At 43.9% G+C, this 264,381-nt stretch overlaps 5 protein-coding genes across 14 annotated transcripts; 2 read left to right on the top strand and 3 right to left on the bottom strand.

The window, feature by feature from the left end:
* Nucleotides 1-11,885: 11,885 nt before the first annotated feature.
* Nucleotides 11,886-14,643, top strand: SNX22 (sorting nexin 22). 4 transcript variants are annotated; one of them, XM_004578346.2, is made up of 7 exons: nucleotides 11,886-12,014; nucleotides 12,305-12,388; nucleotides 12,764-12,868; nucleotides 13,248-13,342; nucleotides 13,604-13,636; nucleotides 13,913-13,980; nucleotides 14,198-14,643. In XM_004578346.2, exons 1-7 carry the CDS (start codon nucleotides 11,940-11,942, stop codon nucleotides 14,311-14,313), a joined length of 576 nt encoding a protein of 191 aa, XP_004578403.2. In that variant the 5' UTR covers nucleotides 11,886-11,939; the 3' UTR covers nucleotides 14,314-14,643. The 4 variants fall into 4 exon arrangements, with proteins under 4 accessions (XP_004578403.2, XP_058521674.1, XP_058521676.1 ...); XM_058665691.1 differs by having other exon boundaries at nucleotides 14,195-14,643; XM_058665693.1 differs by lacking the exon at nucleotides 13,604-13,636.
* PPIB (peptidylprolyl isomerase B) lies at nucleotides 14,634-19,186 on the bottom strand. The gene is made up of 5 exons (XM_004577995.2): nucleotides 18,881-19,186; nucleotides 18,206-18,319; nucleotides 17,453-17,546; nucleotides 15,224-15,408; nucleotides 14,634-14,943 (listed from the first exon to the last, which is right to left on the bottom strand). The coding sequence occupies exons 1-5, from the start codon at nucleotides 19,013-19,015 to the stop codon at nucleotides 14,821-14,823; spliced, it is 651 nt and encodes a 216-aa protein (XP_004578052.1). The 5' UTR covers nucleotides 19,016-19,186; the 3' UTR covers nucleotides 14,634-14,820.
* Nucleotides 19,187-26,521: 7,335 nt separating this feature from the next.
* Nucleotides 26,522-157,668, bottom strand: CSNK1G1 (casein kinase 1 gamma 1). Of its 5 annotated transcripts, none has more exons than XM_058665686.1 (13): nucleotides 157,392-157,668; nucleotides 112,218-112,616; nucleotides 90,383-90,423; nucleotides 81,552-81,621; nucleotides 66,809-66,960; nucleotides 64,905-65,139; nucleotides 59,446-59,531; nucleotides 57,636-57,720; nucleotides 57,214-57,362; nucleotides 56,348-56,455; nucleotides 47,072-47,182; nucleotides 36,382-36,488; nucleotides 26,522-27,306 (listed from the first exon to the last, which is right to left on the bottom strand). In XM_058665686.1, the coding sequence occupies exons 2-13, from the start codon at nucleotides 112,396-112,398 to the stop codon at nucleotides 27,252-27,254; spliced, it is 1,380 nt and encodes a 459-aa protein (XP_058521669.1). In that variant the 5' UTR covers nucleotides 112,399-112,616; nucleotides 157,392-157,668; the 3' UTR covers nucleotides 26,522-27,251. The 5 variants fall into 5 exon arrangements, 4 of the variants coding, with proteins under 4 accessions (XP_058521669.1, XP_058521671.1, XP_058521670.1 ...); XM_058665688.1 differs by lacking the exon at nucleotides 157,392-157,668 and adding an exon at nucleotides 137,118-137,162; XM_058665687.1 differs by lacking the exon at nucleotides 157,392-157,668 and adding an exon at nucleotides 119,826-119,873.
* Nucleotides 157,669-158,030: 362 nt separating this feature from the next.
* On the top strand, nucleotides 158,031-263,307 carry TRIP4 (thyroid hormone receptor interactor 4). 3 transcript variants are annotated; one of them, XM_058665684.1, is made up of 13 exons: nucleotides 158,031-158,176; nucleotides 192,876-193,045; nucleotides 196,969-197,102; nucleotides 203,651-203,863; nucleotides 206,443-206,521; nucleotides 209,406-209,535; nucleotides 211,751-211,966; nucleotides 218,376-218,502; nucleotides 225,209-225,396; nucleotides 230,385-230,509; nucleotides 233,298-233,389; nucleotides 251,926-252,028; nucleotides 262,998-263,307. In XM_058665684.1, exons 2-13 carry the CDS (start codon nucleotides 193,021-193,023, stop codon nucleotides 263,063-263,065), a joined length of 1,500 nt encoding a protein of 499 aa, XP_058521667.1. In that variant the 5' UTR covers nucleotides 158,031-158,176; nucleotides 192,876-193,020; the 3' UTR covers nucleotides 263,066-263,307. The 3 variants fall into 3 exon arrangements, with proteins under 3 accessions (XP_058521667.1, XP_058521666.1, XP_058521668.1); XM_058665683.1 differs by lacking the exon at nucleotides 158,031-158,176 and adding an exon at nucleotides 188,310-188,481; XM_058665685.1 differs by lacking the exon at nucleotides 158,031-158,176 and adding an exon at nucleotides 188,505-188,523.
* Nucleotides 160,657-174,232, bottom strand: PCLAF (PCNA clamp associated factor). The gene is made up of 4 exons (XM_004577989.3): nucleotides 173,764-174,232; nucleotides 173,316-173,396; nucleotides 167,394-167,556; nucleotides 160,657-161,595 (listed from the first exon to the last, which is right to left on the bottom strand). Exons 1-4 carry the CDS (start codon nucleotides 173,975-173,977, stop codon nucleotides 161,550-161,552), a joined length of 504 nt encoding a protein of 167 aa, XP_004578046.2. The 5' UTR covers nucleotides 173,978-174,232; the 3' UTR covers nucleotides 160,657-161,549.
* Nucleotides 263,308-264,381: the final 1,074 nt, after the last annotated feature.

Here is a 264,381-nt window from a genome sequence, read left to right as displayed (position 1 = left end):
TGCCACTCCTCACACACGTGCCCTGCCACGGGGTAGGACGGCACACACTATTTTCTGCCCTGCTTTTACCCTTCAACACTGTGTGTGACATTTTTTCCACATGGTTATCTTCGCAAACCTCTTTCAGGGAGAGGCTGTCATGTTCAGGCTGCATCATAGTTCTCATTCAACCCTCACTGGGTTCTTGTTTTCCTTGCTTGTTGGTTTGCAAATTTAGACTTCAGACTGACAGCAAAAAGTTGCTGAAACAGCTCAGAGAACTCTGTCCTTTCCTGAAATGGGCCTGGCGTGGCAGGTTGTATTTCCTGAGTCACCTGAGAGTACACCGTCAATAGTGTACCCCATCATGCCAAAAATGAAGAGCCTTGAGCAGAACCTGCAGGTGTTACCACTGATTTGACAAGGGGCACCTTTGGCACCTGTCCCCTACTGTCACTGGTAGGGGTCTTTTTCCCCCTGGGCAGGACCGTGTGTCACACTTCAGTGTGACCTGGGACCACATGTCTCCTGGCAGCCTCAGCCTCCTGCATCTGCATTTCCAAAACCACGTGCCTGCTCAGGGGTGTGCTCCCTGTGGGTGGGCCACCAGGGGGCTGCAGAGCGACAGGGTTAGTCCCCAGCACGCCTTGAGCCTGGGGCTTGCTCTGGTCCCAGTAGTGTTTCCGGTCCGGTGAGGCTGACATTGGCCAGGTTCCTCCGCCATTCCACATTCGCTGTTCCTCCCTCTGTAGTTAACAAGTCATCATGGGGGGCAGGGTCACTTAGGGGTCAGAGAAGGAGGCACGGATGGATGAGTGGGCTCACTCAAGTCAGCCGTTACTCGGGCTGGGGCCTTGCCCACACTCACCTGTCCACCTGTTCATTAACACAGATGCATGGAAACTCAGACAGCTCCAGACTTCCTGCAGGCCACTGTGTGTTTTTTTTTTACCTTGTCCCCTCTGTTCTCTGAGCCCTTTCTTCCAGGTTTGCCTTGAATCATTCCCTGTCCCAGTCCCACCATCCGCGTCTTCTCCAAGGACTCTTGATTCCTTGTTAGTGGCACATAGTACTTAGAGACCAAGGTCCAGGTGCCAAGGGTGCCCGTTGCTTCTAGGGCCTCAGCAGACAGAGCCAGGAAACAGACATGGGCAGAGAAATCCCAAGAGGTTCACAGATGACAGACTCTAGGAGTGGTGGACTCACATGGACACCTCAAGCCCAGAAACCCCATGGGGTGATTCTAGGTTTTCCAAAGAACTGTCTCACAAGTTTCACAAACTCGCAGGTGTGGACGTCGAAGTCTCTAGCAGGCCACTCAGCAGGGACACGCCAGTAGAGAGCCGGGTGCTTGGAGTGGGTTGGAAAGGGGGAGAGGGTGCCTTCCCTACAGCTGGGGCTCCTATCCTCTGCCTGAGAGCCAGAGGCAGGCACGTGAGGACAGCACAGACAGCAAGCCACTCAGCTCTTGGAGCAGGAGGCCAGTCACCTGCCCCAGCAGGGGGCGCTCCTGCAGGGAACAATGCATGGCCACTGTCAGCTTGAACCTGCAGCCTCCAGAGCAGCCAAGTTCACCCCATGCTCAGGAGAGCCGAGGCAGAAATGAGGGGATCAGCATGGTGGGGCGGCTTGACAGGTAGAGATGAATCAGTGTGGCCCGAGCAAGGGCCCCTGCCCTGCACCAACTGGCCATGTGTTGTGTCTGGCTGGGGTACTGAGTGGAGAGCAATGTCCCTGGCACAGGAAACCAGGAACCAGTTAGGAGCAAATGGGAGGGAAGCAGTGAGGACAGTGAGTCCTGTGGGTGTAAGAGGCTCCACTGGGTGGGGAAATTATAGGGGAGGTGGGGCTGGTGAAGGAGTAACCAGGAGTGCCCTATTGGGGATAAAGTGCAGGCCAGGGTGTGGAAAGGTGGAGCCTCACCCTGCTGGGCCTTTGGGCAAGGGAGGTTAAACTCAGAGTAGAGTGGCTTATTTACCTACGTGAGCCAAGTGGGCTGGCCAGATCAAGGGCTTGGGGGTGTCTCCTCAAGTATCCCTCCAAGAATCTTGAGATCTCGGTATTCACTGTTGGCACCGCGGCTGCCCTCGCGCCAGGACCTACACCGTGTCTTAGATCTCTGCTCAGTGTTTGGGCAGAGCCAGCCCTGAGCTGAGAGCTGGAAACACTGGTGAGGATACACGTACGTCACCTGCCAACATCTTATGGTACCCATTGTGTGACTTTGTTTTAGTGTCTTCCACAAACTATAAATCCTGAGGTCAGCTGGATTTATAACTCCCTGACCCTTGGCCAGGGATCTGAGCTTAAAACAGATTTCAAGGGGCCCATGTTGTGGCACCACCATAATGCCCACATCCTGTATGAGTTCAAGTCCCAGCTGCTCCATTTCCTATCACATCCCCTGCTAATGCACCTGAAAAGGCAGCAAGTGATCGCACAAGTACCTACGTGGGAGACCCAGGTGGATTCCTGATTCTTGTCAGTCCCCTGTTGTGCTGTTGAGGGCATTTGGGGGGTAAACCAGTGGACAGAGACCTCTAACTCTGCTTTAAAATAAATAAATCTTTTTGGGGGCTGACACAGTGGCTCAACAGGTTAATCCTCCACCTATAAGTGTCAGCATCCCCTATGGATGTGAGTTCGTGTCCCGCTGCCCCACTTCTGATTCAGCTCCCTTCTTGTGGTCTGGGAAAGTAATAGAGGATGGCCCAAGTCCTTGGGCCCATGCATCCATGTTAGAGACTTTGGAGGAAGTTCCTGATCCTGACTTTGGATCGGTTCACCTCCGACCCTTATGGCCATTTGGGGATGAACAATGAACCAGCGGATGGAAGATGTTTCTGTTTCTCTGTAAATCTACCTTTCAAATAAAAATAAATTTTAAAAAAATTGTGTTGGGGCAGGCACTGTGGTAAAGCTACCACCTATGGCACCAGCATTCCATATGGGCGCTGGTTGGAGTCCCAGTTGCTCCACTTCTAATCCAGCTCCCTGTCTTTCAAGTAAATAAATATCTAATAAGAAAAAATCCTAACAGATGCCCACTGAGGGATTACACCCCCGCAGGCGACATGGCTGCCCCAAAGAGGAGCCTGGGTCCCTCTGATCTCCCTGGCCTGCACCACAGCAGCACCAGTTCCTTGCCTTGCCCCCGGAGCCCGACACCAAGTACTCTCGCTTTCCCGTCTCTGTCTGCATGGCCTTACAGAGGCTTGGCGAACGCTGGGCTTTGTGCCTACACCACCCACTGCCAACTCCTGCCCCGTCCTCCACCTCAGACTCACACCTGTCCGACACAAGCACGCTGCAGACAGGAGTAGGAACAAGGAAGAAGCACCTGCCGGGACATCAGCACAGTCTAAGGATCCTTCCAGACATGCCCAGAAATCCAGTCCCTTCAGATAACTTTCCAAAGAGGCCCAATGTGCTGTTGTTGGCAGTTGCAAAAACAAACCACTCACAGGGCCAGGAAGGGATTAAATGAATCATGGCAGTCATAACTTGGACGTGAAGATGCCATACAGTCAGGCCCACTGCAGTGTCTTAATTGGCTAAATCGTCCCCTTGCAAGCTTCAGGATCGCATGTGGCTGCCAGTTCATGTACCATCTGCTCCACTTCCCATCCAGCTCTCAGCTTGTGGCCGGAGAAAGCAGTAGAGGATGGCCCAAAGCCTTGGGACCCTGTACCCATGTGGAAGACCCAGAAGAAGGTTTTGACTCCTGGCTTTGGACCGGCTCCGCTTTGGCTGTTGTGACCATTTGGGGAGTGAAGCAGTAGATGGAAGATCTTTGTCTCTCCTCTCCAACTCTGCTTTTCAAATAAAAGTAAATAAATCTGGGCCCAAAGTGGTAGCCTAGTGGCTAAAGTCCTCGCCTTGCATGCACCAGGATCCTAAATGGGCCCCAGTTCGTGTCCTGGCTGATCCACTTCCCATTCAGCTCTCTGCCTGTGGCATGGGAGGGCAGTCAGGGGCGGCCCAAAGCCTTGGGACCCTGCACTCACATGGGAGACCCAGAAGAGGCTCTTGGCGTCAGAACGGCTTAGTTCTGGCCATTGGGACCACTTGGGGAATGAACCAATGGACGGAAGATCTTGCTCTGTGAATCTGATTTTCCAATAAAGATAAATAAATCTTAAAGATATATATATATATTTCAAAAAGTTGCCATACAATGATATTCAGTGGCAAGGGGAACTCGTATTTGGGGCTCATAAAGCAGGTTACAGACACTGATAGTGCGCTCCATGTCTAGCCCAATTTGTTATATGGGAGTGATGTCAATTGAACCATTAGCCATGTTGTTGTTACAGCTGGAATTCTGCATGAGTTTTAATTTTTTTAACCCATTTCACATTGCTTGAAATTTCTGTCGGAACATTATGATCAGAAAAACCAAATGAAATTATTTCCTCTATGGAGAAAGCGCCTGCATCCCGTGTGGCCTGCTTCATGTGTAAATTGCCTCACGAGTCTTCTCAGGTCCACCACCCATCCCTCCCCACACCATGTTCTAGTCCCGGCTCGCTTGCAGCCATGGGACGGCACCTCCTGGACCCATCTCCTCTCTGTGTTGGTCTGTCAGTTCTCAACTTCATCTGCCGCCTTGGCTCCACCATGCCCACCAAGGCCACATCCTGGAGTTTTTCAGGAGTTTCCAAAATGTGGCCTCACCTGGGGCTCTGTGCACCTCACTGGGGTTGGTAGGTTGGGGGTTCAGTGCCCTAAGTGACAGCCACCTGCCTCCACCAGGCCCGCCCCGGGTAAGCCTTCCCCTCCTTTGACCTTCCTGTGTCATGGGAAGGCTTGCCTTCCTGTGTCCTTGGCTGTGATGAGCAGGCCCCCACTTCCCCTCCCTGGTTGAACACAGGAAGCAGGCTGCTTATCCGCTTAGGATGCTCTGTGTCTGGGCCCAGGAAAACCCCATGGAAGGCCCTGTCCAAGTGAAGTGGGGCCCTCTCCCTTCAGGGGCAGGACGGCTCTTTCCAAATGACTGTCCGTCCTGGGCTACAGAGCTCTCCACTTCCCCTTCCACTATGAGTGGCAGCTGTGACACCCAGGGGGCCCAACCAGCAGATCTCCCCACAAGGGAGCAGCACCTGGTGGCCAGCGCCTTCTCACTCAGGACCTAGTTGTTAACTAGAGTTGACTGGCGGGTGCTGTGCTCAGGATTTTAGACCCCTCAGCCCTCCAGCCCCTGCCGAGTGGGCAGCACTACCTCCATGAAGAGACTGAGGCTCACGGGCAGCACGGGGGTACAGTACGTTGAGCTGCCATCTGCAGTGCCTAGTGGCAATCCATTTTGGAGCCATGGTTCAGTTTTTGGCTGCTCCACTTCCAATCCAAGCTCCCTGCCTGTAGCCTGGAAAAGTGGCATGTTGGCCCAAGCGTGTGGGCCCCTGCACCCATGTGTGAGTCCCACATGGTGTTCCAGGCTCCTGGCTTTGGTGCAGGCCAGCCACAGTACTGCAGTCAATTGGGGAGGGACCCAATGATTGGAAGTATCTCTCTCTGTCACTCTGCCTTTTGAATGAATGAAAGAGGCTGAGGTTCAGAGAACTAAAGCAACTTGTCCAAGTTCACACCCAGAGTAAAGACTTGAACCCAGGGCCCGGCGTGATAGCCTGGCAACTAAAGTCCTCGCCTTAAATGCACTGGGATTCCATATCGGCGCCAGTTCTAATCCCGGCAGCTCCACTTCCCATCCAGCTCCCTGCTTGTGGCCTGGGAAAGCAATCAAGGATGGCCCAAAGCCTTGGGACTCTGCACCTATGTGGGAAACGCGAAGAGGCTCTGGGCTCCTGGCTTTGAATTGGCTCAGCCCCAGCTGTTGCGCTCACTTGGGGAGTGAATCATCGGATGGAAGATCTTCCTCTCTGTCTCTCCTCCTCTCTGTATATCTGACTTTACAATAAAAATGAATAAATCTTTAAAGAATAAAAAAGACTTGAACCCAGGCCATCTAACTCAGCTTGTCTGAACCCCATCCAACACCATCCACACAGGTTGCACAACAGCAGCCTAACGGGGCCAGCACTGTGACACTAGCATTCCGCATCAGGACACCACTTCAAGTCCCAGCTGTTTGGCCAGTGCACCTGGGAAGTCAGAGAAAGATGGCCCTAGTGCTGATCGTCTTGGTACACGTGGTAGACCCAGCTGGAATTCCAGGCTTCTGCCTTGAGCCCGGCCCAGGCCTGGTGGCAGTGGGAGTTTCACAAAAACACCAGCAGGTAGAAGATGTCAACTTTTTTAAATAAGTGAAATTGCAAAAATAAATATAAAAGCAACCTAGACACCAACACAACAAGTGTTTCCTTGAACACTGAGAATAAAAAAGTGAGGCAGCAACCAAGAGAATCGGGGACCAATACCCAACAGATAGGGGACTAATAGCCAAGATCTACCAAAAGCTTCAGAGACTCAACTATAGCAAAGCAAACAATACTGTTAAGAAATGCCTAAGACATGAGCAAATATTTTTCTTTTTTTGAAAAGAAAAAAAATTTTTTTTAGTTGCACGTTTACAGAGAGGAGGAGGAGGAGAGAGAGAGACATCTTGCATCCTCTGGTTCAGCTGTTCTGAAGCCAGAAGCTTCTTTTCAGGTCTCCTACATGGGTACATGGGTCCAAGGGCTTAGGCCATCCCCCGCTGCCGCCCATCAATAGAGGAATAAAGAAACTGTGGTACAGCTAGTCCATGGAATACCACTCGGCCATAAAAAAGAATGAAATCCCACCAGTTGCAACAAAATGGTCCCATCTAAACACCATTATGTTCAGTGAAATAAGCTAGTTCCAAAGAGACAAATAGCATATTCTGTCTAAGACAGCCTTTACACAAAACAGATACATTCTCAGATATATACATATATTGTCATAGATGAGCTGTGTATTGTAGACTAGCATACCAGGAAGTGAAGACACACAGCAGAGCACACCTCCATTCCCATATAAAAGGAGGGCTCCCAATGAAACATTTAAATATATACCTTTATAGTACAAGACTAGATTTCTACCTTTACCTGTATTTAATCATGTCATGATACATTTAAATATCAGAAAGTTTAACTGTTATGAGAGACTAAACTACTGTGATATCAGAGAGCAAAATGGTGGGCGAGGAAACGGGAGGGAGGAATGGGAGAGGAAATAAACCCCTATACATAAAACTATCGTGGGAAATAAATAAAATTGCAAACATAAATAACAAGCAACCTTGACATCAACCCAACAAGTCGTTTCCATGAACACCAGCAAATAGACCTGCACAGTAGGCCCCAGGCATCATCACCCACCTGACCTTCCCCAGGAGCTGGGACGTTCACAGATGTGCGCGGCACGGGCAGGGCAGCCAGCAGGGCAGGGCAGGCAACAGCTGGAAGACAGGGCAGTGTGGTGAGCAGCTGGGCTGGCTAGCAGCAGAGCCAGGAAAGGTGACGCCCGAACAGCCCTGGCCAGCACCCTGCCCACAGCCTCTGCCCGTCCCCCTAACCCCAGTTCCTGACCCACAGCTCTCCTCCCAGCAAACCCCTAGGACCTGAGACTCCTCAGGGTGACCAACAGCAGTGTCAGGAGCTGCCACTGGAAAAGGCAGCCTGGCAAAGCAGAAAGCCAGAAGGGCAGGGATGGCTCAGCCTGCTGCCCCACTCCCTGCTCCAGCCCTGGGTACAGGTGTCATTAGAAGCAGACCCAGGCAGGGGACAGGTGGCTCCTCAGAGTGACACTGCTGCCTGTGCCTTGGGAACCATATCTGCTGGTGAGAAGGGTCTTGCTAACCAGGCCATTCCTGCACCTGCTTCTGTTTCTCCTCCCTCCCATGAGGACGGCAGAGGCCCAAGCACTCGGGCCATCGTGTGCTGCTTTCCCAGATGCATAAGGAGGGAGCTGGATCCAAAGTGGAGCAGCCAGGACTTGAACTGGCGCCCATATGGGACACCCAGGTGGTGCACAGCAGTCCATCCCATGTGCCACACTGCCAGCCCCAGAACGAATTTGTGCAAAGGAAATCAGCAAGAACCCTGGAGGCAATGATGGTAAACGAGACAACCGCTGTTAGACCCCTGCTTCCAGTTTTATCCCTGTGCCCCTCTGATGTGCAATATGGAATCAGAAACCGCTGATGGCAGGCAGTGAAATAACCATCTTGAAAGCTCCTTACTGAAAGGAATACTCCACACCCCCCCATCTACTTATTTTTATTGGAAAGGCAGATTTAAGGAAAGAAGGAGAAAGAGCTTCCATTGACTCGCCAAAGGACCTCAACCTCAGCAACTGGAGCCATCCAAAGCTAGGAGCTGGATGGGAAGTAGAGCAGCCCAGCACGGGAACCGGCGTCCCTGTGGGATCCCGGCGCTTGCAAGGTGACTGCAAGGTGACGATTTTGCCATTGAGCCATCACGGCAGGTTTACCTCCCCCTCCTTTTAAAATTGCTAACAATACTTACATGAGGATGAGCCCTGTGATGTTATACTACCCCACTTATTTTTTCCTACCAAAGCAGCAAATCGGTGGTTAATATTTCCTGGGCACCAGTTGGGAAGCTTGATATTTACTGCCCTAGCACGGGGGCCCAGGGAGGGGGCGGCCGCCAGGTCCCGCAGGTGATCGGAGCTGGGGCTCCCGAGCCGCGAGGGCGGCCAGCCGGGCGCGGAGATGAATTGGCCTCTGTGCGCGGCGGCGCCCGCCGGCCCGCGGCCCCCCGGCTGTTTGTTTTCTCAGCGGGGCTGTCCCACCTCCGAGCGGCCGCGGCGGCCCGCAGAAGCCCGGTCGGTGAAAGGGGGCTTTGTGTCCCCGCGGCGGCAGCCGGCCAGCCCACCGCGCCGGAGCGGCCGGGCCCGCGGGAGAAGCCGGGACGCGCGCCACGCTGGCCCCTCGGGAACCTAGGGCTCACCGGGGAGCCGGCCGTAAGTGCCCCGCAGGCCGACACTCCGGGCAGCCGGGACCCTGTGGGTGGCCACGGCGACTGCAACAATTCCACGGGCCCGTGGGTCAGCCCGCCACGGAGGGACACAGCCCAGCATGAAGACACACCAGCCAGGGCTGCCTGGGGTCCGTGGGGACGGCTCTCGGCCTCCACCCGCCGCTCTGGGGACTTACCTGGCGTCCAGTGTTTCGCTTTTCCTTGAAAAATTCTCCGCCTTAGCGCGCCGACTCCGCAGACACTTCCTCCGCACTAAATCAGCGGCTTGGAACCTCACCTGTAATTAGCCATGCCAATCAACTGATGGAGCGGTCTTAGGGACACCTGAAGATGAAGAGAATGAATCAAGTGGAGACAACGTCCAAAGAAGGAGAGAGAAAAGCCTTGCCCTTCAAAGTAAGCCCTAAAACCCAGAGAGACGCCCCCTTCTTCCCCTGAAGACTGGGCCTCATCCTGGGAGTGCTATCTCAGGCCCAGGAGGAGGAATGTAACAGGACAGGCAGGCCTGGCTGGCCCAGCATCACTAGGTCGCAGCCCTGGGTAGTGCGAGCAGCCAGCTCGCCCCAACTCTCTGGGTCTAGATTTCTGAATAGCCCTGAGTCACATTACATTCCAGTTGTCAGGCATGTCTCATCAACCTTTATAAAAAGTTTTCTTTATTTTCATTGGAAAGGCAGAGCTACAGAGAGATTGATCTTCCATCCACTGGTTCACTTCCCAAGTGGTCACAATAGCCAGAGCTGAGCTGATCCGAAGCCAGGAGCCTGGAGCCTCTTCTGGGTCTCCCACGCGGGTGCAGGGTCCCAAGGCTTTGAACCGTACTCTACTGCTTTCCCAGGCCACAAGCAGGGAGCTGGATGGGAAGCTGGGCAGTCAGGACATTAACTGGCACCCATATGGAATGCCCTCTTGTTAATCTTTTGTTCAGTGATGGCTAAGAGGTCTGTGACAGGCGAGGACAGGTCTCATGTGCTTCTCCCCTACACAGGCCTGCTAAGTGCTTGGTGCCAGGGAGACAAGGAAGCAGGTGGACAGTGGCCACAGGCTGTACTGAGGGCAGGCGACACGGGAAGGTGGCCTCCCTCGGGCTGAGAACGGGAGGACTAGGTTGCCTGGTGAAGGGCGAGGAAGAGGGAGCAGAGAGAGGGCAGGCAGCCAGGAGTTTTGATCGGAGCTGGAGGGAGAGGATGCAGTGGAGGCTTTGTGTATTGTGCCATTCCCAGAGAGTAATTTCTGTCCTTTGGGAAGCCACTGCAAGGCTTTAAAAACAAAACCAGGAACAGTTTTGGGGGCCCAGCAACCATGGCCTAGCGGCCAAAGTCCTTGCCTTGAACACTCTGGGATTCCATATGGGCACCGGTTCTAATCCTGGCAGCTCCACTTCCCATCCGGCTCCCTGCTTATGGCCTGGGAAAGCAGTTGAGGGATCCTGCACCCACGTGGGAGACCTGGAGGAAGTTCCTGGCTCCTAGCTCCGGATAGACACAGCACCGGCCGTTGCGCTCACTTGGGGAGTGAATCATTGGATGGAAGATCTTCCTCTCTATCTCTCCTCCTCTCTGTATATCTGACTTTGTAATAAAAAATAAATAAATCTTTTTAAAAAGTTTTTTTGTTGTTGAAGATTTATTTATTTATCTGAAAGGCACAGTTACAGAGACATTGACAGAGATCTTTCATCTGCTAAGCCCAGGACTGGGTCAGCCCAAAGACAGGAACTTCTTCTGGGTCTTCCACATTGGGTGCAGGGGTCCAAGGATTTGGGTTATTTTTTGCTGTTTTCCCAAGCCATAAGCAGGGAGCTGGACTGAAAGCAGAGCAGCTAAGATTTGAACCAAGACTCACATGAGATGCTGGCAGTGGCTTAGTCTGCGGTACCACAGCGGCAGCTCACAAGTAGGAATATTGGTGGTTTGTGCCAAGCGTGGAGACTAGAACTCCTGTGGGAGGGGGAGGCGAGGAGCCATGGGAGGCCTGGAGACAGAGGCGGGCTGAGGATCATGGAATGGATCATGGAGAGGCTGTCACCCAGGAGGGATGAGTCCCCACACCAGTGGGGCCCTGGAGCTCCCCCAAGGAAATGAAAGCGCAGCACTTCCCCTCGCTGTGAGTCACTTCCCTCCCAGAGGACTGCACCAGGAGCTGGGAAGAGCTCAGCTTCCTGAAAATGCTGCACGTGCGCAAGGGGCCGCGGGGGAGGGGGCACAGGGAGGGCAGATGCATGGTGGTGGTGGGGACCCCCCTTGTCCTCCCAGCCCCTCCAGCACTAACGTGGTTTGCCTGGCCCTTCAGAAGGGCACTGCTTTCTCAGTTCCCCTCAAGCTCACAAGCAGCTGCCACTGGGCACAGATTTAGGACTTAATCACGTTCAGTCACCCGAAAGGGCTTTTTTCTAGGGCAAAGAAACTTAAAATCCATGCATATAAGAAGAGGGCCTTCAAAGAGCTCATGCAAAACGCATACTGCAAAAACAGTAATCATGGATTTCTGTGTTTTTTTTTTTTCATCAAAATGAATATCCATTCCATTTCCCACGACCTTCTGAGGTAGGTGTCCATTACCCCTAGTTTTGCAGGTGAGCCAAGACGCACGCAGTTCCAGAACGGATGAGGACGGCATCGGACGAACCTTGTCCCGGCGTGGCTCCGGCGGGAGTCCCAGGCCTGGGTCCCAGGTGGTGCGGCTGCGAAGGCGGGGGAAGGGGCTGGGCAAGCCAGGAGCGTCCCTGGTTGGCCCCAGAACAGGTGGACGAGGTCTGGGTCCCGCCTCCTCTCACAGGTCTTGGCCCGCCACAAAGAATCGGCGACGCGCGCGTCCCTGGCAGTCTGTGGGCACCCGGGGAGGGTCTGGCGAGCGCCGCCTCACCCCGGCGAGCCGCTCCACGCGCGGTCCACCCGGGGCGGTGTCCACGCACCCGCCTAATCTCCGGCGCCCAGCAAGGCACGCCCGGGGGCGGGGCCTGCGCCTCGAGGGGCGGGGCGTCCGCGCCGGGGGTCCGCGCGCTGCCCGCGGCTGCCTAGTCCGGACGCGGAGATGCTGCAGGTTCACATCCCGTCGGTGGGGCCCGAGGCCGAGGGGCCACGGCAGAGCCCCGAAAAAGCCCACATGGTGAGCGGCGCGCCTCCGGGGGTGGGGAGCGGCCCGGGGGACCCGCCGCTGGTCTCCTACCAGAGCAGCCTTGGGAATGGTGCTTGCTCCCCGGTCGTGCCGTCGAAGCGCGCGGCTCCCTGCCGAGGGCTGCGGCGGCGTGCGCGGGACGGGGTTGAGGATGGCTGCTTGGGTTCGCCAGCCCGGCGGACTGTGGTCTAGGGGCGGGGCGGCCAGGTGTGGGCAGGGCGGGAGAGTCCCCTGGGAGTCCCGGCAGGCCTTCATGTGCGCGCTCCCCGACCCCACCGCAGGTGTTCCGAGTGGAGGTACTGTGGCGCGGGCGCAGGCACATCGTGCTTCGGCGCTACAGCGAGTTCCACGCGTTGCACAAGCGGGTGAGGCGGCACCCCTACCCCTACCCCCCTGCCCAGCCCGCGCCGTAGCCCCTGGGAGGCGGAGATGGAGATGGGGGGCGGCTCTGGGTCCAGCCTTGGCCACCTCACAGCGTTGCTGCTTCAACCCTTGGAGAGCGCGTACCCGTGGGCAGTCTCCCTGGCGGCAGGGCACGGGCGGGTGCTGGGTGCAGATCCCAGCTCGCAGTGACCTTGCCCCTGGGCGCCCCGCCAGTCCTCAGTCAGTTGTCTGGAGAGCCTCTCGTCCTGGCTCGCCCAGCTTGGGGGTTTGCAGGAAGGAGTGGGGGAGGGCTTCTGGCCCGGGGAGGGGGCTCCATAGGAAGTGCGGTGGGATGGCACCCCGGTAACCTCTGGCAGATCAAGAAACTGTACAGAGTGCCCGACTTTCCCTCCAAACGGCTGCCCAACTGGAGGACCCGAGGCCTGGAACAGCGCCGGCAGGGCCTGGAAGCCTACATCCAGGTAGGTGGGGTGGTTTGCTCATGATCTGAGCAGAGGTGTGGGGATCTGCGGGATCCCGGGAGCAGAATACCCCTTCGCGGGCGGCACGGACTGGTGGCGTGACCCCTAGGCAGGTGGTCCCTGCTCCCAGGCATCGCGCACCCTCCCTCTCCCCCACTTCCCCAGTAAGGTCTTGTGTTCCCTAGTTATGGGAAGTGGATTGGGGTGCTTTCCAACAGTACAGCAGGCTTACAGGCCCCATGGCTTTTCGGGGGGTACAGCCCTTGTGGCTACCCAGGGCACTCACTGTCTTGGAATCGTCCTTCTGTCGGGACTCCCTTCCCACCTCGAGCTACTCTGGGCGCTGCACGGCAGCAGTTGGTTGCGTTGTCCTCTTTAGGGCGTCTTGTATCTGAACCAGGAGGTGCCCAAGGACTTACTGGAGTTCCTGAGGCTTCGGCACTTCCCCACGGACCCCAAGGCTGGCAGCTGGGGGTACGGAGAGCCAGTGTTGTGTGTGTTGGGGAGCATGGGATGGGTGGGGGCACAGGGGCTTGGGGCAGCCAGCAGGTGAGGGGTGGAGCGGCCTGATCCTGTGTTCTCCACCCTCGGGCACCGACCCTAGAAGCAGCTGTTTTTTAGGCCAACCTTGGCTAGCCCCAGCCACCTCTGGAACCTAGCTGGTTAACAAATAGAAGTAGCATCCCGGGGAAGGTGAGGTTTGAGCCCTGCTTACCGAGTCTTTCTTCTTTTCAGCACTCTGGGGGAGTTCCTGCCTGGAGACAGCAGGCAAGTCCCAGCCCTGGGCTGCGCCTGGCTCCTGCTCCCCCTGGTGGCCAATGCAGGGAGGCGCGTCTACTGCCTCTGGCCCGTGCCGCCCACCTCTCGGGCTGGGTTTTACCCTGTTGGGGATGGGTTTTACCCTGTTGGGGCCTCCTGAGCCCAGGGCCCCCTAACCTTTTCCTTTTTATGCCTGAGGGTCTCTACCCCCTACTCCCCACCCTCCGTGATACTTGGCCCTGCCCTTCCCACTCCCTTGTGGCTCAAAACCCTATTTCCTCCCAGCTCACAGCTGCACCACCGGCCTGTTGTCAGCTTCCAGAGGGACCCCTATGTCTGTGCTCCTTCCCCAGGTGAGCAGCTGGTCCACCCTTAAGGCCCAAGTGCGGGTGTGCTGGCCCTGGCTGTCCCCTCTAAATCCTGCTTGGTTCACCTGATCTCCATTCCACTCTAACTTGGCTCTTCCCAAGCCAGTCATGTGAGCAGATGGGACCTGGGATGCCACATTCGTGTGTGGGCTGCATGCCTGAGACTTCTCAGCCTGCAGCCGCCCTCCCTCCTGTCCAGCAGCACCTCTGGCTGACGTCGTGGTGAGTGGAGTTCTCCAGGGACTCTACGGCTTCAGCATCAGCTCTGCCTCAACCCTGCCTGAAGCTGCTGCTGCTGCTCTGCCGCCCACGCCTTGAGCAGCTGCCTGCTGGCACAGTCGTGTGCCTGGGCCCAAAGTGCTCATCCTCCTCTGGCCTGAGCCTAGGGCTTTGCCCAGGACACTCAGGCCAACTTCCATGCTCAGGGGCAAGGAGCAGGGGCTGTGGACGATTGCGAGATGGGCTCCGACAAGGCAGGCTAGAAATAGGTGGCAAGCAGCACCTAGGCTGAGGCACAGCAGGCAGTAGATTTGAAGCCTTTGCTGGAACAGCTTAATAAAAGGTCGCGGCAGGGGCCAGGCCCCCACTGCAGACCTGGGGAGGCACTGCAGGCCCAAGAACCCAGGCCACACACGGGATACAAAAAAAGCCCCTTTTTAATTGGTCAGTGTTGGTAGGAGTTTGTTACAAAAGTGGGCCTGAGGAATGTGGGGGCAGCAGGTCTGCTCCATCAGATGCCAGCACCAGGGCCGTGCAGCATGGAGCCACCCCCTCAAGGGCAACAGGCCCCACAGAAGTTGCTCAGAGGGAAGCGGTCTCCTGGGCCTACTCCTTGGCGATGGCGAAAGGTTTCTCCACCTCGATCTTGCCACAGTCAGCGATGATCACATCCTTCAGGGGCTTGTCCCGGCTGTCTGTCTTGGTATTCTCCACCTTCCGCACCACATCCTGCCGGGGATGCGGGAAGCCAGGGCGTGTCAGGGTAACCTCCTAGGGAGGCGGGTGCTACTAGCTTCAGTGGGGCCTCCTGGCTGGGTGCCGGGGAAGGCAGGAGGTGGAAGGCTCTAGGGCCGCCTTGGAGGTGTGGAGATAGAAGGCTGGGTCTGATGTCTGTGGCTCAGGCGCTTTTGCAAACGGGATGAATGCGGGGAGCCCCCACCCCAGGGCCCATGTCCTGTCCTGTCCTGGAACAGGCCACCCAGGTTGGCCTCCAGCTCCAGCCACTCACCATGCCCTCTAGAACTTTGCCGAACACGACGTGCTTGCCGTCCAGCCAGGCTGTCTTGACTGTGGTGATGAAGAACTGGGAGCCGTTGGTGTCTTTGCCAGCATTGGCCATGCTCACCCAGCCAGGCCCATAGTGCTTCAGCTTGAAGTTCTCATCCGGGAAGCGCTCTCCATAGATGCTCTTTCCTGGAGTGGGGAGGCGGTCAGGGAGGCTGGGCTGGAGTGAGGCCTTGGGGGAGAGGCCTGTCAATCTGGACTGAGCACAGATCTAAAGCACCCACCCCCACCTCTGGCCTCAGAGCCGGATCAAGTGGGGCCCAAGGTTGCCTGCACAAACAGCGTGCATGTGGCTATGGAAGCTTTCCCAGAGGATGGGCTCTGGACGTAAGGTATGTATCGTCGACTTCCCTCGGCTACAAGCAGAGGGCAGCCAGAACAGAAGCTGTGCAGGAGGCCAGTGAGGGAAGGAACCCGCCAGAAAGAGGACTGCTATAGCTGACCTGCTGGTCTTCCCAAGGGCACAACAGGCACAGCAGGTGGGGCCTGATGGGTCGGCAAGGGATCTGGAGACCCAAGGGCCTCTCATCACAGAGGGAACACAAATGGCAACTGGCTGGGAGTGCGTGTGAGGTGTCTGTGCAGGGCTAGGGCAAAGAGCAAAGGGAGCAGGCAGTGGACTGCTGCTTGGCTGCAGAAACACTGGTTCTGGCTCCCCCCGGGATGCAAAGATTCACACTGCACGCCAGTGTTCAAGAGGGACCGAGAAATGCAGCAATAAAGCCATGTTCACTGTTTCACCAACACCTTGCCACTTTACTTGTACCCCCATGGCACCCAGGTTCCTCTTGCAGGCCCACAGGATGGAACCAGGGAGCTGTTCCTGAGTGAGCGGCAGGTGGAAGGCTAAAAACCCAGACAGACTGCACCCTGGCTGGAGGGGCTGGGGGTCTCTCAGCTGGTGTGCACCTCTCACCCTTTTCCCAGGAGAGATGAAACTGCCAGCATCACACGGTGACTATTGGCTGGCAACGCCCCTATTGGCGGCAGGTGCTGTGGTACAGTAATGTTAACCTGTCACTTGTAACACCCACATCCTATGTCAGAGCACTGGTTTTAGTCCTGGCCGTTCTGCTTCCAATCTGTCTGGCCCAGCTCCCTGCTAGTGGCCTGGGAAAGCAGCAGAAGGTAGCCCCAGTGTTTGGGTCCCTGCCATCCATGTGGAAGGCCTGGGTGCAAGTCCCAGCTTCTGGCTTTGGCCTGGTCCAGCCCCAGCTCTGACAGGTATCTAAGGAGTGAACCAACAAATGGAAGAACCGCCTCTCCCCACTGCCTCTTTGGCTATTCTCTAAATCCATCCCCTGGGGTTCAGGCCCAAGTCACCTTGCTGGGGCTCCACCTCCACTTCTGCCCCTCTGGGATCAGGCCATTCCCTGAGACTCCCTGGACCAAGCCTAGGGTCCTGGCTTCCACTTCCCCCACACCTTGGGCCAAGCTTCTGCCCTAGAGAGAACAAGGCTCACCCCTTCATCCCGGCTCCTCTAAGATCCTGGTCAGGTCTTCCTGAACACTCACCAGGCTGTTTCCTGGCCACCAAGCCTGGACTCCCCTGTGTCGGCTGATGGCTCAGCGCCCACCACTCCCCTCGAGACACCACCAGCCTTCTGTCATGTGTGCCTTGGCCCTCCATCCACTGCGACCTGAACCATGGGTGCAATCTCCTGCGGGGTACCTGGCTTTCGGGCTTGTTCCCTTTGTGCTTGCCAGCTGCATGCTGAAGGACACTGTAACAAAGCCCGAGTTCTACAAACCGGCCTTTGGTCACCTGTGAGCCTGCAGGTGTTGTGTGGGCAAGTGGGCGGTTGGTCGGCATGCCCTCACACCGTGGGCACCATCACCCGCTGCTGCAGGGAGCCCCTCAACAGCCACAGTGTGGTCTAGGTGCCAGTGCAGGCTTTGTGTGCCTGATGAAGACTGGCCAGCTTGGGCGTCTGCACTGCACTCCCGGGGGCCGGGGGAGAGGTCACCAGGCTGGCTGTAGGTGTGCCGCGGCAGGTCTGTCTGCTCCTGCCGCTTTGTACTGGGTTCCCACCGCCAGGAAGATGCCCCTGCTCTCCATGCAGGGGACAGACTTGCCCCCAGAGCAGGGGGACAAGGCCACATCTACCCCACATAACCCTGCCCCGCCACCTTGCAAGCTGCAGGGACAGATGCCCCAAGGACCGGGAGTTACCTCCTGTGCCATCTCCCCTGGTGAAGTCTCCACCCTGGATCATGAAGTCCTTGATCACACGATGGAATTTGCTGTTTTTATAGCCAAATCCTTTCTAGAGAAAAGGGTGAGCGGGTAAGGTGGTGTGTCACGCAGGGCCCAGCCTACAACTCATGCACATGGCCGAGGAGACGCTGCCACAGGGCACCCTACCAGCTTGGAGTGCCACCTGGGAAGCAGTCCCCAAAACGCCTGGGCTTCCACATGCCCCCTCCCCACCTCTACACGATTCCCAGGTTGTCTGCAACACTGGCTCACTTAATACCTGTCCCTTCTCATGTCTTCTGGACAGAGGGAGGGATGTAAGAAAACCACCTCTACCACCCAGGTGGGAGACCCGGATAGGGTTCAGGGCCCCTGGCTTCTACCTGGCCCAGCCCCAACTGTTGTGGGCATTTGGAGAGTGAACCAGCAGGTAGACTATTCCGCTCTCTACTACCCAAAAGTAATTAAAACACAAACAACAAAAAAGAACAAAAAACCCACCTGCTGGTCAGATGGGAAGTTAGCATGCAAACTGTTTAACAGACACTGTTGTTATCTTAAAGCCAGGTCTTATCTTAGTGGATGATGACCCCCTTTTGGAAAGCTCTGGGCCCCTTACACTTAAGCCCTGACAACCCTGGGGTTCCCAGGTAATGCCTGGGGGTGAGGGTGCCTCTGCTGCCGGCCCAACTGCTGACTGCATCCACATCCCCTGCCCTACTCACTCACCTCTCCTGTAGCTAAGGCCACAAAATTATCCACCGTCTTTGGAACGGTCTTTCCAAAAAGGCCAAAGACCACCCGGCCTACATCTTCGTCTCCAATTCGTAGGTCGAAGTATACCTGGTGGGAAAAGAACAGTTATTCTTTGCCAAGGGAGGGGGTCCGGAGGGAGGGGGGAGCCCTATTTTTAGAGCAGCAGGAATCCATCCGAATCTGTTCTGTGGGGAAAGGGAGAGGGCTTTTTTTCCCCCCTGGAAAACTCTCCTTAAAAGACTAAGGCTAACAGCGTTTGCCATTTTAGCAGGCACAGAATTGGGAAATGACCCTTTCAAAAAGCCCATTCAGGACCAGGGCCAAGCCACCATCCACGTCTAAGCTACATTCCCGGGACTGTCTACTTGGAAACGCTGTCCGCACCGCAAGGTATCTGCAAATCGCTTTGGAGGCTGCCGGCCCCGGCTGGGCATCTCGGCCTCGGGCTCACTCCGCGGGTGGGTCAGGGGAGCGGCCGGAACAGACGGACAGGACGCCCCGGGGTCCTGGGGAGGGGCTCCAGCCGGGGGCCAGAGAGGCGCACCCACCGGGACCGTCCACGCCTCGGACATGCCTGGCCGACGGCCAGCCGCGGAAGGCCAAGGCGGCAGAGGGCGGGCCCGGCCGGGGAGCGAGGGGAGCGCAGACCTTGACGGTGACTTTGGGGCCTTTCTTCTTCTCGTCGGCCACCGAGGGCCCTGGCAGCAGCAGGAAGAAGACGGAGCCCGCGACGAGGGCGGCAGCGAAGAGCACCTTCATGTTGCGCTCCGACAGGCGCAGCATCCACCGGCAGGAGCGAGCGCGGCCCGGGCAGCCAGCACCGGAAAGAGGCGGGGCCGCGGCGGCGTGGACGTCGGCGCCGCCACCGCGCGGGGCGGGGCGGGGGGTGCCGGCGCGCCTCCAGGGCTGCTGGCGGGAGGCGGGCGCCGTTTCCCCCCTCCGGCTCGGCGCCGGGTAGTAGGGCCCCCGAGGGGGCGGGGCCCGACGCGCAGGCCGGCCGGGCGGAGACGCGGACTCGTGGGTGGTTGCCACGTTATGGCTGCTTCATTGGGTGTCTGGGCGCCCCTTCCCACCCACAGGAAGGCGGTCAGCGGAAGGCGGAATCCCTGCGGTCAGCGCCGGGGGACCGGGGAACCCAGGAGCAGACTCCGAAGCCCGGCCAGCCTAGTCTCCTGGGCAGCCGCTCTGGGCTGCTTTCGGACGGGCGAGGTGGAAGGCTGCGCGCCGGCTGCACGGGGACAGAGGACGCCGACCGCTATGTCGGGCCAGTCAAAACGTGGTCACCATCGGAGTGGGGTTACTGGTGATGCCTGCTAGAAGGGCACGTCTAAGCTTCCCCATGGTAATCCCACCCAGAGCCTTCTACTTGCAAACTTGCTGCAAACCTCACCTCTCTTTCTCTTCTGGAAGCCTCTTGTATTTTACTGCTGAGAGGTAATAATTTATGATCCATAGCTTCTTTTCCTTAACTCACTTTTCCAAATACAAGGCGTTTTTTGTTTGTTTTGCAAGCACTCTCAGTACTGTTGTGGGTGGAACTAAGTGCTACGGGTTGGTCGGTAAGTGCTACGGTTGGTTAGGAGCTCCCCTAACACTGAGGTGGGAAAACTCCGTGTCTCTCTCTCTCTTTTAGGCTGCAGAGGGTGTTGGCTGCCCCCTGCGGAGACCACTTCAGGTTTTCGTACACGTAACATTGTTACAGTTTGACAGAGAGGTTACATTATTGAGAACGAGGGCGATGCATTTACATCGTAAAATTTGGACTTGTGACATTAACTCTAGCCATCCCAGGTGGCCACAGCCTGCATTCCCATTTCCTCCCTATGCAATTTGGCCTCTAAAGGACGCGCCCTCCTCCCCAGCACTGCTGTCTGCTCCCCACTTCTCCTTCCTTAGATGCATGTCACTACAGTTCACGTTGCAGAGCTTCCACACAGTTGATTCACAGCAAACACAAACGATGGTTGCAACTTCCCTCTCTTGGCTTGCATCTCTAATCCAGGCCACCTCAACCAGGCAGAGAGAGTCTTCTAAGGTAAAGTCATTACATGTACAAACACAATCCTCCAAATCCACCTTCCCAGCCTATTATGCTGTCATGCCTCTTGGATCACTGGTCACAACAGAGAAAACTTGATCAAACTGTTCTCCGTGTAGCCTCCTGCACAGGAGGCACTAATACTAAAATGGCTTCAGGGGCTCAGCTCCATGGCTCAGTGGCTAAATCCTTAACCTTCCACACACTGGGATCCCATATGGGGACTGGTTCGTGTCCTGGGGGCCCCACTTCCTATGTAGATCCCTGCTTGTGGCCCGGGGAAAGCAGTGGAGGACGACCCAAAGCCTTGGGAGCTCTGGACACACGTGGGAAACCTGGAGGAAGCTCCAGGCTCCTGATCAGCCCAGCTCTGGTCTGTTTACGGCTACTTGGGTAGTGAAACAGTGGACAAAGACCTTTCTCTCTCTTTTCTCTGCAAATCTGTCTTTCCAATAAAAAATAAATCTTAAAAAAAAAATGAAATGGCTTCCAAGTAGCCTGCCCCGTTTTTCAAAACGACAGTTGATGGAACTTTTCCATGTGGAATTTTTCTCTCATGATCTTAAACGTTTTTGCTCCTACTTGCCTACCAGTTACCTAAAAGTCAATAAGTAGAAATAAACTGAAGAGGGAGAGAGGCAGGGAAGAGAGAAAACTCATGAGCAGGTGACAGTATTCCCTTACCTGCTGCCTTGGTCTCCAAAGGCTCACAGTCGCCTGGCTCCAGGGACAGCCTGGACTGGAGTGTCCCCAGTAGGTGATGGGGACCCAAACACTGGAGCCACAGGGCCAATGCCCAGGGTCTGTTAGTAGGAAACTGTGGGATAGGAGTTAAGAGTTGGAGCTGGGTGTTGACTAATGACATAGAATGCAGACATCTTAGAATTTTTGTGAGGATTTACTTGAAATGCAGAATTACACAGGGAGGACAAAGAGCATTTATCTTTGGTGCTTCATTTCATAAATGTCTGCAAATAGTAGGGGCTAGAGCCAAGACCTAGGAATGCCACCCAGATCTCCACCATGAGTGGTGAGAACCCACTCATTAAGAAATTGGGTCGGGGCCCGGCCCGGCTTGGTGGCCTAGCGGCTCAAGTGTTCACCTTGAATATGCCGGGATCCCATATGGGTGCCGGTTCTGGTCCCTGCTTGTGGCCTGGGAAAGCAGTCGGGACGGCCCAAAGCCTTGAGACCCTGCACTTGCATGGGAGACCTGGAAGAAGTTCCTGGCTCCTGGCTTCAGATGGGCACACCATTGGCCGTTGCGCTCACTTGGGGAGTGAATCATTGGATGGAAGATCTTCTTCTCTGTCTTTCCTCCTCTCTGTATGTCTGACTTTGTAATAGAAATAAATAAATCGTTAAAAAAAAACGTTGCGTCAGAAATACTGAAGCTGGGATTTGAACATTCAGTCTGATGGAGAGTGCACCACAACACCTGCCTCAGAATAATGATTTGCAAACCACTCACAAGGCGATGCTCAATCCAAATGCATGAATCAAGAATGCCAAAGCATTAGGCATTATTTTTGTTCAAGGGCGCCTTGAATCCTATCAAAGCTAGACAGCCCTATGAGTTTTTTTAAACTTTTCAAATATTCCAACATTTAAGAAGTTGTAGTTTCCTTGGGAGGTACAGAATTGGAGAAACATCTTCTACCCACTGGCTCACTGCCCAAGTGCCTACAGCAGCTGGGGTGACCTGGACAGGCTCTGTCTCTGGCAGGAGCCAAGCACTTGAACTATCTCCCAGGAGGCACATGTGCAGGAAGCTGGATCAGAAGCTGAGCTGTGGGAAATGCTTGCTCCTTGCCAGATTTTGTTACTAATGAGCCATAAGAGATGAATAACAAATAACCAACCACTGAGTAAAAGCCAAGAAAGACATTTTATTTTACTTACAAAAAGGGTGCAAACTGAGTCTTTTCCTCCCCAAATTGGAGAAGAGGTATACTTAAAGATCACATTTTGTGCTTTCCATGGTGCCCTGGGAAATGGGCTACACTGAGATAACATATCAGGACCCACTTTCCACAATCTTCTTACAAGGCTACTTCCTCTTGGCAGAGGAGTTTCTCCTAATGGTTGTCCAAATCTCTCTCCTGGAGGAACCATTTCAAATACACTTGAAATTGACATTCATATTTAAAAATACTACAAGTTTCATTTTCACAGCTGAGCTTTGCGACCAGTGCCAGGATTTATGAAACATTACATACCTAAAAAAATAATAATAAAGGTAAAAAAAGGCATTTAACAAGAATAAGACACATCCATACATCAATTAAAACTGATTTCCACAGCTGATTTGTACATTATCTAGTTTTTAAAAATTGCAATCAACATCCCAACATTTTTAAGAATACAATGGGCAAAGATTAAAGAAACAAATAATAATATAATAAATTAGAGCATGTAATATACCCAATGAGAATTACTGAATCGACATTATTTTCCATGGGTGGCTGGGTGGGGTTTCATATTTTTGGTTTCATCTCTCTTTTCTGCTGTTATTCTTCTCTTCTTGATAAATGGGCTCACTCCCAGAGCCAGCGTGATGAGATATTAAGTCAAGAAGTTCATTTGTCACCTGTTCACCTCAGAATACTCAGGAACATCCGGTTCCCAGCAGCCTGGGCTGTTAAGTCTTAATGGAAGTGGAATGCACACACAGATGAGCACACACACACATACACACACACACACAGTCACACACCTCCATCTGTGAATTTATTCCCACCCAGAAATGGCTCATCATTCCTGAGACACTCCTAACCGATGAACACACCTTTAAAAAACCGTTTGGCGCACAGGCTGACTTGGGATTTAGTCCGGAGCTCATGGAGAGGAACATGGAAGATGTCTCACCCACCCTGAAAGAGAGCTTTGGGGGCTCGTCGGGACAGCTCTCTTCTGGTGTGATTGCAGCGCCTGCACTGCACTGCCCTGCCAGGTGGTGGGTAATGGCACCAGAAAAGTGATTGTGAGGAATAAAAGAAAAGCAATCCAAGAAATTCTGTCCACACACTAAGCTTTCTTTATAATAAACCTTGTTGATAATCAAGCTAGAAATACATGGAGTACATATTCACCTCTTCCTTTATAGGCTGATTTACAAATACTGGAGTGGGTTTTCCTGGTTGCTTTTTAAGAAAGTATGTAAACTACTATTACCTATATGCAGGGAATCTAGTTACTATTTCAACTACAATGAAAAACCTATTCTTTTGCACTTAGTCACCTGTAAAAGGAGTTAGGAAACACCTATCTTTAAAGACTGCTCACTGCACCAAAGACCTCCAAGATTTGTGGCTAAACCATTGTCCAAAGTCTATAATCCCACAGAAGGGTTATGGTTACCTCTCCTCTTACTCAGAAACAAAACTATCAACCCCTTCAAAAAGTTCAAACCAGGCCCAAATCCAAATCCAACCCAGTTTGATTCCTACCAACCCATTCTGAGGAAGACTGGAGCCACTGACCACTGACTGGGACTGCAGAAGCAAGAACCACGGAGGAAGCGCCTGACAGGCACATGGTTAATCCAGATGGGGCGCCTAATTATCTGGCTCCCTGAGGGCTTCTGGAACTCATGTCACTTGGTGCCAAGGGTGGGAATGGTGGCAGTGGCCAGCAAAGGCAATGTTGGATACAAGGGAGCTGAAGGCTCCCGATCTAAGAAACTCTACCCACAACATGGTTCTGAAACTGGGGTCAAAGTTGTCAGGGCCAACTCAACAGGAAGGAAAACTGGTTTAGATACAGAAATGTTAAAAACAGTGGCTGGGCTGTAGAAGGCAAACAGGCTTGGGCAAGATGTTATCACAAGATCAAGATCAAGATGCTGTGAGGAGATGCTTCCTAGCCTGCCAAGGAGCGCTGGATGTCCTAGCCCAGTGGGATGGGGCAACCAACTATACCCTTTGCATAAGACAAGTTAAGGCTATGATCTTCAGCAACCACAGAGAAAACACTACCATTGTTCTCTATTTCTGGAATAGAAAGGGATTGCTGACACTGAAAAGCAACACTTGAACATGCACTACCAGTGTCCATTTACACTGATGTACATCGGAAGTTACTTTAGAGATACAGTCCTGCTGTGCAGTATAGCTCACACAACCTAAAGTGAAATGGAGTTTCGACTGCAGCTCACCTCATTACCCGACTGGTAACTTCCTTTCATGACAGACCCCAGATAACAGTCACGCACACACACTGACTGTTGGGATGCTCTGTCTGCTCTGTGGAACAGTCTGCAGAGATCTTGGGGACAGAACCAATGTGTACACAGCAATGGAACAGCCCCGACGTCACTGCTGGAGTACTCTAGACTTTGGAGATTTACTCTTTGCTTAATTTTAAGGATGACATCAAGAGCACCTCCCTAGTCTGGGTCCCACCATGGAGTGTCACCTGGCAGGACCATCGTTCCTTATATGCTGCGGGGACTTGAGGCTCTTCACCTATGTTACGAACACCAAATTCCTCATAATAGATTTGTGGGGACTGGAGGGTGAGAAAAGTGCAGTAGCAAGGACCCTCCCCCCACATGCTTGGGGTCAAACTCATCAAAGAATGTTAAGTTATAAGACAAAAACTGGTAACTGCCTTTGTGGTTTTGTAAAAGTGGAATAGGAGAGGCACTTAGTGGGGCACTGAATAGCAGGATGTTTCTGGCTGCATCACAGTTTGCCCCTGACCTCCTTTAGAGAAAAACCATCTTCTACACAGGTATGAAGAAGTTCAAGTTTCTATACAAATAGCTGGAGTTACCTACATGTGCCAGATGTCAGTGGTGGCACTCCAACCACTAGGTAAAGGAAAGGAGGCAAACCCCGACATTCAGAACCCTTGCTCTTCTGTCTCATTAACAGAAACATGTCTCCTGAAAAACTGACAGACTACAATCCTTATGTGATGTAGACTAAGCACGTTGGAAGCCAGGGAAATGAAGCAAATGATACTATTTCTGCAAGTTATGTCAAGGACTTGTTAGGAAATGCCAATCATCAGAAAGTACTACCAAAACCTCCCCGCCCTTTTTTTTAAAGACAGCCCTACACCTCAAGCCATAGGTCTAAAGATTTACATACACCATGAGCCACCAGACTAAGTCATTCGTCACTGCACTTTAAAATTAACTCTGTACTCCCAGATGCCTGGTTCCCTGATGGTAATGAGTTTTTCTCTCTGCCACATCTGGCATGTCACTATTTGGCTAAGTTACCAGAAAATGAAAATGAATATGACAAGAGTAACTCTATGCACTACTTTTTCAAACCGTGAGTGACAAAGCATGGTGGTACATCGGGTGAACACATAACAGTGGGACATGGAGGTTGTACTGGGGAAAACATGCATGGTCACCTTATCCCCAAGGACTCGCTAGGTCCAAGTGAAAAGGTAATTTCCGATGTTTCATTTTCGTTTCCTTTTCCCTGGAATTTTCCAGCACCAATCAATCTTACCCATCTGTTCACTGCCGCCCCAGTTACTGAGTCCTCAGCCTGCTACCAGCTGGGAGGTCGTCTTCGGGGGCCTGGGTTCTATAAAGGCAGGCCAGCCCACATGCTACAACTCAGCTACTGGGGCACAGAGGACACACCAGCTTTCTCTTCCTGGCCCTAGTATGCCACACCCTGAGGCTTCTCTGGCAGTTGGAAGGCAGGCTTAATGTCCTTTTTGTCCACTAGTGGCAATATGGTAGTGGCTATATCATCACAAATTTCGCCTCTCAAGTCACCAGAAAGTCACATGGCTATCTAGTTGGAAGTCCCTGGCAGTGGCGGACACAGACATTTGGGATTTTTGTTGTTGTTGTTCGTCATTGTTGAGCTGCTGCTGTTAAGCATTCCATTCTCTGGAAGGAGCTGTTGCCTGGTCACAGCCTGGCTCAGCCCGCTTATCCCATGGCCTGGAGAGCCACATATTCAAACTGCAGGCTCTTTAGGTCAAGAGGCTCTGGTAGGGACATTCTTCAGCAGTTGAAAAGATGAACGAAAATTCAAGTATGTTTCCTTGCCAGCCCGAGTGTCAACTCGGGATGACATAGAGTTTGGCTTCTTCTTGTCTGTGTGCTGCAGAGCAGACTTTCCAGTGAGAATGTCCTCTGAACCCATGTTCTCTGTCAATGGCTTGGCTGGCCCCATCCCCCTCAAAAGAGAAAAAAGTAAAACCCCCAATATAACCAGACACAATATGCATCTGCCCCATTTTTTTGTTTGTTAAAAAAAAACCTCAACTAAAAGTGCAATAAAGTCAGTTTTCTTTCCTTTTGCTTCAGAACAATCTGCATTGTCCTGCTACCACCTGGAGGAAAGCATCTGCTTTGTCAAGAAAGCTAAGAACGCCAACAAGGGACAGTAGACTCAGGATTTCTTACGGCTGGCGTCCTACAGTGTAACTTCACAGGAGGGAGGGAGGCGGAGCCTGAGCCTGCTGGAGGCTGGCAGGCCATTGGGAAGAGGAAGCCGTACTGCCAGACACACTTGGGGGTGGAGAATGTCCTCCCCAGCCCAGGTCTGCTTCTTCCTCTTACTTTCTGGGCCTTCCTTCACCCCAGCCCTTTGCGCTTCCACAGGCAAAGCCTTTAGTTTCATAGCTTTTATGCTGGGAGGGCTAAGGGCAGGGGCAAGACCCAGGAGTAAACTAAGAGGAGGGAAGAGAACAGTAGTCCTTGAGTTTTTGTGAATGACACCTTCACTGTAAACAATGGGAAGGAGGGTCGACCAGGTGGCCCCAAGGGCAAGTCATGGAGGAGCAGCAGCTCTGGGACCTGCTCAGAGCCTTCCGCAGGCCGGACAGCCCCTGACCCACTGGGCCCCACATGGGCTCCTGCTGGGGGCATCTGCTTTCTTCTTTTTGGTTTGGATCTCTACCCTCCCCCACAGAGGAGTCCCTTCCAATGAGAAATGGCAGGAGCTGCAGGTTCAATAGAGTCAGAGTCCCCAGGGCCTGAGGACTCCTGGGAGGCACTGGTCACTTGTGGCGCTGAGCAGTCTTCTTCCTTTTCCTCTTAAAGAAACAGCAGCACCTGGAGCACAAGGAACACAGTGAGTCAACACTAGAGGTGTGCAGCAGCTCCCAGCAGATGTCTTGCCTGCCCTTTGCTCCCTGCTGCTGGCACCCGCCCACAAGTCCACCCATCCACAGTGCACACTCTGAGGCGGTGGGCAGCCTCTGCCAGGGAAGCCAAAGGTAACAGCTGCTTGACTGCCAGGCTGCAGCCACTCAACCTAATCAGTAAAATGCTGCAGGCTGGGCAAAGCTGGAACAGGCATTTCTAGGAGTAGCATAGAGTAAGGTTCTTTTCTAGCCTAATATCCAACCCAGATCCCAGACCTCAGATGGGATCCTCAGGGCTGGGTAAGAATAACCTGCATTGTCTATGCCTTTCTTCTGAGGGTAGAATTATTTCTCATCATTCAGTGGTCAGCAGACAGGATGGTTAAGTTAAAGCAAACAAATCCCATGAAAAACATGATGTCTGCAACTCAGGGAAGATCTCAGTCTCCCACCAATGCAGACTTTCAGGGTCTCTCCTCTCTCTGCCCCCTCCCTAACCTCAGCGACCACTTGGAGGAGGCAGAGACTGCGTATCCACACCTCCAGGCTGAGATGGGCACACCTTCCCCTATCATAAGGAAGGGACCAGGCCACAGTCCAGGACCTGATATGGCTGTAGAGTTCTCCCAGTTCAGTTTCCTGAGAGCACTGCTGCTGTGCCAGAGGAGGGTGGGGATTAGGGCCTACTCCCTTCTGGAACCCTGCATGTGCTGCCCTCTGGGGAACAGCCATAGTTCTGGCACATTCCTCTTGTTTTTGGATTAGGAAGCATCACTCTTGGTCAAGCAGTCAGCAGGTGATGAGGGCTGGTGCAAGGCTGGTGCAAAAGGTATGACCTTTCCAGGGAGGTGATGCATGGGGAAGGAGAATATGAAGGGCAGAAGGAAGTGAATGAGTCCAAAATGCCAGATGACAGAGGGGAGGGAAGTGGGGAAAATCACTCCGATTTGGTGGATCCTCAGAAGAAAAGCTTTTCTGAGAATCATCTCTGGGCCTCTTCCATACTTTTAAGGGTTAATGCCAAGAACATCTGTATGGAAATGAAGAACCACAGCTTACTGCTCCTACCCCTAAGTTTTCTACTACTGCTAAGATTCCTCTCTTTTTCAGTTAGTCCCTTTGGTACTTCTGCATCCAATGGCCTGGTTATTAAAAACTTGGACAAGGCCCAGCAGTTAAGACTCACTAGGATGCCTGCAATCTGCATAACCGTGCTTGGATTTGAGTCCTGGCTCCACTCACATTTCCAGTGTCCTGCTAATATACACCCTGACAGACAATAGAAATACGTGGGTGTGAGGGACTGTAACATAAGTGAAGATTACATCATTCACCATGACCATATGTGAGATATAACATGGTATGGGAAGAAGTGGTTGCAGGAGCAGAGAAAGCTCGCGTCCTGAAAGGAATTCTCTCATTCTGAATAGTCCTCACCTGGTACTGCAGGTCAGGGCAGACCTAAGAAATGTTTAGCAAAGCAATGGTATTATTAGCATTCTCATGTGTTTTTTTTTCACTTTTATTCATTATATACTATAATTTGTACTAAACGTATAATAATAAATTATATGCAAATAAAAAAAAATATACACCCTGACAGGCAGCAGGTGATGGACCAAGCAGCTGGGTCCCTGCGACCCACATGGGAGATCTGGATGAAGTTTCCAATACCTGACTTCAGTTTGGTTCAGTGCCAGCTATTGCAGACACTGGGGGGCAGGGAGGTGGGTGGAGTGAGAACCAACAGATGGTGCCCTGTTATTTTCAAACAAAATAAATTAAAAAAAAATTTTTAAGAGCATCAATCACAACAAAAACTTGGGCAAAGCTTCTTAGACTGCAGAAATCAACATTTACACATACAATGATAGGCTTTATTCATATCTGAATGACTCAAACATGGAAGTTTGCAAACTTCTTAAGAGGGTCCTACACGGCCCAGCGCCGTCACCTAATGGCTAAAATCTTCACCTTGAATGCACCGGGATCCCATATGGGCACCCGTTCTAATTCTGGCAGCTCCACTTCCCATCCAGCTCCCTGCTTGTGGCCTGGGAAAGCAGTTGAGGATGGCCCAAAGCCTTGGGGACCCTGTGCCCATGTGGGAGACCTGGAGGAAGTTCCTGGTTCCTGGCTCCGAATTGGTGCAGCACCGGTCGTTGCGCTCACTTGGGGAGTGAATCATCGGATGGAAGATGTTCCTCTCTGTCTTTCCTCCTCTCTGTATATCTGACTTTGTAATAAAAATAAATAAATCTTAAAAAAAAAAAAAAGGGTCCTACAAAACATTTTCTCAGGCATTGGCCACTGCTGTGGCATAGTGGGCTAAGCCACATCCTGTGGTACCACCATCCTAATGGGTGCCCAGTTAATTTCTTAGTACTGCCCACTTTTTGTTTTAAAAACTTATTTTATTTTTATTGGAAAGTCAGATATACAGACAGGAAGATCTTCTGTCCACTGATTCACTCCCCAAGAGGCTGTAACAGCCAGAGCTGTGCCGATCCAAAGCCAGGAGCCCGGAGCCTCTTCTGGGTCTCCCATGTGGGTGCAGGGTCCCAAAGCTTTGGGTTATCCTTGACTGCTTTCCCAGGTCACAAGCAGGGAGCTGGATGGAAAGCCTGCCGGGATTAGAACCGGCACCCATATGGGATTCCGGCATGTGCAAGGTAAGGACCTTAGCCACTAGGCTACTGCGCCGGGCCTGGTACACCACTTTTGATCCAGCTTTCTACTAATACCCTTGGGAAAGCAGCAACTGGACCCTTACTTCCCAAGAAGGAGATCCTGGCTCCAGTCTGCCTCAGTCAAGGTTGCTGCAGCCATTTGGGAAGTGAATTGGCAGATGGAAGATCTCCATCTCTTCCTCTCTGTAATTCTGCCTTTTGAATAAAATAAATAAACCTAAAAAAATTTCTCTGATACAATCAATGACATCTGTGAAATACTATTAACTAACAAGTGTGAGTATAATCACTAACCAAAAGTGTCATATGAATAAAGTTTTAAAATAAAGAACACTTTTGATTGTCTACTACAGTCTTCTGTGGAAACTCTGGGAAGAACTAAGAATTAAGAAGAAAAAATGCTTCATAAATGGGCATTCTCATGGTGAATGTCCTGAAATTAGTACTACCAGAGGCAAATGAAGTCTCATGAAAGCACCAACATTTTCAGAGACTTACCTGTCCCATGGTAAGCACACATCCAGAGGCTAACTTTTACACTAACTTCTATTCTTAGGCTTATGGGAGGATGTTAAGGTGAGGTTTTAGACTATTTCAGAAAAAGCAATCAAATTTCAAGCACTATTTAGAATCCTTGCAAAGTGGACCGTGACCTCTGTCACCTCCTCCGAGGCACACTGTGGAAGTCAGTCACACTGTAGCCTGCCGTACCACTCTGACCTCACCAGACTGCAGGAGGCTGTGATATGGGATGGGAGGACCTGGACTACTTTCAATCCAGAGCCCTGGACTAACTTCTGGTTAGTTATTTTGATGCTTCAGCAAAGAGAAGCTTTGTAATAACTCAGTAACTTAACCAACGAGCAAACAGGCCCCACCATCTGTTCTTCAGCCCTGGTTTCTGGGAGCTGGACTGGAAATGGCACATCAGGGACTCAAATTAGTGTACATATGGGATGCTGGCACGACAGTGGCTCTACTTGCTATACCACACTGCCAGCCGCTGATCACCCTTTTTCGCCGTTACTCTGGCCCAGCTCTTTCCCTTCAGCTAATTCTGTGTCATGTTCCTCTTCTCTGCCATGTTTGTACCTTCTTCCTTTGCTCAACACCTGGCTCAAGTGCATAGTATCCATGAGGTCTTCCTTGATCATTCCTATCCACAGTGACCTCTTCCCTCCCTCAGCTCTTGTGGACAACAGAAGATTGTTGTCACAACAAGATGTTCTAGTGCAGTGGGTTAAGCCACAACCTGTAAAGCCAACATCCTGTATCAGAATGCTGGTTGTAGTCCTGGCTGCTCTGTTTCTGATCTACCCTCCTGCCAATGCAGTGGATGATGGCCCAGGTGCTTGGAGCCTTGTCATCCACGTGGCAGTCATGTTGACAGACACTTGGCTCCAGTTTGGTTCAACCCTGGCTATTGTGACTGTTTTGAAAATGAATTAATAGGGCCCGGTGGCGTGGCCTAGCGGCTAAAGTCCTCGCCTTGAACGCCCCGGGATCCCATGTGGACGCCGGTTCTAATCCCGGCAGCTCCACTTCCCATCCAGCTCTCTGCCTGTGGCCTGGGAAAGCAGTCGAGGACGGCCCAATGCATTGGGACCCTGCACCCATGTGGGAGGCCCGGAGGAGGTTCCTGGTTCCTGGCTTCGGATCGGCGCAGCACCGGCCGTTGCGGCTCACTTGGGGAGTGAATCACCGGACAGAGGATCTTCCTCTCTGTCTTTCCTCCTCTCTGTATATCTGACTTTGTAATAAAATAAATAAATCTTTAACAAAAAAAAAGAAAAAAAAAGAAAATGAATTAATAGGTAGAAGATTTTGCTCTTTCTCTGACACTCTGCATTCTAAAAACAGAAATGAATAAATTCTAAAAATGAAGAAGTAAAAGTAGCAGTGTCCTGGAGCACTCCTAATTACTTCACCTAACTCCAGCTTGATGACATTAAGCTGTTTGAGGCAGGCGTTGGGACTCTGGAGAGTTTCAGGAAGAGTTAGATGAGCATGTTACAGGCTTTCAAGTATCTGTGGTTGGGATTCTATGACTGACATCTCACAGTAAAGATGGACTAAGACAATGTCAGATTACAACAGACACACATTTGCAAAATGAATAGGCCAAATATAGTCTTTGATACCCTAAGGCTACAAAACCTACCTCCATAAAACTCAGTGTTGTATTTAATACAACCCTTCAGGAACTTGTTGTAAGCAATTTGGCTTAGGCTGTTAGGCCTGAAAAACCAGTGCCCAACCCAGTCACTGAAGACAAACAGAAACAGGTAGTGGTAGAGGATAGCAGGCTTCTGTCACCATGCAGAATCTGGACCCTATGTGTGCAGGCAACATGCGAGAGGCACAACCCCAGGATGCCTCAGTCCCAAGTTCAAGGACAGACACTTAGAAGGTTATAGGTAGTGTCTAGAAAGGCGGCTAGGAAGGGGACCCTGATTTACAGCAAAAATATTCTTTAACACAGATGGATACTTTAGGGCTTCTCCCCTTCACAAATCTCACGTTGCGTCCAAAATGAATTCCACAAGCCTTTTCAAGGAGTGGAAAAGGCAGGCTCCAAACTCTTAACCAGCTGAGGTTAGCCCCTGGCCCACTATCCTCCCTTATAAGCATAAATAAAAAGACACTAAACAACAAACAAACAAAACGACCCCCAAAACAGCAAAATGTACATCTCTCCCCCCAAAGGCTCTTCTTGCTTTTTTCAGAGTCTTGCTCTACAGATGAAAGAATCAGTTGAATCAAAAGGTCAGATTTTCCCACAATAGCCAGTTGCCAGCTCAGAGACCACATTGCAGAATGGGAGCTTATCTGGTAACCATATCACCCTCATGGCTGTGAGAAAACTACTGACACACTAACCCTGACTTTTTCGCCCTGCCTCTAACCCTCTGACAACATTGGGTCATTATGATTTGGGAGAAAATTTTGCATGTTATGGAATATTGTTTTGGCAGGAGGCAGCGATGACATGAATTCAAATGAAATTGAAAGGAGAGAAGGGATAGATTAATTCATAGGTACAGGTCAGCCCCGTCCCCACCTTGTGGATCTAGTTCCTCCATTTGGGTAACTATGGCGTAAGAACTTATATGGAAGCCATTCAATGGGGTTAAGACATTTTTGTTTGGCTTTGCCAATCCCAGCCTAGTCTGGTCGGCTCCCCTGGCATGTGGACTGGAGAGAGGGACTCACCACAGGTTGAGCATTTTCAGGCAGCTACAGAGTGTGTAAAGAGAAAAACACAGGAAGGAAGGAAGAGAAAGAGAGAGAGATTAGTCCACAGAGGTGAGATGGAAGCGCCTCCCTGTGAGCCATGCAAACATGCAGGATGTGTCTGTGTTTAGTTTCTTCTTCTGCCAAGGGAGGTGAACAGGTAGGTGCAGGCCCTCGGGTTCCACAGTGTGGAGGGGAAGCACTGACTGAAGCATCAAGGTGCGAGTTGGAACCAGGGAGTAGAGCAAAACAGAGGCGGGGGAGTCCAGGGGGCACCTCCTGAGGAGTTTTCAGGAAAGCAGTAAAGGAAGGAACAAATGACGCTGCCTCTCAGAAATCAGTGGGCATCATGGCTGAGCCATTCTTTGAGGCCACACAAAGTCTTACCCGGCAGCAGTAACCTGACCTTCCAACCACTCTGAGGGATAAAGAAACCCCTTGCCTTTCTCCAAGTCCAATATGCCTGGTCAAGGAAGCTAGCCAACAGATCTTCCTCTAGAGAAGAGAAAGGTTTAAATCCTTTGCATCTTATTAGATGAATCAGAGGGGAGTGGGTCACTGCTGTGGTTAAGGTTTAACTGCCTACTCATGTTAACTCTCAGGAGAAACAAGGTCCATGTCTGTTAAGTGATAGCTAAACTCTGGATAATAAAAAATTCTGCATTAATTAACAAAAATCAACCAAGAACCTCCTGCTCTCAACACACTTCCAAGCATAGTTAAACAAGGACATGTGTCCTGCAGGTGGAGAAAAAGGAAGTTAGTTCATTCTGCATAGAGAATGAAAACCAAGACCCTGTGATTTCTTTCCACTGCCATTTAAAACAAGCTGTGTGAGGACCCTACAATCAAAGATTGGAACTGAAGTTTTCACATGTTTCTGCAGGACCTGATTTGAGATTCAACATATCCTGCCGTTTCATTTAACCCACAAACAGGGTAGTGCACAATGGGGTGTTGCTTAGGTTATTTCCTGTTTCTCTAGCTGTGGCTTCTTTCCATGGAAATGATCTGGCAAGCTGACACATGATTACCCTGAACCTGCTCCCATACACGTAAAAGTCAAGAAGAAAAACACGTGGCTGGGTCCCGATATTTCCTTGTGCAAGATGTACTGGTAATCCATCAACTGTGAGAGAAAATACCCACAAAATGCCCAAGGCTGTGGGCTCTGGGATGAGATTTGGTCAAATACAGCTTCTCCCACTAGTTTCCATGACTGTCAGAGGGTCCACACCTGGAGCTGATGGTAAAGAGGCACAGTGTTCCTCTGTGATACATGGGAAGAACTTCAAACTCTTTACATTCCAGAGCTTAGATAGTACCAGAACAAAATACACCTAACTAAAATCTTTCCCTGGATACCCCCATCCCCATCTGACACAAAGGACACAAACACCACACTCACATACACAATCAGTGTACACATTTACCAAAACGAAAAGAGGAGGAATGGGTTTAAAAAATAAATAGACCTGTACAGGGCATATTGTGAGACTGATGCCCATGCAATCTTAGTATTAAAAACACAACTATTAAAATCAGAGCTAAACTTTTAGCCTTCAAAGTAACAGCCACAGAGGGTGGGAAAGGATATGGGCCATCTTTTAAGCAAAGAAGATGTTCAGATAAGACCACATCTAGTGCAGCAGTTCTGAGTTGTGGCTGTATATTATAATTACCCAAGTTTCTACAATTTCTGAGGCTCAGGCTACAACCTCCACAAATTAAATCAGAATTTCTAGGACTAGGTGCAGGCAGATAGATTTTCTAACATCCCAGGTGACGCTAATGTGCAGTCAAGGTTGAAAGCTTGAGGGTGAGAACAGCATGCAATCTATTCAGGGGAATGCAGTTTTGTCAGGGAAACAAAAAAGTTGTGAAGTCTCCAAAGCCCCTGAGAATGGAAGAGTACCTTTCTCTCCATCCCTCCACCCTGTACGGTCCCTCCCTGCCTTCAAGAAGCTGAGAGAAGAGAATCTGAATCTGCCCACACTCAGTGGAGGCTAGACACGAGTGATTCCAAGTCACCTCCAGCTGCTTTATACCCACTGGATAGAAATCTTCAAGCTCTAGTTTTTCAAGGAAAGGACAAGATGAGCTCATCAAATACAGATGGACAGGAGAGTGGGGAGTGGGCATTGAGACAACTTTGCAAGATGCACCTAAAAGTAAGAAGAATACAAGTCTTGGCAGGTCTCTCACTGATTCATACTCTGAGGTGACTGCACCTCAGACTACCATTTCATGCATGAGATCACTAGGAATATGTTGCCTGCTTCAGAGGACAAGATACTGTGAATGAACTCAGCAAGAAAGGTCATCTATATCATGGCTGGAAGCAGTTACAGACTCAGGGTGTATCTCTCTCCCCCTACCTGATGTCTTATTGTTACTGAATTTGGGATGGAGGATAAAGAAGTGATAGAAATGCTGCTTTTGCAGAATTGGAAGTTATTTCACCTTCCACCCCAGATTCTAAGAGTTTAAACACAGACCATGCAGAAAGCTCCAGGGGCTGATGGTGTGGGTGGGGCAAGACACACACATGCAAGAGAAGCACACAAGGGCTTGAGGAGCCTCCTCACTCTCTTGGTATCAGTGTGACTTCCTTGCCTTCCCAAGGCTTTAACAGGTGCATACTGGTTTTCTTGGCTGACTTACTAAGTCTGAGTCTACAACCACTTGGAAGAGGGTTAAACGGCTCTGAAACCCTTCTTCCAGGATTGTACCCTTTTAGTTGTTAGCCAATAACCAGCACTCTATTGTTACTCAGCATGCCCTGTGGTTTAAAACCAGATATTCATCATTCTGTAGTGAGTAAGAAGCTCCAGGGCCCCCAAAAGACTCACGTATGTTGCAGCCTTTGTAACATGATTGTTTTGGATCATGTCTTTTGCCCCATGTGGACTCGGAAAACGCAACTCTTCCCAGAAATCATGGCTAAAGAAGAGCAGCAGCAGCCTTAGGGTATCATGCAAGAAACAAAACGGTCAAAGGAAGGAAGCTGTGGACACAAGCGGGAGGAATTCAGTCCGAAATGAGCAGCACACATAGAGGGAGAGACAGAAAAGATATTCATCCCATGACACAAGAGCCCCCTTGAAGGATGAACGTACTTAGCTTCTTCCACCACCTCCACCTCGGCATGAGCTGTGATTGGCGCGTTGGAGTGGGCTCCTGTGGGGTCATCGACATTCAGCTCTCCATTGGTTGAACTAACCACCTGAAAAAGGAGGACAGAATGTGACAGGCACAATGGCAATATGAGTTTCCTGGCAGGACCTGAGAGTCATTTTAGGAGACGTGGGCTTAAGTTTGGGCACCAGCCAGGCCGTAGCTGGAATACTTGTTTTCCTGGGCTAAGGGCCAACTGTCCTGGTTTAGTGAAGGTACTCAGACCCAGATCATGCAAGGACACAAAATTCTCTGTCGTTATATTATGCTAATAACTTCCACACCGAGTGCCTACTCTACCTCCATGTGTAACTTAATCTTCTTCTAGCCATTTATAAATTGATCACATTACTCTGTTTTTATAGATAAAATTACTGAGGAATGACTTAGGGTCTGTGGACTTCCATGAGAAAAATATGTGCTAAACATACACATTATTTCATATTGCAAAACTGCACACAACAGTTTACTAAAATAACTGCAAATCAGACTTTTAGGGTAAAATTGCTTTGATCCCTTCAACAGGATGGGTAAATTGTAATGCTCTCAGTTATATTTAAGAAGGTTAAGAGCTATAGTAAAATAGCTGACGTTTATAAAAAATAATTCTAGGGGGCAAACATTTGGTGTTGTGGCTAAATGACTACTTAGGATGCCTGCATTCCACACTGGAGTGCCTGGTTTGAGTACTGCCCACTCTGGTTCTAATCCAGCTTCCTACTAATGTGTACCCTGGGAGGCAGCAGATGATGGCTCAAGTATGTGGATCCCTGCCACACACCTGGGCAACCCAGACTGAGTTCTGCGTTTCTGGCTTTGGTCTTACCCAGCCCTGGCTGCTGCAAGTTTTAGGAGGTGAACCATTGAATGGAAGATTTCTGCATGCCTTTCAAATAAAATGGAAAACAAAAATTCTACAAAAGAAACCAAAAGTAGGCACCAGAAATTATAAGCAATAACACTTCCCTTCAAAAACTTCTTCATGGCTTTGATCACTGGTTTGAAGTCAATCAAATAAACAAGACTGTCACATCCTCTCTCTTGAGGATGAAGACTGTAAGGAAACACTTCCCCCTGGAAAAGCAGTTTCATTTCAACGACCTTTATTTCAGGTTCACTGTCATCCCACTTCTCACTGACGGTCCCCGAACTGTAAGTGAAGGTTCTCACTCCTGTCATCTGGTTAATGTGGACCCGATCAGGCTTCTCTTGCTGTGCAGTTGCTTCTGCCACTTGGTTGCATTTCCAGCACATGATTCCTGTTTATGTGGGTGCTGGGGAGTGGGAAAAGGGACCCCGCTGGACAAACCACTCTGCTGTTAAAGATCTTGGCTGAAACATGGGAGAGAACCACAAAATAGGATAAATGGTTCAGATATCATATGCCCTTGATTAAGTAACTTCATCTATTTGAGACTGATTCTTACAGGTTGATGTAAGAAATATACAAGAAAACGTGTGACAGTGGCTGTATAGTACCTGGAAAACAATCATGGGCAAGTTCAGCACAGCAAATAAGAAACTTCATCACAGCTTCACCACTTACTTGCCGTGTGTCTATGTGCAAGATCTTGCGTGAACTTGCTAAGAAGGGAAAACAATGTGGCTTATCCACTGCGGTTATTGTGAAGTTAGCCAGACAATGCTTGGCCTCGTGCCATGATACACAGGGATGGCTCACAAATGCTTCCCTATGGTTATTCTTTTTCTGTAAGTATCAACTGTAATCTGCCTCTACCCTTACCAACAGATAATCTGTGAAAATCTGCAGAATAATCACAGAGGAAGAAGAAAGAATATGTTGGGCCTGGCAGCGTGGCCTAGCACCTAAAGTCCTCGCCTTGAATGCCCCGAGATCCCATATGGGCGTCAGTTCTAATTCTGGCAGCTCCACTTCCCATCCAGCTCCCTGCTTGTGGCCTGGGAAAGCAGTTGAGGACGGCCCAATGCATTGGGACCCTGCACCCGCGTGGGAGACCCGGAAGAGGTCCAAGGTTCCTGGCATCGGATCGGCGCGCACCGGCTGTTGTGGCTCACTTGGGGAGTGAATCATCGGATGGAAGATCTTCCTCTCTCTCTCTCCTCCTCTCTGTATATCCGACTTTGTAATAAAATAAATAATCTTTAAAAAAAAATTATGAACTTTTTTTTTAAAAAAAGAAAGAATATGTTGCCTTTGGAGAAGATCAGGTGAAAATTACTATTAATCTATATTGATTATAACTTTCAAATCTAAAATCATTATTAATAATACATGATTTTTAAAAATTATACTATGCACAATTAGTGAAAAAATTTTCCTGGTAATTTGGACTTGCATGAGGAAGACCTAAATCTCTACTAAGTGATAAACTTTACTGTCTCTTGAATACTGGGCAATCTGACTACTTTCCCCTGACTATACAACAAGCTTCCTTTATTCCCATTCCCAGAAATTTCATCTGTATCTAAACTTTTTTTTTTTCAAACATGGGATGACTTATTAAAGATTAAAAGTGATTAAAAGGCACTATTAGACTGAAAAGCTGTAACAACCAACAAAATATATGAACTATGATTAGATCTTGGACCTATAAAATTAGTTTTAGGAACAACCGGAATTTGGATAAATGTGGCATTGAGAAATATTGATTTCCTTTTATATGACAATGGTGTTACTGGTCACATGAGTGTGTCTTTGTTCTCTGGAGACATAAACTTAAGTATTCTGTGATAACCTGCAATGATCTGGGATAAACTGTAATTGTCAAATAAAGACACACATACACACAGCCTCCCCATTCTCTCATATCGGTGCACACAGAGGAAAATTAAAGCAAATGTGGCAAAAATTTTAAATCTTATTTGTTATCCTGGGTTATGGATATACAGAGGTTTGATTTTCTTTTAACTTTTCTTTAGATTTGAAAATTTCAAAGTAAAAAGTTGGGAGAAAACCAGCAACAGCAAAAAATCTGATGTTTCATACGAAAGAGTCACAGCTTCTCATTCTAATAATATTCTGCTTATTTCTTCAGTCATACATTTATTGCTTACAGACATATTCTGGCTGCAGATGAGTACATTTTTAGCTTATTCTTGGAGCACAAGGGTTACAGCAGGAATCATGTTACTTAATGACCTCAAAAACTAACCAATATGGTAAAGAAAATGTCTTGGTGCTGGTGATGTGGTGCATAGGTCAAGCCACTGTCTACACGCCAGTACCCCACACGGGCAGCAGTTTGAGTCCTGAATGCTCCAATTCCTACCCAGCTCCCTACAAATGTCCTTGGGAAATCAGTGGAAAACGGTCTGAGTGCTTGGACCATCCGTGTGGGAGTACCAAATGAACCTCCTGGCCCACCCCAGGCTATTTTGGCCATTTGGGGAGTGAATCAGCAGATGGAAAGTCTCTCCGCTCCCCATCCTTTTTCCTCTAACTTTCAAATAAATAGAAAAAAAACCCTTTTTTTGTAAAGGTTTATTTGTTCTTATTGGAAAGTCAGATATACAGAGAGGAGGAGAGACAGAGAGGAAGATCTTCTGTCCGATGATTCACTCCCCAAGTGACCACAACGGCTGGTGCTGTGCCGATCTGAAGCCAGGAACTTCCTCCAGGTCTCCCACACAGGTGCAGGGTTCCAAGGTTTTGGGCCATCCATGACTCCTTTCCTAGGCCACAAGCAGGGAGCTGGATGGGAAACACGGCTGCCAGGATTAGAACCAGCGCCTATATGGGATCTCTGCACGTGCAGCCAAGGACATTAGCCTCTAGACCACGGTGCCAGGTCCAAAAAAATTTTTTTTATTGACATTTTTCAACTGATAGGAATAAAGTATCAGTAAGCATTCTCACTCTGGACTGCTGCTCTTAACGCCTGCTCTTAGTATTTCACATGTATCATACTATCTCATTTCTCCCCTTTGTGAATTGCTAGTTGCCCAACAAGGATTTGCTATGGACAATTTAAGAAAAATGAGGCACATCCCATTCTATACATTAGAAAGGCATCAATGGGAACCTTACACTAATTGTTCAAACAGGATTGCAGTTGAAACAAGCTGGAGGTGGGGGAGGGTGGGGAACAGCACAATGGTGTAATGGGTAAAACTGCCATTTGCACTTCCAGCATCCCCTATGGGTGTTGGTTTCAATCCTGGCTGTTCCATTTCTGATATAGTTCCCCATTAATTGCTTGGGCCCTGAGACACATGAAAGATCTGTAAGGAGCACCCAGCTCTTGCTCTTAGACTAGCTCAGCTCCAGCCGCTACAGCCATTTGGGAAGTAAAACAGTGGATGGATGATCTCTGACTTACACCTCTCTTTAACTCTGCCTTTCAAATAAGTAGATACGGTCCAGTGTGATAGCGTAGTGGTTAAGGTCCTTGCCTTGAACACGCCAGAATCCCATATGGGCACCGGTTCTAATCCCAGAGGCCCCGCTTCCCCTCCAGCTCCCTGCCTGTGACCTGGGAAAGCAGTCAAGGACGGCCCAAAGCTTTGGGACCCTGCACTCGCATGGGAGACCTGGAAGAGGCTCCTGGCCTGGGAAAGCAGTCGAGGACGGCCCAAAGCTTTGGGACCCTGCACCCACATGGGAGACCCGGAAGAGGCTCTGGGCTCCTGGCTTTGGATTGGCTCAGCTCCAGCCGTAGTGGCCGCTTGGGGAGTGAATCATCGGATGGAAGATGATTCTCTGTCTCTCCTCTCTGTATATCCGCCCTTCCAATAAAAATAATAAATAAATCTTCAAAAAAAAAAACACATAAGTAAATAAAGCTTAAAATAACCAACCATTCAAAACAAGCTTGGGGACAAATGGCTATGAATGCAGACCTTTGCAGCATATGCTCAACTGTTTCAAGTAGCAGGTAAAGTGTGTTAATTTCTGAACTGCTGCCCAGATATACAGTGGGACAAACACTAGACTAAGTGACAGAAGGACTTGAGGTCTAGCTCTACCACCAATACCTTTTTGGAACCCTATTTTCCAATTCCTTAAGATAGGGCCAAAGACTGGTGGTTCTATCTACTTCATCATTACTACAACAGTTAAATAGAATGATACAAAGAAAAGAGATTGGAAAATATAAAAATAACTTAACAAATATAAAGAGATACTGATATTTAAATTTGGCTTAACCTGAAGCACCACAACCTGTCCCTTCTTCCATTATATCATACCGTAACTTTGAGCAAATCAATTCTTAGTATTTACATTATGGATGGTAAAAAAAAAAAAACATTCCACATAGGGCTAGCTTTGTGGCATAAGGAGTTAAGCTGCTGCCTGTTGCCAGTTGGTCTCAGCTATTCCATTTCTGATCCAGCTCCCTGCTAATGTACCTGGGAAAGCAGACACAGTTCTCATCTGCAGCTCGTAATTTGGCCTGGCCGAGCCCCAGTTGTTGCAGCCATTGTTGCAGTGGCTCTCTCTGCAATGCTGCCTTTCAAATACATTAAGTGAAAAATTTTTTAAAGATTTCTTTATTTTTATTGCAAAGTCAGATATATATATATATATATAGAGAGAGAGAGAGAGAGAGAGAGAGAAGGACAGACAGGGAGGAATATCTTCCATCTGATGATTCACTCCCCAAGAGACTGAAACGGCTGGTGGTGTGCCAATCCGAAGCCAGGAGCCTCTTCCGGGTCTCCCACGCGGGTGCAGGGTCCCAAGGCATTGGGCCATCCTCAACTGCTTTCCCAGGCCACAAGCAGGGAGCTGGATGGGAAACGGGCCTGCCAGGACACAAACGAGCACCCATATGGGATTCCGGCGCGTCCAAAGTGAGGACTTCAGCCACTAGGCCATGGCACAGGGCCCAAGTCAAAATTTTTTAAAGGACTGTTTTGTTTTTATTGGAAAGGAAGATTTACAGAGAGGAGAAGGTACAGAAAGATTTTCTGTCTCCTGGTTCACTACCCAAGTGGCCGCAAAAGTGGCCAGAGCTGAGCCATTCCGAAGCTAGGAGCGCAGAGCTTCTTCCGGGTCTCCCATGTGGGTGTTGTGTCCTAAGATTTTGGGCCATTTTTTACTGCTTTCCCAGGCTACCAGTAGGGAGCTGGAAGGGAAGCAGAGCAGCCAGGATATGAACTGGTGTCCAAATGGGATCCCAGCAGTTGCAAGGCAAGAATTTTGTCACTAGGTTATTGTGTTCGGTCCAAATAAAGTAAATCTTAAAAAAAAAAAAAAAAAAAATTCCAGGGCTGGAGTTGTGGTGCAGCAAGTTAAGCCACCACCTGTGCTGCTAGGCGGCTCTGCTTTCAGTTAGGCTCCTTGGTAACACACCTGGGAAGGCAGAGGAGGGATGGTCCAGGAGCTTGGGCCCTTGTCATCCATGTGGGTAACCTGGATGCAGTTTTTGGCTCCAGGCTTTTGCCTAGCCCAGCACTGCCACCACCATTTGCAGAGTGACCGGTGGATATAACACTTCTTTTTCTGTTTCTTCCTCCCTGTAACTCTGCCTTTCAGATAAATTAATGTATTTTTAAAAGATTTTTAAATTTATATTTATGGTAAAGTCAGATATACAGAGAGGAAGATCTTCTGTCCTTTGATTCACTCCCCAAGTTACCACAACGGCTGGAGCTGAGCCAATCCAAAGCCAGCAGCCCAGAGCCTCTTCCGGGTCTCCCACGTGAGTGCAGGGTCCCAAGGCTTTGGGCCATCTTTGACTGCTTTCCCAGGCCACAAGCAGGGAGCTGGATAGGAACCGGCGCCAATATGGGATCCTGGAGTGTGCAAGGCGAGAACTTTAGCTGCTAGGTTGCTGTGCCAGGCCCTGAATATTTGTATTTAAAAAAATATATATTAATTTACTTATTTCAAAGTGGGAATCACAGAAAGAAGAGAACAGAGAGCTAGCTCCCATTCACCATTTCACTTTCCAAATGGCTTCTCTTTGAGCCAGGCCAAAGCCAGGAACCAGGAGCTTCATGAGGTCTCTCATGTGGGCAGAAGGGGTGCAAATTTCAGAAGTGAAACTAACTGGAGCCCAAAATAGCATCCCATATTGGATGCTGATGATGTCAGTAGCAGTTAAACCTGTCCCACTATAATGTCAACACTCAATGTTTTTATTTTTAAATAATTATGTATTTTGGGGCCCAGTGTGGTAGCCTAGTGGCTAAACTCCTCACCTTGAAACCCATATGGGCGCTGGTTCTAATACTGGCTGCTCCACTTCCCATCGAGCTCCCTGCTTGTGGCCTGGGAAAGCAGTCGAGGACGGCCCAAAGCCTTGGGATCCTGCACCCATGTGGGAGACCCAGAAGAAGTTCCTGGCTTCTGGCTTTGGATTGGCTCAGCACTGGCCCTTGTGACCACTTGGGGAATGAGTCGGTAAATGGAAGATCTTTCTCTCTGTAAATCTGCCATTCCAATAAAAAAATGAATCTTTTTGTTTTAAAGATTTTTTAAAAAAGATTTTCTTTTTTTTTTTTTTTTAAAGATTCATTTATTTCTATTACAAATTCAGATATACAGAGAGGAGAAACAGGAAGATCTTCCGTCTGATAATTCACTCCCCAAGTGACCACAACGGCCGGTGCTGTGCCGATCCGAATCCGGGAACCTGGAACCTCTTCCCGGTCTCCCACATGGGTGCAGGGTCCCAAAGCACTGGGCCGTCCTCAACTGCTTTCCCAGGTCACAATTCATTCCCAAATGGCTGTAATGGCTGGAGCAAAGCCAATCTGAAGCCAGAAGCCAGAAGCTTCTTCTGGGTCTTTTCCAAGGCTTTGGGCTATTTTTTTGCTGCTTTCCCTGGCTATAAGCAGGAAGCTGGATGGAAAATGGAGCAGCTGGGGCAGGAACCAGCATCCATACAGAATCCTTGCGCTGACAGGCAGGGATTAGCCTGCTGAGCCATTCTGCTGGATGCAGCCCCGATTGCTTTTTACACTACTACTTTAAAAACACAGTTTACTTATGTACTTTACTTTCTTTCATATTAAAGGCTTTCCTCAGAAGTCTGTGTGCCTCAACTTGGGGGTATAACTTAATAGTATGAGAAATATTTAGAGTAATATTACAAGAACAGCTACATATTACAAACTAAGAGATACAAGATGGTCTTAATTCTAACTAGAGCAAAGAGATTGAAGATAGTCCAGAAATAGCTTGGACTTAAAAGTATGGGACTGCACAGTTAAGTGGGGACTTGTCAGCCATGGACAGCATCATAGGGTGATTTGGCTGGGCCATTTCATTGGTGAAATACTTTTCTCAGTAGCCTTAGATATTTTCTTCCAGACTTCCCAAATCCTTGCCAAGCTCTCCTTCCATCTCTCACCAGGTAGGCAAACGAACTGGCTGTATCAGGACGCTGTAACATTACCTGGGAGAGCAGGCTGACAAGCAGCGTGTACAAGCTCACTTACTCCTCCTTTTCTGAGAACTGCACCTGCCCCTAATGGTACCTTGTACCCTCTATTCCACACACTCCCTATTTTATGTTCTCCTGAGAAGAAACCTTTCATTTCTGCTGGGGAAGTGAAACGATCTAAGGGCCTAGACTTATCTTTTTAAAAAGATTTATATCTATGTCTGTATTTATTTATTTATTTCCATTTGAAAGGCAGATTTTTACAGACAGAAAACGACAGAGCTAGAAGGTCTTCCACCTGCTTGTTCACACCTCACATGACTGCTATGGCCACAGCTGAGCTGCGAAGGCAGGAGCTTCTTAGTAGGATTAGCATGCTGTGCCAGCTGTGTCAGCTCCCATGGCTTCCTAACCAGCCAGCTAGTCCTTGTTTTGGTTCATGTCCTCTCTTCCTCCTCCACTCACAGGTGGCAAATACCTGAGCCTACTGGGAAATCCCCAATATAAATAAAGTATGTTTAGTTCTTGGTACTTCCCTTTCCCGATTCAGTACTCCAGTGCTTTGGAACTCTTAAGTCATATAACTGCTGTTCTGCTTTCCAGTTTCCAACAATGCTGTTGTCGTTGCCTTCTCTCCTATTTCTGTCATCCGCTATATCGAATTATGTCTTTATTTTTTTTTTAAGATTTATTTATTTTTATTACAAAGTCAGATATACAGAGAGGGGGAGAGACAGAAAGATCTTCCGTCCGATGATTCACTCCCCAAGTGAGCCGCAACGGCCGGTGTTGCGCCTATCCGAAGCCGGGAACCTGGAACCTCTTCCGGGTCTCCCACGCGGGTGCAGGGTCCCAATGCATTGGGCCGTCCTCAACTGCTTTCCCATGCCACAAGCAGGGCACTGGATGGGAAGTGGAGCTGCCGGGATTAGAACCGGCGCCCATATGGGATCCCGGCGCGTTCAAGGCGAGGACTTAGGCTGCTAGGCCACACCGCCGGGCCCGAATTATGTCTTTAAAAAATAATTCTTTTAAAATTCTTTTAATGTGTTTTAGGATGGGTTGAAAGTAGGTGAATGTTTAAATTCTTCAGACTTGCAGGACCAAAGCTGTCTCCAAAACTTCTGTTAGTCACAAGCCCTTCCAGGGACTTGCTCCTGATGAGAACACTGCCTGTCAAGAGGCATTTCTCTCAACACATAGGGCCTTTCTATCCCTGGGTCACAGTTTATGTCTGGAAGCTCTGGGTTCACCATGTGCCTCAACTTGGGGTATCACTTAACAGTATGAGAAATTTAGATTATTAGAACAGCTATATATTATAAACTAAGAGCTACAAGATGGTCTTAATTCTAAATAGAGAAAAGAGATTGAAAATATTCCAGAAATAATTTTCTAGGTCACATTTATTCCAGGCTGAAACAGAAGCAATAAGCCAACTTCTTCAGTGTCACTTAGGAACAACTGACTTACACTCAATAGTACCTCACCTCATGATACGAAAAGGCACAGCTAAAGGGTCTTCAGAAAGCTCACAAAAAATGTGTAGATAAAACACACTAGGCATGAGTTTCAAAACACTTTGTACCAAAATGAATACCTTTATATTTTTAAAGATTTGTTTATTTGAGAAGCAGAGAGAGAGGGAGAGAAATAAACACAAAGAATTTCCATCTGCTGGTTTGCTGGTTCATTTCTCAAATGCCTGTAACAGCTGGGGCTGAAATAAGGTGCTGAGAACACAATACAAGTCTCCCATTAGAGTGCCAAGCTCTCCATGACATAAGCCATCACTGCTGCCTTCCTGGGTCTGCACTAGGAAGCTGCAGTCATGAGCCTGAGCTGAGTACTGAACTTAGGTTCTCTGATGTGGGATGCAGGACCAGGTACCTTAGCTGCTGAACTTTAAAACTTAACTTTCAATTCCATTTTGCCATGGATTTTTTAAAGTACCCTAGTACCATCGTGACATGAACCATGCATGTAGTTCTTTATCCAAAAATTATTTGTTTTATTTTTAAGGTTTATCATTAGTGGGTCAAGGAGGCAGGACTAGGTTAACCAGAATTGAGAATCAGCAATTATATAGATATTTCTTAGTCAATGGTAAACAACAAGCAACCAGCTCAACAAATGACCCACTCCCAAGTCCACCTGCACAGAAATCACTACAGACACATGCAGATACTCACTTAACTACAGAAAACAGTTCACCTTTGTTACAAATTTTGATTATATGGAACTCAAATTTCAGAAGCAAGTCTACATTCTATCAGCCATGCTAGGCCAGGAAAAGGCAATAAAGGCAGTTAAGTACCTGCACCGATCCCCCATGGCGGTCTGCAGCCAAGTGAGACGTCAGGTATGAGGTATTGGTCTGCCGGCTTGGCTGGACTTCCCACTCTCCTCGGCGCTCTGACGATGCAGTCTGCTCAGGCATTAGGAAGTATGACAGCAAGATAGGGAAGGAACGGTGAAGCAACAGCAAGCAATAACAAAATCAAGAACATCTGTGTCCTGTGGGCTCTGTTTGGGATTTTAAATTAGCAACCACTGCAAAGCACTGAGAAAAAGCCAAGAGCCAATCATTTCAGTGTAAAGAGCCAATAATTGAGTCTATAGCATATCATCTTCAACCAGACACAGAAAAGCAAGAATCATCAAAAGGGAAAACAAAAACAAAAAGCTACAACCCACTTTTGGCTTCTGTATTTGTAAATCTCCAGCAGCCACTAAACAGATTAAATTCAGAATATTCAGATCTTGGACAAAGGAGCAATCATACTTACAAATCCTTTCACTGATTAACTATCTGAGTAGACAACAGTCAACATCGGAAACTCCTGCACGAATAATCCAGATAGTATATTTTCTCCTAAATCGAGAGCCTATTCTTAACATTAATCTTCAGGAGACTTTCTACACAGATAAAAGACCAACAACTAGAATAAGCTTTCCGATCTAAAATAATGAACAAAGTATCTCTTCCAAGGCAGGTTCAAAATACATAAAAGATATAAAAGGGGGATAAAAAATAAGCTTACCAGTCTTATTTTGCATTTCCTCATAACTGCTTTTAGTTTAGAATTACAGTGAGCTTACTGACATAAATACTATGAATTATTTTCCCCTAGAAAGTGAAAGGCAAATTTTCTCTCAGCAAAAGGCATAATGGTTTTTAATTTAAAACCTCTCTGGGGGTTGGTGGTGTGGTGAAGTAGGTTAAACTACTACCTGCGATGCCAAAATCATTTGACAATAGCTTGAATTCTGGCTGCTCTGCTTCCATCCAGCTATTAACGTGCCCGAGAAAGCAGCAAGACATGCCCCAAGTTCTTGGGCCCCTATCACCCATATCAGAGACCCAGATGGAGTTCTAGGTTCCTGTCTTCAACCCAGTTCAACCCTTAGCGTCTTGGCAATTTTGGGGCGGGGAACCAATAGATGGAAAAGCTCTCCCTGTGTGTGTTTCTCTCTCTCTTGAGAACACTGCCTTTCAAATAAACTAAACAAACAAAAACAAAAGCCTCTTTGATTTCTGTTTTCACCTTTGCTGTCATTCAAGCTCCTGTTTTCGTTTTTTTTTTTTTTTTTTAGATCCTGTATTATTCTGATCTTGCTCATATGTGACTTTTGTTTTGAAGAACCTGTTTAGGTGTCTCTTCTCCTATGCCAGATGGCTAGGAGGTGTTAACATCATCACGCTCAGCTGTAACAGTCCTTAGGCTCCACAAAAATGAAAACTGAGGATTTGGAGAGGCAGCAGAGGGACTTATAAATCAAATTAGAATTGCTGCAGATATAAACAGCAGCAGGGGTTGGATGTGAGGTTGCTGTTCAGCATGACAACCAGCAAGGAACCTATAAATCTCAACTACAAATGCAGCCTTCTATAACAGAGAGGAGGAAGTGATGCTTTCTGAACCCATGTTCATTCTCCCCTCTCAGTATTCTCATTGATGAGTGGCTTGCTTAAACTTTACTCATGTCACCTCAAAAGCACTTCCAACAAAAACCAGCTTGCTATAAAAGCTACAATTTATTCATCCTTATAAACAGTATCAAGTCACACAAATAAACTAAACAAGGTAAGAGGATCTTGGCCATGTTTTCTGGCATTCCTCAGGGACTGATTCTCACAGAAGGCAGATGTATACACTTGCTTGCCTTATAATCTTGCAAATTTAAAAATTTTTTTTACGATTTATTTATTTTTATGGGAAACTCAGATATACAGAGAGGAGGAGAGACAGAGAGGAAGATCTTCTGTCCAATGATTCATTCCCCAAGCGGCCGCAACGGCTGGAGCTTAGCGAATCCGAAGCCAGGAGCTTCTTCCGGGTCTCCCATGCGGATGCAAGGTCCCAAGGCTTTGAGCAGTCCTTGGGGCCGTCCTCAACTGCTTTTCCAGGCCACAAGCAGGGAGCTGGATTGGAAGTGAAGCAGCTGGGACATGAACCAGTGCCCACTACAGATCCCCATGCATGCAAGATAAGGATTTAACCACTAAGCCACTGCACCAGGTCCTTAAATTCTTACTAAATACAAAACTACTGCTAGAGCACAAGGAAGGCAAACATTTTCCTCTTGTAGAAATGAATAATCAAATTATATTCTGCACAGAAAGTTAATTAAGTTTTATTTTTATCATACTTACAAAGAATGTCACTCACTTCTACTTCATTACGGCTCTGATAAATATTCCAAAAGCAGCTATCAAAAAGCAAAACTGTTCTGGCATGTCACTCTACTTGGCTTCATTAACTCTCTTCACATAGTAAAAGTTAGTACAAAGAGAGACTGAACAGTACCAAAAGGTCAATAATGAATACACTAGATTATACTGTCTCATCACAATTCCAAGACAAAAATTCCTCTTCTTTATTAATATGATGACGATAAGATGGAGGGAAAAATGGGACAGGAAGAATGGTATAAGATGTATCTTAAGAAATTATTTTCTTAAAGATGTTCTTGTTTACTTGAAAGTCGGAGCTACAGAAAGAGAAGACAGAGAAAGAATCTTCCATCCTACTCCCTAGATGACCACAACAGCTAGCATTGGGCCAGGTCAAAGCCAGGAATTTGATCTGGGTCTCTTACATGGGTACAAGGGCTCAAACACGCAGGCCATGTTCCACTGCTTTCTCCACGTCATTAACAGGGAGTTGGATTGGAAGTGGAGCAATCAGGACACACACAGGCGCCCATACGGGATGCCAGTGTTGCAGGAAGCAGCTCTACTGGCTACACCATAATACTGGCCTCAAGAAATTATTTTTGAAGTATTAGACTCTGATCGGTAGAGAGTAAAAATTAGGCTGACAAAGCCTTAAAGTATATACTTCAACAAAACTGAAAAATTGCTTTTATTAAGCTCATGAAAAACAGAACCAATTTTTTTCCATGCCAGATGGGGATTATTCTGTAGAATCAATCATTTGTGCAAACTGTGACTTCTTATATTCTTTTTTTTTTTAAGATTTATTTATTTTTTATTGCAAAGTCAGATATACAGAGAGGAGGAGAGACAGAGGAAGACCTTCCGTCCGGTGATTCACTCCCCAAGTGAGCGCAACAGCGGTGCTGTGCTGATCCGAAGCCAGGAGCCAGGAACCTCTGCCGGGTCTCCCATTTGGGTGCAGGGTCCCAAAGCTTTGGGCCGTCCTCAACTGCTTTCCCAGGCCACAAGCAGGGAGCTGGATGGGAAGTGGAGCTGCCGGGATTAGAACCGGTGCCCATATGGGATCCCTGGGTGTTCAAGGGGAGGACTTTGACCGCTAGGCCATGGCGCCAGACCCCGACTTCTTATATTCTACAAGCCTAATCAAATATGAAGAATGTTGAAAAACTGCTTGGGGTTCCCATATTCCCTACGGAGGCGCCCGATTCAAATCGCACTTCATAGTCAACTTTCTGCTAAAGCACCTGGGTGGCAGCAGATGACAGCTCAAGTACTTGGCCTCCTATCACCCATGTGGGAGACCTGGATGAAGCTCTTGGCAATGACCCAGCCCAGTAAGGCTGCTGCAGGTATGTGGGCTATGAGCCAGTAAAAGATCTCTGTCTCTCCCTCTCACTTAGCCTTTCAAGTAAATAAATATATCTTGAAAAAAATAAAGCATAAACCTAGAAAGTAGTAGAGTCAAGATCAGTACTATGTAGGTCCACAGAGACCCAAATATCAATTCAGTGACACCCTTTAAGAAAAAAACAGAAATCAGGCCCGTTGCCGTGGCCTAGCTGCTAAAGTCCTCGCCTTGAACACACCAGGATGCCTTATGGGCACCGGTTCTAATCCTGGTAGCTCTTCCCATCCAGCTGCGTTCTTGTAGCCCGGGAAAGCAGTAAAGGATCCTGCACCTGTGTGGGAGACCTGGAAGAAATTCCTGGATCCTGGCTCTGCATTGGCATAGCACCGGCGATTGTGGTCACTTGAGGAGTGAATCATCAGACGGAAGATCTTTCTCTCTGTCTCTCCTCCTCTCTGTAAGTCTGACTTCCCAATAAAAATAAAATAAATCTTAAAAAAAAAATCATCCTCTCTTCATAACCCTGTCTTATTCTTACTGAGAATGGCGAACGACACTCTCAGAGGGGTTAGGATTACTCCCAGATTCACCAAATCTCTTCCTACAAGGTGACAGCTAAGAACATGGATACGCACTACTGAACTATAAAATGAGGAATGTTCATAGACAGAAGAAAACTTTTATTGTAGAGCAGAACATTTAGAGCACAGGTAGGCGGCACTGACAGTGTGACAGGACAGAAGGTAAGCAAAGTGTTCAGCTGCAAAGTTGGCTCAATTCCATGTTTCTCTGAGTTAAAGCCCCAGGGACAAGGAGAGATGGCCCTACCCTGCACTGAGCTCTAAGTGGGGAAGGCCAGGGTGGGCACCCAATCTCTCTGCCTGTGCTCCTGATACACAGTAGCAGGTGACAGGGAAGTATTCATTCATTAAGTCAAAAGCAGGTTTACTCATCTGTCCCTTCAACTAGCGAGATCCAAGTCTTGGTGAGAATTAACCAATACTCCATAAAAGAAAATAGAGCATTAACCAGTTTTTATTTATGGCTACTGGGCCTTTTATAAAATTTTCTGAAGATTTCATTTTCTGAACATCTTTTACTATCTTAACTACTTAGCAATGTTGCCTAATGTCCTCTATGGAAAGTTTATGTTCATAACAAGCTTCATTCAGTAAGAATCAGCACTAAAGCAAAAAACTTTTTTCTAAAGCTATACAGTTCTTCAACCTAATCTCTTGGAGTCTAGATACAAATAAATCGAAACCACCCCCCTTGTTTTTCTTTTTAGAAGCAAAGTTTCTTTAGAATTAAACGACCTAACCCTTTTTAAATTTTCTTTATTTCTACATGTTTGTAAGTGACTCAGCTAGTTTAAATGCCAAAATTCCTTTGGAAAAATGAGGGATCAACTTTACTGATCTTGGGTCTATATTTTCCTTCCTAGTCAAACTGGAGAGTTTACACAGTAATAATACAGTATATACGGTACTTTGTACTAATATAGTAATAATAAATAAGAAGTAACAAGGAATACATTTTTCCTCTTAAACATGTTGTGCTTACAAAAACATAAGGCAGAGTGAGTAATAATTTGTGTTCAGTATCAGGGGTAGGATACCATCTCTGGTAGGGTTGAAAGGCCTCTGATGGCCTTTATGACTCTCCAACTCCAACAGGACCTGTTCAAGTAAAAAGGGTCAATGGGAGGAAAAGGTGCTGATCCAGGGTAGCCTATGTTTGTGCAGGACTGACTGGCACCAGCTTGGATGTAAAATTCTGAAACAGCAGGAAGAATATTATTGCATGGATATGCTAATCAATACAATATTCCATATTTAGTGCATTTTACAAGCTTACCCAGTAAAACTTTTGTCAGTATAGTATGTCATACCCTAACAGCACATCTATGGATATCAACAGGACTTACTTTCTGATTGAATTTGATCAACGTATGGCAATTTTTACTAGGTGGGACTAGGCAAAACTACTAAACTCTACACCCTTGCTGCTAAGTATTAGTGTGGTACTGCAGACAGGAATCACAGCCAAGACAAGGTCTGCCCTATTTAGGAATTGGAAGGAACAAACAGCAAGAGTAAAATGCTGGGAGAAAAAAAAACGAACCCAACTGGGATCTTCCTGAATGCAGTGATTTTAGGAATACTTACTCTAACCAAATGCACAATTTACTTAGTTCTCTAGTTAGGCTAAATTAATGCTCAAAAAATCATTAACCATCTGGTGTTTACAAATAAGTTTTAGAAGGCATTTCGGTTGTGAGGGACATTTGGCATAGCACTTCAGTTGTTACTTTGGATGTCCACACTCAGTGTCAGAGGGCCTGGGTCAAGTGCCAGGTTTTCAGCTTCTGATCCAGCTTTCTGCTTCTCCATACCCTTGGAGGCAGCAGGTGATGACTGAATACTGTTTCTGAGGAGTGAACTGCCAGATGGAAGATTTCTGCCTTTCAAATAAAAATTAAAAATAAAATAAAAGGCAAATATAATGTAAATTTAAATATACTTCTTTGGGAACCATATTTGGCAACCATTACTGCATCTATAAGTAGAACAGTACTCAACTCAATATGCTTATAGTGTAGATCAGCAAAACAAAATTCTCCCAGAATGTAATGCAATAGATTCCCACTGAGATGGAGCTATTATTATCACAAGGGCTTTTTTCGCAGCAAAAGACTGCTGTGTTTTCTTACATTCCTCCCCTTAAGCAGACAACCCAGACCTACTCTGGCTGCCAGAAGAGGCAGAATGGCTCTTTGTGGAATAGAACACAAGTAGCAAGAAAAGCTTAACACCTTTCATTTCATCTCCATTCTTCATTTGAGAGATGCATTCACTCAAAAACTTTATGAAGTGCCTACTATTCTAGGTATTAATTTAGGTACGATGGAGAAAAAATAGTGAACAAAACAACGTAAGTCTCTGCTCTCACAAGTCTTAAAGTTGAGAAGGTTGTGACTCTAAACAGGTTAAATGTTCTTTGACCAAAGTCTTGGGGCAAGCTAAAATCTGGCATGAGACTAAGCCAAGCCTGAAAGCTAGACTCATCACTACACAGTTGACAAGCAGATCTACCCTGAACAAGGACACTCTTGATGATTTATCACTAAGCCTTCACTCCCTGACAACATCCCGTGTGCCATATCTTCATGTAAATTACATAGCGAGTATTTCGAATTCAAAACACCTTAATTCAAACTGTAAACAAGTCCCACCTGCCTCCTGAAAATCCAGGCTAAAATCTCAGCAATCCATTATGTGGGAGACCCAGAAAAGAGCTCCTGGCTCTTGGCTTCAGATTGGCTCAGATCCAGCCTTTGCGGCCGCTTGGGGAGTGAATCATTGGATGAAGTTCTTCGTCTCTGTATATCTGAGTTTCTCTGTATATCTTTTTTTAAAGATTTATTTATTTTTATTGGAAAAGCGGGTCTCCAACGCAGGCGCAGGGTCCCAAGGCTTTGGGCCGTCCTCGACCGCTCTCCCAGGCCACAAGCAGGGAGCTGGATGGGAAGCGGGGCCACGGGGATTAGAACCAGTGCCCAAATGGGATTCTGGGCGTGCAAGGTGAGGACTTCAACTGCTATGCTATCATGCCGGGCCCAAAATAAATAAATCTTAAAAAAAAAAAAAAATAGGCAGGTGGAAGAGAACAACTCAGAAGTTAGTCAAAGAGGCTGGCATTCTGGTTCAGTGGGTAAAGCTTCTGTCTGTGACACCAGCACCCCCTATGGATGCTGGCTTGCGTCCTTGCTGTTCTACAATCCGGCTATCTGCTAAAGGCATGGGAAAAGCAGAGGAAGATAGTCCAAATTTTTGGGCCCTTGCTACAGAAGTAGAAAACCTAGGTGAAGCTCCAAGCTCCTGCCTGAGACCTGGTCCAGTGCTGGCTATTGCCACCACTTGCAAAGTGAACCAGCAGATGAAAGATTTTTGTCTCTCCCTCTCTGCAACTCTTTAAAAATTAAAAAACAAAGCAAAACAAACAAAAAAAGTCATATTACAAGTTTTAGATAACTAAACTGAAATTTAAAAATCCATTTTTTGTTGTGCCCAGCAGGGTAGGTTAGTGGCTTAAGTCCTCACCTTACATGCACTGGGTTCCCATATCGGCACTGGTTTGTGTCCTGGCTGCTCCATTTCCCATTTTTTTACTTACCCATTTTCTCCTTTCTACCCCTAGCTTTCTTTTGTTACCTACCAAGCCAGATATTCAGCTAAGAGTATACACTTATGATAAGCGGTGTATACATGTACTTCATTCTACACACAAACATGTACTTAGTATGTGTACAACTACATACTAATTGCTTTATTTTTTTTTATTGGAAAGTCAGATTTACAGTGAGACGGAGAGACAGAGAGGAAGATCTTTCGTTTGCTGATTCACTCCCCAAGTAGTCACAATGGCCAGAGCTGAGCTGATCTGAAGTCAGGAGACAGGAGCTTCTTCCAGGTCTCCCACGCAGGTGCAGGGTCTCAAGGCTTTGGGCCGTCCTCGACTGCTTTCCTAGGCTACCAGCAGGAAGCTGGATGAGAACCCGCGCCCATACGGGATCTCGGTGCATGCAAGGTGAGGACTTCAGCTGCTAGGCTACTGCACCACGCCCCCTACATGCTAATTTTAACCTATGCACCGGCACATTTGCTTTCTGTGAGATGATTATGCTCTTTTTCTCTTCTTGTAAAATTTCTGATATTAAAAGGTGAGGTGATGCTGACAGAGAACAAGCTAATTTGATATCTGGTGATTTAAAGATACACACACATGAGCACACACACCATCTGTTTGTTACACTTTGCTTATTTATCTCGAGGGCTCTCTCTGAGCAATACTTGTATATAATACAAAGATAAAAAAACATGTTTATCGTATTTTCTCCTTAGTCCTTTTTAAAGACAAAGTCAAATATATCGATATTTTTTTTCATATTTGGCTCCTTGTTCTTTAAGCTGAGATCACTAAACAAACCACTACTCTCCCAACCAGTGAACAGGGAGGGGCAGATGACACAGCCTTCTCTGGAATTGTCTAAAATAAATCTGAGTCTTTGTAGGGCCATCCTTCTGATGTCACAGACAGCTGGGGCATTTACTAGGTTAAACCAAGAGTGGTATGAAGGTGACAGTTCATGTTCAGGTTAGCTGCAAGCTGAAAACCCACCCTTAATCAGCAAGTGTTACACAAACAACCGCAGAGGAGACCCAAGGTGGGCTACTTAGTATATCCTGCATGGCCAGGAAGTAGGCCCTGTTGCACATTTCTCAGATCCTGAATCACTGCTAATGCCCACTCATCAGCCAATGGCCTGGGCAGATTCTCTACAATGAATGCTTTATGCAAGGCCCCTGGCCACATCTCAGCACTACTGCACATGCCGCCAGGGCTATGACATCAAACAGAATGACATCATACCATATCACTGAGAAATGGTAAGGCTCGTCTAACTCCAGTGTCTACACTGACACAGAAAAATGGAGAATTTAAGATCTAACATTAGCCAAGAAGCAGAATGTTTGGAACAATGAAGGACCAACACATACCTGATTACGAAGAGGCTGCTGTTGCGATGGCCGATCCCTGTGTGTGTGGCTTTCTCGAGTTATTGCAGATGCACCAGAATCTACATGAACTGACCCTACTGGAGTAGGCTGGAAAATGAGGAAACAGTCAAATGGATAAAACAGACCCAAGTCGATGCCTCTGTTACTCTAACAGTAGAATCTCAGCTACCAAAAGTCATTCAGGTTGTCTTATATTTTCAGTTTGCTCCTCTGCAAAAGGGAGTCAGCCTGGTCTCAACAGGCTCTGGAGAATAAAAACTATCCTACAGTGACCTCTGTTAGCTTACACTCCTGCCCTGTGGACCTCTGGACAGAAGCGCAAATCTAACAGTTTCCTGCGGCACTGGCTTCCACTCCCAAAAGAGCAAGGCATCCTATCAGTGACTGCAGTAGCAACTTCTCATTCAACTTAAACTTATAATAAAAAAAGGCTTAAATCCCGGCGTTTTAGGATACACAAGTCTTAATTTAAGAAATGTGTAATTTGTGCTTTCTAACTCTAGTGAGGTTAACTTGGCATCAGCCTGGAAAGCAAAGGTCGGGAACATCCAGCTTATGAGCTGCATAAGCCCTGCAGCATCATCTGGTCGGCCCTGACCAGGCAACTGCAGGTGGGACTCAAAATTCAATATTACCTATAGCAGGGTAATTTTTAAGTTGACAGCTTTGTAAGGTGTGGGAATGAGGCAGCCCTTGGAGGAAAAAGAGTTTCATCCCTGGTATAAAGGTTAGAGAAGTAAAGCTCATGATCAAACGAATGTTTTCTATTTCTGAAGATTTAAGCAGCAAAACTGGTGAGGCAGTGTTTGAGAAAAGAGGTGAAGAGGTACAACAAGGATACTCACAATAGGCCTCCCAACCCAATCATAGGCGTAGTCAAAGGTGTAGCCTTTTCTTTCAAAGAGGTCTGTGAAGAGGGTCCGTAAATACTCATAGTCAGGTTTTTCAAAGAAGTCTAACCGTCTGACGTATCGAAGGTAGGTGGCCATCTCCTCTGTCGGAAAAGAGGTGGAAGACCGTGCTCACTGCCTGCAGGTTTCCCCGTGGGCAGCTCTGGGCCACTCAAGTGCTATCCGTACAGAACACTCAATACTGATGTTTTCTTTATGAACCAAATAAATGGAAAAAATAAACCTACTTTGGTTAGAACAATAAAAGGAAATGTAAATTAGTTGGGCAGCACTCTTTTAAAGACATGCCAAGTCATGACTCCCAACTACTTCAAAACTTCAGTCACAAGGGCTGCCGTGCCCTTTTAGCACCCTACCTGGAAAGTTCTCACACAGAGCTTCAATAGGAGTGTTCCTTTTGGTGTCGCCGATTTTTTGATACCTCTCTTTTAATGTATCAGCCTGTAGAGAGTAAGGAAAGGTATTTGGAAAGAGGTGCAATGTATGCAGGTTTAATATGTTTTCAGACACAATGGCTGTTCACTCAACTTGTCAGGATTTGCTAGTCTTGCTTTTCTCTCCAACACTAGCAAATAAAAGGTGTAGTAGAAAAGATTCATCTAGAGGAGGTGTACAAACATCTGTTTGTGTTCTGGTGGCTCTACTTTCAAATATAGTTAGCAGTCTCAGATAAACATCATCGAGTATGACGAGATGAGTGGCTAAGGTGAGAAAATAAAACCATTTTTGTAGCAATACTTTCAAAATTGCAGAAACTTAGTACTCTCTCAAGACCACTAAAGTTCAAATAGTGATTTAACTTTAAAATAAGATTTTAAGTACCGTTAATCCACATGAGAGAAAAAGGTAAATGGTTCCACTACACATATATTGGAAACGTGTGGAGAAAAACAGAAGAAATGGCTTTCCTAAATGTGCTTCCAGGTGGAGAAAGGTGATATAGAGCAAGGGCATGCTACACAAGCAGGTCTGTGCCAGTGGCTCCAAGCAGTCCAAGCCTCAGGCCTGTAGGCAGAGGGCTTCTGTACCCTGGCCCAACAGTGGGATGAAGGAGTCTCATCTGACTCTATGCATCATGCCACATCTAGAGTACACCAAGAATCTTCCAAAGTAAGTAGGAGAAATTTAGAACTACAACTACCATTATGAAGATTCATGGATAACAGGGAAATTTCAAGCAATTATTACTGAACACTTGCTTGGCTATACAATAAGCAAGTAGGACATGACCCTTTTTCCGAAAGCTGTCAGTATCCTTGAGAAGAAAATGCCAGCAGTTAGATGAATAGAGGAACTGAAGGGAGAAGTAAAATCTCCTCAAAGGGACCAGCTAGATGCCTTACTTTTTAAGAACAAGGACTTAGGAAAAAGCAAAATAAATCATGTGGTCCTCCTGGAGGGAAGGGTATGGGAGCAGCCCATATTACAGATTTAATTTCTTTCCATACTGAGTTAGAACTTAAATATGTCTCACATTTAACCATTTAATGGGACTTAAGGTAGGCTAGAGATTTGCCATTTCTGTGTCTAACAGCCAGGGGTACAAAGCAATTTTAATATTTATGCTGATAAACACTTAGGCTTTGCTTGTAGCCACTGTACCGACACCTAGGTAAGAAAGGCTTTTGTCTGAACAGGCACTGATTCATCAGTATACTTGAGCAGCAATGTTGCAGCTGGACTTCAATTTTTAGCTCAGGCAGGCCCTTAGCCTACAAAGGATGAATATTTTCCGGTTCCCCCTAAGGGAACTCCTTGTTGACCTTTCTAGTAAAATGTGTTGCAGCTGCCGTACTCAACTTGTTCCAGAAACTTCACAACATACTGGGAACACTCCTCCTGTTCTATAATGGTAACAGGGGCAGGAATATGGGCATAACAAAAAGCTTTACTGTGACAACGGGGAGGAAGGAAAAAGAGGGAAGATCTAAGAACAAAAAGGAAGGACTGAGAAAGGGAAGAAGAGAAATGTGAACAAAACAGAGTTTTTATGGCCTGGGTGAGCATTTATATTACAGACGAATGGACCGGACCCTCTATTCTCATCTCTGTAGCCAATCTTCCCTCCTGTCCGCCTGCGGTTCTTAAGAGACATCAAACAAGCAGTTCCTTCATTAACAACTGAGCGCTGAAGCAAAATCCCCCACCAAGCACTTTCAAGGATACCTTGAGTCCTTGCCAGGGCAGGCTGCCTCGAAGGAAATACATGAACATATGGCCTAGAGCTTCCAAATCATCGCGACGGCTTTGCTCTAAAAGGGAAGACAGATCACATGTTGTGTTGGCAGTTATTATAGCAGAAAGGAGTTAAAAATCAGTAATCCCTTCAGAAGCCCTTCTGCTCTGGAAAGGTTCTGCTTACTAATTCTCTGCATGTCTAAGCCAGGGACAGTATGTTAGATTAAAACCAAAACACAATGCGTACTTCCTTGGTCTAGGTATGTTGCGGGTAAGCAAGTATCAAGTGAAAAGAATAAGGCCTAAATTAAAACCAATCCCAAATTATTAAGTAGCTAGTAACCACCCCTCACACTCAATGCTATCACCCTCCTAAAAATGAATGATTTCAGTAAAATGCTACTGCCGATACATGAGCTATAATTGCTACAATTACCCTTTGGTTACCACCATGGAACATGAACGGCAGATTAAAAGCAGCTAATACTGTTAAAACATCCACTTTGGCTGGGCTTGCAAAGATACAAGCTACAGAATGCCTAGTATATATACTTAGTACTTTTGACTCATCATAAAAATTAACACTTAAAAATCCAGTTTCATATAAGCAAACATCAATGTATAATCTCTTGGTTACCATTCCCATAACTACCTTAAGAAACTTAAAATTTATCACTAATGTGCCTTCTTTTTTTTTTTTTTTTTTTTTTTTTTTAATGTGCCTTCTATAGAGAGAAGAGTCCCTGCATTCTGAGAGCTTATCTAAAACAAATTGCTCAGTCTTCTTTTTCTTTTTAATTGAGATGAAAACGGGAAAGAATGATCAAATGCAGAATAAAAATTTCAATTTCACCTCTGACAACACTCCATGAATTCTCCACTTGTCAGACTGACTGTAAGCAGTCCATTCATCTATTTCTAATCTGCCAATAATGGTTCAGCTCTGACATTCTGTGTGTGTGTCCCTTCCCACCAGATTCAAGCTTAGGGATTTATCAAAAGAAATCACACAGTGAAACAATGACTGAAAACAACTGCATATTCCAAAACACCCGGCAGGAAGAATTTACAATATCCTTAAGGTAAAGAAATGATAAATGAGTTGATGAATATGTCAATTACACTGATCTAAGTGAACACACATATCACACTACACCCCATAAATATGTGCACTTCTGTGTCAAAAATACTACAAGGGAAGGAAGGGGAGGGGAGCGAGGAAGGACGGAATTACAGAAGCAAGACTAAGAGGCTGTACCTTCAACCTGTTGGCATTTCCTTTGTACAGAAATTAAGACCCAAGAAAGCCAGGGAAGCAGAGAAAGCCACTCAGTTAAGATACAAAGCCACAAAGTGCCATTTTGAGTTACAAGACATTTGCATGAAAAAGTGTTAATAGTTCTCCACAGAGTGACACAGAGAGAAAAAGCAGCTTTCTAAATGGGTGGCTGGAGGGGGGGGGGTTCTTAGAAAGACGATCACTAATGGGAAGGAGAAGTATCCTGACCAAGAAAACCTGAGGACGTGTGTACCTCAACTGAAATGATCTTAAAAGAAAGGAGATAAAACACAGCAAGAGCATTAGAGGCTTCTGCATATGTGGCTTGTCTGAGTTTGCAAAAAAAAAATATATATATATATATATACACACACACACACATATATGTAATATAATTGAAAACAAAAAGCAAATGGACAAAAACAGTTTGTTCATGGAATATAACGGAGTACCAGTGAAAATTAGCAAGAACAGCAGGGTGATGTGAGGCCTCCCCTAGAAAAGGGCAACCTGGGAAACCTCATGGATATATCACAGCTACTCATCACCTCACCATCTTCCTCCACTTCATGGAACAAGAAGCTCCTGCTCAAAGGGAGCTGACAAATGAGTGCATTTTAGCTAGCTGAGCACTAGGGGGCGAAACTCTCCACATTTTCAGTATTACTCAAAACCTACACAAAAGATTACACAGTAAAGGCAAGTGAGATTATTTTTTTCTTCTAAATCTCATTGGAATAAGTAGAAAAGTAACTCTTAGAATCATGAGAACCATAAATTGGAATTATGGAATACTGGTAAGAGGAAAAACAATGCTAAGGCAACAATCTAGGTCTTGCTCACCTTCAATTTGTTCATATGAAAATACATTAGCTACCTGAATAATTTGAAAAAAAAAACATTTTCAGTCTAATATTCTAGAAAAATCTATGATAATTTTAGCCATACAGGCCCTTTCAACAACAACAAAGAAAAAAAATCAGTGAAAATCAGACCATGCATTATTTCTATACTTTGGATACTTTAGACTTGTTCAATCATTATTTCTACACCTTTACTTCCTCACGGAGGGTATTTCCATTTTCAAAAGGTTTCAATACCAGCAAGACCAGGAGGATGTAAGTTGTTCAACACCATAAAACTTACTTTAAACCAATCAGAAAGATGTGCTTGATTCGCAGGTTTACATTCCTGACTGACTTATCCTTTGCTGAAGGAAAGGGACATAGCAGCCTAGTGTTTTTGCCTGACTTCAATCATTAATACTTGATCAATGGAAGGGTGGCTAACGTGATATCAAAGCTCAGGTTTAGGAGGTTCTTCCTCAGTTTCCTCCTTCATAAAATTAATAGAAAATTGTCTCCAAATTCCCAGTAATTTTTTCCTTCATTACAACACAGAAGAAACATAGATTTATGATCAACAGCATTCGAGTTCCCAAGGAAATCTCTGCGGTCTGAGACTCGGGACAGTTTAAAGAAATGATGATAATCATCTGTAATGTGGAAAAATAAAATGCAGTGACAGGTTGTATCTGAGCCAAAAAACTTCTGGAACTCAGGAAGCTCAAGTCTGCAAATCAAGTTCCAGCAGCAAAAGGGAAGTGTATATAGTAGCTGCGTGACACCTACTCTTCTTTAATAATAAAGGCAACTTCCGGGTGGAGCTATCCCATTATGTGCAGGCTCAGTGCTAAACTCTGAACATGCATCATCCCACCAAACCTCTGTTACAGGCACTATCAATGTATCTAGCTTCTAGGATAAATGAGACTGAGGGAGGAGGGCTGCTGGATCAAGGCCACTCAGTTATTAAGTCAAAGATCCAGGAATTACATTCTGGATTTACATTCTTCCTTTATTTTTTATTGGAAAGTCAGATATACAGAGAGGAGGAGAGACAGAGGAAGCTCTTCTGTCCATTGGTTCACTTCTCAAGTGGTCGCACCAGCTGGAGCTGAGTCAATCTAAAGCCAGGAGCCAGGAACTAGGAGCTTCTTCCAGGTCTCCCACACGGGTGCAGGGTCCCAAGGCTTTGGGCTGTCCTTGACTGCACTCCCAGGCCACAAGCAGGGAGCTGGACGGAAAGCAGGGCCTCAGAGGTTAGAACCTGTGCCCATAGGGGATCCTGGCTCACTCAAGGTGAGGACTTTAGCTGCTATGCTATTGCAGCAGGCCTTCTTTTTTCTTTTAAACTATCTGAAAGGAAAAGAGCTCGCTAGAAAGGAAAGAAGGCAGGAGAGCTGAAAGGAAGAGAATGGGAGAGAGTGAGAGCACTCTGCTCAGCTGACTTAATCCCTCAGTGCTCCCATGAGCCAGAACTCGGAGCCAGGGACTCAATCAGGGTTCCCACATATGTGATAGGAACTTAATTACTTGCACCACCACACACACATCTTAACTCAGGTACTCCAAAATATGGGACAGTGGTATCTTAACCAGTCACTTAATTGCTAGGCCAAAGGTCTACCATTCCCCTTTTCTTAAACTATTAAACTCTCTTGAGCAAACATTAACATATACCCATCCACTCTGTTCCTACTCTTCCTGTCAAGAAAAATAAGACCAGTACACAAACTACTGCGTCTATGAAGCAGGCCGTGGAACAACTTCTAGAGCTTTCAGTTAACCCAAACACTGTACTAAGAAAGGCACAGTCTATTTTCCAGAAAAAGGATGGCACACGACATTCTGAAGCCAGGCATGGTGCTGTAGACGCACATATCTTTAGCTATTCACCCTTCGAAATGTTGTTGCGAAGCATTACCCTCATTTTACAGATAAGTTGCAAAAAGCTTATGTAATTTGTCAAAAGTAGTATTAACAAGGACAGAGGATCTTCTCATCTAATTTTTAGTATATATGCTGCCAAAGCGAGCACACTCTGGTCTAATTTCTAAGGCCCACATTGAGTTAAATAAGGATTTCCAGGTTACTGAAAGCTCCTGACCACATTCATGATTTCAATCTACGCCATGTCACAAAGCTTCATGATGTCAAGTTCAGTCTCTATAATCACCAAAGTCCCTATCTAAATATTCACAGTTCACTTAATGAGGCAACTTGGTAGATACTGCATAAGTCTTTGAAATACCTAGTAGCACACAATTCATTAATACGTAAAAACTTCATATAATTAACTATGTCTATAAAATTGCAGGACATTGATTTTCAAATGCATATTTTTCATCACCTTATAATCATTTTTAAAAAAGATTTATTTCTATTGGAAAGTCAGATATACAGAGAAATGAGACAGAGAGAAAGATCTTCCATGTGCTGGTTTACTCCCCAAGTAGCCACAATGGTCAGTGCTGAGCCAATTCAAAGTCAGTGAGTGCAGGGTCCATGGCTTTGGGTCGTCATTGACTGCTTTCCCAGGCCACAAGCAGGAAGCTGGAAGGGAAGTGGAGCTGCCGGGATATGAACTGACCTGGTGCCCCCATGGGGTCCTGGTGTGTGCAAGGGGAGGACTTTAGCCACTAGGTTGCTGCACCGGGCTTGAGAATCATTTTTGTACAACAGAAAAACAGGGGAGCTTTCTAGAAAAGCTGCCAAGGGGCCTACTGCTGCTGTGGCTTCTCTCACAGATGTTCTTCCTTGGAGTAGTTCTTCTAACCAGTACTATCTTCTGACTTGATTAGATATCTCAGCAATCTTTGTGCAGACTGCTTATCCAGAATCAAATACAAGGTTCACAATAATGTAAGGATATTTTTGTTGAGTAAGACAGCTGTCTTTGGTGAAGAATTTAACACAGGATAATGTACAATGAACAGAAGCCTTGCCCACGTTTCACTGATGCTCTCTGACAACGCAGATGTCAGCCTGATTTTCCTGGTCATGAGTGTCGTGTATAGAGTCACACACACATAGACTCACCAAACTCATTGCTAAACGCACTGAAGTGCCACCATCCTTTTACAATGAATTAAGTAGTCAGACATTGCTGAAATGGCATTTGGCAACTCAGTGTAAAGAATTAAGTAGTCAGGAAGGTACTCTGGAAAGTCATTACCTTACCATCTCAATTGGTCAAATACAAAAATCACTTACCTTATGAAGGAATAAGAACCACAACTTGTAATGAACAACGGGGATAGAAGTGTTACTGAACAAAAAGCTGTTCTATTGACCTGTCCCATTCATGCAGTAGAAAATAAACACACCTTTGCCAAGATGCGTGTTGATAGACATGTATCTTGCAGTTCCAGTTAAGCTTTTGTGCTCCCTGTAAGGTATGTGTTTTTTGGTTTCAGGGTCAATATATTCCTTGGCCAGTCCAAAGTCTATAATGTGTATAACATGCTCTTTCTTATTGCCTTGTCGGCCAATTAAGAAATTCTCTGGCTTGACATCTCGGTAAATGAGATTCTTCGAGTGCACATATTCCATTCGAGAAAGCTAAGAAATGAAACAATGATGAAAATATTCTTAAGAAGTATGTTGCAAAAATACATCAAAATTATTTTCTCAATCAGCACAATTTTAATTACCAAAATAAAAATAAAACTCATCTCTCTTTTACCTCCTTACTAATTCGTGAGTAAAAAAATATTTTCTGGTATAAATACATAATGTAACAAATGCCAAAACTAGGAAAAAAGAGACAGTGCAGTTCCCCTGAAATGACAACTTTTTCTCCTAATGTCACAATTTTCAAATGGTGAATAAATTAGTTAATTTTATGCTACTTCAGAAAGTAAGCACTCGGGAGAAGAACAGTCCCAGGAGGCTGGCAACACTACCTCTGAGACAGGTGTCCACAGCTTGCCAGCTCTTACTGTTGTGGAAACAAGCAAAGTGAGACCCAGAGAAGTTAACACTGGATTGAAACCACGCAGCTAGCAGAGACAGGACAGCAGATGGTTTTTTCCCCAAGTAAGAAAAGCAATGTGTTGACAAGGTAACAGGATTTGAGGAAGGCACACCTCAACAAAAAACTGCAGTTTTTATCGTAAAATAAAGTTGTCTTAACATAAAATTTCAAATTTCATTAAATATTACCTACAAAGCTTTGTTACCTAACTTGGCATAGAGAGAGGCTCAGACATTTGGTTTTGGACTCAAAAGTCAAAGTCAATTTTCTAACATCTACAAACTTTTTTCTGGAGAGTTTCAAATAAATAATGATTCATTTACAACCCTTCCCTGAGGGTTTAGCAAGTTTTTTTTTTAAGATTTATTTATTAAAAAAATTATTTTTATTGGAAAGGCAGATATATACAGAGAGGAGAAGAGACAGAGAGAAAAATATCTTCCATCCGATGATTCACTCCTCTAGTGACCACAACAGCTGGTACTTTGCCGATCCAGAGCCAGGAGCCAGGAACTTCCTCCAGGTCTCCCACACAAGTGCAGGGTCCCAAGGCTTTGGGCCATCCTCAACTGCTTTCCCAGGCCAGAAGCAGGGAGCTGGATGGGAAGTGGTGCTGCCGGGATTAGAGCCAGCGACCATATAGGATCCTGGTGTGTTCAAGGTGAGGACGTTAGCCACTAGGCCACGGTGCCGGGCCCATGACAAATTTTTTAAAGAAGTGTCCTGCTCCTCCATTAGATGGTACTGGTGTGTAATACCAACACACTGCCTCTTCAGCCTTTTTTGAGAATTGGAGGCCAGAGAACTAAAGCAAATTCTTGGTTACACAAATTTCAATTCTGAGCATTAATGCAGTGAGTTATGTCCTCAACTGTTTTTTGGATGTTAACAGTGAGGAGAGGGAAGATAAACAAAACTTTGAGTTATATCCTTAAAACCTATAGAAAAATCCAAAAAACCTGAAGGCTTAGCTGCAACTCTATCTAATCATCCTTTCTCCCTAATCTGAGTTATATGCTTCTGCATAAATTAAGGGCAAAGTATTGTAACAAGGTACAAACCTTAAAATAGAACAAGCTGCAGATAGGGAGTTCTCCAAGTTAGCCCTTTTGCCCTAGCCAACTTCCTAGAATGCCATCAAGCATGTGAGTACTATTTTATTAGGGGTCACTAGGACCAGTGAATCACCCAAAGACTCACACAGATACAGCGAGAACAGCTTCTTCCTTTCCCAGAACAGAAATACCAACTCACCAACTGGATGGCTATCATCAACACCGTCTTCAAAGTAAATGTTCGGTCACAGAGGTCAAATAAGTCCTCCAAGCTAGGGCCAAGCAGCTCCAGCACCATGGCATTGTACTTCCCACATGGTCCAAAGTAATAAACCTGTGGGAGACCCTCACCTGAAAGCAGAGGAGGGGGGAGACACAAAAAAGTAGGAGACACAAAACACAAAATGAGACAACTTCATTAGGACTAGAATATAACGGAAGTACAATTTGTGAGATTTCCAATTTCTTTCACAGTTGCTGTTAAAATACTTAAACTGAGTGCAATAGCTTCAAGGGGAACTAATAATGGGTAGGAAAGGCTAAGAATTATTCCTTCCGAAGGATGCCCAAAAGTGCAATATCATAAAAGATTCCAAGGATGGCTCAATGAGCTCAAAGGCCAGGCTAAACAGATCTTTGCTGATTTCATTAGCACTCCTCATGCTTACTGCCAAAACCAAACGGCGCTCTGCACAACTGCGGCCCCATAGGAGAACTCTGACTGAAGGAATGAGGTCCACAAAGGCGCAGACTTGCTCCAGGTCAGCACCACTGGCTCTCTTCAGTCTGTGTAGTTTTCTATCAGTTATGACAAAGTCAATAGACACTTAGCATTTGGCTGCTGACAAGTAATTATGAATGGAAAAGGTGGGCAGGAATACAAGGCTGGGTTTCCCCAAGATTCAAACTTCACAATTAAGAAGCAAAAATCTAGGCAGTCACCAAAGTGGCATTTTGTGAATGAATTTTCTTTTCATAGTACATCAACAAATACTGGTCATTCAATAAACATGCATTATATTACCAGGAGAACAGAGCTACTAATGAGACTATTAAACATTAAAAAATTATCTGGTCTCACAGAGCTGAACAATTTCTGCCTCACATGTTAATACTATGGTCTACAGCTGTATATGCTGTAGTTTATTGTTTGCTTCTGCCTCCAACATTCTCTCCCTGTTTCCCATTTGTACAGACGACACAGAGGTGACGCATGTCTAGTTCAGCTTTCTCTCCAGGAGAGAATTTGAGAGTCAATGTGATTCAGTGCTATGCTGTTTTCCATTTGTTTTGTGAATTGTACTGTCTACCTTGTTTAACACGTCCTTGAACATATTCTTTCCCTGTGCCTGTTCCTAGCTTTTGTCAGCTAAATATGCTTCTAACTAGCTCCACTATTCACTCAATTGTCTTTGTGGTTGTTTTGAGTCTCCTCCAAAAGTAAACAGGATTTGAAGCATCTTTATTCTGTTAGTTTGAAGAACTAATCTTTCAGTTTATTTCAAATATGCAGAACATAACAGCTTCCCCAATGAGTCCTGCTGAGAAATTCAAAGCAGAACACTCTACCCTAGAGACTTACTGCCTTTGTTAATTCAATATACGGTTAATGGAGTTTAGGGATCTTTTAAACTTATATCCAACAAAAGTTTCTGATGTCATTACAATTTTATTTCCCTAACAAAATATTATGTTCTTTAGAGTAGATTGTGGCAGCTTGTCAGCTGCCAGCCTTATTACTATTCCTTCCTTCTTAATAACAGAGCTTCTAGCTACTGCAAAGAACAACATGATCAATTATAACCTTTGCCTCTCCTAAAGATAGGACTGACTAATAAGATAGAGGCAGAAATTACCGGGTGGGGTGGTTACATAGAAATGTTTTTCCTTTCCTCTCTCTTTGCTGTCACTCTCTCAAAGTGTACTAGCTCTCAATAAAGTTCTGATCAATTTTAAAAATTCACTTGGGAGGCAGCACCACAGCCAGGAGCTAGGAACTCAATCCTAATGTTTCCTAGAGATCACAGAAAACATACTACCGAGTATGGTAACTTCCAGGAAAATGCAGCTGTAATTTATCGGAACTACCTGTACAAAAGATGCTCACTTGAGTTCCATTCTCTGCTTACTTTTGAGAACTGCCCACAAACTGGGCAACGTAGAAGGTACCAAAGTCTGCCCTCAGTCAGATTGCCATATAGTAACATTTAACATCTGGACTGCATTTAAATGAAAAATATAACGGTTTTACTGTCACTTTACAAGAGCCATTACAATTCCTCTGCTTAAGCAATTTTTGATCAAAATTAGGTCGTATAACTCTTGGATAAGACTGGTGGTAATGACAGCTTTAAATGCAACAATACAAATTTAACATGTGGAAAACAAGGAACTTTCTCTAAATAATTATGATAGAACGAAAACGGGGTGGGAGAATTGGTCCAGGCAGATATAAACTGGGTTCTTCAATCTATGCTGCATCAGAAATTGTTTCCTAAGTGTTCTTCTGGTAAACGGCATAAATAAGGTCTCGCTCTAATTTGATTAGCTGCACAGAAACAAAGAGTTGAAAGAAATTAAGTCTGAATTTTCTTGTTCTACTAAATTTCCAACACATTTCACTGTATGTCCCTTAACTACAGGTTAAATATCTTATAAACCAAAAGTAGGATACACCACAAATATTATCTTGCATATTTCTCCTGATTTCTAGAAAACTCTGCAGGCCATATGCAAAAAACAGGATGTGAGGTTACAACTCTATGGATAATTTTCAATTTGTCATTTAATTTAGGTTAAATACAACAAATTAAAGATAACTGCTTCCTTATCACCCAAGTTGTTATCTAAAAGATTCCTTAATGTACTACTTACAGTAAGTAGAGATATTTTTGAACATACATTAAGCTGACAACTGAAACAGAATCACCTTGAAGCTTCTATAATTCGAACATATCATCCCCTAACAATCAGTATTTCATTCTTTTTTTAAAAAACTAAATTACCTTTCAAACAGATTTAATCTTGTAAGCCATTAATATCAGTATTTATTTTTAAAGCTCTATTTTATTTTTATTGGAAAGTCAGATACACAGAGAGGAGGAGAGACAGAGAGGAAGATCTTCCATCTGATGGTGCCCTCCCCAAGTGACTGCAAAGATTGGAGCTGACCCAATCTGAAGCCAGGAGCCAGGAACTTCTTCTGGGTCTCCCAAAGCATTGGGCCGTCCTCTCCTACTTTCCCAGGCCACATGCAGGGAGCTGGATGGGAAGTGGAGCTGCCGGGATTAGAATCGGCGCCCATATGGGATCCCGGGGAGTTCAAGGCGAGGACTTCAGGTGCTAGGCCACGCCGCCGGGCCCAAACAAAGATTTTTTCAAAACACTTTAGGACAATAAAGGTGAATTTGGAAACACACAAACTGATAATCTCTCCCATCACACTTAAAAAAAAAATTTATTTATTTTTATTGAAAGGCATATATACAGAGAGCAGGAGAGACAGGAAGATCTTCCGTCTGATGGTTCTCTCCCCAAGTGACCGCAACGACTGAAGCTGAGCCAATTCAAAGCCAGGAGCCAGAAGCCTCCTCCAGGTCTCCCATGTGGGTGCAGGGTCCAAGCCAGTGCTCTGGGCCGTCCTTAACTGCTTTCCCAGGTCACAAGCAGGGAGCTGGACAGGAAGCGGTGCTGCCGGGATTAGAACCGGAGCCCACATGGGATCCCGGCACGTTCAAGGCGAGGACTTTAGCCACTAGGCAATGGCGTCGGGCCCAAACTTCCTTATATTCTCTTTTAGATCTACCATTGCTCCTCTACTGATATAGAACCATGTTACTGTTAATTTAATAGTTGCCTAGATTCAAACTCTTTTTGTTATGAAACACCTCACATTTGCAATTATAAAAGGCAGATCAGCTCTTTTAATACTTATTTTTAAAAATATTTATTTTTATTGCAAAGTCGCATATACAGAGAGTAGGAGAGATAGAGAGGAAGATTTCCATCTGCTGATTCACACCCCAAGAGGCCACAATGGCCGAAGCTACGCCAATCTGAAGCTAGGAGCCAGAATCCTCCTCTGGGTCTCCCATGTGGGTGCAGGGTCCCAGGGCTTTGGGCCGTCCTTGACTGCTTTCCCAGGCCACAAGCAGGGAGCTGGATGGGAAGTGGGGCCTCATCGATTAGAACCTGCACCCATATGGTATCCTGGTGTGTTTGGGGTGAGGACTTAGACGCTAGGCTACCACACTGGGCCCAATACATTTATTATTGGAAAGAAATGTTTCATTTTATTGGAAAGGCAGAGAGAGACAAGACACAGAGAGAAAGATCTTCAAATCACTGGTTGCAATTCTGGAATGCCTGCAAGAGCCATGGCTGGGTCAAACTGAAGCCAGGAGTCTACAAAACCTTCATAAATGTCTCACTTGCAGGTGGCAGGGACTCAAGAAATTGAATTACCACCTACTCTCTCCCAAGATGCACATTAAGCAGAAAGCTGTATTGGAAGTAGAGTAGCCAGGACTCAAATTCAGCACACCAGTATGTGACACCAGCCTCTGAAGTGGTAAATTAAGCTGCCAAAGGCCTGCTCCAATACTTTTTCTTCATGTAGTAAAGGTTTAAGAGGGTGAAAACACCTTGCATCTGGTAGCTCTAAATTTCTCAGTTGTGTATAGATATGAAATATGCATTCAATACAAATATATTAATTAATTTTGGGGGAAAAGTTTTAAAAACTAGAAAACCTACGGCCATTCTGGAGGTAACAGGTGCTTCCCTCTCAGTGGTGGTAAAATTTTTAAAAAGTATCCAAGACAGGGCCCGGCACGATAGTGTAATGGTTAAGGTCGTCGCCTTGCACACGCTGGGATCCCATATGGGTGCAGGTGTTAATCTCGGCAGCTCCACTTCCCATCCAGCTCCCTGCTTGTGGCCTGGGAAAGCAGTTGAGGACGGCCCAAAGCCTTGGGACCCTGCACTTGTGTGGGAGACCCGAAAGAAGTTCCTGGCTCCTGGCTTTGGATCGGCGCAGCACCGGCTGTTGCAGCCACTTGGGGAGTGAATCAGCAGATGGAAGATCTTCCTCTCTATCTCTCCTTCTCTCTGTACATTGGCCTTTCCAATAAAATAAAATATTTTTTTTTTAAAAGAACTGAGACAGACTCAGACAAAATTCTCATCTTCTAATTCATTCTTCAAATGCCACTGATGGGTCAGGATGGGGTTGATGAAGCTGGGTGACAGGAACTGCTTAGGTTTCCTATGTAACTGACAGGGACCCAACTATTCCAGCCATTACGGAATTGAGAGCTGAAGATGACAACTAAACCTAGGTACTCAGCTATGGGCTGTGAGCATCTTAATCAGTATCTTACCTGCTGAAGCAAACGTCTATCTGTAAGTCATGAAACTTGACAGCACAATGTGAAACAGGAAATCTCACACACCACTGGAAATTAGTTTCTGGGCCCCAGTGGTGCAGGGAGTTAAGGTACCACTTGGGTTAAGCCACACGTTAAACATCCTCTGCCCACAGCAGAGTGCTGGTTCATATCCTGGCACTTGAGCTTCCAACGCAGCTTCTTGCTCAAATGCTTGGAAGGCAGTATATGATGGAAAGTGCTTGGACCCCTGCCACTTGTGAAGTTTTGAACTTTTGGTGTGGGTCTGGCCCAGCTGTAGCTGTTGAGAGCACTTGCAGAGTGAACCAGTAGACGGAAGCCCCCAGCTTCTCTCTTTTTTAATTTAATTTTATTTTTTTTTTTTATTCATTGATTACATTGTATTATGTGATACAGTTTCGTTGGAACTGGGAATCACCCCACCTCTCCCCCCACCCTCCCCCCATGTGGAATGTTCCACCTTGTTGCATATCCACTGATCAAGTACAGTTGAGAGTCCCTCTTTGCAAGCAATAAACTAAACATAGAGTCCAACCAGCTTCTCTCTTTATTGTATCAAGTAGATTATAAATAAATGTAAAAACAAAATAAAGCTCTCATTATCATCTTTCACAATTAAAGCATAATGGGTGCTGGTCCCAAGACACAAGATGGAAGGAAACCTCATATAAAAATAATGCAGAAAAACACACTGCTGGTGGGCCTGGTAAGATAGCATGACAACTAAAGCCCTTGCCTTGAACGTGCTGGGATTCCATATGGGCACTGGTTCTAATCCTGGCAGCCCTACTTCCCATCCAGCTCCCTGCTTGTGGCCTGGAAAAGCAGCTGAGGATGGCCCAAAGCCTTGGGACTCTGCACCCAAATGGGAGACCAGGAAGAAACTCCTGGCTCCTGGCTTTGGATTGGCTCAGTTCCAGCCATTGCAGCTGCTTGGGGAGTGAATCAGCAGACAGAAAATCTTCCTATCTCTCCTTCTCTCTGCATATCTGTCTTTCCAATAAAAATAAATAAATCTTAAAACAACAACAACAAAAAACACACACTGCTGGTTTGGGTTTGCCTACAGCATTAGTAAACTTTTCTGTGTTCAAAAATGATACAATACTAAAAAGTGTCCACTGGGGTATTAAACAAGTTCACTTACGCTCTCTGGCCAAGAGGACTTCTATGTGGCTTTTCTGTTTTTGAAGCTTCAATAAAGATTTTGCTGCCACTTCTCTGAGGGTTAGTATCATATGTTTGTTTACTAAGCTAAAGCAGAATAATCATTAGCAGATTAGAATTGCTGCTGCAGAGCCAGGACATGGAAGCCTGGCTTAGATCACTTACGTGATGCTGATTTCCAGAGCCCTTGACTGCTGCTCCCAGGCAGGTTGCTGGGTACAAGAGGAACAAAAGTGTTCAACAAGAGCATGATGAGTTTCACAATTCCTTTAGGATCGTTCAGGCTCCGGAAGCAAAGAGCACTGTGGTTTGTTTTTAGTACAGTAAAATCTTTCCAAATGCCCACTGAAGTACAGAGAATCTATTACAATCCACACTAGTACTTGGACTAAAGTGTTACAGCTATTGTTCAAAACCATGGTCCCTAAGAAACCGCCTAGCCTGAATAATAGTGATAAAGGTAATTTTACAGTTTTAGGCTAAATCAGAAAACTCTGTCATATCTCATCTACTTGTACTATAATTTTTGTATCTAGAGTACTATTTTCCTGCCACTCCTTTTTTCATTTGTTCCTGCTCTTGCTGATTCATTCCTTCCTCCTTCTCTCCCTCCACTTCCGTTGAATGCCTGGCTCTGGTTTACTCACTTTTTAAATGATATTTATTTTTATCGGAAAATCAGATATATAAAGAAGAGGAGAGACAGAGAGGAAGATCTTCCATCCGATGATTCACTCCAAAAGTGGCCACAACTGCCAGACCTGAGTCGATCTGAAGCCAGGAGCCAGGAGTTTCTTCCAGGTCTCCCATGCAGGTACAGGGTCCCAAGGCTTTGAGCCGTCCTCTACTGCTTTCACAGGTCACAGGCATGGAGCTGGATGGGAAGCGGGCCTACCAGGACATGAACCAGCAACCACATGGGATCCCGGCACATTCAAGGCAAGGACTTTAGCCACTAGGCTACTGCACCAGGCCCGGTTAATTCTTTTTTCAAAATTTGATTACCACACATATACAAGGCTCTTATCATGTGACAAGCCCACATCCAGCTACAAATCTTCATCTCTATAATGTCCTATTATGAGTCTGTTTAGGTCACTAGCTCTTGTGAAACCTTTCCCAAAATCTGTCACCTGCCCAGTTCTGGTTTTTATATTGCAGAATACAAGCAAGAGGGGGAGGTATGCCAGATAAAATATTTGTGGACTGGGCAATTTTTATATTGACAATATATGTACCTTCCTAAGTAAAAGATCCTACAATTTCAAGGAAACCTAAAGACATCCCTATAAAGGGAAATTAATAAGAAACTTGCTGATGGTGAGTACAATACATATGAGTACAATACAATTAACATACTCTGATGATAGAAGGAAATGACAAGAAAATACGAAAGTTGGTTTTCTCTGCTGAATACAAAGCTTGTAATCTTTGTTTACTATGCTTAAACCATGCTCTCTTCTGAATAAGCTGAGCTACTGAACCAAACCAAAACTGAAGGAAGCTACTAGGTGGACAAGTAGACTCCAGGGGACCCAGAGTTAAATCTTTCAAGACCTGACTCCTAATCTCGTGTACTCAGAGCAGTCTATGGAAATGACATCTGAAACGAGCACAACTGCAGTGAATGTCAAAGCCCTCTGTGCCTCGGAAAATCAAAATACAGTGATATAAGGAATGAAACAAAACTACAAAAAAACACTGAGGATTAGCCTGAGAAAATTTAAAACTCTAGACTTCTCATTAAGTAAGGAAAAGAATAAAACAATTCTTTACAGTGATTACAAATAGGATGGGAGTTGTATATGTGTGTGTTTCTAAAAATACACACTACTGCCTTCTTCCACATACAGCTAACTTCTATTTAAAACCAGAGCATAAACTCATCACGTGTTTTACTTAGTTCCATTCTGTCACATTTTTAGGATATTTTCACACTCTTCAAACTGTCATATAAAGCCAAAATGTATCTTGCCATTTTCTTTCAACTGTTACTTAGAAGCATCAAAGTACATCTCTAATTCTACAGCTGTTAAAACATTTAAAAATCATTATCATCATACACATAGACTAGATGAAAGAACATATAAAAAGTTTTAAGTTACAATATCAAATTACTAGAAACTAACAGAAGAAAACATTTTTAAAACAATCTAAATGTTTGGTGACATGAAATGGGTGCTTAAAATTATGTTCTAAGAGCATTCTCCATCCATGAAACATGAAAAATATGCAGCATTAAACAAGTCTTCCAAATAAATAAAATAAATATGAAATGTTTTAAGTCTTAACTTTAAATGTGGTAAGTAAAAATGGAGATGTTGTTCCCTGTAAACGGAGATAAACTATGAAACATGTCTACATAGAGAAAGAAAAAGCATTCAAATGAAATGTAGCTGAGCTAGAATGATAAAAATATAGAAATGCTTATTAATTACTTTGACAATATCCTTTTAGACTTAATAGGTTGGTAACCCAGTGGAAGATGACCTAAATCCTTGGACCTCTGTACCCACGTAGGACATAGTAAGGAAACTCTTGGCTTCAGATCAGCTCAGCTCTGGCCGCTGCTTGGCTTCAGATCAGCTCAGCTCTGGCCGCTGCAGCCTCTAGGGGAGTGAAACAGTCCAGTGAGGTCCTCTCTCTGTCTCTTCTTCCCTCTCTCCATACAAAGGAAAAAACAGCTAACAGGAAGATTAAGATGTTTCTTCTCAGTTTCCAAGCTCCTTGCTATTCTCCCTTATCAATTCTTATAGTAAGATATCAGGTATTGAAATTCTTTTTCATTTACTGATTGATTTTAGAAATTTATCTCATTTACTTATTCAAACACCAGAGATCTTCCATCTGATGTTGCACTCCACAAAAATTCCTGCAACAGGCAGTCAGAGCCAAAACAAACAAACGGGAGTACATGAAACTAAGAAGATCTGTACAGCAAAGGAAATGCTCAACAAGCAAAGAGGCAAACAACAGAATGGGAGAAAAACTTTGTACACTACACAACAGATAAGGAACTAATATCCAGGATTTACAAAGAGCTTCAGAAACTCAACAACAGCAAAACTAACAATCCTGTTAAGAAATGGGCAAAGGAAATAAGCAGGCATTTTTCAAAAGAACAAGTTAAAGTGGCTAACAGACATTAAAAAAAAAGGTGCTCAGGCTCTCTTGCTATTAGGGAAATGAAAATAAAACCGCACTGAGGTTTCACCCAACTCCAGTGAGAACAGCCTACATTCAAAAAACTAACAATAGCTGCTGGCCTGGATGTGAGGGAAAAGGTACCTTACTTCACTGCTGGTGGGAGTGTAGGCTAGTGCAGCCACTATGGATGGAGAATGCTCAAATGAAAATTGTTCTACATTTATAGCAGCACAAAAAATGCCTCCAACAGCCAGGTTGGGCCAGTACAAAGCCAAAAGTACATCACCTGCTGCCTCCTAGAATGCTCATTATCAGTAAATTGGAATCGGATGGGAGCTAGGACGTGAATCCGGGTATTCCAATATGGGCATAGGCAAACCAGGAAACTGCCTGACACATACTATTGATTTAATTTCTTTTTAAAAGTTATTTCTTTGAAAGCCAGAGTTAGAGAAAGACAGAGAGACAGAAAGATATCTGTCTTAATATGCTAGCTCTCTCTACAAATGGTCACACAAACCAAGGCTGAGTCAAGACTGAAAATAAGAGCCAGGGGGTTCTTCTGGGTTTTCAATGTGAGTTCAAGAGTCCAAGCACTTGGGCCATCTTGCATTGCTGCTTTATGCATGTTTGCAGGGAGCTTAATCAGAAGTGCGGCTATCAGGTCTCGAACCACTGCCCATACGGGTTGTCTTTACTACGTACAGATTAACCCATAACATCACAGTACTCATTGGTTCCTCTCCCAAGGATCTCATATGTTAAGCACTGATTAATTCATTCTATGAACCGAAACCACAACAGGCTCTTTAATTTGAAGTCTTTCTTGTCAGAATACTCAAATATTACATAAATAACTAGCCAGTGATTAATAAATAGAAGCAAAGCACCAGTGAGTAAAAACACCGACTACATTGTGCTAGCCCTTCTGTGTATTTTCCTCAAGGTGGTCTGTTCATAATTCTGCAATACCACCTTGGTCTGCAGAGAATGGCATATGTGCCCTGGCTGCCAAAACGTTAACTACTGATGAATCTCATCTAAGGCTGTGAACTTTCTCCGGGGGAACAAAGGAAGAGTGGTGCTTGTAAACAACACGTTCAAACGTTCTTGCTCACACTTACAGTGAGCTGTGGTGAGTTCTTGTCTAATTTCTTGTCAAATTTATGATCTAATTTCGAAATAAATTTTTTCTGGAGTCATCCTCAAGAAATATTTTAAATTAGTAAAAACCAAAAAGGCAAGCTTATTAAATTTTTCGAACTTTTTTCTGCTATCAGTCATTTACTGACTGCTTACTATGTTACAGAACTACGTTGGCCCCTGAGAGAAAACTAAAGATACAAAAGAAAAAAAAAAAAAGGTACAGCCTTACTTCCAAGGAGCTTATTATAATTTTATTGAGATAAAGGACAAACATACAATTACAACATTAAAAAAATAATCAACATATAATTATCAATAGGATAACAAAATAAGAATAGAAAAAAATCGCAAAATCCAATTTTGAAAGGTCAAAATAAGATGACATTGCAGAAGTCTGACTGCTCAAAATTAATTATATAACCACAAAATGCAAAAGGCCTTGATCAATGTCAACTTATATAAAAAAAAAAGATACAGAGGGTAGCAATTTATTGCAAAGGTTAAGACATTACTTGGTATGTGGCAGGTCTGAGCACTTGCATTTGAGTCCTGGCTGTTTCCAATTTTACCTTCCTGTAATACATGCCCCAGGCAGCAACAGGTATTCAAGTACTAGAGGTGCTGTCACCCATATGTGGGAGATATACACTAAGTTTCATACTTTGGGCCGGTACAGTCCCAGCTGCTGCACATATTTGTGGAGTGAACCAATAGATGGAAGATCTTTCTTTCTCTGCCTTTCAATACAAAACAATAATAATTAAAAAAAAAAGATTTGTAGTTTCACTTGAGTATAATTTCATAAAATTATAAAAGGCACGTATGTGAAATGGCTGTTAAAAAGCCCAAGTATGGGGCCAGCATTGTGGCAAAGCCAGTTAAGCTGATGTTTCCAATGCACTTCCTGCTAACGAATCCTAGGGGACAGTAGATGACACCTTAAGTATTTGGGCCCCTTTCATCTTTACAGGAAACCAGGATGGAGTTCCACATTCCTGGCTTTGGTCTGGTTGAGCCCTGTATATATATATGAGGAAGTGAGCCCTTGGATGAAAAAAATCTCTTGCTCTTGCTCTCCCTTTCAAGTGGACAAAAATAAACATTAAAAAAATGCAGTTGTCACTTCACAATGGACCTCAAAAATTCATGTTGTGGGCCTGGTGCTGTGATGCAGCAGGTTAAGCCATTGCATGCAATGTTGGCATCTCATGTGGGTATCTATTCAAGTCCCAGCTGCTCCACTTTTGATTTATCGCCCTATTAACGCACCTGAGAAAGCAGTGGAAGATGATGTACCTATCTGGGAGATGTGAATGAAGCTCTGGGCTCCTGACTGTTGCAGTCATACGAGGCGACAATTAATGGATGGAACATCTGTGTCCCTCTGTGTAACACTGGCTTTCAAATAAATCTTTCTAAAAAATTAATGTTACACATCTTAAATAGATTTTATTTTTTAGCTGTTGATTATAAAAAAATTAAAGGCAAAGGAAAAGTTAAATTGAAAAAACTATTGTGCCCAGATTATGACAGTAACCCACTCTATGTCCAGTGTCACTGCTTTAGGAAGCTCAGTTAAGAGCTACATTATGGCCCGGTGTGATAGTGTAGCAGTTAAAGTCCTCGCCTTGAAAGCACCAGGATCCCATATGGGCGCCAGTTCTAATCTCGGCAGCCCCATTTCCCATCCAGCTCCCTGCCTGTGGCCTGGGAAGGCAGTTAAGGACAGGGATGGTCCAAAGCATTGGAACCCTGACCCGTGTGGGAGACCCAGAGGAGGTTCCTGGCTCCTGGCTTCAGATCAACTCAGCTCCAGCCATTGCAGCTGCTTGGAGAGTGAGTCATCGGACGGAAGATCTTCCTCTCTGTCTCTCTTCCTCTGTGTATATCTGCCTTTCCAATAAAAATATAATAAAAAAAAGTGCAACATTACCAAAATAGCAGTGCGTGGCATTTGTATTGTGCTCCAGAGCAAGACAGAGGGTCTCTGTCCTACCACAATGGAGTTAGATGCCTCTTCTTTTTCTGGAGGTTTCACCAGCCCAGGTTCCATTGCTACACAATGGCACAGGCCTGACTGCCTCCTCTTGTCAAGGCAGTGTGTCCAGCCCCTCTGTCTGGATCCTGCAAGTCTCGCTCTTACAAGGAGGAAACATGGGTGAAGCTGGATACCTGTCAGCATCACTGCAACCTTTCTTTGCTGCTTCTGGTTCACTGAACGCGCACATCCTTTTTTACATGCATTGGTCCCTTTCTGCTGGGCCCTGAGCACTGAGAGCTAGCAGGTGAGGGTGCTAATAACAAAGGGGAGCTAATTCTTGCTAAGTCTGGGTGGTTAGGTCTCTGAGGATTGGCTCAACTTCCTGCTGTCCCATAGCCTCGCCACAGTTCCCATTTATTCATTTGCCTTAATTTCGGAGTCATTTGCAGGGATTTAGAAAAATTTACAGTGACAAATGAATTCCCACAAAGATTACTTTCATATTTTCTGGTGCAAAAGGAAATTCTAATATTTGTACAGTACACAAGTGAATAAAGACCATACCTAAGATTTAAAAAAAAAAATAGCAGTGCATAGGTGTAATCTTTGCAAAGAGCCATCCTACTCCCACTGAGGGCAGGGACAGTCTCAGAATCTCCAGTTTGTCCTTGTTGCCTCAAGTGAAAGGCATTTTTGTATAATCCTTTTTCCTCCAATGCTGCCCCCATTTACTCTCCATTTTCAGTAGACAGAGAATGCTGAAATTTCAGGAAATTGCAATGTTCCATATGTAGGGAGAATATGAATTCAGCAATAAGATTTCAATCCCGTATAACAAGTTAATGGGATTATTTTGGCTCCCAATTGAAAAAATTAGCCTGCCTTGGAGGTCCTGTTTAGAAGGGATGACAGAAATCTTTTCATTTGGCCCAGTCACTTCCCCAGGACCATTCAAAATTCTAAAATGTGCTGGATTACAGGTTTTCACCTGTGTTTCATTTGCGAGTCACATACAAATATGTATTATAAACGTGTTTCAACGGATATCACGCTAAAATTTATGAAAACTGGAACAAGATAAACGGAACAACAAAATGTATAAAGTTCTGGGGCATAAAGGAAGTTAAGCCTCGAGTTATGCGTACATCCTGTGGACTCAGTTGTCAGCTTTAAATCTTTTGTCAAGAATATCCACATTTAAAGATATCATCAATCAACAAATACAAAACAAGAAGCTACCATGAGCAAGAATTCACAATGAATCCAATAAAAGACAAATATCTGTCATAGGCTTTTAAGTTATGATACAGTTTGGTTAGTTGAGAACATGACTTGACCAATGCTCAATGATTCTTACATGATTCTATGTATTTTAGAAAGTAAAAGTCAAATTCTTCTGATAGTACTTTCACTGATGGCATCTGAGATGGAAACTGTGCTTCAATCACTCACTCACATAAAACTGCCACACTTAAGGAAACATAAAACAGAGGGATGCTTACTTCTTCCAACAGAGGTATCCTTCAGATGCAACCTAGTAGCAGTGGTAACATTTGCTAAGTCAAAATACTTTTTTAGAAGCCCAGAAAAGCATTTCAGAAATGAGAGAGTTCTTGGGTTAAAAACAGGAAATTCTTAAGAAAAAATTCATAAACTTACATCATAAAAATCCCCAAAGGTGCTAAGTTATTAGAGTAATATTGATATTGCTTGCAAATTAATAAGAACAGTAGATAAAATGACACAACTGTGGCATTTCACAATGCGTTTCAATGTGGTAAAACATGTATACATGTCTGCAAATTACCAACCTTCCCTCCTTTCTTTTGGTAGGAAAGAAAAGAGAAAACTCACATACCACTTGTATTTGAGGCAGGAAAAAGCATCCAAAAGTTGCTCTGTGGCCACAATCATAGCATCACAGAGCCCCAATAACTCAACTATTCCTCCAGTAACAGCAGCTTTTTGGTTGACTATGTGAATTTACCAACCCAGAAACCAGAAACTTAAAATTCACATATTTTAAGGTTTCCATCTGAGCTACTGCACTTAAGTAAATGGAGGAAGAAAAAAAAAAAAAAAACTTGACTTACCAGTACTGCCAAGCTGTTTGTAAAACCTGTACTCTAAATGAAGCTGTGGAGCACGTGATTTTATTGGTTCCTGAAACCCAAAAGAACACTATGATCAGATTTAGACAAATGAAATTTCTCACTCTTAAATTTTCACAGTAAATGATGGCAAAGATCATTTAATATTTTAGAGGCTAATATCCATAGTCTTTTTATTTTCAAAACTTTATTTTTATTGGAAGTCAGATTTACAGAGAGAAGGAGCAACAGAGAAAGATCTTCCATTCCCCAAGTGGTTGCAACAGCCAGAACTGAGCCAATCCAAAGCCAGGAGTTTTTTCTAGGTCTCCCATGCACGTGCAGGGTCTCAAGGCTTTGGTCCATCCTCTACTGTTTTCTCAGGCCACAAGCAGGGAGCTGGAGGGCAAATGGAGCGGTCGGGATATGAACTGGCACCCATATGGGATCCCAGGCATGCAAAACAAGGACTTTAGCCACTAGGCTACCTGTACCAGGTCCCATATAATAGTCTTTTCTTCTCAAGATTTGTCCTGAAAAATAAAGCTAACATGAAGCTGAATTACATGTAATCTCTTCCATAGATATAGGCTCTCCATGAGCCATCATTCAAGAACAGCTCTCTCCCATGAAATATAGTCCAAAAGGGCCCAGCGTGATAGCTTAGTGGCTCTATCTCGCCATGCATCTGCCATACCCTGACTGCTCCACTTACCATCCAGCTCCCTGCTTGTGGCCTAGGAAAGCAGCAGACGACAGCCAAAAGCCTTGGGACCTTGCACTTGCATGGGAGACCTTGAAGAAAGTCCTGGCTCCTGGCTTCAGATCGTCTCAGCTCTGACCATTGTGGTCACTTGGGGAGTGAACCAGTGAGGGGAAGATCTTTCTGTTATCTCCTTCTCTCTGTATATCTGCCTTTCCAATAAAAAATTTTAAAATCATAAAAAAAAATTCCCCTGAAATATATTTGCCCTGAAACCAGGGTGTCAAACCTTTTCAAAAATGTCAACACATACTTCCTGCTTATTTCATTATCAATATTTGGTGGAAACAATCTTATTTTTAGAAAAGTAATACCTGCTCAGAAAAAATTCAAACACACAAAATATTGGGAAGATAGAAAAAGTCCGAGAACTTACCACTGCAAAGGTAACCATTTATCCTTCGATCTATTGATTTGTCCATGTATTTATAATTATAGACTCAAAAACATAATTTCACATAAATGAGATCATACTGTATTTTCTGTTCAGTGATGGCTTCAATTTAAAAAAAGTAATGATATCTTTTATTGGCAGCAAATAAAGGTGTACAATACTACTTTTAATGACTGAGGTATTCTCTTTCACGTATGTATGAGTGTATATGTATGTATGTGTTTACTTAAGTCTGATTTCAGTTTTGAAAATTATGAGCAATGTGGTTAGGAACATGTTTATGCATACTTCTTAACTTTATGAAAATTAAAGAACATAACTGTAATTTAAGTATACAAGTTCAACCACCAATGTGTTTAAGATTCTAAAAACGCAGTTTTCTAAAGATAGCAAAGAAAACAGAGCCAATCACTCTTTGCTTATACCAGACTCCAAGAATGGGCTAATTATTCTGAATTGACAAATGAACTGGGCCTACAGCTAACAACATAATCAAACATTACCCTAAAAAGGTAAGGCTTTCTGTTATCTTTGTATACAAATGATAGGCAAAAAATCACCACAAGCTTATGAAGGTCTCTTTAAAAACTCAACAGCTTTAGTGGGCCTTTATCCCAGTAGTTAGGATGCCCACATTCCACATCAAAGTGCTTGGATTCGATTCCTATCCCTGACTCTTGATTCAGCTCCTGCTGATGCAGACCCTGAGACAACAGTGATGGATACTGATGAGTCAAGTCACTGGATCCCTGTCTAAAAGGTGACATATGCACTGAGTTCTCAGATTTCAAATTCTGCTGGGAGTGAACCAGTATGTACAGACAATCTCTTCCTTCTCTCTCCCTCACAAAATAGCAACAGCAGCATCCACATACTTGTTAAAACAATTACAAAAAAACCCAAAGTAACGAGTTGTTGAGGATATGAAAGAATTAGAACCCTTGTATGTTGCTGGTGAGAATGTAAAATAGTTCAGTTGCTGTGGAAAACAGTATGGTGATCTTTCAAAAACTATTAAACACAGGGATGGGCACTGAGGCACAGTAGATTAACTGCACCCTGGGATATGTTAGCCCATTTCAGAGTGCTAAGGTAAAGTCCCAGCTCCTCCATTTCTGACCCAGCTTCCTGCTGATGTGCATGAGTGCCAACAAACGATGGTCCAAGTACTCAGCTTCCTGCCAGCCATGGGAAACAGACTGAACTTAAACTCCTGGCTTTAGCCTGGCCCAGCCCCATCTGGGGAGCAGAAAGATCTATGCCTCCTTCCCAATTGCTCTGTCTTTCAAATAAGTATGTCTTACAAAAAAATCCTACAGATTCACTATAATCAATTCCATTTCTGGGTGGATATAGTCTAAAGCAGGAATTCAGGGAGACATCTGTAAACTCATGTTCATAGAAGCATTACCCAAACAGCTGAAAGGTGGAAGTAACCCAAGAATCCATGAATGAGTAAAAGAACCAAATTTGACCAAAAAGCAACAGATTGTTCAGACTTAGAAAGGATATTCTGACAAATGCTACAACATGGAGATAAATTATGCTGGAAAATAAACCAGTGACAATGGATAAATATTACCTGATTCCATATATACTGCACAGAAAGAAAAATGGTAGTTGTCAGAGTGGACAAAGGGGAGAGAGTTAATGCTTAATAGGTACAATGATGGTGACGGTTACACAACAATGCTACTATACTTACTACCAAAGAAATATAAAACAAAAATGATGAAAATGGTAAATTCTGGATATCACTTTTATCACAAAATATTATTTTAAAATTTTTTCTCCCATTTCAGAAGTTGTTTTTTCACTGTTGCTGTGTTCTGGTATATTCCAAAATTTTATTTTTTGAAATATGCCTTAACTAGTTTCCTCTTTTGGTGGCAGTGGTTTTTGGTATCATACCCCAGAAATTATTGCTAAATTGAATATCCAATGCCTTGCCCAGTGTCCTGTGCTGATGATTTCAGACCTTGTCTTTAGGCCTATGATCCATTTATTTTTGCAGAGGATATCCTTCCCTCTGTGTGGATATATTGCCTCCCCAGCATCATTTTTTGAAAAGATTGTCCCTTATTCCATTCAGTGATTATCTGTCTTATTTCTGAGACAGATTCCAAAAAAGGAAATTCCACAGCTTCCCTTGATAATTCATGTGGTATTGAGTAAGTTTCACAGCTTGGAAGGCCTTTACATTGAGTTTACATCTCATCACTGAAACTTAAGTCTACTTGTCTCATATCCTCAATAACAAGGTAAAAATAGACTATACATAAACTGAATACTGTAATAGCTATCTTCAAATTACTATAAATAAAATAAAACTCTTGAGTGATTTCTTTGACTTTCGTGAAGTAATTTCAACTCCTTTAATCTTTCCTCATTGGTCCTATTTTTTTTTTTTAATTCTTTGATCATCTTGAAAGGCTCTTTCGTGAAATTACTTGAAACTCTCCATAGAGAGCAGAATCCATAATTCACAGAATTTAGAAGTTTCCCTGTTAAAGGAAACTTTGCTTCTAAGATTTTATTTAAGTCGATGCAGGAAGATAGGGTATTTTATATCCTAAGGGAATGCTATTAGGAAAGAACTTATATCCTTCTTGGATTATAAAATCAGCAATTATTAGAGTTGGACTTGAAGTTTGCCAAGATTCCTGTACTCAAAAGAAAAGTACTTAAGGTTAATTACATTACGGATCCTCCATTGCATTACCACAAGAACATCCAGTCACAGAATTTATCCTTTAGCAAAATCACTAACAATTCACAGGAAACCAAAGAGAAACAGTGATGACAAATCAACATGGAATTACAGGCTGATAAAAATCACTAAAAAAGGGACTGTTCTTTCTAGATTTTAAGAAACCACAGGAGGATATTCTCCTTCAAATGTAATATTCCTTTTTTCGTTTTGGAAGATTTTACTTATTTGGAATGCAGAATTACTGACGGAGCGAGGGAGGGAGGGAGAGAGAGAGAGAGAGAGAGAGAGAGAGAGAGGAAGAGGGGGAGGAGAGAGAATGAATTATCTTCCATCCACTGGTTTACTCCTCAGATGGCTCAATAGCTGAAGCCTGGAGTCAGGAACTTCTTCCAGGTACCCCACCTGGAGGCAGGAGCCCAAGCACTTGGGTTGTTCTCTGCTGCTTTCTCAGGCACATTAGCATGGAGCTAGATTAGAAGTAGAGCAGCTGGGACTGGAACTGACACCCACATGGGACGTCAGCACTGCAGGCAATGGCTTGCCGTGCTATACCACACCGCTTGTCTCAAACTAAGAAACAGTCAGGGTGGGAAACAAGCACACAACCTACTCACACATTTAGATACAAGGGGCTTTTTAACCAAGATGTAAGAACTTTGCACCTTTCATGCATGGTTAAATGGGGGTTCAAGGAGATTTTGTGAAAGCACAATGAATGAAAGCCTTGAAAACACTTGAATTCACTAGATTAGCAGTATGAGGAATTTCTTTTTTTACTGCAATTGTTAGAAAACATCTGTTCAAAAGAACCGTAGATAGCTAGGCAACATGAACAAGAAGGGATCATTATTAATATTTTTCTTACTTTCTATATGTGCATATTTTGGGCTATTTTTAGAAATTTAAGACACAAGAATTCACAATGATGAATCAGACAAAGTAGAACTGAAAGAGCAGATGCAGGGCTTCCTTGTCTCACTGTGCCAGATGCTGGCATGTCCACAGAGGGCTGGTCATTTGCCAAGAATCACCGTTTTTCTGCAACACACATGCCTGCCTGAAATCCTAAACTGTCAGCAGATGGTTACCTTGTAGGAGAACCACGCCCCAGGCAAATTTTGTTGCTAGAATGGAAGGAGTTCAATTAGCTTCCTTCTATGTACCCTGGAGAATAAGCCCAGCACCAGGAGACTCACAGGCAACATAATTATTTTATAAAATATTTTAAAAGACTTGAAAAAAAAACATTTAAAAAGATTTGAAAGAGAAATGGCAGGACTGTGACACACCATATTAAATATCATAAATTATATTTTTAGTTTTAATTATTGGCCATATAAAGCAGAATAAAAGTGTGAGTTTTAAAACTAGTAATTCACTGGCAGAGAGACAGAACAATGAGAAAGAGATCTTCCATCCACTGATTCACTCTCCAGATGGTTACAATAGCTGGGGCTGCTTCCTGATGAAGCCAGGGGTGCAGAACTCCACCCTGATTTCCCATGTGGGTGTTAAGGGCCAAAGTACTTGGGCCATCATATGGTGCTTCCTAGGCACATGAGCAGGAACTGTATTAGAAAACAAGCAGCTGGACATAAATTAGCACTCCAGTACAAGATGCTAGTGTTCTAAGTGGTGGCTTAACCTGCTACAACATGCTAACACCAGCCCAGAATAATACTTAAATAAAAGCAAAATTAAATGTCATGGCCAATTATGTCAACAACTTGTTATGGGAGCTTATCTATACAGGTTAATTACTATGAACCCGGATGAATGAATCTAGATCAAAGAACTGTCCCTTAAGAGAAAGCCTCAAAATAAGCTTTAAAAATCGACAATATACAGCAGTGAGGCAAAATTCCAAAGTAGTCTAAGAACTATTTTCTGCCACAGACACATATGATCAAAGGTATACTAGAGAACATTTTAACACAGTAACCAAATTCCTATAAATAAATAAGGCTAATGGCTGGATAGTCAACCTGAAACAAGTGACCTACATTGTTGCATACGTCACCTCTTTTCCTGCTCCCATTTCTCAAACAAGAGTTCCAAGTCAAACAAACCAACCTGGCTCTCTAGAATTCATCTACTCTCTAAGCCCTACTCCCTATCTGCCTTTGTAGAGAAATTAACCTGATGTATATCAGTTCTTCATAAAATGATCCTTACTCTCCCACAACTGACAGGAAGGGACCAACCCCAGACCAGGTGTGGATGTGGTAAAAATTCCTTAGAGAAGCACAGCATGCAGTTATCTCCAGACATTTCCTACAACCATGAATGCTTCTGATTTTCAACTACTAAAACCAAAGCTACGTTTAAGTCCTGGGAAATTTACTCGGAAGACAAACATTTACAGTTTCATATACAGAAGTCAAAGATGGTTTCAAATCAATCCTAAATGTAAGTCAATTAATTCCCTGAAATTATTAATCCTGCCAAAATAGCAAAATTAACTTTTTAAACTGGATGCTATTTTCAATGACTATTTTTAAGACTGGTGCTGATATTGAGCCTAGCACAGTAGCCTAGTGGTTACATGCTCGCCTTGCATCTGCCAGGATCCCATATGGGCACCAGCTCATGCTCAGGCTGATCCACTTCCCGCCCAACTCCCTGTTTGTGGCCTGGGAAAGAGGAGAGGATGGCTCAAAATCTTGGGACCCTGCACCCACATGAGACCCAGAACAAGCTCCTGGCTCCTGGTTCCTGGCTCGGGATTGGCTCAGCTCCAGTTGTTGCGGCTACTTGGGGAGTGAAATAGTAGATGGAAGATCCTTCTGTTTGTATCTCCTTCTCTCTGTATATCTGCCTTTCCAATAAAAATAAATCATTCTAAAAAGACTAGTACTGATATTATCAACTGAACTCCTGATAGCTTTTAAACACCATATTTATTGCATAATCAAACTTGTTTTTTTTAAAAGATTTTTTTTTTATTACAAAGTCAGATATACATAGAGGAGGAGAGACAGAGAGGAAGATCTTCCATCCAATGATTCAATCCCCAAGTGAGCCACAACGGCCGGTTCGCACCAATCCGAAGCCGGGAACCTGGAACCTCCTCCCAGTCTCCCACGTGGGTGCAGGGTCCCAAAACCTTGGGCCTCCTCGACTGTTTTCCCAGGCCACAAGCAGGGAGCTGGATGGGAAGCAGAGCCACCGGGATTACAACCAGCGACTATATGGGATCCCGGGTGTGCAAGGTGAGGACTTTAACCACTATGCTGTTGCGCCAGGCCCCATGTGAAAATTGTTACTGCACATGAATGATCCACTTTTTAAATGTAAAGAGTGTATTAACATACTTAATAGTAAAAAACAAGTTTGGAGCCCGGTGATGTGGCCTAGTGGCTAAAGTCCTCGCCTTGAATGCGCCGGGATCCCGTATGGGTGCCGGTTGTAATCCCTGCAGCTCCACTTCCCATTCAGCTCCCTGCTTGTGGCCTGGGAAAGCAGTCAAGGACAGCCCAAAGTCTTGGGACTCTGCACCCACGTGGAAGACCAGGAAGAGCTCCTGGCTCTGGACTGAATTCCTGGATTCAGCTCCAACCGCTGCAGTCAACTGGGGAGTGAACCATCAGATGGATCTTCCTCTCTCTGTCTCTCCTCCTCTCTGTATATCTGCCTTTCCAATTATAAAATAAATAAACCTTTAAAAAATAATTTTCACATGGTTTCACCTTTTCAAAACAGTACTGTGTAGGGTACAAGCCTGGTAGGAGTTATTGGGGGTTGCTCCAGCTAGGCTGCAGATCCCACTGGTGTGTTAGGGCCAAGTGTGTGGTGAGCAGAGTTAGACGGGGATACAGCATCCGTTGGTTTCCATACAAGATGGGGCTGGGGACAGAACTGAGTGGACCACTACAACCACGTGTGTGTGTGTTCTGATGCTGGACCTCACAACCACCTGTGTGTGTGTGTGTGTGTGTGTGTGTGTGTGTGTGTGTGTGTGTGTAGTCTGATGCTGGACCTCATACTGGCTGGCACACACAGCAGTCATGTCTGGAGATAACACCGGTGAAGTTTCTTTGGGGACCCCCAAACTGGACTGCTGAACTCAGAACTCCAACCATGAGAAAAACCACAGGACCTGAGTTGATAGTGGAATGCCATGTGTCAGAACTGGGCCTCTTTTCAGCTGCTGTGGATTGTACATCCAGATGCAAAAGGGTGACATGACAATCAGTTCATTGAGGCCTGCAGAGGACATCGAGTACCACACACCCATGACAGAACAAACTGGACAGATCTCCCAGCAAGCTTGGACAGAGTGGGCGAGTAGAGACTAAGGTGGATTATGTCAGCCAATGGACCCTGGAAGGATTTCATCACCTTGCAGCAATGAAATCAACAACATTAAAACCACTTAAGCAGTGTTCTCGGAACTTGCTCCACATCAGGGACTCCAGGAGAACATCAAGAGGTCGCCCCCATCCCCAGGTACTGACGCGGCTGGTCTGTTGGGAGTAGCTCTCTCCCCTTTTCCCTCCGCCTCCTCCAGACACAGGAAGAAAAAATTTTGGAAGCAGCTGTCTCATCTACTTTTGCTCGTATATTGACCCTCCCTATCCTAATCCTTAATTGGTGGTCCATATGGACATACATCCCTCTCAACTAAGAACACCAAAGACAAAATAAATTTGTAAGAAAAAAATCCAGCACTATGAACAGTACAAGTTCACAGAATTACTAGTTCTTCCATCAATTTTTATTGACGAAGTTTTGATTCATCATTGGTAACACTATAGTTAACATTACTTAATTATATTTCGTTGTATAGTATACAGTGATTCATCATTGTAACACCACAATTAAAGGAAAGTGACTATGTAGGATCACAAGCAAGGAAAAAAATAGCATCAGTATTTTTGTGAAAGCTTACAAGTATTTCCTGTAGAAAGAAATGAACAGTGAAAGCACAATAATATAATTATTGTAAACATAAATCTACTCACCAGTTTGATTGCTACATATTCATTGGTGTAAAGATTTTTACCTAAAGAGAGAGAGCAGAATGTGTATGTTTCAGTGACATTTTCTCTGGGGAAGGCAAAGCAAAATCTTAGCTTACAGGGTTCATGAGAAAGGTCGCATTCCCAATGCCGATCACATATATGACATGTGACTTCCAAGTACAAAACTAAACAGAGATAATGAGATCCAGCATGATACGACCAGAAACAGCTTGAGAACTTAGATATTTAAGCTACACATGAGAATTCTTTTGAGTAAAAGAGAACAAATCTCTTTCCCCAACCTCTCTCCCTTTCTCTCACATATACAGCTACATGTTCTTACTTAATATTTTCCAAATATTAAGCCTTGAGCCAAACAAGTACCACCAGAATTGCACAGATAGCTTTTAACTCTTTGCATAATCATCACAAATCTTCCTTTTCCTAAGTAACAAACAGAAATTGACAGGTTACTTTTGTCAAATTTAAATGTATTTAAAGTACTGTAAAATAAAATGAATCACTGCCCAATACCTCCTTTTAGAGAACTCATTTATTTTGTATAAGTAGCTGATCATTGCAGCCAATGCAGTGGCATAGCAAGCTAATCCTCAGCCTGCAAGTGTTGGCATCCAAAGAGGTACCAGTTTGTATCCTGGCTGTTCCTACTCCCACCCAGCTCTTACTTATGGTTTGGCAAAGCAGCAGAGGATTATGGTCCAAGGTCTTGGGTCTCTATACCCACGTCGGAGTCTCGGAAGACACTCCTGGCTTCCAGGTTTGGATCAGCTCAGCTCTGGCTACTGTGGCCATTTGAGGAGTGAACCAGTAGATGGTAGATCCCTCTGTCTCTCTTCCTCCACCTACAGAAATCTGCCTTTGAAATATAAGTAGGTGATTCTCAAAGCTGCTTTAACCATTCATTCAGTTATTAAAACAAAGTGAGAGAAAGGTGGTAAGGGAGGTAAAGACGGAGGGAGAGATTTTTCACCTGCTGCCTGGGGCTAGATTAGGCAAAAGCCAGGAACCCAGAGCTTCTTCTGGGTCTCCCACATGGGTGCCATCTCTTGCTGCTTTCCCAGGCCATTAACAGAGTGTCTGATCAGAAACTGAACAGCAGGGACACAAACTGGCACTCACATGAGATGCCTGCTGCAGTCAGCAGCTTAACTGGCAATGCCACCATAGCAGCCCCTCTCATGCCTATTCACAAGAACTCTAGCTGTGTTTCGCGTATTACAGGGAGTAAGCAGATGTTCACCTGAAAACATTTAGACATCTTAAAGTTCTTCCTGAGATTATTTTTCCTCTCCACTTCCCCACCTCTGCAGAGGGGATCAATATTTCACATGTCTAGGCTAAGAATTTGGAATGGTGATAAGGATGACAGCAAATAGCTATCACTTAATGCAGCCATAATAAACACTGCCTGCTTAACTCACCTCCCCACTCCTAGAAACCCTGGAAACCCAAACTTCTTAATTCTCCCTGAGTGCTTAGTATACACTATAAAGCATAGCTTCTGCACTGAACTTTATATTGCTTGCTACATTTTTTCTCTTACTCATCTGAACTATAAATATTTTGAAGAGGAGTTTTATCTAAGTTTTCCGGATATCATATCATACTTAAGATCATGTTCTGACACAAAACCCTAACCAATAAAGTTATTAGCATGTATGAGTACTTTTTAATTAATATACACAAGTTAATGTTATTTATTTCCATACATATGAATAAGCATATATATATATATGTGTATATATATCTGAATCATGGAAAGGATATAAAGATATCTTAAAATACTAAAATGACTAACATTTTAAAATTTTATGTAACATACATTCTTATAATAGGAAAAACAAAGCATTTCATTTGGGAACAAATGGCCCTTTGCAACGTAACTAAATACCTATACCTGGAAAATATTTATTTGAGGAAGTAAGGAGACTAAGAAAAAGATACAAAGGTTCTAGTTCACAACCCAGATGCCCACAAATGCCAGGCAGAACATGGCAACTCAATCTAGGCCTCCTCCATGGGCGGCACGGACCCAACTCCCTGAGGAACTATCTGTTGCAAAACTGGGTGTACATCAGCAAACCTGCTGAAGTAGGAGTGAAGCTGGGACTCACACGCAGGTAACCCTTTAATTCACTGTGCTTTCCATACTGCTAGCAGGTTGCTAAGGATATGCCAAAGAGTATACTACTAATTTTTTTCCAAACATGCCAGGATTCAGGAGATTCTTCAGGGTCTCCATGCGGGTGCAGGGGCCCAAGCACCTGGGCCTTTCTCTGCTGCTTCTTTGGGTACATTAGCAGGGAGCTGGATGGGAAGAGGAGTAGCAAACCAATACACATATGGGTGGGATGCCAGTACCTCAGGTGGCAGCTTTACTTGCTATGTCACAGCACTGACCGCAAGAGTATACGGATTTAGGAATAATGTCTGCAAGTAATGCAATAAAAAGGACTCACTGGTCCAGTAGTGTAGTACAGCAGGTAAAGCCACTACCTAAGATATCAGCAGCCCAACATGGATGCCAATCATGTCCTGGATGCTCCACTTTTGATCAAGCTGCTTGCCAATGGCCTAGGAAAAGTAATAGATCATGGTCCAAGTGTTTGGGCCCCTGATACCCATGTGGGAGACCCATGAAAAGCTACTGGTTCTTGCCCTAACCTGGACCAACACTGGTTCCTGGCTGCAGTCTAGGTTAGTCCTGGTTATGGCAGCCATCTACAGAATGAAATCTATGGGAATTATCTCTGGTGTTTCCTTCTCTCTCCATAACTGGTTTTTTAAAAAGATTTTATTTATTTATTTAATTTTTATTGGCAAGGCAGATTTACAAGGAGAAACAAATACAGACAGAAATATTTTCATCTGCTGGTTCACTCCCCAAGTGACCACAACAGCTAAAGCTAAACCAATCCAAAGCCAGGAGCCAGGAGCTTCTTCTGGGTTTCCTACGTGGGTGCAGGGTCCCAAAACTTTGGGTGATCCTCAACTATTTTCCTAGGCTGCAAGCAGGGAACTGGACAGGAAGTAGAACAGCCGGGACACAAACTGGTATATGGGAACCTGGTGGTTGCAAGGCAAGGATTTTGCCACTAAACTATTGCACGGGGAGCTAATCCTCCACCTGGGGTGCCAGCGTCCCATATGAATGCTGATTCATTTCCTAGTCAATCCACCTCCAATCCAGCTCTCCGCTTATGGCCCGGGTAAGCAGCAGAGGATGGCCCAAAGCCTTGCAACCCTGCACCCACATCGGAGACCTGAAAAAGGCTCCTGGGTCTCAGCTTCAGCTTAGCTCACCTCTGGCTATCGTGACCCTATGGGCAAGTAAGTGATAGAAGACCTTTCTGTCTCTCCTTCTATCTGTAAATTTGTCTTTCAAATAAAAATAAATGTTAAAAATATATTTTACTTATTTGAAATGGAGTCAAAGAGGGAGACAGATCCGTTGGTTCACTTTTTCAATGGCTTCAATAGCTGGGACTAGGCGAGGTTGAATTCAGAAGCCAGGAGCTTCTTCTAGATTTCCCTTGTGGGTTTAGGAGCCCACTTGGGTCATCAAGCCGATGCCCATATGGGATGCGAGCATTTTTGGTGGCAGCTTAACCCATCACACCAGACTGCTCTGTAACCATTTCAAATAAATAAATCTATCTTCATGTAAAAAAGCAGGGAGGACTTCATGGATGCCAAACATCTGCAAAGTAGTAAGATGAAAGACTTGTTTGTTTTTTTAAGGAAGTACAAGATAACAAGCACCTTCTCCTACACTATAAATTAACTGTATTCAATTTTGAAACAACCTATTTAAAATTACATTTAGGGCCCGGCGCAATAGCATAGTGGTTAAAGTCCTTGCCTTGCACGCCCAGGATCCCATGTGGGCACCGGTTCTAATCTTGGCAGCTCCACTTCCCATCCAGCTCCCTGCTTGTGGCCTGGGAAAGCAGTCAAGGACGGCCCAAAGCATTGGGACCCTGCACCCGCGTGGGAGACCTGGAAGAAGTTCCTGGCTCCTGGCTTCGGATTGGCTCAGCTCCAACCACTGCAGCCACTTGGGGAGAGAACCATCGGATGGAAGATCTTCCTCTCTGTCTCTCCTCCTCTCTGTATACTTGACTTTGCAATGAAAATAAAACAAATCTTTAAAAAATGGATCATTTCTAACAATTTGTGTATAAACTAAATTAAAGTATAGGTGAGGTGGTCACAGAAGGTGGCTGGGAACTCGCATTTACTTTTAACATATTGGTTACTCATTACTATGTCAATTAATTCCATAATGATGTAAATTTTTGCTGATGGTATGTTGGAGCTTTCAATTGACTGGGATGATACTCTGCTGGCTCTGTCTTCAGACCAGAGAGGGTATACCTAAGAAGCCGTTGAACTTGACTGGACAATAAGATGCTGGACTCTATGTTTGGTATACGCTTGCAATGGGGGAATCTCAACTGAACTTGAGCTGTGGTTATGCAACAAGGTGGAGGAATCCACCATGGTGGGAGGGTTTGGGGAGGGGTGGGAGAACCCAAGTATCTATGTAACTGTGTCACATAATACAATGTAATTAATGAAGTTAAATAATAAATAATTTTAAAAAAAAGTCAAAAAATAAATAAATAAAATTACATTTAACAGGGCAGCTAGCCTAGTGGCTTAGCCAGCTAAGTTACTACTTGTGATGTCATCAGCTGCTCCACTTTTGACCAAGCTTTTTGCATAATATGTCTGGGAAGCAGAGCCTAAGGGCTTGGACTCTTGCTACTTACTTGGGAGACCAGGATGAAGTTTCAGGCTCTTGGTTTCAGCCTGGCCTAGCCCCAGGCATTCAGGCTGTTTGGTGAGTGAATCAGTGGTTAGAAACTGTTTTTTTTTTCTCTGTAAAACCTGCCTTATAAACAAACAAATACATAGGTAGGTAGCAAGAAAGAGATAAGAGGAAGGAAGGGAGGAAGGGAGGGATGGGATGGACGGATGGACGAAGGCAGGTGGGCAGGAGAGAGAGAAGGAGGAAAGGAAGGCAAGAGAAAAAGAGAGAAGGAAGGGAGGAAGGGAAGGAGGGAGCTTTAAGAAAAAACTGGGTGGGGGAAGGGCTTCACAATGGCTCCACTGGCCTATCTTCTCCTTGCAAGCGCTGAGATCCCATATGCGTGACAGTGGTTTATATTCTGGCTGCTCCACTTCCTATCCAGTTCCCTATTTGTGGCCTGGAAAAGCAGTGGACAACGGCCCAAAGCCTTGGGACCATGTGCCCATGTGCCCGTGTGGGAGACTCAGAAGAGGCTCCTGGATCAAGGCTTCAGATTGGTTCAGTTACTGTCATCACAATCCTTTTGGGATGAACCAGAGGTTAGAGGATCTTTCCCGTCTATCCTTTTTCTTTTGACATTTAAAAAAAAGTTATAGACGAGGGTACTTAGCCTCGTGGTTAGGAAGACATTAAGATGCCTACATCCTCCGGCTGGTATTGTAGCAATGCAGGTAAAGCTGCTGATTGGGAGGCTGGCATCTTACACAGGCAGCAGTTCATACGTCAGCTGCTCCATTTTCGATCCAGCTCCCTGCTAACAGCCTGGGAAAGCATCAGAAGATAACCCAAGTACTTGAGCCCAGAAGATACCCCAAGCGCCAAGCTTTGATCTGGCCCTTACATCCATTTGAGAAGTGAACCAGCAGATGAAAGACTGCTCTTTCCTATCTCCCTCTCTGAAACCCTTTCAGATGAATAAATAAATCTTAAAACATCCTGAAGAAAAAGAATATCTTTGGAACACTTAAAAACGTGAGAGATTAGGGAAAGTGTCAAAATGTATGCTCTTCATTAGCAGAAAACACAACGTGCATCTTGGCACCTTGTGTTCAAGTCTCTCCTTCTTGTTAAGGTACCTGAAAAGGCAGCAGATGATGGCCTAAATGGATGGGCCTCTGGGTTTCATGGGGGAGACCCAAACAGAGTTCCTGGCTCCTGGTTTCAGTTTGACCCAGCGCTGACTTCCAAGCTCACTTAAGTGAATAAATCAACACACAAAAGATCTCTTTCTCTTTCTTATTCTCTGCAACTGTAACAAATGAGTGAATGAAAAAACAATAAACCTTTTTTCAAAGAGGCAGGAGAATAGGCAATGATCATTCACTGTTTCCTAAGGCTTTCCTCTTCAAGTTCTCTCTAAATATGATAAATTATGAAATGTCTCATAGCTTCAATGCTTACATTTATATAAAATACTATTGCAGAAGCATAATAAGTTAGACAGCCTAATTTCACCAAACATGATAGTTGATACATCACAAGATGCTAGCTTGCTTGTGTCTCCTTAAGTTCACTAAGGATATCCAAAGGCCTGAATATACAATATACATAACTCCTGTACCTTTTTACTTGAGAAGCTCTGAAGGTAACTCAATTCTCCTGAATTACATTGTTCAAATGAATTTCTCTGCCAAGGGCAAATGTATCATTAAGGCTGAACAGGCCAACACCAAATGCAACCATGTATTAGTCTAGCCAGTCATTTAGCCACTAACCTCAGTGATATACAGTACTTAAATTTTTTTCTCCGGAAGAATTTAATTACAAAAATTGAAGGTCAAAATCTTACCCATTTAAAATGAGTAACTGCTTCTCTCTCACACATATACACACATATATAATAACTAGGGAGACACAGGCAGCTTAATGGACAGAAAAAGACTACTGATGAGCTGGCACAATCCCAAGTACTCAAATCAAAGCTTTCAGTATCTGTTACACAAAATCCACAGCATAAACTCCCTTCCTGGCTAGAGGATTACTTGATTGTTACTGGAAAAGATACAGCTTTACACAGTAGTTTTTGGGATCTTTATATTTAAAATCTGCCCTTCTGAAGCAGCAGTCCTGCACATGATGCTGTCGGTAAGTCCATCTGAATGAAGCCTTCCTGATGCACGAGGTCACCTACAGAAGCAACGTTTACCATAAACCTCATCAGACATGGAATTTTTTTTCGAAGAACCAGACACCAGTTTTCATTCACACAACATCAGAGTCCCTCCCAAGGCTAGCTCCATCCTTGGTTATTACATTTGCCTGCCCTAAAGTTAAAATATGGAAGTTGTAAAACACTACCTGGGGGGCACATGTTGTGGCATAGCCAGCATCCCATATTGGCACTGGTTTGAGTCCCTGCTGGTTTATTTCCATTCCGACTTCCTGCTCATCTGTCTGGGAAAGCAGCAGAGGATGATCCAAGTGCTTGAGATCCTGCACCCATGTGGGAGACCCTGAAGAAGCTCTTTGCTCCTAGCTTCGGATTGGCCCAGTTCCTACCACTGTTGTGGATGAAGATCTCTCCATTTCTGCCTCTTTCTAACTCAGTCTGATTTTAAAATAAATCTTTAAAAAACCAAAACATTATCTGCAACTCACAAAAATTCCAGCCAAATGAACTTGAGAGGATTAATAATTAAAAGTACTAACCCCTTTTTATTTAACTTAGCTATTCTGTGTACTTAGGGCAGGGTGGACAAGCTGGACTACTGCATCCTCCGCCCAAAGAAATCTCATTTAGTGGGAGGTAATTAGGGGTGAAAAGACAACTGCAACTTTAAAGATAAAACAGAGGACATTTTTCACTTTCAGTGATAATTTCAAACTGCTGATTTATTAGTATAGCATGCAGAAACATTTCCAATATGGTTAGCCGTTAACAGCAGGAAGGATCACTAACAGTAAGTAGCCATAAATTAATAAATAAATTAATTAATATAGGTAAGGGAGATTAGAGAAAAGGAGAAAGATCTTCCACCCGCTGGTTCACTCCCCAAATGGCCACAACAGCAGGTGCTGAACCGATTCGGAGTCAAGAGCCTCTCGCAGGTCTCACATATGGGTGCAGGATCCCAAAGCTTTGGGTCATCCTCTGCTGCTTTTCAAGGCCACAAGCTCTAAAAGTTAAATGGGAAGTGGAGTGGCCAGGACACGAACCTGTGCCCATATGGGATCACATTGCTTGAAAGGGGAGGATTAGTCATTGAGCCATTGTGCCTGGCCCACAAAATAATTCTTTATGTATAAATAAATTTTTTTTGGAAAGTCAGATATACAGAGAGGAAGACCTTCTGACTCCCATGAGGGTGCAGGGTCCCAAGGCTTTGGGCCGTCTTTGACAGAATGATAATCACCTTTACCTTTCCCAGGCCACAAGCAGGGAGCTGCACAGAAAGCAGGGCCACCAGGATTAGAACCAGAGTGTGCAACGCAAGGACTTTGGCTGCTATGCTAGCGTGCTGGGACCACAGAAATAATTCTTAAAGCTTGCTTAGTACCACTGGTGATATCATTGTTTATATTTATCATTAACAAAAAGTGCTAATTTTTAAAATAAACTGCAAGGTATGTTCCATTAGTAGAGTACAAATAAAATAAACATACTTATATATTTTTAAGAATGTCAGCAACAGGGTGGACACTGGGGTGCCCAGAGAGTGAGGCTGCTGCTTAGGAGGCCCACATTCTGTACTGGAGACCAAATGGTTGAGTCCTGGCTCTTCTGCTTCCAATTCAGCTTCCTGTCAATGCATCTGGGAAGGCAGAGAATCAGGCAGGGATGAAGTACTTGGTTTCCTGCCTACTCATGTGGGAGACCTGATGCAATTCCTGCTCAAGGCTTCCCCCAACCTAGTCCCAGCTGCTGAGGGTATTGGGAAATGAACCAGCAGATGGAATATCCTGACATCTTTTTTTCGCTCCTCTTAATCATACTGCCACTTGAATTTACAAATAATTATCTAAAAAACAAAAACCAGAACGTCTTTATCAATATGTTCATTTTTAAAAATTATTTGGGAGAAACCAACCACTCTGAGAGGAGGAGAGACAGAAAAAGAAATCTTCTATTAGCTGGCTGTTTCACTCTACAAATGGCTACCATGAACAGGACTAGGCCAGTGCAAAGCCCAGCACTCCATCCAGGTCTCCCACAAAGGGGCAGGGTCTACCTACTTGAGCCATCTTTCACTGCTTTCCCCAGGACATTAACAAGGTGGATCAGAAACAGAACAGCTTGGACTTGAACTGGCACTCCTATGGCATGACAGCTTTGTAGGCAGTGACTCTACTTGGAAACACCACAGCAATAGCAACCAGTTTCAATGATTTCATTTTGAAATGAAATGCTTTGGATAGTGACTAGCTTTCTTGATTTCCTCACAGTATTAAGCATAATTATTTGATAATCTGTTAGTAAGAAAAATAACAGCGCTTCAAGCAACTGCCAATATGTAAAGCAGTTTGTGCGGAGTGTAGAAGAAGGCAAGAAATAAAGGAATGTGAGGTGGAAGTCATTCATAATTAAGGCCAAAGAAAGATTCAGATCTCAGTTTCATCAGAGTGCACCTACAGTATTTTTAAAGAAAATGTGTAAAACTTCGCACATTATAATGATGGGGGAAAAACCTCAAATAAATCATTCCAGAACACATGGTACTCTTCAGCAGAATAATAATCACTTTACTTTTGACATGTCTGTTACACAAATCTTCAAGGATATGGTTCTCCTCCCTTCCACTGCCCCACTGTAATTTCAGTCCATTTCAGAGACAGAATTACTTTAAAACAAATTCCAAATGCCCTATCATTTTAATAATAAATATTTCATTATGGTTTTTAAAACAAATTTGAAGTACTTAATTTCAGAAGAGATGAAATGTTTGCTAATTGAAGACCTATCAGAAATTTAAAGACTAAATAAGAATCCATGGAAATGGAGGTGACAGAATCAGTACTATTCCAGCCACCAGGTAGAAGGCTCAAAGGGTCCTTTGAAAAGCCAAGTAGCTGACATTAAAAACATAGATCATACAGTAGCATTGTTTACTTCAAGAAGTTTATTTCCCTTTACTTTTCTTCAGCAACACATTAGTCACTCAATAGCATGTTATTTAACTTCATGGTGTTGTTAATTTCTTTTTTCTTCCTGTTGTTGATTTTGTATTGTGGCTTTTCATTTACGGGGATGTACAGCAACTGTGAAATGGAGACTAACATATCCAGATGTTTGGATACAATGCAGTATGCATCTCTACTTCTAGACAAAGATGGACTCTCAATGAAACTTTATGAGACTAGGATGATAAGACTCTTTGCCACTGTCCATGCCCACAATAATGGACATATGACTGTGTATGAAGAACGATACTATAGTAATAATATAGGGGAACTCAGTGTGGAGGGGTAATTTGGGAGGAGATAAGGAAATCCCACAGGCCTATGGAACTGTATCACACAATGATGAGGATGATGATAATAATAACAATAGTAATAAATAAAAGATTTTTTAAAAAAAACATCAGAGGTACCTGTGCTGTGGCATAACATATTCAAGGCTGGCATCCTATACGGGTGCTGACTTGAGTTCCAACTGCTCCACTTTGAATCCAGCTCCCTGCTAACAGTCCAGGAAAACAGAAGATGGTCCAAGTACTTGGATTCCTGCACCCACTTAGAGGAGACCAAAAGGAAGCTCTAAGCTCCTTGCTTCAGTCTGGCACAGCCCTGACAATGTGGTCACTTAGGAAGTGAATCAATGAATGGAAGCTGTCTCGCTCTCTCTCCCTCTGTAATTATGCTCTCTAAACTAAACCTTAAAGAAAAATAACAATCACAGGGGCCAGCCTTGTGGCACAGCAGGTTAAGGCATTGCTTATGATGCCAGCAGTCCTTATGGGCACCATTTTAAGTCCTAGTATTTCACTATCCATGTAGCATACTGCTAATATGCTTGGGAAAACAGCAGAAGAGAGATCAAGTGCCTGGGACCCTGATACATGGAAAACTCAGATGTAATTCCAGACTGCTGGGTTTAGTCTAGCCCAGCCCCAGTTGCTGAGGCTATCTGAGGAGTAAAATGGTGGGTAGGCAATCTCCACGCTCTCTGTGTGTAATTATGCTTTTGAAATAAATAAATAGGGCCCAGCGGCACGGCCTAGTGGCTAAGGTCCTCGCCTTGAGCACGCTGGGAGCCCATATGGGCGCTGGTTCTAATCCCGGCAGCTCCACTTCCCATCCACTCCCTGCTTGTGGCCTGGGAAAGCAGGAGAGGACGGCCCAATGCTTTGGGAACCTGCACCCGCGTGAAAAACCTGGAAGAAATTTCTGGTTCCTGGCTGCTGGCTTCAGATCAGCACAGCACCAGCCATTGCGCTCACTTGGGGAGTGATTCATCGGATGGAATATCTTCCTCTCTATCTCTCCTCTTCTCTGTATATCTAACTTTGTAATAAAAATAAATAAATCTAAAAAAAGAAAGAAAGAAATAGTGTCTTAATAGAATCATGGACAGGGTTCAAATTAGGCAATCAACTTCAGAGAAAAATCATGACTATAAATTACTTGAACTTGATCATCAGGTAAAATAGTCAAATACATTTTCTTGCCAATAAAAATACACGCCTGTGCCTGGCACAACAGCCTTGTGGCTAAAGCCTCACCTTGCATCAAGCAGGATCCCGTATGAGGGTCAGTTCAAATCCCAGCTGCTGCACTTCCTGCCCAGCTCCCCATCTGTGGACTGGGAAAGCCAAAGAGATGGCACAAACCCTTTGGACCCTGCACCCATGTGGGACACTCGGAAGAGATTTCTGCCTCCTGGTTTTGAACCAGTTTGACTCTGGCTGTTGCAGCCTCTTGAGAAGTGAGCCAGCGGATAGAAGACCTTTCTGTCTTTCCTTCTCCCTGTATATTTGCCTTTCCAACAAAAAATTAGAAAACACTGTACAACTTTGGGCCAGGTACAAAGGCTCCATTGGTTATATCCTTGCCTTATATGTTCCAGGATTCCATATGGGCACCAGTTTGTGTCCCCACTTCTCCACTTCCTGTCCAGCTTCCTGCTTGTGGCCTGGGAAAGCAGGGGAGGATTTCCAAAGGTTGGGACACTGCACCCACACGGGAGACCCAGAAGAAGCTCCTGGCTTCAGATCGGCTCAGCTCCAACCATTGTGGCTATGTTGGAAGTGAATCAGCAGATGGAAGATCTTTCTGTCTCTCCTTCTTTCTGTAAATATGCCTTCCCAGTAAAAATAAATAAATCTCTAAAAAAAGTACACTTCATTCTAGAAGGCAATATAGATATTAATGTGATTTTAATAGCAGCAAAAGAATACTTATATATAAAATTAGACAAACAATGTGCACACTGGAAAAGCCACAGGACATAAGAAAACTGCAGATCCCACAGATACTCACATTCTATTTCCCTATATTTTAATGAAAGTATTCATGTGAATAGCAACATTAACCTACATTTCCTATTAAAAAAAAAACAGTCCTGCTTGATTGTTTGAACATTTTCATAGTCTGGCACATCATTTTCAGCTTTGTTTAGAGCCATGTCTTGTGAAGTGACTCATTCTAAGAAGATTGGAAAGTTGTACAAAGGTCTCTCATACATGTTATTAATATCAGAAAAAAATTTCAACACTCTTGCACAATGATATGTCTTTTTTGGTCATTCTGTCTTAGATTCTATTCTTTTATTTTACTGAGGCTTAACTTACAAGCAATAATGGATTCAGAAGAGATTGGGTGCATTCAGGGTGGTATGGCCGTAGATGCAATAATGGATTCAAAAATTAATGGTAAATGTCTCATTTCTAGGGAGTGAATCAGAAGATATAAGACCTCTCTAACTTTCAAATAATTGTCTTTTTAAAAATTCAAACCCAAGAAACTGCTTTATGTCATTAAAATTTTCAAATATAACACCTCCTTAAGCTGAAAGGTAAAACTGTTTACAATAAAATGAGGTGCACATTTCAGAAGAGGAAGAATGGGAGTTGAGGCTTGATGCAGCAGTTGGGACACTGCTTGGGAGGCTGACACCACGTGTTCGGGTGCTGAGGGTGGCTCCCTTCTCCACTTCCTGCTGAAGTGCACGCTGCTAGGCCCCAGGTATTAAGCCCTGGTATTTGAGTCTCTGGCACCTACGGCCCAGCCCCTGCTGTTATGGGCATCTGAAGATTATGACAGCAGATGGGATGGTAACTCGCTCTGCTGTTCTGCCTTTAAAATAAGCAAAAATAAACAAAACTTAATTAAACATAAAGAGAACAATGATTTTGATTTTTTTGAGCTGCATTTTCTCAATATAAACAATAATCATTCTCTTCACTTAACTGACATACTTAGGAGATAATAAAATTCAAAGGGCTATTCTTCATACATGTTCTGCCATTTGAATTTCTCTCCGGATGATCACACATGAATTTGTCTATGTATAAAAATACAAGACTTCAGAAATTCTTAAAACATGCATTATGAAAAAGTTACCCATGGATTTCAAAAAGCTTTCTCTTACTTCCATTTTCCACAAAATTTCTGAAATAATGTCATAAGCAAAATCAGAACAGAGAAGTTTTAAGGGAAACACTGAAGATGTGAAGTACAGAAAAGTTTTTGATACACAGATCCTAAAATATCTGCTTTGGTTGCTAAGTGATTTTTAGTTTTACTGTTCTGGTAATTTCCTAGTCTTCAGGTTTGCTCCAGAAATCTGGGGCTAATTAAGGCAAGTTATAGGGGTTGGTGTGCTAGTGTAAGGGGTCTAAGCTGCTGCCTGCAACAACAGTATCCTGATATGTGTGCCAGTTCATGTTAACTTACATCTTACATAAATTTTCATAAATTCTAACTTTAGTATTGAGTGATTGATTCACTTATTTTAAGTATATCTATCCGCTTGAGATGGAGAAAGTGTTCCTATCTACTGGTTCACTGCCCATATCTCTGCAAAACAGCTGGAGCTGACTTGGGCCAGACTATCTACCTGAAACTCAATCCAGCTTCGCGTAGGTGGCAGAAAACCAAACAACTGAGCCAACACTGTCATTTCTCAGGGTCAGTGTTAACAGGCAGCTGGAGTCAGAGGTGGGCAATGAACGCTCGCACTCTCCTGTGGACACAAGCATCCCAGAAACCCTAATCACTAGGCCATCTCTCATCCTAGCCTTGACTACTTTTAAATGTCATATTTACTTTACTTTGAAAAATAGCCACTTCAACTTTTTTTTGCTGACTCCTAGACTTTTTTCTATTTTGAACTGTTTTTCATTTTTATTTATTTGAGAAAGAGACACTGATCTCCTACCCTTGGTTCATTCCCCAAATGCCCACAACAGCCAGGGCTGGACCAGACCAAAACAAGGAATCAGGCACTCAATCCAGATCTCCCTGACGGTAGGAACTCAAGTAGTTGGGTTATCACCTGCTGCCTCCCATGGTGTCTACTAGTGGAAGCTGCAATCCAAGTGGAGCTGGGAATTCAACTGAGGCACTCTGGAGAGAAATATGACAGCCCCAAGAAGTGCCTGCACCACTGTGTTCAGTGCCTGCCATAAGCAATGAGTACTTTAAAGAAAGGTGTAAAAAATATTTTTACATCACTGATTTGTAACTTCTTCCCAGTAACAAAAAATAAAACTAAAAGATGTATATCTGATAATAGCGTGACCATGAAAATGCTTGTTACTTATTTATATGGAAAACAATAAAAACTAGATATAACTGAAAGCCCAACTGCATGGTTAACAACTGGAAATATTTAGTTGAAGAGAAAGAACAAAGCCACTAATATTATAATCATGAAATTCACTTAGCAATTTAATAAACAAAAAGCAGAATTACTGGAATGAGCGTTTAGCCTGATGGTTGAGATTCCAATTAGGACACTCAGGACTCAGGGAAGTGGATGCACTGCCTTGCTCCAGCTTTCAGCATCAGTTGCCTAGTGGTATGAATCCTGGGAGGTAAGCACCGATGGTTCAAGTGACCTGGACTGGGTTCCCAGTTACAACTTTCAGCCCAGCTCTAGTTGGACACTGGTGGAGTGAGCTAACAGCTGGTATTTCTGTCTACAGAGAAACATAGAACAAAGCGAAGAAAAAAAAGGTAGAACCCCAATTTTGTTTATAGGAAAGCACACTTTCATGCACAAACATGTATATAATTGAACAAAAACTTTGCTGTGATTTTTTTTGGATATTACAACGCTCTACCAAAACAGTCCCCAAAACAATCAAGAACGAAATTTTAAAAAGTTTCATGAAGTAGAATTATTCTAAACTTCTTTATATTTTGGAAGTACAAGTCCAAACAATCTAAACATCATCTATTAAACAGCCATGAAGAAATTAGTAGACTAGTAGAAGCAAAACTGGCATAAAAAAAGAGATTCTCAGTATCTCTACTGTAATACTGAGAATTTGTTACTTCAAACAGCTTTTTACTCAAACACTTTGGATTACTTACAAAGTATATACTAGTCCAGCTTTCTGCACTTAGAATCCAAAATGGAGGAATTCCCACTACTATTATTTAGATATGAGCACAACTGGATAAAGACAAAGTGTTCCATGTTTTCCAAAACATAGAGCAACTACCTTTTGCAGGGAGGGGAAGTTAAGACCAATTTGGTTAATTTATCTTCACCAAGTTTGGGAAGGTATGGAAATCAAAAGATGACATGTATTTGCTTCCATGTCTTTTCATGGCCAGATAATAAAGTTCAGAGTTCATATCGTGGTCCAAAGAACAGGCTCTGTTCTAGTGTTCTTCACTTCCTGGCACCCGTTTTCCAGGCTGATCATCTTAGGACATGCACTCCCAGAGGCACTGATGTGGCAATGTGTTTCACACCTCCAGGCCTATGTATGGTGCTCATTCCTCTTAGAATGTTCTGTCTCCCATTCTTATCGCTTGGCCTCTGTTTTGTTCCTTACTATTGAACTCAAACCTTAAAAACTCCAAGTGTCCTGTGACTACAGCTAAAATATTATATTATTGTAAAATACATGGGACAATTGGGCGGGGCAAAGGCAGAAGAAGGAAAGGGAGGAAACTGCACACTACAAAACTATAATGAAAATAATACAAAAAGTAATAAATAAATTTTGAAAAATTTCAAGTGTGTCTGTGCAGGCTTTCTGTTTTGGTAAATTCCAACAGATGTGGCACCCTCTCCTAACCTACCACTCTATGTCTTCTCTACACTTTGTGCTGCAGTACTGTTGTTAATTTAGAAACTGATTCCCTCAAATTCTGAGCTCTGTGACATGTAGTTCTTGTCTCATTTATTATTTTTGTGCTGTCAGGGCCTAAATGTCTGTCATAAAAACAAAAGTACAATCTAATTTCCTAAAATTAATAAAGGGCTAAGTAATTATGAAAATCTACCCTTAGCCTATTATTTAACTGAGTACAGTGTTTATAATGTTCATTTTTATTTTACTCTACATTTCAAAATAAATACCTTGTAATTAGTGTTTTTCCTTCTTATTCCTTGGAATATTACTTGATATTTCAGTTGGGAATAGTATACTACAGAAATTAGGTACTTGAGGCTAAGAAAAAGATTATTAGGTATAACTTATTAATCTTTTCCCTGGCAGGAGATAATCACATTAAATAAAAATGCCATAAAATGTCATTGATTATCTTCAGAATCAGACATGTATTAATTTATTAACTTCTTAAGTCTTTTTTCCCATACCATATAGTATTCCAACTGCCCACGTGGCTAAGTGGTACTACTTACATGGTCTACAATAGCAACATGACCTGTTCCAGATTTGGGCTCGAGTTTCAATACTGTAGCAAACTAGTTGCTTCCCCTCAGCCAAGAATTTATTTTCTAATTTTCTCATCTTTTCTTGTAAAAAACAGATTTATCTGAAAAGTAGAGTGACCAAGAAGGAGACACAGAGATCGTCCATCTGCTGGTCCATGCCCAAACTAGATCGTTGATTGGGAATGGAATAGGCCAGTTGTCAGGAGTCTTACATGGATGTCAGACTTGGGCCATCTTCTGCTGCTTTCCCAGCACTTTACCAGGTTAAATGAATCAGAAGCACAACAGCTGGAACTGAAACCAGGATTGTGCTATATGGGATGCCAGCATCACAAGCAGCAGCTTTACTCTGTACCACACTGCTGATGTTACAGGTTGCAGTGATTCAAAATAATTCTTAAAAAACGTATAACACTCTTTTGCCTGGTATCTCCAACTCAAGACAAAACTGGATTAACCTGGCATCAGATGGTCTTTAGAAAGCTACTACGGCTGGTAGTGATAAGAACTTTACCTTTTTCTATAAAAGTGGGCCATCAATTTTGTTTTCTCCTTATGATAAATGTTATCAAGTAAACATTGATTCTGACTTTCCCTCATTAGTAAATTGTTTATACACCCACACACATTTCACAGTTGTGTTTGATTCCAGGCACTAGCTCCTGATTCTAACTTTCCATGAATGTAGAATCTGGAAGATAGTAGTGATAACTCAAGTAACCTGGTTCCTGTCACCCCTATGGGAGACCTTTGCTTGACTCCTGGCTCGAGCACCCTGCCACCCTGATCACTATGGGAGTTTCAGGAGTAAACTAGTGGATGGGGGCTCTCCTCCTCTGCCTCTCAAAATCATTTTTTAAAAAAAGATTTATTTATTTTTATTGCAAAGTCAGATATACAGAGAGGAGGAGAGACAGAGAGGAAGATCTTCGGTCTGATGATTCACTCCCCAAGTGATCACAATGGTCAGTGCTGCGCCTATCAGAAACCAAGAGCACAGATTCTCTTCTGGGTCTCCCACACGGGTGCAGAGTCCCAAGGCTTTGGGCCATCCTCAACTGATTTCCCAGGCTACAAACATGGAGCTGGATAGGAAGTAGAGATGCCGGGATTAGAACCACTGCCCACATGGGATCCTGGCGCGTTCAAAGTGAGGACTTTAGCTGCTAGGTCACTGTGTCAGGCCCCAAAATCATTTTCTCAATAAGATTTACTTCTTTATTTAAAAGGAAGAGAATCTGAAAAGAGAGAATGAGAGAGGAGCCAGAGGGAGTGATCATTCATCTTATCATTCACTCCTCAGATGGTCACATGGAGATGGGGCTGCACCAGAATAAAGCCAGGAGCCAGAGCTTCTTCCAGTCTCTCACATGGATGCAGGGGCCATTTTCTGCTGCTTTTGCTTGCACATTAGCAGGGAGTTGGATAAGAATTGGAGCAGCTAGAACATTAACTGGTGCCCATATGGATTGCTGGCACTGCAGGGTGCAACTTAACTCTCTGTGCCACAATAACAGAACCCTCCAAATAAATTTCTGAAACAAAAAACCAAAAGAGCATCTATATTTAGCTGAAGCAAGATGTTCACGCTCCAGTAATCAATAACAGCTCATAGCACAACTTAATTGCATTTGTAAAACTAATAAACATTTTTTAATTTTGAAAAATTAAACCATCATTAATGACTACCTCTAGACATTTCTAATATAGAATTTTAAAACTTTTTCCTGGCAACAAGCACTTTCTAAAACTGCTATATTGATTTTTGTTGATTATAAACTATGTTTATTTTTGAAAGAAAATATTTCAGAAATAAAGTGAAAGACAACAGCATTAGCCCTTTCCAGCTTTCCCTCCCTAGCTCTTCAAACTTCTGCTCTCCCAACATCCCTCCTTCTCCCAGTTATATGTGCTCCACACAGCATCAACTCTTCACCCATGACCAACCATGTGGTGGTCATTTCTTAATTCCTGACTCAAGTCTACACATGCCCAAAATTCGATATATTCACAAAATTTCTTGTCTGCATTTCTCACCACCTGTCCCAGTTCTATATTTCCTATCTCCATTAAAATATTCCTCATTCATGCAGTCTCATTAAGCCAGCAAAATCAATGAGTATTGCCTGTTATGAAATTTCAATTACTTGAGGATCCATTATATACCATACACAGCAAAAGGAGTTGAAACTATGAAGATTTACACTATTTATTCATATTTGAGTTAGACAAGGGAATATATGTTTCAGTACCACAAGTAAAAGAAGAATCTACAAAACAAGGTTTTTTAATATGATTTAATCTTACAACTACTCAAATCATGTTTCTAGAAGACCATGTCACTGTTACAAAACCCTTGATGATCCCACCTCACTGCCTACAGAATCAAATCCAAATGCTTTAAGGACATGCAAACCCTCTACAATTGGTGTCAGCTTACCTAGTGGCTTCATCTAGTGCTCTCCTTTACATCCTGTGATTGAGTCATGAGTAACTAGCTGCTGTTCTAACAATATGCTGAGCACTTTCACAACACTTAGTGCTAATGTATCGTGCAACTGGAGAGCTTGTCTTTCCTGAGCCTACCGGTGGAATTCCTGTCTCATTATCAAATGATACCATGTCTGTAAAACATTTATTAATCATCTCTGGTAATGTAGTTTTTATACTATTATAATGCTATCACTTTGCATCACAATGCTGTCTTTCTCTCCACCATTACACTGTAGCATTCTTAGGGATTGAAACTACATCTCATTCTGTGCATCTTCCTAAAGTTTAGCACACAGAAAATATTCCATCAGTAGTTGTTCAATAGATAATGGATTGGCAGAGAACCAAAACGTACTACTTATGACTCCTTTTTTTAAATATCCTGTCTAGAATCCACAGGTTGACCTAACCATTAAGACCATTACCTGCTTACCAGTCTCCAATAGCTGAAGTTCAAATGAGCTCCTGTGATTTTTTTCCCTCTTGCTATTATCTACCTATCAAGCCATGTCATAAACCAAATAACAGTAAACAAAACAGTATACATTCATAAAGAATCCTACCCTCCAAGTAACTTACAGTCAAATAAGGTTAAGCAATTTACAGGAAAACAAATATGATAGCTAATTTAAGATGATCAAAACAACAAGGCAACTGAATGAAACAGAATGCAGGAGAGCAGAGAAATGTTACTTTACAGAAGTCAGAGAGAAATCGCAGGTGTCTCTGAGAAGGCAACAAATAAGCTGAAGCCTGAGGATGAGTAACAACTAGGTATGCAGAATTTTAGTAACAGAATTCTGCAAGCATAAGAAACTGCAAGTGGAATGCACCTGGCTCTTAGAGATTCAGTGCTAACAGGTTGGAAAAGGAAATCAATTTGGAGAAGCAAGGCTTTCATAGGCCATAGTCATGGCAGAGGCCTACCTGTACCTGCCTTGAATCTGGAATTTCCTAGTTTATATCTTCTTGTCTTTGCAATATCTTCTACTTACTAATACTAGATCAAGAGAGTAGGAAGAACCCATATGATTCTGCGAAGTACCCCTTGTGTTTCTGCTGATAAAAAGTCTTACTAAATACAAGATAACAACAATATGGTTCCAGGGCTAATGAAAATTTGGTGAGCACATAAAAATAAAACAAATGAAAACAAAGACAAAGTCTTTCCACTGGATATTAAGAAAAAGTCAAAATGAAAAATATCAAAATTATTCTAGATTCATTAGAGGTAATAAAACAGTATTACTCTGGAAACATGAGCTAAAAATCTAACCTTTTAAAACTATATTTTTTTCTATTGCCGTATAAACAAAAACTTTTGAATCAACTAATTACATATATGGATTTCACTGACCAAGATTTTGCTTCACTTTCACAGAAATAAAAAAAATGTTCTGATGTTATGAGAATGCATAAATTTACATGCATTAGAAATCATAGCAATAATTTTGTGGTTATACATGTCAATCTATTTAATGCAAGTAGTACTGTGATTTTAAGACAAAGTCAAGCCATTACATAAATGAATATTTGCGAAACCAGTTGCTAAAGCAACTCAGTAGTTGCTAGGAAGTCAAGCCGTGTGAATTACACATCTTACTCCTATTCTCAGTAGCATCTGCTAGCTTTGCTAACCTGAACATGAACAATCTCTAAATATAAAGACCCTTTTATTATCCTAGTTAGGTCCTAAAATCCCAAGTTGCCAACATTATACTGGTAAAAATAAATTCATTCTTAACACATCTAAATTCAATTCTGTACACAGTGATCTCTGGCTGTTGTAGTGAAATTCCACCAAGGCACTCCAACGACTGGAGGTAAAATTGGAGGTAAAACCTTTTCCATCTTCTTTTGCAGGGTCATCAGAAGCAGCAGAGGTAACAACCAACCATCAGCTCATGTTCCCCTTCCCCCAAGGGTCACAGTTTCTTATAGGAGTCTTCACAATAATTCACAGTTTCAATAGCTTTGAAGTAAAAGAAAACATCTGAACCAAAAAGGAGATCATCTCACATTTTCCATGCTGATCTCTATTTACCAGGCCTTTCATTTTCCCTTTCCCACTTATGAAGGGAAGTCCATTAAAAATGATACAAATATCAATGTACCTTCTCAGTTTCACATCTTTAATGTCAATTTTGACATTATTTTCACCCATACAGTCATACTTAAAATAGAAAATACATTTCCTTGCCTGAAAAATAAAATTTCATAATTTCTCCTAGAGTTCTAACTCTGAGGATGGGAACTCTAGCAAGGAATGTGAGCAACCGCTGTTGGATATGCTATCAAAAATAATGCATATCCTCACACACTAAATCTGGTCATTGCTGAGTAAAGATTTACTCTTATCTTTTCAAAGGTAGGACTGGAATTAACGCAAGGCCTCAGTTCCTTCTTACAGTCAGCAGTAGGACCACCAGCATCTGCAAGACCTGGGAGTTTGTTAAAAATGTACAGTTGAGGGCTTACCCTCAGACCTACCAAATAAGAATCATTAATTTTACTGATACTTGCATGCAGATCTGCCTACATCATAAAATCTCAAAATCCATAAAAAATTTTAAAATCTACTACACACAGGTCTTACAGTAACAGGTCCATTGCAAAAGAAATTTCTGCTTCTCTTGAAACACATCAAATCTTATCACAGCTAGTATGGTTATGACTGCAGATGAAAGACGCTGATGTAACCGAGTTCTTACCTAATCTGAGTTCTCCGAAGTTCCCACACCCTATCTTCTTGCCAACCCTGAAGTTGGGTCCCACCATAAGAACCCCAGAGGATGCTGAGGAGCCCGCTGGTCGGGAGCAGTGTGCACTCCTTTGTGCCATGGGTTTAGTCGTCCGTTGTCTCTCATCCTTTTCCCTACTAGGATGGTCCATGATCCTACACAAGTCTCTGTACAACAAGTAGCCTTAGTGTGTATACCTCTCTTCAATACAAATGCATCTCCAAATAAATCGTAGTCAGGGAAACATAAGGAGTTCTTTTGGCACCATATTTATGTTTCTAATATATCTCCAGTAGATGAAAAACCATTGGTAATTTCTTGTAGGACATGAAGTCTGTAGATCTCAAGCATAGGAGGACATTTTGTAACCTAGGTAAAAATCAAGAAAACATGCAGTTAAAATTAAATTTTAAAACAAATGGAGAAAGTCACCACTAATTAGAATGGATTCTATCCAAAGATGAGCCAAGTGGATAGCTTCCTGAATTGGCTTTTGGTTTTACATCCTCCAACAGTTAAGCCATCTGGATTAGTTATTCATGTGTTACCATAAGCTCAGTAGGCTGCAGACCACAGAAGCTAAAGGAATATACAAGTCTTCAATATAAAAAGTTTTGTTCTAGTAATGCAGATATGACCCAAAAGAACACTCTTCGTTGATTCTCTCTCGTTAACGACTAACAGCACAATATGATGGGATTAATGCCAAGATAAATGCACTGAGAATGATTAAATAAGAATTCCTCCTTTAATTAATAAAAAAAATATAAAAAAAGAAAAGAAAGAAAATATTTATTTATGGGTTGGCTAAAATTACATGCCTTTTAAGTGCTGGGTTCCCATATGGTCGTCAGTTCGTATCCCGGCTGTTCCACTTCCCATCCAGCTCCTCACTTGTGGCCTGGGAAAGCAGTAGAGGATGGCCCAGGGGGGCATCAAGGGACCCTGCACCCATGTGGGAAGGCGGACAGAAGCCCCTGGTTTTGGATTAGCTCTGCTCCAGTGGTTGCAGCCACTTTGTAGTGAACCAGTGGATGGAAGATCTTTCTTTGTTTCTCCTTCTATCTATAAATCTGCCTTTCCAATAAAATAAACAAAAATCTTAAAAAAAAAAAAAAGAATTTCTCCTTTATAAACTTAGCTAGAATTTTTAAAAAATGAGGCTATTGGTTCTCCCTCTTATCTGTTCTCAGCATTTACCAAGCACAGGCAGCAATTAAACAATCCAAAATTTTACTAATAGACACGGATTAGTTTTTTTTTTTTTCCTTTTGAAAAGCAGAGTGACAAAGATCCTCCATCTGCCGGTTCACTCCTCAGATGGCCAGCTCAGCTTTAGCTAGGCCAGGTCAAAGTCAGAAACCTGGAACTCAATTAGGGTAGAATCTCCCACATGGGTGGCAGGGGCCCAAATACATGGACCACCTAAAGATGCTTTCTCAAGAGCACTAACAAGGAGCTGGACATAAGATGCTGATATTGCAAACAATGCTACAATACAGGCCCTGACATGTACAATCTTTATGAGGCACCTTCCAAAACCACACTGGTATTAAGTAACACCAGACTAAAATTCTGCTGTAGTTTCTGCTGAGCAGTGAGTGTGTCATGACAGAGTACCTGAAGGAGATCCACTGCAGAAGAACCCCATCATGAAATAAAGGCAAGAAATACAATATCTTTAAGATAGTACACTCACCCCTACCAGAATCCTCTAGTGTCTGAATTCAGGACTGAGACCAACATAAAAGTTTACAATGACATCATTTAGATGCTTAATTTGAGTTATCATCATTTTAACATTCTAAACACATACTTAACGTTTACTTTCCTAAGTATTCTATCACAAAGCTTTAAGTAATTTAATTAGAACAACTGCTTGGCTATTACCATTGATACACAATAGACAAAATGTCTAATTATGCAGCAGTATAGCAATAAGCACTAAGCGATGAGCTGATTGCACGGGTGGGCCCATAATCCCATAATAAAATCCGTTCACATGATTAGTTATAATAAACTGTTTATTTTCATCTTTTCTGTTTTTCTTAAATTATTAAAACTGTATAATGATATCAGACTTCTACAGTGCTAATTCTCAATAAAGTACATTTCTCTAAATTCAGGAAACCATAGATGTGCATATATAATGTATGTTATTTAATGAAAGAAAAATGAGTGATGCAATGAGGTCAGCAGTTTCTAGGTTTTTTTTTTTTTAAAGATTTATTTTTATTACAAAATCAGATATACACAGAGGAGGAGAGACAGAGAGGAAGATCTTCCGTCCAATGATTCACTCCCCAAGTTGAGCGCAACAGCTGGTGCTGTGCCAATCTGAAGCCAGGAGCCAGGAACCTCCTCCAGGTCTCCCATGCGGGTGCAGTGTCCCAATGCATTGGGCCGTCCTCGACTGCTTTCCCAGGCCACAAGCAGGGAGCTGGATGGGAAGTGGAGCTGCCAGGATTAGAACCGGTGTCCATATGGGATCCCAGGGCATTCAAGGCAAGGACTTTAGCCACTAGGCCATGCTGCCGGGGCCAGTTTCTAGGTTTCTTACACTGTAAATCCATTTTCCCTGATACTCTCTTTCTCTTATTTCCAACCATATGAAACATCCTCAGATTATTCTGTTTTACCTAAATCTCTCTCAAACAATCTTAAAAGTAGAAAATAAAATTTAAAATGTTTTATTTAAATGGGCCCAATTTTATTGTTATAACCATTAAATAAAGTAAAGTGGGGAAGGCAGTGAGGGCCCAGTGCAGCATGTCAGATCCTGGAAGGAGTGAAGAGCCTAGCAGAGGTGGTCACAGTCCAAGAACATAAAGTGCAATGCTGCACCATGTGCTGAAGCAAACACCGAGGAGAGGTTGGCACCTATGTGGCATCCCATGTAGCACCCTCACCACTGTGCCAAATCCACATCCTATGATGACGTGCCATCAACTTCCAAGGACCTCAATTCTTAAGCAACCTCATCATTCTTCACTTTCTTCTCTGTTCCTCTAACTGCTTGGATTTCAATCTGTCATTTCTTTTTCTTTTTTTTAAAGATTTATTCATTTTATTACAGCCAGATATACAGAGAGGAGGACAGACAGAGAGGAAGATCTTCCGTCCGATGATTCACTCCCCAAGTGAGCCGCAACGGGCCGCTACGCACCGATCTGCAGCCGGGAACCAGGAACTTCCTCCAGGTCTCCCACAAGGGTGCAGAGTCCCAAAGCTTTGGGCCGTCCTTGACTGCTTTCCCAGGCGACAAGCAGGGAGCTGGATGGGAAGTAGAACTGCTGGGATTAGAACTGGCGCCCATATGGGATCCCGGGGCTTTCAAGGCGAGGACTTTAGCTGCTAGGCCATGTCGCCGGGCCCTCAGTCTGTCATTTCTATGACTATTCTGCCAAAGCATCTATCCTGCATAAATCTAACTACTGACCTTCTTTGTGCCTACACCTCGTTATGCTGAATGATGATAGATAAAAATGTCACAACACTGCCATTTTAAATATGCAGTCTCCTAATTCATTAGTACACTGGCTCCGGTCCTGGGGCCCACAGAACCAGAGCACGTCCCAGTGGCTCTGCTTCTGATCCAGCTCCCTGCTAATACCTGGGGAAATTAAAAAAAAAAAAAAAAAGAGAGAGAGAGAGCAGCAGTCGACCCAAGTGCTTGGGAATCCTGCCACCCGTGAAGTAGACCTGGAGAGGCTTGGCCACACCTCAGCACAGTTATCTGGGGAGTGAACTAGCAGATGGAATTTCTCTTTCTCTGTATCTTTTCCCTTCTCTATGTTACTCTACCCTTCAAATAAAATATTTTCTTAAAAAATTAAACAGATAACTGAATGAGCTTCTTTCTAATAAAAACTAATGACAAAGAGACTGGTTTCTTTAATTATTGTTAGAGAGGCAGAGAGACAAATATGGGTGATGGGATGGGAGTAAGGCAAATACTCAGAATTTCAACCCATCAGTTCACTCTCCAAATGACACAGCACCCATGATTGGGTCAGAGCTAGTACCTAACAGGCAGGAACTCAATCAAGGTTTTCCGAAGTGAGTGGCAGGAACTCAATTACTCGAGTCATCACTTGCTGTAAGCCAGGGTCTACACTGGCAGAAAACTAGAATCAGGAGCTGGAGAAGGGAATCAACTCCAGGCATTTGGATGAAGGTTGAAGTCTCAAGTGGCATCACAACCACCAGGCCTCATTTTGTTTTAAACCCAATTTTAAGTATTCTCATCTAGCATATTCTCTGAAATGATCAACGGTCAGTGATTAGGCATTTTTCCAGCCAATACAGGAACAGTCTACATAAAATAAGGCACAAAGTCAATGAAGTAAAAGACTAAGGTTAGAAATCTGCATTTCTTCTGGCTCTCTCTGTCTTGCTCTGATTCCGCATTTTCAGTAAATAAAATATATCTTGAAAAAAAATCTATAATATCATTTTCAGCTTAAACACTTAGCTGCTTTTTCCAATTAGATAGATCTTCCTGTCTAAAAAGAAAGGTAGCAGATTTTTAATCACAAGACATGATAATTTAAATAACTGTTTTCAGAAACAGAAAGACCAGGGGCCTGGCGCGGTAGCCTAGTGGCTGAAGTTCTCCCCTTGCATGCACTGGGATCCCATATGGGTGGCAGTTCTTGTCCCGGAGGCCCCACTTGCCATCCAGCTCCCTGCTTGTGGCCTGGGAAAGCAGTTGAGGACAGCCCAAAGCCTTGGAACCCTGCACCTGCATGGGAGACCCGGAAGAAGCTCCTGGCTGCAGTATGGCACAACTCCGGCCATTGTGGCCACTTGGGGTGTGAATCATAGGATGAAGTTCTTCTTTTCTGTCCCTTTTCCTCTCAGTATATCTGACTTTCCAATAAAAAAAAAAAAAAAGCTAACAAAAAAAAAAAAAAAAAAGAAAGAAAAAGAAAGAGAGAAAGACTAAGCAGTCTGATTCCATGGTGTAAATTGCAGCTTGGGACACTAGCATCCCATAGAAGAGAGACTGAATTCCCAGCTACTCCACTTCCAACTCAGTTTCCAGATAATGCAGCAGGTAAGGGCTCAAGTGGCTGAATCACGGTCACCCACATGGGAGACTCAAGTGGAGATCTGGACTCATGGCTTTGGCATGACCCCACCCTGGCTATGTGGGCACTGGGAGAGTGATGAAGCAGATGGAAAATCCTTTCTGTCATTCTGCCTTTCAAAAATAAATGTTACTGCTTTTATAATTTTTTTTTCTGGAAAAAAAGGCAGCAAAGTAGACATGTATTTGTTTGAAAATATCATTTTTACATAAATGGGCCCTTTACAAGGAACCTCAAGAAGTTTGCTCAAAATGGGGTGGGCTTTGTGGTACCACTAGCTAAACTGCCACATGCAATGGCAGTACTCCAAATCAAAGCACTCATTCTAGTCCTGCTTGCTTCACTTTCAATACAGCTCTATGCTGACAGGCCTGGGATAGCAGGAGATGGCCAAGTGCTTTGGCCCTGCCACCCCATGGGAGACAGCAGAGTTGCAGACTATATTGTCATTATTGGCAACTGAAACTGTATTTGAAAGATCACTTGTTCTCTCTGAATTTCTCCCTGTCCCACTGTCTTTTGAGTAAAATTTTATTTAAAAAAAAAAAAAAAGGTCTACCAAGAGACTACCATTGTGGTATAGGGAGTTAAGAGGTCACCTGCCATGCCAGCAATTCACATGGATGCAAGTTCACTTCTTTGTTGCTCCACTTACAATCTAGCCCTCTGGTAATATGCCTGGAAAACCAGTAGAGGATGAACTAAGTCCTCTGAACTCTGTCATTCACATGGAGATCCAGATGGAGTACAAGCTCTTAGCTTTGGCCTGAACTGGCACCAGCAATTACAGCCATCTATGGAATGAACAAGTGGATGGGAGCTTGCTTGCTCATACACTCTCTCTCAAACTCTGTGTGTGTGTGTGTAATATCATGCAATATAATCACAATCTCCCATTCAAATGATAAATATATTAAATTAAGATGCTGAGGTCAGCATTATGTTCTAATGGGTTCAGTCATAGTCTGCAATGTTTGCATTCTATATGGGCATTCTATATGAGCTGCTCCATTTCTGACTCAGATCCCTGCTAGCACACCTGTGAAAGCAGTGAAAGATGGCCAAAGTCTGACCCAATGAAGCTACTGGCTCCTGGCTTTGGCTTTGCCCAGAGATGGCCACTGTGGCCATGTGGGGAGTGAATCAGCAGACCAAAAAGATCTTTCTCTCTAATTCTGCTTTTTGCTTAGAATGCCGTCTTTCCATAATGGAGTGCCTGGGTTCAAGTTTTGGCTCTGCTCCTAATCCTTGCTCCTTGCTAATGCTACACTGGGAGGCAGCCAGCTCAAGTACCAGGGGTCACTGCAATCCATGTGGGAGACAGACTGAGCTCCTGGCTCCTGGTTTCAGCCTGGTACAGCCCATTCTGTTGGGGCATTTGATGAGCAAACCAATGAATGAAACTGTCTCTGCCTTTCAAATGAAATGAAAATATAAAATATATTAAATTTTTTAAAATTCACACAGTTTTTTTCTGACACACATCTATAATGAACCTTTTGAAAACTCAATAGAATGACAGTAATTGCTGAAGGAATGTAATTTCCCCATGTTAAAAAAGCACAAGCACCTACAGTGATCTTGATGCAATATACAAAATCTTTAGTGAAAAAAAAAATCTTTAGTATCTGTACGTAGAAAACCAAAAAACTCATTGGTGATACAATAGGAACTCTGAACATACACAAAGGGAGATTCAGAAAGTTTATGAAAATTGGAATTAAAAGATGTTTACATTGGTGCAAAAAACTTAAAACCCATGAATATGCATGGTCTCCAAAAAGTTCATAAAAAACACATTATGAATAACTACACATGGATCTTAATTTTTTGCACCAAGACATACTTATTTTCTATAATTCCATTTTCCATAAGCTTACTGAAGTATTCACCTGCAGTTCCTCTATTCATTGAGTCTAGAGGGGGCTTCCCAAGCAAACATGAACAAAAGAACTGTGAACTGAGATGATTCAAATCAAAGACCTGCAGAAATAAAAATCATGGGAGATCAAAAGGGAGAATTTCAGATAGAAGGTGGTAAGGTCTTATTAGAAGCCACATTTAAACAGTATCGTCCAAGTTGAGGAGCCAACCTTGCCCAGTGCTGGGGACAGAGCTTACAGACACAGCAAACAGCAGCCTACAAGGAAAGGCTCTGGTAAAAGAAGACCAGCTTGGTGGGAGATTACAGAAAACAACGTGGAGCCCTTTATTCAGGCTTTTACTGGTCTTTCATGTTGCAATGAGAAGCCATTTAAGCAGGGGGATGAGATTTATACTCAAAGAGGTTTAGGTTTATAAAAGGCTTTTACCTTTTTGAAATAATTGACTGAGTGCTGTGTGACCTATTCAGTGGAGTCAACTCTTCTTTTCATAGAGGATATTCAGACTAGGTCACACAAATCCAGTCAGAGAAGTCTAAAGCCTGAGGTCACTCTCTTTTCTGCCACACTTACCAAAGGATCCTGCTTTCCCACACACTTACCCATTTATCCCCATTGAGTCAAAAGTGCACTGGCCTCACAACTGTCCTGAAATCACAAAAAACAAACATATGTAGGGTTTCCTTTCTTTCTTTTTCTTTTTTTTTTTAAGAATAATTTCTTTATTTGAAAGGCAGAACCAGAAAGAGAACAACAAATGGCTGTAACAGCTAGGGCTGAGCAGCCTAGAGTCAGGAATTCCACCTAGGTTTCCCACCTGAGTGGCAGGAACTCAAGGACATGGGCATCACCCACTACTTTCCAGGTATACTACACCAAGGAACTGGATCAGAAGTACAGCAGCTGGAATTCAAATCAGCACTCTGATATGGGATGCTGGCATGAAAAGCGGGAGCTACTTGGCCACACCTCAATGCTCACTCAGTGTGTAGGAATTTTGAAATTCAGTCACAATTTTTTTTTTTTTTCTGCTAGGAAACCTTTTCCCGACCTTCGAAAACTTTAGTGTCTCCTATTTCCCATGGTGAATGTTGTTCATTTCCAGGACAGTCCCTATTTTGGGCAAAATTTGCCCATGGAATAATTTATGCCTTTTAATAAACAGATTCACTGATTTAATTTGCACATAATTCATCTATTTAAAAAACACTTCTGTTTCAAAAGTTGAACTCTGGCATAAGCTAGAGTTCTCCCAATAACAATGGGAATAAAGCAGGCACTGTGGCGCAGGGGTTTAAGGTGCTGCTTGGGACATATCCTAAAACAACCACCTAAGACTGCGTCCTACCTTCACTTCAAACCCAGGTTTCTGTTTCTGCACCCGGAAGGAGCAAACAAAACTTGGGTTCCTTACACAGGTCTAATGTTGATAACAATCCCTGTCCCTAAAACAGAATAAGCTCATGCTTAATGGAACCAATGTCAATTAGTTGAAATTTACTTAAACAAATACCTTCAATTAAGTAGATCTCACTCCCTCACTTCACTCCTTATTCTAATTAATATATATATATTTGTTTTGTGTTATATATTATATATAATACACAAAACATATATATTATATAATTTTACATATTATATATAATATATAAAACATATATATATAAAACAAAACTACAATAAATGCAAATCTCATTCCTAATACACTTACATACTCTCTTTTCCTTCTTTTATGCTGTAAGCCAGGGATGGTAAACCTTTTCCGAATAATTTGGGTATTAATAACATCATTTGCAGGCCATACAAAATTAACTTAAAAACTGGCCTGCACAGGGTTGTGGCTGTGGCATAGCAGGGGGGTTTTAGCCATTGCCTGTGATGCCATCTTCCTACACACATGCCTGTTTCTGACTGTCCCACTTCCAATTCAGCTCTCTGTTAATTTGCCTGGGAATGCACCAAGAGTTTGGGCTTCTGAGATCCACATGGGAGACCCAGACGAAGTCCTGGTTTCTGGCTTCAACCAAGCAGAGCCTTGGCTATTGTCGGCACTTGAGAGTGAACCAGGAAGAGCGATTCTCTCTGCCTCTTCCTCTAAATCTGCCTTTTGAATAAAAATAAACAAGCAAGCAAGCCTGCCTGTCTGCCTGCGGCCATGGAGTTAACCGCATTTTAAGTTTTGTCTGCCGTTTCCTTGTCAGGGCCAGATCAAATGACTTCACTGCATTTACGGGGTCTGTGGACCAGATGTTCACCACCCGTTTTAAGCCTGAGAAGTCAACTACCATCAGCATAAATGCTACCTGCCACACTTAATGCTTATGTCACTAAATTCACTTAATTGATACACCTTAAAAATAATGTTAAGATGAAAATGGATATGATTAAAAATAACTGACACAGAGGCAAGCATTAGGCACAGTAACTGAGACGCAGCTTAATCTACAAACTACATCACACATCAATCTGTCTAGATTTAAGACCTGACTCTGCTCCTGATTCCAGCTTCCTATTGACACTGTTCTGGAAGGCAACAGCTGATGACTCCCTGCCACCCACATGGAAGACCTTGATCTGGTTCCAGTTCCCGGCTTCAGCATGATCCAGCCTTACCTGTTGGCAGGTATTTGGGGAATGAATAGTAGATGGGAGATCAATGTTTGCTTCTCCACCTCCAAATAAGTAAAAACAACTCACGCAGACAAAACTGTAACGAACTACAAAACGAGTATAATCAATGGGGGTCCAGCACGGTAGCCCAGCAGCTAAAGTCCTCACCTTGCATATACTGGGATCCCATATGGGTGGCGGTTCCTATGCCATCTGCCTCACTTCCCATCCAGCTCCCTGCATGTGGCCTGGGGTAGCAACTGAGGACAGCCCAAAGCCTTGGGAGCTTGCACCCATGTGGGAGACCCAGAAGAAGCTCCTGGTTCCTGGCTCCTGATCAGCTCAGGTAATCTGGGCAGTTGGGAACTAGCAACTTGGGGAGTGAACCAGCAGATGGGAGATCTTTCTCACTTTGCAAATCTACCTTTCCAATAAAAACAAATAAATCTTAAAATAAAAGTATAGCCAATTGGAATCCTAACTAGCAAGGAGATTTATATTGCAAATAAATTTTTTAATTGGAAAGTCAGATATATAGAGATGAGGAGAGACAGAGAAAGATCTTCCTTCCGCTGTTTCACTCCCCAAGCAGCTGCAATGACTGGAACTGAGCCAATCCAAAGTCAGGAGCCAGTAGCTCTTCCAGGTCTCCCACAAGGGTGCAGGGTCACAAGGCTTTGGGCCAACCTCGACTGCATTTCCAGGCCACCATCAGGGAGCTAGATGGGAAGCAGGGCCATCAGGATTAGAACCGGTGATCATATGAGATCCCAGCATGTGCAAGGCGAGGACTTATAGCCACTACGCTACCACATCAGGCCTGCAAATAATTCTTAGAACGTGCAAGCTTTCTGAATAAAATTTTCTTTTTTCACTTTTTCTCCTTTGATACAGATGTAGACAGACAAGATTCAGCTCCTATCTGCGATTACACTCCCCATATCCCTGTAAAGGTTGGAGTTTGGCTATTGCTGGAACCAGGAAATTTAATCCAGGTAACTCACATGTGTTATCTGAACCATCACTTGCTGCTGCCTTTCAGGGTCTGCATTGGCAGGAAGCACGAATCAGGAGCCAACACCAGGAATCAAACCTTGGCACTCTGATGAGAAAACCCAGGTATGTTAATTGTCAGGTCAATTGTCTGTCACAGTCTACATTAAACCTTTAAAAGACAACCCAATGGGCCTGGTACTGTAGCTTAGTAGCTAAAGTCCTCACCCTGCATGCGCCAGGATCCCATATGGGTGCTGGTTCCAATCACGGCAGCCCCACTTTCCATCCAGCTCCCTGATTGTAGCAGTCGAGGATGGCCCAAAGCCTTGGGACCCTGCACCCACATGGGAGACCTGGAAGAGGCTCCTGGCTTGATTGGCTCAGCTCTGGCCGTTGTGGCCACTTGGGGAGTAAATCAGCAGACAGAGGTTCCTCTTCTCTATCTCTCCTCTTTGTATATCTGACTTCCCAATAAAAATAAATAAATAAAGCAAGCAAGCAAGAAAGAAAACAAACCCCTGCCCCCTCCCAAAAAAAACTATCAAATGTGAACAGTGTTATGGCAGGGCAGGTTAAGTTAATGCCTGCAACACCATGATGGATGCCGATTTGAGTTCTGGTACTTCCTACCAATGTGCTTGGGAAAGCAACAGAAAATGATTCAATTACCTGGGTTCCTGCCACTTATATAGGAAATAGGGATGCAGTTCTGAGTTCCTGCCTTCAGCCAGACCTAGACCCAACTTGCAAGCATTTGGGTAGTGAGCCAGAGGATGAAAGATCTTTTTTTCTGCTTTTCTTTTTGTCATTCTACTTTTCCAATAAATAGATTTTTAAAAATTTAGTTATTTGCTTTTATTTGAAAGGCAGATCCACAGAGAATGAGATTTTTTCCACCCACTGTTTCACCCTCTGAACTACCACAACAGCTGGAGCTGGGCAAATTCAAAGACAGGAGACCAGAGCCTCCTCTGCACCTCCCATGTGGACACAAGGGCCCATGTACTTGAGCCATCTTTCACTGCTTCCAAGACATACTAGCAAGGATCTGGATTGAAAGTGGAGTAGCCGAGATTCAAACTGGCACCCACATGGGACATCAGCAGTGCAGGCAGAGGTCCAACACACCATTCTATAGTGCCCACTCCCCGACCTGTTTCAAAGATTTATTTCAAATAAACAGATATCTAAGATCTGTTTAAGAAGCAAGTGACTACCCAATTATTTTCCACAGCAGCTACACCAGTCTATTTGACAGTCAGAGACAGATAGATACAGAGAAAGAGCAAGTTCCCTCCTGCCGGTTCAATTCCCAAATGCCTACAATGGGAGAGCAGTCTAATCTCGGGGACAGAAACTCAATCTAGGCCTCTCGCAGAGTTGGCAGAAAGCCATCACTGCTGTTTCCCAGAGTCGACACCAGCAAGAAGATGGACTCAGGTGCCACATACCAATTCCTATACCATTCTATACCTAATAATACAGGGACTTTCAATTTCTCCACATACTCATCAACATTTGTGTATTAATACTGCCCAACCTAGTGGATATGAAATGGTGTACCCGATGTAGGGCTCTTTCGGAAGTACAAAACATATTTGGGAATATAAGTAAGTACAAACAAGGGACCATCTACCAATTTAATAGTTAAAAATACCTCCAAGAAGGATCAGTGTAGTAGCACAACATGTCAAGCCATCACTTTCAATGATGGCATCCCATGTAGGAGCACCTGTTCAAATTTCAGCTGCTCTACTTCCAACCTAGCTTTCTGCTAATGTGCCTGAGAAGAGACAGTGTATGACAAGCCCAAGTGTTTGGGCTCCCGCCACCCTTGTGGGAGACCTGAATAGAGCTAATGGCTCCTTCAGTATGGCCTACACCTGTTTATTGGAGCCATTTGGGGGGTGAATCAGTACATGTAAGATTTCCCTTGCTTTCTGTGGCTTCCTCTTTGTTACTCTTTCAAATGCATAAATAAGTCTTTAAAAACAGTATTTCCAAGAGCAGGGATTTAAATTGTAAGGATGGGGGTGGGGAGGGGAACCTTAAATTAAAGAGGAAAAAAGGGGTTACAGGAAAAATAACTAGCAATTACAAAGATTTAAATGTAGTCAAGCGGATGTGGTCTCTAATGCTGTGGTTCTCAGAGTGTAGTCCCTAGGACAGCAGCCCGAATAGCACCTGGAGATGTGTCCAAAATGGACATGCCAGGGTCTCTCTTCAAATCAGTTCAACCAGAAATTCTGGGAGTAAGACTTTGCAAACTGGGTTCTACAAACCCTGTAGATCATGCCAACAACCTTAAACCTTAAAACCACTGAGCCAGTATAATTAGAGACCTGTCATGTCAGGAAGGTTAAAGCAAAGGAAGGAGAGTGCCTGCTGACAACTATCAGAAGTCAAACTACATGGGGCTGTTAAAGCTAATATTAAACCAGGAGTAGCCCTGATAGTTCCTAACTTCTTAGGCCCTGCTCAACTCTTACTGCCCTTGACAAACCCACTGCCCTTGACAATTAGAGAATGTACGCTCTTCAAGCTCTCACACAAATTATGAAACTTGATTATGTGAAATACAACCAGAAACTGAGGTATTAGATTTTCATTTTCATTCATTCTTAATTATTAAATCCCCAGTATGATTTCTTCTGCAACTTGGGGTTACTTAGAAGCTAATTCTTACATTTCCAAACATGAGTCTGTTGTGATAGCTTGCCTTGCATGCGCCAGGATCCCATGCGGGCACCAGTTCATGTCCTGGCTGCCTCACTTTCCATCCAGCTCCCTACTTGTGGCCTGGGAAAGCAGTCGAAGATGGCCTGAAGCCTTGTGACCCTGCACCTGCATGGGAGACCTGAAGGAAGCTCCTGGCTCCCGGCTTCATATCAGCTCAGCTCCAGCTATTGCAGCCACCTGGTGAGTAAACCAGAAGATGGAAGATCTCTCTCCCTCTGTCTCTCCTTCTCTCTGTAAATTTGACTTTCCAATAAAAATAAATTAATCTTTAAAAAACTAACAAAATAAATAGCTCTCCAAGCATTTTGGGGTAGGCATTGTGGGACAACTGGTTAACCTGCCACATGGGATGCCTCGATCTCATATCTGGATGCTTCCGGCTGATGTGGGCAATGAAGCAGCAAGAATCTGGTACTGAGTCTGTGTCACTGACATGGGAGGCCAGGATGGCATTTCTGGCTGCTGACTTTCACCTGGCCCAGCCCCAGCAGTGTCGAGGATGTTCAGAGTGAACCAGCTGACTCAAGAGCTCTTCCCCGCCCCCACCTCTGACTCTGCCTTTCAAGTAGTATCAACAAACATTAAATTCTTTCCACAAACATACATAAAAGTCACATTGTATAAAACTGAATCTGATTTAGCTTGCAATGTTAGAAAAAGTGGCCTATCAAATACAAACTCTTTGAAAATCACTGAGAATTTTTAAGGGTACTTTTTAACGCTGTTGAATTATTATATCTTACACAATCTATAACAGTAGCAATATAAATGACTTCGTTTTTTCAAAGATTTATTCATCTTCATTGGAAAGGGAGACCTACAAAGAGAAGGAGAAACAGAAAGATTCTCAACTCACTGACTCACTTCCCAAATGCCCAAAGCTAAGCAGATCTGAAGCCAGAAGTCAAGAGCCTCCTCCAGATCCCCCACATAGGTATGCAGGGTCCCAAAGACCTTGGACACCCTCCACTGCCTTCCCAGGCATCTTATTTATGCATTTGAAAGAGTAACACACAGGAAGCTGGACCAGAAGTGAAGCAGCCCTGATTCAGGACCTATATGGGATATCGATACCTGGAGGTAGAGGGCCAACCAGCTGAGCCTTTGTGCTGGCCCCATGGCACTGATTTTCCAGAAAAACAAACAAACAAACAACAACAACAAACCTTTAGACAGCAGCATGGTGTAGTTGGCCAGACCTATGCTTGCGGTACTGGCATTCCACATGGGCTCCTGTTTGAGTCCTGCCTACTCCACTTCTGAATCTGTTCCCAACTAATGGCCTGGGAAAGATGTGGAGAATTGCCCAAGTCCTTGGGCTGAAGTACTCATATTTCAGACCATGTAGAAGCTCTTGGCTTCCTGGCTTCAGACTAGTCAAGTCCCAGCCACTGCATCCACTTGGAGAATTAATCAGTGGATGGAAGTTCTCTATGTCTCTCCCTCTCTTTCTTTTTTTTTTTTTTTAAAGATTTATTCATTTTATTACAGCCAGATATACACAGAGGAGGACAGAGAGGAAGATCTTCCATCCGATGTTTCATACCCTAGTGAGCCGCAACGGGCTGCTACGCGCCGATCCGATGCCAGGAACCAGGAACCTCTTCCGGGTCTCCCACGCAGGTGCAGGGTCCCAAAGCTTTGGGCCGTCCTCGACTGCTTTCCCAGGCCACAAGCAGGGAGCTGGATGAGAAGTGAGGCAGATGGCATAGGAACCGCCACCCATATGGGATCCCAGTATATGCAAGGTGAGGACTTTAGCCGCTGGGCCACGCCGCCGGGCCCCTCCCCGCTTCGGATCGGCGCGTAGCGGCCCGTTGCGGCTCATTTTGGTTAGAAACATCAGATGAAAGATCTTCCTCTCTGTCTCTCCTCCTCTCTGTATATCCGGCTTTCCAATAATAATAAAATCTTTAAAAAAAAAAAATTTAAAGAAAAACTAGGGTACAATGTTATATAGTCACCTAGTAGCTCAAACTTACGGTGTTATTTTAATGTAAACACTTCTATCATGATGATTTTATAAATTTTGCCTTGTAGTCGTATTTACATGTAACATATATAACCTTTGCTCTCTGGTACACATAACCTTAGAATGCTGATTTTTCTGCTGGCACACTGAGCCTTTGAATATTATATGATGTAAGAGTGCTGGTGGCATTCCCAGTATAGTCTCTCCTCTATTCTCAGTAGGCAAAATTCAATTTTATTTCTGGCAACAATGTGTTGTGCTACATTACATTTCCTAACTGCCTGGCAGCTAAGGGTCAATGAAGTTGCTAAGTGGAACTTCCATGAAACCACTTGAAACAGATGGCATAATAGCCTGCATGTGCTCCACCCACCCCCATCCTTCCTCTTACAAGAAATCCGTGAAAGCTGGAGCTTCAAGCAACCATCTTGGACCATAAGGTTAACCATATGCTAAATATGGTGGAACAGAAACACAGTAGTACAAGGACCCTGATGACAAAAAACGAAACACAATCCTCCCTAGACTGCTAAACTCTAGACTGATAAAGGGAAAAAATGAATGCCTGTCATCAAGTCACTGATGCCTGGCTTTAGATTAGCTCAGCTCTGGCCGTTGTGGCCACCTAGTGATCCAACAGATGAAAGAACTTTCTGTCTCTCCTTCACTCTGTAAATCTTGCTTTCCAATAAAAATAAATAATAAATCTTTTATAAATAAATAAATTCAAAACAAAACAAGAATTTGAGTTAAGAAATGCAAAGGAATTAACAGAAAATTTTCAAAGGATAAAATACAAATGGCTAACAGACATTAAAAAAAATGCTCAGGATCACTAGCCATTAGGGAAATGGAAATAAAAACACAATAAGTCTTCACCAAACTCCAGTCAGGATGGCTATCATACCAATAGCAATAAATGTTGGCAGGAATGTGGTGGAATCCACTGCTGGTGGGAATGTAAATTAGTTCAGCTATTATGGAAGATAGTATGGAGTTTTTTTCAGAAATCTGAAATATGACCCAGCCTTCTCACTCCTGTGGATTTACCCAAACAAAATGAAATCAGCACACAAGCAACTTATCTCTACTCCTGTGTTTACAGCAGCTCAGCTGACAAAAGCTAAGATACGGGATCAATCCAGATGTCAATCAACTGATGATTCAATAAAGAAAATGTGATATTATATATATATAGTACACATATATATACACACACACACTATGCAATACTGTCCAGTAAAAACAATAAAATCCTGTCTCTTGCAACAAAATGTATGTAACTGGAAACCATTATGCTTAGCGAAAAAAGGCAATTGCAAAGACAAATATGTTTTCCTCAATTTGTGGTAACTAACAGAAAGAGTACAAAAAAACGTAATCTATGTGTGAAACTGACATTCTGGGATTTGATTACTATTTACAGCTTTTGTCGATACTCCTAAGGAACAGTGGCTTTTTTCTACCTGTTACTTGTTGAATTATTCATCTAATGGAGCGTTAAGCCTATGACTGTGAAGTAACCTGAAAGTATGTCCCTATAAAAACCTAGAGAGAGAGAGAAAAAAGAGGAGGAGGAAGGTGGGCACAAATGGGAGCAGGTGGGGGTCAGAGGAAGGGCAGGTCCCTAAATCTGTATTGTGAACACATGAAATCTGCTCACTTTATATAAATAATTTTAAAATAAACAAAATTTTAAAACTTGAACAAAAAAACTTTGCAATCACACAGAGTAGGGTCCCAAACACCCACACAGCTTGTTTCTAACTGTAATTATTAAAGGCAAACTTCTTTATCCCTTCATCCATGGTCATTCTCTGTCTTCCCTGGGCTGATTTTTATTTTCCATCCCCAGGGTTTCACCTTTAATCAGTGCAGTGTTGGGGTGACATAAGTATCTTGGTGATACTGATCTTAAGGAGGATCTTTACATTGCATGACTCCTAGCTGTTTTCTCCTGAGACCTTTTTGTATCTAATCAAAAGTGACAAGCTGGGGCACAGTGGTTATTTGCAACGCAGATATCCATATCAGAGTGCTGAATCGAGTCCTAGCTGCTCTGCCTTTGGTCCATATCCCCCTACTATTGCTCCTGGGAAAGCACCTGAAGATGGTCCAAGTGCCATCTCCTTCTCTCTCCATCTTTCAAATAAATTAAAATGCAACAAAACAAAAAAAAAAACCCAACAAGGTCAGTTATTTGGAACCAACAGGAACCCTTGAGGCACTAATTATTTGGTGCTTGCATACTTCTCTGATCTTGGGCTTTTGTTTCTACTTTTTTTTTTTTTTTTGCCACCTAAATCATGACTATTTTCTTTTTTTAATAAGAGACAGAGAAAGATCTTCCACATCCACTGGTTCATTCCCCAAATTGTCCAAGTGTCCGGGGTTGGGCTAGGTCAAAGCTAGGACCCAGGAGCTTATTCTGGGTCTACCATGTGGGTGCCAGGGACCCAGGCCCTATCCATCCATCGCTCCATCCATCCATCCCCACAATGGCCATGACTGGGCTGGGTTGAAGACAAAAGGCAGGAACTCATTAAAGTGTACTATGGGGGGTGGCAAGATCCCAATTACTGGGTAAGTCATCACTGCTGCCTCACAAGCTCTGCATAAGGGGAAAGCTGTAGTCAGAAACCAGGATTTGCTATCAAATCCACGTACTCTGATAAGGAACTGCTTTCCCAGGCACACCAGCAGGGAGCTGGATTAGAAGTGGAGCAGCTGGAACTTGACAGCGGTCCACAAGGGATGCAGGTACTGCTTAACATGCTATACGACTGCACCAGCATATGAATATTTCACTTCTTTATTTTTAATTAATTTTTATTAAAATGCAGATTTACAATGAGACAGACCACCTTTCACCTGCTGGTTCACTTCTCAAATGACCACAATAGCCAGAGCTAAGTCAATCTGAAGCCAGGAGCTCTTCCAGATTTCCCACACACCCATGCTTGGGTACAGAGTGCCAAGGCTTTGGACCATCCTCCACAGTTTTTCCATGCTGGAAAATAGGGAGCTGGATTGAAAGTGGAGCAGCCCCTAGAGGGAACCATATGCGGTGCCAACACTTGCAGGCAGATGATTATCCAACTAAGCCATCATACCACCCCCTCCATTTCACTTAACTCTTCATTTGTCCCTTGAAAGTTCCTTTCCAAAAGGTTTTCATGATAAAATAACTACTTCATTCCAGTATTTCCTCATTTATTTCCAAGCTCCCTAAACTTTCTCAACATCTCTTGTATTTAGAATATGGCTTTATACAATGTAAGAGATGCATTTATGGGGGGCTTGGGCACTGTGGTACAGGGTGTTAAGTTGCCATCTGCCATGCCATATGGCACAAGTTTATGTCCTGACTGCTTCACTTTCAATCCAGCTCTCTGCCAATGATCCTGGGAAAGTAGCAGAAGAATGGCCCAAGCACTTGGTTCCCCTGCCACCCAAGTGTGAGACCCAGATGAACCTCCTGGCTTTGACTTCAGCTCCAACCACCCCAATTGTTGTGGCCATTAGGGCCATTTAGGGAGTGAACCAGCAGGTGGAAGCTCTACTTCTCCTTTCTAACTTTGCCTTTCAGATAAACAAATACATTCAAGCAGGGGGGGAGGGCTTGCTTTTCAAACATATTTATGAGGCTGAGCTTCTGGTGAAGCAGCTCAAATCAGTGTGTAAGTTAGAGTTTTGACTCTTCTGATTACAGCTTCCAGCTAACATACTCTGGGAAGCAGAAGCAACAGGTGATACATGGGTTCCCATCACCCTGTGAGATTTGGATTCAGGACCTAGCTCCAGACTTCTCCCCGGCCCAGACCAATCCCAAATGTTGTAAGCAGTTTAGGAGTGAACCAATGAATGGAAGCTTGCTTCCTCCCTCAATCTCTACCTTTCAAATGAATAAAAGTTTAAAATTTTTTTTAAAGATTTATTTTTATTTTTATTACAAAGTCAGATATACTGAGAGGAGGATAGATAAAGAGGAAGTGCAGCTGCCGGGATTAGAACCAGCGGCCATATGGGATCAAGGCAAGGACCTTAGCCACTAGGCCACGCCGCCGAGCCCAAAAGTTTAAAATTTTTAATGTATTTATAATATAACCAAATAATAAAAAGGTTATTTATACAAACAAAATTGCAGTAAAAATTAAAAGTGACTTAATATTTAGGGTGAAGAAATTCACTTTAATTTTTCTTTTACTTTCATTATACTACCTATGCAAAAAGATGAATGCCATCCAATTTTAAACTGGCTAGTTTTCCTCTTCCACCTTTTGTTGAAGATTATTCATAAATGGACTATTTAACTCCACCTTATCAGCCATTCTCTCATGTAACTGTTTCAGGATGTTGGTAAATTTCTATGGGCATTCAAACTGAAGAAGCAGTCAGTGTAAAATCTGTCATGTCATGATTTTTATTTCAAAGCAACAGACATCCTGTTCTTTGTGGCTAGCAGAATTTAACCAGAAGTATACTCTGTGATCAAAACCAAGGCAGCCCCAATATTACAATCTGCTAATAAAGAGAAATGGTTTGAATTTACTAATAGGTAAATGACTGTTTTGTTAAAAGTGGCTTCTCTGAAGAGGAAGTTAGATTGGTTTCATAAGCTCAAGGGTGGGTAAAACACACTGACTTTGAGAAAGACTCAAATGGTAAAGGGATGAACAGAAGGGCCAGGAACATAGTAACACTTAAATTCACTGATTTAGTATTATTACTTAAACAAGAATGACCACCACATAAAACAACAAATATGATTAGAGATGTGGAGCTACCCAGAAAGAGTGGTTGCCCCCCTCATTCCTGTTCTTCCTGCAAACCGCTTGAAAGCAGTGTGTAGAAAAAAGAGGTAAACAGGTAAGCTAACCTAGTAAGATAAAAGACATTACATAATCTGTAAAGGGACCTCTCCTCATAGTAACAGTCAAGAAGTTTATCCCATTCTTATGTTTCCACACTAATTTAACAGAACCCTGAAAATAACTGGCATTTGTTTTACCCTGGCTTTGCCAATTTTATTGCTATTACAGATAAGCAGATATGTACCCTTTCCTTCTATAACTCAATTCTATATTTACAAGAACCTATCAAGGCTTGTGAGTAATAGCAACAGTTGTATATAACCATAAACTGGAAAACTATCCAAGAGACTAACAAAAAGAAATGTCTGCTTTAGCTGGCACTAGAATCATGTAATGAAAAGTCTTTGGGGCTAAACATGTGGTTGCAACATCCATATCCTACATTAGCATGCCTGAATGCAGTCCTGATTACACTCCCAAGCCTAGTTTCCTGTCAGTACACATCCTGGGAGACAGCAGGTGATGGCTCCAGCGGTCCTGGTTCCCACAAACCATGAAAGAGACCTCAAATGAGTTCCTGGCTCCTGGGCATTTGGAGACTTAGCAAGTGGACGGGAACTTTGTCCAGTAAGTAAAATAAGTTGGAAAACAAAAAATAAAATATCTGGGGCAGGCATTTGGCAGAGGAGTTAACAGGCCTACATTCCATATTGGAGTGCCTGGTTCCTATCCCCAACCCAGTTTCCTGTTAGCATGCATTGAAAGGAGGCAGCAGATGATGGATTATGCACTTAAGTATAGGACTAAGCTACCACCTGAGATACTGGCATCCCATATGGGAGCTGGTTCATGTCCTGGCTGCTCCACCTCCAATCCTCCTCCATGCTAATGGCCTGAGAAAAGCAACAGAAGATGCTGCAACATGTGGGTCCCTTGTTCCCCCATGGGAGAGCCAGATGAAGCTCTGGCTCTGTTGCAGACATCTGGGGAATGAACCAATAGATTAAAGATTCATTCTCTCTCTCTTTCCTTCTCTTTCCCTTCTTCTCACCTTCCTTCCTTCTCTTCCCTCCCTCCTTCCCTTCCTATAACCGAGTTTCAAGTTAAAAAAAAAACTCTTTAAAAAAGGGTGGAAAAACACCAGTTTCATCTTAAAAATACGTATGTGTGTGTGTGTATACATATATATGTGTTTATGTGTAAACTCTTGACTGGGAAACAGTTCCTCAACTGCAAGTTCAGTGAAAAACTACAAAGATAATATTTAGGAGAAGTAGAGTCCCCCCAAGACCTTAAGGGTAAAGTACTGTAAAAGTACTGTAAACTCTGTATTCAATGCCTTTACGCAAAAATAAGAGACATGTTTCAGTTTCACTATGAAGTACTAAAAGCACTGAGAAAAGGGGATGTTTCTTATTTAAATATGAGAAAGGTACAACGGAAGAAGAAATGGTTGGTTCACCACAGAGAAACAGAGAGGGGGAGGGAAAGAGAACCAAATGAAAAACCCAAACCACATTTTAGCACAGCCTTTGAAACACTAATCAAAACCAATCCTCCTCTAGTAGCTTGTTCAGAAGTCAAACATAATGAAACAAAAATCCTAACACACCCACAGGATTCCCAAGAGCCTGAGCCAAATTCAATGATCAAGACACTGCAGTCAAACTAACAGAATTTTGTGCATTTGGCTGCCTAAAAGCCTCTGTGTAAATCAATGCTCTGTAACTCTAGAGCAAGAAAAACACTGTTACTCAAAAGATAACTGATGTTTACTTGCTGCTTTTCCTCCTACACCACTTTAATCATCAGCTACACAAAGATCTCCACTATTAGGATGAACATTTGGTACAGTGCTGGTTGGGACACGCAGGTCCCAAACCACAGTCCCTAGGTTTGGTTTGAGTCCCTGTTCCACTTCTAAACCAGCTTCCTGCTGAGGCATATCTTGGAAAACAGTAGGTGGTGGCTCAAGTTCTTGGGTCCCTATCACCCATATGGCAGACTCAGATTAAATACCTAATTCCTGACTTGGGCCTCTCACAGCCCCAGCTGTTGTGTTGTGGGCACTGGAGGAGTGAACCCGTGGGTGGAAGATATCTCTTTGTGTCTCTCTGACTTTCAAACAAAAAAAAACAGTTTGAAAACCTTTAGTCTTTAAACTAAAGGGCAATATCTGAAATATGTTAAATGCCTCCAAAAATGGATCATATTAAAATATACAAAGACAAAAGTAGCAGTTAATGAATATTTCAAGATTAAAGGTATCAACATATTGATCTTCAGACTAATCTTGTTTTCTTTTCTCCAATACTGCTGCTACCTAACTAATCTATAATCCCCTCAATAGGCTGTTACTATATCACACCCATTAATCTTCTGATGCCTACAGTAATCTCAATTCATCTAACCAAATATTGTCAAAATATATCCATAAATATGCCAAACTGTATATGTGCATATACAAGGGCTCTTCAAACAGGAGATGAGGAATGCTGATTGCGAACCAACTATAGAGTAGATATTTGGGCCAAAGGTTAAGATGCTGTTTATGATGCCTGCACACCTTACTGGAGTGCCTGGTTTCACTCCCAGCTCTCCTTCATATCTCAGCTCCCTCCTGTGTTGCAGACAGCAGCAGGTAATGGCAAGTACTCAAAGTTGCTGCTACTGTATTATGATGTGGATTGAGTCCCAGCTCCTGGCCTGGCTCTGGCTTGGCCCCAGCTGCTGCATCACGTGAGAAATAAATCAGCAGATAGAAAATCCATTTTTCTGGCTCTGTGCCTTTCAACTACATTTTTGGAGGCTAGCACTATGGCACAGGCAGCACTTAAAACCGCCACATGTAATGCCAGCAGTCCACTTATTATCCAGCTTCCTGCTAATGGCCTCAGAAAAACAGCGCCAAATGGTCTAAGCACCTGGGCCCCTGCCACCCATATGGGAGACCCAGAAGAAACTCCCACATTGGGCCTTGCCTAGCCCAAGATGTTGCAGCCTACTACGGAGTGAAATAGTGGGTAGAAGATCTCGCTCTTTCAAATAAATAAATCTTTACAAAAATTTTATAAAAATAATTTTTTAAAAAACATAAAAGACTATGTAAGGATTGCAAATTCTCTGTACCAAAATATTTACTTTTCGAAGCTACTTCATCTATAACAATTCCTCCTAGCCCACTCATTAAGAAATTACGTCTTGTAGATGAAAATTTAGTATCGTAAAACTCTAAAATTAGTTTTAAACATACTATAATTGTAGAGTAAAATATCAACTTTACAAACAATTTAAGTATAAAAATAATCCACCCAGAATCTGGCATTGTGGCACAGAGGATTAAGCTACTGCCTGCAATGCTGGCATCCCTCATCAAAGTGCTACTTCTGAGTCATGGTTATTCCGCTTCCAATCCACCTTGCTGCTAATTTCCCCAGGAGGGCATATAGGATGGTGTGGGTGCTTGGCTCCCCTACCCGTCACCCATGTGAGACCAGGATGGAGGGCTTGGCTTTTGACTGACCTAGATCTGGTTGTTAAGACCACTTGCAGAATTGTACCAGTGGGTAAAAGATTTGTCATTCTGCCTTTAGATACATAAAAAATAAAATGATTTAACCACCATACCAACTCAATTAAATAAAAAATGGAAATTGGGATGGACTCTTAAGGCAAATGTATGATTCAATTTTTCTGGATGACAAAGCAAACACTGGATTGTTCCATAAAAACATGGTATCCTCAAGCCCTGCTGCAGTAGATAAAGTCAAATACAACCAAGCCTAACTTTTTGCTATCCTTTTCATAGATAATCACTTTTGTTACTGTTGCTAGCTGGGCTATGCTGAACTTTCCTTCTGTTTTAAAATCTGTCTACTTTAATTTACTCTGAGCTTTAACTGAATCATATATTTGCCTTAACAGAATCTATTAGTAAAATTACATAAACTTCTAGTGCTCCTGAAAACTTCAGAAGTACACCTTTGAGAAAAGTGAATGCGTTTCAGGGATCAAACTTTTAGCATACAGACTTCCTAGCCTACACTCTAATTCTCAGCTGTGCATACATAAAATGTTTCTCTGTCTCTTACACTTCCTTACAATATTATAATTAAGTTACACTGGATTTACCATGTTATAAAACAATAATATGCCTTATAGTTACAAATGCAGTTACTTCCTGGAAATTCTCTGTATGTTTCATAGTGATCTGCTTCTAGCAAAAGTACTTTATTTTCAACCAAACTTCTATGGCAAAGTACTTTTCTTCCTGAGCATACTAAACATTGTTCTCATGTCAATAGGATGTAACCACTACAACAGTCGTACAATCAATTCTAACTGGTCACCCTGGGACACAGGATTTTATAATAACGTGGAGAATTAATGTAATTTTATTTCAATATGAAGTGTAGTCTTTGCTCCAGCATTCCCAAATAACATACATGACAATCCTAAAAAAATCAAACCAGTGCTTTAATTAAGTACCAAAACCAACCAATACAAGAAATCTAAAGGTGAAAAGGATGAATATCCCATGTAAAAGGACTGAACTACGACTAAACCAACAAACAAACCAAGGTCTAAAAATTATGAGTTCTAATTATAGAAAAGCCAGCAACCCAAGCCAATATGTCTTAATCTTCTCATTCTTAAATTGTTGTGAATATTCAATCATAAGTGAAAAGTTTCAGAAAAGAAAAAAAGAAAGAATTGAAACTTAAAGATTTTTTACCCAAAGAAAAAGAATTCTTTGTCCTAACCTGTTCCACATACAGATAAATCCCAACGGCCCTGGTAAGTGTGGCAAGTTAGATAGATTTAAAGTATATTTACCAACTGGGAGGAGTTGGTTTTAATACAAAGGATGTAACCTTGGTTTAATCATAGCTGAGTGCATAAAGAGGCTTATGCTGTCAGTGCTGTCCTAACAACAAGAAGTTAAAAACCTTCAAGGATACAGCACAGCATTGCCTATGAATGATTATAAGTGTACATATGGTTCAACACCAAAAGGTAAAGGCTGGCAGCAGGCGTTTAGCTTAGCCTTTACAACACCTGCAGCTCACATCGAAGTACTTGGGCTGGACTCCTAGTTCTGACTCGTGGGTCCAGTCTCTCACCAACACAGATCTTAAGTGGCAGTGGCAATGGCGCAGATAACTAGGCCCCTGCCACCACGTGAGAGAACTGGACTGCGTCTCTGGCTACTGCCCTCAACTTCGGTCCTGCCCCAATTGTTGCGGGCAACTGGGGAGTAAATAAGTAGGCATGAGGGCCCGGCGGCGTGGCTTAGCGGCTAAAGTCCTCGCCTTGAAAGCCCCGGGATCCCATATGGGCACTGGTTCTAATCCCGGCAGCTCCACTTCCCATCCAGCTCCCTGCTTGTCGCCTGGGAAAGCAGTCGAGGACGGCCCAATGCATTGGGACACTGCACCCACATCGGAGACCTGGAAGAGGTTCCAGGTTCCCGGCTTCGGATCGGCGCGCATTGGCCCGTTGCGGCTCACTTGGGGAGTGAATCATCGTACGGAAGATCTTCCTCTCTGTCTCTCCTCCTCTGTGTATATCTGGCTGTAATAAAAATGAATAAATCTTTAAAAAAAAAAATAAGTAGGCATGAGCTCTCTCTCTCTCTACTCTTAAATAAAATTTTGGAAAAGAATATACAAAAAGGTTTTTAAAGTATTTTTGAAAACAAATTACAACTTGTGTTAGAACATTTTCAAATATTTTTATAGTACATATCTTGCTTTAATCATGGAATCTTTAATCATATCTTGCTTTAATATAGTTCTGATTTTGTTATATGCCCATTTTTGAAACTTTTTATATTACATAAAGCAATAAAACAATAGTCTTCACTTGACAAATTAAAACTAAATTGAAATTATGTCCCCCCTTTAAAAATTACTACATGGGGTAAAGTTTATGATATAAAACTAATAAAACCAGTTAACAAAAAGACAGGATTTACCATATTAAAAAAAGATTAGAAGAAAATAATGGACTTATGCCTTCAATTCTGCAAACTCCACAGACTGCTCACATAATCTGTCTACTGAAAAAACAAAAATCCCTAATTTATAGAGTAACAACCTGGGGGCAGCACTGTGGCATTGTAAATTAAGACTCCAGTTGCAGTGCCAGCATCGTTATGGGCACTGGTTTGACTCCCGACCGCTCCACTTCTGATCCAGCTTCTTCTTAACGGTCTAGAAAAAAGGCACACAGGATGGTCCAACTCCTTGAGCCCCTGCGCCCACACTGGGAGACCTGGAAGAAGCTCCTGGCTCCTGGCTTCAGACTGGCTCAGGCCCAGCCATTGCATCATTTGGGGGGTGAACCAGTGGATGAAAGACCTATCTCTTTCCCTTTCTTTCTGTCTCTGTAACTCTTGACTTTCAAGCAAAACATAAATCTTGAAAAAAAAAAAACTTTTAAATATTCCTTGAAAGTGTGTTGTTAAAAAAAAACTATGCATATTTTAATTTCATTTCCCACTAGCTTTTCATAGTGCCCTTGTATTCTTCACTTTCCTATATTCTGACATTTATTCTTTAAATCCTAAACTTAACTGCTTATAAATCCTGATGTACTCATTCTATCATCTCAGCATGTCTAAGTTTATTTCTATTGATTCATTTTTCTTCTAGTTATAGCTGACATTCTCTTACCTGAGTACATAAGTAACAGAAAATCCAGTTAGAAGTGACATGCTAGGGCCCGGCAGTGTGGCCTAGCAGCTAAAGTCCTCACCTTGAAAGCCCCGGGATCCTGTATGGGAGCCGGTTCTAATCCCAGCAGCTCCACTTCCCATCCAGCTCCCTGCTTGTGGCCTGGGAAAGCAGTCGAGGATGGCCCAATACTTTGGGACCCTGCACCCGCGTGGGAGACCTGGAAGAAGTTCCTGGTTCCCGGCATTGGATCGGCACAGAACCAGCTGTTGCGACTCACTTGGGGAGTGAATCATCGGACGGAAGATCTTCCTCTCTGTCTGTCCTCCTCTCTGTATATCTGACTTTGTAATAAAAAATAAATAAATCTTCTTTAAAAAAGTGACATGCTTGTACACTAGGAAAGCAGCAAATTGAAGGCTCAAGTGCTGGAGTCCCTACGACCCACATGGGAGACCTGGCTGCAGCTCCTCTTGGCCTACCAGCCCTGGCTGTTGCAGCCATTTGTGGAGTGAACCAGCAGAAGAAAGATATTTGTATTCTCTCTCTCTTCCAATGTCACTCAAATAAAAAAATCTTAAAAAACAAAAAAGACAGGCAAATCAGTAAAATACAACTCTGCATCCAGAAGTAATCCCTATGTCTTTTGTCAACTGATTCGCAACAAGAGTAACATCACTAATTAGTGGGGTTAGTCTAGCCAACAAACAGCAAGGAGATAAATGGAAAGATACACGTTCAAAAAAAAAAAGAAAAAAGAAAGAAGGTGGCTCTTCACTTCACACTGCGTCTAAAATTAACCGCAAATAAATCAAAGATCTAAATTCAGGGAGCTAAAATCATAAAGTCCATAGATACACAAATGACCAGTAAGCACATGAAAATATGCTCAACATCACTCTAGTGATTAGGAAATACACAAATAAAAAATGTAGAGATGCCACTTCTTACCTACTTTAATAGCTATAATCAAAACACTGAAAACTAAGCATCACTGAGGATGTGGAAAAACTGGAACCTTTGTGCACTGCTGATGGAAATTTAAAATAGCAATAGACACTTTGGAAAATGGTGTGGAGTCCTCAAAAATTAAACACAGAATTACCCTAAGATCCAAAAATATCATTTCTGGATTTTTACACCAAGTAAATGAATAGATTCTCAAAAAGTGTGTGTATTCATATGCATCTGACTTAAGTGGGAAAATGTGAACTAGTTCTGGGAACAGACGGTGGCAATGACTGAACAACTGTGCAAGTGTGCTTACTATCATGGAATTATATACTTAAGATGGTTGAAATGGCACACTTTACATTATGTACAGTTTACAATAATAAAAGCAAACATGTGAGAAGAAGGACCCATTCTATCAATCGGTGCAGTAATCACTTAGGAAATATCGTAGTGTGGGGCCACCATGGTGATGGAGAAGGTTAAGTCACCGCAATGCAAACCATATCAGAGCGCTGACTTGGCAGCTCAGTTTGCAACCCAGCTCCCTGCTGATGCTTCTGGGAAATCCGGATGGAGTTGCTGGGTCCTGGCTTTGGCCAGGCCCAGCACAAGCCACTGCAGGCATTTGGGGAACGAGCCAGCAATTGGGAAGACAGCTCTTTGTCACTCTTACATACAAATATGGTAGAACACATTTGCCTACCCGCCGCCATAGTGGCGCGGGGATGGGATTGGGGAGGGGGTGAACTTGAAAACTGGGGATTTAAACTTCCAGCAGCCTGTTGGCTGCTGGTGGGTGCCAGGCCAGGATCATCTCCATGCTTGGAGCCCCGATTCCATGGTCACAGAGTCCACTTGGTGACCTGTCCCTGGGCAGCCAGTGTGCCATTCTGCGCTAGGCTCTGCCTACTGGCCACCTGGCAGCCAGCTCTGGGGTTTGGGGGCTTTGAATTGCTGCTTAGGCATCTCCATGTTAAGCCTACTGTACGTCGGGGATGTCAATCAAGGACAGAGTAACTTTTCCTTTGAAGGTAAGGGAGGGTAATGAGACCTAGTAGGTTGGAGGAGAGGGACCAGATTATCTTTATGGATATGACTGATATACCAAACTCATTTAAATCCTGTGTAGTACTTGTAACCACTGAACAATGCTGACCACTGAACACCAGTCCATGCAAAAGCTAAGGCTCAGAGCTTGTCTAGCAGGACCATATCCTATTACCTGACATGATCATGGATCAGGAAATGGGTCATATTAGGCAGGGCCATGACATTAAGTAGCACATGAGAGAACCATATCTGGGGGTAGATTCTGTGGGGGATGTGTGGGCCCAACCCCGTGGAAATACTAGCCCCACTCAAGAGTTGGGGTGGTGATGGACTAAACTAGGTGTAACCAAGGAGCCTGCCATCACTCACAATTAAAGGAACCCACAACAGTAGAAACTGGTCAAGGCAGCAGCACCCGAATGTGCATCCTGAACAGGGTGTGGGGTGGGCTGGGCTGCAACATTCACCAGCTCATACAAGCCAACTGGAAGGCCAGACTATACCAGAACCTGGCCTAAAACCCAATGGCATGTATGAGAACTGGGTCTGGGAGTGGGTCAAGTGGAGGAACTTGGGAAACTCCCCTGGCAGGTCATAGCTCCCGCTGGTGAACACATGGTCCAGACCTGGGGGTCAGACAAGCTGGGCAAAGTAGCTCCAATGGCTGGTTAATGTGTGGATTGGTAATGGAACAGGGTGGACCGGGCAGGACTGAGCAAACCTTAGCCCACAAGCAAAATTAGAAATCAGGATAGAGCACAGGTCATGCCAACCTAGACTCTTGCACCGACTGGTCTGCGTGAGCCAGGGACGCTAAGACACAGTGTCTAAGGCAAGGGCCGGGACAAGTGAGTGGGTGTGCCAAGCTGAGTCAGAGCAACCACTGGCATGCGTACAATCTATGGCTGGGAACAAGCCCGGTTGGGGAGCTAAGGGGACACTCTAGCTGGGTTGAGGTTCCCACCAAGGAGCACAGGGCTGGAATGGGGGCTGCGTTCTGATTAGGATACAGTTGTGGTCTCACTTAGCACAAGTGTGGACTGGGACTGGATGCACCAAGCTGGGCCAGACTCCAACACCATTTGGCGCTCTGGAGGACCAGGGTAGATGTGGAACGGACTAGGCTAATCTCAGCCCCTCTGAACCATGTGTGAGCCGTATGTGGGTATGGACGAGCCATGGCTGGGCTGAAACATCCAACACTAAGAACCAGACTGGGTTGAAGGCCAGTCAGGAAAAGCCACTGTTCCTGCTAGGACAGGAGGTGAACTGAGTAGGGCTGGCTCATGTACACCTGGTATGCGCGAAATCTGGCATTGGGGGAGGTTCTGATGGGAGACACAGAGGGAGTTCCAGGTTCCTGCCTTCAGCATGGAACATAGCTAAGACAAGCCATGGCAGCCATTTGAGTGAATCTATTCATCTCTTTGTCACAATGTTCTTCAATAAATCTTTATTTTAGAAAAACACACACAGGGCCCGGCGTGATAGCATAATGCTTAAGTCCTCACCTTGAATGCAGTGCTGGGATCCCATATGGGTGTCGGTTCTAATCCTGGCTGCTCCACTTCCCATCCAGCTCCCTGGCTTGTGGCCTGGGAAAGCAGTCGAGGATGGCCCAATGCATTGGGACCCTGCACCCGCGTGGGAGACCTGGAAGAGGTTCCTGGTTCCCCCTTCGGATTGGCACAGCACCGGCCGTTGCGGCTCACTTGGGGAGTGAATCATCGGACGGAAGATCTTCCTCTCTGTCTGTCCTCCTCTCTGTATATCTGACTGTAATAAAATAAATAAATCTTTTAAAAAAAAAGCGACATATACAATTCCATGCATATGAAACATGAATACATAAAGATAAAAACAAGATTGGTATTGTGTGAATTTTACCTCAATAAATTAAAAGAATGCTAGAACTTAACTGTTAGCATCCTTTTTGTTTAAGAGAGAAAGAGAAGTCTTCTATTTGCTGGGACACTCTCCAAATGGCCTCAATGGCTGGGACCAGGCCAGGAGGAAGCCAGGAGCGGGAGCTTCATTTGGTTCTTAGACTGTCTTCCACTACATTCCCAGGTACACTGGTATGGAACTCAATCAAAAGGGAACAGCCAGGACTCAAACTAGCATCTCTGCGGGATGTTGGCACTGCAGGTGGTGGCTGAAAACACTATGCTACAACTCAGGCCCCTGTCAACATCTTATGAAAACAATTACCCAAGCATGTGTGCACTCTGAGAGCAGCAGTGATGGGTCAGGTACTTGGAAGCCTGCAACCTATATGGAAGAACTAGTCTGGGTTCCTGCTTCAGGCTTTGGCCTGATCCAGCCCTGACTGCTGCAGGCATCTGAGAACTGAACAAACGGATCTCTCTCTTGCACACTGCATACACACACACACACACACACACACGTAATTTTTTAAAGAGTTTTATTAAAAAAGAAAAAGCTTCCATTACTTACTCCCATGGTCACTTTTTTTTTTCTTTTAAGATTTACTTACTTTCATTGGAAAGGCAGATATACAGAGAGGAGAGACAGAAAGATCTTTTGTCTGCTGATTCATTCCCCAAATGGCGACAACTGCCAGAGCTGAGCTGATCCAAAGGCAGGAACCAGGAGCTTCCTCTAGGTCTCCCATGCAGGTACAGGGTCCCAAAGCTTTGTGCTGTACTTGACTGCTTCCCCAGACCACAAGTAGGGAGCTGAATGGGAAGCAGGGACACTGGGACATGAACCGCACCCATGTGTGATCCCAGAGAGTACAAGGCAAGGACTTTAACTCGCTAGGCTATTGTGTTGGGACCGGTCACTTTGATGATTTTTTTTCACTTTGATTTTTAAGATTGATTTATATTTATAGGAAAAGCAGATTTACAGAGAGAAGGAGACACAAAGAGAGACGTCTTCCATCTGCAGGTTCATTCCCCAAATGGCCATAACAGCCAATGATGAGTTGATCTGAAGCCAGAAGTCTCCTCCTGGTCTCCCATATGGGTGCAGCAGCCCAAAGACTTGAACCATCCTCCACTGCTTTTCTAGGCCATAAATGCAGGAAGCTGGATATTAAGTGGAGCAGCCAGAACTAGAACTGGCACCCATATAGGATGTTGGCACGCCAAGGGGAATTGGGTTAACCTGTAGAGTCACCATGTATGTCCCCACCCTACCCCCAGGAACTTTTACAAGAAAATTTTTGAAAGTGTCTAAATAACTTGCCTTGTTATGTATGATGTGCATTTTTTGCCTTCTAAGAATGATACCCTCTTATTCTCTATCATCTGGACTGAAAACTTTTCTGACTCAGTCTTTCCCTGTATCTTCTGGCCTCTAGCTATTATTAGTTGCTTCTTCAACAGAGTTTTAGAGGCAGAGACTTGAAGTTGACATCTTGGCTTCATACAGTACAAGCAGTGTGAGCTTCAAAAGTAACCTTCCTTTCTTTGCCTGATTGCCTGATCCCTAAAATTAGAATAGCCACACCTAAGTGATTGTGTGTGAGAATTAGAGGAAATAACATGTTCAAAGGACTTAACACACACTTGTTACACACACTGAATTGCCATCACTAAGGTTACTATTATAAATACTAATACTATCCCAGAACTCTTCCTGCTATTAGATTGTACCCACAAGACTGTCTTCACCTCCACAACCGGCCTTCTTATTCATTCTTAGCACCTAGAAAGATTGTGCTCAACACTAGACTGACCTCACATAAACACAATTAAATCCTGTTATATTCCGAAGTAACAACCTTCACTAGATTTCCACTTATTACCATATCGAGACTTTATCCTTGATTAACATTATCCTTGATTAACAGCAGTTCTCAAACGCCAGTATACAACAGTGTTATCATCTATGCTGGTTAAAACGGATTGCCGGAACCCATGCCCAGTTCTCAATGAGAAATTGTCTGTAATCACTTTCCAGGTGAGTCCAATGCTGCTTGTTCAGCAGCCATACTTGGAGAAGCACTGCCTTATGCATCTCTACTTTTCAGTCTTGATCCTTTCCCACTCCCTAACTTATATATATATTTTTTTAAGATTTATTTATTTTATTACAAAGTCAGATATACAGAGAGGAGGTGAGACAGAGAGGAAGATCCTCCGTCTGATGATTCACTCCCCAAGTGAGCCGCAATGGCCAGTGCTGTACCGATCCGAAGCCGGGAACCTGGAACCTCTTCCGGGTCTCCCACGCGGGTGCAGGGTCCCAAGGCTTTGGGCCGTCCTCCACTGCTTTCCCAGGCCACAAACAGGGAGCTGGATGGGAAGTGGAGCTGCCGGGATGAGAACCGGCGCCCATATGGGATACCGGGGCGTTCAAGGCGAGGACTTCAGCCGCTAGGCCTCGGCGCCAGGGCTGCTAACTTGTATACTTTTGAGTGGATTAACCTTTCCTTAAGCTAAGCACAATTCTCCCTGACTTAACCCACCTCCTTGCATATTATCAACACCTGTGAAATATTTTAAAACTATCAATACTTCATACCCGAGATTGTGATCTAACTGATCCTGGGATAAGTTTCCCCAAATGCTTCTTTTTTCAAATTTTGTTTGTTTGTTTATACCAGACTTACACAAAAAGAGACAGAGGCCTTTCATCTCCCAAGGTTTACTTCCCAGATGGCAGCAACAGTCAGCACTGAGCTGCATTTAGGTCTCCAACATGGGTGGCAGGGACCAAAACACCTGGGCCATCTTCCATTGCTTTTCCCAATAATAAACAACTGGATCAAAAGTGGAGCATCCAAGACACAAACCAGCACCCACAAGGGATGCCAGCATCACAGGCAGACAGCTGACCTACAGGTGACAACACCAACTCCCCCAAAAATTATTCTAACCAGCAAACACTGATTCTATTAAGATTCTAATAAGCAAAATGATTCTAATAAGAACCACTACTTTAACTTCATTCTCATCAGAATTATAAAGTAGTCACTGTTTTGTACCCTCTATATTCACATATGGAACAGATATTCAGCCTAGACATACATTAGCCTGGACACCTGCGCACTCGTGTGACTGAAGAGTAATGAGTTAACTCATCACCTGCAATGCCAGTATCCCCAGTTACACTGGATCCAATTCTGACTGCTCCACTTATGATCTAGCTTCCTGCTGATTGCCTGGAAAAACTAGTGAAAGACGGCCCAAGTACTTGGGCTCCTGACACTCACGTGTCAGACCAGCATGGAGTTTCCAGCTCCTGGTTTCAGCCTCTCCCAGTCCTACTTGTTGTGGCTATTTGGGCACTAAACCAGCAGCTAAGGAAATTTCTCATTCTCTCTTTCAAATAAATATTTTTTAAAAGGCACCTGCATCTTACATTATACATTAATTTCACACTTCAGTTACTGACTCTACCAATGCAGACCCTGGAAAGCAGTGGTTATAGTTCCTGTCACTCACACGGGAAATCTCTGGTTGGTTCTGAGAGCTGAATCAAAAGAGTTCTGTTACACATGTACTTGTATGCTTACTTTCTCTCAAATACTTTTTAAAATAATTTCTAGGCCTGGCATAGTAGCCTAGTGGCTTGAAGTCCTTGCCTTGCATGCGTCAGGATCCCTTATGGGCACGGGTTCTAATCCAGGCAGCCCCACTTCCCTTCCACCTCCCTGCTCGTGGCCTGGGAAAGCAGTTGAGGATGGCCCAAAGCTTTGGGGCCCTGCACTCATGTCAGAGACCTGGAAGAAGCTCCTGGCTCCTGGCTTCAGATCAGCTCAGCTCTGACTGTTGTGGCCACTTGGGGAGTGAATCAGCGATGGAAGATCTTCCTCACTGTCTCTCCTCCTCTCTGCATATCAGCCCTTTCAATAAAAATAAATAAATCTTTAAAATAATACTAATAATAATTTCTATAGCACTCATGAGGTATATCATCAGGCCTGTACCTACTGTGTGACTCTCTACCTTTCAAGTCTTGGTGCTCCAACTGAATCATCAAGACTATATCTTCAGTTTCTGTATTCTTACATTACTAATATGATGAATGCACAATAGGAACTCTCATTATTTCTTCACTGACTGAATCAAACTAATATTCACAGCTTTAATATTATTTCTTTTCTAGCCCATTCAGAAATGCTCCCTCCTTTTTAAACACAGCTCTGTAGCAAACTCACTTTTGTTATGGTGAGTCACTTAACCCCTTCCTTTCTCAATGAACTGAAAAGAAAAATACTAATGTATCAGAGTAATGGAGAATAATAAACTGATTAATAGCATTATAAATGGCCTTACAGTTGCTTCCTTAGAGCAAATGGCCCTTTCTAAATCCATTAAAGATAGTTTCAAAACAGTTAAAGAATCAAAGAAGCTGAAGCTCTGAATAGTTCTATTTGTTTTCTCAACAGATGTGCATCCTTCAAGCCCTGAATTCACCAGATGCATATTAAATTAATCTGTACTTTTAGTTTTTACGTAACACTCCACTCCAGCTTTATAAATACTACACCACCACATGAAAGCAGAATTCCATTGTTGCTTTGTGGCATTAAATATTAACAGACTATTTCCACTGTGCAAAAAAAAATACATTAAGATTCATTTTAATGCAGCCAAATGTGTGCTCACTAAATATAGATTATAATAAACTCATCTTTAAGTTGGCCAATTTCTACCTAGAATGTGAAACATAACAAATTTGCTCAGTGACACCTGGTACCCATGGGGAAAAAACACATTAACACAGTACTTCAGATTTTAACCAGGAATTCAACCAAGTACTTGAATTCTAAGAAATAACTACAGTAGTTTAATTTCCTAGAAAATTTTCTTCTTACAAAACTGTAATATTTTCATTAACTAAAATGAAGATTTCAGGGTAGTTACATCAGAAATTGGACTGTACAGGGAGTCAGGAGGTCTAGATTCCAGTCTGATTCATTAACCAGCTCTACGATCTTAAGCAAGTCACTTAGCCTATTTGCCCTTAAGTGGTCGAAGCTGAAAAAAAGCTATAAAAAGGTCTATCTATCTCCATGTTTTAAACTCCATGACGTTAAAATCTACCAAATTCAAGCAACTCCAGCTGCAACCAGATGGATCCCATTACATGGAAGCTTGTCCACTGATTCATTTGGAGAGCCTCCATCTCTGGGAAACATGCTTTAACAGATCCTTCAATCTTCTTCCATGATAGTCCTTCTTCATAAACAGAGGACTTTTTGTTATGATAATAATAAAGGTTACTAAAATGCTTTGGAAAACAGAAGGTGTCCTAATAGTGGAAGACAATCAGAAAAAGCCAACTAGCTAAGGATTAGTGCTTAGACTGCATGACAAAGAATGTCTCGGAAACATTCTACATTTTTTTAAAAGATTTATTTATTCTTCTTGGACAGTCAGATTTGCAGAGAGAAAGATCTTCCACCTGCAGGTTCACTCCCCATGTGGCCAAAACGGCCAGAGCTGAGCCAAGATCCGAAGCCAGGAACCTGGAGCTTCTTCAGGTCTCCCACATGGGTGCAGGGTCCCAAGGTGTTGGGGACATTCTCTTCCTCTTTCCCAGGCCACAAGCAGGGAGCTGGAAGGGAAGTGGAGTAGCTGGGACATGAACTAGCACCCATATGGGATTCCGGCAGATGCAAGGCAAGGACTTTAGTCACTAGGCCATCATGCAGGGCCTATATTCTACTACTTTTAAGATCAAGATTCTCAGAGTAAAGCAGAATTGGAGATACTCAGGCAGGCAAAGCAGTCCCCTGGTATCTTTCCTTACTCAATATCTTTTCCAGTCTTTTCCAGCTCAATCTCTTGCTTAATCTTCAAAAACAAATGCAATAGGGAGAAGCTAACATGGGGAAGAACAGTCAAGACGTCTGTACAACTAAAACGGTGGAAAATAAAATGTACATGACAAAGGTCCTTAACTTTAACAGTTTAAAAATTCTGAATTCAGATCTCCTAACAGGCCACTTTATTACTTCCAACTAGCATAAAGGTTGGTATTACATTTAGCTCATACTTCCTAATGCTCTAACACACAGATTAAACAAATTAAGTACTTGCCAGTTAACATCTAACGACTTAGTATCCATCATTTTGTAAAGGAAAACCTGACTTTGAACAATGCTAGGCAGATCTCATTTAAGAACCATTCTCAATACATTTCATTCAGTTTAATATCTTAGAAAGCCAACAATGGGGGCCTGGCGCAATAGCATAGTGGTTAAAGTCCTCGCCTTGCATGCTCCAGGGATCCCATATGGGTGCTGGTTCTAATCCCAGCAGCCCCACTTCCCATCCAGCTCCCTGGCTTGTGGCTTGGGAAAGCAGTCGAGGATGGCCCAAAGCCTTGGGACCCTGCACCTGCATGAGAGACCCAGAACAGCTCCTGGCTCCTGGCTTCGGACTGGCTCAGCTGCAGCCGTTCTGGCCACTTGGGAAGTGAATCATCGGATGGAAGATTTCTCTGTCTCTCCTCCTGTCTGAATATCCACCTTTCCAATAAAAATAAATACATCTTTTAAAAAAAAAAAAAAGAAAGAAAGAAAGCCAACAATGGGATCAATATTGTGGTACAGTCCAAGAAGGCATTGTCTGCAAGGACAGCATTCCACAACGGTGCCACTTTGAGTCCTGGCTGCTCCACTTCTGATCCTGTTTCTTGTTAATGGGCCTGAGAAACCAGTGGAAGATGGCCCAAGTCCTTAGGACCTTACATTCACATGGAAGACCCAGAGGAAACTCCTGACTCCTGGCTTTGGACCAGCCCAACAACTCCAGCACTTGTAGCCACCTGAGGAATGAACCTGTTGATGCAAGATCTGTGTTGCTTATTCTTCTCCAAGTCTGTCATTCAATGAATAAAGGAATAAGCCTTAAAAAGGGGGGTGGGGAGGGGACCAAAAGCATTACTAACACTTATAGAACAGAAAATATTTTAATAGAACAATTGGAAGGTACCAGGTGTTTGGAGCAGTAGTTAAGCCACCATTGGGGATATAAGTATGCTTACTGGCACATCGGTACTCATCACTTGGCTCCTCTTCTTATCCAGCTTCCCGCTGATGTGCAGCCTGGAAGGCTGCATGGAAGGCTGCAGCGGATGGTTCAAGTCTTTGAATTCCTGCCAACCAATTGGGAGACCCTGCTTGAGTTCTAGGCTCCTAGATTTAGCCTGTCCCAGCCCCACATCACAGGCATCTGGGGAGTGAATAAGCAATTGAAGATCTCTTTCTGCCTTTCCAATAAACAAAAATGAAAAACAGAGGAAGAAAGGAAGGACATAGACAAACCACCAATTGAAAAGAAAATCAGAAAAAAACATATCCAATAAAGAATTTGCATCCTGGGCCCGGCCAGTAGCCTAACAGCTGAAGTCCTCGCCTTGCACTCTCTGGGATCACATATGGGTGCGCCAGTTCATACCCTGGCTGCGCCACTTTCCATCCGCTCCTTTCTTGTGGCCTGGGAAAGCAGTCAAGGACGGCCCAAAGCCCTGGGACCCCGTACCGCGTGGGAGACCTGGAAGAAGCTTCTGGCTTCGGATCAGCTCAGCTCCAGCCATCATGGCCACTTGGGGAGTGAGCCAGTGGACAGAAGATCTTTCTCTCTGTATTTCCTTTTATCTGTATATCTGCCTTTCCAAAAAAATAAATAAATCTTTTTAAAAAAGAAACTTTTAAAAAAAGGATTTACATTCAAAATATACAATAATCACTTAAAACACAACAAAAAATACAGAAAGCACAGAAAATAAAATTACCCAATATTAATATAGGCAAGAGATGTGAACAAATACCTCACCAAAAGACTATAAATATGTGAATATGCTCAAAATCACGCTATTATGGAATTGCAAATTAAAACAACATAGAAATATCACCCCACCTCTATTTGATAATGGTTAAAATACTAACAAAACAAATAAGAAAATAAAACACCATATGCTGATACTCTGAAAGGATGAAAGTGTAACCATTGCAAATGGAAGGTAAAATGGCAAGGCACTTTGGAAGACAGTCTGATCATTTCTTTTTCTTTTTTTTTTTTTAAAGATTTATTCATTTTATTACAGCCAGATATACACAGAGGAGGACAGACAGAGAGGAAGATCTCCCGTCCGATGATTCACTCCCCAAGTGAGCCGCAACGGGCCGATGCGCGCCGATCCGAAGCGGGGAACCAGGAACCTCTTCCAGGTCTCCCACGCAGGTGCAGGGTCCCAATGCACTGGGCCGTCCTCGACTGCTTTCCCAGGGCACAACCAGGGAGCTGGATGGGAAGTGGAGCTGCCGGGATTAGAACCGGCGCCCAAATGGAATCCCGGGGCATTCAAGGCGAGGACTTTAGCCGCTAGGCCACGCCGCCGGGCCCCATTTCTTTTTCTATAACAGTGTTACCTTATGATCCAGCAATCATACCCCCACCGATTACCCCAAGGAGTGCCTAAATGTCCACAGTAAAACCTGTACAAGCATGTGGACAGCAGCTTTATCCATAACTGCCAAAACTGAGAGTCAATGGAGATGTCCTTCAACTTCAACACGTGAAGCAACAGGCAAACAGCACAAATTACTCAGAAATAAAAAGAAATGAACTATCAAACCAGGAGGAGGAGGGGAGGGAAGAGGAGAAAAGAAGCAAGGGGAAGAAGAAGAGAATGGAAGGGAGGGAAAGGAAGGGGAACAAAGTCATGCACACAGCTAAACAAAAGAAACCTGTTTTTAAAAAGCTGTACATGAGGGGTAGACCTTACGGTGCAACAGGTTCAGCTTCCATACAGGATCCCACAAGCCATGACCTAGCAGTTTTCAAGTACTGGCCACTCAACTGCTAATCCAGCTTACTGCTAATGTGTCTGGGAGGCAATGGATAACTGCCCAAATGCCTAAGATCCTATCACCCAAAAAAAGACAGCTGGAGTTCCAGGATGTGGCTTTGGACTGGCCCAGCCCTGGCTACTGTGGGCATTTGAAGAGTGAACCAGCAGATAAGACCTTTCTCTTATCTGCTGACAGGGAGAGAGCAATCTTCTATCTGCTAAATCACTCATCAAACAGTGGGAGCTGGGCCAGGTTGATCTCCCTCACAGGTGACAGCAGCCAAGCAGATGGGTCACCATCACTGCTTTCTCAGACACATCAGTGGACAGCTGGATAGAAAGCAGAACAGTCAGGATTTGAATCAACACTACAATATGAGACACTAACGCTGTAAGCGGCACCTTAATCTGCTGTGCCAAACAACCTGCATAAAGTTAAAACAAACAAAAACAAACAAAATCCCATGATTTCAACTATGCAACATTTTGGAAAAGGCAAAACTATAGAGGCAATGGTAAAGTCAATGGCTGCCACTGAGTGAGATAGTGGAGCAAAGCACATGTGGTGTTTAGCATAGTGGAATAACTGAATGATTTCAAAGTGTAGTCACTGCCTACTTGTCAACAATCACAGAACCTACAAGTTAATCCTAAAAAATCAATGACAGAGATGATGCTAAATTATCAATACCAGCTCATTAACTGTAACAAATGTACCAAATGCAAGACATTAATAACGGGAACAGTTGGGAAGGGTGAGATATGGAACTCTGCGCTATCTGTTCACTTACTCTGTAAATCTCCAACTATTCTAAAGTTTGAACCAATGTAACAATTACCTTAAATCAACCTCAACCATCCTTTGTATAGCAAGACAGAAGTTATGTTCACTGATAGAGCTGATGTTATATTTAAGTCAACGGAGGAATTTTATCTCTGAAAAATAATCTGATAAATTCAAAGCCACAAAACATGCAAGGGGTGAGGAAAGAAGGAATCTGAAACAGATGGCATCTAAATTTTTTCCTGAGTCCATTGTGAACACAATCCCAATAATGTGAAAATCAAATTTAGCTCTCCAAATAAGTAACCTACAAAATTTAAAATGGCAATTGTGAAGGAAATTCACTATTTTCTTCAAGTTTCTCAAAGGTTCTATATTTAGGCAGAAATGAGTAGAGACAAGTCAGATGTTCAAAAGAGAAAAACTATCCTTTCATACATTCAGAAGTCTTCATGGGAAATCTATTTCCAGTTATCTAAAGCAATTGAAGAAATTTTCGCCAAGCATCTATGATACCAGCCATTTTTTTTTAATCTATTTTATTGTATGGTTGTTGACAATCTTTACATAGTTAATTATGGTTAAAGAACAACAAAAAAAAAGGTTCAGGGGGTATAGGGAAGTGGGTAATACTATTATGTCCATATTGTTATATTGTTTCCATCATGTATCTTAGGTAAAGGGGGATATTGAGGGAGAAGCTCCACCCATTTTCCCACCCACCCCAAGTCCCGGATGTGGGGCATGCTCTGAGATATTTGCTCAAGTGGTTTTAACAGATCTCCAGTTATGAATTGCTGCCAGTTTCGCTCGATGAGGTCGTCCACTGATTGATATGGTCCATCATAAAATCTCCGTTTGCCCAGTATTTCGCTGCCAACATATAGCTGAGATGAATGATTGACCTGTCTGTCTTCTGTCTTTTCTTGGTTAGAGTTCTGAGTCCAGCAGTTCGATTGGGAAGATATCCAAAGAAACTCTGAGGTATTCCCAGACTAGTTTCTTGTATGTTCTAGCAAGCACAGGGCCCGGCACAGTCCATCACCCCGGTCAGCTGGTGGCTGCAATTGCTGGGTTGGTTCTGTTTTCGGTCCCGAGTTGCACTGGAACCAATGGGTGTTGCAGTCCAGTCTGGTTCGGCCCTTACATCAACCAGTGGGAGCTGCAGCCTAGTCGGGGCGACCCACAATAACCCCCACCAGGCCCGCCCTCTACCCTGGTTTGCCAGTAGCAGAAGACCAGTCTGTCCCCCATCCCATTTGGCTCTGATACCAGCCATTTTTAATGCTACAGTTAATATTTATTCTCATTAGGGACTAAATCACACCTACATAAAACATATATTTTAACATAAAAACAAATGCTGCAAGAATACTTCTTTGCTTTCAGTAAAGACCACTGTCAGAACATTATTTACCATTTCTACGGTTAATCTTTTTTTCCATTCTTGATTTGGTAGCACCCCTCAAACAAAAAACTACATTGTTCATTATATGATTTGAATATACGGTACATACATAAACCTTCTCAGTTTTTCCGAAAATCTGAAACCATCCAAGGCACAAATATTAAAGGAAGGTTTGCTCATTTTTAGAGTTCCTGACAAGCAAATTCCATAACTGACAACTGCAAGGATCCCTGGATGGTCACATATTTCAAGGAGAAGAGGTTACTGAGTAGTCTCAGAAATCTGACAGTTTTATTTGTTGCATGCAAAAAAACAAATTAGAACTCTATTATCTAAATGAATTATTACACAGTTTTATAAAAGGACAGAGAAAAAGAAAAACTTCTGATACCATCACTTAGGAAGCCCACATCCCTCATGAGCATATGGCACTTCAAGTCTCAATGACGCTGCCTCTGACCCAGCTCCTTGCTAATATGCCTAGAAGCAGCAGAAGATGGTTCGAGTACGTGAGTTACTGGCACCCACGTGGAGACCCAGATTGTCTCCTGGCTGCTCCACTTCTGATCCAGCTCCCTTCTAAAGAGCCTGCAGAAAGCAGTGGGCGATGGCCCAAGTTCTTACAGCCTTGCATTCACATACACAGGAGCTCCAGGCTCCAGGTTTCGGCATGGTACAGTCAAAGTCGTTGTGGCCATTTGAATAATGGGCCAGTGGATGGAAGAGATCTCTCTCCCTCGCTCTAAAAATTCTGATTTTCTTGTTTGCTTGTCTGTTTAAAGATTTGTTTATTTTCATTGGAAAGTCAGATACACAGAGGGGAGGAAAGACAAAGAGGAAGATCTTCCATCTGATAATTCATTCCCCAACTGGCCACAACAACCAGAGCTGTGCTGATCCAAAGCCAGGAGCTTCTTCCAGGTCTCTCACACGGGTGCAGGGTCCCAAGGCTTTGTGCCACCCTCCACTGTCTTCCCAGGCCATAAGCTGGGAGGTGGCTGGGAAAAAGGACCGCTGGGACATGAACCGGTGCCCATATAGGAATCTGGTGTACGCAAGGCGAAGACTTCAGCCCCTAGGCTACCGTGCCGAGCCTAAACATTCTGATTATCAAATAAGTAAATAAGTCTTAAAATATACTAACTGTCAATTGTAGGAAAAAGGAAACAGACAGCTAAAAATCTGATATCTAATAGGTTAAAGATTATTTTAAACACAAAAAACGAATAAAGACTTAATGTATCTTGTATTAATTTCCACATTCCAAGAACAATTTAAAGGTAGAAAAGTATTTTTTATTTAAAAAAATGACATTTCTATTGGAAAGGCAGACTTACAGAAAGAAGGAGAGACAGAAATATCTTCCAGCCGCTGGTTCACTCCCCAAATGGCCACAACGTCCAGACGTGAGGCAACCAGGAGCCAGGAGCTTCTTCCAGGTCTCCTACGCGGGTACAGGGTCCCAAGGCTTTGGGCCACCCTCTGCTGTTCTCCCAGGCCATGAGCAGGGAACTAGATGGGAAGTGGCGCAGCTGGGACACAAACCAGCACCCCTATGGGAGGCCAGTGTTTCGAGCTGGAGGATCAGCCAGTAGAAACATTGTGCTGGCCTCAAAAGTATTCTTTCATTTATTCTCCAGGACATTACATATAAGCATTCTGTAAGTTTTGTCAATATGTGGTCTAAATCCAATTAAGAGAAATCAGGCTACAGATTCTATACTTTGTAATTTATATCCCAATCTAAATTCTCTTTAACCAAATATATGACATTATGAATTATATGTGGACGCGGGGACGGGGATAAATAAGCATTCCTTTTAAATGTTTTTCATGTCAAGTCATACTCTATACACCAACATGGTGAATCTGAGAAAAACATAAGAAATATACTTTGGTCACTTCAATAAATAGGATCTAACCTTAACTATTACAAGTTTTAAGTAAATACTGTTGATTTAAATTAATACTGCTCACAATTTCTAGAAGCCCCTGAAAGTCTAGCTGCATACATGCATTGCACTATTATTACCCAGTTTCCTTCCTATTTCAAACCTCTTTCCACAAAACTGAGCTACCTTAACTCTACCATTCAATCCTGCCATTCAAAGCTATTTCTGTTTAAAAGGGGCTGTTACTTAACTACATGACTCTCCCTCTTTGGCTGGTAAGAAATTTAGCTCGTTTCACACATGAAGAAACCAAAGTTCTACCAGGATGTACGACTTACCCAAGGACAACAGCTAGTATGCAAGCGGCACAGTATGGCTTCAATCTGACTTATCTGCCTCAAAGCCAACACTTCCACCTAACCACAATGATCTCCTTAAACGATTAAGGCACGGGCTCAATAGCACGAGTTATCCCTACCACACCTCTAATCCAGTCAGCGACGCACGAGAGGATCTTTCTGCTTCATTTAAACTAGGACAGCTTTAGTGGCAGGTAAGAGGCTGGAAAAGGCTTGCCTCAACATGTCTTACCTAGACCTCTAGATCTAAACGGTTTCTCCAATCTTTTACACACACACACACACACACATCCACATCCACCGACCTACAATGCAAGCTACGCCTCACTAGCCTATAGTTAGGTGCTGACAGAATTGCACTCTGCTGACAACTTACACCAGATTTCACATCGAGCTTGGAGAAACAGTCGGGTATTGCCTTACCGGCACTTTTCCACCATGTGAAGTTAGCATTTTAAAGGCAACACATCCAGTTCCACACTCTATTTTACACCGTGATGTCTTCCCACTTTTGGGAGGGGGGTTAAGGGGGCAGGCACAGCTCCTCTAGGACGTTGGGGCGAGGGAGCAGTAAAGGAAGAAGAGGGGGAAGCGCACGGAAGTTGGGTGGAGGGAGGTCTCATTACCCACTCTTCTGCCCTAGCTTTGCCAAGGGCGGCTCCCCGCGGTGCCCAGCCGTCTGAGAGCCCCCTCCACCAACCCTCAGAGCCCGCAATCTGTCCCAGCAGGGATGGGCAATAAAAGAGTCCTGGAAGGATGGACCTGCCCCCTTCCCAGCCACGCTGCTCGGCCCTGGGGGATGCTCCCCCACCCTCTTTTCCACAGCGAGTCCTCCAGGTGCCAAACTCCAGGGTCCGCACCGGCCAAAGACTTCTGCCTCCGAAGGGGCGCCTTTGCCCGGCCACCCCAAACTCTCCGCCCTCGGGGCTCCACGCAGTTCTTCCATTCTACCCCCGCAACCTTCCACAGAAACACACACACACACACACACACACACGCCGGCCAGAACCCCGCCCGGACCCCTCCACCCTCCTCCCCACACACACACACAACAACCTCCTCACACACACACACACACACACAAACACGGTCCGACTCGAGCTGCCCGGCTCCCGTCGAAGCCGGAGCTGGTACCTGGTGCGGCCGCGCTCCGGGGCTCCGTGGGGGCGGGCGCGGTCTCGTCCCGGAGGCGCCCAGAGCCGCTCGCTCCCACCCGCTGCGGCAGCTCGGCTTTCCCAGGAGCCGGCGGGCGGGAGGCGAGGAGGCGGAGGGGAGGGGGAAGGCGAGGAGCCCCAGGGGCGGCGGGGGCCGAACCGGAACCACTAGCGCCGGCCCCGCCCCCCGACCGGGAGCCCGCAGCGCACCCTGCCGCTCCTGATAGGATGACTCGGGAGCAGGCGTGGAGAGATTGACACCACCACTTCCGGGTCAGCCCTGTGCGGCCACTCCTTAGCAACCGCGTGGGGTTGCTAAGCGGAAGTGCCTTCGAAGGCACCCCCTCACACACACACACATACACACACACCCCCACCGTCAGTTCTTCGGGACCAGCAGGAGGTTGGTTAGGAGAAAGACTGGTTTTTTGCTTTGGCGACACTCTGAGCTGCTGCTCCTGAGCTGGGGAGCGAGTGGACTCTCGCTGGCCGGGCAGCACGCCGCCAGTCCCGCTTTCACACCGCCTCCCACCACTCTCGCACCTGCTGCGTGCAGCCCTGTAACCCAGCAGCCCCGGGGGGAGGGGAGTTCCTCAGGAGGCTCTTTCCAGTCCCTCGCAGGAGTTCCTTTTCTGACAGTTCAGCACGCATTACCCTCTGGTGGGTTTTCCATTTGTTTGAGAGAGACTTGTAAAATCTCCTGTCGTGTTGTGAAAGCTTTTCCGTGCACTAGGATCTCCTGCAGCAGTCCCTGAAGCTGAAATGGTGAGAACATTTTTTTGTCTTCACCTGGCTTTTTGTTTTTTGTTTTTTGGGTGAGGATTGTGCACATTTGTGTGTGGTTTGGAAATAGCCTAGCTAAGTGGAAAAGAATTTTTTTAATCGATGTAACTCGAGCGATTTTAATCCCTAAAACGGTAAACAAAGAAAAAGGCCACAGGCAGCCAGGAATCAAGCTTCAGAAAGTGGAAAACATCTGCCACTCTGACATTCAGATCTACTCTTTAGACAAGGAAAGTGTCCATAAGAAATGTCATTTTTTCCTTGTATTTGGGTTTGAAAATATTAGGAAAAGCTGGGGCTAGGAGGATAGCTCAGTTGGCTTTTCCTCCACCTGCAAGCACCAGCTGTCTTCCCATATGGGCACTGGTTTTTGTCCCAGCTCCTCCACCTGGCCTCAGTTCAGCTCAGCTCTAGCCACTGAAGCCACTTGGGGAGTGAACCAGAGGATGGAAGATCTCTCTCTAAACCTGCCTTTCCAATAAAAATAATTACATCTTTTTATTTGTTTAAGATTTATTTATTTTATTGGAAAGGCAGATGTACAGAGAGGAGGCGAGACAGGAAGATCTTCTGTCCGATGATTCACTCCCCAAGTGGCTGCAACAGCCGGTGCTGCGCTGATGCAAAGCCAGGAGTCAAAACCTTCTTCTGGGTCTTCCACGTGGGTACAGGGTCCCAAGGCTTTGGGCCAATCTCTACTGCTTTCCCAAGCCACAAGAAAGGAGCTGGATGAGAAGTGGAGCTGCGAGGCCTCTGGGATTAGAACCCGCGCCCATATGGGATCCTGGTGCATTCAAGGTGAGGACCTTAACCATTACACTATCACGCCAGGCCCAATTACATTTTTTTAAAAAAAGATTTATTTTATTTTATTACAAAGTCAGATATACAGAGAGGAAGATCTTCCGTCCGATGATTCCGATGATTCACTCCCCAAGTGACCACAAAGGCTGGTGCTGCGCCGATTCGATGCTGGGAACCTGGAACCTCTTCCAGGTCTCCCACACGGGTGCAGGGTCCCAAAGCTTTGGGCCATCCTCAACTGCTTTCCCAGGCGACAAGCAGGGAGCTGGATGGGAAGTGGAGCTGCCGGGATTAGAACCGGCGCCCATATGGGATCCCGGGGCATTCAAGGCGAGGACTTTAGCCGCTAGGCCACGCCACTGGGCCCAGAAAGAAAATTTTCTGTACTTTGATTCATTCCCCAAATGGCCACAACAGCCAGCACTGGGCCAGGCAGAATCCAGGAGCTGGGAGCTTCTTATAAGTCTCCCATGGATCCTGGTGTGCAAGCACTTGAGCCAACTTCTGCAGCTTTCCCAGAGCAGTAGCAGAGAACTAGATCCAAAGTGGAACAGCTGGAAATAAAAAGGAATCATAGGGGAGGCCAGCACTGCAGTTAGTAGTTTAAACTGTACCACAATGCTGATCCCTGCCTCCCAGTTTTAACTGAATGGAGATCTCTCTGCCACCTCTATATACCTACTGTTCTCAGAGATAGAAGGAACCATTTTAACAGTGTTGGGTGGACCCATCTGATCCTGTAATTTTTCCAAAAGTGGGTTACTCCAAGGAAATACAATAAGGTTTTGTAACTGTGTGTGTAAATATATGTATACGCACACACAGTTTAGGCTTTATTATGATTAAAAACATTTTTTGGAGAGGCAAAGCAATAAAGGTCAATAGAGAGAGCTCCCATCACAGGTTTACTCTCCAAATGGCCACATCTCAGTCTGGTCAGGCCAAAGACAGGAGTCAGGAATGCCATCCAAGTTTCCCATGTGGGTGGCAGGGACTCCAATTGCTTGGGCGATCCTCCTCCACCTTCCTAGGTACATTAACAGGAAACTGCATAGGAAGCAGATTAGGCAGTACACTAGCTGGCACTCTCTTATATATTTTAAAGAATTATAAACATTTTTAAAATTTGTCAGCAAAGAAACAGAGCTCCCATCCACTGGTTTGCTCCCCAAATTAAAAAAACAAACAAACAAACAAACCTTGAAAAGGAAAAAGTTTAAGTAGGACCTGTGCCAAATTAAAATGAAATATCAAATACTATACACGTGAAATGTGTAGGTTCTTTAGCATTAGAACGTTCTAGAAACAATTATGCATCAAAATGGACCTGCCTGGGCATACCACTATAAACTTTCTCTCTTCATTAGTGAAAAATAGCAAATCAAGTTGCAGACCCACTAAAAGTTTACTTTAATGGCCTTGATTGAAGTTTCTCCTTAAAAATACAGCTGCAGTACTTGGGATAAAACATTGTTTCCAGTTCATTAGCATTCTGTTTAGTATCTGCCTCTAAAAGTCAAAGCAAAAAAAAAATGTCATGTACAATTGTCAGAACACAGACAATTTGCAAGTTAATAAAATCAGGTTAGTGAGCTATTTGTATTTAAAGGAATAAAATAGAAACATCTGGTAGGACAAAATCTTAGGAAGCACACTAATGGATAGTATTTTGAATAAGCATCATTTATTGTAAATTTCAGAAAAATATTCCAGTTACATCAGTTAATTTTGACGATAGACTGTTACCTAATAATATTATACCCAATTCTCTAATTATACCATTAGTTGTCCTGGAAAAGGTAATAATTTGGAAGAGTTTTAGACATAGCTCAAAGTTATAGCATAAGTTGCATTTCATGTTTTATCACTTTCCAACTTTTAAAATACAGGCCTTAAGGATAATATTCTACAGCACTGAATAAATTGCATCTCCTAAGAAAATTCCTCTCTATTAGTGTAGTCTATGGAACCATCCTCCTGATTCTCTTCTAGTATTTCATCTTGTTGGTTAGCAACCGTTTACACTGTTAAGATCAAATTGTCCTTAATTTTTTTATGGAGAAGATATCTGTCCAAAATTTTTTTTTAACATTCCATATTTTGCCCCCATTCTGAAAAATGATAGAGATCAAATTTAATTAATACTGTTTTTTTAAGTGTACACAAATCTAACTTTGTTTTTTAACGCAAATAAAAGGAATACAATATGGCACCAATTCAGTAATCCAATGACATCAGTACAAAGGTCTAAGCAAGTCTATGTACAGCCAATTAACAATCTGAACATAATGTGATGATTTAATTTTAACAAGAACAAGTTTAATAACAAGCAGAAGAGCAAAATACTATTGAATATGAAACTCAGTAAAAATAACCTTACAAATTTTCCAATTTCAGGACTATTTGCTTTTGAACAATTAAATTTTAGCCTCATTTTGAAAATAAAATGCCTATTCAGAAAAGCTAATTGGAAGAAACACAGCTACACAGATTTACATCCTAGAATACTGCAGTAAACAGGACAAATTATTCAAAGATGAATGAGGAAGTTCTATTCTTGTTCGTCGTCTGTGTCATCGGATTGCACAGGACGTAATCTGTGGGAAAATCATTCAAATGTCAGCTGCTTTTTAAAAAAAGGGCGGGGGCTAGCCTGTGGCATAGGGAGTAAAGCTGCTCCCTGCAATACCAGCATCTCATGGGCACTAGGTCATGTCCTGCCCACTCCACTTCCAATATACCCCCTACTAATGGCCTGGGAAAAGCTGTAGAAGATGCCCTCAAGTGCTTGGATCCCTGCTTCCCACATGGGAAACCTGGAAGAAGCCCCTGGCTCCTGGTTTTAGCCTGGCCCATCCCCGGCCATTGAGGCCATCTAGGCAGTGGACCAGCACATGGAAGATCTCTCATTTCTCCCTCTTTGTTCAATGCTACAGAATATGACTTTCAAATAAATAAACCTTAGCAAAAAAAGAGAAACAAAATTAATTACAAATCTATATATTAATAGTGCAATTGAGTCTGGTCAAGTAAAGAAAAAATTAAAGTCTGTTAATTGACAAACACCTACAAATTTCAAATTTTAGAGTAACATTTTAAAAACTTTTGCCTGTTGATCTGCTGCATCAGTGGTTTTTCTTGAGAATATGTTGTCACTTTTTTCTTAAAAAAAAAAAAAAAAACTATTTTTGTTGGAAAGGCAGATTTACAGACAGAGGAGACAGAGACCTTCAATCTGCTAGTTGATTCCCTAAATAATTACAACAGCCAGAGCTGAACTGATCCAAAACCAGGAGCTTCTTCCAGGTCTCCCATATGACTGCAGAGTCCCAAGGCTTTGAGCCATCTTCCACTGCTTTCTCGAGTCATAAGCAGGTAACTGGATGGGAAGTAGAGCAGCTGGGAATCAAACTGACACCCATATGGGATGCCAGTGCTGCAGGCAGAGGATTAGCCTGTTATTCCACTATGCTAAGCCCCAGGGAAACTCTATTTCTATAGCATCTTTCAACATGTTAAAAATATTGATAAATTCTTGTAATCCTCCAAAAAGAACTGTATAATAAAAGCCAAAAAAATTAACCAATCTATTTGAACATATAAAGCATATAGCAAGTTGTCGTATTTAACTGTATATGCTTTTCAAATATGAATATATTACCTAATTAGGAAAACTCCAAAATTGTTTGTTAACCTGTTGTAGTCATAACTTTTGAAAAAATGTTTATTCGTATTTTTATTTATTTGAAAGGCAAAGCAACAGAGGGAAGGAGAAAGAAATCTTCCATTTCCTGGCTTACTTCCCAAATGCCTACAACAGCCAGAGCTGGGCCAAGTCAAAGCCAGGACCCAAGGACTCCATCCATGTCTGTTCTATGGGTAGCAGACTCAAGTATTTGAACCATAGTAGCAAAACTGGATCTAAAGCCAGGGGCAGGATTCTATGCCAGGCACTATGATACATGATGTGGTATCCCACGCAGCAGCCTGACAACCATACTGCAGTGCCTTCTCTGATAACCGCAGCGTTTGAAAAACATTTTATATGACCTCAAAGCCAGTTGGTACTCATTACAACAGTTTTTCTGTAGAAAAGATCAATTAAAAACTTAATCATAAATCAGCATTTTTAGAACTGACAAAGATTTGTGAGTTGTACTCTGAAATATTTAATTTTTAAATTAGATGAATAGATTGAATGGTCATTGAACTATGTATGAAAAAAGAAAGTTAAAACCAAGGTATTCTGATGGGATATAAAATTATCATTGACTCATATGCTATTGTAGAGAGATCTCATTGTATTTCTTGGAAATCAATTTAACCAATTAATACTACAATTACCTCAATTTCCTTTTTTGCAAGGACTTGGTTTACTTTAGACATAATAAGCCTAAGTAATATTCTTAACAAGACCATACTTGTAGCCACATTCCAGAAAATAAAGAGTTTATGGTGTAAGTCCTGATAAACACATTTACTATTTCAACAAATGGATAATTACAATTCTCCTAGACAAACACAAATCTAAGAAAGGGGTCTAAAACAAAAGTAAAACTCTATTATGTAGTTATTATGCACAGCCATAGTGATTATGGGCATTTGAGGAGTGAACTAGCAGATGGAAGTTGACTATCACTTTCTCTGCCTCAAAAAATTCATGGAAAAATGAAGTATAAGGATAAGTATCTTTTGATACAAAAATATTTTTAAATCCATGCATAGTTTTCATAATATTCACTTTCCATGAACATTCTGAAGACCCCTCATAAGCGTGGCCACTGTGGTATGGTAAGCTAAGCTGCCTGTTGGGGCATAGGCATCCCCCACTGAGTTATCAGTTCAAGCTCCCGCTACTGTGCTTTTCATCCAACTCCCTGCTAAAATGCCAAGGTGGCAGCAAAGGATGGATCAATAACCTGAGCTACCTGTGGGAGACCAGCACAGAGTCTGTGGCTCCTGGCTTCAACCTGGCCCAGCCCTGGTTACAGCCGTTTGAGGAGCGCAGCAGCAAATGGAAGTTTCTCTCCCTCTCTCTCTTCCTCTCTCCATCTCCTTCCCTCCTTCCCTCTCCTCTTCTCATCTCTGTTATTTTGCCTTTCAAATAAAGCTTTGAAAAAAGACCTTCATAAAATATTTTCAGTTTTTGCAGCAAATATTTTAACTCCATTTTCCATGAACTTTAATAATATCTGTACATTTTCATAGACACAGTGCAGTATTTCAACACATGCATATAGTATATACTGTTCAAATCAGGTAATTAGCAATCCTGTTTCCTTATATTTTCTCTATGCTGGGAGCCTAACAGCTCCTCTGTTTTAGTTCTTCCTCGGGTATATAATATATTATTGTGAACTGTACTTACCCTATTGTTTTGCTCCATGCTTTTTCAAGTGCCCTCTAATAACCTCTCATGATGGAAAGCCTTATAATGTAGGTTTTATCCTGTGATGATCAGCGTTAGAGACATTTAGCTTTACTGCCAACTACCTTATTTCCCTAATGTAAATCATAAATACTTCAAGAAAATTAAAACATGTTCTATGCAAAATCTTTTCAAAAGTGTTTATTTTCAACTACTTGAAATGCAATGAGTGAAAGAGAGAGGGGGGAACAGAGACTATCTTCCTCCTGCCTCTCACAGCACACAGCAGCAGAAACTATTACTGGAGGCAGAGCAGCCATGAGTTGAACACACCCTCTAATAATGGGCAATGGACTTCCCAAGCAGTGGCTTAACGCACAGTACTATGATGCCCACGTCATGCATAACGTGACTGTTAGTTTGTTCATATTAGAAAGAACAAGGAAGAATGATCCCAGACAATGAGTAGGAACTATTACAAAAGACTCATGAAAGCAAGCCTATTCAAAAATAAAAGCCTCAATTTAAAAATGTATCGCTTTGGTTGTTGATTGTTCTTGAAACCTGAAATCCTAACAGTAAAAACAAAGGCAAAGATTTACTGCTAAAAAGCTGAAACATAGGTATTAGACACTAACCAGTGATGGAATGACCTTTTATGAACAATTAACAATTTTTAACATGTTGTATCTCTCAGTTTAAAATTTGTATTTGTAATTGGAAGGCAGAGAGGGAGAGAGAGATCTCCCATTTGCTAACTCACTCCCCAAATGCCTGCGATAGTCAGGGCCAGGCCAAAACCAAAGTCTGGAACTTCATCTGACTGCCTCACGTGGTGGCAGAGAGGTAAGCATATTCACTGCTGCCTCAGAGTGTGCACTCCGAGGAAGCTGGATCCAATGTCATAAAGCAAGCACTTCAACTAGACACTCTGATATGGCATCAGGCCTCACAAATGGCAGCTTAAATTGCAGTGCCACACACCAGCCCGATCACTCCACCACTCTCGTATCACTCTGCCTTTCAAGTAGATGAAAATAAATAAATGCTTTCTAAAAACAAGGTTTCCATATATACAGGCAGTTGTAAAAGTTTTGCTTTCCAAAAAAATCAATACCATTCTGGAACCATAGGACTAGGTTTTATCTTAAAATATTGGCTGATACAAAAAATGATTCAAATGTAGCTGTTCTGATTGACAACTTTTTGTCTTTAAACAAAGAGTACAAAAGAGTTGTAAAGTTAAAGCAGGTGATTTTCAAATATTCACCTTCCGAATACCTGATTTATGTTATTTCGGCACTTCTTTGCCTCTTAATTTCAGACTGTATCACATATGCTTTCTAAACAAATTAATTTTGAATTTTGAAAAGTATTCAACATATGCAGAAACAGAAAGCTGCGTTTTAAGATTAGTTGAAGTTAATGCACGTGTAATCTTTTGAATCAAGTTAAGTATGGTAGCAGATGCATGAACTTCACTTATTGCATGGAAATGTGTGATAAGAAATGGCTATCATTCCATTTGTACATGTATATGCAGGAATTACTCATGCTTGGATTAGGACTAGATTCCAGTCCATCACTGCCCTGATACATGTCAGTTACTACATATCAAGTCAGACACAGTGTCAAATACAAAGCACCAGAGCAGTTCAGTTCCCAAGAGAACAGTGAAAGTTCCGCAATGAAATACTGGAGTGTACACTAGTACTTCTGCATTAAATTAAGACTGTTGATACAATACACAAACGACCGTTATACCTGGTAGTTCCTTCTAACGTACATCAGAATAATATTTTCTATTAGCTATCTACAACCTTCTAGATTTAGTGACCCAGAATAAAAAATTGAATCTCCATTCCATAACCAATCCTTTTTTTCTCTCTAGATCAACATTAAATTATTGGTTTTAAGTTAAATTGTCCATATTTCTTAAGCCACATTTAATGACATCATTAACTAATTTTTAATGTTGTTCTCAATCTCCCATATGAAACTCATTCATTATCTAGTTAAATCTTTCAGATGCTCTTTTCAAACTAATTCAGCTTGTGACCATCAAGATTTTCAGTGTTAATAAAATCAGGAGTTGAATCTGTAAATGTGATAAAGACCTGATTTTTTTCTCCCCTGCCACATTAGACATCTAGGTGCCGTTTAGATTGGGTTTGGACTATGACTTGGGGAACTGTAATTGTTTCTTGGCCTGAGATTCTTAACAGTAGAGATGTGGAAGATCAAGGAAGACTAGAAAGAGGATGGCTGTAAACTTTACGCTGCTGTTGGGCGATGCTTTGTTGGTGGTTTCACAGTAAATTTGCACAATATTTTTTACATAAGTTGAACTAGTTACTTTTTGAGGCTAGCAGTGAGAAATAGATAATTAGAATTCAAACTATATTAACCAACATGGAATTGTTTTGAAAAAATACTAAGGGAGAAAAAGAGACAATAAAAGAATGAAGGCATTAATTAATGGTAAATCATATAGCATTTACTATCTCAATAGAAATGGATCCTCTCTGAGCTACTGGAATGAGTGAAAAATAATGCATTTTACTAATATTTGAAATTTGGGAGTGAAGTAATGCAAGAAAGAGGACAAACTTAAAGAAAACCCTTGCTTTGGAAGCAGGTTTTGGCATGGTGGCAGCAGCGTTACTTGACCCTCCCCTGTTACTCCCAGCTCTGATTCCTGCTAGCATGTGCCCTAGGAAGCAGTAGTTGATGTTTCAAGTAGTTGGGTTCGTGCCACTCACACAGGAGATCCAGATTGGGTTACCGACTCTTGGCTTTGGTGAGCCAACTTTTGAGGGTGTTTAGAGAGCAAACCAGCTGAAATGAGATCTCTCCCTACCCATCTGTCACCCTATGCCTTTCAAATTAAAAAAAATGTAGTTCAAAAACTTTTTGGTTTACATCTTCTTAGTGGCTTTAAAGGAAAACTAAAGTTACTTGGTATTACTTACCCTTTATTTTCAAAAGATAAATAGTTTTCTTATAAGTCAACACATGAAAACTTACTTTCTGTTTGCCACTCCTATCCCACTGCTTCCAGCTTCTTCAGGAGCTAGATTCTCTTTGTCAGCTTCTTGGGAAGACAGCCTGAAGAATTCTCCAATTCCTTTTTGCCACTTGGGAGTTGGGCGAACACACACCGGATTCCCTCCTGCATACTTATTTTCAGCTGCAAAATATAAAAGCAGAATTAAATAAAAACCAAGAATACACTTCCCACTCCTTAAAAGCTTTTATTCTTTCTTTAGCATCAGCTTCTCAAAGACATTGAGATTATCTAAAGGAAAGAGTTAGGAAATGTGACACAGTAAAGCTATATTCAATCAGTACTTTCAGTTTGATAGTTATCCTATAAAAATTGCTTGATTTGAAAGTAAAGTAACAGAGATCTTCCATCTACTGCTTTACTCCCCAAAGGGCTACAGCAGCCAGGGCTGGGCTAGGCCAGAGACAGGCCAGGACTCCCATCTGCGTCTCCCACATGGGCAGCAGAGACTTAGGTATTTGGGCTGTCTTCCATTGCCTTTCCAAGCCCATTACAACGAAGCTGAACAGGAAGTAGAGCAGTCAGAATCTGAACTGATTCCCTGACATAGAATGCCAGCTCTGTAGGGTGTGCCTTAACTTACCACGCAGTGTCAACCCCAAGAGAATTTTTTTTTTAAAAGATTTTATTGTTATTGGAAAGCCAGATATACAGAGAGGAGGAGAGACAGAGAGGAAGATCTCCCATCCGATGATTCACTCCCCAAGTGAGCCGCAACGGGCCAGTACGCGCCAATCCGAAGCCGGGAACCAGGAACCTCTTCCGGGTCACCCACGCGGGTGCAGGGTCCCAAAGCTTTGGGCCATCCTCAACTGCTTTCCCAGGCCACAAGCAGGGAGCTGGATGGGAAGTGGAGCTGCCGGGATCAGAACCGGCGCCTATATGGGATCCCGGGGCTTTCAAGGCGAGGACTTTAGCCGCTAGGCCACGCCGCCGGGCCCAACCCCAAGAGAATTTTGACAACTAGAAAATATTCTTGGGCCCAGCAGCTCACTGTTTACAGCCTGGGAAAGCTGTAGAGGATGGCCCAAAGACTTGGGACCCTGTACCCATAAGGGAGACCCAGAAGAAGCTCGTGGCTCCTGGTTTCAGATTGGCTCAGCTCTGGCATTTGTAGCCACTTAGAAAGTGTGCAGCGGATGGAAGATTTGTGTCTTTCACTCCATAAATCTTTTTTTTAAAAGATTTTATTTATTCTATTTACAAAGTCAGATATACAGTGAGGAGGTGAGACAGAGAGGAAGATCTTCTATCCGATGATTCACTCCCCAAGTGAGCCGCAACGGGCCGCTGCGTGCCAATCCGAAGCCGGGAACCTGGAACCTCTTCCAGGTCTCCCACGCTGGTGCAGGGTCCCAATGCATTGGGCCATCCTCGACTGCTTTCCCAGGCCACAGGCAGGGAGCTGGATGGGAGGTGGAGCTGCCGGGATTAGAATCGGCGCCTATATGGGATCCCGGGGGCGTTCAAGGCGAGGACTTTAGGTGCTAGGCCACGCCGCCGGGCCCTCACTCCATAAATCTGATCTGCCTTTCCAATCAGAATAAATAAATCTCAAAAAAACTTCATATTTTTTTCATAGAGCTATTTCAAAGTCTGCTTCTATACTGCCATGCTAAAATGATGTGATAAGTTTTTCATAATATAAGGTAGAATCATTCAGTATAAATTATCAAAATTTTGCTTTAAAAAGCCATTTAAAGCACATAGCAGGCAATGTAAAAGCTTCTAGAAAAATGGGTTCCACTTTGCAAAGCACTTGTCTCCTTCTCAATTTGTAAGAGAAATCCAACTCTTAGTTCTCTTTAAACAATAATACAGAACAAAAATTGAAGGAAAAAAATTTATTTATTTGAAAGGCAGAGCAGTAAAGAGAAACAGAGAGAGATTCTGTCTTCTAGTTCACTCCCCAAGTGGCCACTACAGCCTTGGTGGGACCAGGCTGGATCAGGAGCCAGGAACTGCATTCTGGAATCACATGGGGATAACAGGGGCCCAAGCACATGGGCTATCTGCTGTTTCCCAGGTATATTACCTGGGAAGCACACCCAAAACAGAGCAGCAGGGACTCAGACCAATAATCCACCTAGGATACCAATATCACCTTAACCGGCTATAGCAGAGCACTGGCCTCCTTATGAAGTAATGATCAACAGGAGAGACTGGCAGTGTGGCAAAGCAGATAAATCCACCACCCGCAACACCCAGTACTCTTGTGGGTGCCAGTTTGCATCCTGGCTGTTTCACTTCTGGCCCAGCTCCTTGCTAATGGCTTGGGAAAAGCAGCAGAGAAGCAGGCCCGAGTGTTTGGACCCCTGTTACCAACATGGGAGACCTGGATGAAGCTCCTGGTTTGTTTAGGCCCTTGTTACCGACATGGGAGACCCGGTTGAAACTCCTGGTTTAAAGCCTGGCATAGCCCTGAGTGTTGAGGCTCTCTGTGGAGTGAGCCAGCAGATGGAAAACCTTTTTGTCTCGCTGTATATTTCTCCCTCTGTGTCTCTGACTTTCAAATAAAAAATCTCTTTTTAAAAAAAACAGTGCAGGGCCCGACGGCATGGCATAGCAACTAAAGTCCTCGCCTTGAACGCCCTGGGATCCGATATGGGCACCAGTTCTAATTCTGGCAGCTCCACTTCCCATCCAGCTCCCTGTCTGTAGCCTGGGAAAGCAGTCGAGGACAGCCCAAAGCCTTGGGACCCTGCACCAGCGTGGGAGACCGGGAAGAGATCCCTGGTTCCCAGCTTCGGATTGGCGCGCACCGGCCATTGCGGTCACTTGGGGAGTGAATCGCCGGACGGAGGATCTTCCTCTCTGTCTCACCTCCTCTGTATTTCTGACTTTGTAGTAAAAATAAATAAATCTTTTTTTTTTGTTTGTTTTTGTTTTTTTTAATTTTATTTTAAATTCATTAATTACATTGTATTAGGTACTGGGATTCTCCCCACCCCTCCCCAAACCCTCCCACCATGGTGGATTCCTCCACCTTGTTGCATAACCACAGTTCAAGTTCAGTTGAGATTCCCCCATTGCAAGCGTATACCAAACATAGAGTCCAGCATCTTATTAAAATAAATAAATCTTAAAAAAAAAAACAGTGCAGAACACCAACAGGAGCAAATTATTGTGACTACATTTCTTTTTTTGTTGGTCAAACTCTACGAGTTAAAGTTTACAATGGTGGTTTTCATATAGATTGAAGTTATGTTTATTATAATTTTCTTACAAGTATTTTTTTCTTTAAAAAGCAGAATTACAGAGGAAGAAAAAAGAAGGTTGTGTGGTGGCATAACAGACTAATACTGTAGCTCTGCTGCCAACATTCATATGCGCACTGATTCAAGTCCTAGCTGTTCTACTTCCAATACAGCTCCCTCTTTAAGGCCTGGGAAAGCAGAGGAGAATGGCCCAAATTCTTGGGTCCTTGCACCCTATGGGAGACTTGGAAGAAACTCCAGGATACCCGCTTCAGGCAAGCAGAGCTGGATACGAAGTAGAGCAGCTGGAACATGAACTGGCGTCCATATGGAATGCCGGTGCTTGAAAGGCGAGGATTTAGCCACTAAGCCATTGCACCGGGCCCGGCCCCTGGAATTTTTTAAAAGTAGAAATGGACACTTTAAAAAAACTGATGTTAGGAGGCCTTTGGCCCTGAAAGTTTAGACACCCATGGCCTACAAAGGAGTGGCTGTGCTAGATGCCTCGCTCTGGCTCCCAGTTTCAGTGTCTTACAAATAAAGGAGGCATTCGCGGAATGACCCAGCAGGTAAGACCTCTTTGTCTCTCTGCTTCTCAAATAAGTTAATTTCTGAAACTGTAAAAAAAAATAGTAATAATTTTTCCAAAGGGTGCCTTTGGGAATGCTTTCATGCGCTACTAGAAAATATAGAGCAATAGTAGTTTCACACCCAGCCCTGCTGACTTAGCTAAATTCACACATGCACACAACAACTTCATCTTCTGTTAAATAAGGAGTTACCAATTTCATAGTCACCAGAATTAAAAGTAGAGATTTTAAAATAGCTTAGAGGATACATTCACACACATTTTTTCAACACATCTCAAACACATTTTTTTAAGATTTCTTTTTTAACCTGAGAGGCAGACTACACAGAAAGGAGAGTTGTACATTCTTTGGCTCACTCCTCAGATGGCCACAATGGCCAAAGGTGAGTCAATCCAAAGTTAGGAGTCAGGAGCTTCTTCCTAGTCTCCCTTGTAGGTGCAGGGACCCAAGGACTTGGGACAGTCCTCCATTGCTTCCCCAGGCCATATTCAGGAAGCTGGATTGGAAGTGGAGCAGCCTAGACATCCAGCACCCATATAGGACACAGGTAGATGATTAATGTGCTACTTCACGGTGCCAGCCCCTAACACATATTTTTTTTTTAAGATTTCTTTTTATGGGCCCGGCAGCGTGGCCTAGCGGCTAAAGTCCTCGCCTTGAACATGCCAGGATCCCATATGGGCGCCGGTTCTAATTCTGGCAGCTCCACTTCCCATCCAGCTCCCTGCTTGTGGCCTGGGAAAGCAGTTGAGGACGGCCTAAAGCTTTGGGACCTTGCACCCGCGTGGGAGACCTGGAAGAGGTTCCTGGTTCCCGGCTTCGGATCAGCGCAGCACAGGCCTGTTTCGGCTCACTTGGGGAGTGAATCATCGGACGGAAGATCTTCCTCTCTGTCTCACCTCCTCTCTGTATATCTGACTTTGTAATAAAATAAATAAATCTTTAAAAAAAAAGATTTCTTTTTATTGTAAAGCCAGATATACAGAGAGGAAGATCTTCTGTCCATTGATTCACTCCCCAAGTGGCCACAACGGCAAGGACTGAGCCAATCTAAAGCCAGGAGCCTGGACTCTTCCAGGTCTCCCACGCAGGTGCAGAGTCCCAAGGCTTTGGGCCGTCCTCAACTACTTTCCCAGGCTGTAAGCAGGGAGCTGGATGGAAAGCAGGGCCACTGAGACTAGACCTGGGCCCTATATGGGATCCCGGCGCGTGCAAAGTGAGGACATTAGCCGCTAAGCTACCATGCCTGGCCCTAACACATAGTTTATTAAGGGACTGTTATTAAGGGCCAGATGGCTATGATGATTCAGCCATTGTGATGATCACAATGGAATGTGGCTCTTAAGGAATTCATTCTAGTGGTACAGAGCATAAGATAATCTAAATTCATCTGCTCTTCAAAGTTTTACGTACTATTTCTTTTCACGTAAAGCAACTGAAATATTTTCCACCAAAATGGTTGGAATAAGGGGAAACAGGAGTTAGTGTGAAGACCTTATGAAGTCCTAAGCAGTGCTTCCCCTTACGTTTTTTAACAGAACCTTTTAAAATGAGCCTTCTTGCCTATTCTTCCCGAAAGGAATGAAAGCGCCAGATGGCAGATACTATCACATCCTTCCCATACAAGAAACAGCATGAAGTGACTCCCCTCGGGGACTCCACTCCTGTTTTCCCAAAGGCAACATCAGGAGTCACGAAGTTAGACAACATTTGGCCACCACACGCCCAAAGAGAGAAACGACGGAACCGGCAAGGGATTGCCTCCTGTTTACACTAGGAAGCCAGCACTGCTAGTCCTAAGGCTGGAGAGCGGTGCTTCAACAACACCAGGCCGGCTCTCCACATCAAGCAAAAAGGTAAAAAGAAAGTAACTTTGAAAACAAGCCCTGGGGTCCCTAACCCCAAGGCTTGAGATTCTCTTCTAGAAGACCGCACCCCACTCCCCCACTCCTGCCCGCCAAAAGGCCCATCTCTCAATAGATTAGGGAATGAAAGGTAAGGCCTATCTCTAGGAAAATCTCCAGCACGGCAGGGCAGGACCGTGGTGGCCGGCCTGCTGCCCTCCCCTAACGCCAGCATCTGGCAGGGTCCTTACCTCTTCTAGTCGATGGCGATGCAGAACTGGTGGCAGAGTTGCAGGCGCCAAGCACCTTTCGGGGGGCTCGAGAAGCCACCACTGCGAAGAAGAAGCAAAGGGGGCTCGTAAGGGAGAGGCTCGCGAAGGTTCTTCCATGCCCCACTGCCTGCCGCCAGTTTCCAGGCCACTTTCTCACCGCAGCCGCCCCCACCTCTGTCCCAGGACCCCCAAGGCTAGGAGAGGAGCACCCCGCAATCCTCGCTTGCAGGCAATGATCGCTCCCCGATCCTTTGCAGTTCCCACCGCTTCTCCACCAAGGTCAGGGGCAGCAGGCACGCGGCTTTCGGGGCCAGCCTGAGGAGTCCGGGCGTGGGCCGAGGAAGCGGCCATCTCCCACTTAGCCAAGGGCTGCCAGGGGCACGGCTGCCCTCCTGGACACCGCGCCCCCTAGACACCGCCACCGTACCTTTTCTGTAGGTGCTCGGGACGCTATCGGCTTTAGTTCGTACCATGTTGTTGGAACCCGAGGAGAGGAGTCTGACGAAGCACCGGTGGGCCGAAAGTCCTCCTAGCTGCTCGGGTGCCAGTGGACAGAGACGTGAAGCAGCGGGCTCCCGCCTCCGTTTATATGGCTCTCTTTCCCGCGCGCTCCAAGCCCTCTGGCTAGCCGCCGCGCCCATTGGTTCTGCGCCGTTCTCCCCGGACCAATTGCCAAGGGCCCACGCAGGGGAGGAAAGGCTGGACGGGACACCCACCTGTCCATCAAGTCGCTGAAGTTTGTGATTCGTACCAGCGCCAGGTGGGCGGTGCCAGGGCGCTTTCCAGAGCGGGTACCCAAGGGGTGAGTGCTGAGAATCGGCCAGAGAAAAATGTGGGCCGTATTAGAAAAAGTGACATTAATAAAAATGCAAACAAGCAAAGCAGAAAATTGCAACTTTTTTTCTCAAAATTTACCATTTAATGAACTTAAATTTCAACCTGTTTTCTCCCTGGAAAGGTTGAAATTAAGCAAACTTTTGCCACAAAATAGAAGGGTTTTGAGCTATTTAACCCACCTACCCATTCCACGTGAACGCTGATCGCAGCGTCCGCATTAAAATACTTCTATGGCATGGGGGAAAGGGAGTTAATATAGTTGACTTAATAAAGACTTTTGTTTGTTTTTACGCGATAGGAGACTTAAGAAAAAATAGGTGACATTTATGCACACATAGAAAAAATAATGAAACGTTTTCCCCAAATCTGTTATGATCTCACAGCTCCTTAAAAAAAAAAAAAAAAAAAAAAAAACTCTGGGTAAAGGGCACAGGATGAGCTTAAACCGAATGAGCACAACTCTAGAATGGGGGAACCTAAGTGTTTTCTGTTTCAATGCTTCTATTATTGCTTTAGTATTCCCTGTATTCACTTTCTGAATACTATGAGTAAAACGAGATCAGATAAACTTGCCCTGGATGTATTCGGTTAACTGCTCAATTGAAAGATGATCCTAGGGTGATCAGATCATTGAGTTCCCCCCACACACACACTTTGAATTTTAATGGAGTCAATAACTATTTAGTGTAGAAGTTAGGCTTCTAGACCCAACCTAACTGAGGGAAATATATTGGCAGTTGCTTAGGGATTCTTTCCCCTCCTTAACCTAAGAGCCTAAGCTTAGAGCCAGATTCATACCAGATCCCCAAGCCCCAGGGTGTTCCTTTGTTCCTATCTCCAAGCCCTGTGATTGCTAAATTCCATGAGTGTCCTCTGCACTTACAGACCCATTTACCTGACTCAGAATCCTTTGATTTGAACTCCCGTCCCAGATGCCAGCAGAGATTAGAACTTCAGAGCCTTACCAATTCATTTCTTCTTCTATGTACATACCAAGTAAATTTCTAGAAAGAATCACAAATATGCCTTTTTATGCAGGGGCAACCTACAAACAGCAGGTCTTCAAAGAAATTTATAGAAACCTTATTTTTAAGAAACCATGCATGAATTCCAAACTTATTTTTGCGACAAAACTTACTTTTAAATTCCATTTGATATGAATTTTTGAGGTGCTCTCATGTTGCTGTAATTGTGTTTTTATTAGTATGTTGTGTTTTGTATCCTACTGATGGCAGTCAGTGGTGTGTGTTATGGAAAAGTAAAAAGAAAGAAAGAGAAAGAGAGAGAGAGAAAGAAAAGAGAGAGAGAAAGAAAGAGAGAGAAAGAAAAGCAGGGGTACACAGAAAATTTAATTGAAATATTCACTTTTTTTCTCCTTTAAAATTCAAGTTATATGATTTGAGCCTCAAAATATTGAAAGACTAAGACTTTAAGAACGATTGTAGTAGGTTTGACTAGAATTTCCACCTAAACTTATACCAGAAAAGATCTTTAAGTCATTTCACGTGAATGTGTTTTCTTTCTCTGTTTAGTAGTTTTAAAAATAGTCATGAGCTAGCATTGTGGTGCAGCACATTAAGTCATTTCCACAACACTGGCATCCCTTATTAGCATGGGTTTGAGTTTCAGATGCCCCACTGGTTCACTCCCCAGATGACCTCAATGATCAGAGCTGTGCAAGAGCCAGAAACAAGCTTCATCCAGGTCTCCCAGAGGATGCCAGGGCCCAAACCCTTGGGCCATCCTCCCAGTGCTTTCGCAGGTGCATTAGCAGGGAGCTGGATAGGAGCTGAAAGCAGCTAGGACTTGAATGGGTGTGTCTTTTTGGAGGCTGGCATTACATTGTAACTTTACCCGTAATGCCACAGTCTTGACTGCTCTACCAATGATCTTAGCCTCCTGCTGATTGCACCTGAGAAAGTACCAAAAGATGACCCAAGTGCCTGGGCCCCTGCTACTGGCATGGGAGACCTGCATAGAGTTACAGGCTCCTGGCTTCAGCCGGGCCTAGCCCCAGCTGTGGTAGTCATTTGCAAATGGGCCAGAGCACAAAAGATTTCTCCCTCTCTGTTTAGAGCTCTGCCTCTCAAATAAATCAATCTTGAATAAAAAATCATCGGTAGCAGGCATTTTACATAGGAGTTAGGATGCCACTTGGGATGCCCATGTCTCTTATTGGAATGTTGAGGTTCTCACCCCTGCTCAGCTTCCAGCATCACTTCCGCGGTACTTCACTAATATACAGCAGGTAATGGTTAAAGTACTTAGGTCCCTGACACATAGGAGACACAATGAAGTTTTGGGCTCTTGGCTTCTGCCTGGCCCAGCCCAACCCTGACTGGTGCTGGCATCTGGCAAGTGAAGCAACAGATGGAAAAACACTCATTCTGCTCTGCCACTCTGCCTTTTAAATAAACTGTTAAAATTTTGAAAAATTTACTAAATGACATTACAAACCAAAGATTGCAGTTATTTTTTTTAAAGATTTATTCATTTTTTATTACAGCCAGATATACAGAGAGGAGGAGAGACAGAGAGGAAGATCTTCCGTCCGATGATTCACTCCCCAAGTGAGCTGCAACGGGCCGATGCGCGGCGATCCGAAGCCGGTAACCTGGAATCTCCTCCAGGTCTCCCACGCGGGTGCAGGGTCCCAATGTATCGGGCCGTCTTCAACTGCTTTCCCAGGCCACAAGCAGGGAGCTGGATGGGAAGTGGGGCTCCCGGGATTAGAACCAGTGCCCATATGGGATCCCGGGGCTTTCAAGGCGAGGACTTTAGCCGCTAGGCCACGCTGCCGGGCCCTAGATTGCAGTTATTTTTGAAAATGTATTTATGTTTAATTGAAAGGCAGAGCTACATCAGAGAGAGAAGTAGATACCTCTCATTTGCTAGTTCGCTCTCCAGTGGCTGCAGTAGCCACGGCTAAGCCAGTCTGAAGCCAGGAGCCAGGAATTTCTTCTAGGTCTCCCACATGAATGCAGGGGCTCAAGGAATTGGGCAATTCTCTTCTGTTTTCCAGGCCATTATCAGGGAGCTGGAGGGGAAATGGAAAATCTGGGACTTGAATTCGTGCCTATATGAGATACTAGTATCTCAGGTGGTGATTTCATGTGCTACACAACAATACTGGTCTGTTATGATTATTGATCAATGCCTTATGAAAGAAGGATGCATATTTTATTTTTAAAAAATTTCACTGGGCCTGGTGCAATTTTCTAGTGGCTAAAGTCCTTGCTTTGCACAGGCCGGGATCCCATATGGCCACCAGTTCTAATCCTGGTGGCTGTGCTTCCCATCCAGCTCCCTGCTTGTGGCCTGAGAAAACAGTTGAGGAACAGCACAAAGCTTTGGGACACTGCACCCATGAGGAAGACCGGGAAGAGGCTCCTGGCTTCAGATTGGCTCAGCTCTGGCCATTGTGGCTGCTTGGTAAGTGAATCAGTGGACAGAAGATCTTGCTCTCTCTCTCTCCTCCTCTCTGTATATGTGACTGTCCAATACTAAAATAAATCTTGTTAAAGAAAATTTTTAAAAGGCCTGGCGGCGGCGTGGCCTAACACCTAAAGTCCTCGCCTTGAACACGACGGGATCCCATATGGACACTGGTTCTAATCCCGGGAGCCCCACTTCCCATCCAGCTCCCTGCTTGTGGCCTGGGAAAGCAGTTGAGGACAGCCCAATGCACTGGGACCCTGCACCCACCTGGGAGATCCGGAAGAGGTTCCTAGTTCCCAGCTTCGGATTGGCACGCACCGGCCATTGCGGTCACTTGGGGAGTGAATCATCGGACAGAGGATCTTCCTCTCTGTCTCTCCTCTTCTCTGTATATCTGACTTTGTAATAAAAATAAATTAAAAAATAAATAAATAAATCTTTAAATCTTTAAAATTTTTTTTAAAGATGCATTTACATGAAAGGCAGAGAACCAAGAGAGAGAGATATGCATAGAGAGATCTGCTGATTCACTCTTACAATGACCATAATGGTCACAATGGCTATGGACTGGCTGGGCCAGGCTGAAGCTGGAAACTAGGTGGCACAGCCCAAGTGCTTAGGTCATATTCCAGTTTTGCTAGGCATATTAGCAGGGAACCAGATGGAAAAGCAGAGCAGCATCACAAACAGCACTTCATTGTGGGATGTTGACACTTCAAATGGCAGTTTAACCAGAAGTAGCACATCACTGACCCTATTGTGCAAAACATTTGAGATAATCTCAGAACTGTACTGTGGTGAAATGGGTTAAACCACTATCGGCATGCCAGCATCCCACATAGGCGCTGATGATTTGAGTCTTGGTTGCTCCACTCCCAATCTACCTCCTGGCTGGTATACCTGGGAAAGCAGTGGACTATGGCCCAACCCTTTGGGGCCTATACGGGAGATTAGAATGGGGCTCTTAGGTCATGGCTCTGGCCTGTTCCAGCCGCAGCCCTTGTGGCTTTTTGGGGATGAACCAGTGGATGGAGAATCTATCTCCCTCGCTTTCTTTATTATTTTATCTTTAAGATAAGTAAATAATTTGAACATTTTTTAAAAAGACACACTCTTTGTCTTCAAGAATTTAATATTTTAGTTTTGGCATACAATGGATACAGATGAACTCTAATTACACCAGAAGATTTCAGTTTGGGAGATAAAATACAGCATATCCCACCAGCACAGGATTTAGTGAAAAAAGGGCCTGTAACAAGAACATAGATGACTTTATCAAATTGATGCTACATGCATACATACATACATACCCGCTAATCTTAACTATCTGGAAAACAAAATATGTCAAAGTCAAGAAAAGAAACAAATTGTGTATTTTTAATTTGGAGAGTTGGCACTATGGTAAACTAGGTTAAGCCTCCGCCAGCAGTGCCAGCATTCCATATGGACATCCATAAGATTCAAGTCCCAGTTGTTCTACTACTTATCAAAATCCCTGGGGCCCAGCGCTGTGGCCTAGCAGCTAAAGTCCTCACCTTGAACGCGCCAGGATCCCATATGGGCGCTGGTTCTAATCCCGGCAGTTCCACTTCCCATCCAGCTCCCTGCTTGTGGCCTGAGAAAGCAGTCGAGGATGGGCCAAAGCTTTGGGACCCTGCACCCGCATGGGAGACCCGGAAGAGGTTCCTGGCTCCTGGCTTTGTATCGGCTCAGTACCAGCCATTGAGGTCACTTGGGGAGTGAATCATCGGATGGAAGATCTTCCTCTCTGTCTCTTCTCCTCTCTGTATATCTGACTTTGTCATTAAAAAAAAAAAAATCTCTGTTAATGTGCCTGGGGAAGCAATGAAGCATAGCCCAAGTCCTTGACCCTGCACCAATGTAAGTGACACAGAAGAGGATCCTGGGTTCATGTCACCTTAGCTCTTGCCATTGCGGTCATTTAGGGGCTGCTCCCCAAATAGATAGAAGATCTTCTCTGTCTCTTTCTATAAATAAATCTGCAATTTGGAAGGGGTAGACACCTTAGGGCCACCTGTGAGAATGTCACAACCACCACCCAAATCCCCATTGCTTCTAAGCCCTGGAGACACCACCACCACAGTAAAGCACGCAGGTCCCTGCCTCAGATGGCCATGTGTGGAATGGGCTCGTGGCCGAAACAACAGATGTAATCATGAGGGAAGCTGCTGCAACTGGCTCTGCCTGTGTGACATGATGAGCCCCTCTTTCAGTCATCTGGGGAGGGGGATGGAAACTGAGGAACAGAGGACTTTACAGAAAAATAAAACAGACTGTCCTTCAAATAAACAGAGACTTTTTAAGACATTATACAGCATCAGGTCAATTATGTGGAAACAAGATAACTACTACTAAATGTTGCTAGTTGTTTCCGAAGATTTATTTTTATTGGCAAGGCAATTTTAAGGAGAGAAGGAAAGACAGAGAAAAAGATCTTCCAGCCACTGGTTTATTCCCCAAATGCCTGCTACTGTCAAACTGGACTGTACCAAAGTCAGGAGTCAGAAGATTCTTCTGGGTCTTCCACATGTGTGCAGTTCCCAAAACATTGGGCCATCCTCTACTGCTTTCCCATGCCACAGCAGGGAGCTGGATGGGAAGTGGAGCAGCCAGAACATGAACTGGCACCCATTTGGGATCTTGGCACTGGCTAGATGAGAATTTAGCCATTGATTCATCATGCCAATCCAGGTTGCTCTATTTCCTATCCAGCTACCTATTTATGGCCCAGGTCCTTCCATACTTGTACCTAAGTGAAAGATCTCTAAGAAGCTCCTGGCTACCAATCAGCTCATCTCTAGCTTTGGTAGTCATTTGGGAGTGACCTGGGTAATAGGAGATCTTTCTGTTTTTGTCTCTCCTTCTCTTTGTAAATCTGCCTTTTCTGTAAAAATAAATTAAGTCTATAAAAAACAATAACGTGAAAAAAAAAACAATAACATGATGAGTCTCTGTTGCAGCAATCTGGGGATGTGATGGTAACCAACTAACACAGGAATTTCCAGAAAAAAAAATAGGCCTTTCAAATACACATAAATAAACCTTTCTTTAAAAAATGTATAATATTGGGCCCAGCGGCGTGGCCTAGCAGCTGAAGTCCTCGCCTTGAACGTGCCGGGATCCCATATGGGCGCTGGTTCTAATCCCAGCAGCTCCACTTCCCATCCAGCTCCCTGGTTGTGCCCTGGGAAAGCAGTTGAGGACTCTGCTCCCTCGTGGGAGACCCGGAAGAGTTTCCTGGTTCCCGGCTTCGGATTGGCACAGTACCGGCCGTTGTGCTCACCTGGGGTGTGAATCATCGGATGGAAGATGTTCTTCTCTGTCTCTCATCCTCTCTGTATATCTGACGTTGTAATAAAAATAAATAAATCTTTAAAAAAAATGTATAATATTGGCCCCGGTGGCATGGCCTAGTGGCTCTTAAAATCCTTGCCTTGAACGTGCCAGGATCCCGTATGGGCGCTTTCTAATCCCAGAAGCCCCACTTCCCATCCAGCTCCCTGCTTGTGGTCTGGGAAAGCAGTCGAGGATGGCCCAAGGCCTTGGGATCCTGCATCCGTGTCGGAGACCTGGAGGAGGTTCCTGGCTCCTGGCTTCGGACTGGCACAGCACCAGGCGTTGCGCTCACTTGGGGAGTGAATCATCGGACAGAAGATGTTCCTCTCTGTCTCTCCTCCTCTCTGTATATCTGACTTTGCAACAAAAATAAATAAATCTTTAAAAAATTGTATAACATCAGGTTGTTATTTGGATACATGAAAACTAACACTAAATGCTGCTGATTTTTGTGAGTGAGCAAAGAAAAGTTTTTTTTCCAATAATAAATTTATTTTCCTTTTGATGATGTTTCCAAAGTTAAAAAAATGATGCATGCCTATGTACACCACTAACTAGGGTGGAAAGTGTCAAGAAAAGGGGGAATAGGGGCAGCCATGCTGCCCAGAGTGCTCGGATGCCCTGCCACGAGTCCAGCCTAGCATAGCCAGGCTTACCACCACGTACGTAAGTACATGGGGTGAGCCGCTCGCGGGCGGCCAGTGCGCTATTTGGCACCAGGCTGCGCCTGCTGGCCACCTGGCCAGGAAATTCTGGAATTTGATTCCTTTGATATGCTAGGAGTCACTCCATGCTGTTCTCTGAGAATGTGTATTAGTCCTTAAGAGTCTCAATGGCAGTAAGTCTTCCTTTGAAGAACCTGTAGTCACTTTATAGTGCAGATTACCAACACCAGTCCCTTCAAAAGCAAAATTCTGGGCTTGTCCAGCAGGATACCCCATTACCTGATAGGAGGAGGGATCAGCAGAGTGGTCACAGAAGGCAAGACTATGACATTGTCTGGCATTTGAGAACCATACTCGGGGCTAGAATGTGTCAGGTATGGGTGGACCAATCCCTGTGCAAACTCTGACCCCACTGGATGGTTTAGAAGGGCCGGAGGAGTCTATGCAGGAGGCATGACAGTCTATGGGGCGCGCTGGGCTGACCCAGAGCAACCTCTGGCATACTTAACACTGTCTGGGAACAGGCCTGGTTGGGGAGCTTGGGGGAGGCCTTGGCTGGGTGGAGGTTACCAGTAAGGGGTGCAGGAACTGGAAGGGGGCTGAGTTCTGGTCGGGTCACAGTTGTACTCCCTTGGCACAAACATGTATTCGGACTTGACGCACCATGCTGGGTTAGACCGCAACACAGTTTGGTGCTCTGGAGGACCAGGGTAGATGTGGGACGGACTCGGCTAGGTTTCAACCCCAACTGAGCCATATATGAGCTATATGTGGGTATGGACGAGCCGTGGCTGGGCTGAAACTCTCAACAGCAGGAACCAGAATGGGTTGAAGAGCGGTGCTGGCCAAAGGACCTGCTGGTATGCGTGAAACCTGACACCAGGAAGGGGTCTGATGGAGGAATCTGAACAGTTCCTCTGACAGGACACTGACCCTAGAAATAAACGCAGGAAGTATGGAGGTAAACAACCCAGAAGAGGCTTTGGAAAGTGACCCACTGGCATACATTTGGCTCAGGTTGGGGGCAGACCAGGCTGAGTCAGTTCACGTCATCCACTGGCAAATCCGAGTGCTGGAACTGTGAGGGGGCCTGGCCAGGTTTGGTTGCGATAACAACAGTACAAAACACCAAATGCTAAGGTGAAATGGCCTGTGCCAATAGGGGATGCAGCACGCAACCAGCACACCTCCCACTGGCTTAGGTGAGGGACGAGTGTGTGATGGGCAGAGCTGGGAAGAGCTGCAATACTCATCGGTTCCAATGGAGGTCGGGGCTCAGAATAGAACCAACCCAGGGATTACAACCACCAGCTGATCGGAGTGATGGACTGTGGCGGGCACTGTGCTTACTAGTAGTGTATTTAGGAGCCTGGACTGGGAACACCTCAAAGTTTCTTTGGGGATTCCCCTGAACAAAATGGAGGAATCAAAACATTAACCAAGAAAAGATAGAAGATGGAGTAGATCAATCAACCACCTCAGCTATATGTTTGCAGCGAAAAACTGGACAAGGGGAAACTCTAAGATGGACTATGTCAATCAGTGGACTCTGCACCAGTCTCATCGTACCTGGATTGTTGCTGATCTAATTGATCGAGGTGATGCTCTGCTGGCTCTGCCCTCAAACCTGAGAGGGCCTCCCTAAGAGGCCGTTGAACTTGACTGGACAAGTGGGATGCTGGACTCTGTATGGTGTGAGCTTTTAATTAGGGAGTCTCGGCGGAACTTGGGCTGTGGTTATGCATCAAGGTCGGGGGACTCACCATGGAGGAGGGGTTTGGGGTGAAGGGGGGAGAATCCCAGTACCTATGAAATTGTGTCATGTAATACACTGTAATTAATGAATAAATGAATAGAAAAAAAAGAAAAGGGGGAAAATTGATGAGACTATTATTTCTATCTCCTTTTTTCTTCATGTTATCTGAGAAAAGTGATAAGAGAACCAGAGAGAGCCTCTCACAACAGCCCAACCACATCAGTACACAGGGATAGGGATTCGGATATTGCCTGGCCCCTCAATTTCTTCCCATATATGGAGCAGGTTCCAGGGGCAATGCTCAAGTGATTTTGACATTTCTGAGATGCTGTTGATTTCATTGCTGCAAGGCTGAGGAAATCCTTCCAAGTTGCATTAGCTGACATAGTCCATCTTAAAGTCTCCACTAGCCGAGAAACTCACTGTCCAAGCTTGCCTGGGAGATCTATCCAATTTGTTCTGCCCTCCATGGTACTAGATGTCGTCAGTGAGCTGGTTGTCATGCTCCCGTGTGTATCTGGGCATGTCATCTGCTGCACAGGTTTTAACAACAGAGGAAACCCAATCCTGACACATGTACTCTACGTTCAGACCACAGATCCTGTGCTTTTCCCTATGATTGAAATTTTGAGTCCAGTGGCCCAGTTGGGAGGTCCCCAAACAAACTTCACCAAGGATACCCCAGACCTGCCTCCTGTGTGTGCCAGCCAGTGTGGGGTCCAGTTCAGTCCTTCACTCACACACACTGGTGGTCAATTCTGTCCCCAGCCTCATCACATATGCTAACCAATGGATGCTACAGCCAAGCCCAACCCAGCTCACCACACACTATGCTCTCTTACATACAAACAGGAACTGAAGTCTAATTAGAGCAACCCCCAATACCTCCCACCAGGCCCACTCCAAGTCCCTATGTTTGCCAGTGTGTGCAGTATGTGGGTCCAATTGATCCTGCATCCTATTTGGCTCTTTTAGATATCAATGGGTTTTGAGCCTAGCTCAGCCTAACCAACTCCACTATTTATCCCATACTCACGATGGCTGGTGCCACTACCAGTCCAGCCAGGCCTGCCCCGAGCCCTGGTGTCTATGCTTACAAGTGGGAGCTATAGCCCATCAAAGGGGTGCCCACAATTTCCCTACTAGGCCTACTCCCAGTCCTGGACCTTGAACTTTCCAGGTGGATCCTCAATCTAGCCTGAAAGAAACATGTACACCTGGCTAATTTGCCTCACACTAGAAAGATATCTTTGGATGTGAATTTAAGTGAAAAGTAATTAAAGCCCAATCCCAGGCGAACACGATCACTGACAAGCTAATCATCTTCCTTGCAGGGTGAGCATCCCAGTGGCTGCTGCCCTCTGGGTTATAGCTCTAGTCCTCTAGTCCCAGTCTATGATGGGCTGCTCCAGTTCTGATCCAGCTGCCAGCTTGTGGCCTGGTTAATTGACAGAAAAAGACTGAAGTCCTTGTTTCCCTGCACTCGCGTGGGTAACCTGGAAGAGGCTCTTGACTTGTTATAAGCAAAGCTCTGGTCTTTGCAGCCATTTGGGGAGTCCACCAGCAAAAGGAAGATTCTCTCTCTCTCTCTTCCCCCTTTTTGGAAAAGTCTGAGTTTCTGGTTTTTTTTTTTTTTTTTGTAATCAACCTTCTGGGAACTCCATGAGGAATTTACAAAGAACACTCCTAGTGCTTTGATGCTTCTCAGCCTGGAGACACCACCATCCTGAAGCCTGCAGGTCCCTGCCTCAGATGGCCTCGTGTGACTGAAACAACAGATGTAATCATGTGGGAAGCTGCTGCAACTGGCTCTGCCTGTGTGACATGATGAGCCCCTCTTTCAGTCATCTGGGGAGGGGGATGGAGACTGAGGAGCAGAGAACTTTACAGAAAAAAAGATTCTGTGCTTCGGATAAACATAAAGAAATGTGGCTTTTCATTTCAGGGGGATGTATAGTAACTGCGTAATGGAGACTATCATATCCAGATGTGAGGATACAATGCTGTATGTATTTCTACTTCCAGATCAAAGATAGAATGCCAATGAAACTGATAACTATAACTTGATAATAGGATGCTGAACTCTCTGCCATTGTCTATGCCCACAATGATAGTCATATGATTGTTTATGAAGAAATATAGCAACATATAAGGGAACTTAGTGGGGGGTGTGGGAATATTGGTAGAGGGCACGAGAAATCTTAGGACCTATGAAACTGTATCATAAAAGGATAATAATAATAATAAAGTAAAAACAAAAGGCAAATCAGTGACAACAAAGCCAATCAAAACCACATTGAATCAAAGGATTTTAATTATGCTGATAAAAATATCAGCATTAAAAAAATGAACCAGTACCCATTTTACTATAATCACTGTACCCAAGTCCCTAAAGAAAATGATGGGTGCTTCAAGTGTGCAGGTGTAGAAAAGCCAGCTGTGCATCAGGAAACGCACCCCTGATAAGATTGGCTCACACTAGAGGGATATCATGGGCTGGGAATTGAAGTGAAAGGTCACTAAAACCCAATCCCAGGCCAGCATGGTGGCTTCCAGGCTAATCCTCTGCCTTGCGGGGACAGCATCCCAGTGGGGGCTGCCCTCTGGGTTATAGCTCTAGTTCCTCTAGTCCCAGTCTATGATGGGCTGCTCCAGTTCTGATCCAGCTGCCAGCTTGTGGCCTGGGAAAGTGGCAGAGGATGGTTCAAATTGTTTGGACATTGCACTCATGTGGGATACCTCGAAGAGGTTCCTGGCTCTTGATTCAAATTAGCTCAGCTCTGGCCTTGGCAACCATTTGGGGAGTGACCTAACAGGTAGAACTTCTTTCCTGTCTCTGTACAAAACTGCTATTTTGCGATTGCACTGAATTCCTCAGGCCACCCCGATGATATTACAACCATTATTCCTTCAGCTTTAATACCGCTCAGTCCTTGGGTCTGCACCACGACTGTGGGGCCCACAGTCCCTGCTGTAGATGGCCAGGTATGTGCTCTACAGATGGCTGAAATGGCTGATTTTATCATGTGGGCAACCTGCTGCTACTTTTTCGGTCTAGATGGACAGCCTAAGGAGGTACCATCTTCCCAGAGAGGCAGAGGCAATCCTATTTCAAACCTGGGTCTGGCTTCTTTCCTTCCACAACAGGCACAGATCCAGGCTGCCAGGACTGGGAGGCCACTTCACAGCCTTGACCAGGAAGTAGAGGTGTTTGGACTAATGGAAATGGTCTGCCAGACTCGTGGGAGTTAATGGGCAATGCATTCCACCTCGGACACCTCTGTGAGCAATTTGGAGCCACAGCCTTCCAGCGAGAGGAGCTCATTGAAGATAAAAGTGAAGAGGACTGGTGAACTGTCTCAGTTTCCATGAAATTCCCACGCAGATTGCCGGGAGAAAGAAGAGCTGGTGTTCTTGGTGCTTGGCCAGCAGCCTGCAATGCTGTCTGGTCCACAGACTTGCCTGAGCAGCAGGCCTCCCTGAGCCAGCCACACAGCTTGTGCACAGTACCTCGCACCTTGGCCAGCGCCTCACGCTCTGTGGCCCCAGCCTAGGTGCAGGAACACCAGTAGGTCAACGGTCACGTGCCACAGGAACAAGAGGAACCTCTCCTCTGGAGAGCGCAGCCATGGCACCTGCTGAGGATGAAATCCAGTCCCTTGACCCAGAGGACAGCTTTGTCCCAGGCCACGGGGCCGTTCTGTCTCACTGGCGCCACCTAGAGGAAACTGAAGTCCGGACAGTGCTGGGGCTGAAAGATTCTGGCTGGGGCCTGGGGTCAGCCACCAGGGCTGCTGTTGTGAGAAGTGGGGTGTTTTGGGGCTGATGGAGAGGGTGGTCTGGCTGTACCAAGGTCAGAAATGAGTCCCGCACCTGGCGTGTGGTGCCTTCAAGCCTAGAGGAGAGCCTTATAAGATCTGTATGCATTCAATCACTCACTGAGTGTGCTTTGCTGCGGTTTGTCCATCTGGTAACCTGTACTGAGTGTGGCAAACACATGAATGAATGCCCCACCGTCAGCAGTAGTCTTCAGGGCTGCATGGACTTCATCTGTGGATTACTGGGACACTGCCCAGGACATCTGGGCTCAAGGTTGGAGAGCCCGCAGAGGGGCAGGCTCCCAGAAAGAAAGTCTGCAGTGATCCCATGACCAGGGCAAGCAGAAGTACTGTTTCACCCCTGTTGGTGGTGGTCTGTTCCTGGAGCCAGGGATGTGTGGTGGTGGGTGCTCCCCAGGGCTAACAGAACGCAAGACCACAGGAGCTGGCCAATGGTAGCCTGAGATGCTGCATGGTAGCTCCACAGACTATTCCTCCACCTGTAAGTACCACATCCCATTTTAAAAAGCCAAAATTTGAACAATAAATATAATCCAAATTCAATTCATTTATGGGATTTTGGCTATGCCAATAAAATATTACCATTATAATGGTGAAACTGCATCCAATTTAATATAATCATTGATCCAATTAGTTTTAAGGAAATCAAGAGTTTTATTTGTTCACGTTTGAAAAACCAGCCGTGCACCAGAAAACTTGAGCCCCTGGTAAATTTGGTTTACACAATATGGACTCCTCGTATTCCCCTATTGTGGTTGGGAATTTAGGTGAAATCGAAATTCCAACACCTGTTCATGTTGCTTCCTTCTTGAGTCTGTTTGGTGTTCTTGGTTATACTGGGAATATTAGAAAAAGAGAGGGGGGCGGGGCTTTAGATTTCGGAATACTGTATTTAACATTTTTCTAGCTGTAGCTTTTAATAGCTGTTTGCACTGACGACAATGCAGTGGCCTTCTTCCAGCCCACCCACCTAAGGCCGCAGTGAATCCTCGCGCGTGGGTGCGAGCTCAGGGCTGAGGTAGCAGACAGGTGCCCCGGTGGGGCTGTGCAGGCTGGCGGAACCTGTGCGAGTCGGTCGGTGTTGCAAACGGAACTAGTCCGGCGCAGGACGCACGGGCTTTTCACAGCTCAACTGGTTCCGGCCGGGGGAAGATGGCGGTGGCCGGGGCGGCGTCCGCAGAGCCGCTGGTTCGCTGGTGCACCGAGCAGTTGCGGAAAACTTTCGGCCTGGATGTCAGCGAGGAAATTCTGCAGTGAGAGCGGTTGGGGGCCGAGGCGGGTCGGAGGGCTGGAAGGTGCACTTGGCTGAACGGACAGAGAAGTTGACGGAAGAGAAGGAATGGGTGTAAAAGGCGGGGTCGGGGAACACTCCCGCCGACCTGTTGTAGGCGCCCGTTTGGCCTCCGCCTTTGTAATTCGGTTTCTCAGCATGTCAGGCGCCACCATTTGCCGGTGGGCTTCTTTTTGTACCCCTCCCCCCCAGGAAAACGCCACCAAATCCCGAATCATTTGTTTCTCTAAGATTGTCGCGGGATCTTGTTCTCTACAGATTGTGGAGAGAAGGGGTGCAAGCTAAGCTGTCTTTCAAGAAGTCCTCGACTCTGAAGTGTTGCTTGGCGCGGTCTGAGTTGTGTCCAGCAGGACCTGGGATGCCCCTGGAGGTGGCGTGGTCCGCTCCTGACTCCGCGGTCGCGGCTTCTGCTTTCTGTTGCCCTTATAGCAATTTAGGAACGTCCTCCTCTCTGCAAAGTCATCATGAATACAGCGTGTATCTCGAATGTTTTGAGATTGTTAGGAAGTAGACCTGATGCTGGGTGCTAGGTGCTGGGACAGTGAGGTTGTGTGGTGTTTGGTTCAGTGCTGAGGAGAAAGGGGTGGAAGGCGTGGTGGGTCCGTGGCATATAGGTGGTCCTTCAAGCCTGGAGAAGCTGCGAAGATTGACTTTGGCTCTGAGAATGAAAGGATAGTTACAAGTGGAGGTGCAGGTGTTACTGTGGAGGAACAAACGCGGGATTTAATTAGGGAAACTTAGGAGTGTTGCTTCACCCGATTCCTCCTTCCCTGATGCTGAAACCTGTTCTGTGGTTTTGGAAATTTTTTGCAAAGTCGGGGTGAGTTTTTCAGTTGGGAGGGAAAAGAGGAAGAGAGATTTTTTTTTTTTTAAGAGTGTGTGTGTGTGTTTTAAACTGTGTAATAGAACTAGAAAATAGGAGATCTCTTCCCATATTTCTTTACCTTTCGATAAATAAATTAAAAAGTTAAAAGTAGGGCCCGGCGGCGTGGTCTAGCGGCTCAAGTCCTCGCCTTGAACGTGCTGGGATCCCAAGTGGGCGCCGGTTCTAATCTCGGCTGCTCCACTTCCCATCCAGCTCCCTGCTTGTGGTCTGGGAAAGCAGTGGAGAATGAGGACGGCCCAATGCTTTCGGATTCTGCATCCGTGTCGAAGACCCGGAGGGAGCTCCTGGCTCCGGATCGGCACAGTACCAGCCGTTGCGCTCATCTGGGGAGTGAACCACAGGACGGAGGATCTTGCTCTCTGTCTCTCCTCCTCTCTGTATATCTGACTTTGTAATAAAAACAAATAAATCTTTAATAAAAAATATAAAAGTTAGAAGGAAAGGATATAAAATTGTATTTTTTCTTGTGTCCCATAGTATTGTGTCTGGATTATAATTTCTAAACATCTTTTAATAATCTGAGGGTCTTATATTTTAATTTATCATTGTTTTCATTAATTTTCTTTAATAAGACTTTTTTACTATAGAAAATAGAAATAAACTAGAACAAAATTATTGTAATACCAGAACCCAGAAACCACTCTTTCTACTATATATAATTGTTTTATTTATTTTATTTGAAAGGCAGAGTTAGAAAAAGAGAGAGAAATGTTCCAGACACTGGTTGATTCCCCAGATGCCCACAGTACCTGGAGCTGAGCTGGTCCCAAGCCAGGGTCTTCCTCCAGGTTTGCTCCCTGCATACAGGGGCCTGTGCACTGAGACCATCATTCGCTGCTTTTGCAAGCCATTAGCAGGGGCCTAGATTGGTACTGGAGCAGGCTGAACTGGAACCTGTGTCCGAATGGGATGGCAGTACTGCAGGTGGGCACTTAACCTGCTCTGCCATGGCTCTGGTCCCGGCAAAGGGATGGATTAACCAGCTGTCGGTCAAACTGGAGCAGTAGCCACAGATTGCATTCTGGTTTCCTAGGCATGAGCAGGGAGCTGCATTAAAACTGGAGCAGCTGGGCCTGGCATGATTGCCTGGCAAATAAAGTTCTCACCTTGTATGTGCCAGGGTCTCATGTGGGTGTCGATTCTAATCTCAGCAGCCCCACTTCCCATCCAGCTCCCTGCTTGTGGCCTGGGAAGGCAGACAAGAATGGTCCAAAGCCTTGGGACCCCGCATCCGTGGGGGAGACCTGGAAGAGGATCGTGGCACCTGGTTTCAGATTGGCTCAGCTCAGGCTGTTGCAGCCACTTGGGGAGAAAGTCATCGGGTAGAATATCTTCCTCTCTGTATATCTACTTTTCCAATAAAAATAAAATAAATCTTAAAAAAAAAAAGCTGGAGCAGCTGGCACATGAAATGAGGAATAGAACACCTGGCAGTAGAGCCGCTGGCACCTGATGAGTCACGGCACCAGCACTGGAGTGAACTTTTATTTATTTATTTTTCTTTAGTTAACTTTTTATATGTAGTTTTTATGTCTCATTTTATGTAGATTTGTGGATTAGAACTCTCAGATTACTTTAAAAACACTTGATACAGGTTGACCAATTTCTTTAAAACTTGGACTAGCTTAGACTTTTACCTCATTTCATTTTACTGAGACCTTTATAATCTTTCCTTAAAATATATCTATTTATTTGATAATAACCTTGGTTTACAATCTTTTTTTTAAGATTTATTTATTTTTATTGAAAGGCGGATATAAGGAGAGGAGGAGAGACAGAGAGGAAGGTCTTCCATCCGATGGTTCACTCCCCAAGTGGCCGCAATGGCTGGAGCTGAGCTGATCCGAAGCCAGGAGCCAGGAACCTCCTCTGGGTCTCCCACACGGGTGCAGGGTCCCAAGACTTTGGGCTGTCTTTGACTGCTTTCCCAGGCCACAAGAAGGGAGCTGGATGGGAAGCAGGGCTACCGGGATTAGAACTGGCAACCATATGGGATCCCGGGCATGCAAGGCGAGAACTTTAACACTACGATATCACGCCGGGCCCTTTTTTACAACATTGAAGAATGTTTTTTAAAATTTACTTTTATTTGAAAGACACAGTGGCCGAGACAGATTTTTCCATCAACTGCTTCATTCCCAAAATGCCTACTGAAGCTGGGTAAGGCCAAAACCAGGAGCCAAGACTCGCACTTGTGTGGCACGGGTTCCGTATTCAAGCTGTGACCTATGATGTGCATTAACTGACACCCTGATACAGCATTCAGGCATTCCAAGCTACATCTTAGCTGCTGTACCAGATACCTATCCCCGTTTTTAATATTGTTGAATTATGAACTAAGAGAAAATTGGGATTTTCTTTCTTTTTTTTTAAGATTTATTTTATTTTTATCACAAAATCAGATATACAGAGAGGAACTTAGACAGAGAAGAAGATCTTCCATCTTCCATCTTCACTCCCCAAGTGATTGCAACAGCCAGTGCTGCGCCAATCTGAAACCAGGAGCCAGGAACTTCTTCTGGGTCTCCCACGGGGGTACAAGGTCCCAGTGCTCTGGGTCGTCCTCGACTGCTTTCCCAGGCCACAAGCAGGGGGCTGGATAGGAAACAGGGCCACGAGGATTAGAACCAGCTCCTGTATGGGATCCCAGTGCTTTCAAGGCGAGGACTTTAGCTGCTACGCCATCGCGCCAGGCCCTGGGATTTTCAATATAGAGATTAAATAACTTGTGTTGCTTTGTAGTAAGATATGGTGGTGAATGTGTAGTTATTGAAAATTTTCCTGTTTTAAAATCAACCTCCTAATCCTTCAGAAGCCTGATTGAATTTTAGATATATAGAAGGACCATTACTGGTTAAATACTGCTGGTTAGATTTGACCTGCTTGACGTGGGGAGCTTGCTCTAATCAGATCTGCATTCTTTGCATCAAGCACAGTCCTTAGATGTATAATAAATATCTAAGTAATTTAAAAAATAGTAATAACCTTAAGATTTTACTGTCTTCATAACAAAGCAGAGGATGAAGATTAGAACTGGGTCACTGGCACTTCACTTATCTGCTCCCAGTTCAGAATGTTGACATCTTTTCGTAGCCAATGTTCTCTTGGATCTGCAGCTGGGCTCTGCACACTCTAACTTCAGCATAACCTTCTTTGTAGTTTTAGCTTTTTTCCCAGAAAATTGGCTTAGTCTGCCCGCCATAGTCTCTCTGCTTCCGTTCTTAACAGCGTTTTCCCTGGGCTTAGAGAGAGTTTTCACTCTTCTTATACTGTGTTCCTTTGTGGAGCTGGTGCTGGCCACGTTTCTTGCAGAAGGTGTGGTGCACTTTAGGAATGTTCACCGTATTTGTAGAATGTTGTCGGCAAAAAAGTGATAACTAAGTGCTTTTACTACCTTGGTCTCTATTAAGATTATTGAAAATATGCTATACATTAGTCTTGTTTCAGCAACTTTATCTTTTTCTCCCAAGGTATGTTTTGTCAATTGAGAGTGCTGAAGAGATACGAGAATATGTTACTGACCTCCTGCAGGGAAAGGAGGGCCCCAAGGGTCAGTTCATAGAAGAACTTATAACCCGATGGCAGAAGAATGATCAGGAGCTGATTGCTGATCCTATGCAGCAGTGCTTTAAAAAAGATGGTAAGTAATGTAATTGACAGTTGAACCATTACTGGTAAATGAGCATGTTTCTTGTTCCATGTTTTATTTTTAAAGATTTTTATTTGAAAGGCAGAGTTACAAAGAGAAAAAGAGACTGAGAGTGATCTTCCTTCTATCTGCTAGTTTACTCCCCACATGGCTGCAAGGGCTGGGACCGGGTTTTTCCAAAGCCAGGAACTTCTTCTAAGCCCATCACATGGGTGCAGGGGCCCAAGACTTGAACCATCCTCTGCTGCTTTTCCAGGTCATAAGCAGGGAACTGAATCAGAAGGGATGCTGGCATCACAGGTGGAGGCTTAACCTCCTCTACCATGGTACCAACCCCAGATGAGCAAGTTTGAAGAATTTATTTTCTTCTATCCTATTTGTTTCTAACAGCTAACTTAAGTAAAATTGCATATATATTTTTTCAGTTCAACACTGTCCCATTTATAATAAATATTTTTCTAATTCAGATCATTTCAGCTTAGAAAATGACATTAGAATTCCTGTTTGCAAACACAAATGTGGATTCAAAATAATGTAGGCTATTTATTCTTAAGTTAAAGAAATATTCTTCAATTATGTGTATACCTGGATGAAAATTAAATGTTGACATATTAAAGTAGGAATAGCTGTTAGAAGTGACTGAGCAGCGACCTTCATGCAAAATGCAGGATCAATAGCCTTTTCAATACTGTTTTTGCTGCAATTCATTATTTTTGATATTTTTGTTTTTATTTTCATTTTTCAAAATATTTTATTTTCTATTATTAAATTTTCCAATGACTCATAGGTCATGCAGTAGCATCGTTTTCTCTGGGATGCTTTTCTGTTTGCATTCCTTATCAACACATTGCCCATTCAGTAGCATGTTATTTAACTTCATGATATTGTAAATTTTTAAACTATTCCTGTTGTTGATTTTGTTGTGACTGTTCATTTAAGGGAATGTATAGTAACTTTGTAATAGAGACTATCATATTGAGTTATGAAGATTCAATGCAGTATACATCTCTACTTCCAAACCAAAGATGGACTCCCAATGAAACTGTTAAGTATATCTTGACAATAGTATGCTGCCCTGTCTGCCATTCTCTGTACCTGCAATGTCAGGATGCATTTAGTGGAATGATGGACTTATGAGGGCTTATACTATTGTAATAATATAAGGGAAATCAGTGGTGGGAGAAGAAATTTGGGAGGGAGTAAGGGAAATGGAACTTTGGGAATTATATCATAAAATTAAAAATAAAATTGCCTGGCGCGGTGGCCTAGTATCTATGTCTCCCGTCCTGCGGAAGAAATCACCAGATACTGGAGAGCATTTCAGAGGCACTTTTATTCCAACCTTCAGTTCCTTCTTTGGGGCAGAAGCCCCTGGCTTATATATCCCTCCTATCCGTTAAATCCGTTACTCAGAAGCCTTCAGTTAAGTCAGTTAAGTCCGTTATTTCCGTTACACAGAGAACCTCCTCACCCCTCCCCCAAGGCCCCTGGCTATCTCTCAATCCTCCAATCAGCTTACACGCCTGAGGCAAGCAGTAAAGGGCCAATCACAGGGCACTTCCTGAAACCTGTCTCCAAGAGGAAGTAGGGTCCAGGCATCATCTTAGGGCAGGGCACACGTGCAGTGCTCCCAACAGCCTAGTGGCTAAAATCCTTACCTTGTACGTGCCGGGATTCCAGCAGCCCTGCTTCCCATCCAGCTCCCTGCTCGTGGCCTGAGAAAGCAGTCGAGGCCTGCCCAAAGCCTGGGACCCTGCACCCGCGTGGGAGACCTGGAAATTCTTGATTCCTGGCTTTGGATTAGCATAGCACTGACTGTTGTGGTCACTTGAGGAGTGAATCATTGGACAGAAGATCTTCCTTTCTGTCTTTCCCCCTCTCTGTATATCTGACTTTCCAATAAAATAATAATAATAAAAAATCTTTTAAAAATGAAATTACAGGCCCGGCGGCGTGGCCTAGCGGCTAAAGTCCTCGCCTTGAAAGCCCCGGAATCCCATATGGGCGCCGGTTCTAATCCCGGCAGCTCCACTTCCCATCCAGCTCCCTGCTTGTGGCCTGGGAAAGCAGTCGAGGACGGCCCAATGCCTTGGGACCCTGCACCCGTGTGGGAGACCCGGAAGAGGTTCCAGGTTCCCTGCTTCGGATCGGCGCGCACCGGCCTGTTGCGGCTCACTTGGGGAGTGAATCATCGGATGGAAGATCTTCCTCTCTGTCTCTCCTCCTCTCTGTATATCTGGCTGTAATAAAAATGAATAAATCTTAAAAATAAATATTTAAAAAAAATAAAATAAAATAAAAATGAAATTAAATTAAAAAAAAAAGAAGTGACTGAGCAATGCCAAAGATATACACCAAAGTAAGTGATCTATTGTTTTCTTTTTTAAGATTTATTTATTTTATTTTATTAAGATTTATTTATTTATTTATTAAGATTTATTTATTTTAAGATATACAGAGAGGAGGAGAGACAGAGAGGAAGATCTTCTGTCTGATGTTTCACTCCCCAAGTGACCTCAATGGCCGGTGCTGTGCCGATCCAAAGCCGGGAACCAAAAACTTCTTCCGGATCTCCCACGCGGGTGCAAGGTCCCAGTGCTCTGGGCCGTCCTCCACTGCTTTCCCAGGCCACAGGCAGGGAGCTGGATGGGAAGTGGAGTAGCTGGGGTTAGAACTAGCGCCCATATGGGATCCCAGGGTGTTCAAGGCGAGGACTTGAGCTGCTAGGCCATGCCGCTGGGCCCAATCTATTGTTATGTAGTCTAAAATGTCAGATTTTGTTTTAAAATTTATTTATTTATTTATTGATTTGGAAGACAAGAGTCACAGAGGGAGAGACAGAGAGATCTTCTGTTTGCTGTTTCACTCTGCAAATGACTGCAGTGACTGTGGCTCAGACAGGCTGTTGCTAGGGACCAGAAGTTTCTTCCAGGTTTCCCATGTGGGTGCAGGTGTCCAAGCACTTGGGCCATCATCTGCTGCTTTCCCAAGCATATTAGCAGGGAGCTGGATCAGAAGCAGAACAACCAGGACTGCTGCCAGGAGCAGCCCATATGAGATGCTAGTGCTACAGGTAACAGCTCTGCCTGCTATTGCCACAGTGTTGGCTCCATAGTCATTGTTTTCTAAGTATTTTTAGTCAAAACTATGGATAGAGAAGGAAATACAGAGAAATCTCCTACTTGCAGGTGTATGCCCCAGATGGGTGCAGTGGTGAGGGGTGTGCCAGGCCAAAGCCAGGAGTTAGAAACTTCGTCTAGATCTCCCACTTGAGTGACAGGGGCTCAAACATTTACAATGCTTTTTTTGTTGCTTTTCCCAGGCCATTAGCAGAGAGCCTGATTATATGTAAAGCAGCTGGAACATGAACCAGTGCCCAAATGGGACTCTGGCATTGCAGGTGGCAGCTTTTCCCACTTTGCCACAATGGTTTAAATTATTTTTGACTTTAAAGAAATAAATAATTAATTAAAACTTTACCTAATTTTGTATCTTTTTCTTAAAAAAGATTTCTTTATTTTTTTTTGTTTGAAAGGCAGATTTACATACAGAAGGAAAGGCAGAAAAGAATCTCTGTCTACTGGTTCAGTCCCCAAATTTCTGCAATAACCGATCTGAAGCCAGGGGCCAGGAGTTTCTTCTGGGTCTCCCATGTAGAGAAGAGACCCAAGGACTTGGGCCATGTTTTGCTTTCCCAGGCCATAAACAGGAAGCTGGATGGGAAGTGGAGCAGCCAGGACATGAACCAGCATCCACGTGGGATACCGGCATCACATGGTGGAGGATTAGCATGTTGAGCTACAGTGCCGGTCCCTAATTTTGTATCTTGCTATAAATATTAAGTATATATCTGAAGTTCAACAGTGAGTCCTACTGTTAATCTGTGTATGTGTGTGTACTTTTTTTAAAAAAAGAAATTTTAGATAGTCAAAGACCTGGAGACCAGCTTAAGCGAGGTCGGCGGAAAGGGAGAAACAAACAGGAAGTTCCTGCATTTGCTGAGCCTGAAGCGACTGTAGAGGTCAAAACACCGTTTGATTTGGCCAAGGTAAGTATTTATGGAATCAGGCTTTCTCTAAGCTAGGGAAAGGGGAAGTGACTAACACATTTCAGAGAGAAAAATGTACAAATTACTGTAGAATGACAAGCCTTCAACAAATGCATGAATTTTAGGGAAAGAAAATGATAGCGATGACTCACTGCTTCCTGTGGGGTAGATTGTTTTTGGCTGCCTGATTGTATAAGTATTAGAAGGAAATTTTTGCTTAGAGATGAGTTTGAGAGAGAAATAAAATGGAAAAGATTTACTTATTTATTTAACTTTATTTAACAGCTGACAATTTTTCCTCAGTTTACTTGTTTTTTTTTTTTAAGATTTATTTTTATTGCAAAGTCAGATACACATAGAGAGGAGGAGAGACAGAGAGGAAGATCTTCTGTCCGATAATTCGCTTCCCAAGTGAGCGCAATGGCCGGAGCTGAGCTGATCCAAAGCCAGGAGCCAGGAACCTCTTTCAGGTCTCCTACATGGGTGCAGGGTCCCAAGGCTTTGGGCTGTCTTCAACTGCTTTCCCAGACCACAAGCATGGAGCTGGATGGGAATCGGGGCTGCCGGGATTAGAACTGGTGCCCATATGGAATCCCAGTGCGTACAAGGTGAGGACTTTAGGTGCTAGGCCACCATGCTCGACCTTTTTTTTTCCTTTTCTTTTTTTCGTTTGAAAGTCCTTCCTACAGAGAAAGAGAGAAGCAGGGAGATAGAGTATCCATCTTCTGGTTCATTCCGCAGTTGCCCAAAAATGACTAGGCCAGGCCAAGGAAAGGGCCAGGAGCTTCATCTGGATCTCCCATGTGGGTGGCAAGGGCCCAGAGATTTGGATCATCTTCCATTGCTTTTCCCAGGCAACCTGCGTGGAGTTGAATGTGTAGTAGAGCAATTGGCACTTGAACAGGCACCCCCTATGGGATGCCAGTGACTCAGGTGGTGGCTTTCCCTGCTACAGCACAACGCCAGCCCCAAATGGAAAATATTTAACCAAGTGCCCTAGATTTCAACATCACTTTTTTTTTTGATGGGCTTATATTAAAAGAATGTACAGTTCTAGCTGTTACTGCATTTTTCCTCCTATTTTGAGCTGGATTCCTCCTCAGTTTTCACAGGTTGGCCGTATTCTCTTCTGCTTTTTACAGTAACCCCTCAGGGTAACCAGAAATATTTATAGACATGGTCATTTGATAAATATTCCAAACGAATAGTTAATAGATAAATTGGCAGAATAGTGACCAAAAATTCTGAATATAATCATTGCGCAAAAACACAGAAAACTGCAAATAATGTTAAAAGAAAATTGGAGCTGGTGGTGTGGGGCAGCACATTAAGCTGCTGTTTGTGCCACCTACCATCCTATATATAATCCAAGTTCTTGCTGGTACACCTGGGAAAGTGGTGGAAGATGACCATGATGCCCGTGTGGGAGACCCAGATGGAGTTCCAGATTTCTGACTTGGCCCAGCCCTGGCAGTTGTAGCCATCTGGAGAATGAACCCATTGTTGGACCATGGGGACATTTAGACAAGCGGAGTCAGGAACTGAAAAAACATGGAGTGGTAGGCAGAAGGGTCATTCTTTACTCAGGCAGCTGCAGCAGCAGCAGCAGCAGCAGCACACATTGGCTCCTCCATTTGGGTTACAGAGTAGTGGCTATAAGCCAAGAATTTACCCAGCAGAAAATGTATCGGCCTTCCTCGGGCTGCTGACCAGCAGAAAATATCCATCAGTGGGAATGCCTGGTTGCCATGGAGACATAAGCACGAGGGCATAACATCATGCATTTTTTTTCAGATTTATGTATTTTCATTCGAAAAGCAGATTTGCAGAGAGATGGAGAGACAGAAAGATCCCCATCTGCTGGTTCACTCCTCAATGGCCGGACCGAGCCGATCCAAAGCCAGGAACCCGGAGCTAGGAGCCAGGAATCTTCAGGGTCTTCCATGTGGGTGCAAGGTCCTAAGGCTTTGGGCCAACTTTGACTGCTTTCCCAGGCCACAGCAAGGGCCTGGATGGGAAGTGGAACAGCCAAGACATGTACCAGCACCTATATGGGATCCCCATGTGTGCAAGAAGAGCCATTGTTTCAGGCACAACAGCATTCAATCTTTAACACTAGTAGTTAACCAGTTTGCCTGGATTTTCTTATGGTTCCAGCATGTCTCTCTGTCTCTGCTCCCTATCCCCCCCACCCAATGCTCTGCCTTTCTTTTTTTTTTAATTATTATTTTATTTTGAGAATCTTTACGTAGTTGATATTGCTCTGCCTTTCAAAGGAAGGAAGAAAGATTTTTTTAAAATTCACATATTTGAAAGAGTTAGAGAAGTTTTTTATCCATTGATTCACTCCCCAAACAGCTACAATTGCCAGGACTGAGCCAGGCCAGAGCCAGGAGCTTTATCCGGGTCTCCTTTGTGGGTGGCAGGAGCCAAAGTACATGCGCCATCTGTAGCCACTCTACCCAGGCTATTAACAAGGACATGAATTGGCATCCATGTAGGATACCAGTGTTGCAGGTGGTGGCTGTAACAACTATGCCACGATGTCAGGCCCAGGAAGAAAACTTTTAAAAAGAAAAGAAAAGGAGAAAGAAGGCTTTTTATACATAGGAATGAAATGAACATACACTATCACAAGGGATACAAACAAACAACAATAAATGTAAAAAGATGACTGATCTCTATTTGTTCTAGTTAGCTTGGATCATTTTCTGTTAATAGCACTGAATATCTTACATTCTGGTATCCCTACTTCCTCTTCCATAAGTCCCCACAAGCCGGGACATTTGGTTACTTCAATAGAAATCAACTAAACATTAGTGGCAGGTATTTGGTGCACTTGTTAAAGCTACACTTTGGGATGCCCACATCCCATATATGAATGTATGGGTTCAAGTACGAGTTCTTGCTTTCCATTTCAGCTTCCTGGTCATGTGCACCCTGAGAAGTAGCAGGTGATGACTCAAGGACTTGGGTTTTTGCCACCCACGTGGGCGATCCACACTGAGTTCCAGGCTCCTCACCTGCGTTTGATACCACCCTGTAGCTCCTGGCATTCTTCACTAGTGCAGACTACGGGAGGCAGTGGAGATGACTCAAGTGATGAAGTTCTTGCCACCCTTGTGGGAGAACTGAGTAGAAATCTGGGCTCCCAGGTTGGCTCCCACTGGGGGTTTTGCAGGCATTTGGGAAGTGAGCCAGTGGATGGAAACTCTTATTCTATTACTCTGCCTTTCAAATAAATAACAGTAAACTTAAAAGATATACAACTCAATAAGTTTTGTGGGTATATTTCCAGAACTCTTTCATCTTGTAGAACTGAAACCCTCTTCCTGTAAAACAGCTTCTCATTTTAGCCACTGTCCTATTTTCTGTTTCCATAGGTTTCACTACTTTAGTTATCTCATGTAAGTGCAATTGCACAGTTTTCATCTTTCTGTGACTGGTTCTTGGAGTTCATTTAACACACTATTCCTTTTTTTGTTTTGTTTTTCGTTTTTTATTATATTTTTTGACAATCTTTACATAGTTAATTAGGGTAAAAAGCTTCAAGGGCTATAGGAAAGTGGGTAAGACTATTATTTCCATATTGTTTCCTTCATATATCTGAGGTAAAGGGGATATTGAGGGAGAAGCCCCACCCAGTCTCCCACCCACCCCAGGTCCCGGTTGTGGGGCATGCTCTGAGATACTTGCTCAAGTGGTTTTGATAGTTCACCAGTTATGAATTGCTGCCAATCTCGCCACTCCAAGCACGATAAGGTTGTTGAAGAATCCACTGATTGACATAGTCCATCATAGAGTCTCCATTTGTCCAGTATTTCGCTGCCAACATATAGCTGAGGTGGTTGATTGACCTGTTCTGTCTTCTGTCTTTTCTTGGTTAGGGTTCTGAGTCCGCCATTTCGATTGGGAAGATCCCCCCAAAGAAACTTTGAGGTGTTCCCAGATCAGATTCATTTAACACACTATTCTTAAGGTTCATCAATATTTTTAGCATCTAGCACTGGGTGTCTCTCTCTCCCTCCTCTTTTGAGAGGCACCCCACTTCCTAGTTTTCTTTCCGGAGGTGCTTCCCCTTCCCTCTCCCTTCCCTGCTCACCTGGTCCCTTCGCAAATAAACTTTTCTGTTTGAAACACATTCCCGGCTTTTATTTCTATACTAAGCTGAGGAAAGAACCCACCGGGCATTTCTGGTAACATATTTTCCCTGGTGCCCAATGTGGGGCGTGAAAAAAGAGACTTAGATGGGAGCCACGTGGCCCAGCTCAACCGAAAGAAGACTTCAGAAGGAGTCTTCAGACTCCAAGTGGCCTGGAACATGCAAACTTCTATGATGACCAACCTCAGCCACAGCAGCTTGGATGACCCAGACCATCTCTTTGTGAATCCCACACAGGTGGACAGCACTAGCATTGCCCACCCATTTTCTAATTAATTAAGAGACCAGCAATGGGGAACATCTTACCTGTAGGTTCCCTGCCCAACGAGGAGGGGTCAAGGAAGGCTTGAAATCCCAAGACCCTTCCTCAAACCTTTGGTGTCTCTCTCTCCCTCCTCTTTCGAGGGTCACCCCACCTCCCGGTTTTCTTTCTGGAGGTGCTTCCCCTTCCCTCTTCTTTCCCTGCTCACCTGGTCCCTTTGCAAATAAACTTTTCTGTTTGCAACAGAAAAAAAATATATTTTTTAGCATCTAACACTACTTCTTCCCTTGTGAGCTCAAGTGATGTTCAGTGTATGCATATGCCACATTTGGTTTACCCTCTTTTTCCCAGGTGGACATTTGGGTTGCTTCCATGTCTTGGCTATAGCAAATGTTGTTGTTATGAACATAGTTGTATTAAGTGTCTCTTTGAGATCCTTTTAGATATATACACATAAATGAAATGTTAGGTCACATGATAATTCCTAAATAGCTTTTCCAGAAAAGAGTAATAGGAAAAAAAAAAAGAAAAGCATAATAAATGATTATAGGACCTGTCTATGTGTTACTAAGCCAGAACTTTGTCAGTTGATGACATTGTTGTATAATTACATATTTTTTCCTTAAAAAAAAAAAAAAGAAAATGATACTTATGAGTTAAAATTCTTTGTTTTCTATACCTAGTGATTCCCAGTACCTCTCAGATATTATGTCTAAGCTGTTTTTGGTTGTCACAGAGTGAGGGGGGACATGTAGTAGACAGCTGTTCTACTGGCAGTTGAGGGGAGCCAGGGATAGTGCTAAATATCCTGCCATGTACAGGATGGCCTGCCTCACCACAAGGAGTCAATAGGGTTAATAGAGTCAATAGGGTGAGAAACGAGCTCACAGATCTATTACCTGTAGATGACTTACGATTTGTTGTGAATCCTAATAGTTAAAAAATCAGTGTCTATTAAACTGGCAAGATTAGTGAAGAATGGGGCAGGCATTTGGTAAGGTAGTTAAGATGCTGCTTGGGATGCCTACATCTCAATTGGAGTGCTTGGGGTGGAGTCCTGGGTTTATTTTCCATTCCAATTTCCTGTTAATTCATACCTTTTGTGGCAGCTGGTAAAGGCTGAAGCCCCTGGGTCCCTGCTACCCATGTGGGAAAACTATGTTGTGTTCCTGGCAGCTGGCTTCAGCTTGGCCTATCCCCAGCTGCTGCAGGCTTTTAGAGTGAACCAGAGAATGAAAGATCTCTCATTGTGTTTCGTTGCCTTTCAAGTAAATAAAACATAAATTTTAAAAATTCACAACTATTTTTGTAACATTTTCATCCCAAAGAACCTGCATAACCAATAGTAGTCATTTACATTTCTCTCTTGTTACCTGTTCTCTCTACCCTCATTGTTTGTATTTGTAATGAAAATGGAAGGCATTAGACTAAATGATTTTTTGAGGGCTTCCTAGTATAATATTTGTGTAAATAACTTATTGTAACTTAAATAGCCACAAAAAATGAATAAAAAATCTTTAAGAGCAGGAAAACCTATATTTTAAAAAATTATAAGTGGTGTACAGCATTATTTCCAAAAATTTTGCAAACCTTTTTTTTTTTTTTTTAAGCATTTTTTTTTTAATTGGAAAGGCAAATACAGAGAGATACAGAGAGAAAGATCTTCAGTCCTCTTGTCCACTCCCCAAGTGGTCACAATTACCAGAACTGAGCCGATCCAAAGCCAGGAGGCAGGAGCTTCTTCTGGGTCTCCCGCATGGGTGCAGGGTCCCAAGGCTTTTGGGCGTCCTCGACTGCCTTTCCTGGCCACACAGGGAGCTAGATGGGAAGTGGAATAGCTGGAACACATGGGACCCTGGCAGATGCAAAGCAAGATTCAACCACTAGGCCATTGCACTGGGCCGGGAAACGTTTTTTAGAATGTTTTCGATAGTTGTTAAAGTTAATGGGTTTGGTTTGTTTCTCTAAACTCCTATGTAATATTCCATAGAGTTAATCCCTGTATTAATCCATACATTATACATTTGTGTGCATAATATTTTGTTATGAATAGTGTCTCAATGCATATTCTTGTGCATATTTATATTTCTTTGATTACATTGAGATTCTTCTTTGTACAATTAGGCACAAGAGACTAACAATTCTGTAAAGAAGAAGACAAAGTTTGTCAATTTATATACAAGAGAGGGACAGGACAAGCTCGCTGTCCTGCTTCCTGGTCGCCACCCTTGTGACTGCCTGGGCCAAAAGCACAAACTCATCAACAACTGTCTGGTCTGTGGACGCATTGTCTGTGAGCAAGAGGGTTCTGGCCCCTGCCTTTTCTGTGGCTCTCTGGTAAGTTGTGTTGTTTATATTTTACTATGTTTTTTGTTAACACAGGACCACCCATTTGTCTTTCTCTTAGTAAATTACTCCCTTAAGGTGTCCAGTAAACTCTAGTAGCAGGGATTCGATCACTCAAAACGTGAGATGATATCCTAGTACTGAAGCCTGTTGTGAAGTGGTTTTGAGAATGTACATTGTCAAGAGAGTCCAGTCCTGTGTCAGAGAAGCCCTGGAGCCTGGAATGTCAACATTTGTTGATCGGGTTTTCAGATGTGGCTCACAGAGCTACATGGCATAATCCTCAGGTGATTATAACCTGTGTTTCCAGAACATCACTTTGCTGTAACTCTTCTTTGTCCCAGAGAAGCACTTCAAGAATGTAGCAGTCATGACTCCCACAAAACTCTAATGACCTGTCTAGCTCATCCAACCAGTTGAACTGGTTTGCAGAAGCCATGGCATTTGCTGTTGGTGAAGGCGTCCATTTTATATTGCTTTCTTTTCTCCTCTTCTGTGAGGCGCTCTTAATGTTTCCATGTGCTGAGAGAATAAGCTGATAGACAGTGGATGACCTGATAAACAGTGTCTACTGACCTACGTTTCTGAGGCATTCACTAGAGAAGCACTCAGAGCTGCTGGCAGCAACTTCCTGTGCCACTGAGGTACTGCTAGCAAGTGCAGTGCTTTCTCTTAGATCCAGTGGATCTTTCAGTTCCAAAAAACAGTACTGGGAAGCAGGTTGGCCTTGCTGTCTTATAGGTTCAGTAGCACCCCTTCTCAGCCTCCCTTCTTATAATTCAGTGATTTTATAATAAACACAACTTCTCTGCTTAGGATAGTCATAATTTTATTTAGATAGGTAATGTTCAAAGGCAAAGAAATAAAATATGCAATTTAAAATGTAGACTGATTTCTCACTAGTTGCATTGTAATTTGCTGCTTTTTCTGGTTCTTTCTAATAGGACATCTGTTTAGGGTCAGCATTGTAGCATAGCAGCTGAAGCTACTGCCTGCTTGAATCCTGGCACTGTTTATTTTTTGTTTGTTTTGTTTTTTCATTTTATTTTATTTTTGATGTTGTTTACATAGTTGATAAGAATGCAGGCCTGTAAGGACCAGTGAATAGGATGGGGATGGTTCTATATGTGGGAAGGTGGGGCAAATGCTTTCAATCTTTTTCTTCTCTTTTTTCCTATGTTGGGTGAGGCTGAGAGAGAGGGGAGGGATTGCTCCCAGTTGCTAAACTATATCAGTGTCCACTTGATATCATCTTAGAAACCTTGATGTGGAGAAGAATGTTCCAAGGATGTTGAGTAGTTTTGATAGTTCGGAGACACTGTTGGTCTCATTGCTCCAAGATTGAGTAAATCCTTCTCAGGACCTTTGGCTGACAGAATTCCATCCCAGTGCATGCTCTCACCCAGACACTTGCTGCCAAAGCAAGGCCAGGAGAGTTGTGCAATCTGTCTTGTTCTCTATCTTCTAATATGGCATTCCATCTTCTGACATGGCACTCGATGTTCTCTGCGGGCCCAAATGAGCTGGCCATTATGTACCCTTTATGCACTTGGCATGCCATTCACTGCACGTAGTCATCAACAAGCAAAGAGGCCCAGTCCCAATTTGTGCGTTCTAAGGTCGGACTACAAATCCTATGATTCTCCCTTCAAGTTTTTTTTTTTTAAACATTTATTTATTTTTATTACAAAGTCAGATATATAGAGAGGAGGAGAGACAGAGAGGAAGATCTTCCATCCGATGATTCACTCCCCAAGTGACCACAATGGCCGGTGCTGCGCCAATACAAAACCAGGAACCAGGAATTTTCTTCCAGGTCTCCCACACGGGTGCAGGGTCCCAAGACTTTGGGCCATCCTCGACTGCTTTCTCAGGCCACAAGCAGGGAGCTGGATGGGAAGTGGAACTGCCGGGATTAGAACCAGCGCCCATATGGGATCCCGGAGCGTTCAAGGCAAGGACTTTAGCTGCTAGGCCACCGTGCCGGACCCTCACTGTGAGTTTTGAGTCCAGTGATCCAGTTGGGGATTCCCCAAAGAAGTCTCACCTGGGGTAACCCCAGACCTGAGTCTTGCATGTGCCAGCCAATGCAGGGTCTTGTTCAGTATGTCACCTGTAGCAACTAAACACCCTGGTGATTGTGGTTGCCTGGTCAGTTCCGTCCCATGTAAGTCTAAACAGAAACTGACATTTGCTTATCATTTTGGGACCAATTGGGTTTGATGATTAAAACTGAGAGGCTTTTTTTCTTAATTGTATTTTTCTTTATTCTCGTTAGTTGTAATATTTCCTTTTTAAAGTAGTTTAGTCTTTTCTTAAAAAAAAAAAACCAAGTTTTTTTTTTTTCAGAAACATTTGCAGTAAAGTGAGTTTTTTTATATGGCTCATTAAGAGAGAAATAGCAAGTTGGGGAAAAATTCAGTTGGATGTAGATATTTTGGTATATTTCTCTAGATTTAAAAAAGCAACCAAGAGTCTCATTATTTGATTGTCTTGACTGCTAGGAATTTGAGATTATTCTTTAGAGTCAATTAAGAAATCAATATAATGTGTCTTGTTTTTGTTACTAGGTGTGTACTCATGAAGAACAGGATATCTTACAGCGTGACTCAAACAAGAGCCAGAAACTACTAAAGAAGCTCATGGCAGGTGAGCGCTAGGCTTCTGATGGGTATTCTCTGTTGTATTTTTTATTGTGTTTTTTTTCTGTATCCTAGTGGGTAAGCTGCAATTTACTCAGTATTATTCTGTATGCATTTGTTGTTTTATTTTTTGCATGAATGTTTATTATTTATGCTTTTTAAATTTTTTTAATATTTACTTATGTGTTTGAAATGAGTTACAGAGAGAGAGATAAGAGACAGAGAGAGATCTTCTATCCACTACTTCACTCCCCTAGATAATTGCAATGGCCTGTGCTGGGTCAGGCTGAAGCCAGGAACCAGGAACTTCTTGCAAGTCTCCCACATAGGTGCAGGAGCCCAAAAACTTGGCCCATCTTCCACTACTGGATCAGAAGTGGAGCAACCAGGACTGGAATTGGCAACCATACAGGATTCTGGCATCTCGGGTGTGACTCTAAACACTGTGCTATGGTGCTGGTCCCTCTATTCTGTATTTAATGTAGACCTAAGGCCACACATTTTGGGGAGTAGGTTTAACCCGCAGTACAAAATCTCTTTATGAAAGGTCATAAAAATGCAATATTGCGGATGAGATGAGCCCAGTTTAAGAATTATATGCAGGGCTTGGCGCAATGGCTTAGCGGCTAAAGTCCTCACCTTGAATGCTCCAGGATCCCATAAAAACACCAGTTCTAATCCCGGCTGCCCCACTTCCCATCCAGCTCCCTGCTTGTCGCCTGGGAAAGCAGTTGAAGACAGCCCAAAGTCTTGGGACCCTGCACCCGTGTGGGAGACCCGGAAGAGGTTCCTGGTTCCTGGCTTCGGATCGGCATAGCACTGGTCTTTGTGGCCACTTGGGGAGTGAATCATCGGACAGAAGATCTTCCTCTCTGTCTCTCCTCTGTGTATATCTTCCTTTCTAATAAAAATAAGTAAATCCTTTTTTAAAAATAATTATATGCAGTAGCTCAGTTAATACAGCTTCTAGCAGGATTAGGAACAGCTAAGTCTAATATTCACTAGGGCTCATTTTAAGGTAGAATAATGCTTTCCAAAGTAGAATAGACGGAAAATAGAAAATTAAGCTAAAGAATGATGACTCAGTTGGCTATTCCTCAAGCTACAAGCATCTGCATCTCAGGGGTGCCAGTTCATGTCCCAGTTGTTCCACTTCTGTTCCAATTCCCTGTGAATGGCCTGGTAAAGCAACAGATGGTGGCCCAAAGCCTTAGGACCCTGGATCCCCCTGGCCTCTGGCTTTGGCTGTTGTCATCCCTCTGTAAATTTCCTTTTCAGTAAAAATAAATAAATAGATCTTTTTTCTTTTTTTAAAGATTTATTTATTTTTATTACAAAGTCAGATACACAGAGAGAGGAGGAGAGAAGAGAGGAAGATCTTCCGTCCGATGATTCACTCCCCAAGTGAGCCGCAACGGGCCGGTGCGCCAATCCGAAGCCGGGAACCAGGAACCTCTTCCGGGTCTCCCACGCGGGTGCAGTGTCCCAATGCATTGGGCTGTCCTCCACTGCTTTCCCAGGCCACAAGCAGGGAGCTGGACGGGAAGTGGAGCTGCCAGGATTAGAACCGGCGCCCATATGGGATCCCGGGAGCGTTAAAGGCGAGGACCTTAGCCGCTAGGCCACGCCGCCGGGCCCAAATAAATAGATCTTTAAAAAGGAAGAGAAAGACTCTACGTGGACCAGTGGCTTAGTTGGCAATGGCTTAGTTGGCCAATTCTCCACCTGCCAGTGCCAGCTGGGATCCTGTATGCATGCCGATGCATGTCGTGGCTGCTCCGCTTTCTATTCAGCTCTCATCTAGTAGGCTAGAAAAGCAGTCAAGGATGGCCCAAGTCCTTGGGACCTTCCACCCTTGTGAGAAACCTGGAAGAAGCTCCTGGTTCCTGGCTTCGGATCTGCCCAACTTTGGCCATTGTGACCATTTGGAGAGTGAATCAGCAGATGAAAGATCTTTTTCTGTCTCTCACTCTCTCTGCTATTCTGTCTTTCAAATAAATAAATAAATAAATAAATAAATAAATAAATAATTTTAAAAAAGATTTATGTAATTTTATTGGAAAGGCGTATTTACAGAGAGAAGGAGATACAAAGAGAAAGATCTTCCATCTGGTGGTCCACTCCCCAAGTTGCTGCAACAGCCAGAGCTGAGTCACTGTGAAGCCAGGAGCCTTTTCGGGGTCTCCCACGTGGGTGAAGGGTCCCAAGGCTTTGGATCATTCTTGACTGTTTCCCCAGGCCACAAGCAGGGAGCTGGATGGGAAGTGGAGCAGCTAGGACATGAACTGGTGCCCATATGGGATCCTGGCTGTTGCAAGGCGAGGACTTTAGCCAGTAGGCTGCAGTACTGGGTAAATAAACAAATCTTCGCAAAGAAAAAGAATAAAATTATTTTCTTTGAAAATCAGAGTTACATAGACACACACACTGAGAAAAAGGTTTTCTTTCCACTCTCACTGCCAAGAGGACCACAGTTGCCAGGGTCCAACCAGGGTGAAGCCTGAAACTCCATCCTACTTTGCCACATGGATGGCCTTTGGGCCATCTTCTTGTGATTTCCCAGGTATATTAACAAGCTGGATCAGAAGCCAAGCAGCTGACATGCTGATTGGTACTCCAATATGTGATGCCAGCCTCCCAAGCAGCAGCTTAATGCACTGTCCGTAAAACCGGCTGCAATCTAAATGTCTATAAGGCAAGAAAAAGACACTACCATTTATTGAGAACGTATTGTGTACCAAGCACCACTTGATGTCTTTTACTTAAGGCATTGTTCTTAGGCATAAAAATGAATGCTTTAGGTCTGAACATTTAGATATTTTATTCTTTGCAGCATGTTAATGTAACCAATTACTCCAGCTGACACCTTTGATTTCATTGTTGAATTTCAGGGGCCGACCACTCGGGAAAGATAGACATCTCTACCCAAGACATTCTTCCTCATCAGGAATCGCGCCTTAAGTCTGGTCTGGAGAAAGCCATTAAGCATAAGGACAAACTGTTAGAGTTTGACCGAACTAGGTATGACAGAATTAGAATAGCAAATGCTAAAACTAGTCCACAGATTTAGGCCACTAAAACTTTATTTTGATATTTAACACTGAAGAAAATATGTGAAAGATTTTCCAGCAGGCCCACTTCTTATGTTTGGGGTTTTGGTTTTTTGATTTTCATTTTTACTTAGTTTATTTATGTATTTATTTATGTTTTTCTTGGAAGGCAGATTCTACAGAGAGAGAAAGAGATATGGAGAGAGGTCTTTCCTCTATTGGATCACTCCCCAAATATCTGCAGTGAGAAGAACTGAGCTAAGTTGAAACCAGGAGCTTCCTGGGGTCTCCCTTATGGGTGCAGGGTCCCAAGGGCTTTGGCCATCCTCCACTGCTTTCCCAGGCCAAAGGCAGAGGGCAATAGAAGATGGCCCAATGCCTTGGCCCTGCATTCACATGGGAGACCTGGAAGAAGCTCCTGGTTCCTGGATCCTGATTGGCTCAGCTCCAGCCCTTGTGGGGAGTGAACTAGCCTTTGCAGGGTGTGAACTAGCATATGGAGGATCTTCCTCTCTGTCTCTGTAAATCTGATCTGCCTTTCCAATTAAAAAAATATGTATAATGCATTTCTTCCTAATTACAAACTTCAAAATGGATTTCCCCTAATTGATGTTGCTGCTTTGTTGCTGTGGTCCAGAGCACTAATTTCATTATCTAGGTTTGAAACTTTTCTTATTAGGTTAGGAATGATTTCTTCCTGGGCTCTTCAGCTTCCTACTTGAAGTCTTATTTTTTTTTTTTAAGATTTATTTTATTTACATTTGGAAGACAGAGTCTGAGAGAGAGAGAGATCTTCCATCTGCTGGTTTTCTCCCCAAATATCCTCAGTGGTTGGAGCTGAGCCAGTCTAAAACCAGGAACTTCCTTTAGTCTCCCATGTGAGTGCAGGACCCCAAAGACTTGAGGTATCCTCCACTGCCTTCCCAGGCCACAAGCAGGAATCTGGATTGGAAATGGAGAAGCCAGGACATGAGCCAGAGCCCACGTGCAATTTTAGCACCATATGTAGAAGCTTAGTTTCCTACACCATAGCGCCAACACCTCTAAGTCTACTTTTTAAGAAGCTTTTTTTATAATTACATTTGGGCTCTAAAACACTTAAATCAGTATATGAATCTAACTTCAGTATTTCCCTTATGCTTATGCTTATGCGTATCACTAATTTATAACTCAATCATTGGTTCAATTCAAGAAATTCTGGTTTAACTGAATTTGTGAATTTGGAATAATCAATTTCTGTGAACCCCAGGTTCAATATCTGTGAACCCCAGGTTCAATATCTGTAGAATGAGAGGTTATCAGAAAAGTTTTATTGGAACTTAGCCCCAGTTGGGAGGTAGAAACAAATATGGTTGCAGAATTTTACACTGACCTAAGGCTAAATAATGAAATCATTTGTCTGAGATTTCAAGATAGAACCCAGTAAGCAAATGGATTTAGCAAGGATAGACTGGATCCCAGTTATACAAGGGCTAGGATATTGAATAAGCTCTCAAAGCAAGAACATAGATGCTGCACAACCAAGTGGAAGCCCAGTTACTAGGAGGTGAAGGCCGACTATTAGGACAGTGAGAGAGGCAGTGAATTTTGGTGAATATGTCTTTCCTTGCTTGATGTTGAGATTAGTTTTAGGAGTGGAACTGAGCCTACAGTAGAGATTAAATATATATGGAAACTGAAAGCCATGCAGAGCTCCATCTAATCCTGTTTTTCTTTTAGTTTTTATTTAATTTGAGAGGAAGAGTGAGAAAGAGCTCCCATCTTCTGGTTTACTTGCCCAAATACTCATAACTGTTGAGGCTGGGCCAGTCTGAAGCTGGGAGCTAGGAGCTCAGTCCAGGTCTTCCACGGGAGTGGAAGACCTAATCCCTCATGCCATCCCCTGTTGTCTTTCACGGTGCACATTAATAGGAAGTTAGAATTGAGAGCTGAACTGGGGCTCCAGCTCAGGTGCTCTAATGTGGAATTTAAATATCCCAACTAGCATCCTAACCTGATTTTGCAGCATTCTTAGGCACTGATATTTGAAACAGTAACATCTAGAACAACAGAAGAGTAGTGAAAGAATTTCCTAACAGTCAGTCCTTATTTTTCAGCACACCTAATTATTGCCTAACAGTCAGTCCTTGTTTTTCAGCACACCTGATTATTGCCGTGTGCTTTTTCTCTTTCTTTTTTCTTTTTAGCATTCGAAGGACCCAAGTCATTGATGATGAGTCAGATTACTTTGCCAGCGATTCTAACCAGTGGTTGTCCAAAGTTGAACGGGAAGCCCTGCAGAAGCGTGAGGAAGAGCTGAGAGAGCTTCGACACGCCTCTCGACTCTCCAAGAAGATCACCATTGACTTTGCTGGCCGGAAGATCCTGGAAGATGAAAATCCACTAGCAGAGTATCATAGCAGGTAAGGAGGCAGAACCAGGAGCAGTGAAAGAAGGAGCAAGTGACTGTAAAGGATTTCTTTTCCTTAATGTACCTGTTATGTTGATGATTTAGAAAGTAATATGTTTATTTGGAATAGGAAACATGTAGGAATAGCTAAGAAAATTTTGAAGATTAACAATGAAGAGATTATTTTTCTTAGCTGGTTATTGTTTTTTAAAAAAGATTTATTTATTTTTATTACGAAGTCAGATATACAGAGAGGAGAGACAGAGAGGAACATCTTGCGTCCGATTATTCACTCACCAAGTGACCACAATGGCCGGAGCTATGCCAAGCCGAAGCCAGGAGCCAGGAATTTTCTTCCAGGTCTCCCACGAAGGTGCAGGGTCCAAATGCTCTGGGCCATCCTCCACTGCTTTCCCAGGCCACAAGCAGGGAGCTGGATGGGAAGTGGAGCAGCCGGGATTAGAACCAGCGCCCATATCGGATCCTGCTGCATTCAAGGTGAGGACTTTAGCTGCCAGGCCACTGCACGAGACCCTACTGTTATTTTTTAAAGATTCATTTTTTTTTTAAAAGATTTATTTATTTTTATTACAAAGTCAGATATACAGAGAGGAGGAGAGACAGAGAGGAAGATCTTCCATCCTATGATTCACTCCCCAAGTGAGCGCAACGGCCGGTACTGTGCCGATCTGAAGCCAGGAAGCAGGAACCTCCTTCCGGGTCTCCCACGCGGGTGCAGGGTCCCAAAGCATTGGGCCGGCCTCCACTGCTTTCCCAGGCGACAAGCAGGGAGCTGGATGGGAAGTGGAGCAGCCGGGATTAGAACTGGCGCCCACATGGGATCCCGGCACGTTCAAGGTGAGGACTTTAGGTGCTAGGCCACGCCGCCGGGCCCAAAGATACATTTAGTTTTATTGGAAAGTCAGATTTACAGAGAGAAGGAGAGACAGAGAGGAAGGTCTTCCATCCGCTAGTTTACTCCTCAAGTGGGTTCAATGGCCAGAGCTGACGCGATCCAAAGCCAGGAGCCAGGAGGTTCTTTTAGGTCTTCTATGAGGGAGCAGAGTTGCAAGCTTTGGACCATCCTCTATTGCTTTCCCAGGTCATAAGCAGGAAGCTGGAAGGGAAGTGGAACAGCTGGGATATGAACTGGTCCCCATATGGGATCCCGGTGAATTCAAGCGAGGACTGTAGCTACTAGGCTACTAGGCCACCATTTTGGCCCACATTGTTATTCTTAAAAAACTTTTTAAAAAGGTTTATTCATTTATTTGAAAAGTGGCGTGACTGAAAGAGAGAAAAAGAGAACTATATGCTGGTTCATTCTCCAAATTGCCACAATGGCCAGGTCTGGGCCATGCCTGGGCCATGCCAAGGCCCAGAGCCTGGAATTCCCTCTGAATCTCCCATGTGGGTGACAGGGTGCAGGTATTTGGACCATCTTTCACTGCTTTTTTTCAGGACAATAGCAGGGAACTAGATTGGAAATGGAGCAGCCATGACAGGAACCTATGCACATATTTGATGCAAGTGTGGCAAGCAATAGCTTAATTCACTTTGCTGTAATTCTGAGTTCTAAAAACTTTTTAAGATAAGGTGCTGTTTGGAAACAGGAATAAATCAAAAAACAAAGTTTAGAAGGAGACTGGTATAATTACATTGTTTTTAATATATACACATAGTTGATTAAGTTGATTTAAATGTTGATTGATTTGAAAGGCAGGATCATTGAGAGGCAGAGTTTTTCCCATGTACTAGTTTATTCCTGAAATGGCCATAGTAGCTCTGTTTGGCCAAACTGAAGCCAGAAGCCTTGAATTCTATCTGCATTTCTCATATGGTTAGCAGGGGCTTAAGGATTTGGGCATTTTACACTGTCTTTCCAGACACATTAGCTGGGAGCTAGGTCAAGCAAAGTAGCTAGGACTTAAACCCACACTCATATGGGATACAAACAGTGGCTTAACCTACTGTGCCATTTTGCTGGCCCCTAAAATCAATATTTAGAAGCAGTAAGGAAAGCATTAAAAACATGATGTTGGAGTGATTGACCATGAAGTTGGAAAAAGAAGGGCTTGGCACGATAGCGTAGTGGTTAAGATCCTCGCCTTGGACGCACCGGGATCCCAAATGGGCGCCAGTTCTAATCCCAGCTGCTCCACTTCCCATCCAGCTCCCTGCTTGTGGCCTGGGAAAGCAGTCGAGGACGGCCCAGAGCATTTGGACCCTGCACCCTTATGGGAGACCCGGAAGGAGGTTCCTGCTTCCTGGCTTCTGATTGGCGCAGCGCCAGCCGTTGCGGCTCACTTGGGGAGTGAATCATCGGATGCAAGATGTTCCTCTCTGTCTCTCCTCCTCTCTGTATATCTGACTTTGTAATAAAAATAAATAAATCTTGGGCCTGGCGGCGTGGCCTAGCAGCTAAAGTCCTCACCTTGAATGCAGCAAAATCCCATATGGGCACCGGTTCTAATCCCGGCTGCTCCACCTCCCATCCAGCTCCCTGCTTGTGGCCTGGGAAAGCAGTCGAGGACAGCCCAAAGCTTTGGGACACTGCACCCGCGTGGGAGACCTGGAAGAGGTTCCAGGTTCCCGGCTTCGGATTGGCGCAGCACCGGCCGTTGAGGCTCACTTGGGGAGTAAATCACCGGACGGAAGATTTTCCTATCTGTCTCTCCTACTCTCTGTATATCTGGCTTTCCAATAAAAATGAATAAATCTTTTAAAAATACATAAATAAATGAATAAATAAATAAAGAAATCTTTTTTTAAAAAGTTGGGGGAAAAAACTAGGTTATGGGGCCCTGCAGCGTGGCCTAGCAGCTAAAGTCCTCACCTTGAACGCCCCAGGATCCCATGTGGGCGCCGGTTCTGATCCCGGCTTCTCCACTTCCCATCCAGCTCCCTGCTTGTGGCCTGGGAAAGCAGTGGAGGATGGCCCAATGCATTGGGACCCTGCACCCGCATGGGAGACCCGGAAGAGGTTTCTGGTTCCCGGCTTCGGATCGGCGCGCACTGGCCGTTGCAGCTCTCTTTGGGAGTGAATCATCAGATGGAAGGTCTTCCTCTCTGTCTCACCTCCTCTCTGCATATCTGACTTTGTGATAAAATAAATAAATCTTTAAAAAAAAACAAAAACAAAAACTAGGTTATTTTTCTATCTCAAACCATACTATCATAACAAGTTTGAGTAAAGAGTTAAATTTGGGACCACCATTGTGGCATAGGAGCTTAAGTTGCACCTATGATTCCAGTGTCCCATTTGAGTGCTGGTTTTTGTCCTAGCTACTCCACTTCCAATCTAGCTCTCTGCTAATTATTTGGGAAAAGCAATACAGGATGTTCCAAGTATTTGGGTACCTACACGCACCTGATATACCCAGATGATGCTTTGACTTTGGCCTGACCCTGTGCCAGTGCTGGCCTTGTGGCCATCTAGGAAGTAAGGCAGCAGATGGATGGTCTCTCTGCCTCTGTCTCTGTAACTCGTTCAGATTAATAAATAAATCTTACAGCAACAACAGCAACTTCAGGGGCTGGTGTTATGGTATAATAGATTAAACTGCTGCTTCCAATACCAGCACCTCATATGGGCACTGATTCAAGTCCCAACTGCTCCATTTCCCATCCAGTTACCAGCTGATGCACCTGGGAAAGCAGTGGAAGGCATCACAAGTCCTTGGACCCCTTCAACACGTGGGAGACAACGGAAGAAACTCCTGGCTCCAGGCTTTGGCCTGCTCTAGCTTTGGCTTTTTTTTTTTTTTAATTTTTATTTATTTTGTTACAAAGTCAGATATACAGAGAGGAGGAGAGACAGAGAGGAAGATCTTCCATCCTATGATTCACTCCCCAAGTGAGCGCAACGGCCGGTGCTGTGCCGATCTGAAGCCAGGAAGCAAGAACCTCCTTCCGGGTCTCCCACGCGGGTGCAGGGTCCCAAAGCATTGGGCCGGCCTCCACTGCTTTCCCAGGCGACAAGCAGGGAGCTGGATGGGAAGTGGAGCAGCCGGGATTAGAACTGGCGCCCAAATGGGATCCTGGCGCGTTCAAGACGAGGACTTTAGCCACTAGGCCTCGCCGCCGGGCCCGGCCTGCTCTGGCTTTGGCTGTTGACGCCATCTTGGGAATGAGCTAGTCAATAGAAGGTTGATCTCGGTCTCTCCATCTATGATTCTCCTTCATGTAAATAAAATATGTATGTGTATATATGTTACATTTTTTTCAATAAACGATAAAACCTACATACTATATGATTCTAACTATGCAATGGTTGCCATGGTTAGAAGAGTGGAAAGAGTAAGTGGGTGGGGCACAGAGGGTTTTAAAGGCAGTAGAACTATTTTTTATGAAACTACAATTGTAGATTTATGTCTATATGAATTCATCCAAACTTAAAAAATGTACAGCAGCAAGAGTGAGTCCTCATGTAAATGGGCTCATGGGAAGTGGTGATATGTCAGGGCAGCCACTTCAACTATAATAAATGTATCAGAGTTTTGGGGAATGTTGATAATAAGAGAATTTGTGGATTTGAGGACTCAGGCTCTCTGGGAAATCTGTATATGTTCCTCTCAATTTTGTTACTGATTTAAAGCTGCTGTAAAATAACACGTTATCATAAACAACCAAAACAAGGCATAGATTTGGGCCATCTTCTGCCATCAGCAGAGAGCTGAATTCGAGGTGGAATAGCCAGGGCTAAACCTGGTGTTATTTTGGGATGCCAGTGCCACAGGAGAGGATTAGCTGACTATGCCACCATGCTGGCCCCCAAAATTTCTTTTCTGTGAATAGATTTGTGGTTCAATTCATTAATTCTCCCCATCAAGTGTCAAGATCCAATATGGACATCAGTTCAAGTCCTGGCTGCTCTGCTTCCCATCCAGCTCCCTGCTTGTGGCCTGGGAAAGCAGTGGAGGATGGCCCAAAGCCTTGGGACCCTATACCCCTGTGGGATACCTGGAAGCTTCAGGCTCCTGGCTTTGGATCTGCTCCACTCTGGCCATTGTGGTCACTTGGGGAGTGAACCAGCAGATGGAAGAGCTTTCTCTCTGTCTTCTCTGTAGATCTGCTTTTACAATAAAGACACATAAAGCTTTAAAAAAATAATATCCATCCTAACTACCATATCAAAATGATATTCATTGTAATTTTTATTTGCAAATTATTTCCTTGCTTTGGTTATATGCTTATGCTTAAGCATTCTAGAACTGTATTGATTCGCGCTTTGTATCATTACTTTTATAGATTCTAGAGTTCTGTAGATACCTACCACTGTACTGTTTTTGAGATGTGTTTCCTTCAAATCCTACTGTCTCCTTATCATTACAGAGTTGGGTCATCCCTCAAGCCCTCAAAATCTGGGGCTTTCTGGCTTGGGGAGTGGCTCTGTGCCTTTGTTTCTGTTTTCCCCTCAGTTTGAATATCCTGTCCCTAGTCTTTACCTCCCTTTCTCTTGAACCGATTTGATACAACACATGGAATGATAGGAAAGTAAGCACCAGTGGATTGCGCTTCGTATTAATTACAGCCTTTCATGTGTGATTCATCATCTGTGGAGCTTGCAGACGCCACTTAAGATCAGAGCTTCTTAAAGACAGGAACTCTTATCTTCCAAACCTTTTAAGCTGTACACCATGTAAAAGGTCACTGATAAAATATATTTGGATGAATTCAAGATGAAATTCAGCTCTTCTATTGGTTGAAGGTTTTCATTGTGTTTTGCCTATGAATTGTCATCATCATCCTCAAATGTTTGCCAAGCATTCAAGAGGCTTATGAAATGGCAGCAAAATAATATAAAGCAAAAGAATTGAGTAAACAGAGTTCCTGTAGGGCCTCTTAAAAACCAGTAGGATTTCACAGTTTTTAGGTGAAAACTGTCACTTCCTTTCTAAGTTTATAGCCAAATACCAAAATCTAACACCGGAATAGGGTAATAACATGGGTTGTATCTGATAATTGCTTAGCCGAAGCATTTTTATGCTGGACCAGTAGGGGGCCTCTGTAGAACTTTTGAGCCTTTGAAGCAGAAATAGAATTCAGATCAGTAGTAGAATGGAAAGGTACTCCCACATAGAGATAAAGGAATAACTGTGTGCAGTGTAGCTGCTTAGAATACTCTACTGTGTGTCAGGGTATTTCTAGGCAGTCTTTCTAATATTGGCATTTTAGTCATCTTATTAAATTGTTTTGTGGCCTGCCTGTTTTATTGATGTGCAACTTTTATTAACTCATATTCTTTAGAGTTCTTGGTATGAAGAGAAAGAAGTTGGAGTGGGAAGCAGGGAGTATCATCCTTGGCTTTATTTTCAGTTTCAATTTTTCTACCATTGAAGGACTTTAGGTTGGTGGTAAGTAAGGATATTCTAAGCATAGAACATTACCAATTATTGCATCCTTTCGGTTTGTTACCACAGATTAGATGAGGCAATACAGGCCATTGCCAATGGAACTTTGAGCCAGCCACTGAGCGGATTGGATAGATCTTCTGAAGATCCTGTGGCAGTTTTGGTGAACCCCAACCTGCGCCAGTCCCCTCCCCAGGTTAGTGGAACTTTGCTCTCATGAATAAGAGAAGACTGGCCCCAGCTACTTCTTCTTCAAGTGTGTTTTTTTCATAGGTACTAAATCTGCTCTTTGAACACAATTCCCAACCTGTTTCCACTTTTTATTGTGATACTTCTGAAAGCTCTCTTGTCTCCTAAATATCTCCTAAAGGAGTTTTTGTTAAATACCATAGAACTGTAGACAGTGATCCCATAATTCTCTCTGTCTTTTGTAAATATGAGTAGTCCCATACAGTACTATTTTAAGTTAATTTCTTAATTCATTCATTATTGTCATTCATTTTTTATCAAACATACTGAGCGTCATCTGTGGCCATGCATGGTTATAAATGATTAAATGGTGAGTCTATCCTCAAAGAGCATACAGATTAGTAGGGAAAAAGATTCTCACCATTAGTTTTAATATTTAAGGAGGTCAGTATCATGGAACAATCAGTTAGTTAAGCCGCCACTTGTGGCATCAGCTTCCCATATGAGCACTAGTTTGAATGCTGGCTGGTCCACTTCCAATCACCCTCCTTACTAATGTGCCTGGGAAAGCAGCTTAGTACAGTTCAAGTTGTTGGTCCACTGCCACTCCTGTAGGAACCTGGATGGAGTTCCAGGTATCTGACTTTGGCCTTAACCCAGTCCAAGTTATTATAACCATGTGGGAGAGTGAACCAACCAATGGAAAGTCTCTTTCTGTCTCTCCTTTTCTCTCTGTCACTCTGTTATTCAAAGAGATAAAAATGCACCTTTTAAACAAAATACATAGGCAGCTTTAGTATTATTAATAGAGTATAAATAAAGAACTGTGGAAATCTGGAGGAAGGAGAGATTACTTCTAGTTGAAGGGAACAGAAGAGGTTTTTGTGAGGAAGTTGGCGTTCATTCAAAATTAATATGTAAGACAATGAATGTAGATGGTGGAACATAATTATAGGTAGAATGAATTGTAGGAAAAAAGGTATATGTACCTAAAAATATGGGAGATGTATGTGTGTGTACGCAACAGTGAATACAGGCTACCTAGGTGGAATTTATAAGACGATTATCTATCCCCTTGAACCTTTTTTTTTCTTTTTCTTTCTTTAACTGTAATTAACTATGTAAAGATTGTCAACAACAATATAATAAAATAGATTTAAAAAAAACGATTATCATGAGAAATAGAATAAGTTAGGTAGTTAGGACAAGATCACTAAAGAATTAAAATGTTTAAGTCGGAAGATTTTTTGTTTAAAGATTCACTTATTTGTACTGGAAAGTCTGGTTTACGGAGAGAAGAAGAGACAGAGATAGATCTTCCATCCACTGGTTCACTCCTCAAGTGGCTGCAGTGGCCAGAGCTGAGATGATCCAAAGCCAAGAACCAGGAGCCAGAAGTTTCTTCTGGGTCTCCCATGCGGGTGCAGCCATCCTTGACTGCTTTCCTAGGCCACAAGCTGGGAGTTGGATGGGAAGTGGACCATCTGGGACATGAGCTGCCACCCATATGGGATCCCAGTTCTTGAAGGTGGAGGATTAGCCAGTTGATTCACTGCATGGGCCTACATAGAAAGGTTTTTTTTTTTTTTAAGATTTATTTATTTTTATTCGAAAGGCAGATTTACAGAGAGGAAAACAGACAGGAAGATCTTCCGTCCGATGGTTCACTCCCCAAGCGGCCAAATGGCTGGAGCTAAGCCAGGAGCCTCTTCCGGGTCTCCCACAAGGGTACAGGGTCCCAAGGCTTTGGGCCATCCTCGACTACTTTCCCAGGGCACAAGCAGGGAGCTGGAGGGAAGCAGGGCAGCCGGGATTAGAACCGGCACCCATGTGGGATCCCGGTGCATTTGAGGCAAGGACTTTAACATCTACGCTATCATGTCAGGCCCACATAGGAAGTTTTAACATATTTATTTTATAAATAAATGTGTGCCATAGGAGGGTATTAAGCAGAGAGACATAATCAGAGTAATCTTCTAGATAGCTTAACTGGAGACATTCGTTCAGCACTAAACTTGTGTCAGCTTCTGTGCTAGGTACTGAGAAATTGAAAGGTTAAAGACCCAACTCCTGTCTGGAAGCACTTCAAGTTTATGGAAAGTTATATATGAATATAATAATAAAATTATTACAGTTTTTTAAGGATTTATTTATTTTTATTACTAAGTCAGTTATACAGAGAGGAGGAGAGACAAAGAGGAACATCTTCTTTCCGATGATTCACTCCCCAAGTAACCGCAATGGCTGGAGTTGAGCCGATCCGAAGCTGGGAGCCAGGAATTTCCTCCAGGTCTCCCACACGGGTGCAGGGTCCCAATGCATTGGGCCGTCCTCAACTGCTTTCCCAGGCCACAAGCAGGGAGCTGGATAGGAAGTGGAGCTGCCGGGATTAGAACCCGTGCCCATATGGGATCCCGGCACATTCAAGGCGAGGACTTTAGCTGCTAGGCCACCCCACCACCCTATTACAGTTTTTTAAGTTAGTTGTTGTAATAGATACATGTCATGATTACAGTAATACTTAAGGAAAGTATTCATGAATCTGCTAAGAGTTATAAAAAAAATAATGTTTGAGAATAGATTTAAGGGATGCCTGGGAATTTCCCAGCAGAAATCTGGAAGAGAATTCCAGGCAGAAGGTACAACATGTGCAAAGGCTTAGTAATTTGATTGCATTATGAGTTTGGGAGATTTGTAAGTAATAAAGTCTAGTTTTGGATGGTAGTTATAGTCATTTTGTAGGGCTGACAGAGTGGCATAAACTGGGTGAGTTAAGACATCAGAAATGTATTTTGTTAAAACTGGATAATAGAGTTCCAAATCAAGATCCTGGCAGGGCTGCATTCCCTGTGAAGGCTTTGCAGAAGGATGCTTCTTTCCCTCTTTCAGTTTCTGCTGGCCCCAGGCGTATGTTATCTGGGAGCTACATTGGTCCCATCTCTCTCAGGCTCCTCAGGCCTTTGCCCTTTGTTTCTGTTGTGTCTTCTCCTCTGGCACATTCACCACTTAGGATTTAGGGCTCACCATGATCCAGAGTGACCTCATCAAAATGATTGTACTTGTAAAGAGCCTATTCCTGGATGGAGGTGCACATACATTTTAGGGAGATGCTACTCAAACCAGGACAGTAGGAGTCACACCTGGTCTTGAAGGCTCTTTTGTGTCATTCTGAAGAGTTGGATTTTATCACAGTAGGCAAAGAAGGGTCCTTAAAGAATTTTAGGTTAACAGAAGATTGGTATGACATCTATGTCTATGTAGAGAATGGTCTGGAAGGAAGGTAAGACTAGAAAAGGAAACTTAGAAGTTTATTGAAAGAGCACAGTGAGAAAATGTTGAGGGTCTCAATTAGTATTATAATAGTAGGATGATAGGAAGTAGGAAAATTTATTAATTTTTATTGGAAAGGCAGGTTTACAGAGATAAGGAGAAACAGAGAGAAAGATCTTCTGCCAACTGGTTCTTTCCCCCATGTAGCTGTACTGGCTGGAGTTGAGCTGATTGGAAGTCAGGAGCCAGGAACTTCTTCCAGATCTACCACATGGGCGCAGGGTCCTCAACTGCTTTCCCAGGCCACAAGCAGGGAGCTGGATAGGAAGTGGAGCAGCTGGGACATGAACAGGTCTTCACATGGGATCCCAGTGGATGCAAGGCAAGAATTTAGCCACTAGGCTATCATGCTGGGCCAACTCCCCACCTTTCAAATCAATAAAATAAATCCTTTTTTTAAGGACTGAAAATGCAGATGAGAATGATTGGCAGGTTCTATAATATTACTGAAAGAAAATGAGGAATTAATTTAGGAAAGCGACTAGGATGTGGGATTAGGACCAGAGCTGTAGTAGAGATAGAATAAAGGATTGACACTTCAGGAGTGTTCAAATACCAATACTTTCATGGAAGCACCTATTTCCCTCACTGGTAATTTTTCTTCAATGTTCTTACATTAAACTTCTCTCCATTCATTTACTGAGTTTTGGGTTGTATCTTAGACATTTTTACATGTCTTCCAGTAGAATTTTAAGTTGCTTAAAAGCAGGAACCATGTCTTTGTCATATTCTGTGTGTCTCCATAGTGTATTGCTTTCACTGAATAGATTTTTTTTTTGTTTTTGGTTTTTTTAGCATACGACTCATAGTTGATACAAATCAACATTTTCCACCGGATGATTCTTGAAAAATTCATTTCATCCCACCTCATTCTTTTATTTGAGGAAAGTGACCCTTCTGTAGTTAAATGGTTGCCTAACACCTCCAGACTAGTCTAGCAGGATTTTTTCTATAAATCATTATTATTTTTTAAAGATTTATTTTATTTTTATTGGGAAGGCAGATATACAGAGAGGAGGAGAGACTGAGAGCAAGATATTCTGTCCATTGATTTATTCCCAAAGCAGCAGCAACAGCTGGAGCTGAGCCCATCCGAAGCCAGGGGCCCGGAGCCTCTTCCTCCAGGTCACCCATGTGGTGTGGAGTCTCAAGGCTTTGGGCCGTCTTCCACTGCCTTCCCAGGTCACAAGCAGGGAGCTGGATGGGAAGCGGGGCTGCCAGGATTAGAACCAGTACCCATATGGGATCCCGTGTGTGCAAAGCGAGAACTTTAGCCACTAGGCTACCATTCCAGGTCACTGCTCTACTTCTAATACAGCTCCCTGTTAATGAGCCTGGGAAAGTAACAGAAGATCCCTCAAGCACTTGGATCCCTGTGCCCAGGTGGAAGACCAGATGAATTCCTTTCTCCTGGCTTTGGCCTGACCCAGCCTATTGCAGACATTTGAGGAGTGAACCAGCAGATGGATCTTTTTTAGTGTTTCTCCCTCTCTCTCTCTCCCAAATATATTTTTTAAAGATTTATTTTATTTTTTATTACAAAGACAGATGTACCTAGAGGAGGAAAGATAGAGGAAGACCTTCATCCGATGATTCACTCCCCAAGTGAGCCGCAATGGCTGGTGCTGTGCCGATCTGAAGCCGGAAACCAGGAACCTGCTCCACGTCTCCCACACGGGTGCAGGGTCCCAATGCATTGGGCCATCCTCGACTGCTTTCCCAGGCCAGAAGCAGGGAGCTGGATGGGAAATGGGGCTGCCGGGATTAGAACCAGCGCCCATATGGGATCCTGGCGAGTTTAAGGCGAGGACTTTAGCCACTAGGCCACTGTGCCGGGCCCCCCAATTTTTTTTTTAAAAGACTTATTTATTTTTCTATTGGAAAGTCAAATTTACAGAGAGGAGAAACAGAGAGAAAGATCTTCATCAGCTAGTTTACTCCCAAGTGGCCAGAACAGCTGGAGCTGAGCCAATGTGAAACCAGGAGCTTGCTGTGGGTCTCCCACATGGGCACAGGGTCCCAGGGCTTTGGGCCATCCTCCACTATTTTCCTGGGCCACAGTCAGGGAGCTGGATGGGAAGTGGAGCAGCTGCGATATGCACCACCACCTATATGGGATTCTGGTACATTCAAGGCAAGGACTGTAGCCACTAGGCTACCACACCAGGCCTCCAAATAATTCTTTTAAAGGATTTATTTATTTTTACTTGAAAGGCAGATTTATTTAGAAAGGGAAGACAGAGAATACTTCCATCTGCTGATTCATTCCCTAACTGGCTGCAAAGGCTGGAGCTGAGCCTTTGTGAAACCAGGAGCCAGGAATTAGGAGCCTCTTCAAGGTCTCCCACCGTTGATGCAGGGTCCCAAGCACTTAGGCTGTCCTCATCTGCCTTCCCAGGGCTCAAGTAGGGAACTGGATATAAAGTGGGGCATCTGGGACACAAACCAGTACCCAAATGGACTTCTGGCCCTTGAAGGTGGAGATTAGCCTATTGAGCCATGGCACCAGCCCATCAAATAATTTTTTTTTTTAAGATTTATTTTATTTTTATTACAAAGTCAGATATACTGAGAGGAAGAGAGATAGAGAGGAAGTGGAGCTGCCGGGATTAGAACCAGCGGCCATATGGGATCAAGGCGAGGACCTTAGCCACTAGGCCACGTTGCCGAGCCCCATCAAATAAATTTTAAAAATTAATAAATAAAGTGGAAATAATTAAGCTCTTTTGGTCTGACGTTTGTGTTGAATTGCAACCATAGTAGTGGGCCTGGCACAGTAACCTAGTGGTTACGCCTTGCACACACCAGGATCCCTTATGGGCACTGGTTCATGTCCCAGTGGCCCCACTTCCCATCCAGCTCCCTGCTTGTGGCCTGGGAAAGCAGTTGAGGACGGCCCAAAGCCTTGGAACCCTGCACCCACGTGGGAGACCTAGAATAAGCTCTGGGCTCCTTACTTCGGATTGGCTCAGCTCCGGCTTTTGCGGCCACTTGAGGAGTGATTCAGTGAATCTCTCCTCCTCTCTATCTTTCTGACTTACCAATAGGAATAAATAAACCTTTAAAAAAAAAAAAGAAAGAAAGAGAAAAGGAATGAAAGCAGAGTAGCTGGCATCCAGTCCAATATTCCCTTATGGGATGCAAGCATCACAAGCAACCAGCTGATCTGCTGAACCACCGGCTCCACCACTCTGGTTGTCCGTGAGATGGGATCCATTTCACCTGTTTTGGCCTTGTGTTTTGAAAAGATGGATACATTTGTATAAAACGTTCCCAATAGGATTTTCTCACTGTAAGCAGGCATCTCATTTTGGTTCTTTACTGCAAGGTTTTCTCTTCTCAGACAGAACTGTGTGTCTTTTTTTTTTTCCTTCCCCATTTAGTGGGTTGACCATACATGTGCAGGCTCCCAGAAGAAGGCTTTCCGTTCAGCAGGATTGGGAGTAGAGTCCAGCTTGCATCCACACCAGCTGCGCATTCAAGATGAAGAATTCCAGGAAGGCTTTGATGGCGGCTGGTGCCTTTCTATGCATCAGCCATGGGCCTCTTTGCTCGTGAGAGGGATTAAAAGGTAAAAATCAGAAATGAATCTTAAAAGAATTTTTTTATATATTTTTAGGATCTATTTATTTATTTGAAAGACAGAGTAAGTCGGGCCCAGCTGCGTGGCCTAGCGGCTAAAGTCCTCGCCTTGAAAGTCCCGGGATCCCATATGGGCGCCGGTTCTAATCCCGGCAGCTCCACTTCCCATCCAGCTCCCTGCTTGTGGCCTGGGATAGCAGTCGAGGACGGCCCAATGCATTGGGACACTGCACCCACGTGGGAGACCTGGAAGAGTTCCTGGTTCCCAGCTTCGGATCAGCACAGCACCGGCCCGTTGCGGCTCACTTGGGGAGTGAATCATCGGACGGAAGATCTTCCTCTCTGTCTCTCCTCCTCTCTGTATATCTGGCTGTAATAAAATGAATAAATCTTAAAAAAAAAAAGAAAAAAAGAAAGACAGAGTAAGTCACTGAGAGAGAGAGAAACAAAGGGAGAGGGAGATCTTAATCTGCTGATTCACACTTGAAATAGCAGCAATGGCCAGAACTGGGCTGGTCTGGAGCCAGGAGTTTCTTCCTGGCCTCCCATGCGGGTGCAAAGGCCCACACATTTGGCCCATGTTCCATTGCTTTCCTACACACTTCAGCAGGGATCTGGGTTAGAAGTGAAGAGCATCTGGGACTCAAAACAAGTGACTATGGAATGTTGGAACTGCGTGTGGCAGCTTTACTGGCTATGCCACAGCACCTGTTGCAGTATAAGAGCTTAGAGTGACACAAACTGGACTTAGTTTTACGAACTGGAATTAATGATGATTTATATGATTGAATCCATGTTATTGAGTTGGGTTTTTTTCTAAAGACTTATTTATTATTTTAATTGGAAAGTCAGACCTAGAGTCAAGGAGAGACAAAAATCTTCCATCCACTGGTTTACTTCCCAAGTGTCCGCGATGGCTGGAGCTGCCCAGTTTGAAACTAGGAGCCAGGAGCTTTCTCCAGGTCTCCCACATGAGTGTAGGGTCCCCAGGCTTGGGAGCTGGAAGGAAAATGAAGCACCCAGGACATGAACCAGTGCTCAGTTGAGATCCTGGTGCATGCAAGGCAAGGGTTTTAGCCACTAGGCTATTGTGCTGGGTCCAAGTTGGTATTTTTTTTAACTATGAATTTTTAAATTTATAAATTAAAACTGTAATAATACCTTTTTTTTTAAAAGATTTATTTATTTTATTACAAAGTCAGATATACAGAGAGGAGGAGAGACAGAGAGGAAGATCTTCCGTCCGATGATTCACTCCCCAAGTGAGCCGCAACGGGCCGCCACGCACCGATCTGCAGCCGGGAACCAGGAACCTCTTCCGGGTCTCCCACGCTGGTGCAGTGTCCCAATGCACTGGGCCGTCCTCGACTGCTTTCCCACGTCACAAGCAAGGAGCTGGATGAGAAGTGGAGCTGCTGGGATTAGAACCGGCACCCATATGGGATCCTGGCACGTTCAAGGTGGAGACTTAAGCTGCTAGGCTACCGCGCCGGGCCCCAGAAGTGTTTTTTTAATAAACTTCCTTACAAAGCTGAAAAAAAAAAGCATACTCTCTTTGTTATGACTTGAGTTCTTACATTTCTTTGTTAAGTTTGCTTTATAAGCCAACGACTAAAAAGGTATTATTACTGGGCCCGGCGGCATGGCCTAGCGGCTAAAGTCCTCGCCTTGAAAGCCCCGGGATCCCATATGGGCGCCGGTTCTAATCCCGGCAGCTCCATTTCCCATCCAGCTCCCTGCTTGTGGCCTGGGAAAGCAGTCGAGGTCAAAGCCTTGGGACCCTGCACCCGTGTGGGAGACATGGAGGAGGTTCCTGGCTCTCGGCTTCGGATTGGCATAGCTCCAGCCATTGCAACTCACTTGGGGAGTGAATCATCGAACGGAAGATGTACCTCTCTGTCTCTCCTCCTCTCTCTGTATTTCTGACTTTGTAATAAAAATAAATAAATCTTTGAAAAAAAAAACACTTATGGGGCAGACTAATGCTCTGCCATGGCCTCAGCATACCATACAGGTGCTGTTCAAGACCCAGTTGCTGCACTTCCAGTTCAGTTCCCTGCTGCTGGCCTGGGAAAGCAGTGGGAGAAGTAACTACATGAGAAATCTGGAAAAGTTTCTGGCTTCTGGAAGAGTTAGGTAGAGTTAAAAATGAGGTGCATCCCCATACAGCAGATGGAACCAGTGTTATTATAAACAAGGTCAGAGAGGCCGGCTAAGAGCAAGTAGATGACTCTGAATTATGAACTGTTTGATGGCAGATGGAACTAGAGCTCAGGTTTTCCCAGTGTTCTGTTCACCCTGTGTAGTCTCTTGTTGTTTTTCTGACTTTCCTGAATAAAAATCAGATTTAGGAACAGTCATTTTCACCTGATTGACTCTCTGTGACCTGTCACTTTCCCATTGTGTAAGGCACACTACACTCTTTCTTCTTGGAGGTCAGACTTTCTTGCTTTGGCCTTTAATTATAGTGCTGTTAGAACTAGTATGAGGTGGGCTTTGTGGCCCAGCGTTTTAAGCTGTCCTTTGTGATGTCATCCTCCCATACTGGGGTGCCTATTTTGAACTCCAGCTGCTCTGTGTTTCAAATTAGCTTCCTGCTGGTGTGCGGTGGAGGCAGCAGATCAAACTTCAAATACTTGGGTTCCTACCACCCACGTGGGAGACCCTGATGGAGTTTCAGGCACGTGACTTCAACATGCCTACCCCTGCTGGTTGCAAACACGGGGGAGTGGTGCAGTGAAAGGCAGATCTGGCTTGTCTGTTCCTCACCCTCTGTTCCTCTGCCTCTGCAGTCAGTGCACATGGAAGCTAGCAGTGCACATGTCCTGCTGCTGCTTCAGAGCAGCAAAGCCTTCAGATGTCTGTTCTCATTCAGCACTCTAACGTAGGTGTCTCCCTTTTCCAAAGTAGAGATCTAAACAGCTTGCCTTCTGCTGAGGATTCAGAATATTTACGTTTCTCTCTGCCTATTTTGGATCCCTGTTACTCGGATTTTTTTCGCAAAAAAGAACAGGATGAGCATCCAGCATACATGACTAATCCCACAGCAATGAAGTGGGTGGTCTGCCCTATTGGCAGAGCTGTTGTCACAGTAACACTTCAGGTGATTTGGTTTGTGTGGGTGAACCGGTGCCCAGAGGGGTTTCAACTTACCTGGCCTACACTAAGGGCCAGGGGTCCTGGGAGGGGCCTCAGCAGATGCCTAGAGATCTCATGGCTTCAGAGTATGCGTAGAGACCCCTGAGTCTTGGCACACGTCTGGAGGTCCCCAGACCTTGGTGCTTGCCTAAAGACCCCATAAACTTAGTGCACACCTAGAGGCCTCTTGGACTCAGCAGATACCTGGAGGCGCCCCAGCTTTGGCCTGAAGTGGTTAACAGGAGGCCAGAGCTCCTGGCATACCTCCCTTCCATGTGTACCCTAACTGGGTCACCTCCTCCCTGACCTACCCTTATCAAAAACCCGTTTTGTTATAAGCAACTTCAGGATGTGGATGGGCTGCACAGTGCCTCCCGGCTATGTATGTGACCTTAAGACTAATTGACTAGACTATATATATTGACTATATATATATATATATATCATATATACTCATGGCCTATAGAATTACTGTTACTACCGTAAAACTTGTCTTCCCTGCCTTACCCTACATAAGCTTGTGCTCAATTGCTGATAAACGAACACATGTCTATCCAAACTGTCTCCAGTGATTCACTGTTAAATGCACCATGCCACATCCCTGCCTACTTGCTTGGGTGGTCTACTAGCCATAGACCCCTTGGGCTCCTGAGGTCCTCACAGGATTAGAGAAAGATATGTATCAGTCATTTGCTGTATTGAGCACCTCCTATGTGCCTGGCACTTTTGTAATTCATTATATGTTGAAAATTAAGAATATGAAAATATACAACCCTAACTCCCATTATAAGAGTAAGATAAGAGAGGTATAATACAAGATATTTTATTTAATTTAGTGGGAGGTGAAAGAGAAACATCTTTTTGTAACTCTTGGAAAGTGGTCAAGTAATTAAACTCTAAATGTGTCCCGTTATTCTGTTTAGAAATTAATTCAAACTAGTCAGCAAGTTGATTAATTATCCAGAAAGAACATAATATAAATAATTAGAAAATGTAAATGGGTATGTGATTGCAATTGAAGACGGATGGTAAGCATTTCTGTTTAATTAAATTCCAGTAAATAATAATTACAGAAGTATTGTTCTTGGGAAATTATATGTGAGTGAGGAGCTTCCTGTCAGGTTGGAAAACACATCAACAGATGTTTGAATAAAATGTTAGCCTTGATTTCCAGCAAGTACAAGGCCTTCTGTTTCTCTGAGAGCTGGTATGCTTTGGAAATAAAGACTTGTCATGTAGAAGTCCCAAGGTCGTTGATGTCCCCAAATCCGAATGAAAGGGATTAGTTAAATAAACATCAGAGATGAGAGGCATAAGTTGTTTTTTTTTTTTTTTTTTTAAAGATTTTATTATTATTGGAAAGCCGGATATACAGAGAGGAAGAGAGACAGGGAGGAAGATCTTCCATCCAATGTTTCACTCCCCAAGTGAGCCGCAACGGGCCGGTGTGCGCCAATCCAGTGCCGGGAACCAGGAACCTCTTCCGGGTCTCCCACGCGGGTGCAGGGTCCCAATGCACTGGGCCGTCCTCGACTGCTTTCCCAGGCCACAAGTAGGGATCTGCCGGGATTAGAACTGGCGCCCATATGGGATCCCGGGGCTTTCAAGGCGAGGACTTTAGCTGCTAGGCCACGCTGCCGGGCCCCCATAAGTTGTTTTTGTTGCAACAGTATGAGAAATTGGAGAATAAGACTCCTCCTCAGGTGAAGGGTTATGTGAGAGTGTTTTTTTACAAAAAGTATCCCTTTTGGTGCAGGATCATACATTTATTGTAAATTATGGAATTTTCCAGCACTCTATAATTTAAATCCTTCATACTAAATTTGCATTTTTTTGAAGGGTAGAGGGAAGATCCTGGTACACCCCCCACAGAGGACGGCTTTGGATAGCAGCTACAGGCAAAAGACCTTCCCCTCAAGAAGTGTCAGAACTCCAGGCTACATATCGTCTTCTTCGTGGGAAAGGTAACAGTCCCGGTCTGGCACAGTAGCATAGGATCCCATATTGGCACCAGTTCATATTCCAGCTGCTCCACTTCCCATCCAGCTCCCTGCTTGTGGCCTAAGAAAGCAGTAGAGGATGGCCTAAAGCCTTGGGACCCTGCACCCATATGGGGGCTCCTGGCTCCTGGCTTCTGATTGGCTCCGGCCATTACGGCTAGTTGGGGTGTGAACCAATGGATGGAAGATCTTTTTTTCTGTCTCTCCTTCTCTGTGTAAATCTGACTTTCCAATAAAAATAAATAAAATCTTAAAAAGAGAAAAAAAAAGGTTAACAGCCTTATAGTCTCATTCCCATCTTACTTTGTGGAGAGAAATTATAAATAATCATGTTTCACTTTCTTGTTCTTGTGGCTTTTTATTGCTTAGAAGAGACTTTTTTTTTTTTTTTAATAATTCTTTTTTTTTTTTTTTTTTTTAAGATTTATTTTATTTTCATTACAAAGTCAGATATACTGAGAGGAAGAGAGATAGAGAGGAAGTGGAGCTGCTGGGATTAGAACCAGCAGCCATATGGGATCAAGGCAAGGACCTTAGCCACTAGGCCACGCTGCCGAGACTTTTTTTTTAAAGTAAGATTTATTTATTTTGAAAGAGAGTGAGGTGCCTGGCCCTATGACTCAGTGGCCAAATCCTCACCTTGCAAACGTATGGATCCTATATGGGCACTGGTTCATGTCCTGGCTCATCCACTTCCCACCCAGCTCCCTGCCTATGGCCTGGGAAAGCAGCAGAGGACAGCCCAAAGCCTTTGGACTCTGCACCAATCTGAGAGACCCGGAAGAAGCTTCTAGTTCCTAGCTTCAGGTTGTGTCAACTCCAGTTGTTACGACTTAGGGAGTGAACCAGTGGATGGAAGTTCTGTCTGTTCTCTCTGTAAATCTGCCTTTCCAATATAAGTAAGTAAGTAAAGAAAGAAAGAAAAGGAAAGAGAGAGAGACAAAGAATCTTGCATGCACTGGTTCACCCTTCAGATGGCTGCAATGCCAGGACTGGGCCAGACCAAGCCAGGAGCCAGAAGCATCATCCAGGTCTCCATATAGGTAGCAGGGGCCCAAACAGTTGAGGCATCTTTCATTCCACGGCTGCTCTAGGTGCATTAACAGAGAGCTGGGTCAGAAATGGAGCAGCCAGGACACAAACTGCCAGGCATCCATACGGAATGTCAGTGTCATAGGTATTGACCTTACCCACTATGCCACAACGAAGTCCTAAAGCTTGTATTTATTTTTTAGTGTCAAAATAATAGCCAGTTATCCACACATTAGAAATAGAAATGTCGGTATCTAACATGAAAAATCTAGTATCAATATTACTTGAGAAAATCTTCTCTTTTTTAACATGAAGGTTAAATGACTGCTTAAACTCTGGATTGGGAAGTACAACCACAGATAATAATTTTAAAAATATATTTTATTTACAGAGGTAGACAGGGAGAGGCATAGAGAGAGAAAGAGAGAGACAGAGATTCCATCCTCTGGGTCACTCCCCAAATAGCCGTAATTGCCAGGGCTCGGCCAGTTTAAAGCCACAAGCCAAGAGATTTCTTCTGGGTCTCCCACATGGATCAGGGCTCAAGCACTTGGGCCATCCTCCTCTGCTTTCTCAGGAGCGTTACGGAGCTGGATCAAAAGCAGAGCAGTGGCCCAACGCAGTGGCCTAGCAGCTAAAGTCCTTGTCTTGAACGCACCAGGATGCCATAGGGGTGCCAATTCCAATCCCAGCAGCCCTGCTTCCCATCCAGCTCCCTGCCTGTGGTCTGGGAAAGCAGACAAGGACAGCCCAAAGCCTTGGGATCCTGTACCCTCGTGGTAGATCCAGAGGAAGCTCCTGGCTCCTGGCTTTGGATTGGCTCAGCTCTGGCCTTTGTGGTCACTTGAATCATCAGATGGAAGATGTTTGTCTCCTCCTCTTTGTGTGTCTGATTTTTCAATAACAATGAAATAAATCTTAAAAAAAAAAAAAGAAAAGCAGAGCAGCTGGAACTCAAACCTGCTCTCATATAGCATACTGGTGCTGCAGGTTGTGGCTGTACCCATGGTGCCCCCATCTTGAAGATTCTTTTTATTGTGAGTTACTACGCGATTTGGGCAGATCAAAGTTTACTGCCTGAAGCCAAGTATTTTGGGAGTTACTTCAAGCACTGTGAATTTGAATCCCTCTGACCCTTGAGAATCCTGTTTCTTTTATTTTATTTTATCCAGCACATAAAGTTGATTTGAAAGTAGAGTGAAAGCATAATTACAGAACCAACTTTCAACATATCAAAGAAACCAAGTATTAAGGCTCTAAAGTGTATGCTTAAAAGGCACATTTCTCCTTTGGCTTGTTTTAGGTTTGTGTTCTGATATTCATTCTTAATGTTTTTAATCACATTTTTATAGTTTGTCCCTTGTTACCTGTAGCTGCCTTTTTTGATTTCCAGTATTCATCATCAGGACATTCCAATCTAATCTAGTTGGAATTTGTTTGGAATCAACTTGGGGGTCCTTGAATTTTGATGGAGTAAGGGAATAGTTTGCTTAAGTAAAAATTCCCTAGCTTCTTAGCATGTGGATAATTGGCCAAGCCAGCTGCTCATTAGATTTTTTTACTAAATACAAATATTTGTATCAGATAAATGCCTCATTGTTTTCCTTATGCTTACAAATAAATAATGGAAAGAGTTACTTGTTTCAAATTGAAACATATTTCTTAGTTTTAGGGTCACAAAGAAGGAAATGATCCAATCCCTTTGTTATTCTTGATTCAGATGTGGAGTTTCCAAATGACTATCCATCAGGATGTCTTCTAGGCTGTGTGGACTTGACTGACTGCTTATCCCAGAAAGAGTTCAAGGAGCAGGTAAGTAAAGAACACCTGTACTGCTTCTGAATAAGTACAGGCTTGTTTAGATTCTAAAGCTAATGTAATGCTTGAAATTGAATTTACATTTATGAGGAGAGTCCTTTTCTTTTTAAAAATATATTTACTTATTTTCATTGGAAAGGCAGAAGTACAGAGAGATAGGACAGAAAAATCTTCCATCCACTGGTTCACTCCCCAAGTGGGGACAGTGATCAAAGCTGAGATGATTTGAAGCCAGGAGCTTCTTTTGGGTCTGCCATGTGGGTTCAGGGTCCCAAGGCTCTGGGCCCTGCTACTTTCCCAGGCCATAGGCAGGGAGCTGTATGGGAAGTGGAGCACCCAGTACATGAACCAGAACCCATACAGGATGCCAGGTTTGCAAGGGGTAGGATTAGCCAGTTGAGCCAATGCACTAGCCCTGAGGGGGGTCTTTTAAGAAGGAAATCCTGAGTGTTGAAACGATTGTAGCACGGAAGGTCAGCTTTGTAGCATGGAGGAAAGTCTACTGCCTGTGACACCAACATCCCGTATGGATGCTGTTTCAAGTCTGAGCTATTCTACCTCCAGTTCAGCTCCCTGCTAAATATACTGGGGAAACAGCGGAAGATGATAAAAGTCCCTGGGCCTCTATACCTAGCTGGGAGACCCAGATAAAGCTCCTGGCTTTAGCTGGGGAGATTGCTCTTTCTCTGTGTCCCTCTGTTTGTCTGTGTGTGTGTGTGTGTATAACTCTGGCCACTTTTGCCCGTTGGAGAGTGAACAAATGTATGGAAAATCTCTGTCTCTTCTCTTTGTGAAAAAAGAAAATAGATCTAAAAAAGAAAAAAAGAAAAAAAAAAACACCAGGATTAGGGCAGAAGCAGAAAATCTTAGTGATAACCTTGGTTTCCAGTGTGTAGGGAAGTGGTACATCTATATTTCTACTTAAAAAGCTCTTGGAGCAATCCAGGTTGCACAGGATCTTTACTTCTTACACAAGGTTTTTGTGCTTTTACTGAAGAAACCTTTAGTTATCCCTTGAAGTGGGGTCACCTGGATTAAGACCAGCGCCCATATGGGATCCTGGCACATGCAAGGTGAAGACTTTAGCCACTAGGCTACCGTGCCAGGCCCAATTTTTTTTTTTTTAATTTATCTACTTGAAAGTCAAAGTTATAGAGCGAAAAGGAGAAACAGTGAGAGACAGAGAGAGATCTTTTATCCATTGGTTCATTCTTGAAATGGCTCCAATGGTCAGAGCTGGGCTGATTGGAAGCTGGGGGCCAGGAACTTCTTTCTTATCTTTCATGTGGATGTAGGGCCCAAGGCCCTGGGCCGTCCTCTGCTGCTTTCCTGGGCCATAAGCAGAGAGCAGGATCGGAAGTGCAGCAGCCAGGACTCGAACTGGTCCCCATATGGGATGCCAACACCATGCTGGGGAGCCCCCTGCCTGCTCCTTGCTCCACATCAGATTGTTTTGATTAGTTAATGGGATTTACAGGTTATGTTACTTTTTATTCTGGACATTTAGTGTAGGCTATTGAACTCATTAAAAGTAAGTATGTCTAGGGCCTGGTACAGTGGTCTAGTGGCTAAAGTCCTCACCTTGCACACACCAGGATCCCATAGGGGCTCCAGTTCGCATCTTGGCAGCCTGTCTGTGGTCTGGGAAAGCAGTCGAGGTCGGCCCAAAGCCTTAGGACCCTGCACCCGTGTGGGAGACCCGGAAGAGGCTCCTGGCTCCTGTCTTTGGATCGGCTCAGCTCTGGCCATTGTGGCCACTTGGAGAGTGAAACATTGAATGGAAGCTCTTCTTCTCTGTCTCTCCTCCTTTCTGTACACCTGACTTTCAAATAAAAAAAAGTAAAAATCTTTAAAAAGTATATTTAAACTCTGGTTTCCTGGACTGTGCCAGATTTAAGATGTGTGTGTGTAAATATACAAGTATATCTTATCAATGTACTCATGTTTTAATTTTTGTTTTATGATCGTTATTTTACTATAAGTTACATAGGTTCTTTTTTTTTTTTTAAAAGAGTTATTTATTTTTATCAGAAAGTCAGATGTATAGAGAGGAGGAGAGACAGAGAGGAAGCTCTTCCATTTAATTCACTCCCCAGGGCCCAAGTAGGGAGCTGGATAGGAAGAGGGGCTGCCGGAATTAGAACTGGTGCCCATATGGTATCCAGGCGCTTTCAAGGTGAGAACTTTAGCCACTAGGCTACCACGCTGATTCCATAGTTAAGTAAGCTCTTAACCCCTCTCCAAAGCCCTCTTCCCCTCACTTGTTTCCCCCTATATTGTTATACAGTAGCATCATTTTTTTTCAAGAAGGTTCTTGATTTTCATTTCTTCAGGGACACATTAGTCATTCAGTAGCGTGTTATTTAATTTCATGGCATTGTAAATTTCTATTTTTCTTCCTGTTTTTGTTTTGTATATTTTCATTTAAAGGGATGTATAATAAATGTGTAATGGAGATTATCATAGCCAAATGTGAGGATACAGGGCAGTATGCATTTCTGCTTCCATATCTGAAATGGATTCCCAATGAAAACGGTTAAATATATCTTGACAGTAAGATGCTGGACTCTGCCATTGTCTATGTATGTATTTTGATTTTGAACACTAAAAAAATTGGATTGACATAACTAAGATAATGTTGCAGACCGTAGAGGGCGCTAGAAGACTGACTATTTGAGTATTTCTGAATTGTGGTCTTTATTTCTTGTTCTTTGAAATTACTTTGGCCAATACAATTTGTGCTACTAAGCTTAAGAAAGTGTAGGTCAGCTGAATTTTTGTGATGAATTCATTTTTTTCATACAACTTTGCTTTTTATTATTATTACTAATGTCTGCTTTTTAACATGTATTTGTCTGAAAGGCAATTCACTCCCCCAGTGCAGGTGCTGGTACCGGCGAGGGCTAGCCAGGAGCTCAAAACTCAATCTAGGTCTACCAAGCGGGTAGCAGGGACCCAAACATTCTAACTTTTACCACTGGCTCCCGGGATGTGCATCAGCAGAAGTATGGAAGCAGAACCAAAGCTCCAACCCAGACATTACACACTCGCCTCTTAACCACTGTGCCAAATACCCATCCCAATCCTTTTGTCTTTCCATTATTCCTACCCATTTCATTTTTTCTTTGCCCTTGTTTTTTAATCATGTGCTTTTTAAGAAGATGTATTTGTTTTTATTTGAAAGGCGGAGTTGCATAGGTTAGTGGGAGGAGCAATCTTCCATCTGCTTGTTTACTCCCCTGATGGCCACAGATAGCCCTAACTGGGCCTGTTGGAAGCCAGGAGCCAAGAGCTTCCTCCATCTCTCTCCCTGGGGTCAGCCTCCTGAGTACTGGGAGCCAGATCGGAAATGGAACAGCCGGGACTCAGCTCAGTGCCCTTTGGAATGCCAGAACCACAGGCCACAGCTTTATACATTATGCCACAGTTCTATCCTTTTTCTCAGAGATTTTAGCTAACGGTTGTTATTTTTGTAGATTTCTGTCTTTTCTTTTGAATTGCTACTTCAGCTTTCTTTGATTACTGCATGTGTGTGAGTATAACACATGCATATTGCTGGGAATTTTGACTGCTACTCTTTTGTTCTGCTCTTAGTATATGATCCAAATGTGGGCAAAACATACACATGCTGGTCCTTTTCCCTAAACATTTGTGCCTATGCTATCCTCCTACGAGCTCTTTGTCCATGTTTTTCAATGTCTTCTCTTTTCTCTTTCAATCTAGAAGCAATCATTATGAAAATGCCTTATATTGCTTTAGGCTTTTTTGGATAGTCAAGTCCCTCACAGCATAGTATAACATAGCATAGTTTTCTTCTTGGAATGTTTGCATTCTCATGGAGAATGTGGGATCATTGAGCAGTGTGCATGGTGTTTTTTGACAAAGGACCTTGCTTTACTTTCTTGTTGATTGATCAAGCAAGCCACCACCTGATGCAAAACCAAATGATTTCAGTCTCTGGACAACCAGTTTCTCTCTGCCACAAATGTGTATAGAGAGAGGCAGAAAAGCAGGGTTACAGAAACAGAAATCCAATGAACAAAACCAATCCTTTTTGGCTTTCTGAGGCTACTTCTCTTTCAGGTCAGTAGGCTGTTCCTCTTTGAGTTTCTGTACTGTCTTACGTCCCGGGTAGTGTCAGACTCTTCCCATATGTTGCCAGCTGGAGGTCCTGGCAGCTCTCCTTATCAACTTCCCTCCTGTATGACATTTAAATACATCAGCTGATTATACTGCTGCTTGGGATACCTGCATCCTGTATCAAAGTACCAGTTCAAGTCCTGACTGTCCTACTTCTAATCTAGCTTCCTGCTAATGCAACATGCTGGGAAAGTGTCAGATTATGTCCCCAGGTACTTGTATTCTTCCCACCCACATGGGGCATTTGTTTGCAGTTTCAGGCTCCTGGCTGTGATAGAGTCTAGACCTGGCTGTTTGTAAACATTTGAAGAGTGAATCAGTGAATGGAAGGTCCTTTTCTCTGAAGTTGCAGGGCAGCTTAACACCTTGCACCACAGTGCCACTGCCTGGTCAGGATTTTGTTTTGGCCAGAGTATGAATAAACTCAGATTGGAAAATAGCCCTATTTTGGTTTTATTTATTCATTGGAGTATTATCATTATTAAAGGTCTTAGCGTTGCTACATGACTGCTTCTTGGAAAATGTCTAGACCACAATTGGAAAGTTGCCTATAGCTGGAGTTCCAGCATGTCAGAAATGTTGTCATCTAGGTCTGTTATACCAGCCACATTCTTTTTTCTGAAGAAACAATTTTATACATAATAACCATGGACTAACATTTCCCATACTATCAAATGCTATGTATATTCCCTGAAACTTGCATTTGGGAAGGGTCTTTGGGTTAAAGAAATGTTTGCTTATTATAGAACTTCTCAGGATCGTTAAAATGCCTATTGTTCATTATGATTCTCTGATGTGAATATAGCGTGTAGAACTTTTTTCTAAAGACATTTATTTATTTGAAAGAATTACACAGAAAGAGGGAAAAACAGATATATTTCATTTGGTAGTTCAATCCCAAAATAACTACAATGACCAGGGCTGGGCCAGGCTAAAATCAGGAGCCAGAAGCTTCTTTCAGGTCTTCCACATGGGTGCCATGGTCCTTAGCCCTTGAGCCATCTTCTGCTGCTTTTCCCAAGCAGGAAGTTGGATGAGAAGTGCAGCTGCCAGTATATGATCCCTTGCCCATATGGGATGCTGGCATTGCAAGTGGTGGCTTTACTTGTTACACTGCATTGCTGGCCCTCTCCCAAAGCTTTTTGAATTTGAGTTCTCACCCCCATTTCCACCCCTATGTTTTGTCAGTTCACATACTGCAGAATTGATATCATGGGTTGTTTGCAAAGCATTAGTCAAGATATGTTTGGTTTTTCTTTTTTTTAAAAATTTATTTATTTTTATTACAAAGTCAGATATACAGAGAGGAGGAGAGAGAGAGAGGAAGATCTTCCATCCGATGTTTCACTCCCCAAGTGAGCCGCTACAGTCAGTGCTGTGTCGATCCGGAGCCAGGAGCCAGGAACCAGGAACTTCCTCCAGGTCTCCCATGCGGGTGCAGGCCGTCCTCGACTGCTTTCCCAGGCCACAAGCAGGGAGCTGGATGGGAAGTGGAGCTGCCGGGATTAGAACCGGCGCCCAAATGGGATCCTGGCACGTTCAAGGCGAGGACTTTAACCACTAGGCCATGCCGCCGGGCCCATGTTTGGCTTTTCTATATCCTCATAGGAGAGCTCACTGAGAGGAAAACATATCCAGTTTCCTAACCCTTTGTCTTCCTTCAGCATTTTCACACGCGCTTCGTTACTGTCTGACTGACACATTGTGTTTGGAAACCTGTGTAGATCTGATCTTTTTTTTTTTAAGATTGATTTATTTTTATTGGACAGTCAGGTATATGGAGAGGAGAAAAAACAGAGAGGAAGATCTTCCATCTTTAGCCACTAGGCTATTGTGCTGGACCCAGATCTGATCGTTTTTATTTCAGCTGAGGCTAACTTCCTTTGTGACTTTGGATCATGTTTTGCCTCTCTAGTCTATTCCTTTTTCCTTTTCCAATAGAATCTCAGTAGTTTGCTTCAGAACTGGCAGTTTTGACTTTTCTTTTAAGTTAATTAATTATACTTATTTGAAAGGCAGAGAGACACATTTCCATCCACTGGTTTATTCCCCAAATGTCCTCGGCAGCTAGGGCTAGACAGGATGGACCCAGGAGGCCAGAACTCAGTTTGAGCCCTTAATGTGAATGGCAAAAACCTGCTGCTTTTTAGGGTGCACATTAGCACAAAGTTGAGATCACAGTTACAGTCAGGACTTGAACACAGGCACTCTGATATGAGGTGTGTGCCTTGCATGTGATACATATACTTTTTTTTAAAGATTTAGTTATTTATTTGAAAGCCAGAGTTACAGAGGAAGAGAGATTCTATCACTGTTTCCAAGCAGTGGCCTAATGTAGTTGTCTACAATGCTGGCTCCTCCAATGTTTTGTTTATTGTTTGTTTATTTTTAGATTTATTTATTTGAAAGGCAGGATCAATGAGGGAGATGAAAGGGAGAGAGAGAACTTGTATCTGCTGGTTCACTCCCAGAATGGACACAATGTCCAAGTCTGTGCCGGACTGAAAGACTGAAGCCAGCAGCCAGGAACTCCACCTGATCTCCACATCAGTGACAAGGGCCAACTGCATGAGCCACGTTCTGCTGCTTTCCCAGACCCATTAAAGAAAGCAAATGGAGATCCTTCTGTCTGTCATTCTCTCTGGAACTCTTTCAAGTGAAAAATAAATGAATCTTTAAAAAAACAAAATGTAAATTGCAGCTCAGCTAGAGAGAGTACACGTGGGGTGTCAGTGCCGTAATACGAAGTTAAGACCCCCATCTGCAGTGCTGGCATCCCATATAGCTGCTGGTTCTAGTCCCAGCTACTGCACTTCAGATCCAGTTCCCTGCTACTGTGCCTGGGAAAGTAGTGAAAGACCCAACTTCTTGCGCCTCTGCATCAGGGAGACCCAGCTGACATTCCAGGCTCCTTGGTTATGCTCTGACCCAGCTCCGTTTATTGTAGTCATCTGGGAAATGAACCAGTGGATAGAAAATACATCTCTTTCTTTCTGTTTCCCACCTCAGCTTCCCCTCGCCCTCTCTCTGCAGCTTTGTATTTCAAATGAATACTTCTTCTTTTTTTTTTTTTTTTTTTTTTTTGTGAAGAGTATCATGAGGGAGGAGAAGAATGTGGGTAAATTCTTTTTTTTTTTTTTAAGTCAAATATCAATTTTAATCACTGCATCCTTAGTACATAATTTCTGTAATGCAATTGCAATAATATAATATGGAACAGTAAAATGCTCTAGTTAAATGGAATTTTAACTGCCGGGAATTGAGCCTCAGAGAGAATCACCATACCTGCTCTCAGGAAGGGAAGCTGAGAAATTTTTAAGGCAAAAGAAACTGGAGTAATCCACACATTGGGTAAATTCTTTATATTACATCTGGTTTACTGTTCCTGTGCTAGTACAACAGACAGGTTATAGAGTGTAGGTTCTACCATCAAACAAGCATCTAAATGTGATCAGGGTTTCCTTAGGAAGATGAATTGCTGCCTGTCAAGGCTCCTGGCACCCAGCTTCAGCTGGAGGAGTATGGGATGGCCTACCCATCTTTCATGCCTCGTAAGTTTCATAGCTCTCTAACATAACAGGTAATTAGCTACTAAAGAGTCATTTTCTTTTCTCTCCAGAGAGAAATTATTCCCTGGTCATGTAGAAAACATTTTTCCCATTTTTAGACAACCGAAAAAAAAGAAAAAAAGTTTAGTAGTTTTTGGCAACCACTATTGATCAGAGCCAACCGGGCATTTTCAACATCTCTGCTTGCCTCCACTTAGCTCTTAATGATCTTGGTACTGAAGTAATCAATAACTCCCAAAGCATGTCACTCTTCACAGCGAATCCCCAGATGAACTATCAGTCTTATACCTGTCTCCAGGGGACTAGCAGCTAAAGCCAACCATCAAGAAGGAACTCATTGATAAAGAACATATATTTGCAATAGATTTTCTCAGTTTGAACTTCAGAGAACCAGATAGGACGTGAAATCAGGCTCTGAAATCTAGTTAGTTCAAAACTGACTCCAAGAAGATTGAAGTGATAATACTCAGAAGAGAGAAGGAAATGAGTCTGATTAAATTAAAAAAAAAAAAAAAAAAAAAAAACCACAAGCACAACAGATCCACAGGAGGCTCGCCTGCAAGAAACTGTGTTCTCTGATAAATAGTTCGCGTTTACATTTTCTTCCAAGAAAGCCAGGGTATTCACAGAATGGCCAGCTCCTCAGTTCCTACTCTGCAAAAAAGAAGTTTTCTCATGGCAGGGTAACATATGAGTCATGATATCTTGACCAGATGACTGCTGTATATCTCTGGCTGGAGTTGAATGCAGATCATGTCAGGTGTTTAGCCCCAAGTGGAATGGCTAAACTCTGACATACCTGTATCCAGTACAAGTCAGGAGCCCTGTATCAAACACAGGGGTTTGCAGCTCCATGCTACATAGATAATCCATATACACACCAAATGAAAAGACTAAGGAGTGACGCATAAACAAGCGGATGGGTCTTCGTGGAAGACACTACCTAGCACTGATCTCCTGGTCCCATCTTACTGCTCATAGTCTCCATCTGTCTTCAGGGTAAATGTAACAGAAAAGATAATATCCCTTGGGTTAAAATAACACATGTGCAGCCTGGCGCAGTAACCTAGTGGCTACAGTGTACACCTCAGGATCCCCTATGGGTGCTGGTTCATGTCTCAGCTGCTCCACTTCCCATCCAGCTCCCTGCATGTGGCCTGGGAAAGCAGTCGAGTACGGCCAAACGCCTTGGGACCCTGTACCGGCATGGGAGACCTAGAACAAACTCCTGGCTCCTGGTTTTGGACTGGCTCAGCTCCAGCTGTTGCAGCCGCTTCGGGAGTGAATCAGCAGACACAATATCTTTCCGTCTCTCCTTCTCTCTAAGTCTGGCTTTCCAATAAAAAAAAAAAAAAAAAATCAGGCCCGGTGGCGTGGCCTAGCGGCTAAAGTCCTCGCCTTGAAAGCCCCGGGATCCCATTTGGGCGCTGGTTCTAATCCCGGCAGCTCCATTTCCCAACCAGCTCCCTGCTTGTGGCCTGGGAAGGCAGTCGAGGATGGCCCAATGCATTGGGACCCTGCACCCGTGTGGGAGACCTGGAAGAGGTTCCTGGTTCCCGGTTTCGGATTGGCGCGCACCGGCCGTTGCGCTCACTTGGGGGGTGAATCGTCGGACGGAGGATCTTCCTCCCTGTCTCTCCTCTCTGTATATCTGACTTTGTAATAAAATAAATAAATCTTTAAAAAAATAAAAAAAAATAACACATGTACACCCTATCACATAGTTACTCCTTAAACTATTTTTAAATGGGTACTTAACACTCATGATTGCAAACAATTCTAAAGACAGACTTTTGTAACCAAGAAACTCTGGTAAATGTCCTTCCCTTAACTTAGAATTCTCAAAATGCATTCCCTATCTCAAAAGTGCAGGGAATTTAAGAACGTCTCAGAGTTAGGCTAGCTGTTAGTGACATACCATTTTCTGCTTTGCTGGATCCCATAGGAACACCTTGAAGTCTGTGAATTGGCAGGTTTTCACAGTAAATAAAGATAAAGAAGGCTTTTTAAAAAATTTCTTATATATATATATATATTTTTAAAGATTTATTTATTTATATTACAAAGTCAGATATACAAAGAGGAGGAGAGACAGAGTGGAAGATCTTCCGTCTGATGATTCACTCCCCAAGTGAGCGCAACGGCTGGCACTGCGCTGATCCAAAGCCAGGAACCAGGAACCTCCTCCAGGTCTCCCACGTGGGTGCAGTGTCCCAAGGCTTTGGGCCGTCCTCCACTGCTTTCTCAGGCCACAAGCAGGGAGCTGGATGGGAAGTGGGGCTGCTGGGTTCTTGGCGCCCATATGGGATCCTGGCACGTTCAAGGTGAGGACTTTAGCCGTTAGGCCACCGCGCCGGGCCCAATTTCTTGTATTTTAAGAGAATTATGGATTTTGCCTTTTTGAGGCCAATGCTTGATTTGAATATGACTATTGTTTCTTCATTTTCCAATTTCTCATCTCTCAAATTCATAGACAATTCGTTGGTGATAGAAGCCAATGGTTTTCACATATGAATTGTGATGGCTACCCAGGGCACTGGAGACAGGGGCTGGGTCTGTTCCAGACCCAGCAAAAATGTCACCCAGGCTTCAGCCACAGGAGGGGCCACAGGAGCCAGTTACGTCACTGGTCTGACGGGATTCCGGCCGACCAGTGACACACCTGAATGGACATTCCTTACCTAATTAGGACATAGACAGCCCCTTTGCCAGCCCACGCTAATAGGGGAGTGTAATACTCCTCAATGTCTTTTCGCTTCTTCCTTCCCTCTGCTCTGTGTGAAGGGGTCCCAAGAACCGATTTTCCAATAAAGCTTCCGTTACAACAATGGACAACTTGCCGATATTATTCCACCAGCAGGCGGTCGGCGGTCATCATCTAACAAATTGATCTTTGACATCTTCTTGAAGGTCTATGTTGCTTGAACACTCTTACAGGAGGAACAAGTAATACACTGTTCCCTCCTGGAAAACTGCAGTTCTGTTACTGATGTCAGTGACTGGCTATAGACATCCAGCAGAATTGTTTCATCATAATTCCTTGAAGATAGCATATGGGATGTTATAAAAGCTGAACATCAAATGAATGAAAGGGTCAGTAAACTAGCAGGAGAGGAAAAGACTCAGAAGAAATAGAATAATCAATGACCTCGGAGATTGCAGACAAATCAGATTTTCTGTTGAAGGCAGGGATATAAATAGCAGAAACACAACACAGACAAAAAGAAGTAAAAGCCACCAACTCAACTTTTTGTTTGAAAACTTGTAGGTCTAGAGGAGTGTTCACAACCACAGCTGCTAATGCTTATGGATTTGGCAATCAAAATGTCTTTGTTGAAAAAAAAGTTTTAACTGCCTTACTATTGAGGTTACAAACCACAGCCTTGATGCATTGTTACAGTCAACATCCTCCCTGCTGTTTCTGAGAGCATACATCTGCTGCTGGCAGATAAAACGCTGGCCAATGGCATGGGCTCCTTCCAGGGGAATGTGAGAGAGGCTTGAATGAGATAGCTCTCCATCCACTTTCCCCCTCGGTTGAGCCCACACAGCCTTTTCTCTATCATGCCTTCCCTGTCCCAGTTGATCCCCTGCCATTACTCAGGAGGGCTGAGGGCCTATTGGGATTTTTAAAATTTGCCACACTGGCCACACTAGTCTTAACTGAAAAAAGGAAGACAAGTTCTTAGGGGAAAAGCATTTCAAGTACATATTTTTTAAAAAGCTACTTACAATGTAGTACATTTGATTTTAAAACAACTGGGGTGAATGTTTGGCACAGCGGTTAAGACATCATTTGGAATGCCTGCATCCCACATCTGAGTGTCTTGGATTTCGTTTCTGGCTCTGCTCCTAATTCTAGCTTTCTGCAATGTGCAGCCTGGGAGGCAGCAGGTGTTGGCTCAAGTGCTTGGGTTCCTGCCACCCATGTGGAAGACTCAGATTTAGTTCAGGCTGGCCCTGCCCCAGTTGTTGCAGGCATTTGGGGGATAAATCAATGGATGGGAGACTTCTCCGTGCCTGTATTTCTCTGCCTTTCATAATAATAATACTAATACTACTACTAATAAAAATAAACAAAACCTTCTCTTTTGTTGTTCAAGAGAATTAAATGATCCCAGAATGCCCCCCAAGTAGTGAGGACTTGCGTTTTTTAGGTCAAGAGTGGGAATTTGGCCTCACAGTTAAGACACTGCACAGGGCACCAGAATTGTGCTTTAGTGGGTTAAACCTCAGCCTGTGATGCTTGCGAAGCCAGCATTTCATATTAGATTGCCAGTCACTTGCTGAATGGCTATAATGGTTGAAGTAGCCAGGAACTTCTTCAGGTTCTGCCATATGGGTACAGGGGCCCAAGGACTTGGGTCATCCTCAGCTGTTTTCCCAGGCCATAAGCAGGTAGCTGGATGGGAAGTGGAACAGCTGGGACACAAACTGGTGCTCATATGGGATGCTGGTGTCATGTGTAATTGATTAGCCTGTACAACTGTGCTGGCTCCAAATTTATACTTAATAATACAAAAGTAGAGCAGTGGCCCAGTGCGGTGGCCTAGTGGCTAAAGTCCTCACCTTGAACGCGCTGGGATCCCATATGGGTGCTGGTTCTAATTGCAGCAATCCCATTTCCCATCCAGCTCCCTGCTTGTGGGTTGGGAAAGCAGTTGAAGACAGCTCAAAGCCTAGGGACCCTGTACCTGTGTGGGAGACCCGGAAGAGCTCCTGGTTCTTGGCTTCGGATCGGCTCAGCTCTGGTCATTATGATCACTTGGGGAGTGAATCATCAAGATGTTCCTCTCTGTCTCTCCTCCTCTCTACATATATCTGACTTTGCAATAAAAATAATTAATATTTTAAAAATAATGTAGAAATGCAGCAGCCAGGACTTGGACTGGCACTCTTATGTAGCTTAACTGCCGAGTCACAATGCCAATTCTTCATTCCCAGTGTTTTATCCCTCAAACTGAATGTAAAATTTGTGTCTTTGCAAGCAGTTAATACAGCCTTGCATTTATGAAAAACCATTCTAGAGGCTAGTGCTGTGGTATTCTAGACTGGGCTTCTGTCTGTGGCTCTGGCATTCTATATGGGCCCTGGTTGAAGTCCTGGAGGCTCCACTTCTGATCCAGTCCCCTGCTTATGACCTAGGAAATTGGCACAGGATATCTCAAATCCTTGGGACCCTGCACCCATGTGGGGAGACCTGAAAAAAACTCCTGACTGCTGGCTTCCTATCAGCTCAGTTCTAGCTGTGGAGTGTGAACTAGCAGATAGAATAGCTCTCTCTCTCTTGTTCTGTCTCTCTTTAAAACAGCCACTTGGATACCTGTGTTCCATATGGCAGCACTGATTTAAATCCCAGCTACTCTTCTGATCCAGCCTACTGCCTGTTCGCCTGGGAAGACAATGAATGATGACAAGTACTTGAGTTCCTTTCACCCACATGGGACACTCAGATGGAGTTCTGGTACTTGACTTCAGCCTTGCCTGCCCTGATTTGGGGTTAGCTTTTGATTAGTGATTAAGAAACCACTTGAAATACCTGCCTTTCATGTTGGGGAACCTGAATTTGAGAGCTGCTAGTGCTTTTTCAACCCAACTCCCTGCCTTTGTGTACCCAGGGCGATAGCACATGATGTCCCTGTCACGTATGTGAGAGACACAAATTGCATTTTAGGCTTCTGATATTGGCCTTGCCCAATCCTGACTATTACCAGCATTTAGGGAGTAAACCAGGGGCTGGAAGACCTGTGTCTGTCTCTGTTTCTCTTGATGTCTTCTCTGTTTTTCAAGCAGATAGAAAATGAACAAATAAAAAGAAATTTTTAAGTTGACAAAAGCTTAAACTTTTAAGTACTAGTGCAATAACAAGGTTGTTTTAGTTGCTCAAAGGAAAGCTTTATTGACTGGGTGATAAGAGAAGTAGATGGCGGCAGGAAGGTCAGGCTTTCACAAAGCAGCAGTAGCAGCACCAAAAGCATAGGGTAATTCAGGAGGCAGAGACGTGGGTGGGCTGCGGGGAGAGGAGGAAGGGTGGGTCCTTTTGGTTGCAGTAGGGAACACACACCCAATATGGCCCTCCCTGCTCCTGGTGTGTGACTTTCCTGTAGCAGCAGCGTTCTGCTTTTGCTTAGGTTTCTCCTCTAGGGCCTGTGGGCAGAGTGACTTGGACTGGGATGCAGCACACACCTGACCATCTTGATGGTCTAGGACTAACTAGCAAGTTGAAGGAGGCAGGGAATGAGCTGCAGCCGGCATTGTGGCATCCTGGTTGGGGCCAGCAGGCAGGTCACTCAACGTTGAATCCAACTTCCCATGGTCTTTTTTTTTTCAATATTAGATTTTATTTAAAGGGTAAGGGGATCATATATACATGTGGCCATATTCAGGAGTGGAGTGAGACAGGAGGGAAGGATGGGAGAGACATACTCCTGCCTTTCATCATGTGTCCATGGGGAGAGAGCATCTCTCCATGTAGCCAGACTTCTCTCTGCCCCGAGACTCCATCTCCTGTGAAGGGAGCTATGTCCTCAGGGAAGGGGTTACTTGATTGATGGATAAGCTGGTAGATGCACATATTGCAGGGGCACGTGGCTTCCAACTCATGACTCTTAGTTAGCTAACTACCTGTCCCATTTCATTCTCCCCTCAGATATTTTCTGCCCTTAACCTAGGGGCTGCTGAAGGCTGTAGATTTGTCATATGCTCTGTAGTTAATTCCTGCTGATTGGGGTGGAGAGCTTACCCATCCTGGGTTTAGAACTCTATCTCATCTAACAGATGCCCCACCCAAGCCTGAGAACTTCTGTTCAGTTCCAATGGCTGTGTCCACCATATCTTCATATTCACTGTGCGAAGTTGATGAATTCTTTGTACAACAACATAGGTAACCTAATCATGGAATGTGTGTGCTGAGGCCAGACCACACAACCATAGGTTCCAGTCCCTGAGATTGGATATCCTGAGTGTCTGAGGTCAACGTGAGATGAGAGCAGAGGCTGCCTGCTGACCCCAGAAGCCATTAGTGATTCCCTTCCCCCAGCAATTGCTGAAGCCTGTCCCGGGGCGTTCTGGCATGCCAGCCCTTCGGGCTTGCCTGTCCCCTCAGGACACAGCCCTTGGTCTGGGAAGGCCTGTGCTGCTGGTTGTCTGAACCAATAAAATTTTTTTTAAGGTTTATTTATTTTTATTAGAATGTCAGATTTACAGAGAGAAGGAGACACAGAGAGAAAGATCTTCCATCTGATGGTTCACTCCTCCAGTGGCTGCAATGGTCAGAGCTGAGCCAATCTGAATCTGAAGCCAGGAGCATCTTCCAGGTCTCCCATATGGGTGTAGAATTCCAAGACTTTGGTGTGGCCTCAACTGCTTTCCCAGGCCACAAGCAGGAGCTGGATGGAAAGTGAAGCAGCTGGGACATGAACTGGTACCCATATGGGATCCCAGCACTTGCAAAATGGGGATTAAGCCACTGAACCGTTGCCCTGGCTCTAAGCCTTTATTTTTATTTGAAAGGCAGATTTACAGAGAGAGGAGAGATTGAGAGAGGTCTTCCATCTGCTGGTTCACTCCCCAAGCTGGGCAAGTCTGAAGCCTGGAGACTGGAAATTCTTCTGGGTTTTCCACATGGGTACAGTGGCCCAAGGACCAGGGCTATCTTTTGCTGCTCTCCCAGGCACACCAGTAGGGAGTTCAAGGGGAAATGGGGTTGCCAGAACTTGAACTGGTACCCAAAGGGGATGTTGGCATCACAGGCGGCAGCTTCACCAGCTTCCCCACACTGCTGGCCCCATTGCTCTGATTTTAAATAAGGTGATCAGACCACATGGGATCCTAGTACCTAGACTGGACCTGGTATGGCCCCAGCTATTGTATTTGTAGAGTGAACCTGGGAATGAAATGTCTTTCTAGCTGTTAATATGGAAGTCAGCAGTGACCTTTACAAGAATAATTTTGGTGAAGTGATGGAGTGAAAGCCTGTCTGTAGTGAATTTAAGGGAAAAGAGAGAGAGAGAGGAATGAAGGCAAGAAATAGAGATAATCTTTGATGAATTTTGTTGTAAAGATGCTCTAAAATTGGGGTTGTAGCTGAGCAGGATTTGGGTCTTTTTTTTTAAGATTTATTTATTTTTATTGCAAAGTCAAATATACAGAGAGGAGGAAAGAGAGAAAGATCTTCCATTTGATGATTCACTCCCCAAGTAAGCGCAATGGCTGGTGCTGTGCCAGTCCGGAGCCAGGAGCCAGGAACTTCTTCCACGTCTCCCACGCAGGTACAGGGTCCCAAGGCTTTGGGCCATCCTCGACTGCTTTCTCAGGCCACAAGCAGGGAACTGGATAGGAAGTGGAGCTGATGGGATTAGAACTAGCACCCATATGGGATCCCGGAGTGTTCAAGGTGAGGATTTTAGCCACTAGGCCACGGCGCTGGGCCCAGGATTTGGGTCTTGAAGAGGAGTTCAGTTTTATGGCCCATGTTACAGTGTGTATTTGTGTCTGTGAATGGTATTGATCCAATAGAGAAGAAAGAATCATTGATGTGGAAGAAAGGAGAAATTGGCTGAAATGTCTTGCAAGTTTACAAAAGCAGAGCTGTGGCGTCCTGTTAGTATTGTCCTTTGCCTTGACACTCTATAAGTCCTAGAGAAGCAAAATTCTAAGAGCAGCTGCTCCTGCCACTGCTTTGACCTTAGGTTTAAAGATCTGGATGGGAGCCTTTGGTCTTCTTCATGCTAGAGCTCTTCAACACAGCTCTTATGCAGGGCTGACTTCCTTCCAATATTCAGCCAAAACAGCTGGGCTCTGCTTGTTTGAGTGCTGAAGATCCCTGTGGCTGTGAAAGAAAAGAGTTTTTCTCCTACACTTGTTCTTTTTTACCCACTGTGAACATTTTAGCTTGCCTGTGAATATGATTATGGCTAATATTTGATATAGTTTTTATTTTGTCAAAGTACATGCCGTACCTGTCCCACACCAAAAGCAATGGTATGTGGATAGTATCCTTTCTCTGACAGCATCATGTAGGGTAGAGTGGTTAGTAAAGAAATGTAGCTGTTTGTGCTTCTACTAGTTATAGAGAAATTATCTTCTTTCATTTTTTCTCTGAAATCTCCATTCCTACTTTAGAGCCTACAATCTTGACAAGGCACATCTTAGCAGATGAATAAAAATGGAAAAGAATTTTGTGCTTTGGATGGTAGTTACTAGGAGAAAGCCTCCTGTGGTAATGAAGTTTGACCCATAGGTCTCTGGATTACAATTGTCAGACATGCCCAACACAAGACATCCCAAGATAAGAAATAATGAAACACTGCATCAGTAAGGGCTTCCTAGAGAGCATTCTCTGCCAACCTCTGAGTGTTCCTGCAACTGCGATTGTACAGCCAGTTTAGACCTACTTTAGGTTTGTGTCTGTTTTTTGCAGAAGAAATCAATGTGTTTGGTATTCATGCAAATTTGCTTTGGACTAGGCAATGCTGTGGAGGCCTCTAAATAATTTGCAGAATGGCTCCACCAGTTAGTTACCTTTTCACCCTGAGTAGGCCTGGAATGTCTCCAGGCCAACAGCTTTTGCGTGTTCATACCTTTCTGAATGAATCATCTTCCTTCCCTTCAGTGAAAGAAGGGCTCTGTGTACTGTTTCTGGCAAAGCTTCCACAAACGTTTTATCTTTCTTAAGTCTTCCAATGCTTCCCCTGGACTGAATCTGTGGGCTGTGTAATGTTGCTGTAGGAGACCCCAGAACTCAGTCACTGTTGATGAAACAATGCAGCTCTGATTTTTGTGGAAGGATATCAGTGCTCCCATTTTTTTAAAAATTTTTTTTATTAATTATTATGCATTATGTGACAGTTTCATAGGCTCTGGGAATCCCCCCACCTGCTCCCATTTTTTTTTAAAGATTTATTCATTTTATTACAGCCAGATACACACAGAGGAGGAGAGACAGAGAGGAAGATCTTCCATCCGATGATTCACTCCCCAAGTGAGCCGCAACGGGCCGATGCGCCCCGATCCGAAGCCGGGAACCTGGAACCTCTTCTGGGTCTCCCACGCGGGTGCAGTGTCCCAGTGCATTGAGCCATCCTCGACTGCTTTCCCAGGCCACAAGCAGGGAGCTGGATGGGAAGTGGAGCTGCTGGGATTAGAACTGGCGCCCATATGGGATCCCGGGGCTTTCAAGGCGAGGACTTTAGCCGCTAGGCCATGCCACTGAGCCCGCTCCGATTTTTTTTAATTAAAGATTTATTTATTTTTATTGCAAAGGCAGATATACACAGAACAGAAGAGACAGAGAGGAAGATCTTCTGTGCGTTGATTCATTCCCCAAGTGACCGCAACGGCCGGTGCTGAGCCGATCTGAAGCCAGGAACCTGGAACCAGAAACCTCTTCCAAGTCTCCCGCATGGGTGCAGGATCCTAAGGCTTTGGTCCATCCTCAACTGCTTTCCCAGGCCACAAGCAGGGAGCTGGATGGGAAACGGGGCTGCTGGGAACACACGAACCAGCACCTACATGGGATTTCAGCATGCACAAGGCGAGGACTTTAGCCACTACATTTTCACACCAGGCCCAGTGCTCCCATCTTAATGTAGATGTTTCCTCTATAGAAGTTAGGGAAAGTAGGCATTAGACCAAATACTGGACACAGGCTTGCAGAGTGATGGGGTGTAATCTTGTTGTTGAACATAATCTTCTGTACTTGTGAAATGGAGAGTATGGTTATCTGAATGTTGAAGTGAGATTTGGGACATTCTTTGATCTCTCTAAAATTCAAAAGCTTGTTGTCTTAACTAGCTTGAACTTTCTATTTTTATTTTTCAGTTTCCACACATGAGTCAAGAATCTGATTCTCCATTTGTTTTCATCTGCAAAAATCCCCAGGAAATGGTTGTGAAGTTTCCTATTAAAGGCAATCCAAAAATCTGTAAGTAAGGGTCTTTGATTGTCTTAACCTTTTTTTTCTTTTTGTCTCATCTCATTTGTCTAATTTCTTTAAAATCTACCAGAAGCTAGCATTGTGGCACTGCTGATTAAGGTGCTGCCTGTGACAGCACCTGTTTGAGTCACTACTGTTCCACTTCTAATTCAGCCCCCAGCTAATGTGCCTGGAAAAAGCAGCAGCAGATGACCCGAGTACTTGGGGCCCTGCCACCCATGTTTGACACCCAGTTGATGTTTTGAGCGCCTGACTAAAGCTTTGCCCAGCCTTGGCTGTCCTGGTCATTTGGGAAGTGAACCAGTGAATGAAACATCTTCTTCTCTCTGTCTGTTTTTTCCTCTCTGAAACTCTTTCAAATAAGTAAGATTTAAAGAAAAAAAGCTGTTTTTTTTTCATTCTAATCTATGGCATCCCTAATGTTGAGGGATTAGTAATTTATTCATAACTTTTGTAAAAAGAATTTATGTATCTGAAAGGAAAACTTACAAAGAAAGAGGGAGATTGTGTTTTTGTTTTTTTTTTTTTTAATTTCAGACAACTAATCAGACATTTGATGAGTTTAAGCCATTTACATTCAGGGTTAATATGAATGGTGGTAAAAAAAAAAAGTCCTGTCATTTTCACAATAGGTTGTTAATTGGTTTAGTCTTCTGTTATTTTACTGGGATGTTCTTCACATTTGCCTTTGGTTTTGGTGGGTGCTATTCCTCTTCTCTGTCAAGAGAACGTCTTTAAGTATCATTTGTAGGGCACGTTCAGAAGAGACAAAATCCATCTATTTGTTGCCTACAGGAGACATATTTCATCAACAGAGATCAGCAGAAACTGTATCTCATGGATTTTTTTTTTTAGTTTCATCTCTTCAAAACCTTTTCTTATTAAATTTTTCACTGATTCATAGATCATATACTAGCATCATTTTCTTCAAGAAGATTCTTGATTTTCTGTTTTATTTCTTCAGTGACACATTAGTCATTCAGTAGCATGTTATTTAATTTGGTGTTTTTAATTTCTTTTTTCTTCCTTTTGTTGATTTTGTTTTGTGGCTTTTCATTTGAGATGTACAATAACTGTGTAATGCAGACTATCACATCCAGTAGCATGTTATTTAACTTCATGGCATTGTAAATTTCTATTTTTCTTCCTGTTGTTGATTTCATATTGTGGCTTTTCATTTAAGGGGATGCATACTAACTGTGTAATGGAGACTATCACATCCAGATGTGAGGATACAATGTAGTATGCATCTCTACTTCCAGATCTAAGATGGACTCCTAATGAAACTGTTAACTGTATCTGGACAATGAGATGCTTGACTCTGCCATTGTCCATGCCCACAATGATGGACATATGATTGTTCATGAAAAATTATACTATAGTAATAATATAGGGGAATTCAATGAGGGGAGGGGAACAAACTTGGGGAGGGAATATGGGAAATCCCAAGGCCTGTGGATTATATAATATGATAATAATAGTAATAATAATTTTAAAAAAGTAAAATTTAAAAAGAGCAAAAAAGAAGAAGAAAGAACCATTTTTCTGATCTTTCATCCTGTAGTTCACTCTCCAGATGGCTACAATGGCAAGAATAAGGTCAGGCACAAACTAGGAGCTGGAACTCCTTTCAGATCTCTCATGTGGATGGCAAGGTCACAAGTATCTTGGGCCATTTTTTTTTTTAAGATTAATTTATTTGTGGGCTGGTCCAATGGCTCAATTGGTTAATACTTCACTTGCAAGCACTGGCATCTCATGAGCACCAGTTTGTACCCCAGTTGTTCCACTTGCCATCCAACTTCATGTTTATGGTCTGGGAAAGCAGTGGAGGATGGCCCAAGTCCTTGGGACCCTGCACCTGTGTGGGAAACCTGGATGCTGTTCCTGTCTTTTGGCTTTGGATTGGCTTAGCCATTGTGGCCGTTTGGAAAGTGAACCAGCAGATGAAAAACCTTTCCCTCTTTCTCTCCTTTTTCTGTCTCTGTAAATCTACCTTTCTAATGAAAATAAATAATTTTTTTAAGATTTATTTATTTGGAAAGGCAGACTTCCAGAGAGAAGAGAGAAATACTCTGTCTGCTGGTTCACTCCCCAAAGAGCCACAGTGGGCAGAGTTGGGCTGTTCTGAAGTCAGAGCTTCTTATGGGTCTCTAATGTGGGTGCCAGAACTCAAGGATTTTGCCATCTTCTGCTGCTTTCCCAGGCCATGAGCAGGGAACTAGATTGGAAGTAGAGCAGCCAGGACATGAACCAACATACCCATATAGGATGCCACCACCATCACAAAGGATTAGCCTGATATACCACTGCACTGGCCTGTTGGACCCTCTTTTGTTGCTTTCCCAGGCGCATTAGCAGGGAGCAGCATCAGAAATGGAATAGCTGAGTTTCAAACCAGTATTCATATGCTGACATCACAAATGGAAACTTAACCCACCACCCCAGTACACTGGCCCCCATATCACTGACTTTAATGTTGAGTTAGCTCAGTTGTAGTCTTTCCAAGGTGTGTCTTGATTCACAATAACTGGCATGCTAGTGAATCACTCTAAAGGTCATTGTAGGACCCCATGACGTTAAAATGCTGTTTGTCAGCCATGACATGTATTCTACTCCACAATACTGTTCGTTAAAGGAAGGAGTCAGCTGGAACCAGGTTAACATTCTCATTTATCCTTTGTTCTTCAATATTCAACCCAAGAATTTTAAGTGTTTAGTTTCTGTTTTGAAGGCACTGCTTTCCAAATCTTCCATTATCAGTTGTCCCTTGAGTGCTGGCCTAGCCTTCTTTTCTTCTTTTTTGAAACCTCTTAATGTTTTCTTTTTCTCTAACTTTACCCTATGTGTTTGTGATTATAGTATATTCACTTTTCAGGAAATGTTTTGTTGATTTTACTCTTCTCCTTCCAACTCTTCTTCAACTCCCAACTTCTCTTCCTCAGTTTAGTGGCTTCTTCTATTTTGCTATATCCTCCCTGCCTAGCCTCATTTGAAAAACACCATCAACACTCCCATCTACTTGTGTTAGGTCAGCCCTTGTGCTCTGTGTGGCTGCTTTTCCATTGTGTGAACTGAATGATTTTAGGGCATGCATTGTACACATCTCTACCTCAGACCACTACTGGGGACCAACTATCTGTTTGTAAATCTGCTCTCTGAAGAAAATCAATCAAACCTTAATAAAAATTAAAACTAGCATCGCTTCTTGGTCTTTTGTTTAAAATCAAGTGTAAAGTTAAAACTATTTAGGAAGCTGTTAAGACATAGGTTCCTGGGCTCTTGCTCTCAGGTGACACTGATGCTTTTTAAACACTTTAAAAGATTTAGTTAGTTATTTGAAAGAGTTACAGAGAGAGAGAGATATCTTTTGTACACTGGTTCATTCCCCAAATGGCCACAAAGGCCAGGCCACTGCTTTCCCAGGCATATCAACAAGGAGCTGGAGCAGATGAAGAACAGCTGAGACTCAACTGTGCTCTTATGGGATGCTAATTACAGGTGGCAGTTTAACCTGTGATACCACAATGCTAGCCCCGATATAGATGCTGTGGGTCACCTGACTATACTATAACAGTGTTTTCCATCACAAAAATAAAGACCTTGACTATAAATTATACTACAAAATCCAGACATATGATTGATGACACATATGTTCCTGAGATTTCTACAAATAAGAAAACCTGAACTCAGTTGCTCTTCACTTACATATATTATGTCCGTCAGACTGTTCCAGTTGATGGACAGGTGGTCCTGGAAATTCTTTTTCTTTGCTATCTACTGTCTATATACTGTTAGGATGTGGTGTTTGTTCCCTCCTCTGCCTTTCTTACCTTACTCTGAGTACTGACAGCCATCCTGGTGGCAGGAGAAAAAGTAGTCTGTCCGTTTTCACACACCCACTATTACTTGATGTTTAGTTCCAGTTCTCGTTTCTTAGCTTCTCCTCTGTCTTGATTTTTCAATCTTAAAAAGAAAGATTTATTTATTTTTATTGCGAAGTCAGATACACAGAGAGGAGGATAGACCAAGAGCAAGATCTTCCATCCAATGTTTCACTTCTCAAGAGACTGTAATGGCCAGAGCTGAGCCAATCTGAAGCCAGGAGCCAGGAACCTCCTCCACGTCTCCCACACGGGTGCAGGGTCCCAAGGCTTTGAGCTATCCTCGACTGCATTCCCAGGCCACAAGCAGGGAGCTGGATGGGAAGCAGGGCTGCCAGAACATGAACCAGCATCCATATGGGATTTTGGCGTATGCAAGGCAAGGTCTTTAGCCACCAGGCTACCACGCTGAGCCCAGATTTTTATTTTTTTAAAGATTTATTTATTTATTGGGTCCGGCATGGTGGCCTAGCAGCTAAAGTCCTCGCCTTGCACGCACTAGGATCCCATATGGGCGCCGGTTCTAATCCCAGCTGCTCCACTTCCCATCTAGCTCCCTGCTGTGGCCCAGGAAAGCAGTCGAGGATGGCCCAAATCCTTGGGACCCTGCACTCATGTGGGAGACTGGAGGAAGTTCCTGGCTCCTGGCTTCAAATCGGTGCAGCACCAGCTGTTGCAGTCACTTGGAAAGTGACTCATCGGACAGAAGATCTTCCTCTCTGTCTCTTCTGTTCTGTGTATATCTGACTGCAATAAAAATGAATCAATCTTAAAAAAAAAAGAAGTTTAAAAAAAGATTTTATTTATTTATTTACTTATTTATTTATATATTGGATAGGCAGATTTACTGAGAGAAGGAGAAAGAAAGATCTTCCATCCATTGGTTTACTCTCCAAGTGACTACAATGGCCAGAGCTGAGCCAGTCTGAAGCCAGGAGCCAGGAGCTCTTCTGGGTCTCCCATGTGGGTGCAGGGTCCCAAGGCTTTGGGTCATCCTCACTGTTTTCCCAGGCTGTAAGCAAGCAGGGAGCTGGATGGGAAGTGGAGCATTTGGCACATGAACCAACACCCAATGGGATCCTGGTGGTTACAAGGCGAGGAATTATCCACCAGGCTACCAAAGCAGGCCCTCAGGAAGAGTTTTAGAGAAATGTGCAGTTTCTATTTGCTGTAACTCATTATTCCTCGCTGCTTCAGTCCTCATTTCCATATGTGAAAAGCTTCCTTTCTCAGAACTCCCTTTCCTTAAGCCCTTGGGGATAACGCTCTTGGTTTAGAACTGGAAGTCTAATCCCGCTCCATAAAGTGAAGTAATTTGGAAACTTATCACATCTTCCCTTAGATACATTGTTCTATGAAGGGATTAAGTTTCATAGTATTAATAAATACTCACAGCACTATGGCTTAGAGCCATTCCATGTTCCAAACTTTTGACTTGCAAATCAGCTTTCAGAATACTACCCATTGTGTGTTGTATCACGTGTATGTATGTATGTATGTATGTATGCCTTATATCAAATGTGTGTATTTTGGTTTTATGGCTTTGGAACTATAATTTGAATTGTTTGACCTTTGGGTAATTGTGTCCCCCCAAATTGAAATAATTCAGAAAAGAACAATGATATTACTTGGAAGTATCACTGCTCAAATTAGAAAGTGCAAAACAGTTAAGTATAGTGAAATATAGAGGTTACTCAAAAAATAAAGGACTTTATTTTTACTTTAACTACATGTTCCATAAATGCATGCAAATACAGCCTTATATCTTGAAAAGCATGTGAGCATCCTTATGAGAGTCATACCAATTGATGACAAATTCTTTTTTTCTGCTTTTAACTTCTTGCCCATCTGCTACACATGCATTTGATTTTCTTTTAGGCACTGTGACTGAGAATATGGTTTGTCACTGAAATTCTTTAGATGCCAAGTGTAAAAATATTGTGGAGATAGAGAAACTAAGCATTATCAGTCTATCACTGGGTGTATTGTATGTTATTTATACTTCCTTGTCTAGATTCCAAGTCTTAAAAGACCAGGCTTGGGCCAGCGCTGTGGCTAAGTGAGTTAAGCGGCTGCCTCCATGCTCTGTGAAAACATCAGTTCAAGTCCTGGCTGCTCTGCTTTTGCTTCAGTGCCCTGGGAGTGCACCTGTGAAAGCAGTGGAAGATGGCCCAGATGCTTGGGCTGTGGATTGGGGTTTGCAGGCTCCTGGCTTCAGGTTGGCTAAGCCCTGGTGGTTGTGGTCATTTGAGAATTGAACCAGCAGATGGAAGATCAATTTCTCTTTTCCCCTCTCTCCCACTTTTTCTAATTCTACATTTCAAATAAATAAACCTTTAAAATAAATTTTAAAAATCTAGTTTTTAAATAAAGTGGCCAGGCTGAACTAGAACTCAGAATTCTTGTGATCCCAGAACACCTTGGATGGCAGCTTCTTCCTACAGGAAGACCAAGTCCCTTGCTTCACGCACAGCTGAATCAAGAGTTGCCCCTATTGGCAGGCACTTTGGTTCATGTGGAATGTAAAGAGTTCATGGATTTGGTGGCACAAGACTGGTTTACTTAGGTGACCTTGGACATAAAAGAATTTCGAAGTCTCAGAATATCCTAGAAATCTTGATTGCTCTCATATCTCCCTGGTTTTCTTTTGATGATTTTGTCTTTGAAGCGAGAGAATAGTTTGCCTACCATTGAGTGCTTTGTTTTGATGGGTTGATCTTAACCTGAATTGATCCAAGATGAAGGCTTTCATAATCAGACTGTTTTTTGTTTGTTTGAAAGATTTGTTCATGTGAAAGGCAGAGTTACAGACAGGGAGACACACAGAGAGGTCTTCCATCTGCTGGTTCACTCCCCAAAGGGCTGCAATAGCTGAATGGGTGCAGGAGCCTGGGGCCATATTTTGCTGCTTTCCCAGGACAGAGGCAGGGAACTGGATCAGAAGTAGAATACAGGATGCCTGCACCACTGGCTGACGCTTATCTTGCTATTGCATAGTGTTGGCTCCCAGCATGACTTTTAAAAAACTTGTTGGGCCTGGTGCAGTAGCCTACTGGCTAACATCCTCACCTTGCACACCTGGGATCCCATATGGGTGGCTAGTTCATGTCCTGGTGGTCCCATTTTCTATCTAGCTCCCTGCTTGTGGTTTGGGGAAGAAGTCGAGGACGATCCAAAGCCTTGGGATCCTGCACTCACTTGGGAGACCTAATATTGAAAAGGCAGATATACAGAGAGGAGTAGAGAGAGAGAGGAAGATCTTCCATCCATTGATTCACTCCTCATGCAGCCACAATGGCTGGAGTTGAGCCGATCTGAAACCTGAAGCCAGAAGCCCAGAGCCTCTTCTGGGTCTCCCATGTGAGTGCAGGGTCCCAAGGCTTTAGGCCGTCCTCAACTGCTTTCCCAGGCCACAAGCAGGGAGCTGGATGGGAAGTGGGGCTGCTGAGAACACACGAACCAGCACCCATATGGGATCCTGTGCATGCAAGGGGAGGACTTTAGCTGTTAGGCTATCGCACCGGACCCAAATAAATCTTTAAGAAAAAAAAAATGTGTTAGATCCTGGAGCCAGGCACGGTAGCCTAGTGGCTAAAATCTCCACCTTGTATGTGTGGCAATCCTATATGGGCACCAGTTCATGTCCCAGATGCTCCAGTTTCCACCCAGCTCCCTGGTTATGGCCTGAGAAAGCAGTTGAGGACGGCCCAAAGCTTTGGAACCCTGCACCCGTGTGGGAGACCTGGAGGAAGCCCCTGTCTTCTGACTTTGAATCTGCTCAACTCTGGCCATTACAGACACTTGGGGAGCGAACAGTGGATGGAAGATCTTTCTTTGTGTCTTTCCTCTCTGTAAATATGCTTTTCCAATAAAAATAAATAAATCTTTAAAAGAAAAAAAAAGCTTGGGATGTTCTGATACAGTAAAGCTTTGGGTGTGTGAACAAGCTGCTGTCTCTTGTTTTAATATGATGAATCTAAAATATGGCTCAAAGTCTTACCTGGAGTCATATGGCAAAGGGAAAACTGAGACCATAACTGAGACCAAACACAGCTTTCGAGCTCCAGCAGAAATATTATGAGCATTCTTTACGCAGGGTTTGAGTTTGTGAAATCTTTTAACATCTACAGTCAACCCTTCCTATTCACGGGTCCATATTCATGAATGTAAGCAGTGAAATAGAATAATTGAGGGGAAAATTATCTGTACTAAGCATTCATAGACTTTTTTCTCTTGTCATTGTTCTCTAACAACTATTTACATAGCATGTGTAATTCGTTAAGTATTAGAAGTAGGAGGTTATAAGTAACCTAAGAATTATAAGTATATATTATGTATTGGAGGGATCAAGCATTTGGCACAGTAGTTAAAATGTTACTTGGGATTCCTGCATCTCCTTTTGGGCCCCTCCTTTTTTTTTTTTTTATAAAGATGTATTTATTTTTATTTGAAAGGCAGATTTACAGAGAAAAGGAGAGAAAGCTGAACCAAAACCAAGATCCAGGAGCCCCTTCCAGGTCTCTCACATGGATGCAGAGGCTCAAGGACTTGGACCATCCTTCTCTGCTTTCCCAGGCCATAAGCAGAGAGAAAGATTGGAAGGGAAGCAACTGGAACACAAACTGGCACCCTTATGTGATGCCAGTGTCACGGGGTAGAGAGTTAATCTGTTGAGCAATAGTGACATCCCCTTGGCTCTACTTCTGGCTGCAGCTTCCTGCTAACACACATGCTGGAATGGTATAAGTTAAGTGGGTCCCTGTCACTCATATGGGAGACACTATTTGAGTTTTTAGGTTTCCTGGTTTCACCCTGGCCCAGCCCCAGCTATTGTGGGCATTTAAGGAATGAACCAGTGGATAGAAGATTGCTCTCCTTCTTTTTTGCCTCTCAGATTATTTAATTAACTTCAAAATAAAGTACATCAGAGATAATATCCTGTATCCAATCTTCTGAGGATACCAAAGGACTATGTCGTTTTAATTAGCTGTTTGATTAAGTGACTTTTGTGTATGTCAAACATTTAATGCACAGTTCCTGGTACCCAGAAAACACTTAATGTGAGCTACAATCTTTTCAATGACTCTTTGAGCTCACAGGGATTTTTCTTCTTTTCATTTTACAGTTGAGCAAACAGGCTTACAGAAGTTGTGCTGTACTCAAGTCTTCCCGGCTCTTTACACGTTATTGGATTGCTTCAGAAACAATTTATTCCAATTTACATTTCATTTTTTTTGGACATATTATTGTGGAGCTTGGAGGGACCTTCAGTACTGTGTGGTCCATTTTGCCTTTAGAGCTGAAAAAAAAAAAAAATGAAGACAGGAATGACTAGGTAGCATCCTAAATGTCATATGGCTAAGTTTTTTCGTGATTACAAGTAGGTGTGCAGTCTTCCAGTTTATTCAATATAGAGTACTGGGTGGCCTTAGATGGAATTCTAAATTCTATTCTAGGTTTTCCTACAAAGCTGAATGAAACTCCATACTTATTTGTACCTCAGAGGACTACCACGTTCACAATGTGTACTCTTGGGTTTATCTTATACCTGTCGTTTCTCGTTACTTAGTATTTCTATAATATAGAGGTAGTAGCTACCGTCTTTGTTTAACTCATTTAATGGATGCATTTATTGAGCACCTACCATTTGGCAGTCATTTTGGCAGTGTGAGAGATACAAAGGCAGACTTGCCTTGTAACAAGGCTCTTTGCCGGGTTGCTGGCACAGGCTCAGGTTTCCAGCCAGGCAGGCTCCTGGAGGATGAAAGGACTCCCCAATCCCTGGGAATGCCCTGTGCTTTAAAACCCAAATTAAAATCAACATTGTGATGGTCATAGGTAGGTGGTATTCAGAGTATCAGCCAGAAAAGGATGTGATGTTATTTTAGAAGCAGGTGTAGCCCTGGGGACACTTGGCGGGGCGGGGGAGAAGGAAGAGGTGGAGCTTGGTTAAGAAAACAGGGAAGCTCATTAGGCGGAGTTTATGTTTCCCACACTCGGCAGTCAGGACACCTATCCTTATCTTAGTGGGCAAGTGAGAACTTTGAAGTGCAGAGATACTATCGAGTGGCCTGCTGCAGATCCTACAAAGCTCTCACTACCGTAGCAGGGTGGCCTACAACTTAGATCTCCTGACTTCTAGTTTAGTGCATTTTCCTTTACACCTGATAGTTGCAGCAAATTAAAGCTGTGGCAGATGAGAGGCAGAGGCTGAAGCTTCTTGTGTTTCTACTTCGTTTTGTTTTTCAATATTGCAACTGAACTGATCTATGTTTCTATATTCAGCATCACTACTGATGAGACTGTGAGAGAAAACAAAGTGCAAACTGTGTTCTTAGGCCAGACAGACAGGAACCCTGGCAGACTCTCTTTGTGGGATGGATGGTTGCTTAATATTGCTACCCCTGACCCAAACTCTGTCCTACTGGATCTGAGGGGTCAGAGGTCAGAAACCACATCAGTAAAATTTTCTCATTAGGGTCACCTAGGATGGGAAGGGTGCTTGTTTTCTAAGTTTAACACTTGGAATACTCATGGAGCCTATGACCTTTACCCTTTTTAGCTGGTGATAGGGGCCCTTTGTCAGTAAAGCATTCATGTGGCTTCTACTTCACTGTTTCAGGTCACTCCCCCTATTAAGTCTGAGGCAGCCCAGGGGTGAGTTGAACTGCTTTCTCACTGTGCAGAAGGGTCATGCATTATGCTTAGCCAGTTAACAGGTCAGAGGGATGGGTTTCCCACTGTGTGAAATGCCTTCATTAGTGTGTATTCTTTAAAAATTTGCCTTAACACCAGACAGTCTGGAAAACATGTTTCTCTTCTAATAGCTGCAAGCTTGAAAATATTAACTGACTAGATACTTTGTATGTGTCCCTGCATCCATCCCTCTACAATGTTTCCACTTGCTGCTTCATTCTTAGAAACGAAAGTCTGAAGTTTGCAAGGGTCTGAATCCTGAAGCAAGATAATTGGATGTGACAGGAACACAGTAACCAGAAGACCTGGGAGGCCATGCATGATTTGCATTGCAAATATAAAAAATAAATAATGAGACTTCTTTTTCTCTCTTACAGGGAAGCTGGATTCCAAGATCCATCAAGGAGCAAAGAAGGGGTTAATGAAGCAGAATAAAGCTGTCTGACCCAAGACAAAAGGAACTATACACCACAGTGGAGTTTTGTGTACTGAAATTACTATCTACTAGCCCTTTGGAAACCAAGCAGTGGAAAGCTAAAGGCTTGGTTGGCATCAGGCTTGACTCTTTCCAAATTGAAAATCTTACCAAAATCTGTATATTTTTCTTAAAGAATGAGATTCTTACTTTATGTAGTGGGTCAAAATCTTTGAATACATTATTTATAAAAACCTATTTTAAAAACTCTAGGTGTTCGACATGTTTCTCTGAGCAATATCAAAAGAGAAGGAGTAAGTTGAACATGGTTCTTGTGAGTCTTTGAGGGACCCTTTGACTGTCAAAGTTTCTTTTCCAAAAGTAGGAGTCTGGTAGACTCTAAGATGTTTGAGGGATTCCGTGTTTCTTTTTATTCTTTTTTAAGATTTATTTATTTGTATTGGAAAGTGAGATGTACAGAGAGGAAGAGAGACAGAGAGGAAAAGCTTCCATCCAATGATTCACTTCACAAGCAGCCGCAACTGCCGGAGCTCAGCTGATTCCAAGCCAGGAGCCTCTTTCGGGTCTCCCATGCAGGTAGAGTCCCAAGGTTTTGGGCTTCCTCTGTTGCTTTCCCAGGCCACAGACAGGGAGCTGGGATTAGCACTGGCATGCATATGGGATCCTGGTGCACGCAAGGAGAGGACTTTAGCTGCTAGGCTGCCATGTCGGGCCTAGAATTCCATGTTTTATACGAAGCTGTGACAAGAAACATCTTTAACAAGTTTTCTGCTGTAGCCCAGTGTCTTGAAAGTGAGCAATTAGAGTGCAAAGGGAAAATGTGAGGAATGATCGACAGCTGATTTTGTTTTGGAAGCGATAACTTGAAGAAGCACTTGCACGTTACTCTTTATTCGGAGCAGCCGGGATGTGGAAGGAATAGACGGGGTGGAGATGCAGACACCTGCAAAAGCATTACTCAGACAAGGACAGTTAGAAAGAAGCAGAAAAATAAAATTCCTTCTGCTGTAAATGAGTCGAAATACCCCAAATGCTGAAGCCAAACCCTTTAAATGCTACACATCCCAGAAATTTAAGCGCTTTGGAAAATAAGGGGTTGGTTTGGAATGAAATTTTTACCAGTCCAAAAGAAAAACACCACACAACGTATTTTACTAGTCAGTCTGACCCTCAGACAAGCACTTTGTTTCCACGGCCATCCTGAAGAGCTATCAGAATCTCAGCTGCTGGCAGCTTAAGGAAATACACGGTCTACAGTGTGTAGGTTCTGCTTTTTGTGAAACACCCCCACCCCACTGGGAAAGTTGGACTCTCTCCAGCAGTTG

The sequence above is a fragment of the Ochotona princeps genome, chromosome 6 (assembly GCF_030435755.1).
Source record: "Ochotona princeps isolate mOchPri1 chromosome 6, mOchPri1.hap1, whole genome shotgun sequence".
Lineage (NCBI taxonomy): Eukaryota > Metazoa > Chordata > Mammalia > Lagomorpha > Ochotonidae > Ochotona > Ochotona princeps.
This window is presented reverse-complemented; position numbering and strand designations above follow the sequence as displayed.

Coding starts and splice junctions, on each gene's coding strand:
- PCLAF (XM_004577989.3), bottom strand. CDS start 173,977: ATGGGCGCGGCGGCTAGCCAGAGGGCTTGGAGCGCGCGGGAAAGAGAG. Junction 173,397..173,763: donor CCCGAGCACCTACAGAAAAG/GTACGGTGGCGG, acceptor TCTTCTTCGCAG/TGGTGGCTTCTCGAGCCCCC. Junction 161,596..167,393: donor ATAGGAGTGGCAAACAGAAA/GTAAGTTTTCAT, acceptor ATTTTCCCACAG/ATTACGTCCTGTGCAATCCG.
- SNX22 (XM_058665691.1), top strand. CDS start 11,940: ATGCTGCAGGTTCACATCCCGTCGGTGGGGCCCGAGGCCGAGGGGCCA. Junction 12,015..12,304: donor GCCCCGAAAAAGCCCACATG/GTGAGCGGCGCG, acceptor ACCCCACCGCAG/GTGTTCCGAGTGGAGGTACT. Junction 13,637..13,912: donor TTCCTGCCTGGAGACAGCAG/GCAAGTCCCAGC, acceptor ATTTCCTCCCAG/CTCACAGCTGCACCACCGGC.
- TRIP4 (XM_058665683.1), top strand. CDS start 188,381: ATGGCGGTGGCCGGGGCGGCGTCCGCAGAGCCGCTGGTTCGCTGGTGC. Junction 218,503..225,208: donor TGCGCCAGTCCCCTCCCCAG/GTTAGTGGAACT, acceptor TTCCCCATTTAG/TGGGTTGACCATACATGTGC. Junction 233,390..251,925: donor AGAAAGAGTTCAAGGAGCAG/GTAAGTAAAGAA, acceptor TTTATTTTTCAG/TTTCCACACATGAGTCAAGA.
- CSNK1G1 (XM_058665686.1), bottom strand. CDS start 112,398: ATGGACCATCCTAGTAGGGAAAAGGATGAGAGACAACGGACGACTAAA. Junction 47,183..56,347: donor AGCAGCCTCTTCGTAATCAG/GTATGTGTTGGT, acceptor ATGCCTGAGCAG/ACTGCATCGTCAGAGCGCCG. Junction 27,307..36,381: donor GAGGTGGTGGAAGAAGCTAA/GTACGTTCATCC, acceptor CTTGTGCTCCAG/GTGCTGCTGTTTCTTTAAGA.
- PPIB (XM_004577995.2), bottom strand. CDS start 19,015: ATGCTGCGCCTGTCGGAGCGCAACATGAAGGTGCTCTTCGCTGCCGCC. Junction 17,547..18,205: donor TGGCCTTAGCTACAGGAGAG/GTGAGTGAGTAG, acceptor CCTTTTCTCTAG/AAAGGATTTGGCTATAAAAA. Junction 15,409..17,452: donor CAGGGGAGATGGCACAGGAG/GTAACTCCCGGT, acceptor TCCCCACTCCAG/GAAAGAGCATCTATGGAGAG.